The sequence below is a fragment of the Halichoerus grypus genome, chromosome 6, assembly GCF_964656455.1.
Source record: "Halichoerus grypus chromosome 6, mHalGry1.hap1.1, whole genome shotgun sequence".
In the NCBI taxonomy this organism is placed as follows: domain Eukaryota; kingdom Metazoa; phylum Chordata; class Mammalia; order Carnivora; family Phocidae; genus Halichoerus; species Halichoerus grypus.
In genome coordinates, this window is record NC_135717.1 from 151,694,588 (window position 1) to 151,946,325 (window position 251,738).

A 251,738-nucleotide genomic window follows, 5' to 3' on the forward strand; every position below is an offset into this window, starting at 1 on the left:
TGATGCATTCCCTAATATCCTTAGGAAGCATTTTGATCAGCGTCTCCTGCCTCACGGTCCACCGGTCACGTTCACTGCCTCTTCACCATTCCCAGTGTACCAGCAGGCACCTTTTGTTGTCCTTTAACTATTTATGGCATTCTGCCCTCTTATTCTAGTTATTTTTATTTCTGTGTTTTCACTGCTTAAAGGGAAAGGTTACATCTTCATCATTTTTAAAAATATTATCCTATTCCACAGACAGTCCCTTGAGCCTGCGTATACTACTTATTTGCTCACAATTTCCAAATTAACACCTCCAGCCAGCCCTGTCCCTGGAACTCGTCTTGTGTAGCCATCTGCCGACTCCTTATCCCCACTGGGATTCTAACCCTGACTCATTCCCCTCAAACCTGTGTCTTCCATTCTCTGAATAAATGGTGACTCCATGAGTTGCCCAGGTCAAAAACCTTGGAGTCACCCTTAACTCCTCTTTTTTTCTCAACACGCTGTATCTGACACATCAGTAAATCTTAGCAATGGTGCCCTCAAAATATAACCTGAGGCTGACCCCTTCTGGACACCTCTGCCACTAGCACCTTCTTCAAGTCACCATGGCCTCTCGGCCTGGAGTATCCCAACAGCGTCCCGCCTTTGAACTTTGCTCTTCTATGTTCACACACTGACTAGCAAATCCTTTTAAAAATCTAGGTCAGTCCTCCACTGACAGCACTGAAATGGCTTCCCATTCTCACAGAGCAAAAGCCCTTCTGTACCCAATCTCTTCCTCCCCCTGTTCCTCCCCCTCCTCCTCCCCCACATCCCCAGGACTCCCTGCTGAAACACTGCCGGCCTCCTTACAGTTGCTCCACTGACCCAGGCATTGTCCCTGCTCTGGGACTTCATACCGCCATCCCCTCCACCAGGAATGCTCTTCCTTCTAGGAGCCAAGGGGCTCACTCCCTCACCTCCTTCAAGACCTTGCTCGAACATTACCTTCGCAGTCAGGGCTCCCCTGGCTAACCTACATTAAATTGCATTCCCACTCTCCCCACACTGCTGTTCCTCCATCCTTGCCTTATAATCCCCTTACTATAGCACTTAACACTGTCTATATGCTCTACAGACACTCTCTATATTATCTGGCTTTGTATTGTCTGTTTCCTCCAACTAAAAAGTAAGCGGCAAGAGGACTGACTTTGGTATCTATTGTATTCATCAGTATATCCTTAGACTCTGTTAAGGGACTAAGCACTTAACAAACTTTTGCTGGGTTAATGAATAAATAGTAGACATTTAACAGATCATCTAGGAAGGAATGAATAAGTGAACAAATAAAATAACTCCTAGAATTTCGTTTCCCAGAGATACCATGTGACAATTTCTATCCTCCTCTCCAAATTATTTTACCACATTGGATAGAAATTTTTCTACATTTCACATTTATCTGCCTTCTTAAATAGATGACATCAGTACCATTTAACCCTATCTTTGTGACCCCAGGTCATTGATAGGAGCTTACGCCTCTGTAGTGATACCATCAAAGTTTATCGAAACCTACAAAGTTGGCTTTGCCTCCAGTAAGCTCTTTACCTGCTGTTGTCATTTCTCTCCCTTTCTTTGAATCTATTTTGCATTTTCTAATTTGCATTTTCCAAGTCAGGCTTATTAAGCTGGTTAGAAATGTGTCTGTTGGTGCTGAGTGACAACTAAGGGATTCTCCAAGGAGTTAAATTCTATACGTCAGTATTCAAGCAGAACTAAACATCCCCTTTTATTTCTGAGAAGTCGATCTGCTTCTTTCCAAGTTTCACCATGCTGGCAATTGAAATGACAAGGTAAATGACTTTTGAACACTTGAGAAAATGAGCTATTAATGAAATGTTGGGTGATATATATATGAATATACATTCCTTGGTAGATACATGCGCAAAGTATGTGTCATGAGATACTTCACGAGTCTGCAGCACTAGCCTTCTTCAATATAAAGGGGAAGGTAAAAATCTGGATTTTATTTTGGCTAAATCACTTTTTTAAAGAAAATTAAGTACTGAAAATTCTCCAAATTTTTTCAGTTACATAACTCATTCATACTTATTAAATTCACTATTTGCCTTTTCTCAGATTCATATTTAACATAAAAATTTCGTGATTTACTTTTCAAAGGTCAGAACTATTTTAATTGCTTTTTATAATGTGATGATCCTAGTTCAATCACGCAATATGAATTCCATCTCTCTGTGCAACTAATTTAATAACCCGTTAGCCTGTGGACGCGGAAAGTAGTTCAGAGTTTTTGAAGACTTGTAACCAGAACCCCTTTAAGTCCCAGGATGACCTGATTAGGTTAATAAAAGCTCCCTGAACACCTTAGCCAGTTCACAGTGAAGCATCCATTGTATGAGGACCCAAAGCGGTAGTATGTCCCTGGCCTCATCTATCAATTTTATACTGGGTCAAGCTGCTTAAAGCCACAAGATTATTTCATTTTGGTTAGTTTTTGGTTTGGTTTGTCTTACTCTATCAACAATGAAAAAGCAAACCATTGCTTCAGAGAAAGATGCTTTTAACTTCCCAGGGCTGATTTTTGTCTCTGGTGCCCTGAGCCACCCCTCCTCACACTGCCCTCCCAGTTCTGCGAGTCTTCTACGCCATCTCCCCTCCATCTGATTTTCTCAATATACGTTCCTCCCTCCCCCCCCACCCTCCAAAAATGAATTTAAAGCCATGTTGGGGGCTGAACTGTGTCTTCCCAAAATTCATATGGTGAAGTCCTAACCCCCAGGATCTCTGAATACAACTGGAAGGTCCTGTGGGCAGGCCCTAATCCAAGGGGACAGGTGTCCTGGTAAGAAGGGAAGAATGTGACACAGATGTGTGAGCGCACACCAAAGAAAGATGATATGAGGATCCAGCCAGAAGGCGGCATCTGTAAGCCAAAGAGAGAGAAAGCTTGGAAAAAAACCAAATCTGCCAACATCTCGCTCTTGAACATCCAGCCTCCACAACTCTGAGGGGAAAAAAGAAAAAAAAAATCTTGTTTAAGCCACCCAGTGTGTGGGATCTTGTTATGACAGCCCTGGAAAACTGGGACATGGAGCTTTGCTGCTTGCTAGCCACGTGATTTCTCTACTACAATGAGGACTATTCCTACGTTTAAGAGTTGTTTGAAGAAGGAAGCAAAACACATGACGTTCCTAATTTTATTATACATGACATTACTGAAATTTTTCAAATTTGAAAAAATTAAACAGCATTATTACATATGATATAATTGGGGCTCCATGTTCAGTGTGCTGTAAAAAATATAAAATTCTTAATTACATCCCATTTGAAACATAACCTTTGACCATGGGTTTGCACATGTCCTATAATTTTGTTCTTTCCTTTGACAGCTGAACAACAGTGACTAATTTAAGATCGATAAATGTCTAATTAAGGATAAATTGTCTCCGTTTTTGGCATCCAGATAATTTCCATCTTCTTCTAAATTGGATTAAGTTTATGAGATCAAATTACTTATCATTAAAACCAGCGCTCTTACACTTTCCTTTTTCCATTCCATGCATTTTTATAAAATATGTGCAGAAGTGCAATAAAATTCAAATTATTGCATAAAGCACTGCTATAAAGATTAAAATGGAGGACGCCACCAGAACTGAACTAGGAGCTGAAAGGCAGCTCTCCCAGGCTAAAAACATCAATTTGTCATTCCAGATTCAAACATCCAGATTTGGCCTGGAAAAAGCAATTAAAGGATCAAATGTATAATGATCCAAATGTGGTTTGTATGCAAGTAATAACCCTCGGTTGGCTGAGTGCTTTATTCTCAATAAACAATAGCTATCATTATTGTGGTTGTCATTTTTATTATAATTTTTGGTGTTATTACATAAATATACTCTGTATCATGTGCCTAAACAGATTGCAAGGGCCCACAGTCTTCCCGCAAACACTGGTGGAGCCCTGACTGTGGCAGATGCAGGACTGGGTAGTAGGCGGTGTGATGGGCAGGATTGAGTCCTTTAGTTGCTCACGCTCTGAGAACAAGTTACACCAATGAGAAGATCAGCCCCAGTGCAGTGCGGTCACCCAGCTAGCTATCTCTTATAGAGAAGGGTCATCAGAGTAGAATCAGGGGAGGCCTGAGAAGGAGCTGAAAACCTGAACAGGGGAGCAGAAATTATTTAAAACTTCTCTTCCGTCACAGTGCTGGCTAAACTAAATGTGATTACTTGTTCTGAGACTGGTGGGCAGGTTTGCTTTCTTCTGAGGCCTCTCTCCTGGGCTTATAGACGGCCCGCTTCTTGCCGTGACCTCACATGGTCTTCCTCTGTGTGCACTCACACATCTGTGGCATGTCCCCCCGTCTTATAAGCACACCAGTCATATTGGATTAGGGCAGGCCTATGCAGCAACCTATTTTACCTTATTGCCTTTTTAAAGGTCCTATCTCTGAATGCAATCCTATTTTTCTGAAGTACCAAGGGTTAGGACTTCACCATATGAATTTGGGGAAGATGTAATTCAGCCCATAACACTGTGACATGATCTAAAGTTAGTGAGTCTAAATTCATTTTTTACCCTTCTTGTGGTCACTGCTTATCAATACTCTTCCAACAATTCTACTAATAATCGTGCCCTTGCATGTACAAAGGCTTTCATATATACTTTTTTTTTAATCCCAAGACATTGCGTATGAGATAGACACTGTTGTTTCAGGAGGGAACCACAACTCAGCACGCAGCATCGTCTGATAAAGCTTACGTAGTTAGGGAGTGCTACAACAGGCTGTCTCGGTGAGCTCAGGCTGCTAGAACAAAACACCACAGACTGGGTGGTTTACAGACAACAGAATTTTCTTTCTTAGAGTTCTGGAGCCTAGGAAGACCAAAATCAAGGTGACAGCAGATTCAGCATCTGATGAGAGCCTGCTTCCTGGTTCATAGATGATTGACTTTTCACTATAACTTCACATGGCAAAGAAAGGGAGCTCTCTGGGGCCTTTTTCATAAGGGTACTAATCCCATTCGTGAAGGTTCCATCCTCATGACTTAATTGTCTTCCAAAGGACCCATCTCCTACTACCATCCCTTTGGGGGTGTGGTTTCAACACATGAATTTTGGAGGACACCAACAGAGTCTACAGCAGAAGTAACTGCTTAGATCTTCTGACCTCCTTCCAGAAGGTCATCAGATGTCTAGTCAAGGGTACTTTCTACTATACCATCATACCCTGCGTTACCGTGAAGCAACTCTCCTTCATAAAATGTAGAGCTCTGATACAGATCACAGCAGCCACGGCTTTCCCAAATTATCCAGACGCTCCAAACAATTCACATTAATCACAGACTCATAAATAGGATGAAAAGAGGAATCCTGAAAACCAGCTAGTTCAACTCTCCACATTTCACTGATAAGGAAACCAAGGCCAAAGAACAAATAACAGGCCCAAGGTTACATAGGAAATAAGAGGGAGACTAGGACTAGAAACCAATCTGCGTTCTTCTGTCCTGTTGATAATTCAGTAACTTATTAACCGGACATTTGTGGAGCAATACATGTGGCAATTCAGAGGAACAAATCCACAGCCAGAGACTCCAGGATTTGAATGTGGTTTCCATACTATACACTTAAAGTCACTTAAACTTTAAGAACCTCACTTTCTCTTCTGAAATATAGGAATAGTAATACCAAGTCAGAGTTAAATGAGATAATATAGGTAAAGGACATGGAGTTGTACCAAATATAGTAAGTACTCAATGAGGGGAACATGACATATTCATCTTCATTACATGTTACGTAGGTACAATGTAGATACTATAATAAATATCATGTTAGTTTCTCTCAGGGCTGGAGAGGTTTTGCCCGTCCCAATGCAGGATTGCGTAATAGAGTTTCACAGACCACAAAGGACGGCCTTTAGTGTCTGTGTTGGAAACAAGTTTAGAAAACTTAAAGATAGAAAATTGCTGAACCCAGTGAAATGCCAGATGTTTCAGAGGAGTCGGTCTACCAGTCAAGTCAATATCACATCTGGACGGACACTGGCCATTAACATCTTTCTCAATAATATCCATACACTACTAAATCTAAATATTCTTAACAGAGACAAACATCCTGGATTTCTGTGTATAACTCCGCCTAAACTTTACCAATTATAATGCTCGATGCTAGATACATTTTTGCTGGTAAGTTACAACCACACAATTAGTACCCTTTTCTCCTGGTCAGAGTCTATGTTTCTGACACCGCCAGAGGAAACAACCCAATTTTATTTTTAAACTACCATTGTTTTTAGTTCCTTTGTCCACAAAAACCATAATGAGATACATACAGGGTATCCAGTTTTAGATTTGGTGTACTACCAGGATATTTTCTTTCAGGAGAAAAAAAAATTAGAGGAAATTACTGTACAAATAATCATGTCCCTCTGGTGACTATGTTGGCGACCACTGGGCACAATAATTTGTCACTCCTGAGACTTTGCCATGGAAACCACCCTATCTGAAGTGGCTCCTAAAGAAACTCCACATTCCTTGTGACCTTCCCAAATGGAAAAATCTGGTTTAAGTTAGAAAGGGAAGAAGAATTTGCTCAGGGATCATAGACTTTATAATCTAGGTTGAGTTATTACTTTTCTTAATGCAGAAAGTTGGCAAAAGAGATCAAATAAACATTCTGAGAAGTTTATAGAAAGAGAAATCTCTGGCAGTGATTAAGGTCAGCTAAGCTGGAGCCTGATCTTTCAGCTTAAAGGCAGCAAAGGTGGGGAACCCCAATTCAAGCTCAACTGTTAAGTCATTCCTGACACTTGGCTGTGAGGACAGCTGGTCCCACAACTTCCTGTTTTGTTTTGACTTGCATATATCACTGATGCAATGCCATATAAATTTGCAGAAATAGGGATTTTTTTAAATAACATACACATGTGAATTTTAAACTACATATGTATGAATGTCAGCAAAAAGATTAGAGGCTGTGGATCTATTTTTTTGTCATTTGTTTTTTGCCTGGGGTAAAAAAAAATAAATGAAAATGTATAAAAAATATTCAGGGGAAAGATCATTATGAAACAGAAAGATACGCAATTCTTTCCTCCCCTTCTGTTTGTTAAACTAGGAGAATGGGCCTCTCCTCTCATCCCCTTGGGCCTCTAGAATATACACATGCTCACACATATCAAGAATTTTTCAAATATATGTAATATCTCATTGATCCTTATGCCAGTTCTGAGAGAGAGTAAGAAATGCGTAAGAGAGAAACATGGGCTCCACCAGGCTCTGCTCCAGACATTCTCTCCTTCATGGTGTCAGCTGCCCTTTGAAGGAGACATCAGCAGCCCCCTGTAGACCTAAAAAGTGAGCTTCAGGGAGATCAGGTGACTCAGTCCAGGTAAAGGTGGAGTGAGAGCTGGGGCAGCATCTGCCTGGCCCACTGCTGCCACAGATGCCCCTGGATTAGCACCTGCCAGACGTAGACATCCCCCACCCCCCACGCTGCCCCAGCTACGGGGAAGGCCACACTTCAAGTTGATTTCTTAATCGCAAAGAGATAGAAATGTTCAGAAGAGAAAAGGAGGGAAAATCGGGAGGAAGGGAAGGGAGGAGGAGAGGACAGTTAAGAGAGAGGAGGATCCGGGAACAGAACCCTTGACCTTTGAATGCTGCAGGTTTAAAAGGCTGCCAAGCTGCTCAAGGACCCATGAAGAAAATAAGTTCTGTCTGTCCCTCCAAAGAAATGTCTTCAGGGGGAAAAAAAAAAGTGCCATGAACAGCTTTCTTTCCCCAGAAACTAGAGTGTTTTTCCCTCAGGCCAATGACCATGAGATAACTGATCATATTTTCATTTTTGTTTTGGCCCCAAACAACTGAGAATGACATTTACAGCTCAATTTTATTAACTCTGTAGGACCCTCTAGCCTAGATATTTATTCTAGCTCTTTACCTGGCCTTGTCTTTTTCTATTTATATAGAAATCATCTTTCCCAGGGGAACCCTCCTACACTGTTGGTTGGAATGCAAGCTGGTGCAACCACTCTGGAAAACAGTATGGAGGTTCCTCAAAAAGTTGAAAATAGAGCTACCATACGATCCAGCAATTGCACTACTGGGTATTTACCCCAAAGATACAAATGTAGGGATCCGAAGGGGTACGTGCACCCTGATGTTTATAGCAGCAATGTCCACAATAGCCAAACTGTGGAAAGAGCCAAGATGTCCATCGAGAGATGAATGAATAAAGAAGATGTGGTATATATATACAATGGAATATTATGCAGCCATCAAAAGGAATGAGATCTTGCCATTTGCAACGACATGGATAGAACTGGAGGGTGCTATGCTGAGTGAAATAAGTCAATCAGAGAAAGACATGTATCATATGACCTCACTGATATGAGGAATTCTTAATCTCAGGAAACCGACTGAGGATTGCTGGAGTGGTGGGGGGTGGGAGGGATGGGGTGGCTGGGTGATAGACATTGGGGAGGGTATGTGCTATGGTGAGCGCTGTGAATTATGCAAGACTGTTGAATCACAGATCTGTACCTCTGAAACAAATAATGCAATATATGTTAAGAAAAAAAAAAAAGAAGATAGCAGGAGGGGAAGAATGAAGGGGGGAAATCAGAGGGGGAGACGAACCATGAGAGACGATGGACTCTGAAAAACAAACTGAGGGTTCTAGAGGGGAGGGGGGTGGGAGGATGGGTTAGCCTGGTGATGGGTATTAAAGAGGGCATGTTCTGCATGGAGCACTGGGTGTTATGCACAAACAATGAATCATGGAACACTACATCAAAAACTAATGATGTAATGTATGGTGATTAACATAACAATAAAAAATTTTTTAAAAAATCATCTTTCCCCTTCATTCAGCCAACAAATATTTATCAAGTGTTCACTATACGCCAGGCACTGAACTATGTGTTGGGTTCCCAGTGGAAGCAACACACACATAGTCTCTCTTTTCAGGAACGCAATGAAATCGTCACATGAAAAGTACAAGGAAAGAAAAGTACAGAGTGGTAGAAGCACCTAGAACAGATGGACTTGAGCTAATCCTGAGGGTATCAAGATTGCCCCAGGCAGGTGATGTTTGAACTGAGTTCTATAGGGCATTAACTAAGAGAAAAGGGGGGGTGGGGAAAGGTTGGAGTTGGGAAGCACTTTAAGCAGAGAACACAAACATGCAAGCTCTAGGGTGGAAAGAGCTTTGACAGCAAGGGAAGGAGGTAGAAAGGTGGGAAGGAGGTAGAAAGGTAGAAAGAGATAGAAAGACCATGTCAACATGTAGAGAGACATGTTAACATATAGAGAGGAATATTAAAGATTTTGGTCTTTGTCCCAAGAATGCTGATGAAGATATTAAATGACTTGCCTGAAGTCATTCAGCCAGTGAATAAAGATGTGTGTAAGAAATATCAACACAGCAAAATTGAATCAGCTTGTAGCTAATAATCAATGTTAAGGAGAAATCTGAAATAATCACTAAAATCATTACATTAGTGCTTTCACATATAGGGCATTATCAAAATTGCTGTTAAGTCAAAAATGTAACACAGATCCTGTTAAATAGTTATTATTAAATTTATTATTACATACCCCAGTTTACATACAATAAAACTGATGTTCAGAGGAGTTAAGTGGTTTGCTTGAGATTATTCCAAAAAGTAGCCGACATGGGACTAGGAATCAGGACTATTGAATCAACATCTTGTGTTCCTTCCATGAAGCATGCTCCACATGGTGCTTAGCTGATCCTTTAAATTCACATTCAAGACTGGGTATCAAGGAACAAATCAGAGGACATAAACTTTTCTGTGGCTCTGCCCTTGAGCTCTATTCTTGAGGCATATAAATGACAGTGAAGGAGAAAATGTGAGATAGATTTTATAAATTATTCTAATAAATGGAAAGTTGTTATCTAGATTATTCATGCAAATGCATGATCAATCTTGAATTTTTACAAAGGAAAGAAAACAAAACATCTTTCACCACTGAAGGGTAATTTGAAATTTGTTACACTTAAGATGTTAAAAAATCTAGGCAAGCTTTAGCTTTACATGCTTTGATTTTAAAAAGCTTTCACTCTTGGGCTGAAAATTAAATGTTCTTATTCCTATCCCTAATGAGAGGAAAAGAAAAATTTGATGGAGTGTAGAGAAACTGTTTCCTCTCTTCATATAAACAATGTTCTCTTCTGTTGAGTTGTTCTTATAGGAAAAAAAAAAGTAGCTTTAAGCAATGGCAAGAAATGCAAATGGGGTCTTATCGAAATGGTACTCTTGACAATAAAGGAAAAGGACATCTCGTGGAAAAAAAGGAGCCATGGAAGAGAGAGAAGTGTCCCCTCGAAGTCATCTGGCTCTAGAGACTGAGGGATCACATGAGTTACACCACAGCAAGAGTTCTTAGCTGGCCCTCAGATATGCTTCATCAGCGGGACCCACCTCCCCTCTTGAGTATCGTCTTCCTTCTCTACACAATCCATTGGCATCTGTTAAGATCCCCTGGGCCTCAGGGAATGTGCGTATGACCTGGGCACCGGTTCTGCCTCCCTGGCCTTTGGAGTTCACTGAAACTCTCTGCCACATCATAATCTGCCTCTTCCCATCACTATCCATTTTGTCCCCTGCTCTGCATCTTTTCCCTACCTTACACCTCTACTTGCTAATACTTTTAGATGACCATTGCTTTGGTTGATTTACGACTCTGCTAGACCTCTGTGGCCCTAAGGCCTCAGTTTACCTGAGCTCTCTCCATGGGAGTTTTGGGTGTTGGCCCCTTCCTTCTATATTCCCTTGCTATATTCCTCAGTTCATACCATGGGAGAAAAATTGATTGGCCTAGTGAACAGCCCTGTTCTGATTTTGACACAGCTGTATCTAGCAGGTCATGTCATTGACTGCTGGCCACTCTTAGTTCAGGCAGTCACCACTCTCCCAGCTAGCCCTAGCACACAAGGTGGGGGCAAGCTCTGATTGATATCCGGGTTCAAATCCCAGCTATGCCATTTACTAGCCATGGGACTTTGGGCAAATCCTTTAATGCCTCCTTTATAAAAGGAAGGGGATTGTAACATCTATCTAATTGAGTTGTTGTGAAGACTAAATGAAATAACACTTGAAAAAACTTATCACTGTATTTAGAACCCAGTAAGGGCTCCACTGGCTTTAGCTGCTCTTACTATGCATGTCTATAGCTGATCCTCAGCAGGTGGCCATGAGCAAGCCAGTTGCCCTTGACTGGGGACCGTGGTTCCAGAGGACCTCATCAATGACCCCGTTCAATCACAAGTATACAATGTCTTCAACCTCTGCTATGCCTGTCAAAGCTCACTAACAGATCTTTTTAGATGGGAAAGATGTTGAGAGGATTTTGGATTTTTTTTTATCTGAACTATTTTCGCATGACCAGTTTAAATCTGCAAAATTAATATACACAAATGTGGGTAACTACTGGGATAGGCTGTCAAAATTGCCCTTCTTCATTTGAGCAGTCTGTGAAATATTAATGGTTGAGTTTAGAGAGGTTTTTATGGTTGTTTAGGCATTTGCGTATGTGCGTGTGCATTTTCCTAAGAACTCCATCATTATTATGGGACCTGTTAAGATCTAGAGGAATTATCTGGTAACCTGGGAAATTAGCTTATTTAAATCTGGTTCAATCAAGCCAGTCAAGTCACATAAGTAGAACTAACTAAATATTGTTATTTGAATTAGCAATTGTAACTGTTCTATAACAACACAGAAATGGGTTTAGGCCAGGGCAGGGTATCTCTGACCCATCTGAACTGGGCTAGAAATGAAATGGCCTGTGAGAGCAGCCTGATCTTGAGATGACATGAAGTCACTATATTTCGTTGTCTGACTCCAGGGAGCACCATTCACACTATGTTCTAGAATATACCATGACAAAATACCATGACTTCTGAAGTCTGGACGGTCCAGAAAATCTCACTAGGGAAGGGAAGGGGGTCGGGCTCACAGACTGATGTTTGTCAGAGGTTGAAGCATAGCTCTCTGACATTGACAAAAAACCCTGAAAATTATAAATTGGATTATGATAATTCCCATTTTCAGTCTTTCCGATGGTACACGTCTGAGCTCGTACCCATGTGTAAGTGCTGCTTCCTCCCTCTCCAGCCCGTGGTTCAACACACCTCAGCCCCTCTGCCTGCATCCTGTGCCCAGCACATACCAAGGTCTTCCCCAGCTCAGGGGCCCAGTCCCATGTGAGTTCTCTTCCTCACCGTCTACCCTAGAGTCCTCCGGCACATCCAACTCATCACTTCCTATCTTGATAAGCATCCTACTGTGTTTTCTACATAGCACCTGTCATAATTATATAATAATATGATAATTATAATTATTTTCTTCCTAAGCTCACTTGAATTCTGAGATCTTTGTTCCTAGACTAAAGGTTTTATGAAAGCAGAGACCATCTCTATTTTATCAACTATTAGGTCTCCAAAATTTAGCCCAATGCCCAGCCCACAGGAGGGACTCAACAAATACCTGTTGAATGAATTAAAGACCAGAGGGAAATCTAAGGGCAATTCACACGCTACAGGGAAATAAATAGGTATCTTGTTCTTTAAATGGGTGAAGTGTATGGTATACAAATTTTATGCTACGTGAGTTATGTATCAAAAGAGCTGTTCTCAGAAGAACAAAATCTTAAAATTGGAATCTAAACTCAGAACTTTGGGTTTCCTTCTAGGATTGTGACATGCAACTCTATCTCATGCACAAGGAAAACCTCAGAAACAAGGAAGAATCATGTTGATACCAAAGGAACAGTGAACTGCTGCACCATTCAGTGGTTATTAAAGCACAGACCGCCCTTAACTGAAATAGAGATCAACAAACCTCAATTAGAGGGTGGCTGATACTATGCTTGCCTAGGCAGTGAGTCTCGTGGTGCCAGCTCAGCCTTTGGAAGACCAGAGACTGGACGAGGCTAAATGGGAAAGCAAACTTTGTTTCTGTTGTAATAAGACCCAAGAGGTGCTTGGTTGGGGGTGGGGTGCAGGGGAGGATTATTATCTTCTTCCCGTCAGCTTTGTTCAATGCTTGATCTCCTAAAGCATTCAGATGTTAAAATCTGATTACAGAAAAGCTTGGATTTCATTTTTACTTTCTGTGTTTCTCTACCATTTGAATATTGGCAAAGCAATCTATAATTATTTTTTGCTCTCATTCAAAGTACTTTTGTGCTGAGCAGGTAGGTAGATGTCTCAAACTCGGCTGTACCTGGGCCCTTTGTATGGTGAGAATAACAGAATGTCCCAATTAACTTAAAATAACCCACTTGGGGGCTGTCTTTTCAGGAAATGCCTGTCCTATCAGGAGATAAAGCTACTTATGGGATTTTGTGAGCTCCCTTATGGACCCTTAGAGCTTTCTAAAATCCTTTCCAGACAAAGGTGGGCTTTGACAAAATAAACCATCATTAACAATTGATATGATAAATAGGGTGTAAGTTGTTCCTTGTTCTATCCCATAAGAGCAAAGTCCCTTGGCTTAAAGGAATCAGGTATTTGGTGGAATGTCCTTGGCTCTTTCTTCGTAGAAAAGATTGGGAAGTGAAATTCCCTTTATAGAATTAACCATCTCCAAAAGGTTGAGATACTGCTCACATGCAGCATCTCCACAGATCTTGTAGATTGGCTAATAACAAGCGCTAAATTAAAACCAACCTGGATCTGAATCCTACCTCAATCACGCCCTAAGTCTATATATGACACAGGCAAGTTATTTAGCCTCTGTAAGACTGTCTTCCCATTTGTACAACGGACATAGGAATATTTACTATTAGGTGGGCTGTCTCATGGATCAAGTAAAACAGAACACACCTATCACAGTGCCTGACCCACAGAAAGTGCCTGATACGCTCTAGTTGTTGTTGTTGTCCCAAGAGAAAGTTCCGTTAAATTCATATGGTGCTCCCCCCACACACCCACCAAAAAAAATCATATGATGCTCAATGATGAAAGTGAAACCCCTCCAAACCTCAGTTTCCTTATTTTTTAACTAAGAATGACACATGTAGCAAGAGTAAGAAGAAGAAAATACATACGACAGTGATCTGTAAATTATATGGCTGCATTAGCGTGATTTAATATATTAGCTTTATCATCGGTGCTATTAGTACTGTAATACTTAAACAGTCAAAACTGCTGTCACACACCACAAAATCCACAACCGGTTCTCAATTTCCAGCCTCAGGATTAAAGATGATGAAGAGACATTATTTTGTTTCCCAAAGGGAGGGAAAAAAAACACAAAAGAAAAGAATCATTAGGGAACGCAATAGCACCTGTTACTGTTAATTTTTTTTTGAAAGGGCGCATTCAGTTAATGCTTTCAACCTCACAGTTAGCACCGATGAGCAGGGAATTAAGTTAAATATTTTAATGCATATGTAGGCGGAGTAAGACAGGTAGATTTTTTGGTTGTAAGAAGGATTCCAAATCCTGTTGGTTTCCCTACAGGCAAAACACAGGGAGGATATGACAAAACAGAGATAAGACCATCAAAAGCAATATCATGAATCTGATCTCAATAGTTGGAGCCTTGGAAACAAGTACCAAAGCATCTCCATGGCACGAAGGGGACCTATTTTTGAGGCTAGAGGAAGGAATTCTCAGCCTTGCGTAAGCCTCAGAGTCATGCAGAAAGCTTGTTAAAACACAAGTTGCTGCTAATTCAACACAAGTTGAATTAGTAGGTTGGAGTGCAGCCCAAGAATTTGCATTTCTACCAAGCTCCCAGGGGATGCTGATGCTGGTCTAGGGACCGTACTTTGAAGACACGTGATCTGTATAATGTGGGGACTTCGTTGTAATGCTCAGCTCCGTGAGGATGGTTGGAAGAACGTGATAGTGTTGTGTTTTGTTTTTTAACTTTATTAAGGGATAATTAACAAATATAATTGTGTGTATTTAAGGTGTATGATGTGATGATTTGACATACATATACATGTGGAATGATTACCCAGATCAATATAACAAACACATCCATCACCTCACATGCTTTACTCCTTTTTTCAGTGTGTGTATGTGTGTGTGTGTGTGTGTGTGTGTGTGTGATGAGAATGCTTATGATCTACTCTCAGTAACTTTCAAGTGCACAATACCATACTATTAACTACAGTCACCATGCTATACATCAGATCCTCAGAACTCATTCTTCTTATGACTGAAAATTTGTACCCTTTGACCTATATCACTCCATTCCCCCTCCCCCCAGCCCCTGGCAACCATCACTCTACTGTCTATTTCTATGAATGCGTCTTTCTTTACATTCCACATATAAGTGAGATCATACAGTATTTGTCTTTGTCTGGTTTATTCCACTTAGCATAATGTCCTCTGGGTTCATCCATGTTGTTGCAAATGGCAGGATTTCCTGCTTTTTTATGTCTGGATCATATTCCACTGTGTGTGTGTGTGTGTGTGTGTGTGTGTGTGAATATGTATGTGTATATACCACATTTTCCTTATCCATTCATCCTTCAAAGGACATTTAGGTTGTTTCCATATCTTGGCTGTTGTGAATAAAGCTACAATGAACATGGGTGTGCAGCTATCTCTTCAAGATACAGATTTGAATTCCTTCCTTCAAATATATATACCCAGGAGTGCGATTGCTGAACCATATGGTATTTCACTTTTAAATTTGTTGAGGAAGTACCATACTGTTTTCTACAATGGCTGTACCAATTTACCTTCCCACCAATAGTGTATAAGGGTTACCTTTTCTCCACATCCTTGCCAACATTTGTTATCTCTTGTCTTTTGGGTAATAGCCATCCTAACAATTATGAGGTGATACCTCATTGTGGTTTTGATTTGCTTAATGATCAGTGATGTTAAGCACCTTTCATATATCTATTGGTATGGCATTTGTATGTCTTTGGAAAAATGTCTATTCAGGTTATTTGCCCACTGTTTATTGTATTATGTGCTTTTTGGCTATTGAATTATATGAGTTTTTTTAAATATATTTTGGACATTGATCCCTTTTCAGATATATAGCTTGCAAGTATTTTCTCCTAGTCTATATTTGTGTTTTCAGTTTATTGATTGTTTTCTTTCCTATGCAGAATCTTTTTAGTTTGATATAATCCCACTTGTTTATTTTCACTTTTGTTGCCTGTGCTTTTGGTTTCTCGTCTAAGAAATCACTGTGAAGACTAACATCAAAGATCCTTTTACCTATGTTTTCTTCTAGGAATTTTATGGTTTCAGGTCTTATATTTAAGTCTCTGATCTGTTTGTGAGTGGTGTAAGACAGGCGTCCACTTTCATGCTTTTGCATGTAGATATCCAGTTTTTCCAGCAGCATTTACTGAAGAGACTATCCTTTCCATGCTTTCCCCATTGTGGATTCTTGGCACCACTGTCAAAAATTGGTTGAGGGCGCCTGGGTGGCTCAGTTGGTTAAGTGACTGCCTTCGGCTCAGGTCATGATCCCGGACTCCCAGGATCGAGTCCCATATCGGGCTCCCTGCTCGGTGGGGAGTCTGCTTCTCCCTCTAACCCTACCCCCTCTTGCGCTCTCTCTCTCACTCTCTCTCTCTCTCAAATAAATAAATAAATAAAAATCTTAAAAAAAAAATTGGTTGACCATATACATGTGAGTTTATGTCTGGGCTCTCTATTCTGTTCCAATGGTCTGTGTACCACTTTTATGCCCCCTACCATACTGTTTTGATTACTATAGCTTTGTAATGTAGCTTGAAATCAGAAAGTGTGATGCCTCCAGCTTTGTTCTTCTTTATCAGGATTGCCTTGGCTATTCAGGGTCTTTTGCAGTTCCATAAAAATTTTAGGATAGTTTTTCCCTATTTCTGTAAAAAATGCCATTGGAATTGAGAAGGATTGCATTGAATCTGTAGATCATTTTGGGTTGTATGGACATTTTTACAATACTAATTCTTTAAATTCAAGAAACTGAGATATCTTTCTATTTATTTGTGTCTTCTTCTTCAGTCTTTTTCACCAGTGTCTTATAGTTTTCACTGTACAGGTCTTTCACCCCCTTGGTTAAATTTATTCCAAAGTATTTTATTGTTTTTGAGGCTATTGTAAATGAAATTTCTTTCTTTTTTTTAAGATTTTATTTATTTATTTGAGCAAAAGTGAGAGAGAGATCATGAGCAGGGCTAGGGGTAGAGGGAGAAGCAATCTCCCCACTGAGCAGGGAGCCCAAAGTGGGGCTTGATCCCAATGAGGGGCTCAATCCCAGAACCCTGGGATCATGACCTGAGCCAAAGGCAGACTCTTAACCAACTGAACCACCCAGGCTCCCTGAAATTGCTTTCTTCATCTCTCTTATATATAAGAGAATATAGTATGTTTTTAGTGTATAGAAATGCAACTGATTTTTCTATGTTGATTTTGTATCCTGTAACTTCACTGACTTCATTTATTAGTTCTAATAGTTTTTTTGGTGGAGTCTTTAAGATGTTCTATATATAAGATTATGTCAGCTGCAGATATAATTTTATTTCTTCCTTTCTAATTTAGATGCCCTTTAGTTCTTTTTCTTGCCTAATTGCTATGGCTAGGACTTTCACTACTAAGTTGTACAGAAATGGTGAGAGTAGGCATGTTTGTCTTTTTCCTAATTTTAGAGGAAAGGTTTTTATCTTTTCACCATTATGATATTAGCTGTGGGCTTGTCAAATATGGCCTGTATTATATTGATAAGCTTTCCTTCTATACCTAATCTATTAAAAGTTTTTATCATGAAAAGATGTTAAATTGTGTCAAATGCTTTTTTGGCACTTATTGGAATGATCATATGATTTTTATCCCTCATTCTGTTAATGTGGTATTTCAGATTTATTGATTTGCATAAGTTGAGCCACCCTTGCATCCCAAGATGAATCCCTCTTGATTATGGTGAATGACCCTTTTAGTGTGTTCTCGAATTCAGTTTGCTAGTATTTTGGTGAGACTTTTTGCATTTATGTTTATCAGGGATATTGACCTGTAGTTTTCTTATAGAGTCCTTGTCTTGGCATAGTATAATACTGGCCTCATAACATGAATTTGGAAGTGTTCTTTCCTCTTCAATTTTTTTGGAAGGATTGGAATTAATTCTTTAAATGTTTGGTAGAATTCACCTGTGAAGCCATATGGCCTTGGGCTTTTTATTGTTAGGGAATTTTTGATTATGGAACATAAGAGTGTGTGATTTTAAGTGGAAACCTCTCTATAAAAGGTGAGGAATGGGGAGTAAAAAAATTGAAATTATGATCAAGATGCTGTTATTTGTGGAATATCTGTTCTGTGAATCAGTAGAAACCAGAGATACTGGCTTGTTGAAGTCTCAAAGCATTGGCAGGCTCTTAAATGACCCCCCAAAATGCAATTTAACTGCAAAAAGGAGTCAACTTGGCCTGATGAAGACACCACAATCCTAGGCACTGCCATAAGGCCTCTGAAAAGATGTGAAAGGATGGGAGAAAGTCATTCAACAGAGAGCTGCAAGGAGGAGCCCACCTTTTTGTTCTGTCTCTTTATTGTTCAAGTTGAGCAATTTCTGGTATTACCAGATTCCCAGCTGTGACTGAATTCCAGGCCCATGAAAAGCACCATTGCTTTTGTAACTGGACAGAATTATCAATAATAATGATGCAGCACTTGTCTGGGGCTTACTATGCACTGGGCACTTTATATGCATTATCCTATATAATCCTTATATCAGTTTCTAAATAGGAACTACTATAATTTTCCCCCATTTTTTAAATGAGGAAACTGAGGTGAAGCAAGTCGCTCTAAATCACAAAGCCAGTAAATAACAGAGCTAGATTTGAAACCAGAGCTCACTCACTCCTGATCCTGGTCTATATTCAGACAACACTTGGCACCTGTGAGGAATGATCTGAGAGGTACATAAGACTTCACTGGCACCTGGGGCATGTGGGCGGCTCGGTCAGTTAAGCATCCAACTCTTGATTTCAGCTCAGGTCATGATCTCAGGGTCGTGAGATTGAGCCCCACATTGGGCTCCACACTGAACATGGAGCCTGCTTAAGATTCTCTCTCCTTCTCCCTCTGCCCCTCCCTGCTCATGCACTCTCCCTCAAAAAAAAAAACAAAAAAAAGACTTCACTGGCACCTAAGAACCATTAGAAATCAAATATATTTCTATAAGTATATCTTCTTACTCCTCTTGAAAAACATGACTATTTCTTATTGCTATTACACAACGAAGTACAAAATGATGTAGAGAGAAGCACACAGAATTCCCTTTGTTCCATCAGCCTCATAAATATTTTTTATGTTATTACGTCAACAGGAATTCTCTTTGTCCGTAGACTATACATTGATTTCTACCCAAGCTGGGCTGTCCTCTTCCCTTCTTTGATATGAAATCTTGGTCTTTCTCTTAGTCGTCATATGTCTCTAAGCCAAGGGAACAAACATCTGAAGAAAGCACATGGTTTCCATGATTCACACCTAAAAATACTTCATGACTTTGCCTCATTTAATATTCCCAACAATCTGCAAGGCAGATAGTGTCCTCCTATGTCATGCATGAAGAAACGCGTCCAGGAGTATTGGGTGTCATGGTTAATATCACAGAGCCAGCCTAGGGACTCTCTGAGTCCATGTCCCTTGACAACAAAGCCCCCTCTTTTTCTTCCTGCTTCTTCTGCTCACTCTTTCCACTGCTACTTTTCAAACATCAATTCCATAAAACCTAAATAGGAAGGGGGAGTGGAAGGTCAAGATGCAAAAGAAATTTTTTAAATAAAAATAAAGTAGCTCTTCCTGGTTCTTCAAGGTCTTGGTAGAGCACTTACCCCTGACACCCCATAGCATGGGGCCGCTATTGTTCAGCTGAGGTCTCTGAGGATCCTTTCCCTTTGGATTAGCTAGAGAGGGATGAATTCCATGTGTTTGCATGTACGACAGGAGGAACTGCTAAGGCCAGTCTTACTGTCAATGGTTTGTCTGTCTGACATTTGCATCTGACCTGGTGAAAAGCAGTGGGGAAGTTACAGCCCTTTTCCCCCATGTTTGAACTGTGTAATGTTATACTGCCACCTCGTGGGCCCTCCATCGTGATTGCGAAAACAAAGCTGGGGCTTGACAAAACCAGTTGCCGCGGAAACCACAGATTTGGAGCAGGGGCTGAAGAAGTGGAGGTTTGGGAGAGAATATAGAAGAGACGTCCTAACTTGTCAGGGAAAACGTTAAGTCATGTATGTCAGAAAGTAATTTCCTGGTCAAGGGCACAGGACCTGCAGTCAGACCACAATTTAAACTTCCCCACTAAACGACTCCTTCCTCGGACCTTTTGCTTGTCGGTATAATGGGAAGAGGACTAACTTCTCAGGACTGCTCTAAGAATTAAATGAGACAATGCCTGCAGAGTGCTTGGCCTTGAGCCTGACACATGATCAGTTTGCTGCTACCGTGGAGCCGAGACAAGAACCATGCTGTCCTCTCTAAAGCCCCGAAAAGGCCCTCCCTTCCCTGTCACTTTTCTGAGATTCTTTCCCTTTCCACTCTGCTCTTCTGTGGTTTGAGGCTTACACGTTTCCTCTTTCCCCACCTTGAAGCGTGACTTTGGTGGAGTCAAGGAGAACACATTTCAAATCTCATCTTAATCGTCTAGCAGTTTTATGACCTTTTGCCAAGTCATGTAAATTTCCGAAGCCCAAATTTCCTCCCCTGTAAAATAGGATGAATAATACCCACATCTCCAGATTATAGAAAGAACCAGAAATAACATATACAGAGCATCGGGCTCAGTGTCTCACATAGTTGTTTTATTCTTCATGGTAAGCATTATTATTGTCATTGTTACCTTTATGCGTTTCAATACCCCAATCCTTCCCTTGTCCTTCAAGAAGCAACAAAACCTGTAAGTTCATCTTAACCATCAAAGGCCCACCAAGTAATTGGAAGAGAAAGAACCTTCTAGTGTTTAATAATGCAGTTCCAATAAAACATTATATCCCATGATTTCATAATATATTTTTTCAAGACTAGGATTGTTCAGGCAATTTGTTCACATTTTGATGTTTCTGATATTTAAGTGTATTTTTTTTTGAGAGAGAGAGAGAGAGAACAAGCGGGGAGGAGGGTCAGAGAGAGAGGGAGAAGCAGACTCTCTACTGAGCAGGGAACCCCATGCGGAACTCGATCCCAGGACCCTGAGATCACAACCTGAGCCGAAGGCAGACACTTAATCCACTGAGCCACCCAGGCAGTATTTTTTATAATCAATAGGTACTTGTATACTTCTGTTTCTTCTCTCCAGCCCCCAACTCCCTCCAAAAGAAAACAAAGATGTTATTAAATCAGGGTATATCTTATACTCGATGATAATTTAGGACTCAAGACTATACGTGGATTTTCCTTTCACCCACCCCAATATCCAGACGTCTAGATTTATGATGACATCTTGAACGTTCTTAGCCATAAGAATAGGAGTTCCCAAACGCACGATGTGGAGCCGGAACGCTGAGAGACCGTGAGAGGGGCCACTCGAGAGTCCCGCCCGCCCAGCAATACGACAATTCTCTTCCCTCGCAGCACAGAACGAGATTGGACCTCCTGTTTCTGCCACTCCTCCATGTCCCCAAAACAAACGACAAGCCCCGAGCCCTCTAGATTCGGCTCTCTGTTCTGAATATGCCCACATTTAATCACTCCCAGGATACCTGAGCTGGCAACTCAGATGCTCAACAGTGAAACTGCCCAACCGTCGCGCCAGGCAGGGAGCCACACGTCCCGTCACTGAAATACAGCTGGGATCGCTGCCTTGGTTTCTAATGAATGAGGACTTGTTGCATAATTGAAAACAAGCCTAACATGCTTCATTCATTAGTGTCAAAGAAAGAAAAAAAAAAGAGAGAGAGAGAGAATACGTCCAGATGCCAACTTTTTTAAAACTCCCTCTGGTCAATTTGCCTACATAAAAACTAGCCCCCCATCTCTAGCCACCCCAAGACTTGGCAACGCCTTCTCCGGGCCACCCCTTGGCACTGAAGATAAAATGATCTTTGTAGCGGCTTCTTCGGAAAGGCAACTTTAGTGCCATGGAATAGCTAATAGGGACGAAGGAATAAGTAAACATTTCACTCTGGCTGAAACAGCCTGTTTCAGCCACAGAGTGCAGCTGGTAGGTCAGCCACCCGATACCTTTTGCTTATTCTTCCAAAAACAAAACCAAAGTGAACTTGGACACCCCCAGAGCCCAAGAGAATGTGCTAGCAGCCAAGCTGAGCTACCGCCAGGAACTGTGATATCTGACATGCTGGGGGCTTACTCTTTCTTTTCTCTTCTTGATGCACCTCTCCTGAGGTTCCTTCCCACTGTCAGTTGCCCAGGGCACCTGAGAGGGAGAAACAAATAGCTTGGGAGTCCTCAAATAGCTTGCCGTTAGCTGCCATCTTTACCTGAGCTAAATGGAAACTCTGACCCCGAAGCCCAGATTTTGTGCACAAGTCCCTTCTCCAGACAAGCCACTAACAGGTAATTATGGTGAGTGATCACAGCTGAGTTATTAGGTCCAGGCGCTGCCCTGCTCTCGGCAGCAAAGCAAAAGCTGAAGAGGGCTTGGTTTCAACTGAATAAAGATTTTTCTGAGAGAAGCCCCTGCTGGGTTCCCTTCAACCCAACTGTGGGTCTGTGAGAAATTTCTAACTCATGTACCTCCACAGGCGAAGTCAATCCCCATAGAAATAAAGCTTATCAAAGAGCTGGTCTAGAAAATGGCCTGCGTTCTGGGCTATTCAAAGATCTTAATCCCAAACAATTGAAAACTCTCCAGCTGAGGAGTACCAGACTGGAGAGGGCTAGCGGAAGGATCATGTAAGGCTTACGGAGATCAAAATAATAGATCATTCATCCTCACGGAACTAACGTCTCTTGCTGGACAGAGAATCTTAACAAGATGAATTAACTGTACTCCTCACATCTTTCAACTCCATTCCTCTCCCTAAAAGCATCAATGAGTTAAGCCAACTAATGGCATTGTATATTTCATTGATTCAACAAATATCACCTGAGGTTCTACCTCATGCCAGGCATTCTACAACAGGGAAGAAGCTAAACCAACCCAGATCCACACAGTTTACAGTCTGCTGGAGCTAACGGCCCCCACAGCCAGTCATGCAGGAGTCAAGTCAATTGGAAAGAGCTCTGGCTTCAGAGTCAAGGCAATTGAGGTCAAGATCAGGCTCTGCCATTGACCTCATATATGACCATGAGCAAATCACAGGGGTCTCCTCAACCCTTAGTAAAATGAGGGCTGTTTGTGAGCTGCCACATCATTTAATTTCTGTTGTGTTCCTCAGCGTGCAGAGCAGCTTGAAGGCAAGATGGAGGTTTGTGGGAGCAAGCCGGTCACAGACCTTTCACCCTCACCTTCGACCTCGGCCATGCTGCTTGCTTCTGGTTTAATACATTGGAGTTCAGAGTATTTGAGGAGGAAAAAAATTCAACAACTAAAATGAAGTTTGAAAACTATTGCCTTGAACAGTTTTAAAGTCCATTCCTGTTCTGTGGCTTGTCTTTCCAAATTTCATGTTTTTCTTTCTTCCAGGATACACCAATCTCTCATCTCTGGCAGATAAATCACCAGGGGAAATCTCTCTGAAAAAAGTTCCTCTCCTTGGAACACAGACTTCTCTCACGAATATTATCCTGCCGCAACCTTGCAGGGCTTGTCCATCTCTTCCTCCTATCCCCACATTTCCTCTTCTCAGCCTTCAAATAGGAGCTCACCAATAGATGGTCATCACTGGTAGGATCAGCTCATTTCCTCTCTAAGTGACCGTACTTGACATTTTTTCCTTGCATAAACCACGGGGTTTCCTATTTTAGCCAACATGACAGGCGGCTTGCCCTCCCTGGGGAAGATTTTGGTTTTGTTTGTTTGCTGGCTTATATCCCACCTTTTTCTCAGAAAAGATCTGAGACACTTTGCATAAAATGGAATGAGTGGAATGCATAAAATACAAAATTGTATGACATCTTTAATTGATATCAAAAGAATTTATATATACACATTTTACAAAACAAATAGTCCAAACAGAATTTTAACAAATTCCTTTCAAAGCCAACTACTTTAAATCACTTAGCTATTTTTTTTTTACATCCTGGTCATTGCTTTCATATCTCTTAGTAATATGTCGATATTGCTATTTGTTGATTTTTACATTTTTTACCTGACCCATTGATTTCTGCTATTATGAATGAGGAGTTCACACTCACCTTCCCCATTTTCCCAAGGTAAGTGTGCCACTATTTTAGGTAAATCAATATACATTTTTCTACTGTGATGATTATGTAAATGTTGCTTCTGGAAAGGCCAAGCAGTTTGCTGAGCATGAAGCTTAAATGGGAATCTAAAAGTAGAGAAACAAAGGCTGGGGGCGGGGAAGAGCTAGAAATAAGATTTAAATGTATACTCTACCATGTCTGAATATTTCTCTGCTCCCATGAATAAACCACCACTGAGATCACTCCCAGACTTATAATGTGCATAAAAATCACATGGGATCTTGTGAAAATGCAGATTCTGATGCAGTAGATCTGAGTGGGACCTGGGATTCTTGCATTTCTGAGTCTGACAAGCTCCCAGGTGATGCCCACATACTACACTTTCCGTAGCAAGGTCATCTCTGATGACTTCCAACTCTTCTCCACAGAGAGCTCCGACCCTTCTCAATAATCTCATTCTGTTCCATTTTCTATGCTACAGCGAGAGGCAACACGGCGTTAACCGTGACCACTTGCACAATGGGAGGAACGGGTGTCCCGTCTCTGTCTTACAGATGAGAAATGCTTCCGCAGGTAAGGGACTCACGTGGAGCTAAATGGCAGAATTCTCTAATATAGAAAGAATGCTTCAATTTCTGCCTTCCTTGCTAACACGCTCAGATGATATTAAACACTTTGAAACAAGCTAAAGGGCATGTCTACCTTGAATCTGACAAAGGTCTAAGTCACTAGGGTAAGAAAAGGACCGGCCATACTTCCTGTGTCTTTCTTCTTACCCCTGCTTCTTTTCATTTCTCAAAGATGCTCTTTCTTTGCTCGTATCCAACTAGGCTGCCAGCAATCTGGAGACACAGGTTGATGGACAAGATACCGAAGGAAGCCCTCCCCTCCTCTATTATGGCTGTCCTCCATCACAAAAGAAACTTCCTCTGAATATTCTTAGACAGGGTACCTGTCATTTATTATGTGGGTAAAGGCTAGTGGTATGCTGTAAATATTTGACCACTGCCTGTCAAAAAAGAGGCCCTGATCTGTAGCATTTGCCAATTACCATGGTGTAAATCCTCCCACTCTAGCCAATTTCAAGCAACAAATGTGACTTTTCTGAACATGGGATTAGAAAGACATGAGCACCATTGGCTCTCACAAGCTGGTCCAAGCTGGCTCCAGCTCATCACAAGTAAAGCCTGTAAATTGAAAGCCAGACGATTAAAGCTGTATATTCAGGAAAGATTTACAGTTGTTTTATCAACCTTCTCGTCACCTCCCTTTACTACCAAATTAAAGCTGACCTGGCAAGGTCTTTAACAGTTGATCATTTTTCTTTATTACAAAGCATTTGGCAGAAATGTTCCCACCACATGAAATTAGGTCCTTGGCCTATAGATAGCTTCGATAAATAGCTTTCTTTGTCTCCTACTGAATTATCGCCTTGGACCAGAGGGAAAAAATTCCTTTCCTGATGGTTCTCATGCATTTGGTAACTGTCTCGAAAGAGGGAGAAAAAATCTGCTACTCATACGCTAAAATTAAAATTCAAAACCTTCTATTATGCTCTCATTCTATATCTCAAGGAATTTATTTCAGACATTGTAAAGGTGTGGTTGAAATAAATACATTCATAAGTTGAATTTGCTAGCTAAAGGAAACTTAAGATAAAATTTTACACAGGAACAAAAAGATCTTATGGCTCTTTATCCACTGGACCTTAAAACTTTGTAAGTGATCAATTTCTACTAGTTTAAGAATAGTTAGTTTAAACTGAAAATATAAACGTTAGGAAATATAGATATTTTGACAGCTAGGAGAGGTAGTGGAAGTTCAAACATATTTGCCTGAGAATAAATGGAAGGTGCCTCTAAGTAGACAGCTAACTGACCACAAAGTCCAAATTCTCCTCCCTGGATAACGATGCCCTTTGCAATATGACTTTGCAACCTCAACAGGTGAGGTTTACTTCTAGCTCTTGAATGTGGGCTGGCCTTGTAACTTCTTTGGCCAATGAGGGCATGTGCGGTGTAAGACTAGGCTCCGAGAAGCCTTGCAGGAGTTCCCACTTAGGGAACCTGGCACCATATGAACAAACCCAAGTTAGCCTTGGGATAAGAGATGGCATGGAGGAAAGACCAACCCCAGTGAGCCCTCTCCCCTCATCCCAGGCAGACTTCTGCTGACCCAACCCCCAGTCACACCTGAGCCCGGCCTGAATTGCCAAACGACAAAATCTTATGCTAAATAAAAGAGTGTTTATTTAAGCCACTGAGTTTTCTAGTGATTTCATGGCTAAAACTATTACAATATCTTCTAGATTAGAGAAATCGCAAAGGCACACACAACAAAATGTAATGTGTGGATCTTTTCTTTTTTGGATGCTGACTGAAATTGACTATTAAAGAACATTACTAAGATAAATGGGGAAAATTAAAATGGAATGAGTATTGAGAAATTATTGCCAATGTTGTGAGATGTGAGAATGGCATTGTGCTTAGGTTAAAAAAAAAGTCCTTATCTCTTATGTATATAAATATATACATATACACACACATATACACATAGATATAATATATACACATACATAATAAGCATATACATATACACATACATACACATAGAAATATTTAGGTGCAAAACAGCATTATGCTTGGAATTTGCTTTAACATGCTCCAGCAGAGCAAAGAGGGGGAGGGCAGGGAATAGAAGAGATAAAATGGGCAAATATTACAGTGATAATGTTTGAAGGTTGATAACAACCACATGGCAGTTTGTTATACTATTCTCTCTACCTTTGGATATGTTCGAAAATTTCCAAAATAGTTTTTAAAAATATTTCACCTGGGAAGAGGTTCTTAAGACTATTTCCAGGATTTTTTCAAGTACCTGGAAAGAAAGCAATCACTGAATAGAATAGACCATGTAATACAAATGCTGGCCCAGGAGCACCTGGGTGGCTCAGTTGGTGAAGTGTCTGCCTTCGGCTCAGGTTGTGATCCCAGGGTCCTGCTCAACGGGGAGTCTGCTTCTGCCTCTCCCCCAACTCATGCTCGCTCTCTCTCTCAAATAAATAAATAAAATCTTTTTTAAAAAAATACAACCACAGGCCTGATCATCTGCTCAGAGAAGCACCACAGTTCACGAGGCCACTATGGAAACAGAAGGAATCGAGTAATGGACGTGGAGATCAGATTTGCTGAAAAGCCATGGCAAAAGTCAGACCCCAGAGAGTAAATCGGTTTACAACTGTAAACCCAAAACGCACTGAATGAAAATTACAAAGTTAACAGGGCAAGGACAAGGAATTTGGATCTTCTGATTTTAGGTCCAGCGTTTTCCCACTGTGACACCGTCACTCTCTCACTTTATGACATTGAAGTGGCCAAGAGTGACAAGCAGAGCTCTTGTGGTTGCAAGTGAAAGAAATGCAACCTAAATTAGCTTAAGCAAGGAAAGTTTAGCTGCTAGATAGGTTAGTTAAGGTATTAATCACTAGCTGCCTAAAAAGTTAAACCCCTAAATGTCAGTGTCTTCACACAATGAACGTTGATTTTTTGCTCATGCCCCTGTTCAGTGGTGGTATCCTAGTCAGGTGGCCGCAGGACCCACCCTTCCCCACATCTGTAGCTTCCTACTCAATGAATAGGGACATGAAATGAAAGATCCCTTCTGGGATGTGTTTATGGGCTAAGCCTGGAAATAGGTTATATGTGCTTCAGCCACGTTTGGTGGGAACTCCAGGCCATTCCCAACTGCAAAGAGGGCTGGGAACCATAGTTGAGCTGCGTGAACTAGAGGAAGAAGAAACGGGTTTTGGTGAACATATTGCAATTTCTGCACGACTGGACTTTAGGCCTGGGAAGGTAGAAGGGCTACACCAGGCACAGCTGGGCCCAGGGCTCCACCATGATGAAACGTCTCTCTCACACTCCTTTTCCTATCTTGTTCTATCAGGTTCCATCTCAGCTCTGCCTTATTTTGTCTGCTCTTTTTTGTTGTTTTGTTTTGTTTGTCTCCTGCAGGATGCTCAGGCGTCATACTGCTTCTAAGTGTAGCTAGCAGTCGTGACATAGATACTGACTTTTCCTGCATATCACGATGTTCAGTTCCAGCCATTCGTTGGAACATCATGCTTTCCAGTGGAGTCCCAGGTGACAGAAACTGCAGTAAGGGTATGCTAAACACTGACCCTCAGGAAAAGCTGAAATAACACGGTCCCTCCCTCTTCACGCTCAGTTTTGTGGGTGGAAGGACATACACATAAACATAGAACAGGACAAGGTGGAGTGGGTTGTGTTAGAATGATAAACGAAATGCCCTAAGAATCCAAAGGACAGTGCATGCATGGCCCAGAGTTGGAAGAACTTCTCAGAAGGGTGATTTCCCTTTCCTCTACAGGAGGGATGTTGAGGAAGAGGAGTCAGTGCAAACAAAAGTACAGATCTGAGAGACTACATGCATTTGAAGGAGAAAATTAATGTGTTTAGAGCACAAAGGCCACTGGGTAAGTAAGCAACAACAAAGATGTAAGGAAGTGTAAGTATGCTAGTCCTTATCTACCAAGCTCAAGGCTGTGAAATTGTTTTCACATAGACTCTCTCCTTGACCAAATTCTAGCCAGGCTCCTCGGAGGTCTCTTCCCAGCTAGGCCGCAATTTGGCTGACGAAAACATGAACAAACACTAACATAATCACTTCACAGCTCAAGGCTGCACCCCTAGGATGACCCTAGTCCCTCTTAAAGTGCCTGCCTGAGGAAACTCAAGACTGCTAAGAAAATGTATAGTTTGTTCCAGCCAAGACCTGAAGGTAGAGCCCCTCCCTGTCCTTAGCCTCTGTGGGAGGGAAGAGGCCGAACTCCAGTAAGTGCCAGTTAGAGAAACCAAATGGGTTTCACACAGACCAACCCCCTTCCCACTTTTTGTAATGTTTCACTTCCCTGACTCTACTGAGCCCCACCACTCCCTCCCTATCCCCCCCATTCTCCCCTTAAAACACCCAGTCACCTCTGTTCAAACCAAAATTGAGTTCAGTTCACACTGAAGTCTTTTCCCTGTGGTAGTAATATAGACCGACTAAAATCCATCCTCACCACTTCGCCTAGTATCCAGCTTGGTTTATCTTCCACCCTTACTATATAGATAATGGAGACTTTTGATTCAAAAAGTAAACAAATGTAGGGGTGCCTGGATGGCTCAGTCGGTTAAGCGTCTGCCTTCAGCTCAGGTCACGATCCCAGGATCCTGGGATTCGAGCCCCACATCAGGCTCCTTGCTCTGCAGGGAGCCTGCTTCTCCCTCTCCTCCCCGCTTGTTCTCTCTCACTGTCTCTCCTTCTCTCTCTCTCAAATAAATAAATAAATAAATAAAATCTTTTTTAAAAAAAGCAAAACAAAAAGTAAACAAATGTGGGGCTGTTTGTCCCTTTTGGTTTTTGTAACTGTTCTTCTTGTTTTATGTCTAAGGGTAAGTAATCTGAAGGAGTATAGCAGGTGATTTGGAGCGAGATGACACCAGGCATCTGAAGTCCAGAGAGGAAGGTGATAGAAATAATGCAGGCAAGGGAAGGTGAAGCCTGAGCTAAGTCTTTGTCAGTCAGGAAAGAAACAAGAGCAATTTCTCGATTAGAATTTGCGAGATTTGGCTACTGACTGGATGAGGCCAATGAGACATGGTGGAGCTGGAATAGTATCTGAAGTTTCCAGATGGAGATGCGGATGGAGGACCCCATTGATTTGTTGCTTCAAAAAGAACTGGAATTCGTGTGAGCCATACTTCCACATGTTAAGCCATATTTTTTTTTTTGGTAAAATTACCACAGAAAACTCACTGCGAAGAGATTTGTGTATCAGAGGTTTTCAAAGCGATTATCCAACACAAGACAAATTAAAATAGCAGGAATTACATCATGTAAGGTTTGATTGCTAAATAGTATATATGGTGTTTCCAAGTGAAAAATAAGGTCAGAAATCAAAGTCATCAGCTTTGATCTTGCTAAATATTCTAAGTTTGGAGAGCTGAACACAAACACACGCACACGCACACACATGCATACACACAGAATGCTGTACTTTAAAAAAAACATTCATTTCCTTTTTGCATTGAAAATCCAGATTAAAAATTAAGAGAATCCAGAAAATTATGCTGTCTACTACCTGCAGTAGCTTTAGGTTGTAAATGTTTAACAGGAAACAAATCATAAGACTAAACATTTCAATGGAGAATTTCTAAATGACATTACCTGGAGTAATGCACAAGAACTGGCTAGTATGTTTTAAGAAACTCATAACAAAAGTTTTAGGGAAAAAGAGCCATTTCTTCTTAATATTTACCACAAATATTAGGAAGTTACCTTAATCTTTAAAGTCCTTTTGAAAAAGGATATAAAATGCCTGATGTTTCCCCAGAGCCAACTAAATGTGGCAAAATTGAGCCCAGGGAAGAGAGTGGGAAACTTCTTTAAGATTACTCAGAAAGGGGCGCCTGGGCAGCTCAGTTGGTTGAGCATCTGACTCTTGGTTTCGGCTCAGGTCATGATCTCAGGGTCGTGGATGGAGCCCCAGGTCAGGCTCCGCACTCAGCAGGGAGTCTGCTTGAGATTCTCTCTCTCTCTCTCTCTCCCACTGCCCCTCCTCACCTCTAGAGTGCAGGCTCTCTCTCTCTCTCTCTCTAAAATAAATAAATATTTTTTAAAAAAAAAGATTATTCAGAAAAAAAGTAAGTATGTCTCATTTGTTCTGGAAATATTTTATATACTTTTAGTAAAAACAGGATACTTACACCATTAATTGATTTCACTTAATTATCAATTCCAAATGTTGGAAATGTAACAAAATCCCCATCTTGGAGAGCTCCCCCTTCCCTTGTTGTGTGCTTCCTTCACAGAAGATGAAGGTGAGAGGCAAACACTTTTCCTGCCGGCTTTGAAAAATCATCTTACATGATAGGAGCAGCCCACGGAAAGTTGCCCTGGGGAGCTGCAGGACAGAGGTGGAAGGCAGGGAGGTCCCAAGAAAGCACTGGATCTGCCCTTGCAAAACATAGATGGATGGTCTTGCCTCCACTACCTACTATCCGTGGGACTCAGAGCAAGTCACTGAAGCTGTCTGCACCTCTACTGGTGAATCATTAAAGCTTGTCGTTATTAGATCTTCGCTTCTGAGTGCATGTTTGAGGATGAAGTGAGATAATTCATGGGAAAGTGTTTTATAAAATAGGAACTAGGAAAGCAGAATGGATTCTTCTGTTAATGTCGTTCTTGTCCTATCTATAACATTATAAAGCTTGGAGAGAAGTTGAGAGTATGCTGTTGAAGCAAATTAATGTCTGCTACCTGAATGTTTTGTAAGCCCCAGAATTACACAGGCCATACCTCTCAGTGTGGTGCACTTATTCAGTTTACAGGACAAGTATCACCAGAAGATCATTTTAGGATTTCACTTTTTTTCTTCCAAAAATGAGTTTCTTTTCTTCTAAGGAATCTGGTTCAAGATCTCTATCACACAAAAATCACAAGGCCTATCATATGGGCCTGTGGCTATAATATATTGAATGAAGGGAGTTGTTAAGAGCATCCATATTCTCAGTATCCCCTCTCCTGAGAGGCAAAGGGATGGTGAAAAAGAACAAGGTGTTTAGATTCAGACCTGCTATAAATTTGCATTGGCCACGTGCTGTGTGCCTTTACAGTCTCTCCGGGCCTCAGTTTCCCTATCTGTAAAATGAGAAACAGAGGGGAATAATACTTACCTTGTCAAACTGTGATGAGAACTGAAGGCAAGTTATGAAAGGTGCCCATCAGAGAGCTTGGCCAGCACACGTGTTCCTTAAATTGTGACCATTACTCCTCGTGTCCCATGGGAACAGCTATATTGCTCCTGCCTCTACTGAGATTGCTAATTTGGGCCATCGTGCCAGTTTTCTCTTCATATGTGGGAGATTCATAATGGCTGTCTTGTCATGTTGACCAATGTGTATATTTTGTATACAGTTTATTCATATGACACATGAGAATGGAGTGAGAATAAATGAAACATAGCTCAGGGAGCCCTAAAAATTAGCACACTAAGTTTTAATCATCCAGCTCTGTTAGGAGGAAAAATCAACAAAAGAACTCATGAAACTTTCTCAAGAATGATCTAGGAGATATATACATTTGACAACTCCCAGAACATCAGTAATCACTATCATTTTATTAATAGGAGTGTAGTATCTACATAGCGTAATATTCAGTTCCTTCCCCTTCCATTTAAATTTGCATTCATTATATCCTCACATAAATTAAGGGATTTTAATAATTTTTTAACAATTGTCACCTTTATAGTTGCAAAAAACAAATGCTTGTTCATTTGCTTTTCATTAAAGAACATGAACAGGGCATATGGGAAATGGAATCAACATAGATTTGTTACACCAAGCAGTAAGCTTTGTCTCAATTCTAGCTCAATTCCAGCATCAGTCTTGGGACAATATTGGCATTTGCAAAACCTCTTTAGTATCCATAGAATCAGATAGTGGCAGAGCACCTAGATCTGTGGGTCTTGAATAATGCTGTTCACCTGGGATTTCGATGATCAAATGTGTGATTCTGAAGACTTTTATTGCTCTGTAACAACTCATCAAACATGGCCAAAATAACAATCAAGGGATAATAATAACTTTAGAGGCACAATTTTCCATCCCACCTTGTCTACGAGGCTCTCAGATCATTGCCTCCGCCTCTCCCACCTGTCCAGTGCCCCTTCACAGAGGAGGACTTCATGCGCATGCCCAGGCTCTTGCTTTTCCTATTAAAGCCATATGTTCAATCCTCTACCATCCCCCTTCCATCTCTAGATCTCTATCTTCTCTCCCCATGAAATAGACTTGAACCATGAAACCATCTGCTAGCCAGAAACTCTGAGACTGGCCAATTTTGCTCTCTGTGGTTACACATCATTTTGTGTCATGGCCTTCCTAGTTGACAGTCACTGCCTTTTCATTGTCATCCATGCCCAGGCTGACCCTCCATTTACATATGATCCAGAGGCAGGGACGTGACGGTAGTGACAAGGCTGGAGGGAAGTGTTGGTCTGGAGCAAAAGGTTGTTCCACTTGAACACTTTCTCCAAACTGATGCTTTTGCAAAAATTTTTAAGCAAATATGTTGACATAATGATTGTGAAGATGTACTAAACATCATCACAGAAAGGAATGGAAAGGGAGAGTCGGAGATGGATGGTAGTTAACCTTCCATCCAAAGGGGGTCCCTTTGGGTGCTGGCTTTTCCATCAATCATCAATGACCATCAGCACCGGCCCCACCCTCAAGGCTGAGAGACCTGCATTATTTGCATGTTTCCTCCCCTGCTGTAAGAATATGCCTCTGCTTGTGTTTGATATTGGAATGAATTTTTAAATTTAAAAATCTCATCAAAATAAGACAAGAAAGGACAACAATAATCCATATGTGTTTATATGTGATTTGTTATACTTGCTGAATTCCTGTTTATCTTTAATACCTGTGTAGTGAGTATACGTCTCCTTATATTGATGAGGAAACACAAGTACATGGTAGTGAAGGAATTTACCTACAGTCGTGCCATCATTAGAATCCCATCCCTGGATGGCAAAGCCAGGTCTCTGGCAAATATAATAAGTTGGCTCCCAACTTATGTTGGGATTAACATAAGTTAATGGATCTTCAATGATGAACGAGATTAAGAATCTAAAAGAAACCAGACCAAAGGCAAGTGAATATTTTAGGACTTTTCTATTATTATTTTCATTATTATTAATGACCCCCTGGTGATATATTTTAGGATATTGATGAGCCTTGACCTTGGATGCCACACCATCATGCAATTATTAAGTGTCAGAAGAATTGATAGCTTTTAGAAAGTAACAGCAAGGTTGAAATTAACTCCCAGCCAGCAGGCAGTTGACAGCCACTGATGGATGAGGGTGAGTTCAAGGAAGATGTGGTTGCAAAGGAAATCACATGTTCCTGCCCCCTGAATCTACCAAATCAGCTTAACTTGGCTCAGATTAGTGTCTGTGTTTTCCCCACTCTCACTTGAACTATGGTGATAGAAGGAGGTAAAGGTCTTCCTTTCTTCTTCCATTGATCACTGAGGATAGAGACCTATGGATTCCCTTGGTCAATGTAAAGGATTGTTGAACTTGGAAGAGATTTTACCGCCAGTTGGCTCAGAAGGCTCCGTTGTCTTCTGGTTTTGTCAACATGATTTGAATGTAAGTCAGAAACAAGTAGTCCAAATAAAAAAATTGGAAAGGGAAAATAGAGGGCAGGAAAAAGATGTCCTTTAACACATAGGGATTTTTTTTTTTTTTAAACTCCAGAAGACAAACAATTCCTGGAAGAGTGGGTTTTTTATATCAAAATTAGCTTTGACCTTTGGTTCGACTGGCATATTCCTTCTGATGGCTCTTTTAAATGTGTCTTCTACCACTGTGGGGTGATTCTGAGCCCCATTCCTTGGATAGAAATCAGAGAGTCTAGTCTCCAGCTCCTGGCGCTTGGGCTGGCACTCCATTCCCATCCCTACTGGCAGTTCTCCACTGGATCTAACCTCTTTTGCAAAGCTAAAAACCCCAGCGAGATTTTAGGAGAACTTGCAACATCAGTCTTGCAAAAGGCATTGTGGTGCTGTAAGCCCTGGCCAGGCCACAAACAGAACCTGAAGACATTTAGCCAGAAAACCTCAACCACATAATCATGAAGATGATTATGACCTCTTCGGTATGCCACACGTTTCTTCTTCTTTGGGGAGACTCTGGAAACTGTGGAGGGGGTAAGGCGTGTGGACATATGAGGTCTAACTCAAGACTGTGAGGAGGGAGGGAGAGACAGGGAGAAGAACGGGACAAGTTTTCATATTGGCAACTCTGTAAGAAAACCATCTTGCTGTTTAGTGATGTGGCTTTTTCCTGAAATACTATTGGATGTGACTGCCAGTCATTAAAGGAGAAAACAGTGCCCCAAGCCAGACACAAAATAAGAAACAAAAGATGGAAAATAATTCCCTCCAAGTGCCTGGACTCCTATTTCCCCTCAGGGAGTTGCTATCCTCATTGTCAACGGCTCCTCCTGGGCACTGTGACCAGAATCACAGAGCAGATAGGAACTTCCAGATTCTAAGTAGGAAAGTGGGCTTCGAGCAAGTGTTCTGGGAGCCTGGGTTGGGGGACCATGAGAGAGAAACTAGGAGCAGTTCTAGAGCTAGGGAGAAAAACTGCCCGTGGGAGGGGTGGTAACAGGAGCTTTCAAGAATTTTGGTCCTCATCCACCATCCACCCTCCACCCCACCCAGAACCCCACTCGAAGAGCTTCCTCACATTCTGTTCTTGGCCCTCTTGTTTTCTACCATACTTACAACCTCAGCTGACCCTTTTTTTCTCCCTTCCCTTTATCATTCATCCTGTCCCTCCAGTTTGATGGTTGGCGATTTGCTGCTCATTGTTTAAGCCACCTCAAGCCCACTCTTCTAAGTCGTAGGAGTAAATAACTAAACACGTAAGTAAATAAACAAGGTTGGCCTTAATCTCAACCAGTCTCCAGGCTTTAACTCTCCCTGTGAACAGGACCCGCAAACCTGAGTGTTCAGGCCCAAGACTATCTCATAGCCAGGTCCGCTGGCTAGGCTCTCTGGTCAACATCTCCACCTGATTCCCTGTGAGCAAATGGCACGCTGAGCCCAGAGCCCCAGGGAGCCATTCTTCACCCATCCATCCCAAACCTGCTCCATGCCTGTGCTCCTGACTTAGAGCATGATGATTACCGTCCACCCTTCAGTCACATGAACACTCTAGCCACCTGTGATTCCTCAGTCTCTCCTGCCCTGAAATATCCCGTAATTGTAAAATAACCGCACCCTTGAATCCACCTTCTTCTCTCTCTCTCCGTGAGCCCCCCTACCCACCCCACAGTCCCAGAACTCTGTACCTTTCCCTGGGGTACTGAACAACCTCCTTCCCAGGCTGCATCTTTTCCCACCGCCAACCCTGCCTGAGTAGGATGAGCATTCAATTTATCATCCAAACCAGGATACTTCTGAGTGAAAAGGGCACTATTCATGATCACCCAGGGACAACAGGTAGAACCCAGGTCTATCCTGAATGTATGGTCATGTTGATCCTGCACCCTTCTGACAGACTGACCTTCTGAGGCCTAAACTCGGATATTGCTACAGCCTGGATGAAAACCTGCACTAACACACCGGTGCTTATCAAATAGATTCAGTGCTTCTTAACACAGCATTTAAGAACATAGCATTCAAAACTCTGGCCCCAGGGGCACCTGGGTGGCTCAGTCAGTTAAGTGTCCGACTCTTGATTTCAGCTCGGGTCATGATCTCAGGGTCCTGGGATATAGCCCCACATCGGGCTCCGCACTCAGCAGGGAGTCTGCTTGAGGATTCTCCCTCTCCCTCTCTCTCTGCCCCTCCTCCCACAGAGCACGCGTGCTCTCTCTCTCTCTCTCTCTCTCTCTAAAATAAATAAATAAATCTTAAAAAAGGGGGGGGGCCTCTGGCCCCAGTCATCCATCCCTGCATCCCTCCATCCCTCTATCCCACGGTTTCTCACTACCCCTCTTCCTTCCTGCCACTCCCACCAAACTCAGGAGCCTATGCTCTCCTCCCCCCAGTGTTTGGCCTTTGCCTTTACCTTTGATATCCTCCCCTCCCACCTACCACCCTTCTCGCAATATTCAAATCTTATCTAATTTTCAAGGTGCACCATAAAGGTCACCCCTTCTGGGAAGCCATTTCTACTGTCAACATGGCAGGCTCTGGAATCAAGCGGCCTGGGTTAAGATGGCCACTCGTCCACTTACAAGAAGTATGGCATCGGAAGCTTACCTCTGTCTTGTTCTCATTTGTAAAAACTCATAGTTGTTCTGGGGATTACGTGAGTATAGACTGAAAGGTGCTTAGGGCGGTGTCTGACCCATAGAGAGTACCTGATCAATGTGGACGGTCATGATCACCTCCAGATATATCTTTCCTATGTATGTGCAGAACCCTGCTTTTCCCACATAGCTCCTGTAGGACCCTCCCCACATTCTACTCTAAACTTCAGTGTTTTCCAAGATGAAATATGAAGAGTCTTCATAACAGTAAACAAAACAAAAACAACAGGGACGGTACTTCGTTGGTCCACCCCACCCGATATGTAGGCCCTCCAGGCAGCCCATATGATTCCCCAAGAGTACTCAGGTTTTGGAGGAAGGGTCCCCTCATGGATCTTCCAGTATTGGGAGATGGAGCCATAAGCAAATAACCCAGCGGTGAACACACCTGCCATGAGTGCTGTGCAGGACCAGCACGGTGGGAGCTGGAAACCTAGAAAGTGACAAAAGAGCGGGGGGAAGGTGGAGGAGGGGTAACAGGTAAATGTGGGAGGGGACAAGGGAATTCTCCACACCAAGGGAAGCTTGGCTAAAAGTCCTGTGGCAGGAAGGACCACATCAGGTTCATGTGGCCAGGGAGTGACAGTCCAGAGAGCAGACAGTGTGGAGTGATATGGCAGCTAGAAAACTGGGGGCCAGGCTACCAGGGCCAAGCCTCATGCTCCATGTTGAAGAGATTTCACCTCATCCTGAGAGCAAAGGGGAGTCACTGAAGGGCTCTAAGCAGGGACCTGGTGGCATAGTTGCCTTTTGAAGCCGTCCCTCTGGCAACAGCATGGAGAATGGAGGGTCTGTCCAGAAAATGGCATTAAGCAAAGGGAATCCACTTCCTTCCTTATGACACTTCTAAAGGCTATAAAATCGAACGTGCATGCTGAATCTAGCGAGAGGGAGCAGTTAAGACGCAGATTTTCACAAATTTGACCATGGAACTCTGTTTTTTCTTCAAGCCATCTATTGTCATCCCCTAAAACACTGTTCCCTGGAACACCACTTTAGGAAACACTGACTAGGCTTACACTAGCATCCAGGCTGCTCAGGTGTGTTGCTGTATGTGAGGCAGAGGGCTCCTTCAGGGCAGGCCAATTCACTGAATTTGCCCGCGGCCCTCAGCAGTCTGCTTCCCTTGCAGCATTTGTAAATGATGGTCCTGTCCACACTATTAGGATGGCCATTATCGTTACTTTTACTCTGAGTTACTATCTATTGAGAACTTGCTGGGCGCCTGGGTGGCTCAGTCGTTAAGCGTCTGCCTTCGGCTCAGGTCATGATCCCAGGGTCCTGGGATCGAGCCCCGCATTGGGCTCCCTGCTCAGTGGGAAGCCTGCTTCTCCCTCCCCAACTCCCCCTGCTTGTGTTCCCTCTCTCGCTGTGTCTCTGTCAAATAAACAAATAAAATCTTAAAAAAAAAAAGAGAACTTGCTAGCTAGAAGTACTCGACACTAAGTGCTCCACATATCTTCTCTCATTCTTTCCTCATAAAGTCCCTCTGAAGTTAGTGGCTCTTTAGCAGGTGACAATACGTTTCCATGCGGATTTGAGCAAAGACATAGTGAAACCACCCAACGATAAACTTAAATTCTTAGCAAATTAATTTCACAGATTTTATTTTCCCTTCCTGTTTTACTTTCTTCTTTTTGAAGGGGGGCGGAGGGGTGGCATTTTCGAGCCCTCAGCAAAATCTCTCTGTGGCACCCTCTGCCCCTGTCAGGTGTGGCTTTTTGGTGATGCTGTAATTATAATTATGACAAACTTGAATGGCTAATTTTAGAAAATGTTTTTTCCACAAAGCAGAAGTGAAATGACAGCTTGCTCACAGATGATGAGATGACTCAAAATGCAAAGGACTTTTATTTGAGAACCGGGAGCTAGAAGATTTAAAGACCAGGCACTAAAATCCCTTTGGCCCCCTGCCCAGCAGAGACCCCCCCTGGCGCTCAACCCCACGCCAGGCCCGGGAGGAGGGGGCGCTGCGCCCTGGAAGTCCCTTGGGCTTGCAGTAACACCATCTGCCTTCCGCACTCAGACCCGCTCTCCACCCTCCAAACAGAACCGGGGGAAAGCACCACAGATCGTTGAATCCCCAAATCTGGCCCGAATCGCCCCACAAACGGGCAAGAAGTCTCCTGAGGAACAGGAAAAAATGGAGTTTGATCCCAATAAATGGGTGTTGTCACCTTCATTTTGACTTTCACAAATACCTGGGCTGGTTCTCGCAGCTGCCTGAACAATAATAACGATAATTGCGGGGGGTGAGGGGAGTTGAGGAGCGACACTACTTCTGTGTGAAATTAGTTGAAAAATGCAGATAGATAAAGATCAAACTAGCAGGTTTATTACTGATAACAGCGGCACGGAAGAATGGGACGTTGGGCTTCCTGAAAATCCCCCTCTGTGAAGAAGAATTTGCCCCCCCCCCCCCCCAGAGCAGGACAGCTCCCCACCACCAGGACAGAATCTGCCGAGAGGAGCTTTTGGTAGAGTAACAAGCCAGGTCTGCAGAGGATGCTGAGCATGCTCGCTTTCCTCCCTGCATCTCTGGTCAGAGAAGCCATTCCTCCTCTTCTAGAAGGGAGGAAATGTAGGATCAGAGAAGGCTTCTTCCCGGTCTCTTTATTTCTGGGGATTGGGGTAAAAATCCCGGTCCTTCTACCAAACCGTGAGGCGTGGAATATTCATCTTTCTCAGGTATCATCCGCATTCAAACCACAGCAATAAGGGCTAACCCTTCACATAGATTATCAAGGACGGAGCTCACATCAACCCCGGGAGGGCAGAGCTAATGCCAGTCCCCATCTTACGGGTGACTTTGGGAGATTAATTGACTTGTTATTTACCCAGCTAATAGGCCAGCACTCACATTCAGCTCTGACCCAGGAGACCATTTTCAACCTCTTTGCCATGCTGCCTTAAAATGGTGCCATTAGGTGAATCCAAAGGTCTGATCTCCTAAGGAGTAGTCAGGTCTAAAAGAAATACTTTTTGTCTGCAATTATCAGCTATAAGATAAAGTTATGGACAGGTTAGTGCTTCTGACGCCTAGGGGCCAAGAAAACCCTTCAGTGGCTCGGGCCTGTGTTAGGAGACTTTGCAAAGCTGTGGGGCCGGCTTCCCAGCTGCTTCCAGCGACAATGCCATGTTGGTGCCTGACAACCGGCTGTCAGCTGCCTCCCCCACCCCAAGGACAAGGCCTTCAGAGTTAGAACAAGAGCCAAGGGCTGGAGACATCACTCGCAGTAGCTGCATGTAAATCCCATGTTTGCTTCATGTGGGACGTCTCAGAGGTCAATACAATGAGGAGCCCACCAAGCAGGAGCCCATCTGGGCTCTGTTCCCTCCCTGGGTTCCCCTGCTGTGTGATTTGGGGGGGACCGACTCCCCACTTCATCACAGTAAGCAAGAGGTGCATCCATAGGTGTAGCAGGCAGCCTCTGAGATGGGCCCCAGTGAACCCCACCTCCTAGCACTCCTGCCCTGGGGTAATCCCCTCCTCTTGAGTGTGCACTGGACCTAGCAACTCACTTCTAAGAAGGAAATACAGCAAAAGTGGGGAGGTGCCACATCCAAGATTAGGTTGCAAAAAGACTGTGACCTCTGTCCTGGACACTCACATGCGCCCCCGCGGCCCCGGCCCGTCCTGACTCACTCACTCTAAGTGAAGTCAGCTGCTGTGTTGTGAGCTGCCCTAGGGAAGGGCCCACTTAGCAGGAGCCAATGTCCCTCGCCAACAGCCAGGAAGGAGTTGAGGCCGCCAGCAACCTCGTGAGGGAGGGTGGAAGCAGACCCTCTTGCTGTGGAGCCTCCAGGTGGTCACAGCCCTGGCCAGCACTTTGCTTGCAGCCTCTTGAGAGGCCCAAGTCTGAGGCTCCCGGCTAGGCTGCCCCTGAGGCTTTGACCCACAGAAACTGTGAGATAAAAAACATGTGTTTGTTTAAGATTTATTTATTTATTTGGGAGAGAGAGCACACACGTGCAAGCGGGGGTGGGGAGGGGCAGAGGGAGAGAGAATCTCCAGCAGACTCCCTGCTGAGCGCAGAGCCTGATGCAGGGCTCCGTCTCACAAGCCCAAGATCATGACCTGAGCTGACATCAAGAGTCAGTTGCTCAGTCGGCTGAGCCACCCAGGTGCCCCAATAAACATTTGTTTTAAGTCACTAAGCTGTGGGAAAATGTGATCTACAATTGGGAGACAAATCCACGGTTGAGCATGAAACAGTGACCCCAGATTCTTCTAACAGATTCACTTTTTAATGCTCTTCTCCTTATAGTTACCTGTGGGGGAACAGTAGGACTTTTGTGGGTCCCTGGTGGTGAGTGAGCCTGGTGAGCTGAGCACTTGAGATTTCAAGTATAAAAAGCTTTCACTGCCCTTATATGTCTCCCCTGTCTAGCCCAGCACAGTCAGCACTCTTTCTAGAAGAGTCAGCTTCTAGAAAAGCAAATCATGTCTCATGTCATCAACTTCCTATCTGAGGACCTCTACTAAAGTATTAAGTATGTTGTTCGTGTGTGTTTCTGTTCTTCTTTAAATCTATCTATACATAAGCATATATATGACATATTTGCCTTATATTGACGCAAACTGTCAGCTCAATTGTATGAATGAACGAACAGGATTGCGTTAAAATGTACCCTACACTTAATAAAGTGCTGTCTTTATCCACAGAGAAACTGCAGAGTCGTTGTGCTAAATGGTAAGTGCTGTAGCAAAAAAGGAATGAAAGCTCCCTTTGCTTTACTAAGTAGCCATGGAGCAGATTTGCATCATACATAACAATTTCTCTCCTAACCGAATATGAAAACAGAAATCATTAAGTGTAATTTCACCACCAAATAGGTTAATCATTAAGACTTATTTTCAGCACCTGTCACTTTCCCATTATAACTGCCTCTCCATGAATTTTATTTTCTTCATATAAAGAAATATTTTTGCAGATGAATAATCCCCTCTCTCCCATTTGTTCAAACTCGACTCTCAAACTCTGAAAAGCTCATGACCACATTTGGCACTGGAAAAGAGAGAATAAGGATCCTCTGCAAATTAACCCGACTCTAAAAAAGGCAACTAACCAGTCTCCCATGGTGGGTCAGAGGGATGACCACCACTATGAATAAACAATAAGATATTCCTGGTCTCATATGCACGCATACGCACATACTCAATCTCTCCCCCTAAAGTAACTATATTTTTCCCAATTAATATTTGAACAGCAATAAGAATAGATCTCAGGGCGTAATTGATTCCGAAGGCGATGCTTAAGATCTCCTGAAATACAAATGATTTTCCAAAGCTGGATAGACTCTGTAAGACCAAGGGTAGCACCTTAACTTCCCCAGAGGACAAAGCAGGTAAAATACCCAGATTCATAAGGCAAATGAGGCACTGACTTTCATGCTTTAGGGATCACATTTGCATATTCCAGAAAACAAGCACTGTGTACAAAACTGTCGCCAGATTGACCCTTTCCTCATAACGCTTCCACTTCATGCAATTTCAGCCTCATTAGAACCATCTATGCAAATAAGATGGAAAAACAGACAGCCAGGTTACCATTAACAACGAGGTGCCCAGCGTGGCTGTGCGTCCTGCTTGCTCACACACAGCTGCTGGAGGCGGGGGCTGGGACCAGGGGCTGCGAGGGTCTCGTCAGCCATCAGCTCTGCAATTCCTCTGCACGCGGAAGGCACTCAATAAATACGCGTTGAGGGAACAACTAAATTTGATTTTCACAACAAGCTAGGAATTAGAGCTAGCGTTTTTCCATTTCGCAGATGGAAAATCAGAGATTCATAGGACATAAAAAAAATGCCTCGAGTTACACAGCTAGGAGATAGAAAACCTGGAAATCAGATCTAGGTCTTTTCACTGTTGAGTTCCTGCCTCTTTCTCTCATTAAGTAAAGGTGCTCGGTGGATGGCATCTTCTCTTTTTACAAGGTGTCTACAATAATGCCACAGTGTCCTTGCTCTCATTATTTTGTCATCATTGCTAATATTGCATCGTCACTGAGGAAATAAAAGAAGACAAGGGTATAAATAACTATTTGCTGCAACCTATATGAGGTTGGCTTGAGCCGTTTTCCAAGATTCAACGCCGGTCCCAAGATTTCTGCCAGTTCCAGTGCGTGTGGTCACATCCAGGCTCTGGCTTCCTGCCCACGCTGGCTCGCTTTGGTCCCACGCAGCAACAGACAGACAGACATGTAAACTGCAGGTCCAGGTTAGACATTAGGTTTCTCTGTTCTTAAGATGCCTTTTAGCCAACCAAGCATCCAGGAATTTGGGCCACTTCGCCCCTGAGGACACCCAGCCCCAGTGCTTAGCTGGCTGTCTTCTTACTACCCGCACACACATATCCCTCTCGCTTCTCTGTCCTGTCTCTCTCTCCTTTCATTCATCTTTTCAAAAGCACAAGGCATTCATCTCGTTGTCTCCTTTCTAGGAGTGTAACCATCACCTTTGTTCTCTGGGCTCCTGCTGAAGGCAGCACCATCTTTTCCTGCAAGTACCTTAGCAGTGCATCGGTGTTTTTTCCTCCTGAAGAGTTATTCCAGGGCCAGCTGTTAAAATAATCCACTAAATACCTTGCTACAACTGTATTATTCCAAGGTTGATCTGAGAAGCTTAAGAAGATAAAACAAAATTTTTAGATAGAAAGGAAAGGATCACTTCCAGCTACAGATACTGAAATCAGAAGTGAGGAGGTTGGATTGCAGAAGGGCTTCCCAGGCCAAAGGGGACAGCGTAAGCAAAGAAGAGGCACGGTTATACCCGGGAAAGATGCTTGTTCCAGGACGCGGGATCAAAGGGAGATAAATGGGGGGAAAAGATGGGGAAGGCACTCTGGAGCCAGAGTGTGGAAGGGTTTGAAGAGATCTCAGTTTCATTCTATAGGAAGTGGGAAGCTATTTTTGAGCAGGAAATTATTTTACAATCTCAGGGTAGAGATGAGAAGTAGAGAAAATCATTTATCAGCACAGAAATAACTTTCCACCATAGCAAAGAAATATGCATAAAGAATGAAGGAAGACCAGACCAGACAGAGTTCAGGTTCAAGATTTCTCCACACCGTCTCCTTGACTCTTCAGGAGCTCCTTACCTGTGACGATCAGATGGCGAGCACTCGCTCACGTCTGCCACTGCTGTCTGTCAACAGTTGTGACCCTCTCCTAATTAAGATTTGGCCACAGATAGTTCTCCTCCAATTTGGACTAGAAGAAGGATCTCACCCCTGTGACAGTCCTCCTGTGAATGGACTTCGACCAGGAGCAGCCAGTTGTGAAGGTGTCGGAAGGCAGAAAGCTGGACGGGAATATAATCTATTTGTTCGCAAACAATTTGTACATAGACTATGGAGTTGGATGGATTTGAGATTAGACCTAGTTCTGCTATTTACCAGCCATGTGACCATGAGCAGGTCGGTTAACTTCTTCATAAGGACAAGACACAATTGTAGCCTTTGTCAAATCAAAGAGATTCAGAGAGATAATGTATGAAAAGTGTCTGTCACACACAAAATGCTCACTAAGTAAAAGCTATCATCATCATCATCATCTTACTCTTCTTACTCCGAGAGGCTAGGGAATTTCACCCTGTCTGGGTCTCTCCTACTGTCCTTTCCCAGGGAACCAGGATCCCCACAGACATCCCCTTAGGGTGCTGCCTCATCCCGGCCTTGCCAACGACGACAGATGGCTGACCCCAGCTCTGTTCAGCTTTCTGGCTCAGCAAACCCTTCTGTCCGGCACCATGTCATGCCCACCTCCTTCCTCCTGTCCGTACTCAACCCCAGGTTGTATCAGAAAGCCCTCCTACCTCCTCTGTGCTTGGCCAAACCCCGAGGCTACTGCACACAGGACCTGGGCCAGGTGCAGGGAGGTACACTAAGATAGACGGGGCCCAGGCGCACCCTCAAGGAGCCTGCAGATTAGCAACAACTAGGTCTTATTCATCATTCTGCCTCTGAATCCTGGCACAAAGTACCAATTCTACGATTGTTGTTGTCACTATTGTTGTTATCACTTCTGTTAATATTTAAATGCTCGCTAGACTGAAGTAGCACATGAGTATTTACTCAACTCACTCAACTTCCGCTATGGAACTCTTTCAGCACACTGGAGTGTAATGAAAAGGGTAAGGCAGAGAGGCAAAGTATAAACTGAACATGCTTTCAAATAGGCTTTTACTGGTATGTTTTAGGAGCACAATTTGATCAGGAAGTAGTGTGGCTAATGAACCAAATTCTATGGTAGAACGATCGATGGTAAGTTTCCTGGAGTCTAGTCTCAGAGGTAATGACAGAAGTGGGGGAGCACGGCCAAATTGAAAATGATCAAAGAAATTCATAAAATAAATAATAATAAATATTAATAATAAAGATCTAATACATAAATCCATAAAATAGAGATATTTTATGACCATATATTCATTTTGCTTCTCACAAACCAAAACCACTGGGTCTCACTATTACTTTAGCTCAACAGGTGTTATGGACTTACTTACACAAGACTACACACTAAGACAGTTCTTTAATTCTGATGAGGATGACCTCTCTTTTGGTGCTCAGACCTCCACAGGATAGAAAATTCTTTTTTTTTTTTTTAAGATTTTATTTATTTATTTGAGAGAGAAAGAGAGAGAGCACAGAGGGAGAGGGAGAAGCAGACTCCCTGCTGAGAGCAGAGAGCCCGACGCGGGGCTCGATCCCAGGACCCTGAGTTCATGACGTGAGCCGAAGCCACACGCTTACTTAACCCACTGGATACCCAGGCACCCAGGATAGAAAATTCTTTAAAAATGGCCAAAGACAAAGCTGCCAGAGTAAGTTTTGCCATTACATTCTTTGGTATCGCAGATAGTGGTTATAAGGTCCTTAGATGACATTTGTACCTGAAAAAGGTAAAAATGAGGATTCCTGAAATGCTACTTGATAAAGGAACAAGTCATAACACATACATGGTGGTGTCATCCTCCTCAGTGGTACTGTGAGTGGCTTTATAACAAGGGCTTGGCCAGCGATGGGCTTTGGTGAGACCACTGACCCAGGAGTCAGGATTCCCGGGTTTTAATGCCAGCAACACACCAGAAGCTAAATCATCTTGGGAAAATCGTTTACTCTCCTAGGGCTTTCTTTCCATGACCGAAAAATGAAGGCGTTTTTGACTGGTGACTCCATACCTTCCTCCCAGTTTTTGATTCTCTGCTATCTATGGGGCCTAAGAATCTAATTCCCCTGAGAAGCCTGTGCCAGGAAGAGCAGCTGTTGTCAGCGCCCGTATTTTCTGTGACTTTCTCTTTGTTCTCAGCCAGTGGGAAATCTCTGAGATTGATTCTGCTGCCGGCAGAAACCACGGGAAAGGAAGGAAGTACGTGTAAGAGTTTTGACCAAGGGCATCTAGAAACTAAAAAATAAAATATGAGAAAAAAATAGATATAATGAACCAGGATAGCACAGCCATGGACCTTCTAACGAGACAATTGTGTCTGAAAAACACTGAAGTAAAACCACATTCAGAATCAAGGAAAACGGGTAGGAACAATGAGTGGAGGATGCTTCCATTTCCCGAATCTCTGGGCAATACTAGTATCAGGAGAGAAGAGTTAGAGCCAAAACTTAGCCAAACTTGGCCAAGCTAGCCTCACTCCATGGATCCACTGAATTAAAATTACTTGTATATCTTTCAACAAACTCAAAAATACTTAGTTCTGCTGATGAGAAAATGGGATGAACATCAAATTGCTGCTTAAATATTGGGCCTTAAACATTTTGAAACTTAATCATTTGGGAGAATAGCAAGAGTTCCCTTGAAATAATCCCAGAAATAAATAATATGAAGGATCTGTCCTGATCAATATCAAGACTTTATTCATATGGTCTTCCCAAATACAGTTTTCAATAAGTATATATGGTAGTGAATGGTCATTATAGTACATCGTCTTTTCAGTGTGACTAAGTTTGTTACATACGACAAAGGTGCCATTATTATGCCTTCTGACTTACAACTTCCGATGGCTTTCTTTAAATAAATGCTTATAGTACAATGATTAAGAGAAACATAAGTCAGATAGACTTGTATTTGAGTTATAGCTCTGCCGTTCATTAGCTGAGAGCTGAGTGACATTTGGACAAGGTACTTTACTTCTTGGAACTTCAACTTCTACATCTATAAAACAAGGATATACGCCTTCCTGGTGGAGTTTTTGAGAAAAGGTTTAGAACAATACCAAAAATATAATACATGAACAATAAATTGTTTTTATCTTGTTGTTGTTGTTGTTGTTGTTATGACAAACATGTACATGGTCCAGAGCCAAAATCTGCCTCTCTAAATTACGACCTAATTCTGGTATGGAGTTATTCAGAATAAGACTATTACTGCACAACAGTTTGTTTAAGTGCAGGAAGGGAGTTCTCATATACTCCCAGTCGTCTCTTACACAAGCTAAATATCTCCATTTCTGTTGACTAAACCTTACTTCTATATTAATTGGGACTCTTTTGGATATCTGCAATAGAAACCTAGCTAACCTTGGCTTTAAAAAGGAGAATTTATGACATAGCTGGGAAATGTAAGGGATTAGAACTGGTTTCATATATCCATATGTTTTATTTTCCACGCGTTGACTTCCCTTTGGAGAAGGTACTCCCGAATGGTAGCAAATATGGCCACAAACAAAACCCAGTTGATGCCGTCTTCATGGCATAGGACTGAAGATCAAGCAGCACCTGCTTCTTTGAACCCCAGCAAAAGTCTTGATTGACCAAGATTGTAATGCTTGTCAACTACTAACCAATCACATGTAGCCAGAGTGATAAAGTGTTCTGACCGACCAGTCTTTGTTCTGTTGAGCAGAAGAGGGGAGGAAAACAGCCCCCTTCCAAACAAAAGAAAAAGGATACAACTACCAGAAGAAGGGGTAGAGGAAATAGAGGAAAACCACTCTCATCTAACAATGTCCTGCTACCAATTAGGTGACAATGATACCAACAGAGTCATGATTACATTTTTTAACGTCTGCATGATGGTGTTTAAACATGTGAAATAATAAGAAATATATATATACTGGTTTCTGCCCCTGGTTCCTGACACAGAGCTCCTAAAACTCTTGTAATTTCTGAAGCAGTAGGAGTGCTTGGAGTATCTTTTGTTCTAACATTTGGTCTTTGACCCAGGTTCCTGACACAGAACTCCTAAATCCCTTGGAATTTCCTAGGTGATAAGAATGTCTTTTGTTCTAATGAGGTGACTCTTGGTGGGCTCCAGAATAGCTCAGAAAGACCAGCCACAATTAGCAGCCTGGAATGTTTAACTCTATCCTTTATTCTCTGAGGAGGGAAGAAGGGCCAGATATTAAGTAATAATCTATCATGCCTACATGATGAAGCCTCCATAGAAATCCCTAAAGTAGAGGTTTGGAGAGCTCCCAGGTTGGTAAATACATATATGTGCCAGTAAAATGATGTATCCCAGCTTCACAGGGACAGAAGCTCCAGTGCTCAGGATCCTTCCAGACCTCACCCTTTTTATCCTGCATCTGGCCATTCTTGTATTCTTTATCATATTCTTTATTACTTAATAAACCGGTAAATGTAAGTAAGTATTTCCCTAGGTTCTGTAACCTGTTCTAACAAATTACTGAACCCAAGAACCCAAGGGTTGTGGGAACCTCAATTTATAGCCAATTGACCAGAAATATAGGGTACAACCTAGGACTTGTAATTGGTGTCTGAAGTGGGGACGGTCTTGTGGGACTGAGCACTTGACCTGTGGGATCTGTCAGATGGATCGTGTCAGAACTGCACTGAGTTGCATTTCAGGTGGATCATGTCAGAACTGCACTGAGTTGCAGTTCCCAGCTGGTGTCAGAGACTTGGTCAGCATGCAAACTTCACACATCCGGGTACAGAGTGTTGGTATGAGTAGTACTAGCAGTAGAAGAGGGAGAAAACGTTACTAATCCCATCCATAAGGGTCATGACCTATTCGCTTCCCTGAGCCCTCACCTCCTAATACCATCATATTTGAGGGTTAGGATTCAACATATGAATTGGGGGGGGAACACATGCAGACTATAGCAGGACTTCACTTTACCTAGAATATTTTTTCACAGGGCCACATGTTTCTCTCTTACTTATACACATCCAAAATATGTAAATATAAATACGTGTATGAGCATGTACACACACACACACACATTCTTTTTGAAAACCTATAAAACACACTGAAATGCTGTAGTTAGAAAGTGAGTACATGAGAAATTCTTATTTCCTTTTTTGTATGATTTTTAAATATTTTTAGTATCTAAAATTAAAATATAATAAAGAAAAACTTAAATCTCTTTCAGTGTATATCCCAGTCATATACCATCTTCTTGGATTTCTGCCCTTATTTCAATCAGTGGGGGGGGGGGGGTTGTCCTGTGTCGTTTTGATCATTGTCCATTTTTCAGCCACCCCACCTCGCATGGGGCATCCACAGATCTGATAAACAGGACTTCTTTTTTTTTTTTAAGATTTTATTTATTTATTTGTCAGCGAGAGAGAGAAGGAGAGAGTACACAAGCAGGGGGAGAAGCAGGTTCCTTGCTCAAGATGTGGGATTTGATCCCAGGACCCTGGGATCATGATCTGAGCCAAAGACAGACGCTTAACTGACTGAGCCACCCAGGTGTCCCTGATAAAAAGGACTTCTAATCCATCGTACAAATATTTATAAAAATGTTGATTGACACAGAAACGTGTGGCCTTTCTGTCTAGGCTGCTCTCCACACTTCCTATCATGAGTTTTTTCAGGGTACAACTGATCCCCCTTATCCTACCTTAACTCCAGTTTCACCCACACGTCCCCATCTTGCCCAAAAAGATAACAGGAAAATCTGTGTTAGATGCTGTGTCAAAATTAAAGTATACCCCATACATATAAAAAAAAAAATTCTCGTTATGTTTGAAAAGCAGAAACTAAGAATATAAAGCATTGTTTTTTCAGACAGTGCCACTTCGACCCCTGGAATCTTTCCTGAGTTAATTTGATTGACCCTGTGAGATGAGCTTTTAACGATACACCAAGGGCCCTCCTAGGGTAAAACAAAATGGATAGCCACCAAATACAGTGATCTCTGCTAAAAGAAATAAGAAATAAAACCAAGTAATTACAAGCGATCATTTAGCTCTCTAATGTATTATAATCAGCCTTGTACACTGACCATTCCCCAGTAAATGCACTCATCGCACTATTCCATGCACGAATCAGTTTCTGATTATGATAATCCCTTGAACAATGACCTGAGAAATATTCCTGCATGCCAAGAAAATAAAAAATAAAATCAGGTAAAGTGCTTTCATCATAAAAATTTAAAGATGACTTTATTTTTATATAATGGCTGCAGGTTATATCACAACCAGTGTGCACATACAGCATTTTGAAAAATGTTTCAACCCATATAGAATGTGACGGTAATACGACCCATCTCACAAAGTCTCTTTGCTTGAGAAAGATTCATGAGTGTCATTTGAGAAAAATGAGATCCACCTTCTTTCCATTTAGAAATGATTCTGGTTTATGTAACAAACCATGTTTTTTCTCTCCACCCCCCACTTCCTTTGCTGTCCTCAGGAACATTTGCAGAAGATCAGAAGGTTTATGCCTCTCCATTTCTAGAGCTCCTGCTGCTTCTGCTTATTCACCTCCTGAAGTCTTAATTCTCTGTTTGTAGCACCACAGTTGGCTACTGCGGAGATAATTTTGACATAATCACACTAGAATTATGACTTGGGGATGGAGAACATAAAGAAGTGGATGAAATCTTAAAATGGTTCCTAAATCACAATGCAAAACCAAAAACAGGATAATTTTCAACCAAATTATCTGTTCTAGCTTTACTACATTTAAAAATAAAATTCACAGACTCGTTTTTCCCCCCCTACTGGGCTTTTAAAACTCATTTCTAAGGTTATTATTGAAGTCATTAACTTCTTCAAAGCCAGAATTCTGACTAGGGAGGCAAACTCAGTCACTTGAAAAATGTCATCGCTAAATATTGGTTGAGTCGAGCTGAATGAAATGCGTCAGGTAAACCAGCAGCAGCTCAGGACTTCAGACCGGTCAGAAATCACCCCGAAATCTCACCTCCCCTTTTTCCAAGGGAGACAATTTGCTGCTGGTTTACTCAACATCAGAAGAAATTCATTCACGTAAGGCTAAGTGTTACTGTGAGCCCCTGTTGAATGTCAAAGTAAGATTCAAAGCAGCCCACACTACAATTACACGGAAGAAACAGACCCCACAGAGGCTCTGCTGGGTGTTGGCAAACACAGATGGGCTGGTACAGAGCCAGGACCAGAAGGAATAAGGAATTGTGAAATCGTAGTTGTGCCTACTTTGTGGGTTTCTATGATGTGTGGTTGCTTGGGTTTATTTCTACTCCTCAACACTGGCTTCTATCCCTCAGAAACACTAAAATCATCCTTCAGACCAATCTGATGTGAAAGAGTTAAAGAAAGATACGGTGCAAGAGGTTGGGGACATATCTAGGATAGCTACATACCAATTCTAAAAACTTTAAATTACTACTGAAAAGACTGTGGTAGACACAGCCCAATGTGCTCCCCACAAGTCTCACTCTTGACTAAACCCCTCCCTAAGAAAGTGGGTTGGACCCATGATTTGTTTCTAATCTACAGAATAGGGCAAAGGTAATGGAAGGTCACCACTATGCTTATGTTACAATAAATCTACAAGACTCCACCTTACCCGACTTACCAGACCGGAGGGAAGGACTGTGCTGCTGGCCTTGAAGAAGCAACTGTGGTATGAACCACCTGCAGAAAGGAACACGTGGCAGGAAATTGCGGGTGGCTTCTAGGAATGGAGAGCCTCCGTTCTACAATTACAAGGAACTGAACTCTTTTTTTTTTTTGTTTAAGATATTTATTTATTTTAGAGAGAGAGAGTGAGTAGGGGAAGGGGCAGAAGGGGAGGCAGAGAATCTCAGACAGACTCCATGTTGAGCACAGTGCCCAATGCAGGGCTCGATCTCACCACCCTGAGATCATGACCTGAGCTGAAATCAAGAGCTAGATGCTTAACCAACTGAGCCACCCAGGCGCCCCCTAAATTCTTTCAACACCCACGTGAGATTAGAAGACCATGAACTCCAGAAACCACCTTGATTGTAGCTTTGAGAGACATTGAGAAGATTCAGATAAGCTGTGCTTAGACTTCTGACCCACAGTAACTGTAAGATAATAAATATGTGTTGTTTTGAGCTACTAAATTTATGGCAATTTATTATGCAGTAATAGAAAACCAATAGAAAAACCAATACCAAAACCAATAGAAAACCAATACAAACCAATAGTGACCAAAAAAATAATTCACATTGGAATTCACATCAGCATAACCACTGAAATCAAGGACTGGTGCCATCTACAGACCAGAATCTACAGGATTTTATTCTCAATACAGTCTAAGCAGTTCTGGATTAAAAAACAAAACAAACAAAAAAAAACAATGAAAGCTGCCCTCTTCCTGAGAACAAGGTCTGGAAGTTACGAAGAGGAATTAATGGACCCCCAGCTGATACCTCTATACCAGTGAAGATCCATTTGTATCCAAACAAAACATAACTCAAAGTGGCTTAACAATAAAGGAATTTTAACGACTTGGGAAAATGTAAATATAGAGAAATGTCTGTCTGGAATCCAATGAGGATAGATTCAGCTACTCAATGATGTCAATAAAGCCCAGTTTTGTTTTGTTTTGTTTTCTAAAAGCACTCTCTGCCTTGACCTCGAATATATCCTAAGACTAGCTCCTGCATCCCCATGGTCTCAAGATGGCTGTCAACAGTTCTGAGTGCTGCATGCCTCCTCTTTCACATCCATCAGGAGAGAGAGTCTTTGTCCCAGTATCTCAGCAAAATTCCTGAGAGTCACATTGATTGGACAGGCTTAGCTCACGAGCCTATCTCCTAAACAATCCTGGAGCTGGTTTTGGTGTGGAGGGGATTAATATGCATATTTGGCTTAGCCAGGGTCATGTGCTCCACTTCTCAAGTTGGTCATGGAATAAGCATGATAGAAACACATAAAACCTAAATGGAAATCACAACTCTTTGGAAAGGGTCACAGGACATGGAATCAGAGAGGCTAGTAAAAAAAAAAAAAAAATGTCTACTAAAACCCCAACTCAAAATGGTGAGGTTGGCACTGTTCTGAGACTCAAAATGGAGGAGGGCATTGGGAACTCACTGGGAAGTCCAGTGCTTAGGACCCTCTCATCTCAGCCTATAAATAGCACTAGGCTGCATGTGGGAAGGCCTCAGGCTTTGTTCCTGGTAAGAAGTCTCTGCAAGTACAGGATTGGGCATATGGGGAGCTATTCCACCCTGCATTTCTGCAATGGCACAAAGCCTAAGTGTTGGCTGTGATTGCACTGTGGTGTAGTTCTAGATCCTTCTCCATGCCTCTTAGTCTTCAAAATCAGTGAGCAAGCAATCTGATGATTTAACTGTATGTCATTTCTTCCTTCAAAACAAATTCTATTTGAGATACTTTGGCATAAACCCACGCATTATCAGAACCTAGTTCAGCTCTTCTGTGGCCATAAATCAACGGCAAGCAAGTAGGTATTTCCCTCATAGGAACAGCAAATAGAATAACTACAGAGCCCAGTAAAATAGTCTACAGATGGTAAGAATAAAGGAAAAAATTCTAAGATGGCTCAGTAGAGCTACCTTCCTCTGAAATAGAGTTATTTCAAGAAATAGGAAAATTAGAAATTATCTGATTGTGATTCTTTGACTTTAATTTTTAAACCACAAGTGTACAGTTGAGTTCATCATAGGCCTTAGCTCAGGAAACACTGAATAATTTGTATTTCTTTTTTTTTTTTTAAGATTTTATTTATTTATTTGACAGAAAGAGAGAGCATACAAGCAGGGGGAGTGGCAGGGAGAGGGAGAAGCAGGCTCCCGCTGAGCAAATAGCCCGACGTGGGGCTCCATCCCAGGTCCCTGGGATCATGACCTGAGCTGAAGGCAGACGCTTAACCGACTGAGCCATCCAGGCGCCGAATAATTTGTATTTCAATGTGATTCAAGAACTTAGAGTCTGCCACCATGAAAATGGAAACATTTTGCAAAAAAGAACTGTACTAGAAATAGTCCTATGTATCTTAAAAGTAAAATTAATGTCAAAGCCATTTAGAAGTAGTTAAAAGCAATTTAGACTCTGCAGGAAATGGAATAAGCAAAATAGTAAATGATGTCAAGAAATTCTCCCTGACTACAAGGGATAAGTTAAAAGCAATGAAAATAATGTACAGAGAAGATGAAATATTACAGTCAAGAGATAATAGATCTCCCTCAAACAAAGAAAATGAATGGAAAAGAAATAATAGTGAAATAATATAGGAAATAATTCTTATTTGGGAAAAGCATTTTAACTAATTGAGAGTGCACACCAGATCCTAGGCAAAACTGAACCCACTTTGATATATGCTGGTTAAACATTTCTAACTTCAAATATAAGGAATCAGTTTTTTAAAAAGAAAAATATATAGAAATTAATCTAACAGTTAAAAAAATCACCAACAAGTTTAAGAACAAAAAAGTGTAAAATACCCACCAAAGAGCCAATATTTCACTGAGCTCCTATTTCAAATACTAATGACTGAAAGTCATGTAAAAATGTCTACAGACCTTTAGAGGAAAATATTGAGCTACAAGAATTCCATATCCAGGATTCATATGTGATGGCAAAAATACAGACAATTTCAGATATGAAACAGCTTAGAATATGTATTGCTTAGAAAACTTTCTTAAATAAATAACTCAGAGAGGTTGAGATATATCTAGGGGCATTGAGATCAATAATTTTAAACATGGTTCCATTGGAGTTTTGTAACCCTAAAACCTACAAGAAAACCCAAATAAAAATCTTAACCTCTTTTCAAACACTAGGAAAAAAATTTTTTAGAAATTGGCTAATTCGAAGATGCATATTAGACAGTAAGTCATATAAACAAGTAAGTAAGCCGGGATATGATCTGTCACCCCAGACATAATTTTTAAGGACACTTTTGACTCAAGCAGAGCATGCATAAACAGAAAAAATGCACATAGCACAAATATACCAGTGAATGAATCTCCACAAAGACAACACACCCAGGTACCAACACATGGATCAGGAAATTGAACATGCAAGCATCCCAAAAGCCACAGCCCAGCCTCTCTCCAAGGATAAGGACCACCATCCTAACTTTAACACCCTAGATGAACTTTGCCCACTCTTGTTGTTCATATAAATGGAATCGTATAGTCTGGATTCTTTCATTTAACATTATGTTTGGGACCAGAGCAACTCCTTTATTTTCGTAGGTGAATATATCAGTGTATTTGTCTGCTGATGACGGACATCCTATTGAAATGGACATTGGGGTTTTTCCAGTTTGGGGCCATTATTTGTAGTGTTGTCAGAGGAAATAAAACTACACCCACAGTGATAAATAGGAGCCAACAGTAGCCTCAGGGACAGGGTAGGGACTGGCAGAGAATGTGGTGAACTCGATGTTGCTCTTTCTATCTGAAACAGAAAACCTGTCCTCAGAGCTCCTCCTTTTATATAGATATGGAAATGTTCCAATATGGACATAGTGTTGCCAGATTGGTTCATAAAAAATATATATTTTTTAAAGTTTGCAATCCAACTTTTTCTGTAAAATCTCCTCATTTTTAATGTTGGATTCATTTTTTTTTAAGCTAGAGGACCAATAGGAATGCCAGGTAGCTTGCCAGGCTTTAGACTTTGCATGGGACACTTCCCAGGTGAGCCAAGATTTATCCCGATCAAATTAGCCAGGCAGGAGGAAACCATGCCAAAAGTTGCCCCCTCAGTTGTATTGGAGAGAACCATCTTCTGCAGTGAGACAGAAAGGGCCTCCTTCGCTTTCAAGACAATTGCCCCTGGGGTCTTGAAGGAGAAACCCACCTAGGGATTGCCTGTCCTGCAGGATGTCCCCTCCCCATCCCAAATTCCTCCCTGTTGCCCTTCTTCTTAGAGGTTGTGCTATTTTTTTTTTCCTGGTAATAACTTTGTGACCTTTCTGTAGACTCCTAATTTTCAGCATCTGCGCCACCCAGGCGCCCCTAGACTTTTAATTTTCTTATTTGAGTTACAACCAGAGGTTGGAAATTTTTGGATGGGGATCAAATATTCCATTATCATATCCCCCAGGAGAGACAGTTTTACAATCACGCACACGTGAGGAGACTAGTAGATAAAGTATGACCTTCGTGCTGCAAACCAAAAGCTAAGATACTTTATTCATTTTTCTTTCTTCCTAAAGTAAAACAGTTCATTTCAAGCCTTAGTAGGAGCTCAGACTATTTTATACCGGCTCTTAATACCACATTTTTGGTTTGGTGGCGGGGTGGTGGTAATGTTTGTAAAGGGAGGAGGTCAAGTCATTTTCCAAAGTTCTAAGTAAATAATGTTCCAATAAGGCCAAAGTAAGAAGATTAAAGACTGATAGTTAGGTTATCATAAGAGCAAGACATTATATAAATAAGACCTGTTTTCCCCTAAGGCAACTGTTCTCAAATTTCTTTTTTTTTTTATGTTATGTTATGTTAATCACCATACATTACATCATTAGTTTTTGATGTAGTGTTCCATGATTCATTGTTTGCGTATAACACCCAGTGCTCCATGCAGAACATGCCCTCTTTAATACCCATCACCGGGCTAACCCATCCTCCCACCCCACTCCCCTCTAGAACCCTCAGTTTGTTTCTCAGGGTCCACAGTCTCTCATGGTTTGTCTCCCCCTCCAACTTCCCCCCCTTCATTTCCTGGAGACCATGTTAAAACACAGACTTCCAGCCCCACCCCAGGGTCTCCAGTTCAAGAGGTAAGGGAAGAGTGAGAATTTGTCTTTCAAACAAGTTCCTAAGTGGCGTTAATGCTGCTGATCTAGGGACCCCACTCTGAGAACCACTGACCTACAGAAACCTCCACAATAAGTACCTGTAAATTTGGTATCCCAAAGAGAAATAGAAAGACTTTGAAAGTCAGCTTCACCAGAAACACAAGGGTCCCTGGGTGGCTAAAATTAACAAGACAGGGAACAACAGATGTTGGCGAGGATGCAGAGAAAGGGGAACCCTCCTACACTGTTGGTGGGAATGCAAGCTGGTGCAACCACTCTGGAAAACAGTATGGAGGTTCCTCAAAAAGTTGAAAATAGAGCTACCCTATGACCCAGCAATTGCACTACTGGGTATCTACCCCAAAGATACAAAAGAAAAGAAGGGGCACCTGCATCACAATGTTTATCGCAGCAATGTCCACAACAGCCAAACTGTGGAAGGACCTGTCATGTCCTTCAACAGATGAGTGCCTAAAGAAGATGTGGTTCATATATACAATGGAATATTACTCAGCCATCAGAAAGGATGAATATCCACCATTTGCACTGACATGGATGGAACTGGAGGGGATTATGCTAAGTGAAATAAATCAAGCAGAGAAAGACAATTATCATATGGTTTCTCTCATATGTGGAATACAAGGAATAGAGCAGAGGACCACAGGGGAAGGGGGGGAAGACTGAACGGGAAGAAGTCGGAGAGGGAGACAAACCATGAGAGACTCTTGACTCCGGTTAACAAACTGAGAGTTTCAGAAAGGGAGGTGGGTGGGGGGGATGGGGTAACTGGGTGATGGGCATTAAGGTGGGTATGTGATGTGATGAGCACTGGAATGAATCATTGAACATTATATCAAAACTAATGATGTATTATATGTTGGCTAATTGAATTTAAATTTTAAAAAAATAATAAGTACCTGTAAAGATTCTAAGCAATGAAAACTTCAGTAAATTAGACTTAATTAGAGTTTGTTTGAATTTTTTTTTAGAAAGATTTTGCAGAAATATTTCTTAGTATTGCCTACATTCTTGGGGACTGCTCAAATGAGAATGCTGGTAGATACAAATGTTTTTCCATTCCCATTTTAATTATTTGAAAATTAATGCTCACAAATTTATTCCCAAGTGTAATGATCATTTCCTCTATTATTCACTGCTTATCAAAACAGCCCATTCATTAAATAGATCCACACAAAATGTTTTAAGATGTGAGCAAAGTCAGGTTGAAAGGAATGATTCTCACAACTTTAGAGAAAATAACGGAATAGAACCGCCTCGCAGAACTATCAGTGATTATTATTGAACACTTGAAGGTAAGTAAAAAGCCACATTTGCATCATTTCTGAATTGGATCATCCATTGTTCAACAAAAACAAATCATTTTTCTTAGGCAGTCTTAGATTCTGAACTTTCTCCCCTATAGGCTTTTTCAGAAACAAATAACTAGAAAAGTCTCTAAGGAGGGGAGAGGCCAGTTCCCCATTTCAACTGGCCTCAAGTTCGCCTGCCCTTGGCCGGGAGAGTCCACTGTTACAGGTGTGGGACCTGTTCTTCCAAACCTTCGCCTGGCAGCTTGCCCTGGATCTGCTGACTCCCTCGTCAGGACCCACCTGGATGATGCAGACCATCCCACAGGTATTAAAGGCAACATTCTGGGGCTGCCTGGGTTTCCCTCTCACACTTTCCGTTTGCTTAGATCCTGCTGCTACCCACTTCTCTCGGTTCTATCTTGCCCGTTTCCCCAGGTCTGAGAAGAATGGGTGAAACATTAATCTCTGTGGTTTTAATTTCAAGGACACGGAGATTGCCTCCCCAACGGTGTGGGTGGCATTTGCTTGGGAGGTCAAAGGCTGGTAAATCTTTCTAATGGTCATTTACTGAGTTTGTCTTTTAGAGAACATATAGGAGAAGAGTTCGCCTTACTCTTTCGGTTAACTTTTGACTCCTTTATGAGATCCGTGGGGGTAATCATTTAGGGAGGGCCTCCCCAGAACCTGGGTGTTATCCATTTAATGGCCGCCATGACCCATGGCGGGGGAGGGAGGCGCTCCAATGCCCTTCCATAAATGCGGCCTAGAGACTGCCAGAGGGGAGAGGCTTGCCCTGGTCACAGGCTAGCTGGTGGTGAGGTGGGGACAGCCAGCAGGTGGGTGACTCCAGAGGCTGGGCTCTCCCCTCTCTGCAAACTGCTGCCCAGAGACCTGCTGCATGTAAGGTTTCTCTGGTTCTGCAGTGAGGCAGGCCAGCAGTTACTACTGCTTTAGCTCCAGTATTCGAGACACAGGCCAATCAATAATATTGAATGACCCTTAAGTCCTATCGGACATAATGACTTCCTACTGGCCACCGTGGCTGGAAAGGATATCCGAAGCAGTGTCCTAACCCTTCAAAGGAGGAGGAAGAAGTCACAAGAACCAAGGGGAAACCCGCATACTAAGCATTCTGATAGAAGTCTCCTGCAAGTACCTATGGAATCAGACTAAATTCCTTTTAATGGTGTTGCTGCCTAGAACTTGGACTTGGCTATCAAGGAGAAAATAATTACGTTTCTTGGACGTGTATGTGCGTGAAGGCACCTGTCACTCCAGTCCTCAACTCGGCCCTTTGTCTCTTGGGAGAAGGAGGAAGCGGCCCCTCCAGTTCGGGCCCTGAAAAGAGACCTGATATCTCTGTTTTCATCAAAGGTTGGAATGGGCCTCTTCATTCTCCTCCAGCAAAGCTGGTGTCAGCCTTTCGATCAGTAGCCAGAAATTATCAGTCTCGAAGCAAAATCAGTTCAGCCCCACCTTGACTAAAATGTGAGTTTCTTAGCTCTTCCCTCACCCCCAAAATAAGGGTGCATCATGCATTTTTGTTCTACATGTGAAGTTTTGTAACACTTGAGACCTCAGCTCAAAATATTAAAGCAACCCAGTATTAAGAATTATAGATTTCTTTTGTAAGTAAGAGTTGAATTGACTTTAATTCATATCTAAGTAGCTCCTTGAACAACTCTCCAGTCTAAAATCTAGTTTCTGTTCGTTTCATTTGGCCTTAAACCAGATGAGAACCAAGGAGTAAATATAGGAGAACACGGAATCCCCAAAATCAATGTCACTGTATTGTCATGACAATGTCATAACATTGCGCTCCTATTGATGAGAGTAAACCTAAGAGCCTATGAATCCTCTCTCCACAGGGTTGTTGGACTTCCGTGCCTGAAACAGCCTAGAAGAAACAAAGGGGAGAGTGGCTCCCATAGGCAAGTACCCAAACTGAAATGAGAAATAATGAATAAGAATTCGGGAATACATCAGTGGGAGGCCATTTAGTATGGGGCAAATAATCATAGGCTATAAAAATCTGTAACAATTATTGTATTCTTCATAAAACTGCAGTAAACACAGTAACAGTCACTGCATGTCAACTCGTCCTACGAGTGATAATCAACGTGAGGAGGCCAGGTCATCAAGAAAAGATTTACCACTGTGTAGTATTCTCCATTATCAATTGGAGGAAGTCAAGAATGCACTGTAGAAATAGGTCTACTGAAGCGTTATCAGCGCAATTAAATTCATATAGCACTAAAAGAGAAATTATTAGCTATCCTTAAGATGTGGCTATCCGAATGTGTTCATTCCCAAAGCATTTCAGATTGCTGAGTTTTTGCTTTAGAATTACAGACTTGCTAAAATTATTACTGGAGATCTCAGAATATGCAGTCAGCTACTGATGTTTCACCTGTAAACAAGCCAAACGCAGTCTGAGACCACTTTCCGCATTGCCCGTGGCAAAGGGAAGATGGTTATTCTTTCTGATCCACAGCCCCACACCAGGTCTGTAAATAATAAGAGTTCACTTTTATGCAGTAGTTGGCAGGATGGGTAAGGATCAATGCTTTTCTACACAAAACTACTTTCTTCATATGGGGAACTACAAAATAATGGAGTTATAATAAGTCATTTCCGTGTTGCCATGGATAAAGTTGTCAAATGGTGGAATCAGCACACCTTGAGCCTGAGAGGAGCTTAACTGAGAGGTGATTCTGCCTTAGTGAATCCTAGAAGCCACTGCTAATTATGAGAGTATGGCATTTGGGTGACATCTGGGTTTTTCTTTTCAAATTTGCAAGTTATTTGTTCCAAAACACAAGGATGGATAAAATCTAGAATGTCTTTTGCAAAGTACTTTACAGCAATATCTTTGAAACCATGTCTCATTCTGTAATTGAAACCTTGAGGGAAGGGGCTTTGTTCTTCTTGTTCTTATGTCCTTATTTCCCTGGAATACACCAAAGCACTGTAATAAATAAATAAATGCATCCATACATAATGTAAGAAAATGTTAATGTATATTTAATTGTCTTAAGGAATAATCAGGGCACCTGGGTGGCTCAGGTCGTGAACCCAGGGTCTTGGGATTGAGTCCTGCACTGGGCTCCCTGCTCCATGGGGAGCCTGCTTCTTCCCTCTGCCTCTGTCCCCCTCTCTCTCTGTCTCTCATGAATAAGTAAATAAAATCTTTTTTAAAAAAAGGAAAAATCAAAAGGTGATAAGCTTTGTGGCTTCCAAAAAGTCTCATAGGTAACTAAGGGGTTTTTTTTTGCTTTTCTTGTTTTTTGTTTTTTGTTTTTTAATAAAGAGGGAGCCCTGGGAAGGGCAGAGAGAGAGGGAGGACAGAATCCCAAGTAGACTCACCTCTGAGCACGGAGCCCAACTTGGGGCTCAATCCCATGACCCCGTGATCATGACCGGAACTAAAACCAAGAGTTGGACCCTTAACTGACTAAGCCGCCCAGGTGCCCCATCACTAAGGGTTTTAAAACATTGTTTGTTTCAACCTGGAAGGCATAATAAGTAAACAGTAAACAAATCTCAACATATAAACTATTCAGATGGGAAGGCTGAAATCCCTTATGTTAATTATCTGCAAAACATAAAGGACGCTAATGATAAGTGGTCTCTACCCATCTCTCGTGACAAATTAGAGGTTTTCATGTGAAATTTCAGATGCCTTTTTTCTCACATCAGTCTCCCTCATTCCTCACTCTCTGCTGCTCTTCCTCACTAAAATCCAACAACCTGCATGTAACTATCCCCTGGGAAAGGACAAAGGCATACCAAGGAAAAGCAGCACTTGAATTCAGAAACTGAACAACCCCAGTATGGTCCAGAGAACAGCAAGTCCAACAATGTCCCCTGGAAGCTTCCAGCAATGGGGCCTCTTAGCTGCATAGGGAAGGTGGAGCCGTCCTGCCCAGAGGTGCAGACCCAAGGCTGTGGGGCCTCTTCTCAGCTCCCCCTGAGGAGTCTGTCGAAGAAGCACAGTGAGAACCAGGGGAAAATTCTCTACTTTGACCGGCAAGCCCCAGGCCGCATCTCTACCTCTCCCACTTTGAGGAGATTAAGGGGCAATGGCCGCGGGACTTCACACTCGCTGTCTCAGCAAGAGACCTTGGAAATGCCCACTGGGAAGGAGCCTGCAGGCTCTCCATATTACCTCTCTAAGAGTCTACCTGGAAGCCCAAAGAATTCTTCACACTGCCAATTGCCCTTGAGACTCCAAGCAAGATTGCCTCCAGACCCCAAAAGGGCCCTCAACACAGCTGACTCATTTGAACCCCATCCTGCACTTCAGCCCATCAGTGAGGGGTCTCTTCTTCAGGCCTCTCTTCCAGAAAAAGGAGGCCACTCACCGCCCAACCCTGCCACATGGCCCCCTGGTCCTCACGTAACACAGCTCTGAGCTTCCTGTGCTCATTCAGTGCCCTGCAAAGCAAAATAGGTCTCTGGGTTGCCATATTACCCCAAAGGCCAGGGCGTCCTATGATGGGACACAGCACAGGACGTCACTGCTGAGGGGACACATACTTTTAAGGACATGTTGGCTCCCAAGTAAAAGGGTACAGTAGTCTGGGAAGTCTAACTCACTTTCTTCTCCTAGAGAAGGTCAGGTTAGCGACGGTCTCTCAGGCTTTGGAGAGCAAAGATGGCCCTCTTGCAAATCCATGCCGTTCGAAGACAACCTGGTACGGCTATTTTAAAAGCAGAAAAAGAACAAAGTGTTCAAATTTCTAATCCTCTCCCCTATCTCCCCACTAAAAAGAAAATATCCAAATCATTTCAGCTAAGAAACTGAATTGCCTCTCCTTTCCAAATGTCTGCTTGGGAATTTTGGGTGGATTTGAGCAAAACTAAAAGGTCTATTTTTAGAATTGATTTCCGGGAGAAGCGTTGCATCCATCCAGGTGTGTATGTCTTTATTTGCTTTGGCGCCATGAAAATGGTTCATTATTTACTTTTCCATCCCTGTTTCTGTTCTGACAGCGCAAGCCTGACGGCATGTTAATCAGGGCACTTTGTTTTACAGCCCCCGAGTCACTTAACATTTCTGGGTGAGAGAGTCTTAATTTCAAGAGTCTCCTTGAAGAGCACAGCATTTTGCTGCAGCTTTTTGGGGGCGAAGTATGACAGCCACAAGCGGTCATGGTTTTCGTTTTGAATTGCCAATGACTTGGCCCCGTGGCTTCATTAACATCCACTTAGTAATTGGTTTTGTCGGGTCGAGAAAATATAAAGGCCAGATCATTCAACAGATTTTCAAAGAGAACTTCAGAGGACAGGGATAAAAAACAGCAAAATGCGCTGTTTCAATCTAGGACGACCTTTAAAAGGCCTCCTCTGACAGACAGTGCCTTTACTTAGGAAGCAGGTAGATGGTGTCACTTCTGAAACCAGCCCTGAATTTTCAGCATGGTTCTCAGCTTATGGCCCCAGATTTGCCATCCCTCCCAGGGATGAAAAGCCTCTGTGGCAGCAAGGAAGGGATCCATGCTCAATTTCATCCACCCCATTGGCAGGATTGGCAGGAAGGCCCTAGTTTCATTTGGAAAGTCGCAGAGAAATTCTCAGGAATTCACCACTGCTTTATTACGGGACCTCAATCCTCAAGCACAAGTTTGCTGTTCAGAGGAGGAAGAATGAGATCCATCGGATGCAGTCTTTGTTGATTTTAACCCTAGTCGACCTAAAGGCATAAACAAAGGCTGAGGATATTAACAAAGCCACAGGAAAATGCAAATTACTTTGTTAGTGTATCAATGAGCTCTTTCTCATTGAGGTTTGGGGACAAACCACCCCAAACCTCAGTGGCTTAACACAACAACCCCTCTTGTTTCATATATACGTCCAAGTGTCTACTGGGTGTGAGTTGATGGAGGCTGGTCTCAGCTGGGTAGTTGCACTCCAAGGGTTCCTCATCCTTTTCCTGGAGACAGAGGGCTACTGTATGTCTGCTAACTCCATCTTACAATCAGAGCTGGACACAGACTTTACCTGCTCTAGGAAGCGTTGCTTTATTAAAAACTGGGCCTGTTCTTATTGTGGTGAAGGGAGAGGTTCAAGAGGACACGGAAGCATGCAAGACCCCTTGCAGCCTGGGGTCAGTATCTGGCTTAATTCTATTGGCCAGAGCAGGTCACATGACTGAACCCAGGGGCAGGAAATTCTGCACCACCAACAGTGAGAGCACGGAGGTGTTACTGGCAAAGGGTGTGGATACAAAAGTTGATGGAGAATAGAATCATGAATACAAATCTTCTACACGTGCAGACCAGAATAAAGCTCTAAAAGGATACCTAATTCAGATGTGTCAGAGAAAGGGAAAAAGAGAGTAGCCTCAGAGATAGATGGTGATGTTGGTTAGAGTAGATCTCTAACAGGGTGTTCAGGGATTTTGTTCCTTATCCTAAGAGCAGTTTGAAACCGCTCAATGGATGGATATGATAGGATCAAATGGATACAGGGTGGACATAATATTTAAGTGAGAGCGGACTCCAGCAGAACAATTAGAATGTCCCGATATGAGAAGTTAGTGGTTAGGCTGTAATAAACACACTGGAGTTAGAAAAAATATCTCATTTGCAGAGGTATTTAGGAGATAGAATCACCTGGACTTTGTGAATAACAGACCGTTGGGGGTGAGGGGAAAGAAGTTGTCAAATATGACCTCCAAGCTTCTGGCCCGCATCACTAGGTGGCAAATAGTTCCATTCACTGATCTAGGTAACCTTGTGTGGGAGGGTAAGGGAGGGGAAGGAGGGTGGGTGGGGGAGAGGTCTTGACTTCAATTTTGGGCATATTAAATTTGAGAACCCATGGATCATCGGAGTGGAGATTTTGAGCATGTAGTTGATTAGAGAAGCCATCAGGGAGGGAGATAGGTATCTGAGAGTTTTTACTAAAGCAACGCTTCCTACAGCAGGTAAAGTCTGTGTTCAGCTCTGATTATAAGATGGAGTTAGCAGACATACAGTTTAAGTGATGGGAAGCATCAAGCCATTTGCCAAAGATGGCAAGCAGGTAATTGTTACTGACAGGCAGGATCTTTGTAAGACAATAACAAAACTAGTCTTGGTAAATTCAAAGGAACAACTTGGTCCAAGGGCTTGAGGCTTTAAAAAATTCTGTGGCATTCAATATATCATAATCACATATTACCAAATAGTGGAAAGTTACCGAAAATCACAACAGGGAATTAGACGGGAGGTAATTTGGACATCTTCGTGTCCAGTGATGACCCTGATTTATTCAATATTGTTGCTCCAGGACTTAGGGCAATACTTGGCATGTAATAAGCAATGTTTGTGAATGAATAAATGAAGGTCTAAGTAACGATAATCTATGAATGAATATGTTAAGTAAACATTTATATATTATCACTAAAAAGAAGCAGGTTTTCATCAGTCACAGACCACTCATTCTATACTTTTTTAAGCATGAATCTTTGCTAACCAGCTAAGTTTCTGCCGCACAAAGATCCTGTCTGCCTGCTTTTTTTTGCTTTTTTTTGCTTTTTTTTTAGTTTCAGAGATAGTGATTCATCAGTTGCATACAACACTCAGTGCTCATTACACCATGTGCCCTCCTTAATGCCCATTCCCCAATTATCCCTTCCCCCACCTACCTCCCCTCCAGCAACCCTCAGTTTGTGTCCTAGAGTTCAGCATCTCTTATGGTTTGCCTCCCTCTCTGTTTTCATCTTATTTTATTTTTCCTTCCCTTCCACTATGTTAACCTGTTTTGTTTCTTAAATTCCACATGAGTGAAATCATATGGTATTTGTCTTTCTCTGACTGACTTATTTTGCTTAGCATAATACCCTCTAGTTCCATCCTTTTAGTTGCAAATGGCAAGATTTCATCCTTTTGATGGCTGAGTAATATTCCATTGTGTGTATGTATGTGTGTGTGTATATATATGTATGTATATATATGTATATGTATATGTATATGTATATATATACACACACACACCACTTCTTCTTTATCCATTCATCTGTCGATGGACATCTAAGCTCTTTCCACAGTTTGGCTTTTGCGGACATTGCTGCTATAAATATTGGGGAGCAGATGCCCCTTCGGATCAGTCTATTTGTACCCTTTGGGTAAATACCCAATAGTGCAATTGCTGGGTCATAGGCTAGCTCTATTTTTAACTTCTTGAAGAGCCTCCATACTGTTTTCCAGAGTGGCTGCACCAGCCTGCATTCCCACCAATAGTGTAGGAGGGTTCCCCTTTCTCTACCTCCTCACCAACATCTATCGTTTCCTGACTTGTTAATTTTAACCATTCTGACCTGTGTGAGGTGGTATCTCATTGTGGTTTTGATTTGTATTTCCCTGGTGCTGAGTGGAGCATTTTTTCATGTGTCTGTTGGCCATTTGGATGTCTTCTTGGGAGAAATGTCTGTTCATGTTTTCTGCCCATTTCTTGACTGGATTTTTTGTTTTTTGGGTGTTGAGTATATAAGTTCTTCATAGATTTTTGATACTAGCCCTTTACCTGATAAGACATTTACAATTATCTTCTCCCATTCCATAGGTTGCCTTTAGTTTTGCTGACTGCCTGACTTCTGCGCCCTCCCTCTCTTCCTCTTCACACGCTGCAGACTTTTCAGCAGCTGTTTGCTCCAAGGGCTGCTTCCTTCCGGTGGCTCCCTACCGGACTGGGCAGCCATCTCACACAGGGAACGGGTTCTGCAGGAGACCCTGCTGTCCATCCAGCCAATGGGAGCCTCACCTCAAAAAACGTAATTTTTTTTTTTTTTTTAGGAAGCTCCACGCCCATCACGACCCTGAGATCAAGACCTGAGCTGAGATCGAGTCAGATACTTGACCAACCGAGCCACACAGGCCCCCTCAAAAAATGTAATTTAAACTTTATTTAAATCTTACACTTCCTTAATGGAGGCCTTTAATCTGGCTGTTACAGGGTATAAACCAGGAACTAGCCATCTATGCCCTACGGGCATTCAGCCCACCCTCGTTTTTGTAAATAGTTTCATGGAGCACAGCCGCGCCCATTCATTTGAATCCTGGCCTTGGGGCTTTTCCTCACTATGGGAGAACCGCACCACAGTCCCTACAAAGACCGTGCAGCCCACAAAGCCTCATCCAGCAGTTGATAGGAAAAGTTTGCGGACTCCTAGTATATCTAGCGGAGAAGCGTTTGCCTCTGTGCCTACCAGTCAGTCACAACCACCTTTTTCACCTTGTAGAATAGACAGGAACCCTTTTGCAAAAATACCGATTCTTCTTTTATTAGGGTGTTTTAACACATGGCCTGACGATGAGGCGGGTTCCTGTAAGTGAGGAGGGCCCAATCTACTCTCAGTTCTGAAATCAGCTCAGTGTTATGACCTGGATTTCAGGGTTTTCATGGTGAACTGTTTTTCTTGCTGTCCTTCCCTCTCTCCGTCTGTTAATATTCCCTTGAACTCACACTCACTCCAAACCTTCTCCTGTCACCAAAATATGCCTTCTGGAAAAAAATCTTTATAGTTCATTCTTACTAAAGTGTGAAGGACTTTAGGCTTAGTGAAGGACTTCTGTGCTCCATCTCTCCAAGTAGAGCGGTGTATTCCTCCCTTTTAGCTTTCCCTGCACTTTATATCTAAAACACTACTGCATTTCTTTTACATTGGTCTGCTTCCAGAGTCAAGACCTTCCTGAGGACAGAGACCACTTATATATCTTTAAATCTCTAGAACCTATTACACAGCTAGAGTATCTCCAAAAATATTTACTAAAGGAAAAGATAGAAGAAGGAAGATGGGCAGGCTGGAGGGCTGCGTGGCTTACAATGTCATTTATCAATCCCTGATTTATTTGCATTTTGACAGAGGACATGACTTGAAACCAAACAATGAAGCTGCATTGGTGGGATTTTAAACATCAGGAAGCAAACGGGGGAGATTTTGCAGGTAGGGAGACCTTTCTGGCACCCCCTTAAAATCTAAAACAGAAAGCTATCTGTCTCACTTCATTTCTCAGTCAGCCCTGAAGCTGAAAAGGGAAATGTACAGCCCACATCTAGGAGAACAAAGACTAGCCTCCTTTGAAATATAGGAAGAAAGCTAAATATATTCAAATTAGCAAATGGGGTAACATCAGCATGAAAACCAAATGGTAAGTATTTGGAAGTCTCTAGAAGAAGAAATGGGACAAAAACATTGAATGCCAGTAAGACATCCCCCCAAGCTGGATCTGAAGTAACACAGCCTAGTGTTAGGAGCTCTTGGAATCCAACTTCCTGGGCTTGAACCCTATCTCTCCTTCTCTCTGGCAACATGGTCTCAAAACCCAAAGTCTTCATCTGTGAAATGGGGATGCAAATAGTATCCATCTAATAAGCTTTTGATGTGGTAAATAGAACAACTCAAATATTAGCTTTTTTTTTTTTTTGAAGAAAGCATATACTCATTCATTCATTAAGCACTTCCTGTATGCGAGTCACCGACTTATTCTTTCTAAGATATTCTGATCCCAGAGTGAAATGACCCATGCATGCAGCTCATCTGAGGTCTCTGAACATTACAGTCAATACAATATTATATCCTCCACGGACTTCTATTTATTTAAAACCAGTTCCACACCTAGCACTGTCTCTAAACCCTGGGTGACATCAGAGAGGGAGAACACTGTCCCGGCTCTTACAGAGCCTAAAAGCTTGTTAGGAAGGTATTAACTAGAGACTAATAGGTGGCATATTGGTTGTTGGGTGTTTTGGGGTTTTGTTTTTTTTTTAACTTTTTTGAAACATTTCACACTCCATAGCACCATATTTTACTGCATTGCTTTCTTTTTTTCTCCCAATGTTATTGAGATATAATTGACATAGAACATGGTGTAAGTTTAAGGTGTGTAATACAATGATTTGACATATGTATCTATTGCAAAACCATCACTGCAATAAGGTTAGTTAATGTCCATCACCTCACATAGTTACAACTTTTTTCCCTTGTAATAGGATAGACAGCACGCTGCAAGAAGAGGATACTGTGGTCTCAGGGAGACTGAGCTGGGCATGGCTGGAAGGTGGAGGTGGCCTGGCAGCTACCTTTCACAGCGGGAACCGTGTGTGATTCTTCTGCTGGCTTCTGAACCTCTAGAATGGAAGCTCCACGGAAGCAGGGCTCATGTCTGTTCTGTTCATTCCTCTATCCTTAGTACCTAGAACACAGCCTGGCGCATGGTGGACGTTCAATACAAGTTGAAGGAAAAAAAAAGAAGTCAATTGGTTAGTTCGTGAGGTTAGGACAAGCCTGGTAGGGGAAAGTGTTTGATCGCCTTTTTGTTTTGTATATTCTCCTCCAGCTACTTATGTGTCTTCCTCTGGCTCCTTTGAACCTTCCCTGTCCTCCCAATCTGATTTGTGTTTATCTCTTCAATGTACCTTGGGTTGCTGAGGATTCGCACAAATATTGCCTGATCCCCCCCGGGGCAGCATTTTGGCTCTCATCCAGCAAAGACAGTCGCCTAAAAAGATGGGGAGAGTAGGCATTGACCAGTACCAGCAGCTGCCCTGGGGTCCAGAACACATGTGTATTGGGTGACTGTTACTGATCAAGCCCTAGATGTCACAGCATCCGGTGTCCCCCACGGTGATGAGACTCCATAAACTGTCTCTGTTCTGTGGTGAAACTGACTTGTCAGGAATGAGTCTGCTATTTGTTCACTTGCGTTCACAAAGGGGCTACTATGTAACGAGTCCTGGGCAGTGAGCTACGGGCTCCCCATGCTTTCTGCCTTCTCAGTTGGATTCTAGAAAAAGGGGACATTTGGGAGAAAGTTGACCTAGAAATTATAGTCACACATGCAAAGGAAACTTCCCAATAATCTTCTGAGACTCATAATGGAAAAATATATTCCAGATTTCACTGAGAGAGCTACAGTTCCATAACTAGCAATTTCTTTGTTGGTTATTTTAGAAGGGCTTTTTTTTTTTAAAGACTGTTGCTGATTCTGAGTTTGCTCTTCTTGTATAATCAACCCATAGTTATAAGCAAGCATTCCAAATTACACTGTATCTCTTGCATAGAGTAAAACACTGTGGTTCTTAAAATAGAATACCTACCTTTTCTAGTCACACAATTGCTGGAAAGCCACCTGCTGGAAAAGGTATATTTACCATGAATTTTACTATCAGGCAAGGACTATCATATCTGAGGAATGAGGCCACATGAGCTTGCCTGACAAGCAACCACTGGGCAACATTCATAGCAGGAAGAAGAATCAGATTACGCCTTACCCAAATTATAGTACCTTCAATAAGACTTTTACTCCATTAAGATACACATACCACTACAGGGCAGTTGCTAACCCCCATAATCTCTAGCATTTTTTCATTATTTTCCTTTAAAATTTGCACCTGGGAATTAAAAGCCAACAGTCCTTGGTTTAAGGACTGCACAAAATGCAAATGATGCATTAGTCATATTTCTAAAGGAGGAGCTTTAATTATTCATCTTCAAACATTCCTGCCAAGATAAAGGTCACTGTATAATTACTGCTCCCGCCCACTGGCCACTGGCAGGGAAACCGAGAGCAGTGCTCCTAAATCCTTGATTCATAGATCACCAGAGACAGAAAAGGTCTCGCCAGAGTTTGTTTTCCACATAAGGAAATTGAGGCCCAGGGAAGTGACATGCCAAGGTCAAACGTAATGAAGGTCAGAGTTGGGAATCAAGGTCGTAAGTGGAGTGCCCCTGCCACTCACTTGTACTGCCCCCTTTATGAGTTTCTGATGGCTGCTATAATAAATCACCACCAACCAGGTGGCTCAAAACAACAGAAATAGATGCTCTCACAGTTCTGGAGGGCCGAGATCCAAAATCAAGGAACTGGCAGAGCTTTGCTCCTTCCGAAAGTTCTAGGCGAGGACCTTCCCTTGCTTCCTCAAGGTCTTCCTTCACTGTGGTTGCATTTAATCTCTGCCTCTGTCCTCAGACAAACTTCTTTCCTCTCTGTGTCTCTTCCCCACCTGTCTCTTATTAGTCCATGTGTCAATGGATTTGGGGCATACCGGGATAGCCCAGAATAAACTCATCCCGAGCTCTTTCATTTAATGACATCTGCAAAGACTTTATCCAGATACGATCCCATGCACAGGTTCTAGGGTTTAGGACATGAACTTATCATTCCAGGAGCTTCCATTCAACCCACTCTACTTCCTCTTCTACCCAAAGTAGTAACCATCATTATGTCAATTTAAAACAAACAAACAAACTTAATACTCTAACACGGTTTTTAGTATCTTTTCTCCTTATTTACAAGTCTTATTAGAGTCAGACTTACGTACTTGAACTTGGAATTCTGGCTCCGTCATTCACTAGCAATGCAACCTTAAGTAAGCTGCAGTTTTCTTGGCTCTATAATGAGAAAGGTGATTTCCACTTCGTAGGGTGCTTGTGAAAATCTGTATGAGGATGCATGCTAAAGTACTTAGGTGCTCAGTAAGTGTCAGCTGATTTTAAATTAGAATAAACTATTTGCCAAAACCAATCTATTCCTTATCGTGTGTATGAATTTGAGGTCCATGGGGGGACACATTTCCACCAGCCAAAAACTTTTCTGTCAACAACACAGAAGAGCAAGCTCACTGTTGAGTGTTGACACACGGGTGTGTGGTCTGCTCAGCAGTGGGGGGAGAATTCTCTGAATTGTCTAAATTGTTGCTGTCCCAGCCCACACCACAGACCTTTGGATCTTCAGCAGAGGACAGAATAAGGAGATGTTCTGGTACCAGAAAAGAGACAAAACTATTCCAGCAACTATGGGACTAGTCCCTTAGGATATGACTGGCCTAAGGTAGCGCAACTCAGGGTTAGTGTGGTTGTGTTTGGGTTTGTGAGTGGGAGGAGGGTAGAGAAGGAGGAGAGGAGCGGGGAGGCCAGCAAGCCAAGAGGGCTGCGAAGTCTAGGTCAGGTATCCAGTTATACAACCTCCTGGATCGAGAATTTTGTCCTGAAGCAAATCACCAGAATAGCCAAGCACCAAACAAACAAACAGAAGAAAAATGCATCTCTCAAGGATGTTTGTTTAGTTGTGCTTTTCCAAACAAATAAAGGCAGCATGAAATTATACTGTATTTACACAGACACAGTGGGTTGCCAGCCATACCCCAAACATTTGTGCATTTATAGTTAGTCCATCTCCTAGCTTAACCTCCCTCTGAGGAAATTAGGTATCAAAAACTTCTCTCCCCACCCACCATACAGGCTGCTACTACCCCACGCACACGCCATTTTGTTTAGGGGAGGGAAATAAAAAATTCTGAATTTATTGCGGTAATTGCTTCCAGCAAATAATCAGTCCAGAACTAGACACAATGATCCTGCCATTTTTTTATAAGAAGCAATTCTATTTGGAATAGCAAAAATAAGACACCAGTTTGGAACCATCAACACCCCCTCCCATCACGAGACCTAAATTCAAAGTCGTTCTGAATTCATTGCGTTAATGTCATTAATCCAATTCTCTGAACGAACCTGACTGAGACAGACCCAGGGTCCTTTACAGAGTGCCCAGAAATCTAGTCCACTGCCAGGCATGTCTCTTCATGTTACTATATGCAGATGTTCTCTCTTACTGTTCCCCTAGGTCTTCATATCATTACAACTGTGATTCTTGATATTTTTATTAACCCATACCTTCTTCTTATGAACATAAAAATATCATGTCCACAGAGATTCTGTTATGCCCTTCCAGGGACATGCCCACCTTTCCAGAATAAGCATCACTGGGTTTGGAACACTAAGGCAACAAAGCCAAGGTCAAGGTTCAAACCCTGTGCCAGCCAGTTGTCTTCCCTCTGCTCCATACGTGCAAATTGAACCCAAAACCTGACCTACGTGCTCCCAAATGGATGCCTTATGTCAGAAGGTATCCTGGATAAGGGGAAATGGATAGAGTAATTTAACCACTTCTAATGAGGGGGGAGGGACTGATAGTGCACTTTGCTATTGTAAATGCATGTGATTATTTATTTATGACTTAGAATAGAAAAGCACATTCATTTGAGGACTGTGTATCATTCTAATGGTCAACTTGCCTATTCCTTAAGAAGCTTATTCGAATCCCTGCTCTATGTCAAGTGCTAGGCGAGGTGCTTAGGTTCTATAATATATAAGACACAGTATGAGTCTTCAATGAAATCATTATAGAGTAGAAAGACAAGGTGGGGGTGGAAGAGGGAGGGAGAGAGAAAGACGGCTCTTCCTGAACGGATCAGAGCCGACTTCTGGAGGAAGAGTGTCCAAGAGTCTCCAAGAATTTAGAGATGAAGGTGGGTTTGCCAGGCAAAGTGGAGATAGGCAGGCAGATGGGAATACCTGAGCCAAGGTGTGGAGACGTGAAGTGCAGGGCACATTTAAAGAACAGTGAGCAGCTTGCTGTCACTGGAGTACAAATTCTGCAGGAGTTCGTGACAGGAATTGACAATGATGACTCTGGGTATGTGAGGGTTTGTTTATGGTTTCATCTACTCAACAAATGTTTATTGAGTTATGTTATTACCAAACAGAGGGATTTAGAATAGGAGCTAGGAGCTTAGGGCAAGTGGGGCAGATAAGACATAAATCTGCAAAGTAAGATACCTTGTAAAGTAAGATACTTCTCCCAAGGGAGGACAATATCAGAGGAGTATTTCATTCACTCATGTGCATTAAGAATGATGGTTTAAATACTAAATGAGCACCCACCACATCAAGAAATAAGACATGTCTCTTGTACTGAGGGAGTCAGCAATCTAGTGGAATAAAGAGACACATAAATAGAACGTTATACCACAGTATATTCAATAATCAACATAATAGCTTTTACTGACAGCTTACTAAGTTCCAGTCACTGATCTCAGTGTTTTATATTGATTAACTTCGACTGTCCTCACACAATAGATAAATATCATTATTGTCTACATTTCACAAATGGCAACATCAGGCCCACAGAGGTTATTAACTTGCTCAATCACAGCTGAGATTAAAATCCAGACAATTTGTCTCCACATTCTTAACCATCACTCCAGAAGACTACAGAAGCATAAGAGATAAGCCAGCCTAGACGTGGCCAGGAAGACCAGTCCTTCTAGTCCACCAATAGTTGTACCCTCTCTGAGGTCTCCAGGGAATATGAAGATTAGCTTATAGAATCTCAGGAAACTACCAAACACCTAACACTCACCAGATTGTGAAACATCTAGAGTTCAAACTCAAGGGTAAACCTTTTCCCCAAAGTCCAACTAAGTTACATTTCTCACTCATATTGTAATTTTTCCAATCCCCATCCAATTCAGGCTCATCTAGCCCTTAAATACCAACTCTTTCATTATATGCTTGTAGGGTCTTTATCAAGAAAAAGATAAATTTGTTGGGGAAGTGGCTAATATTTCTTTTCAGGGGCACCTTGTAGGGCTCCCAGTATTTTATGTTATCTAATGGTTTTTGAATAGCACTGTGAAAATTCCTGGCTGGATTTGCATACTGTTCATTTATTATGTATCAGTCTCAACATTCTATACCCAATGAAATTAGAATATATTTCCCATTCAAATTACTGTAACTTTTCCAATGCCTACCTAATTTAGCCCTCTCTATCCTCATAACCACCATAAGTATTGGGTTGGAAAATAGCAAGAAGGGGAGAGTTCTAAGAAGTTGTAACTCTAATGATCTTATTATGAAACCTCATCATAAATAAATAAATAAAACATGTGGTAAAAAAAAAAAAAGTCACAGGACATCACAATGCCAAAACATGACCTTGTTCTTGGAGAAGGAAGTCCAGGATGGGGAGCTCTGTGTCAGGTAGGATAGCATTTGCCTACAGGGAACAGATTTCAACTAGAATGACCTAAATGAGTAAAGGGTTTGTTTTTTTTTAATTTGAGAGAGAGAGAGCGAACAAGGGGGGCTGGCAGGGAGGGGCAGAGGGAGAAGGAGAGAAACGAATATTAAGCAGGCTCTATGCTCAGCCCAGAGCCCAATGCAGAGCTTGATCTCACAACCCTGAGATCATGACCTGAGCCAAAAGCAGGAGTCGGTCAATTAACTGACTGAGCCACCCAGGCGCCCCATAAAGGGTATTTCTCTTGTAATATGACGAGAGCCCAGGCCAGACCAGATGTCAGCAACCTGCCAGACTCCTTCTGCGTTCCTGTTCTGCTGTTACCCTCGCAAGACCCCTGGTATACTTTCAGATATCAAGCCACATGCCAGACAACAGGAAGGGCGAAGATCAAAAAGGAAGAAGCTAGCCAGCTCTGTCCCCTTCGAGAAAAAGTGTTTCCAGAAGCCACATCCCGCACCTCCGGTTTAAATCTCGTGGCTGTATGTGAGTCACGTGGCTCTGCCACCTGCAGGCGGAGCAAGTCAGCGCGTCACCCGAGCAGAGCAGGGTCTTCACAGCAAGAAAAATGGAGAGCGCGCCCGTTGGGTCAGCCCCCAGCGGCATCGGCAACATTACATGACAGTTTTCCAGTGAAAATAAGAGAGAGAGAAGAGCCGAGAAAGGGCAAATCCAAACAGGTTTTAAAATTCAAGGGAACACGGATAATTCGATAAATATCAGCTGAATTTTATCTAAGTATTTTCCCTTTTAAATTACTTAACAGATCATCCTCCATGGCCCTAAATCTCACAAGATGAGAGGAGTTGGACAGGCTTGGGGAGGGCAGGGAGAGGGCAAAGCACTGGCAGCTCAGCCACCAGCGTGTGCGCTGTTCTGTGCCGAAATGATGATCCGTTCCCTGTTTCCAGAAAATAAATTGCAAAGTAAAGGAATATCAGGCAGATACACGGCTGGGATCACGAGAGGCTTATGTGTATACTTTAAAAACATGTTTGTCTGGTAGGAGATGAAGAGCCACTGAAGGGTCTGAAGCCAGGAGGGACTCAGTCCCGCATACACGTTGGGGAGCTCGGGGGACGAGGGTCGCTGGCGGCCGCATCCGCGGATCCTGCTCACCCCTGGGGCAGTTCACTGGCAGGGAACGTGCCCTTCGGTGCTTGAGGGCTCTCTCCTGGTATCCCTCTGAGCCAGAACACTTCAGGGATGTTTGTGTTGACATTTCCAGGTGAGCTCCCCTGTTTGGGGGTTAGTCAAAATCATGAGCAGTCAGTAAGGTTCCAAATGGTGTTGAGTACATGGCGGGGGAGGAGCGGGGGGAGGGGGGGTTATCACAGCCCGCCTGGGCCTGGAGCTGGAGCCTGGAGTGGCCTCCAAGTCCTTCTAAGAATGCGGGCGTAATCAGGCTGCCGGTAGACACTTCCGGATGCCCAGCGGAGGTCTCAGTGATGTCCCTCCCTGCGTGCCAGCTCGAAGCCCTCTCCTTCCATCTCTGGAGCACAGGTCCTAGGAGCAGAGGAGGAGTTCTGTGGTGCTCACCTTCCCTGGACTTGAGCTGTTCCCTGGGGGTCTCCTGGTGTCCGATGGAGCTGCCGATTCCCTGCGCCACCCACTTCTGCTACTGAATTCAGGTCCCCTTTGCCCAGCCTCCTTTCATTGCATGCCTGCTACGGGGATAGCCATTGTAACGAGTAGGGGAGGAGGCTTCCGAAGTACTTCATAGCTAGTAAAACACGTGCCCTAACCACTTAGAACCGATGCCTCACCAATTAGGACAGGCGCCCACTGTGAATTCCTGGAGCCAGCTGAATAGCCGTCTTGGAATCGGGCACTAACTTGCAGAGATGGATAAGGTATGGGCCTTCTCTCCAAAGCTCCTCTTGTCAAATAATTTACCCCGGGAGCCTAGGACCTAGAACAGGTCCACCAGTGACAGGCACCATTGTGGGGCAGAATGCTCTCTCTGCGCTGGGGGGCAGCTTCCCATCTTCGCTGGAATGCCACCCCCACCCCGCTCCTGGCCTTCACATTGGCACCGCTGTCTTCCCTCCAGGGCGGTGGCAGGTGGAAGCACAGGTCTCGGTGACAACAGATCGCTGTTAGAGCCGATGAGAGGCAGCCTGAGGATGAAATCTTCCACCCCTTCACCTCAGTTGTGAAAGAAAAGAACAACTGTGCTCTTCTGGGTACATCCTCCATGATTCTGAGGGTGAACTTTGAAAGCTAAAGATTATCCTTCAGGTGTTTGTTTGTTTTTTTAAAGATTTATTGGAGAGAGAGAGAGCAGAAGGAGGGGCAGAGGGAGAGGGAGAAGAGAAGCAGACTCCCTGCGGAGCGTGACACCGGACTCGGCTGGATCCCACCCCAAGATCACGACCTGAGCCGAAATCAAGAGTCAGATGCTCAACCCACTGAGCCACCCAGGTGCCCCCTTCCTGGTAGTTTTTAAACTGGTCTTCTTTTTAGCGGAGCCCTTTATACAAAAGCATCTTTGTTTGGAAATCCAGTCCAGGTGGACTGCATCGCTGGAAGCCAGGGCGGGGCCCACAGGCTCACCTTCTAGGCGTCCCAGAAGCCCCGGGCCCCAGGCACCCCCGCTGGAAAACCACCACGTTCATTCCTCATCCACAAAGGGGGAAAGTGAGACTCAGAAAGAAGTGACCTAGCTGTGGTTTCAACTGGTTCGAGTCAGACAAACGGAGTCTAGGCTTTTGACCACGACCCACCCCCTCCCCACCCCGCCCCACCCCAGCCCCGCTCGCATCAGCCCCCCCTCACCCCCCACCCCCGCTCGCATCAGCCCCCCACTGCAAGCACAGCCAGCAGTGTCTGTGTATGGGGCCCGGAAGCCACGAATGAATAAATCACAACTAACATTTGTTTACTCCTCACTCTCCGGGGATCCCTTTCACCTCTACCGCCTTATACGATACAACAACCCAAACAAGACGTATTGTCTCACAAGACGTAATAACGCAAACGAACCAACCAAGAGGGGTTACGTGATCTACTCAAGGACAGGCCCCTAGAAATGAGAGCTAGTTCTAAACACAGCATCCCTTGAAAGGTTTCCCAAAGGCTGGTGGTCCCAGCACAGGATCTTCCTTATGAACCTGGGAAATTGTCAGAAATGCAGATTCTGGGGCCCAGCCCAGACCTTTGAAATTAGAAACTTTAGGGGTGGAGCCCCTCAAACAGCAATCTGTCTTTTTAACAAGCCCTCCAGGTGATTCTGATGACCCCCATACCAAGGAACAAAGTCCTATTTCTATCTCCCATCCAGCCCTATGGTGGCCCTGTTCTGGAGGAGCCCTCAGGAGAGCAGGTGGGAGATGCCCCTTCCCATGGGACCTCAGACCTGAGCGGGACCTGGCTCTGCCTGCATTTATGGCTGGAAGGAGCCCAGGAAAGTCTGCACCATGCCCGGTGCTTCTAAATCATACTAATTGTTCTTTGTTGTGTGCCCAGCATCATAGTAAATACCACATACGAAAGATATGCAACATCCTCCACCATACCCCTCACTACCCCCTTCTCAAGGGGTTTAAAATAGAGTCCCTAAGTCTCAAAATCATTGTGCACGCAATGCTTCTCAAGCTTTGATGTGCAAATGTGTCACCTAAAGACATTGTTGAAATAGAGATTCTGATTCACCAAAACTTAATATTTAATGCAGATGATAAGATTGTGGGATTCAATAAAGACTTGAAATCTCCTTCTGAATACTTGTGAATCTTTCCCAAGGCCCTAAAATTATCCCCAGAGTTAGAAAAGCAGAGAGAAATTGCTAAGACCAGAGACCCCAATGATTGCAGTTCAAATTGGACATAATTTACCACCAGGCATTTGAGGGCTAAGAGTTGTGAAGCTGATTTGTCCCTAAGGGAGATTCCAACTAATCTCTCCTTTAAAAAGATCAATAAGGTGGTCAGAAGGAGCGAGATAATCAGCTAGACAGTTGCCTTTCAGGGTTCCAGGAGGAAAAGTCCCCCAAGCACATCCTTTGTAGTAAATGCTGCTTGGGTAATTGCTTTCATTTGATGGAAGTATTATGCAGAGGCTCCTGATGAATTTAATAGAAAGGAGATAGACCCAGAAGACATCCGTTTGTATATTGAGCCACCAGACCATTTCGCCTAAACCTAAGAGACAATTCCCAGGTTTTTCTGAGTTAGCATTACAAGGTGATGCAGATGACATAAAAAAATCAAGAGGCCAGAATCTAATCTCTACGTCCTAATCATCACAAAAATGTGTTACTGGATAATGACTTTCTTTGCAACTTAAAGAAACTCCTAAGGACTATTTTGGATGATGGCCAATAGGGACAAAAAGCCCCAGAATAAAGATGGGTAACATGGATTGATGGTCCCCTATTTCGGGGTCTTCCCAGCCACACCTGGGGATTATCAGGTCAATGCCATCTCCATGTATCACGTGTGGTCAGGCTACTGAAGTTGCATATGCTGGCATGGTTTTTGGCGGCAAGGTGTAAACATGACATTCTGTCTCAAAGGAATTACTGGACATCTTTATTACATTTTATAAATCTCTCTTTAATTGATAGGGGGAAAAAAGCTAAATAATAATCTAGTTAAAAAGCAGGACAATATCACCTCAAAGTAGCAATAGGAGGCCAACTTTTAGGTTGCGACAGTGCCTTATTTGCTCATCTGCATAAATATAAATATTCATTCTGTGACTCTCAAGAGGAGAATTAAAGCAGGATAAATTCTGTTGGGCTTATTTGAAAAAGCAGGAAAGTACTGTAATGATCTGTCACCAGTTCCTTGAAGTACTAATATATTTGCTTTAATTTCACTCAGCAGAATCCAAAAAACCAAGATGGCCTTTCTCCAAGACAGGAGTGGTGAGGGTTGTGCATTGTCATTTTTGTTTTAATTAAGCCTCTCGTAGCTAAGAAACTAAGAGATGAAGAGCCCTTTCATCCTACTTTACCTTTACGTGATAGCAGATGGCACGTGGCATTTACATGATATCATCCCCTCCATGTTAGTGGCTGCAGAACATGCCAAGTGACGCCATTTTGTGCAGCAAAAGATGCTAATTGCTGGTGGCTAATGAGCTCTACAAGAAAACAAGCAATTCTAGTATTGTGATGCTTTACAACTCCAAATTTGTAACTTGATACAGCTTAGGAAGCGACTCACTCGCTGAAGCAGACTTGCACAAGCGTATGCCCCAGTTTGCGATCATCGCCATGCCCTTTGTGAACACTGAAAAATTAATGAGATATTACAGAAGTGAATTCCACAAATACGCATCTATTTCTGGGAAAGCCACTTGGATTAGTCCTAGGAGGTTTTTAAAATTCATTCTTGGTTCCATCAATTATTGAAGAGTTATAAATTGAAATCAATGATCCCTGATTCTTTCCTACATAGGACAAGGGTTGGCCGCCAGCCAGACTTTCCTTCAGACATGCTTCCTCGCAGTGTCTATACACCTGCAGCCCGCGGAGCAGTAGGGCCTTATGGGTAGTGGCTGTGCCTCATTCTATTAAAAAAAGTCTGGGGGCGCCTGGGTGGCTCAGTCGTTGAGCATCTGCCTACGGCTCAGGTCATGATCTCAGGGTTCTGGGATCGAGCCCCATGCTGGACTCCCTGCTCAGTGGGGAGCCTGCTTCTCCCTCTGTCTGCCGCTCCCCCTGCTTGTGCTCGCTCTCTCAAAATAAATAAATAAATAAAATCTTTTTAAAAAAATCTGCCCACATGGCCTCCAATCACTGTCATCTGTGGACACACACACACTGATATTTTTTTTTAAGTCCTGTAGCCAAATCAAAAGCCCTCTGAGGTTCCAGGCTATGCTGCTCCAATTACTGTTCTGTGACCTTGGCCAAATGGGTTACCCTCCCTCAGCGTCAGGTCCTTCCCTGTAAAGAAGGGATGGTAATAGTGCCAGCCTCAGAAGGTGGTCATGAAGAGTGAGACAAATAATGTTTGTGGAGCTTACCCCAGAGCTGGGCATGTGGCAAACACTCAATCAGTAACTGGCCATACTATTGGTAGTATGATTTTAGTGAGGATTTGGAAAACTACCCGTTCTCATAACTGAATGTATGAGTGACTTTCACATAACTCTTTCAAGCATAAAAAATTTGCATGAGTGTCTTCATCAGCTTGGAGTGTTATAACAAACTACCACAGACTGGGTGGCCCAAACAACAAATATTTCTCTCTCAGAATTCTGGGGGCTGGGAAGTCCACGATCAGGGAGCCAGCATTGTTGGGTTATGGTGAGGGCTCTCTTCCTGGCTTGTAGGTGGCCACCTTCTCCCTGCATCCTCACATGGCTGAGGGAGAGCACACTGCTGTCTCTTCCTCTTTATATAAGCGCCCAGAGCCCATCATGGGGGCTCTCCTGCCATGACCTCATCTAAACCTAATTACCTCCCAGAGGCCCCATCTCCAAATACCATCACACTTGGGGGTTAGGGCTTTCATATATGAATTTTGAGAGGACCCAAACATTCAGTTTGTAGGGACACAGCCTAGACATTACAAGTTTCAAATGAGAAACTACTAGTAAAAATCTGTCACCAGGGTTGTTGCTCATAGGTCACTCTCATTTTGCCCCTCTTGAGGGACACGATTTGACGGTTTTCCTGGCAGTTCTGAGACTGCCTTTCATCATATAAATGGAGGCAGGGCTGGTTACCAGTCAAGTCTGAGGTCCCAGGAGAAGGGGCATCTCCCACCAGCTCTCCTCCAGAACAGGGAAGCTCAAAGAGCTGCCAGGGAGAGAGAACGTGCTATCAGAAGGGAGAAACCTACATAAGGAAGGGATCCTCCTACAAGTGCAATCCTCTAAGATGACCAATCTATTTTTAGATTTAATAGATCTATCTTTCCCCCTAAAGAAGCAACACGTTCCACGTGCACTAGGTGACCGTTCATGCCAAGCACCAGGCTAGATAGATAGCTAACGCACCAACATTCCCATCACCAGCTCGCAATTAAGAAGGTTGGACTGACATGTAAATTAGAAAAAAAAAAAATGTGCTAAATGGCTTGCACAGTGTTGGAGGTGGGTAGGCAGTGGTGGAGATTCACAAAGAGAATAATTAGTGGAATGACAAAACGTTTCAGCACATGTTCTCCATAATGAAGGGAAATTCATTTCTTAAAGACTCATTTTCAAAAGGATATAATATTTCCTCCTTTTAAAATCAACCTGTCTACTTGCTCCTTCGTCTTTTGAGCCTTAGTTATCAAGGAATTCGTATCTCTAGAAATGATAATCCACAGGAATCTAATAAACATATTGTTTTACTATCCCCCTTTTGCAAATGGGTAAACCAAGGTTCAGAGAGGTTGAATAGCTTGCTTGAGGTCACATCGCTCTTAAATGGTGAGGAGGGGACTGGTACCCAGCGGTCCCAGACAGTCCAGCTCTGAGTCTGTTTCCATCCTGACATTGCCCTGCTTCTCCAAATGCGGGGCTCCATGACCAGGCCCGGACAGGCTTCTTTCCTTTCTCTCATCAGAGCTCTATGAAAAACCGTGCCTGTTCTCACCAATTCAATGCCATCTTTGTCAACCACTCCAAAATGTATACACTCGCCTGTGTCCATTTTGCTCCAGTTCCGTGACCCCAGTGGCCCCTGCAAATGCCATCCCATCTACTTCTTAGTTATTATTGCCCCCAGCAATGGGTCTCTTACTCTAAAGAGTTAATGTGACCTCTGGAAGGACTGTCCCCTCCCTCCTCACTGGTATGTCTGCCCGACGCTTTGGTCAGAAGGTTGGTCAGACCCATGGAAAGTAACAGTGAGTGCCCCTCAGGATAGAGGGCTGGCGCCCACTTTCCCACAGCCCCAACACTGCTTCTATTGTCTCAGTTTCTTTATTTTCCAACTGGCTGCTGATTTTTTTAATTTCCACAACATGCAGTCACTATGGTTTCAGACATCAACAAAAGGCATATGTCCCAATTGCTGTAGGAGTCCTCCAGCTAGCTGTAAGATTCCTTTGCTAATGTGGAAGCTAATGAGCCTCTAACAGATTTCTTTCTCTGGTGCCATAACCCTACCAGAAGAACCAGCCACGGCCCCTGAGCACATTCTAGAACTATTACAGGTCTCCTTTCAGATACACGGGGAGCCGTCTAACCACAAGAACAGATAATCCATGCTTTCGCTTGCTCACAACCCATCAAGTTGAGTAACTTCCACCAAACTGCTTAGATCCACCGTCAAGCACCATGCACCTGCCTGAGGCTATAGAACAAGTTAAAAAATTATCTGTGGTAAACACTTATTTGTAACACAGCCAAGTTGACTTTAGAAAGCCTTCCACATTGTTATGAGAGTTTCTTCCTGGTTCAGTTGGTAAAATGAACTCTTTACGTGGGCAATTCATGATTTTGCAACAGAATACTGAATGAGTCAAAAAAAAATGTAAAAAGGTCAAACATATGAAGTTTAAAAGTCAAGTTACAAAAGGATGTGTAAATACGACACCACCAAAATTACTTATAAATATATTCAGAAAAAGTTTTTCAGCTGTTATCTAAGCGTAGAGATTATGGGTAACTGATTTTGTGTTTTTCTTTGTTTCTCAGATTTTCTGCAATAACCTTTGTAATCAGGTTTCTAAAACTAATATTATTGAAAATAAAAATTATAACAAAAATAAGTGGGTGGTTCCATTCTAAGGAAACTAGAGTTTCTAGAATATTCTGGTATTCTGTAGCAGAGAATTATCATGTTGGGCAGTGCCTTTAACAGTCTGGGCTTTATTTAGTCATCTGCTAAATGAGTTGAACTAACACATCTGAAGCACCTCTGATGGTAAGATGCTGTGATCCAGTATTTAGAGAAGTTAGGATTGAGAAGGACGGTCCATCACCCACCCACAGGGCGGGCGCTAGACTGAAGTTTATGTTTGCTCTATGACTGTCCTGAGCTTTGGATTTTTGTCTTTTCACAAGTAAAACAAGACATTTGGACTAGACATCCTCACTGGCTTCTATCCTCCAGGTCTCACATTCTGTGGTTCTGTGGGTCAGACCCTGGCTCAGAAATGGCTTTTCACCTGTTAGTGGCTCATAGACAAAATGTGCAGTCTGTTCCCATGCATATTGGAGAGTGAATGGAAGATACTGAGGCCACTAAAGTTGTGCCCTTAAAGAATTCAGGCTTGAAAGTCCTGTTTCTAATGATCTTTAAGCAGGGCAAAGACAAACACAAGCACCTATCCCATCTGGAAAGCTGCCTGTCCTCTGTGAAGTACAGACTTCAGAGCCCGTGAGCTCCACGGCCTTCAGGTAGCTCAGAACTCGTTGGCTGCCACAGCAAGGCGTCTTTTGGTTGTTGTGGTAGTCATTATTTTAAGCTGTCAGATTATTGCCTTGTTCTTAATACCAGCAATGCCCAGGAGACAGCCCCGCGGCTGCGCAGAACCCTGTCTGCTCTCCCGGATGCACGCTGAAGCCCAGGGAAGCGATTTTACCTTAACAAGGGTAATGGTTGGAAGAGCACTTTGTAGACCAGAAGGCCCAGTACAAATGTCAAAAGCTGTTACCGTTAGTCACCTGTCTGGGTCTTTTTCGGTAAGACAACTTCTAAAGGTCTCTTTAAATGTTAAAACTCTTATTTCATGATTCTTCAATAGTTCAACAGGCATGGCCAGTGGAACCTGGATCAGAGTGTCCAGTTCTGGCTTTGGGTTCTTTGAGGGTTTTGGGGTTTTGTGGGGGTTTTTTTGGTTTTGAGGGGTTTTGGGGGGGGTTGTTTTGTTTTTTGGTTTTTTGTGGGGTTTTTTTGCAATAAACTGAAAAGGGCTCATGAAATTCTGAAGCATAATTCAAAACAACATCGATCTGAATTTCTTCTCCTTTTAAACAAAAAGCAATGTATGTATGCTGTGCAGCCCATTGCTTTGCATCCGGAGGAAATGGCATCTCAAAGTCACACAGAGAGAGGAAACTTATTTCTAACTTATATGTAAGTTCTGTGCTTTGAGTAGCTTGAGGAGCCACTAGCAAGAGGGATGCCAAGGGTCTGCAGTGGGAACCATGGTTTTGGAAATTGCCTGTTCTTGCTGTACTGCAAGTCAACTCACCGAGGTGGAAAGGTTTTGTTCTCTCTTTTCTCCCACGTACAGGATAAAACCTGGAATGAAGTCATGGAAACACATCAAAAACTTCCCACCGACCGATTAGACTGGAGAAAGCAGCAAGAGGCCGTGTGGGAACTCTTCACAAGTGAATGCACTTATTTCTTGGACCATTTATTAGTTCTTTTTTTTTTTTTTAAGATTTTATTTATTTATTTGACAGAGAGAGAGACACAGCGAGAGAGGGAACACAAGCAGGGGGAGTGGGAGAGGGAGAAGCAGGCTTCCTGCTGAGCAGGGAGCCCAATATGGGGCTCGATCCCAGGACCCCGGGATCATGACCTGAGCCAAAGGCAGACGCTTAACGACTGAGACACCCAGGCACCCCCCATTTATTAGTTCTTAAGATGGTAATGCTGGCTTTCAGCTTTTTGGCAGATGGAAAATATTAATTTGACTCTGAGGACTCATTTTCTCCCACCGTTTTAAAAAAAAAAAAAAAAGGAAGTTGAGGGGAGGGTCCCTTCTTTCAGGGGATCTTAAGAAAATTGCACTTATTTATTTTTGTTTCTCTGTTGCTTGGTTGTCTCTTTGTTCTTTTTTTAGAACATGGCCTCTCAGGTTTGGGTAAGATCTTCTAAGTAAACTAGTCCAGCTCCCCATCTGATGTATGAATCGTCTTCTACCTTATCCTCACCCCATGTTCACACACTACTAGGGGCAAGGAGTTCACAACCACCCTCAAAGCACCCGTCCCATCTTTGGTCAGCTCCCTCTTTTGGAGCTCTCATTCCCTCATGGACAATGCCAAGCGAATGCTTCTTTTTTTCTTTTTTTCTTTCTTTCTTTTTTTTAAAGATTTTGTTTATTTGACAGAAGGAGTATGAGCAGGGAGAGGGACAGGCAAAGGGAGAGGGAGAAGCAGGCTCCCCACTGAGCTGGGAGCCCCATGGGGAGCTCAATCCCAGGACCCCGGGATCATGACCTGAGCCAAAGGCAGACGCTTAACCGACTGAGCCACCCAGGTGCCCCACAAATGCTTCTTAGCAGCCGTCAGGCCGTAGTCACAGATGTCTGGGGCAACCATTCACACGTCATGCAGTGGGTTTGGATTACACAGCATATTCGTGATGTCTGCCGGGGAAGTGGCGCCCCTGAGGTGGTGCAGGGCTGCAGCCCTGATCGAGTGTAGTTCCAAGCAGAGAATTCCTTGCCAAAGAACCGCAGGGCAAAGAATGGGAAAGGAGCAGCTGCCTCCAAGACCGTAGGGAGGAGGAGCCTCATGGCCGCAAGGTTGCCTCTGCCCATAAGGCTTTTGAACTCTGGCTACTCTTACACAGGAAAAACACTGTGTTGGGAGACTTGGGTTCAAGCTCTGGATTTGCCTCTGACTTTGACCTTGGGAAAGTCTAGTCCTCCATTTCCTAAACCAGAGTTTGGCAGACATTTCCATAAAAGTCCAGACAGTAAATATTTTAGGCTTTGCAGGCCATGTGGTCCTTATTGCAACTACTCAGCTCTTCTGCTGCAGTGCCAAAGAAGCTATAGATAATTTGTAAAAAAAAAAAAGAGAGAGAGAGAGAAATAATGTGGTGCATTGGTATATTACAATAAAACATTATTTGGGTAGCAGGCCTGGTTGATCCCACAGGCTGTCATTTAACAATCCCTGTGCTAAGCTATAAAAGAGGGATGACAACACCATCTCTGGCTATCTCATAACATCTCAGCACTGCAATAATCAGATTCATTTTCTTTGAAATCTATCAGGTGCTATACACACGTCAGTTAATATCTTCTGTGAGTAATACTGATTGTGTCAGTCACAATGTTAAGTACTTTATCAGCAAAATTTAAACCACAAAGACACTCAGGAAATTGAGAATTAGAGATGATATGTATTAGGATACAGAAAACGAGTTTAAGTGACATAGGATTTTAGAAGCCCATGTGGCTGTTGAGTCCACAGATGGTAGAGAGTTCAAGGTTGGTTTGATCAAAGGACTCAAAACCAAGGACAAAAATTTTTTTCCATCTTTTATCTATGGCTTCCATGGCATCAGCCTCATCCTATGGTGGGCTTCTGTTGTAGTCACAGGATGGCTACTATCCTTGAGGCCAGAGAGAGAGAGAGAGAGAGAGAGGACCTCTTCTCAGCATTCATAGCCAATGTCTTGATTTCATGCTGATGGCACTGGCGTCAGTCACATGCCCTCCCCTGAACCAACTACTCTGATAAGGAAGGAAAGTGCTAACTGGTTTAAGGCAATCAAAGCACATCCCTACGAGTAAGGACACCTTGATACATGGCACATGCAAGGCATGGGGAAGAGTAGATACTGAAGTGAAAAGCAGAAATGTTAGGGAAGGGAAGGACTGAAGCTGGGTGGTATCCAACAGACGTTCACTATGGAGCACTAACCCCCTGGCCGATACTACCTTCCTTGCCCAGATAAACGGCATCAGAATTTTTTAATCCCACTGTAAGCTGTACAAGCTTTTCAAACTAGCATTTTCTGTTTTTTTAAAAAAGGCCAATTTGAGTTTATTTATTTTCAAATGTCCCAGTGTATGTATCTCCCTGTACACAATCAATACAAGTTTCCCAAAGTTACTTATATTTTTTAAATCAGCTGGTAAAATAAATATAGCAGAGGACTCGGTGTCTTTTTAAGTGGCCAAATTTTCTATAAAGTGAAAAATCTTATAGCAAAAATACTATTTCTTCTAAATTTTCCCAATTTATCTGTAGCAATGACTTCTATTTCTTACAATTATGTTTTTTAAATACTTGGATATTGCCAGATTTCCAGACAACCAATACCACAGGCATACCTCAGAGAGATTGCGGGTTCGGTTCCCGACCACCACAACAAAGTGAATATCGCAATAAAGCAAGTCAAATGAATTTTTTGGTTTCCCAGTGCCTATAAAAGTTATCTTTACACTATAGTATAGTCCATCAAGTGTGCAATAGCAGTACGTCTAAAAAACAATGGTCATATCTTAATTGAAAATACTTTATTGCTGAAAAATGCTAACCACCATCTGAGCTTTCAGTATGTCAGAACCATTTTGCTGGCGGTGGGCCTTGCCTCAGTGTGGCTGGCTGCTGACTGACCAGGGTGGTGGGTGCTGAAGGTTGATGTGGCTGTGACAATTTCTTAAAATCAGACAACAATGAAGTTTGTCACATCAGTTGATTCTTCCTTTCACTTGAACACTTAAAGGCCATTGTAAGATTATTAACTGGCTTAATTTCAATATTGTCTCAAGGAATAGGGAGGCCTGAGGAGAGGGAGAGAGAGATGGACAACAGCTGGTTAGTAGAGCAATCAGAACACAAATACAACATTTACAGTTAAGTTCACCATCTTATATGGGTGTGGTTTGTGGAACCCTATAACAGTTACAATAGTTAACATCAAAGATCATTGATCACAGATCACCATAACAAATAAATAATAATGAAAAAATTTAAAGGATGAGAATTGTGAAAATGTGACACAGAGACATGAAGTGAGTCAATGCTGTTGGAAAATGGCACCAATGGGCTTGCTTCGACACAGGGTTGCCACAAGCCTTCAATTTGTAAAATCTGGTATATCTGTGAAGTGCAAGAAAATCAGGGATGCCTGTACATGGGACTTGGGGAAGCTCTAAGTCAGAGGTTCTCTTAGTGGGATCCCTAGGCCAGCAACATCAGAATCACTTGGGAACTTATTACAAATGCATATTTGCAGGGCATCTCGGTGGCTCAGCGAGTTAAGCATTCAACTCTTCATCTCAGCTCAGGTCTTTATCTTGGGTCATGAGTTCAAGCCCTGCACTGGGCTCCACACTGGGCGTGGAGCCTACTTAAAAAAAGAAAAGAAAAGTAAAAAGAATATTCTCAGACCCCATCAGAGACCTATGAGTCAGAAATTTGGGGAGTTGGCACTAATCTCTGATTTAACAAGGTCTCTAGGTGGTTCTGATGCAAGTTCTAGAAACATTCATTGCATTAACATATGGAAGTGGAAACTGGAGAAGATTGATGGTCTAAAGTCCAGCTTTTTCACACTAAACTCCTTGAAATAATTGGTCCCTTTGAATGCTTTATTGTATTTCTACAAAATAAGCCTGTTTCAATAAACTGATCTCTAGTTTATAGAATGAGGGCAGGTTATCTGTGACAATTATAATTCCTTCTTGACTTGCTGCAGTTTTCCTGTTGTATAAAAGCATCAGATCAAGTAATAAAAACATAAAGACTCCCTTAATGTTTCATCAATATTTAATGCCTTTACCCAAATCTAAACATCTTCCCAGTTATCAGGTATTAACTCATTAGTTGTCTATTTTTAGTTTCCTGAATGTACAAGATATTTGGGTCTTTTGCAGAGGAAGGAATAAATGAGAACTCAGTATGAATGTTGTTTTGGTCTCAAGTTAGTGCCATTGGCAGGAAGAGAACCTTTGAGATTTCTTTGGCCCCGGGAAGCCGAGAAAGCCCATCTGAACAGATTATGTCCAACAGGAATGTTGTGAGGGCTCACAATAGCAAGCAATAGCAACTTTGTACAGAACGGCTCATTTCCCATATGTCCTATGGGGCCTAAATGTCATCATTTTGTATTTAGAAAAATTCTTAAACCTTGAAAATACTGATTTCTACATTGTCTTGTAAAGTTATACTCAGGAGGTTGATGTTTAATGTTCTTGCAAAGGGCAAGTTTCAAAATTGGAAAATAGAAGGTAATGTGCATTTTTTGAAAAGATCTTCATGAATACATTAAAATATCTACAAACTCATGAATATCTCCTGGATGTGGATGTATGGAGACTTTTTGCAAACCTAGAGGAGTTGAGCCAGGTGAGTCATAGTGGGAAGATTCCAGTAGCCGTGTTTTCAAGTTCACCAGAGGATCATAAAATGTATGCTTATTCTATTCTTGTGGCTTGTGTTCTATATTCCCTTCCCATATAATCTTATGATCAGGAGTTTGGGTTAATAAGCAGGAAATCTAAATGTCCATTGACATCTTTCCGATAGTTTGCAGATATTAGTGGGCCTTCGGTAGCATTTTCCGTCTCGCTATGGCCATTTAAGAAGTAAACATAGTGTTTGCTTCAGTAGCACACATACTAAAACTAGAACCATACAGAGAAGATTAGCATGACCCCTGCACAAAGATGATGCATAAATTTGTGACGCATTCCATATTTTTTCTACAATACAAGCTCTGGAACATCTAGAATCTACTCAGGAACCCTTCTGGTTCACTTCTGTATCCAGAAGACCTAAAACAATGCCTGGTGTCTGGGAGGACTCAATAAGCAGTTTGGAATATATGAATTTCCTCAATAAATAAGGCTGAATACAAATAAAAGTTAAACACATTCTTAAGATCTCCATCATCTTCATAAATATTTATTTTCATATAAATGTCCTTTTCTCACATATATTCAAAATAAATAATATCTTCCTTCTAAAAAGGAAGAGAGATGCCAACAAGAATTTATTTACAAGACATACTTATAAGAAAATATATATTGGAGAGTGGAGAAAAAGAAGTCTTTGAATTTTGCCAGGAGATAAGTTCAAAATGGAAAACATCTGTAAGAGCAATATTCGAAGGTCATCAATTTTTGATTCCTTACCCCTGGAAGGGTACCTACTCTTGTTTTCTTTCTTCCTGGCCCTAGACAAGCTTTGGTTTTGTGAACAGTTTTTCTAGCATCATCAAGGACTATGCCAAGCCTACGGAGACCTCACTGCCGATGGATATCATTTCTGAGTTCACAAAGCTAAAATCCTTCTGGGACGACCCAGCTCCGGGCAATAAATTCACCCACCTCCCAGGAGAGTTGCTTACGTCTACTTGATTTAGTGCGCATGCGCTACTGTGCTTGAGACGGTTCCATGAGCACCCTCCCACGAAGGAGACATCCTTTCCTCTGCCAGTCAGCATTTTCCAGAATAACTTGCTGCTTCTGTTTGCCACTGTCACCTCTCCTGTGTGGGTTTTATGAACACAAAATTCTGCATGCATGGAAACACCATTTCCAAGTCTGTTTTTAAAAATTACTTCAACTTAAAGCAATATTCATGGCAACGGTTTGTGAGGCTAATTACACGGTTCAGTTATTCTTCTAACAAAGTGCCAGGTTCTAGAAAGGAACAAAATAAACCTTCACATTGATCAACACCCTTAATAAGACTTCTGTATGGAGGAGAAGAAGAGAGGAAAACCTACACCTCTGGTATGATAAATACTATTTATTTCCTGAATAAATATTTAGACCTCCTCCCCCATTTTTTTACTTTGACCTTTTACTCCCAATCCCTATCCTTATGGAGCAAGATTTTAATTTTTACAAGCCATTCAAAAGAAAAAACAAACAAACCATAGATGGAAATGTATTGAGCACTTACTAAGTGCTTCGGTGTAGGGCTGAAAGCCTGTGCACGCGAATCTGCAAAGTTACACACAATCTCTCGTTTGGGGGAGTTTTCAGTCCAGTGGGGAAGAAATTGATCCAATAATGATGTTAATGATATAATCAAATTGAGATAAATACTGGAGAGAAAGGAACAGAGTTATTATGAAAGAGCTTCAAGATTGGGGCAGATGGCGAGGTAGTTACAGATAGGACATTCTTTGGGAGGCAATGACGCTTGCGGTGAGAGATGAAGCAGTATTTAATAAGGTGAGACAAGCATGAAATTAGGTGAGAGTAAGGAGATCTTTGGTAAACTTTGAAAACAGATTTGAATAAGAAATGCTTTGAAAAACAAGGGAAAGAATGTAGTGTGTTGGGAATTAGATAAAAATCTCAGGATCTCTCAATCCTTCAGAACATGTTTAAATTCAGTTTTTAGTAGATAGTCTGGAGAAATATCAACTTCTCATCAAAACACCTAAGTTGTATTTGTCTGCTCAGGCTGCTGTAACAAAATATCACAGAGTGGGCAGGTCTTAAACAACAGAAATGTATTTCTCATAGTTCCAAAAGGTGGAAGTCTGAGATTAGTGTTCCAGCATGGTCAGGAGAGAGTCCTTTTCTAGATCACCGATTTCCCATTGTATCCTCACATGGCTGAAGGAACCAGAGATCTCTCTGGAACATCTTTTATAAAGGCACTGATCCCATTTACAAGGGCTCCACCCTCATGACCTAGTCTCCTAAGGGCCCACCTCCGAATACCGTCACATTAAGGGTTAGTATTTAACATATGAACTTGAGGGGACACAAATATTCAGACCACAGCATAAGATCACTTGCAGCCTACTAAAGCATGAGACATTAACAGACTCTTTACTCAAAATCTGTAATATAGCCCACATGGGAATGCTTCATATTATGTTACAAATGGGCAAAGATGGGTTGTAAAAGCTTTTCCTAAATTTAAGTGGTCCTATATCAATCAGGTTAAATTCATTTTTGTACCCAGTAACAACCCCCAAATTTCAGTGGCTTGGTGTCCCTGCTCTGGGACCCATGCTGAGGGAGCAGCCACCCCCTGGAATGTTACCAGTCTTCATGGCAAAGACAGAAGAGACTAGGGCAGAACACTCACTGACTCTTCAGGTTTCTGCCTAAAGCAACCCCTGGCGTGGCTGTTCACACTTCAAAGGTCAAAGAAAGTCACATGGCCAAACTCACCGTCAGTAGAGTGGGGACCTATAATCCTCCCCCAGGAGGGGAACTGGATGAACAGGAACACCATGGCACCTCACAAGAAGCTCCCTGGGGGAAGACTGGGGCATTTGTTAATCACACATGAGCCATCTCCGTGAGTCACTGAGAAGGAAAAGGAGGCTTGGAGAGGTCAGATAATTGACCAAGGTCACCGAGCTAACGTGTTATGGAACTGGATTTCTAAGCCTGACTCTTCAAGGTCTCAACACTAGCCTCTTGGTCATTGCATTTGTCAAGCATCTCCGTGCCCTCTGCTATCTCCAGGTCTTTCCTGCCCAGAGATCAAAGCCCCCTGCTTACTTCTTGCTGAAGCCAAAACTTGACCTTTCTCCCCATCGCATCTTGTCCTCGTCTTGTCCTCTGAGGTCCTACCACAAAATAGTTTTCTGGGCTTTTGTTATCTCTGTCTTCACTACTGTCACTTCCTTTAGTGGCTTTTTAGGCTGTATCTGCTTTCTCAGCACACCGTAGTTGTCCTGTTAGCAGGAAGCATGTGTGCCTGCCTTCTCTCGTTCCATCACATTATGACAATATTGGAAATCCCTTGGTGGGACCCATTACTCATTATTTTAATCAATAAATCTATCAAGGGGCACTTAGGTTTAGCAACATGGTAGGTGCTATGGAATCCTGAAAAGAGTATCTCCCAGTAAGGAGGCAGAAGCACTGGCGACGAGAGAAGAGTAACTCTCTCCTAAGAACTGCTTTCCTGAGTCGGTGGCACGTTGTGTGTGTGTGCTCAGTTCGACCCTTACATATGTGAATGTATGAGTACGGATTGGCCATCTGCCTTATTCGAAAATAAACTTGAGATGGCTTACACATGTGAAGTCATTGTAGCAGGTTTAAGACCAAATTAAAGTTCTACAAGATTAAAGTAACAACATTTTAACTCTTCATCAGATTTTCTACAAGAACACTGAGGCGCCCCCAAATTTAACACTGTATTTTTAGAAGCCAGCAGGAGAATTAAGTTTATGGATAATTTGGAGGACTATCTGATGAAGAGTTAAATGTTATTACTTCACTCATGTACTACCGACGCCAGCTTCACATCAACCAACATGAGCACCGAAATCCAAGGACGATGCTTGAGATCAGGACCCATGCAGGGTGTGTAGGTCTCAGTAAAGCATAAACAGAAATAAAAGGTGAATTAAACTAAGATGTCCTAAGTAGAATTTTCTTTAAGTATGAGGGGCGGGGGGGTTGGTTTATTGAGGAGTTACCTATTTACGGTGGGAATATCATTTTTGTGTAAAAAATGTTCATCGTGAAGATGACCTGTTTCCATCCACATGATCACAGCTCCTGCCTGATAATGGTGACTTTCAGTTTTCAGTGTCCGAGCTCACGGTAAAGCTGATGAGAAAGAGAAGTGTCCGCTGCACATTTAGGAATTTTAAGTGGTGCACATGTGGAAACATTAGTGCATCTTTCCTGAAATTTGGGTAAGGCTTAAAAATGCTTGATTTGTTCATTGGTTTGTTTGTGGAAGAAATTGGCACACTGCAAGGAAAAAATAGAACAAGAACTGAGGCTTTGTGACCAGAAGTTTGGCTTTTGTAGGATTTGGTCCCAGGAAAATACTATTGCACAAAAGCCTGGAGCCCCATTTACACTGTAGTCTATGGGAATGGCCGCCCCCAGAGCACATCATGGAGCACAGAGTAAATGCTGCTCCTGGAGTTGGACAACATGGTGACTATGGGTCCCAAAGCATCAGAACCACAGGGAATTTCTGCTGGGGCACTTAAGCATTTGCTAATTAGAGAAACTGGAAAGAATTTTCCCTGACTTCCCTAGTTCCTTTGACTCCCACCCCCAACTTTTGATATTTCTTTAGCCTGAACTGTACCTTTTCAGCATCATGCCAGAGCCCTTCTGTAGGATCCAGAGAAAATGGCCCCAGCCTTTCCAGAAAACCAGCTCTTCCCTGCAGCTGCAAGAAACCCCTGCCAGAACATCACCTCAGAGGCATGGGAGGGAAGGCTGCCAGAGTTCCCAAACACTTCACCGTGATTCAGCATGCCTTTGCCGTGGCCCGGAGGTGCCAGAAGGCCTGGGTGTGGCGGGGTCAAGAAAAGAGGAATGATCTTTGGGAAGAGACTTGGCTCCATTTTTATAGCTTCAGCCTTTCAGCCTGTTTAATTTGCTACTCAAACTGAAAGTTCATTAGATTTCCAAACGAATGAGTAATGCTGTTGCAAAAGTTTTCCCTGGAAGCTGAGGGATTGGACTCCTGGCTAGGCCCCCAAACTGGGGAGGCTCTAGGTCCATTGCTCTCCCTTCCAAGCTAAGGCAGAGATTAATTTAAACCAAGCTCAGCCACTCCTTTCAAGTAACTGTGGAAAACCCCATATCAGTTGGTTTGCATTTACCTGTGAAATATGTATAGCCCCGGAGATATTTAGGGAAAAGGACTAGGGGGTGCCATGTTGTAATGATAACATATAATACTTTTACAATGCATAATGCTTTACCAGCCACTTGCTCAAACATCTCTTTTACTCCTCAGCACCAAACTATGAAGGTAATTACATTGTCCCCATATGTCCCTGAGGCTCAGAAAGATTATGTGACTTTACAAGGTCACATGGCCAGTAGGTGGCCAAAAAGAACCTGGATAGAGGTCTTCAGGAAACAAACAAACAAACAAAAATCCAATGCTCTTCATACCAGAACTATTTCTAAGTCTTCAGGGCAATTTCCCGTTGCTGGGGAGCTGTTAGTATCATGAGACAAAGTTGAGGAATCGGGGGAGGCTCTGGAGGAATGGAAGGTGCACCTGCCCTCCACAGCCCCATAGTACAGAACAAAAGCATCATCACTGATAGTTAATAATAATATTATTAATATATACAATAAATATAATGATTATAAATGTAATGCTTATAACATGTAATAATTATAATACATAATAATAATTATAATACATAATAATAATACATAATCGTAATAATAAAGGTGAAAAGGTGATTCCTTCTCTAGCCCTGGCGATGGCCACGCACTGTGCTGCCTGCTGGTCATCTATGATCTCTTTGTTTTTACAATCCCCCTGTGAGATCTGACATGATCCTCATTTTTCAGGAGCTTAGACAAATGAGGCAACTTGCTGGAAGATACGGTCATTCAGGGCAGACACAGTCCTGTCTGGAGCTGACGTGCATTCTCCTACTCTGTTCTGATCTAAACAGCGTGGCTGGAGAACTGAAATCTGGGTCATGCTATGGGCTGCCTGGACCTGGGGGATGAAGGCAGTGGGATGAATTTACCCTCCGTACAACGTGGGGCTGCATGTTGTGGTGGCAAACACTGATGGGAGTCCGTCAGTGCTCCTAGTTAGGAAGAGACAGAGAAAGAGGCTGGGAACTTCATGCGATGTCTGTTTGTGTGTTTCAACTAAACAAAGGCTAAGGGCTCTACCTACCATAGACTGAGTGTTCGAGAAACGCCAGATGTTATTCTGAGCACTTTGTGCAGATTAGCTCATCAAAACCCCTCAGCAACCTGACAAGATAGTCGCTCTTGTTCTCCGCATTTCACAGATGAGGTTTAGGGAGCTTACGTAAATTTCCCAAGATTCCACAGACGTTGGCTGCCCAGCCCAGTGCTATGGCCCCCAAGACAGATTTATGAGAAGAATGCTTTTTGTCTGGGGCCCTGAATTCCTTTCACTGTTCCCCTAAACACATTGGATTCTTATTATAAAACAAAAACGGGTTCCATTGATCTGGACTCATCCATGAAAAGGCCTTTTTGTCCAATCTTTCTTGACAGAGATGTTCTTTTCTTCCCAAATGCACCTAAAAAAATAAAGCCAATTAGGAGATGAAAGAAAAACTTAGAGCTACTTTGAGAATCATCAAATATCTTCTCTTTTCTGAGGCCTTTCAAAACTCTAAAAGCTTCCAATTATCCCTGCCTGTATCTTACTAAATAGTTTACCACTGATGCTTCTTGCCTGATCATTATTTTTTGGGGGGGGCGGGAAATCGGATATTTTTATACTTACCCTGAATACCAGTGAGTGCTGGCAGACAGAGCTGTCCCCTGAGGCATGGAAATCTGGGGCAATGGCCTGTGCTTTGAGGAAATCCATTCCTGGAGCTCCCAGCCACCCTAGCTGGAGTGCAGCTGCCAGTGAATCAGCATGGGAATCAGCCACGAAGCCCACAGATGAAGGCCCCCCAGCCCGCCACCCCCCACAGGCCTCTTCTTTCCACTGGTTCCACCCCCAGCCTTTCTGCACCTGCAGTCTCTGCTTCCTTCTCCATCGTTTCCAGCCTTGATGAGAACCACAGCTGTTTTGAGTTGGGTGGAGGTGATCTAGTACCTTCCACCATTGCCCAAAAGAGAAAAAACCTGGGATACAGAGAAGGGAAGGTGGTCCCTCAGCAAGTCTTGAAGCCTGACTCCTAGAGCTCCATCCACCCCGCACCCGTGTGCTCACTTTCGTGACCTGCCATCTGTCTGTAGGGAAGTGGGAAAGATCGTGTCTGGCAGAATTCCTGTGAGGAATGAGCCCTGAATGTTTTCAGAAGAAATAATTTTGATAAAACTGTTAGTGTGGGCAGACGAGAACCCCACGAACATGGTCAGACTTTAAAAGACAAGCACAAATCTCTAAGCATGAAGCTGGGAGAGAAGGGCGGGGAAGGTCAGGGGTAAGAGAGAGAAAGAGCTCTCTTTTCAGAGAAGAGAATGGAACCAGAAAAATGGTGGAGCTGTGGGCTGTGTATTTGACCCCCTCCCCACAACCCAAAATCTTCAGTAAAATAAATGTTAAATAATAATTCAAAAAATTTTTGGCATGAGTGGGTTTACAGTGGAAACCAACATAGGAAACCAACCAAGGAACTTAGCTTGGCATTTGGCCCATGCTGTTCAAGAAAGAAGCAGTATGGGTACCAACAGGAGTCCAGGGGCAAGAGGAAACCATTGGAATCCCAGTGTCCCTCTGAGAGTGTGGGAATATCTACAGGAGGGCTTTGGACTTCCCTGGGCCATTTAGCCCATTGTATCCAGATCTCCAAAATGCAAGGGCTGACATCTGGGCATGAAGATAGATGCAGCTATCTTTGGGGAAGCAGGGGCAGCCTCTACAGTATGCCTTGGTCCACGTGGTCCTCACTTCAGGGCCATGAGACAAAGGATTTAACCTGGACCTAGACTGAGCATGAGAGTGGAAAAGAGGCAATAGCCTACAGCAGGAAAAATATTTAGTTAAGGGTAGGACCCTTTTACACCTCAACCCAGGTGTGAGTAGGTGGGAGAAGGGAAGAGGGAGAGAACACACCCCTTTCTTGATGGCACCTATGTGCAGAGCAGCCAGAGACTTGGCTCCATGCGTCCTGTGTCACCAAAGGCCAGGGCCCCTCCGTTCAAGAGAGTATCACATTCAAAGAAACAGTCCAGCTGATGAAACAAATGGAAGAACTATTCTCATGTTTACTTGTATTTCTCAAATACCTTTTATGGAAATCGAGTGTATAACCCATAGCAGTACTTACTAAGATACCTTTTCCTGTCTGCCCAGCTCCCGCACGCCCTGCAACGACCTCTTGATCCAATCTCTCTCTATTGAAAATTGTCTTTGTCTTATCCCTCCCCTCCCCGCTCTCTGCTCTGTATGATGGAGATCAATTTAGCCTCTTTGACCTGTGTTTTCATTTTCTCTTCTTTACCCTGATTCTCAGCAACAAAGGAGACTCAAGGAACTGCCCTAATGAGCAAAAGTCCTTCCTTTCCCTTTCACCCTCCAGAGTGCATTCTCAGTTGTCCTAACTGTAAATCACAATGAGGATGGGAGCAGAGCTGGCGAAACCAGAAATCTCCCCCAAGGGCCGGGGAGAAGGAAAAAGCTATGGGCAAAACAAAACTCAAGTGAGAAGGGAGAACAAAGCTGGAGCGTGTATATTAATACATCTCATCACGGCCACCGATGGAACATTCATTCTCTAGGAGATTTCACAGGTTTCAAACTTTTCCTGTGCCTCAAAATCTTGATACTTTTCCCTGATTAGGAGGATTGGGTGGTGGTGTCCCGTGGGGTGCTGATGACGTGCCTTGGTCACCATTACTGGGTAGGCAAGACAGCTGAACGAGGATTCTTTCATTTCTTTAATCGGAAAGTAACAATGTCAGTCTGTAATATTTGATAATACTTCTTAACCACCATTTCCAGCCCTGAATTTGGCACTGGTGGATAGATACTTACTAAAGACAGTTTACTATGGAATTTTCAAAACCAAAGTGTAGGCGACGGCTTCTAACCTTTCCCAGCCAACTCACAGGTATGTCATGGAATTACTGAATAAAGTCTCTAAGAGTTTCTTGTGTCCAGACTTCGCAATGCCTTAAGAGGAGAAGCGATATTCTAATACGTCTGCTTTTGTCTTCCACAGTGGTGTGAGCAAAATGAACAGTGCGGACGGCTTCACCTGCCTGAGCTCTGGGTGGCCCCACTGCACAGGCTGACTCGGTACCCCTTGTTACTGAAGAATATCTGGGAACAGAGTAGAGACTCTCCAGAGAAAATCATGATCTATGCCATCAAGGAAAAGGTGGAAAAGTCACTCAGTAAGTCCCTGAGATAGGTGACCCAGAGCTCCAGCGTAAGCTTCCTCAAAGAGATGGAGGGCCCTGTGGCTGCTGGGAACCACTGGGGCTTCCATCCTAGAAGGTAATTCCATTAACTTGAGGTCATGGCTCTCAGAAACATGGATTCGAGTTTGAGTGCATTGTAAATCAAACACACAAAACAATGGGCTCCAGTCACTTCCTGGCCAACCCTATGAGAACTCTAACACCAAGTGTGTGCAGGACGTGGCTTTGTCTCCACGGCGTTCAGAAGTGAGTTCAGGCAGGAAAAGACCTACTTCCCAGAAGATTGAAGGCACTTTGTTTTTAACGTCCATACTGAACCCACACACAAAGCAAATGGGGGTAAACACCACAGGGAGGCTTTCCGGAAGATAAATTACCATTCATCATCTTTTTTTTTTCTTTTCTTGGTCACTGAAATCCAGGGCCAATGTAAAATTATGCCAATTGCAATCTCAAGAACTGAAATTTGGAAATAGGAACTAAGCAAGCCCTGTGACAACTTAAGTTAATTTGTGGAGCTTTGTATAATTAAATTCAAATAAAGAAAGCCATGACATATGCCCATAAACCAAGATTTCCTGGGAAGCATCCAAAGGGAACAACTCAAATTGATTATCAGCTGTACAGAAATAATTTTTTTTTGCAAATTCAGAAGTAAAATGACCATTCAGTTGGGAGTTTCCTTCCTATTTTTCCAATTTTTTGTTCAAATTCTGAAATGACCCAAGGAACTAGAATTGAGCTTATTAACGAACGAGACAAAAACTCAAACACAGATTTTTTTAAACTTTTAAAGTCATTTTGGAGATTATGACTCATTTTGATAGGTCTGTGAGGAAGACAACAGCATCTCTTCTGGAGATTTCTCAATAAAATGTGGATCTTCGTCATTGAGGGAAGAGATTCCTGTGGGCTTCCTGTAAGTCTATGAGCTTAAAGATGACAAATTCTCAAGAATCCTACCCACCATGTGATTCTATGGGTCTATGACTTGCCCTCCATATTTCCAAAAATTATTTCAAAACCTCAATAGTAATATGTTATTTTAAAATGTTGGAAAATTAATACAAATCTTCAGAAGAGAAAATGAGTTCTTCTCAAAAAACAGTAATCATTCTTATCATGAAGGGGATGTAGGTCTTATGACTAGTGTAAAAAAGATGTTTGTCCTTGTTCATCTGATCTGTTTCCCCTCTAATTAAAGGCTGTATGGCTTAGGGAATAAGATAAAGCTACCAAAGGCTTTATTAGTATTATTGAAATAAAAATGCACAATACATTTCCAACTTAACTGAATTACATTAGTTAAGCTTCATTTTTCTCTGCAAGAGGCTGATTTCAAATGAGATTTTCTAAGACATTTAAACAGTAAGCAATATGTTAAATGAACTTAAGATACGGTTTGGCTCCAAAGGCAGCCAGTGTCTCTAAATGATTCCTGTGGATCTTGGTTAAATTTTATGCTGTAATGTCACATGCATTTAAGACTACACTGATTAGGTGTCTTGTTTTTCAAGGGATCTTGAAAGAAAAGTGGCTTGACAATTTCCAAAAATGTAGACATCTACAGGAGACTACAGTGTGGCCTCCACTTCGGGATAGAGATAAAAGATTTTTCATTCCAGAGGTACACAAAGGATCAATTAGGACTCATGTCCTTTTCCAGAAGTTTGGCATTTAGATGGAAATTAACACCCTAGTCTTAGAAAGTCCCCAGCTGTCCACGTGAATAGGAAATCTAGTTTTATGAGCAAGAAGTGAAGCCTTTGTCCACGTGGTGTTGTATGTGGGAGGCTGACATCCTCAGCCATTCTCGGGGATGGCCCTTCTGAGCGGTTTTCCATTCTGTCCCATTCCCATGTCCGTCTTCCAGAATTTCCAAGTGTTGCAAACCTTCTAGACAAAATGCATTGCCCCAGCTCCTGGAATATGTTCTCTTTCCATTACTAACAATATCTCTGTGATTTTCTCCCTTGTTTGGCAAGTGCCTGAAATGTATTTTTAAAGAACACACGGCAGAAAACATCTTGTTACCAACCAACAGACACCTTCTCTATGAAGAAAAATTAACTCTTGCAGGTAAATTACTGCTTCCTTTAAAAACTCAACATCTTTGCTACCTTGTAACTTGTCCAATCATTGCGAATGGAAGTGTGGGAGGGATGGTTGTTGCTTCTCTATGGCCAAGGCAATGCAAGCTGTGAATCAGAGCCTCCTAGGGACTCGCACAGACTCTACGGAACTAGGCACAGGCCCTCCATTTTCTCTCTGTGAAATGAGATAACCATGTCTATCCCATAAGGTTGTTGATTAAATAATAGACACGAAGAGCTTAGCACATGGTTTGGAATAGAGTAAACACTCAACGTCCCCTGTTGTCATCATGGCTTTACTCCTCCAGCGGGCAGGGCCACCATCCCGTCAGTGTGGATGGGGACCCTGTTATGTAATACACGTTGTGCTCGGTGGGTACCATTGGAGGATGTAAAGTACTTGTTCTGCAGAATCTTTTCCCTCTAGCTGGGAATATCTGCCATAGTGAGCAGACCTGCAGTATAAGTCCAGAAAAGCAAAGAGTCTGTGAAGCTGGAGGACCTGAGCAAGGCTTCATGTGGTCCATGGGGCTGCAGATGAGCTTGGGGGCATAGAAAGGATGGAGGTCCCTGGAAGGACAGGAGGGACAACCTCCCAGATGAAGAGCCTAGCAGGAGGAAAGGCTTGGCGGCAGAAGCCACCCAAGAATGTAAGTTCTAGCAGCATAGTGGTTCGGAGGGCGAGCTCCCCCCACCCACCCCCACCCCAGACCGCCAGGCTCACTTCCTGGCTCAGCCTCCTCTACCTGTGTGCCCGTAGGCCCCTAACAGCAATCCTGCCACACTGCAGTTTCCTCCCTTTGTTGTGAGGATTCAATGAGCTAATGAAAGAATGGCTGGCACTGAGTCAGTGCTCAGTAAATACTATCATGATCAGAAACGGCTGCCAGGCTGAAATAAGATTTGCAGCCATTCACTTATTCATTTCTGCACAAACTCTTGATTGGTCACCCGCTGTGTGGGAAGCCTTGTGGGACATGAAGTTGTCTATTTACGGTAGTGTGATCCAGTGGGGCGGTGCTGGGCAATAATTCCTTATTGAATACACATTGCTGAGAATCTGCTATATTTTAAGTAGAGCAACAAGATGTCAGGTTGGGACACAATACCCACCCGGCAACCGCCGATTAGGAAGGATAGACATGCCCAGGATGTACATTGAGGGGCTACTGCATGCATTTTCTCCTTCCAGTAAATTATGCAGAGAAGTTAATCCCATGGTATCGGTGAAGACTCTGAGGCTCGGGGAGGTTCTGTGATCGTGCTCAAGTTCACCTGGCACATTAAACGGCCAGACCAGAGCAGACCCACGCCAGGCCACCTCAGCCGAGGAGGCTTCCAGAATCCCAGCCACGGCCTTGGAAGCCAAACTGAGGGACCCAGCCAGGAAACTGCTGACAACAAGAAGTCGTTGAGCTCTTGGACAAGACTGTAATAGGTTTCAAATGCTGTTGAAGAAAGAGTTATCAGAAGCAAAGCACAAAGAGGTGCAGAGGAGAGAACCAAGGTTGAGAGACCAGCCGGAAGCTCCTCAGTGAAGCAGGGTGAGGTGAGAAGAGCCTGGGCCTGGGCTTCTCAGCTGTTCTTAACCTGGAGGCCAGGCCCTGCCCACTTCCATTTGAAAAGATGACAGTTTTAATTCTCTTTGATGTTAGTTACACTTCAAAAACAATTACACATCGTGACAAAACCAAATCAAAGTAATGAAGCAACTCGGTTCTCAAGCTGCCTTCTCTTCCAAAACTGACCTCTACCTGGAATTATCAGAGATTTTGATTTGTCCCTTCCATCTATCTACCCACTTCCCAACACGGCGAGGCACGCTGGCCTAGCCTAAACCGTTCGACACAGCATAAATAGAAAAAGACAAATGTGAAAGATATTTCAAAGGCAAAGGCAGGAGGACTTCAGGATTGATAAAGTGGATAAAGAGAAAATGAGTCGAAGACGCCCCCAAGTGTCCTAATCTATGTGCCTGAAAGGTTGGTTGAGCAACACTGAGGGTGACGGAGAGAGTGGGTCAGGGGGTCAAATTTAGGGTTCGGGGGTGGGCATGATAAGTCATGTGGAAGCTGGATAAACACGCCCATGACCATCTCTCAGTGAAAAGCCATGTCAGATGTGCGTTCACACGTCACGTGGGATCGGGGTGCTTGTCATGGAAGCGTGGGTGGGAGGCTGGCTCTGCCATCCCTGGGGAATTACTTTTTCTGCATGGTCTAAAATGAGTCACAGTGTGTCTACATGCTAGCAGGTGGGAAAAGGAAGAGGGGACAGATCAGAGCCCTGCTGTTTAAGGATATGACCCAGAAGTTGCCCACTTTTGTTCATATCCATCAGTCAGGTTTAGTCTCTTGGCCATATTTAGCTACCAGGGAAGCTGGGAGATGGAGTATTTGTTGGAAGGTGGACATGTAGCCACTAAAACTCAGAAATTCCATTACTACAAAGGCGGGGTGAATGGCTTTTAAGGGACAGCCAGCAAGCTGTCTTTACCACGCCTGATCTGCAAACAGAAAATTTTCTAGTAGTGATGGAATACAATTTAAAAAAAATATATTCAAGGACAATTCAAGATTGGATAAAATATGGGATATCTCTGCCTTGCAAATATAGAATCCTTCCTCTATTAAAAGAGGGGAGGAAATAAAAATGAATCCTTACTATTTTGTACATTGACTTAACCTTAGCCACACAGTTTCCTGGGGTTACAGTATATGAGAAAGAACTTCTAGAAAAATATTAATTAATTTACTGATTTTTCTTATATTTACTTTAAACTTCTGCCACACTCACCTCTGAATGGACTATCTATTCCTCTGAAATCATTGCCATTTAACCACTTCTGTTTCTAATTTCTAAGGGATAGAGTAGAATAGGGAGGGGATTCTTCATTCTACTATTTAATTTCTCTTCTACTACTATCCCCTTCTTAGGGAGAAGTATAAAAGCCCATTTGCCTTAAGTAACTATGAAAAGTGATATCACAAAAGTTTGTAAATATAAAGCTACATGATGAATATTTAAATATGTACAGACACACTACGAAACTTGGGAAGGAAGTCACTTTAATGACTGTCTTAATCAGCTAGCACTGTCATAATAACATACCAGAGACTAGGCCACTTAAAGAACAGAATTTTATTTCTCACAGTTCCAGAGGCTGGAAGTCCATGACCAAGTTGCCAACTGATTAGGTTTCTGGTGAGGGCTGTCTTCTCAGCTTGCAGATGACCTCCTTCTCAGCATCCCCCCGTGTGTATCCTCTAATGATGGCACTAATCCTACTGGATCAGGGCTCCACTCTTATGCCTTCATTTAATCTTACTTACGTACTCCTAATATAGCCACATTGGAGGTTAGGGCTTCGACATAGGAGTTTGGGGGGCGGGAGACACAATTCAGTTCACAGCAATAACAACATGCCTTTTTTCCTAGTCACATGTATCTTTGCCAGTGACCGCCCAGATGAGTCAAAAGGCAAAAATACTGCAAGTTCCATTAGTCAATAGATGTGTCCTAGGCTTAGCTGAAACCATTGCAAATACCATCCAGGTTATCTTAGATCCACATGAAATGCATCACAAATACAATGTCTTTAAAGTTGGAAGCATGGGCTCACATCAAGTCTCTGCTTTAGGGAGAAATCAACTCAACAGTAATGCAGTTTTCTGATCCACATGATTGGAGCTTCCTAAGGTGTAACCCTGGTATGCCCTAACACCCACCCTGTCTTGTTTTCTAAGGGATTCTTTGATTTAAAAAACACCTTCTGCTTACTATTTCCAGCCCCAACTTCACCTTCTTTTTTTCCTCAGAAAGCACAAGATTCCTAGATGTTTATCTGTTTCTCTCTGATGATTTCCTCTTAGTTACAAAAACTAAGCACCACAAAAAGGTAAAATGCTGTTATTTCTAAATAAGTCTGCTAAATAAGGTTAGAAATATTTCTAAATAAGTTGCATTAAAAATATAAAAGATTGTTATACATCAGATTGGATTTCACCCTCTAAAAAATGGAGGCATTATGGAATAGTGGCTTTTTTATAGTCCTATAGCTCTGAACTGAAAAACAATACCAAAAGCAAGTTACCTTTCTTAAGGATGTCAGAGAATGTATACATTCTTAGAATGACTTAGTCTGGGGATGGCTGGGTGGCTCAGGCGATTAAGCATCTGCCTTCGGCTCAGGTCATGATCTCAGGGTCCTGGGATCCAGTCCCGCATCGGGCTCCCTGCTCAGTGGGGAGCCTGCTTCTCCCTCTGCCCCTCCCCACTGCTCGTGCACTCTCTCTCTCTCTCTCTGTCTCTCTCTCTGACAAATAAATAAATGAAATCTTAAAAAAAAAAAGAAAAAAAGAATGACTTGGTCTGTATACTTGTAAGTCCCAAAAGCCTGGATTTTCCCCTGACCTGCCTAAGCAAATGAAACCACACTGCTGTCTTCCATGTTGGTCTTTGTCCACCACCCATGGCGTGTTGCTGGTGTCGTGGTGAGCATCACTGGCTTCCAGATAGCCCACCACAGCCAAGCAGCCAGAGAGCAGGGGGCTCTCTAAGCTGTCTGCTCTCATGTGTCGAGGTGATCTTCACCCCTCATTCTGACTCGAAAGCTCACATCATTCCTGAGAAATGACAATTTGGGAGCCCTGAGCTCTCAGTGTCCACCTCGGCAGAAACCAACCACTGTTGGAGCTGGCAAAATGGACAAAATGAGTCAACTGGGGGCTAAAGCCACAAAATCTCTTCTGAGAACAGGGATTTTTCCCACTACTTCAGTATTAATGTTTCCATCATGGTTGTTGTTACCACACATCAAGCCATGGGGTCTCGTGGTCCACTCAAGGCTTTCTGTCTGATCTCCTCCTTCACAGTGTGCTCCCTGAATGACATGTGCAGAGTGGCAGCAGGAGCAGGGGACTCCCCCAATGCTCTCGGGCACCTGCCCTCAGAGCAGGGAGGGGGAGCTGCAGTGGGTCTCAGGTCCTCAGAGATAGCTGATGTTGTTTCATTCCACTTCTTTACCAAATGACTCAGCCTTACACCGATGTCAGATCATGAACTTGACATTTCACATCTTTTAATAACCGAAGCTTCTAGATGGCATGTTGGTTAGTTGAGCTAAATCATTTAAGGATCTTTAAGCAATACAATAGATACCCATTAATCCATCTGTGAATAGTTGATCGGTGGGTGGGAAGGGCATGGGTGCTGCAGAATATTAAGAGTCACAGTTTGGAAAGTTGGATGGCCTTCTATTTTAAGCTATCCAGACTAGCATGTCTGAACAACTTAAGCTCTGAAAAATCACCATCCCCTTCGAAAACTGTGATGCCAACACAGTTTGCCTTCACTTCAAATAGTGGCACAAATCAGAGCATGAGAATTAATGGCAGCCCATAGGAACCATATTAGAAGGTAATATGCCAGTTTCATGTTTCATAACTTGATTCCAAAATAAGGAATGTTATCTGTTTAAATTCCTATTTTGTTTCCTCTTTGCTATTTGATGCACATTATATGTCATGCAAATCACAGTCTTTGACACTTTTTTAAAAAATTGAGCATCTTATATTCAGCGTCTTAAATCATTCAATTATTACAAATTATAGGCATGGAATCTATTTAGAGTTTAATGTTAGATTCTATGGCCAGAGCTGACCAAGATGAGGCTCTGATTCATCTAAAAGTACTAGAGAGAGATACTGGAAATGAACATCTTCCCAGTGATGTGATGGAGACTTAAATGTTTCCCCGTTGTGGACATCACCCATTATTTATTCAGACCACTGAACTTGGGAATCAGGAACACTAAGTACTTTAACTTTAAATCACTATTTATTGGAGGGAAATGCTTTTCAAGATCCAGAGAGAATAGTTGGCTGGAGTTCAAGCAACTGTTTCTAACAGTCAATTTGGTTAAGGATGCACATTAGGTATGTGCATCAGTATTGGCTTCCTGTTTGCCGCATCATTTTCTTCTTTACTTTCAGAAACGTGGATGCTCGACACTGGTTTCCTGTGTCCTTCACTCATTCCTGAGCTGCAAACAGTAATACAAGAGGGTGGCTCGTGTACAGTACTTGATCAGCCCATTGCACTAGACAGATTGGTGGTCAAAGTATTGATCCACTCCACGCGTCAGGTATGTGTTTATTTTCATCATTCGGCTTATCTGTTTGCCATCACAGAGTTTTATATTGGCCTTTTTTTTTTTTTTTTGGTAATAAGACATGAATTCAGTTTAAATCTTCATAAAATAACAATGCTGCATTCCTATGTGGCTATCGCTCACTCTACAAATTAGTTCTGGAAAAATGTTGGGCTTGGTTTCTAATGCTTGGATAACCCAGCTCTGCCACTTGCTAGTTGTGTGACATAACGCAAGGTGTATGAATTTTCTCAGCCACAGGTTTCTCTTGGTAAAAGAGGAATATCTACCTCAGTGGGTCGTCAGGAGATTGAAAGGAAATAATGCTTGTAAAGCACTCAGTAAACTATTATCAGTATTATGATATCATTACTAGTACTATTGCAATTGGTAAAGCACTGGTAAACCAAGCCTAAGATATTATAATAGCTCCATGGAAAGAAATATGTCAGGAATGAATAAATAAATATATATATACACATTCATGTATACACGTTTGTGTCAGAAATACATTATCATCTCATTCACTTACCAAGCATTCCCTGAGTGTCTCCTGAGAACCAGGCTCTGGACACCCTGGAGTTACAAAGACAGCTAAGAAACAGCCCTTGTTTGGGGGGAACCCTCAGAGCAATCAAAAATCAATAGTAAATCCTGTTGTGAAAGCCCTGGGACTCTGGGGACTTGAAGGACATTTCAGTTTCCTCAGTGCTGGGTGAATGGCCTCAGTGTGCAGAAGGAAACAGCAAGTCTTTCTGCCCTGGGTATAGACACCTAGGAGACCAGATGGAGCGTGGGGGGGGTTGGGGGGGTGAGGCAGGAGACCACCTTCCTGTCCTAAGGGAGGAGCAGGAAAAAAGGGAGCACTACCTATGCCCTCAATTCCCAACACAGCGGCCAAGCCCAGAGCTTCAGTGAGTAGCATGGGCCCACCCTGAACATGGTGGAGCAATATTTCACATTGAATGAATGAATACACACATGGATAATAATACTAATAGCAAACATTGACATAGTTATGTTATATGACCAAGGTATATATTTAAATGCTTTACATGTTAACTCATGAATGGAAGCAAACTCTCCCCAAGAGCAGAAAGGCTCCACCAAGGCAAACCTGCATCCAGAACCCTAGCCTTCTGCCCTCTGTCTTTTCTTTCCACTTCCACTAAGATGTGCTGAAACAACGTGGTCAGGCCGAAAGGCCGCATATCTGAATTGGTTGGAACCACTTGCAGTCTATATAGACCAAAGTGTGCCTAAGCCAGAGGACGTTTCTAGAGAAAGCCTAAAAAGCGGCATCTCAGCCCCTGGGAGTGCACCGCCCCCCAGCCTCATCCCTGCCCCCGTCCCTGTGGGAGCTGCTGCCCTGCTCAGTGGATGGCAGAGCAGTGTAGATGGGCAGAGACTCAGTATGGGAGGCCCAGACATACTTTTGTTCGTTTGCTCAGTTTACTTTTTCATGGGGCAAATGTCATTAGCAGAGGCTATCTTAGGGCAGGAAATTTTTCTCTCACTACAGTGGCCATAGTAATAAGATGATAAACGCCCTTGAGGGGAGGAAGCCGTCAGAACCACAGGGGAAGAGCAGAAGCAGCTTGGGCTGAGGGCTCAGGTTAGCAACGGCCCTGCCATCTTTAAGAACTCGACTTCCTGGGAGATCTCACGTCACTGGATTACCTGGAGAGATGCATGTTTTTTCTCTTCTAGTCTTCTTTTTTTTTTTTTTTTTTAATAAAAACAGTATCTTCTTTAAAGCTATATGTCCACCATTTTTTGTTATTTTCTGATTTGCTACTACCATCTTGTTTTATATACATATATTTTTTTTCCTCATTCCCCTCATCTAATTATTTTGACTGTTGAGATAACAGGTGCATGAACCGAAATAGCTGTCAAGTGGAAAAGAATAAAGGGTGAAAAAAGAAGAGATGGTGCTTTGGAGTGATTGACAACCTAGTTTCAAATCCTGGCTATGTCATTTACAAGCTGGGTGACCTTGGAAAAACTAAATCTGTGTCCTCATTCATAAGTAGGAACTAGAGGACTTAGTCAGTTGCTGTGTGCTTTAAATGATACAAAAAGGAGGAAAAAAACAACGCAGTGTCCAGTACATATTAAGGCCTTAATAAGTGGTGTCAGTTATTATAATTATTATATTGGAATGTCAGGCAAGAAAAAGGGCAATTCTTGACCATATATTTTCTCTCCTCATTTTATTTTACACGCCTAGCTGGACCAGTTCCTTTTGCTTATAAAGTCCCCTTGTACCCATATTACAAATCAAACAGATGAGGGATGCCTTGAATAATTGAGAACTGCAGTTGTAATTTTTGAGGAAAATGGATTCCAAAATCCAGCCAAGAACAACAACAACCTGATCTGTGAAGCCTCACTTGCTACGGGGAATTTATAAGGAGAAAAATCAGGGAGTAAAACAAACCCAGTCAGATCTTTTTTCCAGAAAGTCATTTTAATAGTCCTCTCATCTCAGAGAAGCTGGACGGAATTTCATGACCTTAACAGATTTCGTTGTGGTAGAATTTAGGAATTAGGAGGTTTAGAGTGCTTTGAGTATTACCTGTGATACTAGAATAGTTCTCACAGTTAAGAAAATAAAAGTCTTGTAATCACTTTGATTCTGAAATGAGGCCCAACCTACCGCCATGAGTCTGAGTTAAACCCACACATTTCATCGAATACAAATAATGACAGTGGACAAGCATCAGGATAAGGATCAGCCAGGAGTAAGAGTCCTGAGTGCCTCCTCCACTCTTAAGTACTCCTTGATATGACCAGAAGACGAGCCTGAGTTGGTTTTCTGTGTGTTCCTAGACATAAGTAACCGCATAGGCTGCAGAATTTTACTCCCTGTGTGGTATTAATAATTCAAGGAAGAAGCTTTCCTTTTAAAAGCTCCTGCTACATTTAAAAAAAAGGGGGTGGGGTGCCCAGGTGGCTCAGTCGCTTAAGCTTCCACCTTCAGTTCAGGTCATGATCCCAGGGTCCTGGTATCGAGTCCCGCATCAGGCTCCCTGCTCAGCGGGGGGAGTCTGCTTCTCCCTCTGTCTGCCGCTCCCCCTGCTTGTGCTCACGCTTTCTTTCTCTGTCAAATAGATAAATAAAATCTTTTTTTTTTTAAAAAAAAGGAACTGCTTTCCCGGTATCTCCTATAGTTTCTTTAAGAGACCAGCTAGGAAATGACAGAACAGACTGCTTCTTTTTCTTTTTTTTTTTTTTTTAAGATTTTATTTATTTATTTGAGAGAGAGAATGAGATAGAGAGAGAGAGCATGAGAGGGGGGAGGGTCAGAGGGCGAAGCAGGCTCCCTGCTGAGCAGGGAGCCTGATGGGGGACTCGATCCTGGGACTCCAGGATCATGACCTGAGCCGAAGGCAGTCGCTTAACCAACTGAGCCACCCAGGCGCCCAGACTGCTTCTTTTTCAAGTGCACAAACCACACCAACACTTCTGTTTGTTTCACATTTCACATAGTTTGGTAGAGGCTGAATTTTGAGTCAATTTTTTGGCCTGTTGTGAAGCGCTCAGATTTGGTATTTTTGCTACATCTTAATTTGTTTATAACCCTTGTTTTGCTGTGATTTCACTTTAAATTCAAAAGTAACATTTTAAAAAGGAGTGGTGGAAGTCAAAGAAACAATATTCTTTTCCATATTTTTATTGTCTATATTTTATATACATACTATCCACCTAACATGCTAGATTTCTTCTAGAAGTTGCCCATTTTCCATCAGGTAAGCCATAATTGCATTTCATCAAGCCCCACTTGTTGTTAGGTAAGGAAAAAAGGGTTTTCACATTTAAGTGGGCTCTATTTGGACATAGTAGTGAAGTCTTGATCTTGGAATCCGATTTTTTTTTTTTTTTTTTTTTGTAATCTACATAAACCTCCCACATTCATTAAAAACAAATACTCTAGGGCACCTGGTTGGCTCAGTTGGTTAAGCGACTGCCTACTGCTCAGGTCATGATCCTGGAGTCCCAGGATCAAGTTCCGCATCAGCCTCCCTGCTCAGCAGGGGGTCTGCTTCTCCCTCCGACCCTCCCCCTCCCATGCTCTCTCTCTCTTTCTCTCAAATAAATAAAATCTTTAAAAAAAAAAAACCAAATACTCTAGGTTCTTGTACTGAGAAACTGTTTGGATTTCGTATTAAGTGATTTGTCTTTGTAATCTTTTTCTAGCGTTCAGGCTGAGAAATGCTTTCCTTGTACAACATGGAAACAGGTCTTGACAGCGTAGAGTAGCGTTCTTATTACAAGCCCGAACGGAAAACATCAAAGTATCTATTTCGGTTTTATAGGGTTTGATTCTTCAGGCTTGACATAAGGAAAAATCTCACTCCAACCCTCTTAAGTAATGGGAAATGGGAAATTTTGTGTATTTCCTTCCCTGGCTCTGGGAAGGGCAGAAGTTAAGAGAGGAAGGATGTAGACATCTAGTCCATATCATGCTGAGAAATGTCAGGAGTTGACCATTTCCCTACACTCTCACAGCTGGCACAACCACCTTCATTTTCTCCTGGACCAGAAGCTCGAGTGCTGCCTCTGAGTTCTGCAGCTTATATAAAACAATGGGGGAAAGAACTGCTTTTGGATTGCATGATTGACTTTTAAGGGGTTCCAATCATTTTTCAAAGTATTGGTATGCAAATAATGTAATGTCAGCTTAAATGAGGGGCTGCTGGCAGTAATGAACCACCTTTGAAAATATGCCAGTGTTTAAAAAAAAGAAAATATGCCAGTGTTGATACAGCTATGGAGGGGAAGAGCAGTTGCCTGACTCTGGTTTCTCTATCTTAGAAGTTTCCATTTTTGTCTTTCTCCAGGAAGGTTTACATCATAGCAGCAACATGGCCCAACAATTAATGCAAGTATTGCATTACTCTCAGTAACTCAATTTCCTGGGTCAGCTCCTCAGTCTGTTTTTCAAATTATGCCACTATTTCCATACGAAATGGAAATTCAAGAAATTGAACTTTCAAACTATTTATATTCTGTTTTTCAAATTACGCCACTTGTTAAGAACTATCTCCATACAAAATGGAAATTCAAGAAATTGAAACTTTCAATATTCTCGGTGCTCATTTTTCTAATTAGTCATCATTGACTATTATGGTTCCTTGATTACTCCTGTTTTCCCAACTTCCATACCATACTCATTTAATCCATTGCACTTTCATGGATGATTAGAGATACTTTATGATATTAGATTTTAGAAAGAAAATGGGAAATATGCAAATGTTTCATTAGTCTTCAGTTTTAAAGAGCAAGTCAGTAAGTAAAAGGAAAATATTAGTCCAAATATGTGAAAAATTGTCAACATCCTCTCTCTCTCTCTCTCTCTCTATATATATATATATATATATTTTTTTTAACAGGAAACATGGATGGCACAAATAACAGCAGCGGTCTCTTGCTTCACCAAGAATCAGGAAACCAAAAATATATCTTTATTTACATTGTCTGCAGAATCCTCTGAAATTTAGGGAACTAAAACGAGTGGTGCATCTTTTTAGACATTAGGGATTGAGAGACTCTTTCATTCAAACTTTTGTTAACACTTAGTGATGAGCTAGAAGGAAATGTGTTTTTAAAGGAGGTCCAGAATTTGAGCCAAGAAAATTCTCACTATAGAGGAATAATGACTGCAACAAATTTGAACTCTGAGGAATTTTTTGGCAGGTATATACTGTTATCTAGACTACCTTATAATGTTTTGGTAGGACCTGCAAGAGGTGTAAGTGAAGAATGGTGCTCTTGTAATTTGTAAAGGGTGAAAGGTCAGATGAATGGAGTGTCAGGAGGAAAGCAATGTCCCCTGTTGTGCTCAGTATGAGTTCTAGCATCTCACTTTGGTATGTCGATAATGAAAACAGATTTCCTACATGGTTTGTAAACCAGTCTTACTGCTTTAGAGTCCTACCTCACATGCAATGATAATTGTGATATACACTTTGCTCTTCTAACAGATTAAGTAATCAATAAAGTCTATATTTAATAGTTTTTAAATTCCTATTTGCCGACAGTTTGCTTATCTCAGGTATATTTCATAATACCCTAACTTAGAAGTAGAAAATCCTAGAGACTAAATTCCCTTAAGGAAAAAAAAAAGTATCTGTTCCAGTCACCAGTTAACAGTTTTACAAGGGAGATTTTCATAGAAATAGTTAAGATTTAATAGAAATAGTCTTTCATTTTTTGAAGAATGATGAAGTTTGTCATAAAACCACTTTCTGGTTTTGAGTGCTATGTGCATGTGTGTGTGTGTGTGTGTGTGTGTGTGTGTGTGTGTGTTAGCACAGTAAAGTTTATTTGGCAGGAAGGACCTGAAACGTCACTGGAATTTTTACGAAGGAAGGCAGTTTGAATTATTATACTGTCATGGTAGAATATACTATCAACTGCATTTAAAAAACTAGTTCTTAATAGTCAGATTATATCAAAAGGAAATCCACAAATTTTAATTTCAGGATTGGTAACTTTTGCAATTTCCAAAACGGAAGTATTAAATTTATCAATTTGGGCTTGAAGATAAGTTGGAGGATGGGATAGACAGGACGATGCTTAAGGAAGTCATGTGCAGCACAGTTAATTCTTTGAGGAAAACACAGATTTCACCATGTAAACCAGGCAGGACAGACAAGTGCAGCATAAAGGCTCTTGTACAAGGGCCAAGTACTATTAGAATGGAGGGTCACAGTCTCTGTATAATAATCTCAGATATTTATCAAGAACAAGTAGAAATGAGAGGAAAATCTGGAAAACAATAACTACTGTTAATGTCTAAGAATAAACGAGGAAAAAAAGAAACGGGCAAAGAACAGGGACTAGACTTCAAGTGAGTTCCTAGAGATGGCACCCAGATGGGATTGAAAGCAATTATGTCCAGGAGAAGATAATACAGATTCATGCAAGAGAAGACTTAGGAAGAAATTTCTGGCCAAAAAATAATATACATAATTTTTAGAAAAAAATCAACATCCTTTTGCAGGAATTTTTAGATATAAGCCAAGCGAAGAGGAGGGCAATGGACTGGAACTAGGCAATCTCTCGGGATTCCTTTCTAAAGTCCCATGAGTCCAATAAGTATTTATATGTATAAAGAACTAATTTCACCCTTAAATCTCATTCAAGGGAGAGAAAGACTGAGTAAAGTAGCGTCAAGATGTAAAACAGCTTAAGAATACGCTATATACAAAGAAATATTAGACACTCCTGGTCCATCACAGCACTATTCACAATAGCCAAGAAGTGGAAGAAACCTAATGTCCATCAAAGGATGAACAGATAAAGAAAATATGGTACATACATACAATGGAATACTGTTTCAACCTTTAGAAAGAAGATATTCTGCAATTTGCTATAATATAGATGAACCTTGGACATTATGCTAAGGGAAATAAGCCAGTCACAGAAAGACAAATTGTGTGATTCCACTGACATGAGGTAATTGAAAGTAGTCAAATTCATAGAATCAGAGTAGAACAGTGGTTTCCAAGAGAGGGGGAAATGGGGAGTTACCAAGCAATGGCATAAAATTTCAGTTAAGTGAGATGAGGAGGCTTTAGAGGTCTGCTGTACTATACACTTAAAAAGCTGTTAAGCGTTCTTACCACAATAAAATTTAAAAAAGAATACGCTATATATTTAAACTGAAATTCTATAAAGCTCATAAAAGAACATATCTAATATATAATCTAGTAAGTCCTTAAGGATATTCACATTAAACCTTTCAGAAGCAAGCACACATTAGAGTAAAATGAAAAAACACTTCAGGAACTTTGGTTCCCAGGAAAAACACAGTAAAAAACGATGGCTTACTGAGCCGTCAGAAAAGTATCTTTAAATGCTCACCTGAGAAACAAACAGGGTTTTAGAGGGGAAGGGGGTGGGGGAATGGGTTAGCCCGGTGATGGGTATTAAGGAGGGCACGTACTGCATGGAGCACTGGGTGTTATACGAAAACAATGGATCGTGGATCACCACAACAAAAACTAATGATGTATTGTATGGTGACTAACATAACATAATAAAATTTTAAAAATAAATAAATAAATAAATGCTCACCTGGGTACTAAACTTAGATAAACAATGAAAGAAGGAATTACTTCAATATTGTTTAATATTTCTTTGTAGTTGTTAATTTTCCACAATAATGAATGGAATGAAAAGGGAATGTCTTAAGCAAAATGGCTTTAGTAATTTCTCTTGATATTATGAACTTAATTACTATTCTAAGTTAAACATCAAAGCTTACCCCATCTACATCCAAGTAGAAAGTTCTAACATTCTGTAAATATATACAAAATGGTTACTATTTTGTACTTTTTTTAAATAGGCAAAATAATTTACAGTCACAGAATACATCTACTAGAAAGAAATGGTTTTTTAATATCATCTTTAACAAATTAAAAAAAAAAACAAAAGCAACAATTCAGTAAGGATCCTTCCATTGTTCTTTATACAGATTTAAATGCTGTTGTGTAATTTATCAGTTACATTTATAATCAATAACCATCCACTCACTGAGTTTAGAAATTACAGTATTTACTGAGCTAAACTCTCTCACAAAATAAGGCACAACTACATGATCACAAGTAGTAAACACAATACAAATAATGAATCCAAAACCTAAATGAGAAAATACTCATGCAAAAGTTTCTATAGAAACTATGAATATATGATCCAGTTCAAAGAAGTACAGAATGTCATATACATAACTGCATCATGTTACAATAAATTCATTACTTCTACACGGAAAGAACTTAGCTATTTCCAATTCTTTTTTATACAATTTTACATAAATTTAGTAAGTTTATGCACAATATTCACATCTGCAACAATAACAAATTGATCATTAAAATTCAGGCAAAGGGCAATTAAGACACGATAATGTGTGGCACATTATAATTACAGAATACCATTCATCAAGTTCATGTCTAGGAATACTAAATTGATGGCACATTTAAATCTTATGGATCAAATCATCCATGGTTTTATAGCCAAAGTGCATTAAAAAAAAATTGCTATAGTCAAACAGGTCTTGAATATCAAAATATATGATAATCTGCTCTCCACTTAAAAGCTAAACATTTTTATGCAAATGCAAAGTTAAAAAAAAAGTGGCTTCCAAGTTCTCAAAACTATAAAATAATCTTAAAGCCTTTCTAAGACAGATGGGAAACTAACAAATTTGGCAGTTACTATTTAACATTACTGTGAGGAAACTATTAAACTAGCTAATTCCACATTAAGAGGTAGTTGAACAAAATGTTATTTGTACACTGCATTGAGGTCTTTGTGTTTGTTTCCCTCTTTTTTCTTCAAAATGAACTAATCCTATACCAGCAGCTTTGTCTTCTTCCCAGTAAAGGAAATCTGTAGGTATAGTTTACTGTACACTAACCCAGCAAGATTTGAATTCACATTTCTGTGCTGGGGTTTGGGATTTACTAACACATGATGCCAACAGACTTTGCATTAGAGCCAAGAGCTCAGACGTGCCAGTTACAATTCACTGACAAATAATACCAGCAAACACCTAAAATGTAGAGACAGTAAGAACTCAGAAGATGGCTTTTTAATTAAAAGAAAAAGAAAATCCTTTCTGTTTCCAAAACACCTTAAATTAGTGAGAGTTAATAAGCAAAAAAAAAAGTTTCATGTCTAATATGATTAGTATAGTAGCCTACGCTAAATTGTTCAGGATCTATGAAATGAGATCAGCTAGATGAAAACTAGAAAATGACTCAAACACATATGATTTTATTTGTTGTCCTCCCCACAATTTTGGGGGAATCTGTGGGTGGGGGGACAAGACAGGAAAAAGCCTTCAGGGAACCCAATTAGGAAATGAAGTGAACAAATATTCGAATCTAGAATCCTCATGAAGTTTTATGATCTTTAAAAAAGAAAAAAAAAAATATGGTGCTATGAATATCTATTTTTCCAACGTAGAAAGTTTCTAAGTTTCACACTAAGTTTCTTATGTGTTAAAGTATAGAATTAAGAGTATTTGAAGAGTATATGAAAACGCTTAAATAATTTTAGCTCAATTTATATTATCCAACTATTATTTTTAATAAAGAATCATTGTAGTTCTTCTTTATACAAGCTCAAGGATATATGTTTATCTAAATCGAGGGACTCAATCAGGGTCCTTAATAGCTACTGACAACAGGATTTACTTAAATGGGTTTTTTTTAAATAATTAAATGAATATACGACAATCTCTTTTATTCATAGATGTTACAGGTAAAGCATAAACATAACTTTATTTCAGCATGATATCTGAAAGCAAGTGTGTATGATAAACCATTGCAAATGAAATATTAAGTCCCATCCTTCCCTGCTACTATTACCAAATGATTACACTGCACAAATGGATAACCTTATATTTTTTTCTCTAGAAAGAATAAACCAATATTAATGACCTCTCTACAGATGTTTTCCAATTTGCCAAATTAATAAGACCATGATAAATTAAAGTTCAATTCCATTGTTCAGCAAACAAATAAGCTAACTTTTAATTATCCTTAATTAGCCATTCCATTTCAGTTCTGATTATAACTTTGGGATTCCCAAATACATTTGTTTTTGGCGGTATTCTCCTCTCCAGCTGTTACTTCAAAGTAATTTCATATCAGTATTTTTGCGAAGTAAAAAGATTTACCAGCTGATATGGAACCCCAAATTCACAACTATTTTAAATTTAAGTCAAGTTCACAACTTTCAAAAATGTTTCCCTATTAGGTAAGAAGAAAATATAAAGTAGACTATTATTTAATGTCTCCTTACCGTTTGTATTTGTTTTCACAGATAAGACTAGAGCGATATCAGTTACTGGCTTTAAGATGCAAAATAATAAAACAATAGTGAAGCTGAGCTATGCTTGGAAAGGGTAAGTCAAAAAAAGGGAAAAAATAGATCCATTAAAAAAGCAAACTCAGATTCCCAAAGATGCAGGAGAGACAATATGAGGGTATAATATAAAGGCTAATCTCAGAAAACTTCCCACTTGCAAGAAACTGAGACAAGAACCATTATACAATTTCTATTATTCATCCTCCATCTGGGGGTGAGGGTGAGAAGTTTTATAGAATTCTTAATTGAGAATATGTGAGAGTTTAAAAATGAGATAGAAAAAGACAAAGAAAAAGAAAAATTAACCCTAATCTTTAAAATACAACCCCAGGATAACCATAAAGTGAGCAAACTGATTTTACAGAGATTTTCATAAAATCTACCCAAGAGAATTTAATCAATATTGTTAAAACAAAAATCATGTTCAAATTCATGGTTAATACACATTTCAACATAAACTGTATTTAGAACACTTGAGCAGTAAATTTATAACATAACAATGCAATTGAGCTATGGACCTATATATAAGGAAAAAAAGTTTTATAGTTCTGTGCATGACTTCACGAAGAGTATTTAATATAATTAATGTGCTATTGTGCAACATATATCACCCATGTACATTTTTGTATACTAAATTTGGGAGAAAGAAGTAAGCTATGGAAGTGTATTCATGTCATTTGTGAACAATGAAATAATATTTAAAAAAATACATTGCTATTTTCTGTCCAAAGTTTATTTACATTTCATTGGCTAATTCTAAACTTGGCATGAAAGCTGTTCCAGGGGTTAAATGGAAAAAAGTAATTAAAGATGAGCCCAAGTCTCACAAAAATAGAAGAGTTTTACTTGATATTGATAACATTCCAAAATATATGAATTCTAATTTGGTCTAATATTGCAACCACTGTCCAAATCAAATAGTAGTCCAAGACCTCTATTAAGTGCATTTATTAAAAATCTAATGTTAGTGTAATACTACTCCGACGTTGTGGTAACCCATTATCCTTGCAAGTCATTGAAACATGCATCACAGACACGAACAGGCTTCTTGGAAGAAGGAGTTAAGGCATTTTTGGCTGAACACTCAGCACAGAAGATATTTCCACACTGTCTGCAGTGATGCTGTAAATGAGAAAAATTAAACAATTTCAAGCATAAAAACAGTAACAAAAGCATTATGAGACTAGAAGAATACTGCAGACTGCACTGTGAAGGTATACTAACTTTCAAGTGATTAGTGTATTATTTAATAATATAATATTTCAATACATCAATTTAATCCCTTAGTTAATCCCTATTTACTAGATACTGTGCTAAACATTTTATATGGAATTTATCATGGAATTCTCAAAAGAACCTTAAGAGGCATCTAAAAAGTGATAATAAAACACCTCATTCTACCAGGTGAAAACCATTCCTATTTGCCAAGTGTTTTCAGGCATAATTTCGTCAATAGGAATATAAACCTGAAAGATCACATGGTATTATTTAGAATAAATTTTTTTTAATCTCTACTTTTTTTTAAAAGAACCCAATGATGACTAAAACATGAGTTTAATACTGGCCCACTGGTTCAGAAAATGATTATTCCAGAGAGCAACTCAACAGGAAGGCAACGACTAAATTTAAAACTAAAACTCAAACACATACGCTGACCAGAAACTAGACTGCATAAAATTTAATGATTCTATACAGCTGTAAAATTTCAATAAATAGAAAATGTTTTTAATCTGTCAAATGCAAGATTCTGTTGATGGTTAAAACATTCACTGATACTGAGAAATAAAATCCAGAACCACAGCAATATGAACAAAATCATTTACCCGTCTCACTGTTACTGAAAAGCCTTTCCCACAAGCCATACAGTTTTGCACTTCATTGTCTTCAGCCCATTTCCTATTTAACGCTTGCGTGTGTTTGATCTGTTTAAAAAAAAACAAGTGCCCAGGCATTATAATATTCAACATTTTGAAGAACGATGCGTAATTTCTAATTTGGTGCCCAAGTTTTATAAAATTTTGACTTATAAGCACCATGGGCTAAAACTTTAAAAATCAGAAATACTTTGGTCATTTTCCACTATCAAAAGTTGCTACATTCTTAAGTCTGAATGACAAAAATAAATAAAGTAAATCAAATTTTAGTCCTCAAAGACATTGGTCATTTCTAATCTTTAGTGATTTCCTATCCATTCTAACCTTAATGATCAATCCTTTCTGGGCACCAAGCCGATCACTTCTTTTACAAATAGTGACTCAACTATTCCTTGGTGCTTCTGAATTTTCCCAGTACTGACAATTCATGAATGACAGGGCTTTCTAACTAATCCCAGGGGTCTCTCAGACAAATTCTGTATCGCTTGAACTTAACTACCCATAACACCTACAATACCGCTACACAGAAAGTCACCATTCAAAAGTATTTATTAAATATCGGAGATATTTTTAAAGATTGAAAATATGCTTTTCACTAAAAGTTAATTCTGGACTGAAAAGCAGCCTCACGTTACCAGATGACCTACTTGAAGGGACTGATTTTCTCTGCCCAGCTCCTGCACTGCTGCAGTGGTATTATCCAGCTTTCTCTGCAATTCTAGGACTTTGGTTTGAAGCTTTTCTATTTCACCTTCTCCTTTAAGACATCTAGAATAGATTGCAAAGACATTATTTTTTTTTTAATGATAAAGATCCTTCTAGAACATAGATAATAAACTACTTCAGTAACTTCAAATATAATACATGAATTTCAACTATCTGATTATTTTAAGAGTTAGTTTTTAAATGGTTACATAAATACCTATAGGACCCACATATTTTTCTCAAGACTTCTATTTAAAAAAATGTGAAAAAAAACATCTTTTCGTCACTTAGAATAGAAATAAACTGATTTGACTAGACATCAATCACCTTTCTAGTAGTGCTCTCCTTTCATCCTGATGATTCTGAACTGTGGCTTCTAATACTGCAATTTCACCCCGTAAGTCATCCGTCTGTTTCTCGAGCTCACTGACTCTCCGCTGACTGGACTGCCACTCCTTCTTTACAGTGCCTAAGTTTTCATTTAATGCTGTAATCTGCATGGTAAGTTTAGCTTCATTTTCTTCATGCTTCTTCATTCCTATTTCTTTTTCTTTTATTTCAGAATGCTGAGAAAAGGAAGAACAGTGAGGAAAAAACCTATTACAAAAGTAATGCAAAATAAATTTAATTAGCTATTGAATTTAAAGTATTGGCAACATAAATAGTATTACTTCTTCAGAAAGAAGGCAGGAGAATGTATTTCATTTTACACTAATAAAATTGATTCCAAAAACATCTGTGTAATCTGAACTGGCTCAAAGGCTATTATGCTGAAATGATGGTCACCAAGCCTCTTATAACACCAATTAACATAAAGCAATGTGAGATTTTCCTTTTCTCACTAGAGCAGGGGAACAACACATAGTTAGGGATAGCAAGGTGTCCTGGACACAAAGCTGGCATTTTCCGTCTCAAAATCCACATGCATCTTTTTCTCTATCAACCTGCCAAAAACTGAACAAAACAAAAACAAAAAACAAACAAAAAAAATACAAACCCTTCAAATCACTGTGTGAACGTGAAATTGCAAATCTTCAACTAAAACATACAGCACTCAAGTTATGTGGGGCTATTTGGATTTAATTCAATAGAGGAAAGCCAGATGCTTCCCATTTTGGCATGCACAATTTAGGGAAGGAAAAGTAGACTTTGGTCATCAAAATTCCAAACTGAAGTTTCCGTTCTCCCTTATCAACGTTCACTTTGACTAAAACAAATGAGTTTAACATCATTAGCATTCATGCCATTTACCTCAACCTACATAGTTGTGGATTTGTTTTTCTGGCACTGAAAGTGTTTTTTGTTTTTTGTTTTTTGAATTATGTTTTATTGAATCTTCACTTATATAAACCAAAATATAATTCAAGACTAAAATATTTCCAAGTACATATCAGCTATTTAAACAAATCAGATCTCTTTTCTCAATCAAAAATTAAAATGCTAGGTAAGAGCATTTAAATCCTAACTTCTAAGTAGAAAAATCCTTTCTTATTGGATTGACATACAAAATCAATCACAAAACACATTCCCCACCATTAACTTACTGACCAGTTTAGCTTCCTTCTCAGTAAATTCTTTCTTCATCTCATCTTCTTCCTTTTTCACCTGCTCTTTTAGCATTTGCTGGTTTCTCTTCTCCTGTTCAAGGGTTGCCTTCAAGGAATCTACTTTCCCTTGAAGCTCTAATTTCTGCTGAATCAAAAGCTGTTTGGCATCCTTGAGATTTGTTACCTCCTATTGAAAAAGGCCAAAAATAAATCATCCTTTATGGTAAATATTTCCAAATGTAGCTGAAATGTAGACAAGTTATCATAACAATATATACAATATGAGTTTTAACCTCTTCTCTTAGGAGACTCTTTTTTTTTTTTCCTTAAAGTTCACTATTTTAAACAATTGGTTAAAAAGATGCAAGATTATTTACTTCCTGCTCAACAACCATTTAAATTCAAGTAATAACTTTACATGCGTGTTTTGATTCAATTATGTGAAAAACTTCTACCCCCTATTTTCCCTTTCTTCACTTAGCAAGCATTCATTGGTCACCGCTGAGGCATCAAACACTGTGTTAGGTTTTAAGAATATATATAAAAATGAATTATATACATTATCTGCTTTAAGGAAGTCATGGTGTATAAGAATATAATGATATAAAAAGATAATTATAAAGCAAAATGGTAAGTATATTGGTAGATGTAAAAGGTAGTGAGAGCACTTGAGAGAATTTAACCTTTCTCTAAGAAAATTAGTAACTTTTTACAAAGCAAATTATAGACAATTAGTTTTTTCAACTGGCACCCTACTTACGCTTATGACAGGAAAAACGTTCAGAACAGATTATTAAAGATTTTAGGGAAGAAAAACTATTGAAAAAACAGAATCCCCTAAAAATCTTAATTTTAAACTCTCATATATTTTTAAGCTTACTATCTATAAGCATAATTTTCCAAATCAATAGCTCTCTTTTTTATTTTTTTAAGTAGGCTCCATGCCCAGCACGGAACCCAATATGGGGCCCAAACCCACGACCCTGAGATCAAGACCTAAGCTGAGACCAAGAGTGGGATGCTTAACCAACTGAGCCACCCAGGTGCCCCCCCATTTTTTTTAATTTAATTAGGCTCTACACTGGGTGTGGAGCCCAACACAGGGCTTGAACTCACAACCCTGAGATCAAGACCTGAGCTGAAATCAAGAGTAGGACACTTAACCAACTAAGCCACCCAGGCGCCCCTAAATTAATAGCTCTCTTGATTATTTATCATCTCAACAAATCTAAACTTTTAGAGTTACTTTGCTTCATTCAGTAATTTGAAAACGTAAGGAACATAGTTTCAACATATGTATACAGATACTACGCAACACAAGGGTGAGAGCAAGAGTATTTGTCAAAACGACAAAACAATGTGGCACATAGTAGGTTTTCAATAATATATGTATTTTTTAATTTAAATGACAATAATACAGTACAGAGGGAAGAACAATGATTATCTTAACATACCTTTATGCTTTCTTGCTTGTGGGACTTGAGTTCTTCACTCAATTTAGCAATTTCTTTTTCCTGTCTACACTTAATTTCCTCTATCTCTGCCAATTTAGATTTTTCATTTACTAGTTCTTTCTCTTTCAGTGACTGTAGAAAAATAATCAAAAAGTAATTTTAAAATAAATACTTAACTGAAAATCAATGTAATAAAACTGTCTCTGCCCCTTTCTACCTAAGTTAACTTGAGCAAACTACTTACCCTCACTTGCCTCTATGTCCTTATTTATATAATGTGAACAACAGTAAGATCTTTATAAGCATTAAATAGTTACTGTTAATACCATAAAATGAATAGTGTCTGGCCAAAGTAAGAACACTATAAAATTTAGCCAAAACTACCATTCTTCTCGTTAATGCTGTTATCATTACTATTATTACCAGCAATATCTTTATTTAAGGCACCTAGCTAGTAGTATTACATATTATCTAATTTAATATTTATACTAAATAGCTCTTTTTAATCCTCATTTGATAAGTAAAGGAACAAAGGTTTAGAGAAGTTAAGTAATCTATTAGAGGTACAGTCAAAACTATAACAAGGTCTGACTGATCTCTAGCCCTTGCAGTTAAAGGCCTATATGCTATAGTTGTCTCAGAATTTTCTAAACTTGAGGCACAAATCATGACTATCATGTCAGCTTCAAACCCCTGCCCCAACAAAAGCATCCCCCAATTTTTTAAATTAAAGAGACTTTCAGGAATTGCACAATTAAGATATACCAATGAACTTCTGAACTTGTATACTTCAGAATAATATCCTATCAGCTGATGGAAATATGTGATTTCAACTATGAAGCCAAAAATAAAATGCTTCCTAGAATCTGAATTTCTCTTTCACATAGCATTTTAACTGACTTTTAAAGGTATTGGTCATATAATAGAAGGCTTTCCACTCTATAATTTAGCATCATTTATGTAAAATATACTCCTACTTCCCTTAGAAAAAGCTGGCTCTAAATTTTAAGAATTATAAGCATAAGAATTCTAGAAAGTGTTATATAAGGTAGTTATGGAGCTATAAAACCTGTTTTAAATAACCAGGGGTCTATGGTGTGAAAAAGATTTGTTTGTAAAACTAAAAAGAGCAGTAAGAAAATGAATAGAAATGACAAGGGAGCTATTAAGAAGTACTTCATAGCATCAAATTCCAATACCACAAGTACTGTGTCAGAAACTAGAAGCCTATCTAAGGAGAGCTGTTGAAGATAAAGGTGATGCCTGTATCGGTAAGAGGTCTGACTGGACGATTTCTAAAGCCATTGTAACTGTCAGATTCTAGATTTAGTCAGAAAATGAAATACCTTCTCTTTTTGAATATCCTGTAGTGTTTTACACTGCTCCTTCAACTGCTGTTCTTTCTTTGCGGACTCCTGCTCCAACGTAGCCTTGGCGGTTTTCAATTCTTGAATCAATTTATTTTGGTTTCCAATTTGATTTCTGTTTGAAATCAAGTCCTCCTGTGCTAGAGAAAGCTTCTCTTCTACAGACTTATAAAAACAATTTCCCCAAATTATTATATGTCTTTTTTTGTTTTTAGCAAATTTCAACAGAAACAACAGTTAGCATAAGCACAGTAAAAAGCAATATACTATAAAAAGATAGCTTGTTATGCCCTTCAGTAAGATCAGGTAAAAGAGAAAGAACACTAGACAAATCTCTTAACTCTCCTGCCTATGGAAAACATTTTAGTGTAAAATATTTAATAAAACTGAAGCAATTCGAAAACCTTTAGAAATAATCTGTAAGTATTACTGGCTAAGTGGTATTAAGGAATATCAAATAAGAAGGGATCGTATCAAACACACTCAGGAGATATATACATATATATATATAAACATACATATATGTTTATATATGTGTGTATTTATATATGTATTTGTATATGTGTGTATTTATATTTATGTTTACATATATATATATAAAATTAGGAGATATGGGGAGACATGAAAACAAACAATTTAAAAAGAGATGTAGTTAAATGCTACATTACATATACACATACGTCTTACAGGACCTATGATGTCCCTTAACATGCTGAAATCTTCAATAAACAGAAAGGGTTTTTATCTTGGGGAGAAAAAAAAAAAACAACTGTATTTCACAGCTGCTAACCTGATCAAAGTGAACCAAAAGAAGAAAGTCTACCAGACATCTGGGGCTCTATTTCTGACAAGGCCATTAGCCCAGCCTCTTAACTTCCCATCTATGTGGTAGAAGTAGTGCTGTTAGTTAACACCGCCATAGGTACTGACTGTTCTAAAGCCCAAATATTTTGCAAAGCCAAAGCCGGTGAAAAGGGCAAACTTTTTGACCTATTAGGTTTCATTTTGGGGTAGATATAGCAACAGGTGGGTAATGGAAAATGGCAGGAATCTTGCCACTTTCAGTGGCAATTGCAAAGAATCAGCAGGGAGGAAAAGGAACTCTAAGATGCTCTCCCACCATCTGGAAGAAGTTCATCTTTCTTATTCTGGAGATACAGCTCCTTTGGAAAGGAGGCAGAAGATATAATCTAGGAAAGATCCCTGCTGGCTAGGCTCGGCTATAGTAAGCATTCAAAGAAAAAAAAAATAGATGAAAAATTTTAAAATGAAGACCTTATTTAAGGAGTTTCTCAAGCTTCCTGAAAGAGAAAGTTTATTCCTTACAAATAAACCCAGTTCAGAAGTCTTTCTGATATAAATGAAATTTCGATTTCCCATTTAGTGTTCCAGTGAACACTAAAAACTCTAAGGCTTCTTTTCCAAAAATCCTTAAGTCACTAGTCCTTCACTGATCAAGCAGCTAAACCACTGATTGAGTGTACTCTTAAGGTAGACAGGGAGGTAAAAAATAGTCCTTGACTTAAAGAAGTTGGCTCTGAAGCCTGAAAAACAGAACCAGCATGTAAAATGGAAGCTGTACATGCTAGGAGAGCATTTGCTATGTGTCAAATGAACAGAGAAACAATGAGTGTGAGAACTCCGCCTGGAATGTGTTTACAGAAGGCTCCATGGTACATGTGGGAACTGGCATAAGCATCACAAAGGGATTTCAAGTAAAAATAATTAAAATTTGACAAAGCCTAGCCCATACAGTTCATAGCAATTATCAGCTAATAGGGGTCCTGATCTAACGCTAAAGAATACCAAGGCTTGCTAGAGCCTGAAGTTAACAGTACCCCCAATCTCGGCCCAAAAGAATTCCAAACTGCTCATGGTATAAATAACATCCAATAAAATTTTAAATTCCCAAAAACCCAGTGACTAAATGTTTAAAATCAAGCTCAAAATCTGCACCATTCTTTTCAGAAGATGTAGAGACATGTTGCTCTACCCTGTCTCTGAATATTCATCTCTGTCATTCAGTGATATCCTGCCATGCATTTTAAATATTCCTTCTATCTTTCTTGTTGCAGGCCATGTTATTTTCATCTGCTCAGCATCTCTTCCCTTAGGGAACTCCCCTCTCCTAATCAATGGTTTTGTGGGCCTATCTTTAAGCCACTTACTCACACTGGAACAGGCAAATCCCTGAGTAGATCAACTACCAACCTTGACGCTGAATACCACCATCACGTTATAGTAGTGTAGCTAAAAAGGAATTTCTGGAGTGTTCTGTGATAGCTACTGTTGTCTGCTCAACAATTTTTCCCTTTCTTCTTTCAAAATAAAACTTAAAATTTTAGTTATTACTTTTTCTTAATGTCTGATTAAATGACATAAGGAATGGTATTGGCTAAAGGTTTATATTTAATTCTAAACTTATTATCTTAGAATTTTTGCTTCACTCAGGGTACAAAATTTAAGTTAAATTCCACTTCTACCTTTCTTCATCAGTAAAGAATAGTACACAGCATAGCCAATTTGAAATATCCAGTCAACAAACATAAGTATTTCATAAATATTCCAGCAGATGGGGCTAAAGGCATAGATCAGGCCAGCCTGTCTTCCATTCTACTGGTGTCTTGAGTACACTGTCAGCCCACAGATGGCAGCCTTGACTTAGGTAGGTGTCATGTTACAAAGTTCTCAACCTCTCCCTTCTCACCTCTATGCAACAAGATCATGTAACATCCCTGAAGCAAAAGAAAAATAATGGCTGATAACCATCTCTTATTCTGGTCCATAAATATCATTTGAAGTTCTCTAGGAATTTTTTTTTAACTTCCTAAGTAGTTCCGATACTTTTGGAAGCATTAATTATAGAATTCAGCAATATTCTATTTTATATTTAAAAATCCTAGTGAAATGATGATAAAAGAGTAAAGGGCTATGAATCAGAAGAACTGAGATCTAATCATGGGTCTGTTATTGTGCAACTCTGGGCCTGTCACAAACCACACCAGGCCTCAGTCTCATCTGCAAAAAGAGGCTTTGGAATAGAAGATCTATCCATGCCTTTTAATAGTTGAAAAACTCCTCAGCAGCCTTATCCCTCTGCCTTTCTCTTTTTGTCCAAACATTTGAATTTTTCTTTCATGTATAAAGTTATTAGTATCCAGCAGTTTTCAAGCATAATAAAAATAGCTGTTAGCTTAGTGAAAGAATGTGATCTAAGAGATCTAAGTGCTGTCACCATGTTATGCTCTTGGGTAAATAACACACCTGTATGGGGGAAAAAAAAAAGTATGATTTCTATAGGAGTTATGCAATCAATCATTAAGCTTCATCTCCTTGATCAGCTAAACATCCTTCTAATTCATCCACATTCTCCATCCTTACTGTTACTGCCCACACCACCATCATGTGTACCTGGACTCTGCCAAGTGTCCTCTCAGCCTCCACACTCAGCCCTGTTGCTCCACAATCCATTTCTTATCCTCAGCCAGTCACTGGCCTAAGCTATAGATCTAAGCATATCTTTTCTGTGGTCCCTACTGCCTTTAGGATAAAGTCCAAACTCTTCCACAGACCTTCCATGACTTTCAATAATGTTACAAAGAAAAAAATACCAATAATTTAAAGCTACTTAGAGAGTACAGCAAATAAGACACTTTCTAAACATCAGGTGGTATTTTTTTCTCATAACAACTCGGTGCTACGAAAATTCTTTGACCCAAGTTTCCTATTTCTCTGTCAAATCATTAGTCACCATTGATTCCTTCAGTTACCTTGTGGCCTATCTGTATTCAGCCCTCCTGTTTCACCCAGTCTCTCTCATTCATCTCTTCTGCTCCAACCTCTTGAATTTAAAGCCCAGTCTAATCAATTCACACCTTGATAAATGGAATTTATGGAGAAAGGGAGATAGCCTCTTAACTAATCTCCCTACCTCTAGTTTACCCAGATCCAATCCAAGCTGTTTATAAACCTCTTCCAGGTTAAGTTGTCCAAAGCACTATTTTCTTCATTTTATTTCTCTGCTTAGACTCTTCATTCCACCCCACCCCCCATATACAGTCCAACCATCCTTGCTAGGCATCTAAAATACTTCACAATTTGATCCCAATCTTTTTTAACTTAATCTCCAAACACAAAACAGCATGCTAGCCAACTGGTAACTGCCTCCTGGCTCTGCTCATTCCCACTGCAGCACCTTTTCTCAAATGTGCCTGAGTTAAATGACCTTCCTCAGGAGTCTCTATATATTCAAATTCTATATATCCTTGAGAACCTATCAAGTCCTACCTCCTTCTAAAGCCTTCCCTATAACAGCCTATGATAAAATATAGACATACTATATTTATACGTATTATATATAAATAACCTGTGATTTTCAACAAAATTTTTCAATAATGTACTTTAAACAACAACAAAAAGAAACAAAAAGCATAATATTTCACCATGACAAAAAGAGAGAGAAAGAGAGGGAACTGGCTGAATCTTCTGGGAGAGAACACAAATGTTCCATTTACCTTAGAGAACTCATACCTTAATGCTACATAAAAATTATCCTTTTTCCATATCCTTTATTTTAATAAACATGATACTTTAATCAAATAGTACTGTCAAGAAAAAGGTTTCCATATATGTTTAGATAATTAAGGTTAAGTTTACTTTGAGTTATAATCTCCTAATTTTATTCATTAAACATTCTGGTAGTCTTGGGAAGTTGACCAATATATAAAGGCAGTATTGCCTGACAAGCAACAGTAAAATTGCTTGCATTTTCACAAGTGGTTTACATTTTAAAAATCCTTAGATTTTTCTAACAGCAGTCTTTTTTATTTATTTCATTTTTTTTTATTTAATTTCAATTAATTAACATACAATATACTCCTGGTTTCAGAGGTACAGGTCTTATAAAATACACAGTGCTCATTATATCACATGCCCTCCTTAATGTCCATCACCCAGTTACCCCATCCCTCTACCCTCCTCCCCTCCAGCAACCCTCAGTTTGTTTCCTATGATTAAGAGTCTCTTATGGTTTGTCTCCCCCACTGATTTCGTCTTGTTTTATTTTTTCTTCTCTTTCCCTATGATCCTCTGTTTTGTTTCTAAATTCCATATATCAGTGAGATCATATGGTAACTGTCTTTCTCTGACTTATTTTGCTTAACATAATACCCTCTAGATCCATCCATGTCATTGCAAATGGCAAGATTTCATTTTTTTGATGGCTGAATAGTATTCCATTGTGTGTGTGTGTACACATATACCACATCTTCTTTATCCATTCATCTGTTGATGGACATCTGGGCTCTTTCCATAGTTTGGCTATTGCGGACATTGCTGCTATGAACATTGGGGTGCAGGTGCCCCTTTGGATCACTACATCTGTATCTTTTGGGTAAATACCCAGTAGTGCAATAGCTGGGTCATGGGGTAGTACTATTTTCAACTTTTTGACGAACCTCCATACTGTTTTCCAGAGTGGCTGCACCACTTGCATTCCCACCAGCAGTGTAAGAGGGTTCCCCTTTCTCCGCAACCCGCCAAGCATCAAACAGCAGTCCTTTTTAAAAATTACCTTTTTACATAAAGATAGCAAAGTCTTTAGATAAGCTTATAATATAGTAGTTAACATATTTCCACATTATTTTACTGTTGCAGATGTTATTTTTAAATGCCTATATTTACTATATATTTTGTAATAATATAAAACAATTTAATTTTTAAAAAGCATGTTACTCCAAAGATAATAATTTAATAGAAAACAAGCATGATATTTGCCCATCTGGACTCAAATCAGTCATTTATAATGAATGTCTATAAACAGCGTACTGAGTTTTTGTGATATATTTTACTATACCTTAAGATCTTGCCTGGTGGCAAGAAGCTCAGATTCCTTCCCATAGAAATCAGACTGAAGCTGTTTTAGATTTTCCTGACTTCTTTCACAGGTATTCTGTAGCACTGACACTTTCTCTTTCTCTGCTGCAAGTTCCTGGGCTGCTTGTATTGACTGCTGCTGTAGTTTACTCTCCAGCTCTGTCTGGAACATCCAATAGTCATTTACAACAATGTGCATATAGAAAACCACTTACGAATATAAAATGAAATCCACACAACTACGAAGACTCCTGAGGACAAATTCAATAGCACTTATGCCCTAAAATTCTTCTTTAATAAAGAGTAACTTACTTACCTTATAGTTACAAACTTAAAGATTTACAAGATACAAAATCCAGCAAGTCCCAATTTAAAAACCAAAAAATAAAAAAGCATTAAATAAAGAAAAAAAGCATTTCACTGGGAAGTATCAATGTCTCAGGAGACTAACAACCACATTCTGATGGAAGATGCATGTCCTAGATGCTTTAGAAGATGATATAATTTAAGGTTGAACTAACAGAAATTTCTACATGAAAGAAATAAAAAAGTCATTACTGTGTTGGAAGTATATCATTTCTACTCCTTGAACTTCCAGAATAACTTGGGAAATTCTACAGGTCATCTTTATTAACAACAAGGCAGAAAAAGGAAATCTTGCAAAGGTCTGACTCCTCTAAACTCTAAACTTGTCTTTAGTCTTTAAGAAGATTCAGGAGATATGTACAAATTATGACATAATTAAAATATATGTGTGCACAGTATGAAAATAAGCACTTGGCTTTTAAAATAAATACACAACTTCAATGCAACTTCTGTTGAAATGAGCAATGACCCCTGCTCCAAAATCCAATATTCATGTCCTTATCCACATCTTACTTAACCTCCCAGCAGTACTTGAAATAGCTGATGATGTTCCCTCCTAGAAACATTTTTCAACCTGGTTTCCAGAGCACCTTGTATTTTAGGTTCTCCACCTATCTCATTGGTCATTCCTTCTTAATCTTTTACTAGCTCCTCTTCTTCTGTTTGATCTCTCAATACTATAGGATCCCAGGGTTCTGTCCCTGTCCTTCTTTTATTCTATACACAGTCTCTTTCTAGAAGATCTCAACTACACTCACGGCTTTAAATATCATTTATTTACAACTGACTCCTGAATTATGTCTCTAGCCCCAACCTCTCTGCCTGAACTCTGGGCTCGTTATGACCAAGTACTTCCCTGACATCTCCACTCTCAATGACTGGTGGATATCTCTCTCAAGCAGAACTCTTGATTCCTGACACTGCTCATCAAAAAGCTGCTACTTTCCCCCAATAAACAGGATCATCTATCCATTTGCACAAGCCACAAATGGAGAGTTATTCTTGATTCCTCTTTCCATCATCTCTCATCATCTAATCTATCAGCAAGTCCCAATGACTCAACTTCCAAAATATATTCCCAAATCATCCACTCCTAACACTTTAGTTCATGCTATCATCATGTACTGCTTGGACTACTGCCAACAGTTTTTCAGTGCCTTCTCTGCTTGCTCTGTTATCTTGCTGTAGTCAGACTGCACCATTCTCTGTTCAAAATTCCCCAACTGATTCTAATTATCCTTAGAACAAAGTATATCATTCTCTACTGCCTTATAATCTATAAATTTGCATGTATATGCTTTGGCCCCTGTCTACTTTTCTGAGCTCATTTCCTATTCTTCTTCTTCTCTCCCACTATATTTAATCTATGTTGGTCTTCTGTTTTTAGAAAATACCAAGCTTGCTCTAGTTTAAGGTCTTTGTACTAGTTGTCTCCCTGGACCTTTGTTCAGACAGCTCTTGTCTTTCATGTATCAGCTCAAATCTCTTCAGAGAGGCTTCTTTGATCACCCAGCCTTTAGTAGGACTCTGTCTCATCACTGTATTTCACATCACCTGTTTAGTTTCTTCCCCAAGAAAGTGTAAGCTCCATGAGAACAGGTTCCTTGTCTGTTCATGGCTGTATCTCCAACACCCAGAATTGTGCCATGGCATAAAATAGGTGTCTAGTAATATTTCTTAAATGAATGGATGACAAATAGATTGGAGGTGGAAAAGCCTGGGATGACTATTAATAAGCTACTGTAATAGCCTGGATAGGAGAACAAAATAACCTGGACTAAGACTGTGGCCGTGAAAAATGAGAAAAGGGGATGATTCAAGAGAGCTAGGAGGCAGACTGACAGGAGGTGATGCTAATGCCTATGGAGGAAAGGGGGTTTGACCTCCCTATATGTTATCTCATAACATCCCATGTCACTTCCTTTTCATTTCCTCCAATTTAGATTCTTCAGGATGAAGAATTCCTGGACATCTTTTTTCATCTTGAAGACAATACTGCTCTTACACATTTTCTTCCATAGAATACTACTTCTTTGCTTTAACACTTTTTCTTCTCACAAATCTAGTTTTCTTTCTCTTTAATCACCTTCGTGGCTCTCAACTAAGCCCTCTGCAAAGTCTCACTAATGACCAAAAAGGCCCTTTGGGCTCATATTTGGGCCTTCATTATCTTTACTCTGACAGACTGATTCATTCATTCATTTAAAACAATTGCTGATGACTTTTTTGTCAAAAGACACAGTTCTCTGACCTTGAGGAAACTCAAATACATTAGTGGGGAATTAAAAAAAAAAAACAAAAAACAGATCAATGCAACAGTTTGATAATTGCTTTAATAGAAGTAAACCCAAACTTCCAAAGGAGAATACAGGAGGGTCAGTCATTTACAATTCACCCTTCACAAACTGACCAGTTTTTGCTCTAAAATGGGTCTGATCACATTCCTCCCTTCTTAAAAATCTTTAATCCTCCAATATTAAAATTTTAAAGTGGAAACAACTATACAATATATACTGTGATTTGACTTCATCCAATTCTGGTGCCTTATCCCTCCCCTCACTTCTCCATTTACCATGCACTCCAACAGGTAACGTTCTATAACATTTTCTAAGCTTGCAAAACATTGCTAATATTGTTTTAGCTCCCTGAAAATGTCTAATTTACTTTTTTTTTAACCTTTCAAAATTATAATCATCTCCAAAAGCCCAGTTAAAATGCTAGCTCCCTAGAAAGCCAGTCAAAATTTCCATTAAGTTCTAATTTTTCTCATATTTCTGTTTAAGTTCTGGTTTCATTCTCCTTTATACATTAGTTTTTTCTTTACATACCTACTTCCTCATTAAATTATAAGCTCCTTGAGAGTTGGGGGCCCTATCCTATTCATTCTATATTCCCACAATAGATTTCAAATAAAGTTGGTGCAGGGGCCATTGACTTACTTGCAGGATCCTACTTGCAGGATCCTTGATCAGTGGCTCTCAAACAATTATATATATCCAAAATGTGTGTGCGTGTGTGTGCGTTATCTAAGTGCATGCACATACATATCTATACCCATTTAAACATTGTTTGTTTTTCCTATTTCATTGTGGGCCAGTGATAACTGTCACAGACCATCACTGCAGAGTCGACCATGCACACCAACACACTTAGATCATAGTTTGCTATACTTCCATATAATAACAACAACTATTTTGCTTCTATATTGCACTGGGCACAGTCCTGCATATTTTAAATACATTTTCTCAATCTTTACAACAACTCTACAACTCCATTTTATTTAGCTCAGAAAGATGACTCACTTCCCTATGACCATAAACCTAATGTGTGTCACATGAAATTTAAACTCAAATCTGCCTAGCTCCAAAACTTATCCTGCTTTCCATGCTACACTGATCCTCAACAAAACCAAACTATACTTGCCTTTCAATGATTCTCTAGTTACTGTAAATTCAAAATCTAATTTACAGGGCACCTGGGTGTCTCAGTCGGTTAAGCGTCTGCCTTTGGCTCAGGTCATTATCCCAGGGTCCTGGGATCAAGCCCTGCATCGGGCTCCCTACTTAGTGGGGAGTCTGCTTCTGCCTCTGCCCCTCCCCTCCACTCCTGTTCTCTCTCTGGCTCTCTCTCTCAAATAAATAAATAAAGTCTTTTAAAAAAAAAATCTAGGGCGCCTGGGTGGCTCAGCTGGTTAAGCGACTGCCTTCAGCTCAGGTCATGATCCTGGAGTCCCGGGATCGAGTCCCGCATCTGGCTCCCTGCTCAGCGGGGAGTCTGCTTCTCCCTCTGACCCTCCCCCCTCTCATGTGCTCTCTCTCTCTCTCATTCTTGCTCTCTCAAATAAATAAATAAATAAATAAAATCTTTAAAAAAAAAAAAAAATCTAATTTATAGCAACTGGCTATCCACCCAACACTCCCCAAAATGCCATCCTTCCCAAGGTTAAAAAGTGTGCTCCTTATTTTAGCATCCATACACTAACATAAATTAAGTATAGCCATGGCTGAATGTTTGTGTCCCTGCAAAAGTTCATGTTGAAGCCTAGATCCACACTGTGATGGTATTTGGAGGTGGGACCTTTAGTAGGCCATTAGGTCATGGGGGTACAGCCCTCATGAATTAGTAATTAGGGATTACTGTCCTTACAAGAAGAAACATGAGAGATAATCTCTCTCTCAACCATATGAAGATACAGCAAGAAAGCACCTGTCTACAAGCCAGGAATTGGGTCCCTACCTGACACCGGATATGCCAGTGTCTTTCTATTGGACTTCTCAGCCTACGGAACTGTGAGAAATAAACATTTATTGTTTAAGCCACCCAGTCTATAGTATTTTTGGTAAAGCAATCCAAACTAAGACAACTATCAATAAAAACATTTCCTTTAAATCTCATAATTCTTTTAAGATCTCATAATTCTTAAGGTGTCATCTAGTCAAGCCATGCAAAGTATGGTCAATATACATTAATCATAAATCTAAAAGAAATCATACTGTAACTAATAATTTAATTAAGAAGAAAATGTGCTAAAATAGTTGGGCTTTATTTTTTTTAATTCATGAAGTTATGATGCTATAAAAATGAAGATCTGGGGAATACTTGGATATGGGGATAATAAATTTTGGGGGAAAGAATTACCACAAGATATCAAAGCATACAACAAAATATGTATTGTGATAATTACATCCTGACTTATAATTATATATAACACCAAAAATGCACAGGCAAATTTGTTTACTCTTGTTTGTGTTATTAGAAAATTACTCTTTTGTAAAGTGACATAGCAATAGTTATACAGTGGTCAACATAAAATACCTATTTACAAGGTTAATTTTTTTCCTCTAGTAATGTGATAACCAACTCTTAATGACTTGACATATTTTGTTTGTTCTACATAAGAAAGACTTCATTTCTCGGGACACCTGGGTGGCTCAGTCAGTTAAGCACCTGACTCTTGATTTTGGCTCAGGTCATCATCTCAGGGTCCTGAGATAGGGTTGTGAGATGGAGCCCCCATCAGGCTCCATGGTCAGAGGGGAGTCTGCTTGAGATTCTTTCCCTCTGCCCCTCCCCCCACAACCCCCACCCCACTCTTGTGCACACACACTCTCTAGTAAATAAATAAATCTTTAAAAAAAAAGACAGATTTCACTTCTTTCTTCTTTGTTGACCAATTGACATGCACATACCAACAACAATAGTGAAAAGCTCTTTTTGTTCAAATATTAAGTACAATCCATTTGTCAACTTCTTGTACAGACAAGTATTAAAACACATTTAAGAATAAAAAATAGATGCTCAATAATAAATCAGAATAGTTTATAAATGAAAACCATTAAGATGTAACTTAAAATATCAAACAATTATAACTATATGAAACCAACACGCCTGAATTTTTTTTAATACATACCATTTTGTGGTTTTTGTTCTTAGCTTCCCTTAATAAGAACTTATTTTTAAATTCCTTTAAAATTTTCTAATGCCCTAGAAATGTTGCATAAATTATTCCCATACTATTAAGTGTTAATTATATTATTGTATAAAAAGGTAATTTTATGTCTATCAGATGATTAATTTTAAATAAAGATTATCTAAAAACATGGTTAGTGAATGGAAATCCAGACTTATATATTACATAATTAAGTGCTTTTATACATTAAAAAATACTTAGAAAAATTACTTAGAAAAATTTTGAGCATATATAAATTTTTGTTTGTTGCAACTCATCTGTGTTATCATATTATTAACTGCAAAGATTTTCTTTCCATACAAAGTAAACAAATATATTACTACCTTCTGTGAAATAGCAATTTTAACTTCTCCTTGGAGTGCTTCAATTTGCTTTTTCTTCTGTTCAGTCAATTGCTTTAGCTCATTTATGTTCCCCTGAAGTTGCTGTTCTTCTTTTTCCTTTTGTTTTAAAGTATTCTGGGCCTGTACAACTTGTCCCTGAACTGAATTGAGTTCCACCTTCAACTGATGAGAAGTCTAAAAGAAAATAAAATCTGTTTAGCGTTCATCATCCAATCAAGACACATTTACTGGGTGCCTTCTACACGCCAGGCACTACTCTAGGTAGAAAGTACTAAGCCTGGTGGCCACAGGTGATCAGTAGTAAACCAAAAAAACAAAACAAAACAATCCCTGCCCTCATGGAGCGTTCATAACTGATGCTATTCACTATTAGATAACATGCTGGATTAATCTTCAATATTTGTTTAATCTTACCTTCCTTTCTAACTTATAAGTATATATTTGGATAGAGCTTATAAATGAGTTAGACTAGTATTACCTTGCATCATAGAAAATAGGAACATTAACATCAATCTTTAGGCTGCTGGAATGTCTACTGTCTTTCAAAAATATTCTCAAAATGCTAATTTAGCCTATTGGCCACAGTTAATCAGAAAGAATAGGTCCATATTAACTATGATAAAACTAAAATCATTTCTGGCAAATATGTTTAGGATCTGTCTGATGACACTAAACTATACCATGCAATAGTTTCCTCATTTAGAGACCTGGGGCATATTGTGCTACTACCTTGTTTTTACAATCTACTAAGATATATTTCTGTTCAAAATATAGAAGTCACACTGAGGTTCTTCTGTGGCCAAGGGGAACTACAATGACCTCCCGCCCTTCCAGCCCAAGTCATGTTTTCATGTTTTATGCATATTTCATTATGAACCTAACTTGAGCGTTTGACCATATTCAAAGTTACTTTTTAAAAGTTTCACTGCTACATATGGTTGCTTCAGCTTATCTCCAACACAAAGGGAAATGTTTTTGTGTAAAACAGGAGTCAGGCAGTGTAACAATGATGATGATTACAATATGATAACCAATGATAAAGTGATAGCTAACATTTGAGCATTTATTTTGTTATTTTATTATAAGGGTTCCAAGCACTCTGAAATATATTAACCCATTTATCTCCTATAATAATCCTATAGCATAGATTCTATTATCAGCCCCATTTTACTGCTGAGGAAACAGGAGCACAGAGAGATTAAGTAATCTGCCTAAAACAAGGCAAGACAGCATACCTAGCAAATGGCAGTCAGGATATAATCTGGACAATCTGGATTCAGAGCTTGAGCACTAAGCCACCATAATTTTGCCACTTAATGACTGGCATCTAAAACACAGGTGGTCTTCTTTCAAGCAACAACCAGACTACAATCACATTAAGGACTTCTCGGGACTAGATTTTGCTGCTTTATCAAATCAGATCTCTAGAAAAACTGCATGCCTGGACTCTTAACTGCTAGAGGTAGGTCTTCAGAGAATAACAACTATATATAATACCCATTTATTTACTCATTTGCTTGCTTATTTTGGATGGAGAGCAATAAAAGCATTAACCACAGAAAAATCTGCTGTTATACAACCGTTAACATACCACTAAATATAAATGCCCATGAAATAAAGAGCCGTTAAAAGATTATTTCTATGGAAAGCCTATCAAGATATTTTTCTCAATCATAATAATATTCCTTAATCTAAATTATCTAGTTAAAACTCTATAGTAAGTTGACTCAATTAACTTTATTAATTATAATCCTTTATTTTGGGTCTTTCATTATAAAGTAGCTTAAATCTTTTTAGTAGTAGGTAGAACACAAATGACAATTTTAAACTTTTTTTTTGTGATCCATTATATTTCAGAGAAATAAACCTCCTTTGACTTAAGTATCAGGGTGAAATTATTTTGAAATACAGACCTTATTATTCTTTACATATTTTATGTTACAGAAAAAAAAAATCTTACCTGCTTCTCTTTTTCAAGTGACTTTTTCAGTTCATTCTGTTCCTTAAGTGTGTTCTCCATCTGTACTTGAAGCTGATGCTTTAATTCTTTGCAAGTTTTTTCCTAAAAAATATCAAAACTACATTATACAGTAGATATTTGTAGTAAGTTTAAGAAGTTTGATTTATATGCTTAGTAAGATCCATACATGGAAATACACTAGAATCATTGATGGTTTAGCATGGGATAGAATCATCCATTTGAGTTATGAAACAGCCAAATATTATAGCAGTAAAGGTAGACGGGCAGAAAAAGGTTAAGAGCTTCTATCATCAACCAGCAGAACACTTTGGAAACCACATTTTTATGTCACACAATTAATTACAGTTAATTAACTTGTCATGCTATTTTAAAAGCAGAATAACAAAAGGGGCAGCTGGCTGGCTCAGTTGGTAGAGCATGTGACTCCTGATCTCAGTGTCCTGAGTTTGAGCCCCATGTTGGGCGTGGAGTTACTTAAAAAAAAAAAAAAAAAAAAAAAAAGCTCATAAAAGCAGAATAACAATCTTCAAGGAAATTTTTGTAAAAGAAAGTATTAAAACAATAAAGAATCACATATTATTAAGTATGTGTTTATATTACATATAAATATACATATATATAAATTCATATAAATAAAGAATAATCACAACTTAAGGGAAGATGTACATATAAGAGATATTTTCTCCAAACAGAAAGGAACATAAAAGTAACATACTAATTTCATATATTTTTTGTGATACTAAACACTTTCACTGACCTTCATATTGAAAACAAAAGAATTTTACTTTTGCTGTTACTCTGTTATTCTGGGTTAAAATATTTTTTTTTGAAGATTTATTTATTTATATGAGAGAGAGAGAGAGTGAAAGAGTAAGCATGAGCGGGGGGAGGGGCAGAGGGCGAGAAACTCAAGCAGACTCCATACTGAGCCCAACACAGGGCTAGATTCCATGACCCTGAGATCATGACCTGAGCCAAAATCAAGAGTCAAATGCTTAACCAACTTAGCCACCCAGGCATCCCATGGGTTAAAATATTTCTGAGAATACATTCCCCCATTAAGCATTTCCTGAAACTGTGACTTTTATTCCATATAGTTTAAATATGTTTTATGGTATCTCTAAGACATGGCATTATCTAGAGTTCTAGAACACTCAGAACATTTAGAACATTCATAGAGAATTAGAAAGTTTATAGTACCAGAATTAAAAGTTATCAAGATCTTTTGATTTTTTTTCTGTTTTTTCGGGAAAGAGAATAATGTTTGAACCAGCAGCTACATTCTCTATGAAAATGTCTCTGAGGACTAACAGGCAGCACTCTCTCCCAAATCCAGCATCATACCAGCAATAGACAAAAACTGTATATTTAACTAAAAGTTTCCTGGGCCTCTGGAAATTCTACACACAAACACCAATATCTTTTTCTCAGGTTAAGCAATCCCAATTCTTTTTCTCATAAGAATTATTTAAAATCATTTAAATGTAGGATAAAAAGTCAACAGTGGGTTAAGCAGAAAAACCAGTACATTTTAAATAAAAATCACTTCTACCTAAGTAAACATAAACAACTAACCAAATCTAATATAGCAGCTTTTCCTTTCTGATTTTCCTTTTCAAATTCACTTTTGGAGTTCTTCAAAGAATCAGAAACTTTTGATAAATTGTCTTTTGTTGCAGAAAGCTCTGTCATTAGAGTTTCTTTCTCCATCTTCACTTTTTGTAGTTCTGCTGCCGCTGTTTGAATTTTGTTATTCAATTCCTTGTGCTGCATCTTTGCATCTTGACTTAAATTTTCAATTTCTTGTTTAAGGATTTTTTTTTCTTCCTCTTGCTTGGTAAGCATTTGCTTAATATTTTCAAGGGCTTCAGATTTTTTCTGTAGATCCAACTTTGTACTGGATACTCTAAATATTTAAGAAACAATTTTTTTAAATAATGCATAATTTACCATTCCTAATTTAGCATTAAAAATTAATAATTATTTTTTAATTAATAATTGAGTTTTAAAACTTTCTTGTGTAGCTCAGGAGTAAAAATAATAATTTAATGTCATAAAACCACACAACTGAAAACACCTTAAATCTAATCTGATCATTTAACAGATAAAGATGATTTTCTTTAAGTCAAATAAGTTAAGAGTAACTTAAGGCTTAATCCAGTCTTGTCTATTGCAATGGATGCCCCCCAAAAATGTACATATAGCAGACCCTCTCGTCTACAACAAGGTTTTCCGTGTACCTTAAAGAATTTATTCATTGTGTTAGCCCCCAAGCATATAGAGAACTTTGCCTCTTTCCTTGAAAACATAAAACACATTATGTGTTTTTTAGATATTAAACTTCAAAACACGATTAACCCAGAAATAATAAAGTAAAAAAATAAAAGAAATATTTCATTTCAAACAGAGAAAAGACAAAAGATTTATTTTAATTCTAGAACCTAGCAGATTATACAAGAGACTTGTTATCATTTGTCCCTTAATTTAAGTTTTCTACACCTAAATGAATAAGCTACAAGAATAAGGAAATGTAGATATAGCTTTAAGAAAGTTAAAAACTTCTACTGTTTTGATAAAATGAAATCATGCACCAAAAGAAAAAACACGTTAAAGATCAACCATTTTTAAAGTGAAAATAAAACCAGATGCAAAGTAATATTTCTTGAATGCATACTATTTCTGATGTACTTTATAATCAGTATAAATTTAATAATGTTAAAGAGAGGTTGTTAAAAGATGCACTAGCCACAATTTGAAGTTGGGTATTCATACAATACCAGAATTACATTTAAACTTTGAAATTTTTCAACTTTTATTCTCAGAAACTTACTTTTACTTTCTAAAAGTGGCTAGAAAAGATGAAGTTAAGTGCATTCATAGGATACTGTACCTCACTGATTTTCAAAGGTCTAAATAGAAAGGTCATTATCTTTTTAATATAGTTAAAATTCCTATCAAGCAACCCTAAAATTAGAACTTGATATATATTACTATGCTACTTAACTTTCCCATGAATAATTATTATAAAATCATAAGATTATGTGAATCAAAGAAGGAAAAACAGAAATAAAGTCTTCCATTGTCACTGTAAAACTTTAATTTTAAAAAGGGTACTAGAGGGCGCCTGGGTGGCTCAGTCGTTAAGCGTCTGCCTTCGGCTCAGGTCATGATCCCAAGGTCCTGGGATTGAGTCCCACATCGGGCTCCCTGCTTGGCGGGAAGCCTGCTTCTCCCTCTCCCACTCCCCCTGCTTGTGTTCCTGCTCTCGCTGTATCTCTCTCTGTCAAATAAATAAATAAAATCTTTAAAAAATAAATAAATAAAATAAAAAATAAAAAGGGTACTAGAGGAAGTAATAAATAAATCCACAATCATAGTTGGAAACTTAACACCCCTTTCTCAGAAATTGACAGAACAACCAGAGGTGGGGCGGGGCGGGGGGAGGCAAGGATATAGAAGGTTAAACATTATCTGGAATGAATAAATCAAGGGAACAAAAAATACAGAATAGGGAACCTACTCAATGGTACTGTAACAGAGCTGTCTGGTGACAGATGGTAGCTACCATTGTGGTGAGCACAGCAGAACATATAGAGATCTTGAATCACTATGTTGTACACCTGAAACTAATGTATCATTGTGTGTCAACCATATTCAAACAAACAAAAAACCCTTTCTTTAAAACACTATCAACTTGACTAATTGATAGTTATAGAACACTTTACCAACAGAGAATATACCTATGTGCACATGGAAAATTAACCAAGATAAACCATACACTGGGCCATAAATAAGACAGTTTGAAAAGTCTAAATTTTACAGAGTATGTTCTCTGTTCACAATGGAATTAAATTAGAAGTCAGTAACAGCTATCTAGAAAAGCTCCAAATATTTGGAAAGTAAAAAACATACTTCTGAATACTCCATGTATGAAAGAAAAAAATAACAAAGGATATTAGAAAGTACATTAAACTGTACAGTAATGAAAATACATTGTAGGATGAGAGTTGGAGGGAGAGTTGGATGCACTGATGTAGGTGAGCCTTGAGAAAGGGGAAACCTTGCCCTGTTTTTTGGGCTGAGCCCTGGGATCAGGGGTAAGGCTTAGTCAAACCCTGGATGTGTTTACCCAGCCCTTTTTTCCTAGGTGGTACAGTAGAAATGCAAGACATCACATAAAAAAAGTTTCCATAAAGTATATAGGCAAAAAAAGACTTCAGCATTAAAAGGTTTCCCTACCTCAATATGATATAGAAGCCTCTGAATGAGTTCTGAACCATGAGATTAGAACATAGAATAGAAATGGGCCCATTTACATTGACCCCATTAGAAATGGAAAGAACCTTTGGGCCCACAGTGGCCTTGGGAAGAACAAGAACCAACTCAGAGGTGATCTTCATGGACTGACGATTGGGTTCCAGAAGTGATAAATTACTCAGTGGGTGATATAAGAGATCATATGTGCTCCCCAAATACCTATGCACTGGAAACTATGATGCTAACAGTGAGAAGAAATGCCATTTAAGGTATACAATGCACCTCTATATCCTCAAATTCAAAGTATCAGGACTTACTTCACTAAATGTGAAAACAAGAAATTTTTCATCATCACTCCCAAACAAGGACAAAACCATGAAGGTGTTGAACAACTTAATTATCATCAATCTGATGGGTTTTATTTCATGTCCCTGAAGGGTACCTTTCCCAGGCTCTCAGCTTTCATCTTTACTACAGAGAGTCAAAAACCTTCATACACTTGACACAGATCAAGACTGTCAACTCAGTCAGAGAGGCCTATTTGGCATTTAAAGGTAGAGTCTACTGAACTGTGACGGGTCACAAGCCCTCCTTTGAAAAAAATCCAGATAAATGGAGTGGAACTGATTTTTATCTATCAAAATTCTGGTGAGTTATATGTCCACGGAAGATTTTATGGTAAGACCCAATGCAAGCATCAACATCAAGAACAAGCTAAGCAAGAGACTAATTCTACCTAAGGAGTGAAGAAAAGATGCCCCATCTCAGCACTTTTATGAATATATGGGATATGTCTGGAGGCACACACCCACTCTGCCACCAAGGACTTTTGAAATTTCATGTATCAATTCATCTTTTAGATCCTAATATCTTTTTTTTTTCCTCTCCCTTTTTCCAAAATCAGATCCTAATATCTTCTAAACTAATCCATCCTTATACTCAGAGCTGTCATAAATAAGCCCAATTAAGCACTTAGTACAAATGGGAAAAGACAATCTTCCTCAAGGTAATTTATTCCATCTGTTGAAAAACTGTCATACTAAACTGATTTTACTAGACTATGACATGTAACTACCATCTGCAGAAACCTGACAAAATACAAAGAGGGTGAGTAACTGTGAAAATGAAACAGATACTATAAAACGTGGACAGCCACAGGGAAGCTTCCACATTGAAAAGCTATTAAAAAAAAAAAAAAAAAGCAAACTAAACCCAAAGTCTAAGGAAGAAAATACTAAAGAGAAGATGAGAAATAAATGAAATAGAAAATTGACAAAATCAGGGGTGCCTGGGTGGCTCAGTCGTTAAGCGTCTGACTTCAGCTCAGGTCATGATCCCAGGGTCCTGGGATCAAGCCCCGCATCAGGTTCCCTGCTCGGCAGGAAGCCTGCTTCTCCCTCTCCCACTCCCCCTGCTTGTGTTCCCTCTCTCGCTGTGTCTCTCTCTGTCAAATAAATAAATAAAATCTTTAAAAAAATAAAAAAGAAATAAAAAGAAAATTGGCAAAATCAGGGACGCCTGGCTGCCTCAGTTAGTAGAGCATGTGACGCTTGATCTCAGGGTTGTGAGTTTGAGCCCCACATTGGGCACAGATCCTACTTAAAATAAAATAATTTTTAAAAATAAATAAAGTTCTAGGGGCGCCTGGGTGGCTCAGTCGGTTAAGCGGCTGCCTTCGGCTCAGGTCATGATCCCGGGGTCCTGGGATCAAGCCCCGCATCGGGTTCCCCGCTCGGCGGGAAGCCTGCTTCTCCCTCCCCCACTCCCCCTGCTTGTGTTCTCTCTCTGTCAAATAAATAAATAAAATATTTAAAAAAAAATAAAATAAAATAAATAAATAAATAAATAAATAAATAAAGTTCTAATAATAATAATAAAGTTCTAACCCTAAAAAAAAGAAAACTGACAAAATCAAAAGTTTTTTATAAAATTGATAAACCCCAAATTAGATTGATCAAGAAAAAGAACATAAATTAGCACTATTAAGGATAATAAGAAGACATCACTTCAGATCCTACAGACCTTAAAAGTATGATCTTGTGAACATTATACCAATAAATTTGAAGTTTAGATTAAATGGACAAATTCCTTCAAAGACACAAATTACCAAAACGGACTCAAGTAAAATATTAGAAAACAAAAATAGCATTGTATCTATTAAATAAATTGAATTCTAAATTAAGAAGCAACCCAGAGAGAACTTCAGGTCAGTTGGTTCATTGGTGAATTCAACAAAACATTTAAGAAATAAATAATAACCCTCACAAACTCTTTCAGAAAGGAGAGGAAGAAAGAAAACTGTCAATTTATTTTTAAGACCAACATAACTGTAATTCCAAAACCATGACAATGATATTAAAGAGTACTGCAGACCAAGAGTCCCCATGAATGCATAGAAAATTTTAAACAAAGTATTATCAAGTCAAATATAGCAATATATAAAAATAATACAGGATAATCAAGTGGGATTTATCCAAGGAGAGCAAGGTTGGTTTACTATTTAAAAAAGTAATCAATGTAATTCACCATATTAACAGAATAAAGGAGAAAAACCATATGATCCTATCAATAGATGCAGAAAAAGAAGTTGATATAAAAAATTTTTTAGAAAACTAATATAGATAGGAATGCCCTCAATCTGATAAAGGAATCTAGAAAAAAAACACAGCTAACCTCAAAATTAATGATGAAATACTTCATGTTTCCAACCCAAGGCTGGGAACAGTGCAGGGATATCCACTATCTTTTTATTCAAAAGTTCACTGGAGGTGTCAGCTAACAGTAAATCAAGAAAAAAACATAAAAGGCCTACAGACCGAAGAAAAAAGAAGTAAAACTGTTGCTAATTCACAAATACCAAGATTGTCCACTTAAAATATTCTAAAAACTGTACAAAACAAAAATGTGAATTTAACAAGGCTAGAGGGTAGTAACTCAATAATATAAGACTCAATTGTATTTTTATACTAGCCACAAACAATCAGAAAATTTAAAAACAATTCCATTTACAATAAAATTGAAAAACATAAAATATTTAGGATTAAATTTAGCAAAAGATATCTAAGATTCCTATTTTAAAAACAACAAAATGTTAATCAGAGATACTAAAGAAGATATAAATATTAGAGAAATACCACATTCATGGATTAGAAGACTCAGTATTCTTAAAACATTAATTCTCCCCAAATTGAACTACAGATTCACTGCAATTCTAATCAAAACCCAATAATCTGATTTATAGAAATGGATAATATTAAAATTTATATGGAAAAGCAATAAACTTAAAAGAGTCAAGACAATCTTGAAAAAGAATTAAATTGGAGGGCTGATACAACCTGATTAATAAGACCTATACCACAAAGCTACAAAAATCAACATAGGATGGTACTGGTGTCAGAACACCATATAGACACAAAGACCAAGAGAACAGAATAGAGCCCACAAATAAACCCACATATATAAGGTAAACTGCTCTGACAAAGGTACCAAAGGCCACTCATTGGGAGAAAAAAGTTTTATCAAAAAGTGGTACTAGAATAACTTAATGATGTATGGGGAAAAAAGATGATCCTGGATCCCCATCTCATACCTCTCACAAAAATAAGTTCAAGGCAGATCCTAGACCTAAATGTAAAAACTAAAACTATAAAATTTCCAGAAGAAAACATAAGAGAATTCTTTTTTTTTTTTTTAAGATTTTATTTATTTGAGAGAGAGAGTGAGAGAGAGAAAGAGCACAAGAGGGGGGGAGCAGGAGAGGGAGAAGCAGACTCCCTGCGGAGCAGGTAGCCCGATGCGGGACTCGATCCTGGGACTCCAGGATCATGACCTGAGCTGAAGGCAGTTGCTTAACCAACTCAGCCACCCAGGCGCCCCATAAGAGAATTCTTCATAAACCCTGAGGAAGGCAGAGGTTTCTAGAAAAGACACAAAACATTAAACACAAAATAAAAACAAATGACAAATTGAATTCAACCAAAATTTAAAACTTCTTTACACTGAAAGACACCACCAAAAAAATATAAAGCAAAGCTGCTAGGAAAAGTCTTGATAATCTATTTCTCTGTCTGCTTAGCTAGCTGGCTATCTGGCAAAGGGTTAGTACTTTGAATATATAAAGAACTCTTACAAATCAATAATAAAAAGATCCAATGGGAAAAAAATTTTAATAGGCAAAATAATTTGACACTTCACAAGTGAAGAAATGCAAATTAAGCCCACAATAAGATACCATTTCATATTCAATAAATACCTAAAATTAAAGGACCACCAACACCAAATACTAGCAAGGATATGAAGCAACTGAAACATTCCCAGTAGGAGTATAAAATGGTACAGCTATTTTGGGAAAAGGTCTGGCAGTTTTTCATACATTTAAACATACATCTACCCCACCATGACCCTGAACTTTCACAAAAATGCTTATTTAAGAATACTGATAGCATCTTTATTCATAACAGGTAAAAACTGCAAACAACCCAAAAAATACCCACCAACAAAAGACTACATAAACAAATTGTAGTATATTCATTCAGTGGAACAATATTCATTCAACTACATGGATGAATTTAAAAAATAGTACATTAAGTGAAAAAAAAGCCAGTCATAAAAAAGAACATACTGTATGATTTCATTTCAAAAAACACACAGCATCAATCTATGGAGACTGAAATTGGGAACTGTGGTGTCTACAAGGTATTGACTAGAAGGACACCCGAGAAAACTCCATGGGTAATAAAAATGTTTGGGGAAGGGGGTGCGTATTATTACACAGAGTATATATTTACTAAAACTCAAATTGTATTATGTGATATCTGTGCATTTAATGGTATGTAAATTTTACTTCAATAATATTTGAAAAGGTACACTGATTCTAGTGTTTCCCTTGTGCTCAGAAATACAATCTGTCAAGATGCATCACAAAGCTAAAACAGATCATTTCTTATAAGAAAGTATACATTCCCTACTTGGTATAGTCCCTCAAAGCCAAAGCCTGATTGCTCTTGGGTGATATACAGAAATACTCCTCTATTTGTTACTTTTACATTAATTTATTCAAATCAGTGAACAACTCAAAACAATTGCTTTAACCCAAAGAAATGAGTACCATATTTCAGTTGAAAAGAGACCAGATGACCCAAATTTTCAGTCCTTTCTAGTGAAGGTAAATTTAACCATATTATGATGGCTTCATTTTTCATTCATTCATATTAACATCTGAGTTTACAGAACCAACATAAACATTTAATAGATCTTTAAGCCCTGCAATAGCAAAATTGAAACCGTAAGATTTTAATAGTTCATAATCCTCTCTTAAAGTAGTTTAGCTTACATTTCTTTCTCCATTTCAAGCTGTTTACTCAATTCTGCGGCTCTGAGCTCTAAATCTGTATTCAGCTGTCTTTGCAGTTGTAGATCCTGCAAAGCTTGTTCCTTGCTTCCTTTAACTTCAAGAGTATCGGCTTCTAGTTTCTATGGAAGAAATATAATACGGTAACAATTTTAATGTCAATAATTATCCATCTATTATTAAATATAACATTTTTTGTTTATACTCAAATTGGTGTTGACATAACACACAATAATAACCATAAAATATTTATGTTATAATAAAAAACGCATTTTCCATCTGAAGCCATTGCTGAGTAAAGGAACGATTTATCTTGGAATCTTTCAGAGGACCTACCAGCAGGCTGTAGATGTGACAGGCAGTCACTAAGTTTCTACTTTTAAAAATTAGCTCTAAAAAAGAGAATAAACTTAAAATAATTATATCTATTACTTGAATAAAAGTTTTAACTCAAGTATGAAAAGACGAGGTAACAGGTTCACATGTGGGCCCACTTTAAATATATTATCCTTTATATTCAGTGAACAACACTCATGTAATTATAAATATTTGAAACTAAAATGGAGTTATCATGTCATCCTTCTCATTAACATTTATTGACCCTAAATATAAAGTCAGTTAAATTCCTGGTTTTGCATCTTTAAATTCTTGGTTTAGAGACTGCTGCTCTTCATAGCATAGTTTCTGTCTCATACACATACATATCATACATACAATTGTGTGTACTTTTACAAATTTACAAAATCAAGCTGTTAAGTATAAAGTTTAAGTATCGATGAGCAATGCATTTTCTTATATAGTTGTAATAATTTTGTATCCTAAATATTTTATAAACCAATGTAGGTAATGTGGCTCTTATTCAACACTTATACTGGATATTTGATGTAACTGTAAAATTTTGTAACAAATACCTATATAAAACACATGGAATACTTCCTAAAATAATTACCAAATGTTAAAGATCTGATAATCACAAGAGACACTACTGGTTCTAAATAACTATTTGTAAAAGATACCCAAAGAGAATTCTCATTAGACGCTTTTCAGCAAAATGGTCTCTCTGTTCTTTTCAAACATTACAAAAAGTAATTTGTCATTATTATCATCACCAGCCATAATGAAAAGAAAAAGAACCCATAAACAGAACTGTAAACATACAACATTCTTCCATGTTGTATCAGTGTTGATATACACATATACACATACAGATCCAATAGTTCTACAGAAGTGTTTCATCTGATTGTGAAGGTATAGCTTACATAAATAGTAATTTGAGAAATATTTGTTTAATTGATAGTAGATCCCATTTAAAGGACAAAGGACTCAGGTCAAATCCTCTTCTGATAGGTCTAGTCATTTAATCTCTTTAGTAAATCAACAGTTTCACTTGGAACTGTGTTAAAGTAAGAAACAATTTACCACAGTATAAACTTATTATTAAACTAAAAACAAAATCCAAAGGGTATAAATGTAAAGTTTAAAGAAGGAAGAAGTCTGTCATACGTGAAATATATATTGGAATAAGGGAGTAAGGAGATGGGAATGATGGAACAGAAGAGGGTTCATAACAACAACAACAACAACAAAAGGATAAGTTCCTTATAATTACAGAGTAGATCCCTGGTTGGTTGTTTCTTTGAAATAGTTACATATTACAAAGGAACCAGTATACATGTTAAAACTGCCATTTGTAAAAGCCACTTTAACATTAATGAAGAAATTAAAGATGGAATTCAAAATTAAGACTTGAAAAATTACATGTAATTTAAAGTTTTATATGACAACTTCACCCTTGTTTGAAAATTTAAAATCTTCAATTCCTTCTACGTTATCAGTTTCCATTACTACAGCAGCAGAAAATATAGGTAAATTCAGTATCTTTTATACAAACCTTAATCTGACCTTCTAATTCTTCAGTTTTTTGTTCTAAAGAGAGGTGCTTCTCTTTATATTCTTTAAGATGACTTTCCAGCTGACTGCAATGTTCTTGCTTATCCTGCAACTTTGTAGTGACCTGATCCAACTGAGTAGTGATCTTATTTAACTCCTATAGAAAAGTACAATTGAAGAAAACTTTGGTAAGGTTTACTTTATTGTACGCCCAAATGTTTCATCAAAGTAAAATTGAAAATTCTAATTTTATTTAAGAAACTATTGGAGTAAGACTAGAAAGAAGTCTAATGATGAATCAGAGGTTATATTTACCAGTATAAAGGATCTGAACTGAAACTGTACAAGCATGAGATACTAAGTTTATATGCATAACCACTCAATAACTTTTTCTAGGAAGAGTTATTTTAGGAGCCAAAAGATACAACCGAATATTAAATAGGCTAATAGTAAAATAATACTTTTGTATTATAATTGTTTTTAATATTCAAGATGCCATTTCAAAAAATAACATTTAAAAACAGTGACCACATCTATGAAACTTGTTCATTTGTAGTATCTAGAGGCACTGAAAGAACAAAATACAAATTACTAGTAAATCCACCACCCACAAATAATCACTATTAATGTTTTGGTAACTTTCCTTTTAGTCTTTTCTGTATGTATTTTGATTTATACTTTTAGAATAGGAAGAGAATCTCACTTTACATACTATTTTATTATAACCTTTACTTTAACATAACAATGCATCATGAAATTGTGACATATTTTCTAAAATATCATTATATTTGCATAAATTTCCATTTTATGTGATCCAGACCATTTTTTAGCCAAATGTCCTATTTTAGATTCTTAGATTGCTACTAAACTTTTTGCATTTTATTAACAGAAATGTAAACAGCATCCTAAAAACTATGATTATTCCCTTAGGATAAAGAACTAAAAGTGAGGGCGCCTGGGTGGCTCAGTGGGTTAAGCATCTGCCTTCAGCTCAGGTCATAATCCCAGGGTTCTGGGATCAAGCCCCGCATCTGGCTCCCTGCTCAGCGGGAAGCCTGCTTCTCCCTCTCCCGCTCCCCCTGCTTGTGTTCCCTCTCGCTATCTCTCTCTCTGTCAAATAAATAAATAAAATCCTGAAAAAAAAAAAAGAACTAAAAGTGAGCTAAAGAATGAAAAATCCTAAAGTTCTTGAAATATATTGCCAAACAGCTTTCCCTACCACCATTAAAAGGTTGAACTAACATATACAACCACCAGCAATGTATGAAGGTGGCTTATTCTTCTACACCATCTCCAAACCTTCCAGTGTTAAACACACACATCTTACCTCAATAAGGGCATATTCTGTTACTGTCTTAATTTACAATTGATTCTTAATGAACCTGAACATTTGTTAACATATTTTTTATCATTTACTTTTTTTGTAGGGTCCCTTAATTCCTAAGTGTTTTAAATACCAAGGATATTAACCCTTCATCAGACACATTTCAGAAAATGTTTTATTCTTTTGCTATGTGCTTTCAAATTTTGTTAGTGATATATCTGGCAAAAAGATTTTAAACTTTCATGTGATTATTCTTATAAATACTCTTTCCATTACAGTTTCTAGCACTGATCTTGTGCTCAGAAAGTACTTTACAGATATATTTAGCAAAAATGTGAGTAAAAAGTTGCAGAACATACATACACAGTGATTCTATGTGCATAAAAGAAAAATACCAGTATGTGTGTGTGTTGTGTGTGTATTTATATACACATACCTATCTGTTCAATGCTTACAGAACTCTAGAAGGATATATACCAAATTTAAGAGCAAACATTCCATCTAAGGAGGAAAATGGGATTAAGGTAAGGGTAAATATAGAAAACAAAGTTTTTATTTTGTTAACTTGATATATTACTATATCGCTAAAAAAAAAAAATAGACCAACAACCAGTGTAATCTCTCAAATAAAAAGTAAATTTTAAAAATTTCTGTCTAGTAAAAGGAAGAAAAATCTATCAGCATTTTTACCTTGGCCCTAAAATAGTAAGCTTTTATTCTATCAGAAGTATTGAGAAAAGTAACTTCTGCATTCCCTACAACTCTACTTATTCTTACCCCCAAGATAAAAGAGTAACTCTTACTGCAATGTGTGCTGTTTTCCTGCTTCCAAGTGGTAAGTATATCCAGGTCATGGCCCACATTACCTACTTAAAACAGGTGTGAAAGTCTGTCTCTCGTTCCCAATCACTGGCACTTGATGGAATGAAGCAACCATTCAACAATTAGGAGTAGATATTTCGGCTCCACACCATGGTCTACACTAAGGAGTGATAAAATATTAAGAAGCCCAACCACAGCTGCACACCAGTTGAGCTTTATCAAAAACAAAAATGACATTTTTATCTTCATCCGTCTGACTCTTGCATCCACCACTCAATTGGCTCTGAACTCAGGGAGAAATCAAAGGGAACAAGCAAGTTGATCATGACATTAATAAAACTGAGTATCATTTTTATACATGTTTGCAATTAATTCATCTACCAAAACATTAGGTTATCAAATGAAACTGCATCACATTCACATACCTGCTGTTTATCTTGTAATGCATTTTGGGCTGTGTCCAAATGATTCTGAAGATCTGCTCTCTGAGCAGTTTTTGCTGCTTCTGCCGATAGCAGTAATTCAGTTTTGGCTTTAATCTGTAACAAAATTGACCAGTCATTTAATTCGTATTTAGTTCTTGATTTCCCCTTGCTTGAACATACACTGCTTTTGCCACTAAATTATTTTAAAAATTAAGTCCTCCAGCAAAAAACATAAGGATTTAGACACTGAAAATTAAGTATGTGATTATCCCTCAAACAGGAACATGTAGGAGAAAAGACTCCTAATAAATATTTGGATAAATGATGAAGTTTATCATGATATATATGATAATATATATGCCCCTACGTGACACCAAAATACTTCTCCCTCTCTCAAATTGGACATCCAAATATTGGGTTATCATATAACTCATCTAACAAAATTTATACAAAATTACAAAACAAAAATTTTATTTTAAATAGGAAGAAATGTGTATCCTCTTCCTCCAAATTAATAAGTATCCCTGTTATATTAGTCTATATTTCTTATTTTCAATTGAATTATTTTCCTAAAATAAAGAAAATCAAGGTTTAGAAATGTTTCTATGACTTTCTCTACTATAGTATAGGATAAGAAACCAACAATGAGAATGGAAAAAGAAATGTTTTAATTCCCATCCCATCGATTCACTAAACAAGGCTTCTATATTGGCTCTGAAATAATGTATATTAAAAATATATAATGCGGGCGCCTGGGTGGCTCAGTTGGTTGAGCAACTGCCTTCAGCTCAGGTCATGATCCTGGAGTCCCAGGATCGAGTCCCGCATCAGGCTCCCTGCTCAGCAGGGAGTCTGCTTCTCCCTCTGACCCTCCCCCCTCTCATGTGCTCTCTCTCTCCTCTCATCCTCTCTCTCAAATAAATAAATAAAATCTTTAAAAAAAAAAAAATATATATATATATAATGCTACATATATAAATGTATTTTTTAAATCAAACCTTTAAAGTAAAATCTAAAAATCAAAGTCAAAAAGTATTTAACACAGAAATCTAATGGTATAATATCAAATGACTTTGAACTTCAAAAACGACAATAAGGATTTCATGGAAAAAAGGAAAAGCAAAAAAAAATCTGATGGTTTCAGAAGGTATAGTTTGCCAGAAGAGATAAAGGGAAAAAAAGGCAAACATGAAAGCTCAACAAACTGTCTAGATACAACCTTTATATAATTCCTATTCCCAATGTTTTTCCATTAATAAATAAGGCAGAGAGAGGGAGAGAGTGGTGGGGGCTAGAGGGAGACAGAAAGAGAAACACAAGGAGAGAGAAACAGAATTTACAACATTTGATGGCTTAAAATAGGTGTTTTATTCAGACAAACTCACATTAAATTGCATAATTCAATATTACCTGTATGTCAAGCTGGGAGACCTTCTCCTTGCTCTCATTTAATTGACTAGTCAATTCATTGACACTAGTTTCTAAGGAAAGAACACGGTCTTGTGCAGCTCTAAGATGTGCCTTCTGCTCTTGCACTTGGTCATGCAAATTCTCCTGGGCTTGTTTATGGCTTTCTGACTGATTCTTCAGCTTCTCTGTTAGTTGAGTTACCTATCGTACAAGCAAGACTCTAATTATGAAGATCACAAATGATATAATAAGAACTAAAACAAACAAACAAGCAAGCAAATTTAAGGCCCATGAAAATATTAAAGTGCTCTACGATAGCTTATCTCCGTATTTTTTTCAAGAAAATTTATTCACATCTTTCCAAAAATAAGCTCTCTCTCAAAACTATAAGAAAACAACAATAAATTCAGATTCCCATTATTTTTAAAACCATCTCTACTGAGCTATAATTTACATGAAATAAAATTCACCCAATTTAGTTGCACAGCTTGAGATGATAAATACATACACTCATTTAACCACTGCCACAATCAGATGGAAAACATTTCAATTACCCCAAAAGGTTTACTCATGCCCCTTAGCAGTCAGTACCCTCCACTCATCTCTAACCCCAGACAATCACTGATCTAAATAATAAGAGTTCTTTATATATTCTGAATATTTCTGAATTGTCAGATATATGTATTACAAATATTTTCTCCCAGTCTGTGCCTTGGCTTTTATTTTTGTAATGGTATCTTTTGAAAAGCAAACATTTTTAATTTAGATGAAATCCAATTCATCTGATGTTTCTTTGGTGTACCTTGCTTAGAGTTCACTGAGTTTCTTGAATATATGGGTTCATATTTTTAACCAAACTGAAATTTTTTTCAGCTATTATTTCAATAAATATTTTTCTCCTCCTCACCCTCTGTCACGTCAATTACATGTATGCTAGATTACATGATACTGTCCCACAGTCACTAAAGCAGAGTTTTTTGGTTTTTGGTTTTTTGAGGGTTTTTTTTAGCCCAACTTTTTTTCTCTCTGTGTTTCATTTTGGACAGTTTCAACTGCCTTGTCTTAATGTTTACTACTGCTTTCTACTTGGTTAATTTTTAATTTATTAAGCCCATCCAATGAAATTTTAATTTTATATATATACATATGGAATTAAATATATATATGAAGTTCTATTTAATTCTTTTTTTATCATTTCCACTTCTATTTCCATTATTATAGTTTTTCCTTTATAGTAATAGGCATATTTTAAGAGCCATACATGTTTTCTTCTTTGAATGTCTAGTAATTTTTTTATATTTATGTCAACAAGTTTTGATTTTGTTGTCTTCTTTCAAAAATGTTTAATTTTGTTCCAGCAGGCAGTTAATATACATGTGGTTCAGCTGGATCCTTTTGAGGTTTGTTTTTATGCTTTGTTAGGTCAGGTGTACACTAGCTTTTACCCTAGGGCTAGTTTAGCTTTATCCTAAGGTGTAACATTCCCGGGGTTTCTACTAAATGTTCCCAAAGTGTTCAATCACATCTGTATTCTCTTCCTGGATTTGAACATCTCCCAGCCCTGATCATTTTTCAGTTTGTAGCTTCCTAATGATTGTTCATTGCCTGGCCTCATGAAATTGCACCATATGAATGCAAAGTTTAGCAGTCAGCTAAAGGCTCAAGTGGATCCCTTATTCAGATTTCTGGGGCTGCTTCTCTCCATTGTTCCCTCCTCTCTGATACTCTGCCCTACAAATGTCAGGTGCCTCAACCTTTCTGAACTTCAATATCTCACTCCTTAGTTCAGTGAGACCACTGTGCTTTCCTTGGATTCCGCCAACCTGCACCTCAGTCTGGAAAATGTCTCCGGGGCAAAAGCTGGAATGGTCAAAAGGTTCACTTCCCTTGCTTCTCTTTTCTCAGGAGTCAAAGCCCTGCACTGATTATTGTACAATATCTGAACACAGTGGTTTTACACATTCTTTTTCTACTGTTCTAATCATTTATGATGAAAGGACTAAATAGGTTACTCCAACATGGCAGGAAGCACAAGTACATAGATTTATTTTTATTTATTCTTTTAAAAAGAATTAGAAAAATGGCATTACCTACTGATATTTTGTTTTACTATTTTCTCATTTAGATAATTGTAACTCTCTTATTGGACAATTCTTCCAAAAAAGCAACTGTAAATTCTATATAAGCAACTTATCAAAATTATTATTAGCTCCATATTCCAAAGACATATCAGGACCAAAATATAATTTACTAGTAAGCCCACATATTAACCAATACATAGTAGCAACTAACACTTGATTAGTACTTTCAGTTTATAAATTTATGTTGTTATTCATTCTTTTTTCAAAATATCACAAAATGCCATGAAGCAAGAATGCATTATTAATAACATCTCTACTTTTCTAATGAGCTGACAAGGTAAATTTATTTGCTTGTGGTCACACAGGTAATAAGTTATGTGCTGGGACACGAATTGAGATTTTCTTTGTCAAATTATGCTAACTTACTTTTACTACAATAGCAACCTATCTCTAAGGTAAATGAGATGGTATTTGTCAAAAAAACATAATATTTAAAAAGTGCTAAAAAGAACCAGAATGAAGAGTCATTTAAATAAAGCACTTAGTAAGATTTAGAAAGCTAAAAGTCAGTTTTAAAAATAGAATAAATCTGACATGCTTACTTGCTCCTGTAAGGTATGGTTTTTTTCTTGTAACTGGTTAAGAACAGCAGTCTCTCCTTCACCAGCCTGAATTTTTGCATAAAGATCTTCTCTTTCTTTTTCTAGTAAGGAAATATTTTCTTTACTCTTCTGTAATAAGGCTTCAAGGTTCTGGATCTTTTGGTCCTTATCACCAATTTGACGTAGTACTTGTTCTAAATCATTCTGTAAAGAAGTGAAAACTACTACCTTAAGGATAGAGAACTTAAAAAGTTATTCCTTAAACATAATTGATAATACATTTTGCAACTCAGTCTTACATTTTTTAGTTACTCATTACATTTTAACATGGTAAACTTAATTAGAAATATATATTTAATAATATAAATCTGTATTATTGATAATAAACTAGAATTTCAAAAAAAAAAAAACCTTCAATTAACCACATTCTTATTCTAACACTCGGACCTCACTGCCCACTACTCTTCTTGTTGTTTAATCCATTGCAGATTCGTGGGACTCTCCTTACTCCTTATCACACCAGGCACACTCCCACCGCAGGGCCTTTGCACTGTTTCTTCTGTCTAGAATACCTTTCCCACAAAGTCACATGGCTCATCCCCTCTCCTTCAAATGTTTGTTCATATGTCACCTACTCAATCAGGCCTACCCTGACCATTACATTTAAAATTGCAGCCTTTCGGGGCACCTAAGTGGCTCAGTCAGTTGAGCATCCGACTCTTGATTTTGGCTCAGGCCATGATCTCAGGGTCATGAGACTGAGCCCTGCATTGGGATCTGCGCTCAGCAGGGAGTCTGCTTCTCTCCTCACCCTATGCCCCTCCCCGACTCATGCGCACTCTCTGTCTCTAAAATAAATAAATCTTTTAAAAAATTAAAATATAAAATAAAATAAAATAAAATCGCAGCCTCTCCCAATACTCCTTCTCCTGAATTTTTTTTTCCCTTTCCATAGCACTTATCTTTTAACACACTAAGTGAATTACTTATTTTTCATGTTTACCTGTTTCCCTCCACCCCCTTACTAGAATGTATGCTCCTCAAAGGTGAGGATTTTTGTCTGTTTTACTCATTGATGTATCCAAGATACATATGCTCTAAGATATTTGTTGAATGAACAGAAAAATAAAGGATTGCACTCTAACACACGCACACTCATGAAGGCTCACTTCAATACTCCAATAGGACTCTTCTATTGATATATCAAGGGATCCCTTTTCTTTTACTTTACCAAGGGCCTAGTGTTACACAGAGCAGGGTCATTAGCCCACATCCAGAACAATGCCCATTAATATTCTGGAGCTATCTAACCCACAGCCTTGGCTCTGCCTCAGTCATTCTAAGACAGCCAGAGAGAACCTCTCCCTAAAACCAGACCCTAACAAGCCCCTCTGCAAACCTTATAGTACCCCACACTACCTTCCTCAGATCCAGTCAGGAACCACCTGGTACTCTCAACAATTTGCACCAATACTGCACTATTTGAGATCACTTTCAAACATGTTTCTCCTCTCAGTTTCAATCACAAAATAATGAAAGGCAACCTAACCTATCTGCTCTCATTCTCTGCTCCTGCCACTAATGATCCCTCTCTCCACATCCCACTCATCTTCTGGAACCACAGCTCCAGGCCTAAGCTTTTTTCCAGAACAGTCACTCTATTTCCAAGTCAGAAGTGAAATTTGGTTCACCCTTTACAGATGCCGATTACCCCTCAACAGTCTCGGATACATAAGGACCATTCTGCTGGGCAAGCAAGGGAGGTTGACTCCTTTCTGGTTTTTCACCCCATAACTCTCCCCATCATGTAAAAGCTTCATGCTGCTTTGGGGAGTATGTTACTCATTTATTCTAGCCTCTATTCTGTGTTGCTATCATCTGTAAATCCCTACCTCATTCACTGAAGACTTGAGACCTGATTTAGTTTTTCTCTCAATCCCAATTTCTGCCAATTTCCTGGGAAACACAAAATACACAAAGAATTAAGAGCACAGCCTCAACATTCATATCATCTTAATTCCTGGACCCTTACTCATTCTATTCAATCACTCACATGTAGGATCTTGTAACCACTTGAAATTGTTCCAAATGAAAAATTTCAACTGTCCTACTCTGTGACCACAACTTTCTGACCATCTTCCAATTTCATGACCTCATTTCTATTCTTCAATGCCAAACAGACACTGACCTCAATTTTCTTCTAGCGTATATAGCTTATGCCTCATTTCTCTTCCTGAACCTAATAAATACATGGATATGAGCTAACCTTAACTATTCTCTCAACGATTCAACATTCTTCAATTCCTTTCACCTTCAAATTCCCAATATAGCCATCCAAAAAAAAAAAAAAAAAAAAAGCCCAATCCTAGATCAATGTTGCAATCTGCTGATTCCACACCTACATTTCTAAGCACTGTGAGAGCAAAATCATAAACCTTCATAGATTGCTGCCACTACAGAGTTCTAAAGTCCAACCTCCATCATATACTCAGAAGCATCTTGTCAACCCTTTCACTTGAGTAAGGTGGTTCTTACCTTCAAATATTCACCTCAACAACTACTTAAAAGCTTCAATATTCTCTCCAGATTCTTAACATCTGCCTGCCTTTCATTCAACTATTACCATCTCCAACTTTATCCAAAAAAAGGGAGGAGGGGGGCAAATCTTCTGGGATGATGCACCTTGATTTTCCATCCTCTTATCTATAAAGATAGATAGATAGATCCATATTTACTTCCTTTCCTCAAGCTTCAAAGAATATTCTTCAAGAAAGGATAAGTTCAAGTTTACCACCACCCATTGTATCTGTTACCTCATAGCTTTTCAAAACCTTATTACTTCTGTAACCTCTCCTTCAATAACCTCAATTATTCCCTCTCTACCAGTCCCTTTGTCCTAGACTATAAATGTGTTCGGGTATCTTTTGTTTTCAAACACACTTCCCAGACCAAGCCCCACTCATCTTTGCCCAGTCTTTATAAAATTCATATTTAAATTTCAAAAGTAATTCAAATTTACTTTTCCAACTCCTCACCTCTCATTTACTCATCAAAACTCAGCCATCTCTACCACTTTATTGAAATTATGTTTAACAAGGTCACTAACTTATTCTTAATATATGAGAATATATACTTATATAATTATAGTTTAATATAATGGGCATTTTTCACTTATCATACTTGTCATCCCTACTACACATCCACATTTGTAGTTGCTGATTACTCCCAACTTTTGACTCTCCCCAATCTTTTGGCTTCCACTCTGCAGGTTCTCCTTAATTACTTTGATCATTCTCTTTCTTGTGGGCTGCTTTTCCTCCATTCATCTATGCCATTAAGTGCTAGTGTTTCCCAGAAGTCCTGTGTAATCAGTTATCTGTTCTCCCCACTCCACTGCCTCCCTGGCTGATCACATCTATTCTAATAATTCCATTTACCCCATTTATAGTGATGTTTCTCACAGCTAATATATATAGCATGGTCCCCTCCTCTAAGCTTTAAATAAATATATCCTATAGGTGCCTCAACAATGTCCAAAACTGAACTCATCACACTGCCCAATGAAATGTCGATTTGTCTCATGTTCACTCACACAATTGATGACACCTCCATTTACCATGTACCCAGTGTTATCAATCTGGAAGTCATTCTCTTTCTCTTCCCTACAACTATTAAGTCCTACTTATTTTACTGCCCAAGTATTACTCATATTTGCCCTATGACATCTTTTAACAATCGCTTGAACTAAGGCATTATTATTTTCATCTAAACTACTGCATATATTAGTCTTTTAACTGAACTCCTGCTTCAGAATATTCTCTCCGAAATCCACCTTTCACAAAACCACAGCAATCACCTATTTAAAAACCAAATCTGGCCACAGGAGTTCTATCTTAAGACCTTTAATACCTTTCTATCTTCAAAGATAAATGTCACACAAGACCTTCTATAAACTTACTCATGTCTAATGCTCTGGCCTCTTCTCTAACTAATCTCTAAATTACACTTTAAGCTCCAGCAAAACCTAACAGTTTAGTTCATATCAGCTTCAGTATCCTTGTCCTTTTAATTTCTACTTGGGGTATACTTCTTACTATAATCATCTTCACAAACCCGAAACATCTACATATCCTTTGCAATTCAATTTGTCACTTTTAAGAAGTTTCCAAAGACTGCTCTTTTCCAGACTCTGAGTTAGATAACTGCCCTCTGTGCTACCATAATAATTTTATATACATATATACACCTAGAATGACACTGATTACACCTCTTTAATTAGTTTTTAGGACTTTTCATGTTTCCATAAGGAGAAACTGCCTGGCCTCTTTGACATCGTTTTCTTATTCTTCCCCAGGTAATGAGAATTTAACTAACTCAAAGTTTAGAATAAGGAACTAAGGCATATTTAACTCACCCCTCAGTCTAAGAGACAACCTGCCTATAAGAAGTTGAGAGTCTCATTTCCAGCTTTGTCTGTGACTGGATGAATAAATTTAATTCGGGGGTATACTATAAAAAAGCACATTTGGCTGCAGACCTACGCCAAATTCTTTACCAGTCTTACTACTCTATTTCTTTGCTACTCTTTACAGTAAAAGTCCTAGAGTTATCTATATTCATTTTATCAAACTCTCTCTTCCCATTTTCTCTTGAACCCCTTCCCTTAGGCTTTCATACCTCCTTCTCTATCCAATGTCATCAATGACCTCCATGTTGCCAAGTCCAATAGGATTCTCAGTCTTCATCTTGTTTGACCTCCATCCTTCTAACTACCCAGGACAAACTTCTTGGTATCATCCTTGACTTCTCTATATCCCACATCAATCTATCAGTAAATGTGTCAGCTTTACCTTTAAAATATACATAGAATCTAACCATTTCTCAGTACCTGCACTGTTTCCACTCTGATCCAAGCCATGTCATTTCTTATCTGGATCACTGTAGTAGTCTCTTAGCTAATTTCTTTGCCTTTACTCCTGTGTCCCTACAGTCTACTCTCAATACAGCAGCCGGAGTAATCCTGTGAAATTATAAGTCAGGTCATGTTACTCCTTTGCTCAGAACCCTTCAACGATTTCTCACATCACTCACAGTAAAATCCTTAAAATGATCTATGAGGCCTGACATGTTCTCATTCTCTGTGATCTCTGTGACTCTGTGCCCCTCTTACCCTTCTTATCACTTATACCACTGCAGTCACTGGCTTCCTGATATTTCTTAGACATGCTCCCACTTCAGGGTCTTTTAATGTATTGATGCTCTCTCTGATATCCACATGCCTCACACTCCCATTTCCTTCGAGTCTTTTCATCTTCTCAGAGAGGCCTTCCCTGCCAATCCTATCTAACACTGCAGTCCCACCTCCAGCCCCCCAGATCCTTCCTACTCCCTGTTCCTTTTTCATCTCCATAGCACTTGTCACCATCTAACACACTACATATTTTGCCTATTTACCTTGTCTTTTCTTTGTCTCCCTCACTAAACTCCATGAGAGCAGACAGCTTTGTCTATTTCATTTGCTGCCATATCCACAAAATCACTTCCTTGGCTAAGAGTAGACATTAATACACATTTGTTGACTGGATAAATGAAAAAACAAGTAAATGAGTAGAATATTTTTATCTCCATCCATCTGACTCCCATCCTACTCTCCAAACTCAGAAGGGTAAGAGAGACATATTACTTACAGCCTCGTTTAAATTCCAACATTGTTTCTGTGTGCACATCATTAGACTGCCATTTTCTAGAAGGCAGGCACTGTGTCTTACTCATCTCTTTATTTTCAGTGCTTACCACAGTGCCTGACATATAGTGCTCAATAATATTCAATGAATTAATGAAAGATTGAAGGAATAAATGAATGTCAAAGTCAAATTCATTTCAAATACTTGGGCACCCTCTTCCCCTCGCTGTAACAAAACAAAAATTTTACTTCTTTCAATTTTGTAAGCTATGCTATAGAATCTGTATATATTTAACCCAATCACTTATATTTTCTATACCTATAATTCTAATGTTCATATGATAGTTCTAAAGCAGGGAAAGACATGACCAAAAATTACTAAGTTCTACTGTAGAAAATACAAAATGTTTTTTATTGGGCTAACTAAATCAGGAAATTTTATTTGCATTTTTTAAGTTTTTCAAACAGGGTACTTTTAAAAATAATAAGTAATAAAAAATTTATTTTGTATACACAACAAATAAATATATTTTATTTAAATAGGTAAATTTATTTAGTAAAGAAATTTAATAAAATTTAAATATTTTATATAAATAAGTCTATGTATAATAAATCTAGTTATAATCATTTTAAAATAGAAAATTTCAACATAGCAATTAAAAGAAGAAGATTTTCTGATCATCCAGATACTGAAAATTATCAAAGCCCTCCATAATCAAGTTTTTCTCATTATCTAGTTTTACCACAACAAAAGAATAATGATTTGGTTAATTTCTGTTTAAAAGGCTAATAATCCAAATACTAATATTTACCTGAGCTTCCCGAAGTTTTGCTGTAGTGCTTTGCTGAAGAGCTTGTTGTTCTTGATGTTGTTGCTTTGTTTTATCTAATTGATGCTGCAATTCTGTAGAATTTGTTACTTTTTCCTTCAACTTAAAAAAAAAATGTAGATTGTCAGCTCATGATTTAAAGGCATAATGCTATCATTCATAAATATCTGGCATTACACTCTGGAAAACAGTATGAAGTTTCCTCAAAAAGTTGAAAATCGAGCTACCCTACAACCCAGCAATTGCACTACTGGGTTTTTCCCAAGATACAAATGTAGTGATCCAGAGGAGCACCGGCACCCCAATGTTTATAGCAGCAGTGTCCACAATAGCCAAACTATGGAAAGAGCCTAGATGTCCACTGATGGATGAATGGATAAAGAAGATGTGGTATATATACAATGGATTATTATGCAGCCATCAAAAAATGAAATCTTGCCATTTGCAACAATGTGGATGGAACTAGAGGGTACTATGCTAAGCGAAATAAGTCAGAGAAAGACAATTATCATATGATCTCACTGACATGTGCAATTTGAGAAACAAGGCAGCGGATCATGGGGGAAGAGAGGGAAAAATGAAACGGGACAAAACCAGAGAGGGAGACAAACCATGAGAGACTCTTAATCTCAGGAAACAAACTGAGGGTTGCTGGAGTAGAGGGGGGTGGGAGGGATGGGGTGGCTGGGTGATGGACATTGGGGAGGGTATGTGCTATGGTGAGCGCTGTGAATTGTGTAAGACTGATGAGTCACAGACCTGTACCCCTGAAACAAATAATACATTATATATTAATCAAAAAAGAACTATCAAAAAAAAAAAAGCAATATCTCATTACTTACAGAATCTTAATCTCATGATTATGAAACTATTCCCTAGGAATAGACTCTAATCCTAAGAACACAATTTTTTCCCTAGGTTGGCATTTAGTTTATTAATGCTTTTTTGTATACTAATATGATCAAGGAATTGATTACATACAGATTTTTTTGTAACAATAATCTAAACCACAGTATCAGTATTTGTTTTGTTTTTTTCTACAACATAATTAACGCTTATTGGAAAAGAATGGGTTATCTATCATGTCTAAGATTCTGGATCTAGAAGAAAATCTGTTGATGAAGCTACAGATTTTAACTCTCAGTGTTTGTTCAATTCTAGTAAAAGATATAATTTAATGATAACTTTTACTTTAACCAAAAAATAGTTACCATTATTGGCAACCACACCTTTAATTAGGATAGCTTTCAATCTTATGCTTAAATTGCAAAAGTGAAAATCCTTAAATGCAAGCTCCAAGTTTATAAGCACCAAATACATGTCATTTTTAAAGATCCTCACCAACTGTGTTCATGCTTCACTGTTTTATTGGGAAGTTGCCCTTCCTGGGCAGGAAGACTCCTCCCCTTCAGCAGCCTAATAAAGGTTCACCCCCAGAAACTTTCTTACCTAAGCTAAAGGAGTAGTCTTCTTAACACATTTTAATTGAGAACTTTAGAGAATACAGTCACAACAAAATGACCTAATATATTTAATAATAAGTAGGATGTTTTTATTGGGGAGAAATAAATGTCACAATTTAAAGTAAAAATGTCTAATTAAAGCTCTTAACAATGAAAAAATTGAACCATAATACTATATAAGATGCCTCAAATCTATCAATAAACTTGCTACTATAAACACTTGAAATTAGCTTACCTGTTCTTCTAAACGAGAAAGTTTGAGCTGTAGATCAGCCACTTGTTGTTCTTTATCCATCAACTTTTCACTTGAAAGTTGTCTCTGTTCCTTTAGCCTACCATGAGCTTCACCTAGTTGGCGCTCTGTCTCCAGAAGTTTGCTATGTAACTTTAAAAAAGAAAAAGAAAAAGTTTGTATAGTACATATGTAAAAACACACACACACTCATCACCACATCACTACCACCACCTACCTACCTTCTAAACAATGTTTTCTTTTTCACGAAGATAAGTATAAATCTTAATTTTCATATACTTTGGGGGAACCTAAGATTTAGCTGAATTTTAATCACATAAATTATGATGGATCACATAAAACTGTGATTACAGTTTTGGGGCTTTTTGTTCTCTTAAACAAACAAAAATACAGCGAACCAAAGGCTCTTGTTTGGACTTGAGTGTTAGAATCACTTGAGGAGCTTAAAATAATAAAATAAAATTTAAAAATCAGGATGCTCAGGGCACCTGAGTGGCTCAGTCAGTTAAGCTTCCGACTCAGCGCAGGTCTTGATCTCAGGGTCATGAGTCCAATTAAAAAAAAAAAAATCAAGACACTCAAGGCACACACTCAGACCTATTCCACAGTATTTTTTTTTTTTTAATTTCATAGTGAATCTTGCCTTTTCATAGTTACAAACCACCACAATTAACTTCTTACATTTGGGTATTGAATAGAGCACAAAGCATTCCCAAGTCCTCGAATTGGCACATAATTTCTAAATAAAAGAGAAGAAAGAATATTTTTTAAAAAAATATTAGGTGGCCCTCATTCATTAACTTTAAAAATGCCACCCAGTTAAAACTAAAGGAAAGATTTACCCTGGAACTAAGAACTATCACTTTCTCAAAGTCTTTATTTTCTCTAATACATTTACTAGAAACAGTAGTCAGTTTCTCTTGGGGGAGGGGGAAGTTCCATTAAAAAAAGAAAAAAAGTTTGTATTAATTTCAAAAGAAAACTGCATGAGTGCTGGGAATATAGAACAAAAATGAGCTGTATGATATTTTAAAAAGTTGCAAGACATTTGGCAAGGTTTACACACTAAGAATGTTCCTACACACCAGTCTCATAACACATGCAAATGCATGTGCCTCAGCAAAATTAAAAATTAATAACATTCTGCACAATTGATTTCAATCAAAACTGTTCCATGTTAAATGTGAAAATATCAAGAATCTAGAGCCTCTGTGTCATATTTATATTTATATGCACTACACTTGCATTTTTTCTCCAATAAAAATTCATAGTCGGACAGGATAAAGAAAAGTTTGTTTTTTTTAAAGATTTTATTTATTTATTTGTCGGAGAGCGAGAGAGAGAGCACAAGCAGGGGCAGCGGCAGGCAGAGGGAAAAGCAGGCTCCCCAGTGAGCAGGGAGCCCAACATGGGACTCTGTCCCAGGCCCCTGGGATCATGACCTGAGCCGAAGGCAGACGCTTAACTGACTGAGCCACCCAGGCGTCCCAGGATAAAACAAAGTTCTATCAGAAAAGTGGTCACCCACTATTTTCTTATGCTGTGAAACAACCTGTGGCTATTAGAACACACTCTATCCTTAATAAAGAAAACAAAAGTTAATTTTTAAAGTAAAATATGTTCCCGTCTAGCTAAAACAAGAATCAGTACCAGTTAAAGAGAATGCATTTATTTTATCCTTGTCCTTAGCCAGCACTCTGACATCTTTCTTTTTGTTCCTCTTCTTAATATGCAGTGGATTCACTCTATAAGTCCCAAACCTTCTCCTTCTCACTACAATAATTAGGCACAATCCTGATATGTAAAAGCAAAGGAGGCCTTCAAGGTATACTCATATTTCAAGCACAAAAATTGTGTGATCTCTTACAAACAGGCATCATCCACGTCTAGTTCTTAAACTTGCTGGATAAGAATCTCCGGCTGATGAAGAGGTACAAACTTCAGTTATAAAATAAGTCACAGAGATGAAAAGTACAGCATAGCAAACACAGTCAATAATACTGTAATAACATGGTAGAGTGACAGACGGTAACCATGCTCACCATGATGAGCATTCAGTAATGTATAGAACTGTCAAATTACCATGTTGTACACACACCAAAAAATAAAAGAATCTCCTGACATCATTGTTAATGCACAAATAATCAGACTCCTCCCATGTAAGTTTAGATTTAATACATTTGAGCTAAAGCCCAGAAATCCATGTTTTCATAACAAGAATCAGATGATGTTCAGCTTCAGGAAACTTGCCAAAAAGTAACACTTTAAAGATTTTATTTATTTATTCATGAGAGACAGAGAGAGAGAGAGGCAGAGGGAGAAGCAGGCTCCCAAGGAGCAGAGAGCCCGATGCGGGACTCGATCCCAGGACCCTGGGATCATGACCTGAGCCGAAGGCAGACGCTTAACCATCTGAGCCACCCAGGCGCCCAAAAAGTAACACTTTAAAAAGCAGCAATTTTCAAACTCAACTGCATAATACAATTACAGGGAAAACATTTGAATATGCCAGTGCCCGGGACTATGCCAGAGATTATGATTTAATTGGACCAAGGGTGAGGCCTTGACACTGTTAATTTTTTAAATCTCCCCAGGTGATTCTGATGTGCAGACGGAACTGAGAACCAACCAAATTAAAGAGAACTACTGCTCTGAAGTGTAGATTTACTAAAGGGGTAAGAAAAAGGGATACGTACTATAAATTGTCATTCATTACGGTACAATTCCTGGTAAATCCCTGATCTTTAATTTAAAAAAATCCCTGATTTTTAATTAAAAAAAAAAAAGAATCCCAAAAGAAGCTGTCCAAGGGTAGGAGCAGGCCAAAATTACTTAAACGGATGTCTATACCATTTTAGAGTAAACATGTTAAAGAAAAAGAGATTAAATCAAGAGTAAAAATAGTAAACGCTGGAATTATTAATAGAATGGTCTACCCTAAAATCACAATCATTTTGAGATATACATATATATGTATATACATTATAATAAATTCAGTTTGTACACCTATAGACATAATTCTTTACTCATTACACTCCTAACAATATTTACTAAGTGCCAGGCCCTATTCTAAATGCAAATATTAACTAATTTAATCCTTATATATATAGCCCTATGAAAAAGATTCCATTATTATCCATATTAGAGATGAGCAAACAGGTCCAAGTTAAATACTGTGCTTGAGATCACACAGCTGGTAAGCCACAGAACTGGAACTCAGGCAGCTGGTTTCTAAATCCACTATGCCAGGGACCTGGGTGGCTCAATCAGTTAAGCGTCTGCCTTGGGCTCAGGTCATGATCCAGGGATCCTGGGATCAAGCCCTGGGATCGAGTGCTAAGTCGGGCTCCTTGCTCAACAGGGAGTCTGCTTCTGCCTCTCCCTCTGCCCCTCCCCACCACCCCTCACCCCCCGCTCATGTTCTCTTTCTCTCTCTCTCTCACAAATAAATAAAATCTTTAAAATAAATAAATAAATCCACTGTGCTATTCAAGATGCATGTTAGATAATTTTTAAAAATTAAAATGATGACATCTAATCTTTTAATTATGTAACATCATTATCTGTACATCTGTGGCTATTTTAGAACTGCTCATAAACACAAATATGAAGACTATATGCTGCTTTGTCTTCAAGTCCTCTGTTCACAGCTGCCACTATCTACTTTTGTCACTCCCGAAACGGGTGCTAAGGATACAGAGCAAAACGAAACCAGTTCATGCCTACACTCTTTAAGATATAAAAGATATTTTAAAAAGTTTAAGGTGAGATTCACTTCCATCCTTCCAATAAATATTTGCTGAAAGGGATGCCTGGGTCGCTCAGTCAATTAAGCTTCTGCCTTCGGCTCAGGTCATGATCCCAGGGTCCTGGGATCGAGCCCCACATCAGGCTCCCTGCTCAGTGGGAAGCCTGCTTCTCCCTCTCCCTCTGCCTGCCCCTCCCCCTGCTTGTGTTCCCTCTCTCTCTCTCTCTCTGACAAATAAATAAATAAAATCTTTAAAAAATATAAATATTTGCTTTCTGAAAGTCCTAAGCATAGAGGCTGACAGAGTATAAAATAAAACAAATTTCTCACATTAAGGAGTTCACAGTCCAATGGGATTGGTAGACAATATGCAAGTAAACAAAAAACTAATTATACACTGTAAAGTGTTATAAAGAAGAATAAAAAAGCCTGCTGAAACAAAGAAGGGGAAACAAGCTATTTAAAGAGAGCAGTCCTGGAAGTCCTTACTGACAAAATGACACCTGAGCCAGCCTTTTGAAGAATTGAAGTCAAGGGCATACTAAGAAAAAAACATGGGCAAAGGACCTAAGGCAAGAAAGCACTTGAAGCACTGGTGTGTCTGAATGACTAAAAGGAGATCAACATAGCTTAACAGTGGTAGGAGATGAGTTCGAAGGCATAGTGTGGGCCACGCTACTTGCAGAAACTCACATGCCAAAGTAAGACATCTGGATTCAATTCAAAGTGTAATGCAAAGCCACTATAAGCAAACAAAAAAAGTGATATCCTTCATGTTTTAGAAAGATGTCTCTGGCTTCTGCATGGAAAACAAATTAAGGAGGTCACTAGAAGGAAAACTTTAAGAAGGCCAATACAGTGGCTTAAATTAAGAGCAGGAGCACTGTAGATGAAGAGAAGTGGACAGATTTGAAACATACTAAGGTAGAATGCAAACAGCATGCTAAAAGAAAGAAGATAAATGGTATAACTTCAAGGTCTTCAGTATGATCTCTTTATTTACTACAGAATTGTGACTAAACCAACTAATCACATGTTCGAGTCTTTGTATAAAAATATGTTTGAGTAGGTTCTCAAAAATTCCTCATGCCCCTCCTCCCACTGAAAACCAATAAAGCCCAAATTTCTCGGCCTGCTATTCAAGACCCTACATAAGAAGATTCCAAATGCTCTTTCCAATCACAGTAGTCCACTTCTATTACACACACCCTATCTTAAGAGATGTCCCTTCCTGGTTCTTATAATACTTTCTTGACACTAGTTTACTATCACTAAACCTTCTGCCTGGAAGATTCTCCTACCTCCACACTGTCATTTGTCAATACCTATCTAATATTCATAATTTTATGCACCACCTCTGTCTCACGCAAAGCTTTTCCTGATCACATAACTGGATAAAATAATTACACAAATGAAGTACTGTGGGGGAAGAAAACAGAAGAGGAACTCTTCCAAATTCCCATCATACACAGGATCATTTTATTATAATCCTCACATTCTTTGATATAGGATAGCACTTGCCTTAACCTCAATGAGATTTACACAATCACTTAAAGTAAGTACAGTTTCCTTTTTCAGTTCTGTATCTCCCAACAAATAAAACATGATGTCTTTTAGAAATCATAAGTGCCAAATTTTATCTGAAATGAACATCAAATATCTAAGTTATCCACTAAAACATTTGCTGATTAACAACCAATGTATGTGGGATGCCTGGATGGGTCCGACTCTTGATTTTAGCTCGGGTCATGATCTGAGGGTCATGAGATCGAGCCCCTTGTCAGGTTCTGCATTCAGTGCAGAGTCAGCTTGAGTTTCTCTCTCTCCTTCTCCCTTTGCCCCTCCCTCAACTCTCTCTCTTTCTAATAAATAAATAAATCTTTAAAAAACAAAAACAAAACAAAAAAACAAGCAATGTGCCAGGTAGTGAAAATAAAAAATGAGTAAGACATGGTCTTTGCACCCGAAGAGTTCAGAATCTAGTGAAGAAAGACACGTAAGTTATGATAATATACTATACTGTGGTAAGTAAAACAATCAAAATATATACGTGCTTAAGCCACCTTTGGGGGGTCAGGGAGGGAGAAATGGCAATGTTCAGAAAAGGATTACTAGAAAAGTGACAAGTGATATAAGCAGTGTGTTCATCAGGGAGAAGAGAAATAGGAAGAATATATCAGGCCAAGAAGACAGAAGGACTGATGCCATAAAAGCAAGTATAGTGGCAATGTCTAAAATAGCCAAACTGTGGAAGGAGCTGAGATGCCCTTCAACAGATGAATGGATAAAGAAGATGTGGTCCATATATACAATGGAATATTACTAAACCATCAGAAAGGATGAATACCCCCATTTGCATTAACATGGATAGAACTGGAGGGGATTATGCTAAGTGAAATAAATCAAGCAGAGAAAGACAATCATCGTATGGTTTCACTCATATGTGGAACATAAGGACGTGGAACATAAGGAATAGAGCAGAGGACCACAGGGGAAGGGAGGGAAAACTGAATGGGAAGAAATCAAAGAGAGAGACAACCATGAGAGACTCTGGACTCCAGGAAACAAACTGAGGGTTACAGAAGGGAGAGGGTGGGGGGATGGAGTAACCGGGTGATGGGTATTAAGAAGGGCACATGTTGTGATGAGCACTGGTTGTTAAATGCAACTAATGAATTGCTGAACACTACATCAAAAACTTACAATGTACCAAATGCTGGCTAACTGAACATAATAAAAAAAAAAGCAAGTATCACTACCATTTAAGTGAAAAGAGTTGAATATTATCAAAAAAGTGGCTGAGGACTTTAATGTCCCCCAAATTTCCATTTTTCAACCAATATTTAATGTTACCTATAAGAAATAATAAGAATATAGAACTTAAATTTAAGTTAGATATTATTATAAAAATAGCTGTTAGGACTAATTTATTTTTTTCTTTTAAAATATAGATATTTTTATATTATTGGTTTAACCATTATATTTTGAAAATTTAGTAACAAAAAAAGAAAAACGATAAGAATTTCTAAATTAAAGAATGATCAACAATTTGAATTAATTACAATTAACTAATACATGCTGAGTACCTACCATGTGCCAGGTACCATCCTAAGCAATTTATAGGTACTAATTTATAAACACTTCACAACAATACTATATGAGGGGTGCTAAGATTTCTTTCTCATTAAGGAAAATTGAAATGAAATTAAAGGAAATGAAATCTGACTCAAAACTGCTGGTTGTGAAAATTAAGAGCTAATTTTTTTAAATGACAATATTTTTTTAATGAACTATATTATAATCAAATAACTATCAAGCACACTAAGAAACCATAGAAGGAAAACAATAAATAAAAGTAACATCTCTTACTTGATTAACTTCACTTTGGAGTTGTAACCCGTGCTGGTCTTTTTCTTCTCTCTGCTGTTGCAGCTGTTTAAACTCAGCCTTAAGATGCTGGTACTTGGTCTCCACTTCTGATAATTCTTCTTTGAGCTTTTGTGTAGCTTCTCCCTTTTCACCTAGTTCTGCCTGTATTCTCTGCAGGGAGCTTTCAGATGCACATAATCTTGACTGCAGCTGTTGACAATCTAAGTCTTTTTGATGAAGGCTTGCTTGTATATTCTTTTTACTCACACATTCTTCATTATGTTTCTCCTCTAACTGAGTAAACTCCAGTTCTTTCTTCAGCAACTTTTCAGACAAGTTCTGAAATATCAATGTAAAAATTTCCTTTGCTAATATTTATAATTATTCAAATTATTCAATCTTTACAGCAGTACCATCAAAATTAGTCAAAATTACAATATAAAAACAGTGAACATATTCTAGCCAAAAAGGATTAAATTATATCCTAATTTATTTTATTATTGGCCCACTTGACTAAGCTCTACTAATATAATTTAAGAATTACCAACAAAATTTTGACACAAAATGAAACACTAAAATCTAGTAGATTCTTCAGGGTATGCAACATATTTATATTCTCCCATTTGAGTTAAACACTAAAACTACCTTCTATCATCAAAAATTATTTTGAATGGGCGCCTGGGTGGCTGTTGGTTAAGTGACTGCCTTCGGCTCAGGTCATGATTCTGGAGTCCCAGGATCAAGTCCCGCATCGGGCTGCCTGACCCTCCTCCCTCTCATGCTATCATTCTCTCTCAATAAATAAAAACCTTTTAAAAAAATTATTTTCAATAACAAAATACAATGGCAATTCTGATTTGGGGTGTTGTAATTTCATAGTTGATAAGACCTTTAGCATAACAATACTACTCACTGCTCTAGTATGCAGATGCTATGATTCTTTATTTTTGCTCTTCTTGATAAAGACTATTTTTAAGAGTCACAAGGTTAAGATTAACTCAAATTTCTTTCTAGCTGTGTAAAAACAGTGATTTAAAAATAATTTACCTGCCTTATATTTTGTTATTTTACTCAATGAATTATCAAGTACAAAATATAAAAATGACACTTCCAATCAAAGATCTGGATCAACCAGTCTAATCAAATGTCAAAATCTGGTTTCAGTGGAATTGTTACAATTAATACTGAATATTTTAAGTCAACATACTTACACATAAATCATGGATTAGAACTTTGACTCAATTCTATAAGGTAGATAGCTAAGATAGGAAGCCACTATAAGCATCTGACGACTCAATCTGTGGACATTTATTATACCTATTCCATCCCTTCATCATATTTACCCTTATTTTTGTACATATATAAGTTTTTCTTTCTTTAAAATTTTGGGAGGCAGTTTCTTCTAACAGACCAAAATACGCTCAAAATCTAGTGTGTGGCATTGATCTATTCACCAGCCTCATCATATTTGATCATATTCTTTTTTTTTTTTTTAATCTTTCTCTTTTTCTTTTTTTTTTTCTTTTTTCTTTCTTTCCCTTTCTTTTCCCCCGGTTTCTTCTGATTTGTTTAGTGTATATTTTTCTGGGGCATTGTTACCCTGTTAGCATTTTGTTCTCTCATTCATCTATTCTCCTCTGGACAAAATGACAAGACGGAAAAAATCACCTCAAAAAAAAGAACAAGAGGCAGTACCCACTGCCAAGGACCTAATCAATACGGACATTAGTAAGATGTAGGAACTAGAGTTCAGAATGACGATTATAAAGATACTAGCTGGGCTTGAAAAAAGCACGGAAGATACTAGAGAAACCCTTTCTGGAGAAATAAAAGAACTAAAATCTAACCAAGTCAAAATCAAAAAGGCTATTAATGAGGTGCAATCAAAAATGGAGCCTCTAACTGCTAGAATAAATGAGGCAGAAGAGGGAATTGGTGATATAGAAGACCAAATGATGGAGAATAAAGAAGCTGAGAAAAAGAGAGATAACTACTGGATCACAAGGGCAGAATTCAAGAGATAAGTGATACCATAAGATGAAACAATATTAGAATAATTGGGATCCCAGAAGAAGAAGAAAGAGAGAGAGGGGCAGAAGGTATACTGGAGCAAATTACAGCAGAGAACTTCCCTAATTTGGGGAAGGAAACAGACATCAAAATTCAGGAGGCACAGAGAACCCCCCTCAAAATCAATAAAAATAGCTCAACACCCAACATCTAATAGTAAAACTTACAAGTCTCAGAGACAAAGAGAAAATCCTGAAAGCACTTGGGACGAGAGGTCTGTAACCTACAATGGTAGAAACATTAGATTGGCAACAGAACTATCCACAGAGACCTGGCAGGCCAGAAAAGACTGGAATGATATATTAAGAGCACTAAATGAGAAAAATATGCAGCCAAGAATACTATATCCAGCTAGGCTGTCACTGAAAATAGAAGGAGAGATAAAAAGCTTCCAGGACAAACAAAAACTAAAGGAATTTGCAAACACGAAACCAGCCCTACAGGAAATATTGAAAGGGGTCCTCTAAGCAAAGAGAGAGCCTAAAAGTAACATAGACCAAAAAGGAACACAGACAATATACAGTAACAGCCACCTTACAGGCAATACAATGGCACTAAATTCGTATCTTTCAATAGTTACCCTGAATATAAATGGGCTAAACGCCCCAATCAAAAGACACAGGGTATCAGGTTGGATAAAAAAACAAAACCCGTCGATATGCTGTCTGCAAGAGACTCATTTCAGACCCAAAGACACCCCCAGATTGAGAGTGAGGGAGTGGAAAACAATTTACCATGCTAATGGACACCAAAAGAAAGCTGGGGAGGCAATCCTTATATGAGACAAATTAGATTTTAAACCAAAGACTATAATAAGAGATGAGGAAGGACACTATATCCTACTTAAAGGGTCTATCCAACAAGAAGATCTAACAATTGTAAATATCTATGCCCCTAACATGGGAGGAGCCAATTATATAAGCCAATTAATAACAAAATCAAAGAAACACATTGACAACAATACAATAATAGTAGGGAACTTTAACATCCCTCTCACTGAAACGGACAGATCATCTAAGCAAAAGATCAGCAAGGAAATAAAGACTTTAAATGACACAATGGACCAAATGGACTTCACAGATATACTCAGAACATTCCATCCCAAAGCAACAGAATACACATTCTTCTCTAGTGCCCATGGAACATTCTCCAGAAAAGATCACATCCTAGGTCACAAATCAGGTCTCAACCGGTACCAAAAGACTGGGATCATTCCCTGCATATTTTTGGACCACAATGCTTTGAAACTAGAATTCAATCACAAGAGGAAAGTGGAAAGAACTCAAATACCTGGAGGCTAAAGAGCATCCTACTAAAGAATGAATGGGTCAACCAGGAAATTAAAGAAGAATTTAAAAAATTCACAGAAACAAATGAAAATGAAAACGTAACTGTTCAAAATCTTTGGGATGCAGCAAAGGCAGTCCTAAGAGGAAAGTATACAGCAATACAAGCCTTTCTCAAGAAACAAGAAAGGTTGCGGGGTGCCCGGGAGGCTCAGTTGGTTAAGCGTCTGCCTTCGGCTCGGGTCCTGACCTCAGGGTCCTGTGATTGAGCCCCACATCAGGCTCCCTCAGCAGGGAGCCTGCTTCTCCCTCTCCCCCCTGCTCGTGCTCTCTCTCCCGCTGTCTCTCTCTCTCTCTCTCAAATAAATGAATGAAGTCTTTAAAAAAAAAAAAAAGAAACAAGAAAGGTCTCAAATACACAACCTAACCCTACATCTAAAGGAGCTGGAGAAAGAACAGCAAATAAAGCCTAAACCCAGCAGGAGAAGACAAATAATAAAGATCAGAGCAGAAATCAATGAACCAGAAACCAAAAGAACAGTAGAACAGATCAACGAAACTAGGAGCTGGTTCTTTGAAAGAATTAATAAGATTGATAAACCCCTGGCCAGATTTATCAAAAAGAAAAGAGAAATGACCCAAATAAATAAAATCATGAATGAAAGAGGAGAGATCACAACCAACACCAAAGAAATACAAACAATTATAAGAACATATTACAAGCAACTATATGCCAGCAAATTAGATAATCTGGAAGAAATAGATGCATTCCTAGAGATGTATCAACTACCAAAACTGAACCAGGAAGAAATAGAAAACCTGAACAGACCTATAACCACTAAGGAAATTGAAGCAGTAATCAAACACCTCCCAAGAAACAAGAGCCCAGGGCCAGATGGCTTCCCAGGGGAATTCTACCAAACATTTCAAGAAGAATTAATACCTATTCTTCTGAAACTGTTCCAAAAAATAGAAATGGAAGGAAAACTTCCAAACTCGTTTTATGAGGCCAGCATTACCTTGATCGCAAAATCAGACAAAGACCCCATCAAAAAGGAAAATTACAGACCAATATTCCTGATGAACATGGATGCAAAAATTCTCACCAAAATACTAGCCAATAGGATCCAACAGTACATTAAAAGGATTATTCACCACAATGAAGTGGGTTTTATTCCTGGGCTGCAAGGTTGGTTCAACATCCGCAAATCAATCAATGTGATACAATACATCAATAAAAGAAAGAACAAGAACCATATGATCCTCTCAATAGATGCAGAAAAAGCATTTGACAAAATACAGCATCCTTTCTTGATCAAAACTCTTCAGAGTACAGGGATAGAGGGTACATACCTTAATATCATAAAAGCCATCTATGAAAAACCCACAGCGAATATCATTCTCAATGGGGAAAAACTAAGAGCTTTCCCCCTAAGATCAGGAACATGGCAGGGATGTCCACTATCACCACTGCTATTCAACATAGTCCTAGAAGTCCTAGCCACAGCAATCAGACAACAAAAAGAAATCAAAGGCATCCGAATCGGCAAAGAAGAAGTCAAACTCTCACTCTTTGCAGATGAGATGATACTTTATGTGGAAAATCCAAAAGACTCCACCCCAAAACTGCTAGAACTCATACAGGAATTCAGTAAAGTGGCAGGATATAAAATCAATGCACAGAAATCAGCAGCATTTCTATACACCAACTACAAGACAGAAGAAAGAGAAATTAAGGAGTCGATCCCATTTACAACTGCATCCAAAACCATAAGATACCTTGGAATAAATCTAACCAAAGAGGCAAAGAATCTGTACTCAGAAAACTATAAAATACTCATGAAAGAAATTGAGGAAGACACAAAGAAATGGAAAAACGTGCCATGCTCATGGATTGGAAGAACAAATATTGTGAAAATGTCAATGCTACCTAGAGCAATCTACACATTTAATGCAATCCCTATCAAAATACCATCAACTTTTTTCACAGAAATGGAACAAATAATCCTAAAATTTGTATGGAACCAGAAAAGACCCCGAATAGCCAGAGGAATGTTGAAAAAGAAAAGCAAAGCTGGTGGCATCACAATTCCAGACTTCAAGCTCTATTACAAAGCTGTCCTCATCAAGACAGTATGGTACTGGCACAAAAACAGATACATCGATTAATGGAACAGAATAGAGAGCCCAGAAATGGACCCTCAACTCTATGGTCAACTAATCTTCGACAAAGCAGGAAAGAATGTCCAATGGAAAAAAGACAGTCTCTTCAACAAATGGTGTTGGGAAAACTGGACAGCCACATGCAGAAGAATGAAACTGGACCATTTCCTTACACCACACACAAAAATAGACTCCAAATGGTTGGAAGACCTAAATGTGAGACAGGAGTCCATCAAAATCCTAGAAGAGAACACAAGCAGTAACCTCTTCGACCTCAGCCGCAGCAACTTCTTTCCTAGAAACATCGCCAAAGGCTAGGGAAGCAAGGGCAAAAATGAACTCTTGGGACTTCATAAAGATAAAAAGCTTTTGCACAGCAAAGGAAACAGTCCACAAAATCAAAGACAACCAACAGAATGGGAGAAGATATTTGCAAATGACATCCCAGATAAAGGGCTAATATCCAAAATCTATAAAGAACTTATCAAACTCAACACCCAAAAAACAAAAAATCCAATCAAGAAATGGGCAGAAGACATGAACAGACATTTTTACAAAGAAGACATCCAAATGGCCAACAGACACATGAAAAAGTGCTCAACATCCCTTGGCATCAGGGAAATCCAAATCAAAACCTCAATGAGATACCACCTCACACCAGTCAGAATGGCTAAAATTAACAAGTCAGGAAATGACAGATGTTGATGAGGATGCCCAGAAAGGGGAACCCTCCTACACTGTTGGTGGGAATGCAAGCTGGTGCAGCCACTCTGGAAAACAGTATGGAGGTTCCTCAAAAAGTTAAAAATAGAGCTACCCTATGACCTAGCAATTGCACTACTGGGTATTTACCCCAAAGATACAAATGGAGTGATCCGAAGGGGTACATGCACCCCAATGTTTATAGCAGCAATGTCCACAATAGCCAAACTATGTAAAGAGCCAAGATGTCCATCGACAGATGAATGGATAAAGAAGATGTGGCATATATATATATATATATATATATATACATACATACATACACACACACACACACACACACACAAACGGAGTATTATGCAGTTACCAAAAAAAACCGAAATCTTGCCATTTGATAACGACGTGGATGGAACCAGAGGGTATTATGCTAAGCGAAATAAGTCAATCAGAGAAAGATGTATCATATGATCTCACTGATATGAGGAATTCTTAATCTCAGGAAACAAACTGAGGGTTGCTGGAGTGGTAGGTGGTGGGAGGAATGGGGTGGCTGGGTGATAGACACTGGGGAGGGTATGTGCTATGGTGAGTGCTGTGAATTGTGTAAAACTGTTGAATCACAGACCTGTACCTCTGAAACAAATAATACATTATATATTAAAAAAAAAGAAAAGAAGAAGAAGATAGTAGGAAGGGAAAAATGAAGGGGGTGGGGCACCTGGGTGGCTCAGTCGTTAAGCGGCTGCTTTTGGCTCAGGTCATGATCCCAGGGTCCTGGGATCGAGCCCCGCATCGGGCTCCCTGCTCCATGGGAAGCATGCTTCTCCCTCTCCCACTCCCCCTGCTTGTGTTCTCTCTCTCACTGTGTCTCTCTCTGTCAAATAAATAAATAAAATCTTTAAAAAAAAGAAAAGAAAAGAAAAATGAAGGGGGGGAAATCGGAGGGGGGAGACGAACCATGACAGACTACGGACTCTGAGAAACAAACTGAGGGTTCTAGAGGGGAGGGGGGTGGGGGGATGGGTTAGCCTGGTGATGGGTATTAAAGAGGGCACATATTGAATGGAGCACTGGGTGTTATATGCAAACAATGAATCATGGAACACTACATCAAAAACTAATGATGTAATGTATGGTGATTAACATAATAAAATTTTTTTTAAAAGTTTAAGGCTAGTAATGAGTTAATGAGTCTTCTTTTCCACAGGCTAAGAGTGTTACCAAGTATTCCCACCAGTTTAGACACAAATGACGCCCCAGTCAGTTTCAACCTTTAAGAAATAAGGTGCAAAACAACTGTAGACTCTTTAAAATTCACTTGTCCTAAAAAATTAATCACAATCTACCTGGCTTTATGGCACACATGAGAGATAATTAAATTTTCTTTAAAAGAACCTAAACCACTTTCTTTCTCGTTAAAACCTAATCCGGAGCGCCTGGGTGGCTCAGTCATTAAGCGGCTCAGGTCATGATCCCGGGGTCCTGGCATCGAGCCCCGCATCAGGCTCCCTGCTCTGCGGGAAGCCTGCTTCTCCCTCTCCCACTCCCCCTGCTTGTGTTCCCTCTCTCGCTGTGTCTCTCTGTGTCAAATAAATAAATAAAATCTTAAAAAAAAAAAAAAAAGACTTAATCCACTCACGCTACGTAATTTCTATATGCAGAAGGCTAACTGTATTTAGTACTACAAATTTTCATTCTTATTATGGTCTTCCCATGAAATTTGAAGCAAGATAGTATAGTGAATACATGGTTTTTTTGAAGATTGACTAAAGTACAGTTAGAGTCACTACAGAAAATAATAATTGTACTTTCACTTCTCCATATTAATTCTTACAACAAAACACGAGCTACATTATCATCCCTATTCTCCAGATGAGGAAGCTAAAGCCTGAAAGAACCTGATATGACTTGGCCAAATGGCAGAGTCATGTATTATGATGATTCCAAGTCCAATAAATATTCACAACACAATTTAGATGCTGAGTCAATTCATGCTCCCCCAAAAATACCCTATTCAAGTATAAATTCTAAAATGATTGTGAAAGGGCACCTGAGTGGCTCAGTTAAGGGTCCAACTGTTGGTTTCAGCTCACATCATGATCTCAGAGTCATGGGATCAAGCCCCGTGTCACGCTCTGCGCTGGGTATGGAGCCTGCTTAAGATTCTCTCCCTTCATCTCCCTCTGCCCCTCTCCTTCCCCCTCTCTCTCTCTCTCTCTCTCAAAAATAATAAAATTAAAAATTTAAAAAAAAATTATTGTTAAGCCTAACTCATAATTATCATTTGGGTAAGCAAAATTCCTTCCTTTCAAATGTCCAGTCCTCTTGATTTCCTCACCCATTGTTCATTCAATAGATTATCTTACAGAGACAATTTCCCTGTATCAGACTCCATTTTTCACTTGTTATTTGCCCAGGTAATGAGAATGAATGCAAAAAGATGGCTTTTTTTTTTTTTTTTTAATGCTTGCTAGCTTACAAAGTAGTTTCAGGGATCTCATCTTATTTGTTTTTCAAAAGAGCTTGGTGAGAAAGAACAAATTGAACTACTTACTACCACTTTCCAACATCTCATATTCTTTTGTGCTCTTACATGTTCTCATGCTTTTTGCATATCGAGCTCTCAAAATGAATTGCCATTAACCCCTCTGCCATGTGAAATGTTCCTTAGCATCCCTGAAGACTAAGCGAAAAAGTTATGTCTTCTACAAAAGCCTTTCCTGATTGACTAGGCAGTAAGTTAAGAAAACTTCCACCTTGGTCTTGACCCAAACCTGTATCGCATTTACCAAATAAAAACAAAAACAACAAACACTGAGGTGCTTACGAAAAGGCAGACACTGGTCTAAGCCCTTAAACACCTATTAATTTATTTAAGACACATATCACTCCTAAGAGGCAAATGGGTAAAACAGCATCTCTTAGCAGAAGAGGAAACAAACTTGGGAGAGGCTGTCACAGTCAGTCAGTGGCAAAGCTGGACTTAAACATGACTTTGACCACTGTACTACACTGTTCCTCAATGTGCCACTTTGCAATACAGTGGTAATACACAGCAACAGAACTTCTAGCCCTATCTGGCTCTTGCTTTGGACTGTGAGCACCTGAATACTAGGACTGTTGGAAAGGGAAAAGTAATAAAGGATGGAAAAGGGGTGAGAGGTGAAACCCAAAAAATAACTCAGTCTCTTACAATGACCTATACTAGTCGCTTTAAATAAACATATGATTTGCTCAGAATTTATATAAAAAGTTAATTAAACTGAAGTTACAGAATTGTGTTTAAATGTCAGAGTATGATTCGTATTAGAAACTAAGAAGAAAGTTCCTTCAATATCCCCTTTTAAGTTTTCAAAAAGCAGTAATTACAAAACATTGATCTAATACTGAAGATCTTGGCATTAGCACAAAAGCAATTATTTTTGCCATTCGTTATGTATTAAAATATTATCTATCCACCTTGATGCTGCTATGACCCACAAAAATTGCCCAAGGCATTTTATGTAATGGCCTTCATAAGACCATATGCAAAGATTTCCAAATTCAAAACACGTGGAGGGGCGCCTGGGTGGCTCAGTCATTGGGCGTCTGCCTTCGGCTCAGGTCATAATCCCAGCGTCCTGGGATCAAGCCCCGCATCGGGCTCCCTGCTCCGCGGGAAGCCTGCTTCTCCCTCTCCCACTCCCCCTGCTTCTGCTCCCTCTCTCGCTGTGTCTCTCTCTGTCAAATAAATAAATAAAATCTTTACCAAAAAAAAAAAAAAAAAAACACGTGGATATAACTGTCAACAATTATGGTTTGCCAAGGACATGGGGTGAGGAGGGGTGGGAGAGGCAGACAGCAAGGATAATAAGAAAAGGATGCATGTCTGTGCTTATTTTAACTGGTGAGCAAATCCTAAACAAGAAAACATTTTGGAAAAAAAATTGTGAAGTCTTACACTTATGTAAGGATTATTAAGATTAGTAGAAGATTCTATTATTCCTTAATCAATAATATTCCAGTTTTAACACACTAAATCATCTTGATTCTATATATTATTCATCAAATAGCCATAATACTTCCTTTAATAATGTGTGTGTGTGTGTGTGTGTGTGTACATATATACAATCTGTGCTTCATTATCTGACTACACATTTCAGGTTATCCATGTCAAATCATGCCCTTTATTAATAGTTTAATGTTTTAAAATTACATAATAAATGACAGTGATCATAAACATCCACATCATATACATATCCTGGTCAGTTTCCAAAAAGTAGAATGTCAACCCTGATCTCAAAGGAATTAAAAATCAAACTGAGGGACAAAGATAAAACTATATTATATGTAAATGTTTTCTACATATAGCTTGAGAGGAGAAAAAAGGTGGAGGGAGGGTAGACAGGTTTTCATAAGCCAGGGAGAAGATCAAGTCAGCATCAAGAACTGACAGAGAGGGGCACCTGGGTGGCTCAGTCGGTTAAGCGTCTGCCTTCAGCTCAGGTCATGATCCCAGGGTCCTGGGATTGAGCCCCGCATCAGGCTCCCTGCTCCGGCGGGGAGCCTGCTTCTCCCTCCTGCCTGCTACTGCTCTCTCTCTCCCTATCTCTGTCTCTCTCAAATAGATAAAATCTTTAAAAAAAAAAAAGAAGAAGAAGAAGAAGAATTGACAGAGAAATGGACAATGGTAAACAGGTATAAATACTTTGGAAAATTATTTGAGGTAACCTACTAAATTTGAACACGTGTGTAGCCTACAACCCAGCAATTTCATCTGGGAGTACATAACAGAGAAATTCTTGCACAAATGCATGAGATTTATACATGAATGTTCATAGCTGCAATATTTGTAATAGCAAGGAAAAATAAAATCTATGTGAAAGAGCAGGAAGTATGCACAGATCACTTCTGCTGGATACCAAAGAATAATGTAATTGTCATATGGAAGAGCATTAATGGTATTGAATTACAAGCTGAGCTAGTTGCTTTTTTTCATGAAACATCATTTTTTTTTTTTAAGATTTTATTTATTTATTTGAGAGAGAGAGAACACATGAGAGGGGATAGGGTCAGAGGACGAAGCAGACTCCCTGCCGAGCAGGGAGCCCGATGCGGGACTTGGCCTGAGCCGAAGGCAGCCGCTTAACCAACTGAGCCACCCAGGCGCCCACATCATTTTTACTGGAAAGAATAACAGACAAACCATGACTATTCAGACTTGGGTAGGAAAGAACCTGTCACTTAAGAGAACAGAACTGATACTATTTGTTTCCAATAATAAAACTGAGCTTTCAAATGAAGCTTAGACTTTTAGAAAACTTGTATCCATCACCATGAGCTTGACACTTTCTCATACTTAAGATCTATTCTGAGATTGATGTGATATTGACAAATGATACTTATTGTTTTTATATTGTACAATGAAATCTGTCAATATTTGGAAGATCTGCACAACCAATATTTTCCACATGATTAACACATGATGTTATAAAATCATGCACAGGAAAGATACACTCAAAAGGCAAGAAAAACTAATAAATTGAATGTTACAAGTATAAAAATAGCATTGATAGATATGGTTTCAGATTCAGATTCTCTGTTGTAACTAACTTTTGAGAAACTATGCCTTATCTAGTTTTGGTATAATATCAAATAAAAATAGCTATAATTATCTGAAAAGGTTAAGACCCCCCTTTCCAACTACACGCCTGTATAAGACTGAATTTTCTTCATACCCTTCAACCATATCACAACAGATGAAATGTAAAAGCAGATATGAGAATCCATCTGTCCAAAATTAAGTTAGACATTAAAGAGGTTTGCAAAATATAAAATATCACCACTATTTTTTGTTTTGGAAAAATACAGTCATTTTTCCTAAGAAATGGTATTTATGTTAATATTTAATAATGTTTTTATAACAAATACATACATATTTTTTAAATTTATGTTTCAATCTCTAATATACTAAGTACCCATAGATACAATCCAAAAAAATAAAACCTCTTTGGGGTCCATAACAATTTTGAGAGTATGCAGCATTCCTGAGAGGAAGACGTTTGAGAACTGTTGGCCAATGTCACAAGCAACAAATTAAAACTTTGCAGGTTAAAATTTTATCTATTATCTCACACAACTTCTGAGGGTCAGGAATCCAGAAACAGCTTAGCTGATAGTTCTACCTCAGGGTTTCTCATGACGTTGTAGTAAGCTGTGAGCCAGAGCTATAGTCTCTGACGACTTGACAAGAATTGGAGGATGTGCTCCAAGTTCATTCACCTGGCTGTTGACTGGAGGCTCGATATTTACAGCCAATTATACTTGTCTCTTTCTCCCCCTCTACCATGTTCTTTTCTTTGGTTTTCCCTTTGTTATATCTCACTAAAATAGCAGGTTCAACTTATTAAAAAGCAAAGCCAACAAATTCACCATACTGTTCAATAAAAGGGTTTAATGACTCCCTACTCCCCCACCACCAAAAAAGTAAAGACATGGAAGAAAAGTACTAACCAATACCTAACCTGCCCCCAAACTAAATACTATCTGTTGCTCATCTATAAAGAAACAAGGTGGGAAATATTAACATTACAAAATACAAAATAAAGAACAAAGCTGAAGGTCTCATACTCTCTGATTTCAAAACTTATTAAAAGCTATGGTTCTCCAAACAGTGAGGTACTGGCGTAAAGACAGACATACAGACCAACGGTGTAAGTACAGAGAGCCCATAAATAAACACTCACATACATGGTCAAATGATTTTTAACAAGGGTGCCAAGAGCATGGGAAAGGAAAGTCTTTTCAACAAATGGTGCAGGAGAAAACTATCCATATGCAAAAGAATGAAACTAAATCCTTACCTTACGCTATTAAAAAATTAAGTCAAAATGAATCAAAGACCAAAACATAAGACCTAAAACTATAAAACTATTAGAAGAAAACATAGGGGGAAAGTTTCGTGGCATTGGATTTGGCAATGATTTCTTAAATATGACACCAAAAGCAAAAAGAGATAAAATGGACTACAACAAATAAAAAACTCGGTGCATCAAAAGTGTGATTGTTATTTATAATAAAAAATATACATTGGGTTTTTATCCCCATTTCTGGAAGAGCTCCAAAAACCCTTGGAATTTCCTAAGTGATAAGAGCAATGAAAATGTCTTTTGTTTATTCATAACTAGCCCCTTTCAACCACCAATGAGTTTATGTTAATGAGGTGATTTTTAAAAAGACCCTAAGGATGGGGGCTGGTTGCCATGGCAATCAATCAGGATTAAAGGGTTAGAACTTTCAACCGGACCCCCCATCAGTGCCCCCCCCAACCATCTCAGGGAGGGGAGAGGAGCTGGACGTGGAGTTAATCAACAATGGCCAATAATTTATCAATCATGCCTAAGTAAGGAGGCCTCCTTAAAAACCCAAAGGGACAGGGTATGGAGAGATTCTAGGTTGGTGAACACATAGAAAGCACCCAGAGAGAGCACAGAAGCTCCATGCCCTTTCCCACACATCTTACCCTATGAATCTCTTCCATCTGGCTACTCTTGAATTATAATCTTTTAAAATAAACCAGTAATCTGGTAAGTAAAATGTTTTCCTGTGTTTTGTGAGTCACTCTAGCAAATTAATCGAATCTAAGGCAAGGGTTGTGGGAGCCTCCTATTTACAGCCATTTGGTACAAAGTACAGGTAACAAGCTGGACTTTCAATTGGTGTTAGCAGGGGGGTGCGGGAACAGTCTTGTGGGACTAATCCCTTAAACTGTGGGATCTGACACTATTTCCAAGTAAATGGTGTCACAATTGAGTTACATTGTATGACACCAGCTGGTGTCACAGAACTGTTGTTGTGTGGAACACTCACACATCTGGTGTCAGAAGTAAAAGTGTAGTAGGGTATTAGGAGTAGAGGAGACACACAGGAGTGATTTTCCTTTACAGAAGGCGGCGGTGAATGGGGAGTTGTTCAAAGAATGTAGAGTTTTAGTTCTGCAAGATGAAAAGAGTTCTGGAGATTGGTTTCATAACAATGTGAATGTTCTTAACACTTAAAAACCAGAATAAGTCATGCTATACTCATGCCAATATATATATACATATAACGTACACAAGATTAAAATTTAAGATAAATAAAATCAATTCACCACTAGATGTAGCTTTTAAATTCTTACCTGATTTTTTTGTGTTAATTCATTAAGTGAACTTCTAAGTTTTTGTAGTTCCTGCACATATACAGCAACTTCCTGGGGGCCTTTTGCAAGCTCACTCCTTAGCTGGCTTATTGTGGCCTTAAAAAAAAAAAAAGAAAAAAAATTAGAGAAAACTAAAATAGAAAAGGAAATGGGAGCATCCAAAGGTTTTAAAGTTACATAGACTTTTGTCAGTTGTTGTTAAATTAAAATAATACTTAGAAGTTTCAACTTAGTTCTTTTTCCTATACCCCTACTGCCACCTCACGTTTGAAAATTAATTTTTTTTAAAATTTATTCAAAATGCACAACTTCATTTATTTAATAATGCATGAAATGAAGAGTTGGCATCCTACTTTATGTGTCTGAGTAAGCATCAAACTGTAAACTTGAATTTACTGGCTTTTTGAAACTCTGTACTTTAATCCGTCTGAATTTAAAGAAGATAATGCAAGCTATTGCCTACATTTTCCCCAAATTTCTACAGGACAGCCTTTCCTTTAACTTTAAAAACATGTTAAATAAATGCAAACATACAATACAGAATCATGTTGGAAAGGTGGTAAATCACCTTTTTCACTATATGGTAAAGTCTTTGTCCAAAGAAGTTATATAGAGTTTTATTAGATATAGTTTCATTAAGCTGGGCCACTCCGTAATCAGGTATAATAGCTGGACATGAATTTGCTTTAATGCACTTTAGTATTTTTTAATGAAATTAAGACAATGGATTGATCATTTAAAACTAAGAGAAAAGTAGGCAAAGATCTTGGAAATAGAAACTTCCTACACATGAGAGCTTCAACAACTAGGGAGAGAGAGACTAAGTACTGCTTTTTTTAAGTATGGTTTCCTGCAAGTGATATTAACAAAATAACTTTGTATTTCTAATATTGCTTATTGGCTTCACTTTTTACATTCCCAAAGTTACAATCATTTTCATTGTCTACATTCTTTATTAGTAAATAAACTTCATATGAAAAAGACATAAATTTTTAAAATTTTTTCCTAATAAACACATCAGCAGTTGTCTTTTTCCAACGTTACAAATAAGTACTTTCATTTTCAAGGGAGAAACGAAGGCTATCGATTTATTTTGACAATAATGCCAAGAGATCTTCTGCTACTCTTCTTTTGGAAACACTTCCAGTATGTGTGGCACTATTTGTTTTTTAAAAAGAATTCTCATTGGTGGTATATATATCTTCATCCATTACAGTGCTTTGGTTTAAAGTTTTGGAAACCATCTTGTAAAGGAGGTTAAGTAATTAAACTGAATGATCAAACACTTGGGCTTATATTATTTTAATAATCATAAGTTAATGAAACTAGTGTTTTGAGTGTTTTCCAAACTGGCTTAAAGTCAGTTAAAAGAGGTTTCAAAAAATGTTTTTATGAATAGCACCATGTCTGAGATACCTTCCTGGCCTGACCTTTTAGGGACAACATTCATGTAAATAAACCAATTGTAATACAATGAAAGGCAATCTGTCATTCTGCTTTACAGTTACAGCTTATACAGTTACAGCTTATACAGCCTGTTCCAATAATAACTGATATATATATAACATATATGTATATGTAATATAGCTACTGTATACTTAAGAGAAGGAAATGTTTGGGGTTTTTTTGTTTTTGTTTTTAAGTAGGCTCCACACCCAGCATAAAACCCAATGTGGGGCTTGAACTCATGACCCTGAGATCAAGACCTGAGCCAAGATCAAGAGTCAGACACTTAACTGACCCACCTAGGTGCCCCGAAGAAAGAAATGTTTAAATATTTGTTATTTTTAACTATATTCAAGTTAAAGGTATATCCTAATAACTTCTTTCTTAAACTAATCATGTAACCTTTTCATTGATATTGGGAGTTTACTTCAAACTGCTATTTCTAACAACTTTGAATCTCAGACCATTTTCTGTTAGTAACATTATGGACGTTAACAGAAATATTAGGAACAGTTTGGCTATTTTAAATTACTATGTATCAAAGGATTTAGCAGAGTAACACAGAATAAACAGAAATAACAGTATATATTAATATGCAAATTATAAGTATATTTCATTAAAATACCATGATTCTGCATTTAAGTTTATAAGATATAGTAAGCCAAGGGTAACATCTATCTAGTATCTATCTTACTGATTAACTCCAAAATGTAGAAAAAACAAGCAAAATGTAAAGCAAATATATTCAAAAATATCTTGTTATATTGTATAGTTTTTAGATACATTCATATAAATGATTTTGTAATTTTAATACCTAAAGAACTAGACATTAGGTTTATCATTTATCCTTTGTACACTAAATATGTACTTTTTTTAACTAGAATTTTTTTAAAAGCAAGCATTTGAAATTTTTTATTTTACTCAAGTGTGGAAAAAGGAAAGATGTGGGAAGAATTTATACCAAAAGGTATATTTTAGTCATGGGGAAGGGGAGGTGGGGAGTGAATTACAGAAAACATTCACTTTCTCTGTTGTACTTTATGAATCATTTTAACTTTTACAACAATCATGTATTACATTTGCATAGGGGAAAAAATAAAAATTTTAAAAAGTCAAAATTGGCAAGGAAATAAATACATTCCCTGTTCAAATATGACTATGGGTGAAATTCAAACAAAGATGCCTCTCCACATTGACTTTCCTCATTGTTTAACAGGCCAGACTCATCTGTGCCTTGAGGCTTTAATAGTTGCACTCCCTCTTCCTGGGAATGACTGCTCCCAATTCTTCACCCTGATTCTTGCTTACTTCTCACACATATCTTCCTTGAGAAGACCTTCCCTGATCATTCTATCTAAAATTGTCCTACATTATTGCCAGCTCCACTACACCAATGCCCATACATATACCCTGCTTTATTTTTCTTTTTGTTTCCACCCAGTTGCCCCATCCCCCCCACCACCCTCCCCTTCAGCAACCCTCAGTTTGTTTCCTATGTTTAAGAGTCTCTTATGGCTTGTCTCCCTCTCTGATTTCATCTTGTTTTATTTTTCCCTCCTTTCCCCCATGATCCTCTGTTTTGTTTCTTAAATTCCACATATGAGTGAGATCACATGGTAATTGTCTTTCTCTGACTTATTTCGCTTAGCATAATGCCCTCTAGTTCCATCCATGTCATTGCAAATGGCAAGATTTCATTCTTTTTGATGGCTGAGTAGTATTCCATATATATCACATCTTAAACCATCTGGGATGGACATCTGGGCTCTTTCCATAGCTGGCTATTGTGGATATTGCTACTATAAACACTGGGTTGCAGGTGCCCCTTCGGATCATTACATTTGTATCTATGGGGTAAATACCTAGTAGTGCAACTGCTGGGTTGTAGGGTAGCTCTATTTTCAACTTTTTGAGGAACCTCCATACTGTTTTCCAGAGTGGCTGCACCAGCTTGCATTCCCACCAACAGTGTAGGAGGGTTCCCCTTTCTCTGCATCTCTGCATCCTTGCCAACATCTGTCATTTCCTGACTTGTTAATTTTCCTGCTTTATTTTTCTTTATAGCACTTAGCATTAACTGACTTTCTATCATGATTTGGTTTACTTATATATTGTCTGGCTTCCACAAAGAAATATAAGCTTTATGAGAGCAGGCACTCTGTCTTACTCACTGTTGTATTCCCTACACCTAAAATAGTTGCTGGCACTAGACATTCAAAAAATACTCACTAAAGAAATGAGTGATTCGTCTCCAAGGAGTTAATAGATTTTTGTTCCCAATATCAGACCCAATAAAAGAGTCTGCATTTCCTCGAAGCCATGTTATTGAATTCAACATTGGATTTTTACTAAAAATCTTAAATTAAAAAATAATTAAGATATTTTAAGCAAACATCTTGCTAATACTTAAGAATTATAATTATTGTTCTAATACTGTATTACTATTAGTAAATAATCATTTAAAGATGGTCGAAAATTTGCTTGATTAAAAAAATGAGAGTATCTTTGAAGTTCTGAGATTGTCTTAAAACACAAAACTGCCATATGACAACAGAAGGTGCTATGTATTACTAATATTAAAAGCCTTCCAAAAAAACACATTACCTCAAGTTTAAGCATCTCCATTAGAAAGCAGAAAAAAATAATAATAAAATGATGGATGAAAGGTGGAAGACAAGACTGACAAAAGCACACAATGAACATACAATACAAATGTCCAAACATATTGCTAAATCTGATCTCTGATATTTGCATACTTTTAAAGGATATTTAAGTACTCTCTTTAATAACTATGCATAAGTATAATCATTTTTATTCCATCTTTATAAATATTTTAGCTTTTAAAATGAGTTTAAAATGAGTTTATTTGGATACAAATACGATTCTTAAAAGATCATTTCCATTAAAGACCACGCCAAATATAAGTTGATTATAGCTTTGATATTTTCAATAATGTAAATTTTTTTAAATAATACTTTTTTAACCCTTAAATCCTCAATTTCTGATCCATAACATAGCTATTTATATAAAGCATTTTCAAATGCTTTAGAATGAGTTATTTTTCTAAAATATCTAGACCAAAAAAAAAAAAAAAAAAACACCTGTCAATGAATTCATAAGGTATATGTAAATGAAAGTAATGGAACATAAGAACATACTTAATAATATACATTAGATTATATGTCTTCAGCCTCAATTAGAAATACCAAATAAATCATTACATTTTTAGCTCCTTTAATTCCTTTTAATGTATTTTGTCTTAGATACCAATATTTAGGTTCAGTAAAGTAGTAATATATAAAATAAATTTTTTCATTAAGTGTTACAATCCACCAACAAATTTGAGAATAAGTAGGATTGAAATTTAATAAATTAGTAAAATACATGTCATATTTAAAAAGTAAGCAGAAGCTAAAAACAAATGGAGTTACAAACAAATAAATGCAATGGAATATCTAGACATTAATTTTTAATATGAAAATGGTATGAAGCACAGTTCAAAAGTATTTTAAGTTGTACTCAATATAAATATTACAACATACAATATGGCAAAATATAAAAAGTAATAACAGTAAGTATTAGGTCAAGATTAATAGCACAAATTTACTTATAAGGCAATCATCAGACCACCCAAAATGAGAGAGAAAATGACAGGGAAAGACTGCAGGCTTTGGAGACCTGAGTTCTAGTACTAGCTTCCTTACATGAGGTGCGTAAACTTAAGTTATTTACCTTCACTGAGCCTCAGATTCCTTCAATATAAAAGACATATTACTTCATTTACAGGTTAAAAGAAACAAATGAGACCATGTATTTAAAGTACTTGGCATATTATCCAAAACCTAGTGGTGCTCAAAAAGTTAAGAGTTTGTTTCCAATAATAATATTACTCTGACTCTTATGCTACCATTTCCTGAAGTTGGAAATTACACTTCAGTATAATGTGAGGTCTTAATCATTACAAGCCTATTAGTTAACTAAATAGAAAGTAAATATTATCCTTGTTTTACTAAAAATATGATGAAATGTTAAGTCGCTATTCAGCAAGAATAAATCTATTTTAAAATTTATTTCAAAACATTTAAAAAGAAAAATTTTATGAAAATGTGAAAGAAGACATGAAGAATGGATTTCTATGCCATTTTTCTTTTCCAGAAACATCTTTCCGAGAGAAAAAAAAAATCATTGTTTCCCACAATCACCCTTGTTGACAGAAGGAAAGTACAGGAAGACACTAAATCCTTTTCTCCCAAATCTTATATAACTCTAGTTATACTTCAAGTGACCTCCTCATAACATATAAAGATAATTTAATCTACGTGAATAAAAATGCAAATTTACAAAAATCCTCCATATTAAAGTAATTATCAAATAAAATATTACTCAGAAATATTTTCCCACATGTATTTTTCCCAAAATGCAAGTAAATATATAAATTTCTTCTCCTTGTTCAAATTCTACCTGTTTAACAAGTAAACATATAACTCCATAATTCTCAGCTGGAAAATGTCAGAGAAGATTGCACTTTAAAATAGATATATCATAAAAGTGCCATAATTGTGATTCAATTTTAGTCTTCCTATTACATTTGTTTGGAAATTTCAAATAACATTAAAGGAATTTTTTTAATCAAAAGAGAATATAATTTTTTAAAAATTAGAGATATACTAGTGGGCAGGCAGATTTAATCAAAGTAATTCTTACTGAAGCACAGAAATAAATGACTCAATTCACCCAAATTCAAGTATTTCTGCTTTCACATTATCTGAATGGGATTCTTCCTCATGAGACTTCTTTGATTCAGCATCTCCTTGATTACATATTAGAAGCTTTTAAAACTGGCTTCAATAAGTTCATGAACTCCCTGAATTTGTTTTAAAAACTGTGGAGTTATAGGTCACTGGGCTACAAAGATCACTTTTAGGAAATCTGCACCTGAAGTTCTTAAGTTTTAAAGTCTGAAGTACTAAGCATCATAAAGCTTCACATGCCTATGCATGTTATAACCATAAACTTTCCTCCCACTGATAAAATTTAGGAGGAAGAAAGAGAAAGGATGACATGGTTATCTATAATATTTATACTCCATAGCTCATTATGTTACTAATTATGAATAGAGTGCCTTTTAGATCACTAGCTTTAAAACTCCAAGAAAGAAATGCAAACTGAAATGTCACTATAACTCAACTTTTTAAACTGAAAATACAAAAAACAGAGGTCCACATCACATAAGGGCGCTTAAGAACTACAAATACTTAATGGAATCTTAAAAGATAAAAAGATATCCTCTATAGTACAGTAAAAGGGAAAAAGGCTAGCATTTTTTAAGCAAATATATTTATTGCATATCCTAGAGCTTGTCATATACTGACATTATATATCTCAAAGATTTACAGGCCAACGTCAAGTCATGTGACAAATGGTAGAAGGAACTGAAAATGTTTAATCTGGAAGAGAAAGAACTCAGTAAATATGAACTGTCTTCAAATATCTCATGTGGAAAAAAGGAACAATTTATTCCGTGTAATTCCTAAGGAGAACTGGAACCTGTACATGTAAATTACAGGAAAACAAATGTCAACAGAATGACTGACTTATAAATAAACATGCACCCCCTACACCACCTAGCAAGAGTTGGGGATGACTTATCAGATGCTATAAAGGGGAGTCCTGGATGGAGTGTTAGACTAGTTGACTTTTAAGATTTCTTTCAACAACATAATTCAATAATTGATAAGTGAGAAACAAGCCTACTAGAAAATAAGTTTTTCCTAAATATTTTTTCTGAACAACATTGGTAATACAATTGTAAAAAATGAAATCATACTTCCTTTACCCCTATCAAACTGAGAAAACTCAATTACCACTTATTGACTAGCTTGGATCAAATTTAACTTTAAGTATCATCTCCCTGCAATATATATCATTTATTAAATAAAACAGTACTCTTATACAAACATTCTTCTCTAAATGTCCAGCTTCGTAAAGCAAAGTTAAATATTGTCTCTCAAATTAGACTGACTATATACAAATACCATTCGGAGCAAATGAGAGTCAAATACTGTTTTGATAGATCACTCAGAAAAATCTCACATGTTGCTTTAATCATAGTATACAATAAACAAGTTAACAACAATCACACTTAGGCATACTGAACTTATTTACCTCTGAGTTAGCATATTCTGCCTGTAACTTTTTGCACTCATCTTTGAGTTTTTCAGATTCTTTCTCACGTTCCAAGGTCATATTATCCATTAGTGTTTGAACTTGCACCAGTTCTTTCTTTAGCACAGCAACATCTTCTATACCAGGTCTCTGAAGCTGTAGAGCACATTTTCATTAAAAATTACAGTGAAAAACTAAAAGAATACACATTTTTATAAGGTTTTACTACAAAGAAATCAAAATGAAAATAATCTTTGATATCAATTATTGGACTGCAAACATTGACCACTGGTATCTTTCCCCCAACAAGCCTCTCCTCTTCTTTATATGTCCTATTTAATAGTATTACCACTCAAGGCACAAAATAGCAAATTCACAATTATCCTTGGTGCTTTATTTGCTTTCCTTTACTTCACAAACTACACCCAATGGTCATAACAATCACTTGATAAATGTCACATCTTGAAGCATAAATTTTCTATCCTAGGAAACTGGTAATAAAAATAAAGGAGCAGATGTAAGCATAATTAGGGTTTGTTGCAGGCTGGATATGGTTGATTTTATTGATATATTTATTGAGTGCTAAATAAAGGACAGAAAGGAGTCAAGGACAGATTCAAGGTTGTTACACCTTAGGAGACTGTTGAAGATATATAATACCAATAACAGAAACACAGTTGAGGAGGAAATATGATGACCTGATGTTACACTTGAATTGGAAATGAAAGCCAGAAATGCAATCAGAAGTACCCTAAAAGTAGGTGGATTTATAAAACCATAGTACAGGGAAAGGTCAGGATCAGAGATGCAGATATGAAAAGCAAAAAGACAGATAATATTAAGATAGAAACAACAAAAATGTTAAACAAAAGATAAATATTAAGATAGAAACACAAAAATATTAAGGTAATAAATTTTGCATCCTAGATTCCATTTCTATGTAAAAAAATTCTATTAGTGTATGTGTAGAAGATAGAACTATAGGAAATTTTTATTTCCTCCATTTTAGGCAAGCTATACTTTCAAAATTTTTTCATCAGAGTATATATTTCATTTTTAATTTAGAAAATTATAAAAGTACATTCCAATAAATGGTTTCTAAATTACCAGTTCAGTCTTCAGATCTTGAATTATAGTTGTTTCTGTGTTTAATTCTTCTGTCAGATGTGTTACTTTTTGTTCAGCAGCTTCTCGAAGACTCCTTTCTTCATCATATTTTGACTTTATATCTAATTAAAGACAGTTATATAAATATTAGTTTTATGACATTAACTCTAGGAAAGGACAGTTTTATAAATTCCTATATATTATACAGCTTTATAGATTCCTATATGTTACACAATGCATATCTACATATCATTCATTCAAATTCACATTCCTTAGATAATCATAAATAAATACAATACACTTAAACTTCTGATTACATGAAATGAACTTAAAATAATCAAATGTTTTTGTCTACATAAATTCCATACAGCATAGCACTACTAATTAGCATGTTAATGTATACTTAATCATATATTTTACCTAAAAGCATGTAATTTTTTAAAAAAGTAATTGACAGCATAACCAAATGTTAAATCTATACTATACTATATTGTAACTTCTTCAAAATGTTGTTATTCCATAACCATACCCCCCAAAAAATTCATCTTCTCTAAATTTCAAGAATTCTACAGAGAAAATCAGTCCTTTGAAAGGAGGTAAGAGGACAAACAAAATAATTTATACAGCAACTCTATTATTAAATTCCAGTAATCACCACCATAGTCTATAACAAATGTCTTATCACACTAAAATACAATACACTAAAATACAGTCAATGCCTTATTTCTAGGATATATAATGGCAAAAAGGTAACAAGACATATACTAGCTAAAAAAATCTGATTCAATTCACCTGCAATTTCAGTGGCAAGTTGGGCTGCTTTCTGTTCAAATAAGTCTTTCATTTGCTTAATATTAAAATTTTCTGTTTGGGCCTCTTCTAATTGTTGTTCCAAAGACTGTAGTTCTATAAAAAAGTATCACAGTTATTCAAATGCATAATTAATGCTAATTACATTTCCTAAGTTGTTATTACTTATATCCTAATCATTATAGTAAAGACAATCAACATGAAAAAAAGACAATCAACATGAGTCTACCAACCAGTTACAAATAGAGTACACCAACATTTCAAGAATTAAGCATATCTAATTCATTTAAGCCACAAGTCATAATTTATAAGCACATAAAACAAATGAAAGGAATATTTAGCATCATGCCCAAATAATCCATAAATATTTGTTTCAAGATTATTTTGATGTCACGTTTCAGTTATTTTCCTATAACCATCAACTAACCAAAAAGGAATATATTCTGCCTCTCTAAATAAAATGTATTATAATGAGAAATGAAGTTAGAAATGGTTTAAAATCAAGGTCTTATATGAAATAAAGAATCAATTAAAATACGCAGTCAACTCCTAATACTTTATTCTCATAAAAAGATTTCAGAGGGAAAGTAAATAGAACGGCTAACCTCAAAATATAATCTTGATTATTCATTGAGCATTCCTCCAGTTAAGGTCAATTACAAAGATGTTAGTTTCATCATTTTATTCCAAGAGAGAAAGAGTACATCACTCTTTAAAATAGGCTTAACTTTTCATTAAACTGTATTCATGTAATATTCCAGAAGCTTATTTATAACTACAGAATATAATGAACTATGAAAACACTAAGATTTTTTGTTGACTGATTAAATTATGAAGTTCACAGGTAATACTCTAAACCTAAAATATGATTATTATCATCACTGTTTTAGAGCCAGAAAGTATAACCACAACACAAATTTATGTACCAGACATCAGAGAAAAGGTCAAAAGTAAAAAAAAAGAATGAGCAAGGAGAAAAAGAAAAATGAAAAAATAATCTGCTTTAAGTAAAGTTACCTGCTGATGAGTCAGCCACCAATCCATCAGGTTTAGACTCCTCAGTGAAAACAAGACATAAACAAACACATTAAAAGGAAAAGACAATTCTATTACCATTGCCAAAGTGAAAAAAAGTTCAAAAAGCCACATTCTATGAGGGAAGTAGCAAGATTTTGATAAAATTTTGGCCTGTTCACAATCTTCCAGATCTCTAAAGTACCATTAGGCAGACTGGCATAACGATCTAACTGCAGTTACTGGTTCTAAGAATTTTTTTATGTTAATATAAAGTTATTACAGGTCTTAGATAGCATCTTAAATTCCATAAATTCAGTAAATATATATATTTTTTTAATGTGGGCTCCACGCTGGGCTTGAACTCACGACCCTGAGATCAAGACCTGAGCTGAGATCAAGAGTTGGATGCTTAACCAACTGAGCCACCCGGACACACCAGTAAAGATTTAAAAATAACATAAATCATTATAATTATAAACATAGATTCTAAAGCCAATACTTGAGTCAGCAGATAAAATTCATAATCTTCTAGAGCCGCCTAGCTGGCCCAGTCAGTTAAGCGTCGGACTCTTGGTTTTGGCTCAGCTCATGATCTTAGGGTCCCATGTCAGGCTCCTTGCTCAGCAGGGAGTCAGCTCGAGATTTTCCCTCTGCCCCTCCTCCCAACTCCTGCCCACTCTCTCTTTCTCTCTCTCTCTCTCTCTCTCTAAAATAAATAAATAAATCTTCAAAAAAGTAAAAAAGATTCAATCCTATAACATATAAAAATTTGCATAAGCTAAAATATGCCATGGAGCTATCATTACTAAAAAGTTTGGCATTAAAAGCACAAATTTTTAATTCAGGATTATAAATCATCTTCTTAAAAAGCAGAAATAAAGAATATATTCCATAAGGTTTAATTTATTATGTGCATTAGGAATAAAACACTATACTGCCTAGTCGTTTTCACATTCTAAAAAACTATACATATCTGAAAGAGTTTAATATGACATCTCATAGTATATCTGATTTATTTTCCTATACATTAGATTTAGACATACTGGTTGCTAAGAATCATCAATATTTTAAATACATTTTCCCCAAAAGTAAATTTCCTACACCAAGGCAATTTCACCTTGCACTGTGGAGAAATTATTTAATTTATTAAATGTAAAACAGTCATCTCAAATGTAGGAAACAGTTTCCTCTATTTTCAGGTACAAAAAATAATATAGCACGTGTTTCATGAATTGTTAATGGCATGTATGTAAAACATGAGTAAATGAACTGTAAATATTGTAGATTACTAAAAATTTCTTTCCTACCTCAAATTCAGAAGCTGAGTAGTAATAAGACTGATATCTTACTATCCATTTATTTGGGTTTTTTTCTAGTCCAAATGACAATTTTTGGTGAAAAACAAAAAGGCAAAAAGGGGTCACCTGGGTGGCTCAGTCAGTTAAGTGGCTGCCCGGCTCAGGTCACGATGTCAGAGTCCTGAGGATCAAGACCTGCATCAGGCTCCCTACCCAGTGGGAAGTCTGCTTCTCCCTCTCCCTTTGCTGCTCCCCCTGCTTGTGCTCTCTCTCTCTTAAATAAATATATAAAATCTTTAAAAAAAAAAAAAAAGACAAAAAGACTGAGAGTCACAATGTACTAATATGCAAAGGGATCACTAATTACTTTATAAAAATATTAGAACTATTGTTGAAGGATATCAACTTTATTCTTACAAATGAAAACTATTTGGTAAAATTCATTCACAAAAGCCAATATTATCTTATTTTTTTTAAGATTTTATTTATTTGAGAGAGAGAAAGAGAGATAACAAGTAGGAGGAAGGGTTTGAGGGAGAGGAAGACTCCCCTTGAGCAGGGAGCCTGATGCGGGACTTGAACCCAGGACCCTGGGATCATGACCCAAGCCCAAAGCTGACACTTAACCGACTGAGCCACCCAGGCGCCCCAAAAGCCAGTATAATTTTAATATAGAAATCATAATTGGTTAAGACATTTATTTAGAAAATACATTGAACTATGTATCAACAGAATCTCACTCCAAAGTAACCACTTTTCATACCAATGCTTTTGGGTTTTTTTTCTATGTATTATTTTTATATAAAGCTGTGTATGTGTGTGTACACATGTACATAAATACTTTTATTCTGTTTTTTAAAACCTAATATTGGCTTAAAAAAATACCCTAAAATTGTTAAATACAACCATTCCCCCACATTTTCACACTCTGCATTAATGTAAACAAAAAAGTTAATAATAGTTCTTTCCCTACTAGTAGACAATTTAGTGATTTCCAGTTGGTCACAACACAAATGCTCTGAAGAGTTTCACTACTATCTGAACCTATATTTTTTAACAATTTAGGTATATTGTCAGAAAATTAGAATAATGCAGCCTGGTATAAAAAAACAATCCACAGGTAACTGATTCTTAATGGAGCATCTTTAAGAAATTACATACTAGCTTCCCAATTATTTATTTGCATTCATTAGAATTACAAAGGATATACACTATAGGCTATTAAATACAGATAAACAAGTTAGAAGAAGTTATTTATTTCAGGCCACCTGCTTACAAAATGCTTATTTTCAACAATGAAAATAAACAACTAATACACACACTTCAAGTATTTAAAAGCATTTACTTGCTGCTGCAGCCCTTGAAATTTTTCTAATTCTTTCTTTAATTCTTCTGAGTACCATTTTTCTTCCTAAGGAAAAAAAATTCTTTATTTAGTAAATTTCAAAAGATTTATTATCTGAAACATCGAAAATAAACAAATATAATCATTTTTATTGTTACCTTAAGTGAAGCCTGAAGGTCTTGGACCTCTTGTCTAAGTAGTGTTATATCATCTCTAAACATAAATTGGGGAAAAAAGGAATTAATAGTTAATGTCCTCTAACAACCTGGTCTCAATAAATCATGGCTAGTGACTGTATATTAATATTCTAGTTTTCTCAATTAAAAAAAACGCTTTAGAATTTTACATATAAAATTTTATGTATAACCCTTAGAAAAATAATTATATTCTGAAAGCTCACTGTTTATAAATGGAAAAACGCCTTATCATAGAAATGATATAATCAAGTGCCTGAGCCAGAAACAAAGTATCTCACATTAATTTATCAATAATAAGGATCAATAGCTTCCTACTGCAGTTAGCATAAAATCTGAACTCATTAACAAGGATTATACAATCTGTACAGTATAGTCCCTGCCTTAACACTCTCCTCCTCATGCACCCAGCTCAGGCAACACTGGCTTCTTTCTTTTTTTTTTTTTTAAAGATTTTATTGATTTATTTGACAAAGAGAGACAACAACGAAAGAGGGAACACAAGCAGGGGGAGAGGGAGAGGGAGAAGCAGGCTTCCTGCTGAGCAGGGAGCCCGACGCGGGACTTGATCCCAGGACCCCGGGATCATGACCTGAGCCGAAGGCAGACGCTTAACGACTGAGCCACCCAGGCGCCCCAACACTGGCTTCTTTCTGTCCCTTGAGTCCTGTCAAACCTTCTCACATTCTACTCTCCTTACCTAAGAGTCAGTCTGACAAAGAACGGTGAGCACACTACTCAAAGCCCTAACACAGGAAAGAGATAATATCACATGCATTCATAACAGTATATACTTCAGAGTGATTGTACTGTACCGCTTCAGAGCAAGAGCCTCTCCTCCATGACCTGAGTCATTACCAGCATCATGAACTACCTCATAGTGTTTGAAAAGTTCATCAGCAGATCCAAGGGATTTCATACACTGGGGACATATGAAACCCTATAGAAAGAGGCAGAAAAAGGTTACAAAATTGTGTTTAATACTGTAACAGCAATTTGTACATTATGAAATACAGTCAAATGTTACACCAATGGTGCCATTAGTAGACCGTAATTTATGACGTTAAGCCCAAATTCTGGTATTGTGTAAAGGTACATCACCATCTATTCTGGTTGAAGTTTACAAAACATAAAGAAAGCCCTTACAACCATCTTTTAGGTTGAATAAATGTATGGCTAGAGTACAGAATTCTAATTTGAGAAGTTAGTTCTGATCTAGAAAACTACTTGAGAAGATCCTCCATCATACCCTCTCTCTCTTTCTAGATATACCCCTTAGTAAAATAATATCTGTCCCAATCTATTTCATAGGAATGATAACAAAAAAATTAAAAACATAAAGTATTATGATCAGTGAGGAAAAAGGTAATATAGTAAATAACTTGTAATTACCAGGGAATATCTACAATGATTAAGAAGTATTGTAAATTCCTTGCTAACTTAATCTGATTAATACTGTAAAAGCCTAAAGTTAATAGTCTCATAAAATACTAAATACTTATCAATAATCTCAGAATTATATGGCTATGGCATAGAGGTCCTGCATGAATATTCCCTCAATGGCCTAGTCACTCTGATGCCTGGACACCTCTCACTCTGTACAACTCTACTGACATTTTCAACTACTCCAACTTACCTATGTCCCTGAACACACCATGGTATCCACATTTCTGGGCCTTTGCATATACTGCTTTTTCCCTCCAGCACAATCTTAGTAGCTTGTCAAGTTTCTACATTCACTATAATACACAATACACTGAAGCTTTTCATCCATGTTTCCCTAATGGCTAGTGTAGTATTTTTGAACATATTCTATATTTTCTATATTGATTATTTATTTAATAAAATATGACTAAAATAAAATAAAATAACAACCGGCTGGCTCAAACATTAGAGCATGCAACTCTTGAACTCAGGGTCATGAGTTCAAGCCCCACATTGGGTATGGAGCCTACTTTAAAAATAAATAAATAATAAAAATATGAGTGAACCCGACAGGGCAGAATTTGGCAAAAAAAAAAAAAAAAAAACGGAAGAGGGATGCCTGGGTGGCTCATTAGGTTAAGCGTCTGCCTTCAGCTCAGGTCATGATCCCAGAATCTTGGGATCAAGTCCCACAGCCGGCTCCCTGAGTCAGCTTCTCCCTCTCCCTTTGCCCCTCATCCCTGCTCGTTCTCTCTCCCTCTCTCTCTCAAATAAATAAAAACCTTTATTGGGGCACCTGGGTGGCTCAGTCATTAAGCATCTGCCTTCGGCTCAGGTCATGATCCCAGGGTCCTGGGATTGAGCCCCGCATCAGGTTCCTCGGCAGGAAGCCTGCTTCTCCCTCTCCCACTCCCCCTGCTTGTGTTCCCTCTCTCGCTGTCTCTCTCTCTGTCAAATAAATAAATAAAAAATCTTAAATAAAAATAAAAAATAAAAATCTTTATTAAAAAAAAAAACAGAAGAGCTTTAACAGCTTGCAGATTATAAAACTTTCCAAGGGATAGCCTGAGCGAAGTAATAAATACTCTTAAAAAGTAAAAACTAAAAAATAAATAAAAACTTCTTCGCTGGGTGCTACCCAAACAGCATATCGTCACTTCTCATTTATGTACATTGTGTGGCAAAATCAAGGCTCGTTGAGTACTGGGTATACTGATATGTAGACAAACATTACCAGACAGTGGTATAATACAAGTAGATATAAAGAACTACAGGAACACATGAAAAGAGGAATCCAACTCTGCCTGTGGCAGGAGTTAATGCTTTACAAAAAATACACAGATATACTCATATATATTATGTATATGTGTATATACACGAGACATTGGACACTGGAATTAGGTACTAAAGAATGAGTAGCAGTTACTTATCAGAAATAAAGGCATTCTAACAAAGGTATGGAAAGAGGTTTGAAACACAGTCATGCTGCATTTGGGAAACAGAGGTGTGTCCTGATCACAGAGCCAGAGTGAAGGGCAGGGGCACAGGTAAATGAATTCAAGTACAATGATCTCCTATGAAACTCCTGAAATGAACCAAGATAGTAGTACTAATGATGTACCTTGGGACATCTGAATGATGCCATTAGGCTGCAGAGATACTTGATACTCAGCACTGTCTTTTAAATGAATAAATGTTCCCAGCCTATGTGCTAATCTAGTTGATGTTATGCTCTTTCTTCAAAACCATCTATTATCTACCATCATGTTTCATAATGGCTCCACATTATGCTTAATTTGGCATTCTTATAACTTCTACCCAGTAACTGTTGTAATTAACGTGCCTTTAGTGCAATAGTACATCAACCCCTATACTATTTAGCCTGTCATTTCTCTTTTGCGTCTCAGCTTCTACTAGTAACTAGAAGGCAAATTATAGAATGTTCCTCAGAGAATCCACATACCAATTACACTATTTAATCTTTACAACTTTGGCTTATTGACTACTGTCTCTACTTCCAGATTTTGGCTCTAGATACCTAAGGATTCAAGAAAGCTAATGATCACATTAAGGTATGCCATACCTTCTTAAAGCTTCTAAATATTACCAGGTTAATACTCTAGAAAGAACTGATTTATCCCTAAAGAGAAATTTTTAAGAAATTCAGTAATATATATTTAATTATAGAAATACTTCACCTAAGTGAATTCTCCATATGATTCACCTAAGTGAATTTCCCATGCTTAAATAACACTTTAATTTTGGGACATTTCTGATAAAAATAAATCTTTCTAAAATACATATACTTTCTCATCTTCTTAAATAGATGATATTAAACTATCATTTGATGTCTCATAGGCATAAGTATTCATCACTGAATGGGTGAGTTCTACTCTACTAATTCTAGCCTCTTTAATTTCTGTACCCACATTTTATAGTTTTTTCCTAAACCCTGTTTTGACTTTCCACAATCATTTCTTAAAACTATTCATGTGCTATATCTAATAATGCTAGCCTGATATAGATGGGAAGGATAAAGAAAAAAGTTTATTAAAACCACATCACTCATTTAAAACGATAGTAACATAAGCTCAGAGTGAATATATGAGGAATGCCTCATGAATAGAGTACATGATCTTTGGTTCATGGACCTTGTAATACCAATTCTGGATAGTAAGAGACTGGTTTCTCTATTTTTTCTCAACAAAGTAAACTAGGCCAATAACTTCCACAAAAATGCTGTTAGTAAACAATAAAACACTAAAAACAGCCAGCTACATTTATTTCCCTTAATCATTCCAAATTTCTCACCAACTTCCAAACACAAACATACACACACACACACAAACACAAACACACAGTGTACTTAAGATTAAAAACAGTAAGTCCAAATGACACTACAGACAAAGGGCTGATATCCTAGATCTATAAAGAATTTCTCAAACTCAACACCCAAAAAACAAATAATCAAGTCAAAAAATGGGCAGAAGACATGAACAGACACTTCTGAAAAGGAGACATACAAATGGCTAATTGACACATGAAAAAATGTTCATCATCATTAGCCATCAGGGAAATTCAAATCAAAACCACATTGAGATACCACCTTACACCAGTTAGAATGGCAAAAATTGACAAGGCAAGAAACAACAAATGTTGGACAGGTTGTGGAGAAAGGGGAACCCTCTTACAGCCACTTTGGAAAACAGTGTGGAGTTTCCTCAAAAAATTAAAAATAGAGCTACCCTATGACCCAGCAATTGCACTACTAGGTATTTACCCCAAAGACACAGATGTAGTGAAAAGAAGGGCCATAAGCACCCCAATGTTCATAGCAGCAATGTCTGTAATAGCCAAACTGTGGAAAGAGCCAAGATGCCCTTCAACAGAAGAATGGATTAAAGATGTGGTCCATATATACAATGGAATATTACTCAGCCATCAGAAAGGATGAATACACTTTTACTTCACAAGAATGGGACTGGAGGAGACCATGCTATGTGAAATAAGTCAAACAGAGAAAGTCAATTATCATATGGTTTCACTTATTTGTGGAACATAAGGAATAGCCTGGAGGACATTAGGAGAAGGAAGGGAAAAATGAAGGGGGAGAAGTCGGAGGGGGAGACAAGCCATGAGAGACTATAGACTCTGAGAAACAAACTGAGGGTTTTAGAGGGGAGGGGGGTGGGGGGCTGGGTTAGCCCAGTGATGGGTATTAAGGAGGGCATGTATTGCATGGAGCACGGGGTGTTATACGAAAACAATGAATCATGGAACACCACATCAAAAACTAATGATGTACTGTATGGTGATTAACATAACATAATAAAATAAAATAAAATTTAAAAATAAATAAAAACAGTAAGTCTCTTACTCTTAGATTTCAGTTATTTCTAATCCTTTCTCAGATACACTGCAGCTAAGAATTTACCTTAACTTGATACTTATGGTATACCTGTTATACCAAGTGTTCTTTCAATTAAAAAGAACGTTCTTATTTAAGTGACAAGTAGGTGATATTGGGTCTTTTCATTTGGGTTAACCCATAAAGAAGAAAAGTTCACACAGATGTTCTGAAAGGAAGACAACTGGTAAAATGTTAAGGAGAGCTCTAAGAATCTTTTATACCTTTCTTGCTCGCACCAGTCAGCTAGTTTAACTGGTGTCCTCCTATAATGCACCCATTTTCCCCATCACCCCAGAAAATGTCTGGTTTAACTGTTTCCCAGTGAAGTTTTTCTGGGGTTCCCCTCAACTTAAATCACCACTGCACTCTTTTTGCAAATAGTATTTATCACAGAAATTTCCTGGGGTAGAGATCGTATCTTATTTACCTTTTTATCTCCTTTACTTACCAAAATACATGGTGCATAAGAAATACTCTATTAATATGCTAAATAAGTGAATGTTTGGTGAAATCCTTTTCTTATATATATAATTGCCAGACAGAAAAACAAACGTCTTTTTTTTTTCTTTCTGGGTATAAAAAGTTTCCTTCTTTTGTAGGATTTGCAAAAGAATGGGGGGGAAAGACATGTTTCTTTTTGTTTTTAGAATATTGCAGTAATTTTCAAGAAAACAGATATATCGAGATCATCTAAGAAACTTTTCCCAGCCTGCAAATGGGCAATAGGTCCCCTCACCGGCTTCCACCCTTAGCCTTAGATATACACCACTCCAACACACTACAGAGAAACATTTGGGTGATCCACTATTAATGATGAGTATGTGCCATTCTGTCACCTTCCTCAAATCCAGGGTGTCAAAACAGACTGAAACAATGGTAGATCCAGGTTCTAATGCCCTATATATTCTCAAATAAAGAGAATAACAATTAATATGCAAAGTCCTCTTTCTATATAAGAGTAAAGCATTTTAACCTAAAGCATTTTAAAACATTCATTAGCATTAACTAAACAATAAAGATATAACTTACAGATGTTGAAATCAAGTATCATTCACTTTATATTTCAAATTTCATAGCAAAATTTATACAAAAATATTAACTTAAACTTTTATATTTGTTTACAGATTCACAAAAAGACAGCTGCAGAGAGTAAGAGCAACCAACCCCAGTTCCCAAGAGCCTGTTTTTCTTATTGAACCTTCTTTTAAGCATGCGTAATTAAAGCAATCCATATTCCCTTTGTAGCATAAAAAGTTAAGCAACACCGAGGAAAGGAAAAACAAAGCTATTTTGAGCAACCCATAACCAAGCTGCTAAAGCAAAATATACAGGACCCACAGTAACACTGGAGTCATTAAGAAGTTCCTGTCCTCTTGTTTCATTTTCAGCGTGCACTTGCTGGTAATGCTCTGACAAATCAATAGCAGTTACACATCTTTTCATACATAATGGACAGATGAAACCCTGTGAAATAACAACTTTTAGGAGGATATACATAAAAAGTTATTTATAAATCAAAATAAAGACAACACAATGGGAAAATAATTAATATATCTCTTTTTAGTATATGTAAGGGAAATTTCATGTAGTAACGATATACAAAAGTGAAAGATCTATCCAAAGACTAAAAGGAGCTTCCATCCTTATGCTGGAAATTCCTATTGGTTCAATTTTATTATAGTTACCAGTTGCTTTAGTTGGAATATTACTCTTTTTGTTTAGGACACTTTGTCCTTATTTATCTGAGAGCCATTACTGGCAAGTTAGCTTTTATTTTAGATGAAGAAACGACTGACAGTTACAACAAATAGTTTTATGTGACTTAATATTCTCAACAAAAAAAGTTCTTATAATGAAAGCAATTTTTAATCTTCACCATATTCCACTAGCCTATGATCCCATTTTTGCCCACACCCATAATTCCCAATAGGGGACACTTCCTTCTAAATTCATGAACCAAATAAAACCATTTTAAATCAATCTCCCTAATTTCCTATACCTAACAATATCTATATTTTAAAATGTGGGCTGTCACACTGATCTATGGCTTAAAGTAAATAAAATGAAAACTGTAGTGAAGGACAATAGGTTATAAACGCCTTGAGTTTTTGTGTCAAAAACAGATGTGGATTTGAGATTCAACCAGTGCTGACTATATGACCTTAAGGAAATCGCTTTACTTCACTAAATGTCGATTTCCTCATCTATGAAATGGGGCTAATGTTAGCACCTACTCCTCTAGAGTTATTGTGCAGTGCATAAGAGGCTTAGTGTAGTGCCTGTAAGTGTTCAATAAATATTCTGTCATTAGAGATACGGTTAGAGAGGAAAGAAAATGAAGCCAGGAAAGGCTGAAAGACTAGAAGAAAAGACAGGAATTAAAAACCTGAAATATTCAGCAAGGCCAAAGAAGTAGTAAGAATATGAGAAAGTTTTTGAGAGTGGTAGTGTGGTAAGGAATGGGAACATTTGGTTTTAACATCTCAAGTCAAACTATTCTGCCCAATAATAAGGTGGAAGGTACTGCCATGAACTTGAAAAGCTAGAAAAGAATTAATAAAGATCACCGGCATTGCAAACATTAAGAACTGGGAGGCTAGATGTTCCTTGAGTCCACTCATGTCACTTAGGATAATAGCAAAGGAGACAATGACTATAAAGTCCCAAAGTGGGAGGCAAGGCAGAGTAGCAGTTAAGAGCTAGGCTTGGGCTTGAATCCTAGATTCACACCACTCTTAGTAGCTTATAGGACCTTCAGTTTCCTCATCTGTGAAATGGGGTAACAGTAACACCTTCACAAGGGGGGGGGTCCTCCTGAGAATTAAGTGAGATAATAGATGCAAAGTGTTTATTATAGCATCTGATACAAATAAAACATTCAATGCATGTTAGTTATCATTAATATCATTATTCCTTTTGTTAACAACCTTTAAAGGAGATTACCCAGGGGATGAAAGTGAGGAACATAAATTCTTTTTGTTTTTTCTTTTTACTGATGAAAGAATTATGTTCAGGCAACCACAGTCCAAAGTGCTGGAACTACAGAATAATAATTACTTAAAAGAATGCATTATTGCATTTTTTTACCATGATACCTTTATGCTGCCTCTCACTTTTCTGGTTTCTTCACTGTAAGCTTCCACATACAATCATTTAATCATTCATTCAAAAAGTATGTACTGAGTGTGATTACTGTGTTCCAGCCATTATGCTATGGTGCTAAGATCACAACGGTAAAATAAGGCAAAATCCCATCCTCAGGAAGCTTACAGGCTTCTTGAAAAAGTTATGAAAGAAAATAATTACATTTTAGACCCCACTAATCAGAAAATCCTATTAGAACTTCGAAATGTATTTAGAACCCTAAGACCTCACTGTTACCACTCTGATCCAAGCCACTCCCACACTACACATGGATCACTGCAATAGCCTTCCAACAGTCTCTCTGCTTCTAGCCTTACCCCACTAACAGTTTATTTTCCATACAGCAAGAATGTATCCTATAAAAATGTAAATAAATTTTGTCACTTCCTTAGTCAAAACTCTCCAAGGGCTTCCCATCTCACCAGAAGTAAAAAACCCAAGTCTGTACGAAGGCCTAAAGGCAGGCCTATAAGGCCCTGCATGAGGTAGGCCTGATTACCTCACAGATCCAATCTCTCCTCACTCACTGCACTGGAGCCACACTAGCCTCCCTGCTGCTTTTTCACTCACTAGGAAGGCTCCCACCTCAGAGACTTTCTACTTGTTCCACATTAATAGAAGACAGTTGTTCCAGAAATCCACATGATTCATTTCCTCACTTCCTTCAGTTCTTCCTGAGCTATTCCCTTCTCAAAGAGGTCTTCCCTGACAATCCTATTTGAAATTGCAACCACCCAGAACACTTTCTATGCTTCTTCCCTACTTTATTTTTCTCAATAACACCAACTGTTTCCCTCTGTCCATTTTTAGACATTTTGAGTTTTTTGCCTATTTCCACCTACTAGAATATAAGCTCTACCATGACAAAAATTTTTGACTATTTTACTGACTGCCATATCTCCAGCAAACAGAACAGTGTCTGACAACAATACATATTGGATAAATTAATGAGTCTCAGAATAATAATCATTACCAAAAGGATAGAAAATATAATTCCTCAGAAGCACATGGAAGAAAATTCTATTCCACACGTGAGTCAAGTAAAGTTTACTGAAAAAAGTAATTATCTGTAATGAGACCTAAAGGATAATCTGATGTTAACCAGGCAAAAAAGTAAAAGAGCAGGTAAGGCATGGGGATCAGCATACAGAAGTCCAGAGATAAGAACAAACTTGGGGGGCGCCTGGGTGGCTCAGTCGTTAAGCGTCTGCCTTCGGCTCAGGTCATGATCTCAGGGTCCTGGGATCGAGCCCCGCATCAGGCTCCCCGCTCAGCAGGAAGCCTGCTTCTCCCTCTCCCACTCCCCCTGCTTGTGTTCCCTCTCTCGCTGTGTCTCTCTCTGTCAAATAAATAAAAAAAAAAATCTAAAGAAAAAAAAAAAGAAAAAACTTGGCACACCCTAAAAGCAGGAGTTCTGTATGCCTGGATCAAAGAGCATAAAGAAATACAACACACATATACGGTCAACTGATTTATCACAAAAGGGAAAATTTAATTCAATGGGGAAAGGTAACATTTTCAACAAATGGTACTGAAACAACCATATACAGAACTGGTTTCCATAACCATATGAAAAAAAATGAACCTCAACCACTATCTCATACCATACACAATATTTTAAAATAAATCATAGACTTAAATATATACACTAAAATGATTTTTTTTTTAACATCAGAGGTAAGCATAGTAGAAAGTCTTTGCAATCTTGGGATAGGCAAAAAACATTGTAGAAGGACCCGAAAAGCACTAACCATAAGAGAAAAGGCTGACAAACTGGACTTTAACAAAATTAAAAACTTCTCTTTGAAAGACACCATTAACAAAATGAAAAGCAAGCCACAGACTGAGAAAAAATATACATATCACATATATCTGATTGTGGTGTAAAATCAAAAATTAAGGCCCAATATTATACACCGCTTTGTCAACTGGTGATGGGAGAACTTCAGATGGCCTAACTGCAAGTTCCCTTCCCACTCTGCTCCCACAGACAGCATCCTCTACTCAAACAACCCTCCTCCTGGAGCTCCTGACTGGCTCGGTCCATAGAGCACACGACTCTTGATCTCAGGGTTGTGAGTTCCAGCCCCACGTTAGATGTAGAGATTAGTTAAAAAATAAAATCTTGGGGCGCCTGAGTGGCTCAGTCGTTAAGCGTCTGCCTTCGGCTCAGGTCATGATCCCAAGGTCCTGGGATCGAGCCCCGCATCGGGCTTCCTGCTCAGTGGGAAGCCTGCTTCTCCCTCTCACACTCCCCCTGCTCATGTTCCCTCTCTCACTGTCTCTCTGTCAAATAAATAAATAAAATCTTTAAAAGAAAAAAAATCTTAAAAAAAACAAAAACAAAAAACCCTCCTCTTCACAGAGCCTGCTTATCCCTCAGTAGCAGGTTTCAGTTCCCTGCCAGCCCATAGAATAATTCAAACAAGCCAATCATAATCTCCTACAGGAACCAAGGGGCACCTCACCCTCTTGATAACCATAAACCCTGCCTCTCACAGTCCATGGTTGTTCATTTTGTTCCCAAGTTCAATCCTCATATGGCCCTTCAAGGCATACAGTGTCCTCCTGGGCCATGACTATATGGGACTAACAAACTGCTACTGATTTCAACCTGTCCAGTGTCAGGTTAATTTTATATTCAGCCATCCCTATAAGCCTAAAGACAGGAATCCTTCCTTAACCAATAGGGTAAATAGGAGGCAATCAAAATACTAACAAAGGACTTGTACCCAGATTAGATTAAAAAAAAAAAAAAAAAAACCTCTTACAGTTCAATAATAAAAAAATAAACAATCCAACTTTTAAAATGGTCAGATTTCCAGTTACAGACAAAATGGAATAGATACGCTTTTCCCAATTTCTCCTAAGTACACCTAACATCCCTAGACATTATATATAAAACAAACACAAGAAAATTCTGAAAGCTGACGAGAAGGCAGACCAGCTAAGCATCTCAGGATCCAAGGACTGACACAGTGATAAATACTCCAGGTTTTCTTTTGCCTCATATATTCCAGACTGGATATTGGAGAAGCTGGCAACCTGGAAACTTCAGTGAGCACTTAGAAAAAAAGCCTGCCCTCTCTACCCAAAGGACCAGGAAAATGCAGGTCATCATTGAGTAGTTTCAGTGGGTACTAAGAACGGAACGCAGACTAGAAAGGAATAAAGAGTGAACAAAGATGTTTGCTGCTGGCAATACATTATACTAAATAGTCTGAACAACCGTCCTGATGACAACAACTAAAGAATATAAAAACATGGGGGCCCCTCAGTGGTTCAGTTGGTTAAGTGTCAGACTCTTGATTTTGGCTCAGGTCATGATCTCAGAGTCCTGAGATCCAGCCCCCCACGTCAGGCTAAGCGCTCAGAGGGGAGTCCGCTTGATATTCTCTCTTTCCATCTCCCTCTGCCCCTCCCCCCACTGTGTTCCCTCTCTCTTTTTCAAATAAATAAATCTTTTTAAAAATATTTTTTTAAAGATTTTATTTATTTCAGAGAGAGAATGAGAGAGTGTGAGGTGAGGGGGGAGCTAAAGGGGAAGGGCAGAGGGGGTTGGGAGGCGGATAAGCAGACTCTGCGCTGAGCAAGGAGCCAGACGTGGAGCTCAATCCCAGGAACCTGAGATCACGACCTGAGACCGAGAGTCAGATGCTTAACTGACTGAGCCACCCAGGTGCCCCAATAAATAAATCTTAAAAAAATATATATATATATAAATCATTATTACATTATGTATTATACATATTATATGTTTGGTATAAACTGAACATGTATCCTCAAAACTCTTACATTGAAATCCTAACCCTCAAAGTAATGGTATTAGGAGGTGGGGCTTTGGGGAGGTGATTAGGTCATAAGGGTGGAGCCCTCATGAATGAGATTAGTGCCCTTATAAAAGAAACCTCAGACAGCTCTCTTGCCCCTTCAGCCATATGAGGATGGCCTTCTATAAGCCAGGAAGCAGGCCCTCACCAGAACAGAATCTGCCTTGATCTTGGACTTCCCAGCCTCTAGAGCTCTGAGAAATGTTTGTTGTTTAAGTGACTCAGTCTATAGTACTTTTGTTACAACAGCCCATACTAAGACAATATTATATATATTATTATATATAACAAAATATAAAATATGACATAAATAAACCAAGGTATTGCTTTAACTTCTATTTCTTTAAAGTCATAGAGACCAGGGTGCCTGGGTGGCTCAGTCAGTTAATCACCTGACTCTTGATCTCAGCTCAGGTCTTGATCTCAGGGTAATGAGTTCAAGCCCTAAAAAATAAATTAATTAAAAAAAAAAATAAAGTCCTGCAGACCATATTTCAAATTCCACATAGACAGCTGCTAAGGGGACAAAGTTCAAAGCTAGAATTTGTTCAAAGTGGGATGCCAAACTTAAAGTAAAAGGGAAACAAACCTGAGAGACTGACAGACAGACAGATATCATCCAAGACACCGACAAGTATGTACCCTAGCAGTGGGCATATGAATGCCTAGAGCAGTATTTGTATGCCAATAGGAATAATTCATGACATACGTAAAAACTAAAGTGGCAGGAGGGAGAGAGAATAAGACAAGAATGTGGGCGAGAAGGGAATCCAGAGCACAAGAGAAAGGACTGAAATCTGATAGGAAAAGGGAAATGTCTTCCATGTATTAAAGTAAGAGAATAAAGGTGCAAATAGCTTTGGTATCAAAACGAGGACATTCACCTAATAGCTCCTACTTTCTCAGTGATACAGAAGGTGCCTGAGGGAAGGTGGGATAGGGTAAGACACATGAGACATTTGAGGATAAAGAAGAGAGTAAAACTATATCAGAGAGTAGGAAAATGATGCTAATAAGAAAATACAGCAGGATTACCAGACACTGAGCAGTCTCACTACCCATTGGAGATTTTTTTTTTTTTTTTTTTGTCTAAGGACAACAGTAAAACTTGCTCTTAATAAAGTTCAACTGATACTTTTCTCCTCACTCTCATGGATGGTCTTGTTAGATCTTGTCATGGTTAATATCCATATACATGAAATCAGATGGCCAGAAAGAGACAAAACAGGGAGATGAATGGATAGAGAGACAAATCCAGAAATACCCAAGACAGAGACTCACCAAGAGGTGCAGAAGGGGGGAACACAGTAAAGAGGACTGGGAAGGCAATACAATTGGACCCAGAAAGGGGCAACTGACAGAAACTGTCAGAGCAGAATGTGAGTACGTCAATATCTTAGGGACAATATTATTGGTGGTTTTTATGCTCTTCTCTTTCCTTTTCCCCTTTTTCTATAATGAGCAAATATTGTTTGTTAAAAATTATAATAATAAAGCAACTACTAAGGCTGACTTCTCCAAAAATTTGAGTTCTTTCTTAGATTTATCTACTTTCCCCATTAATTTTTAATCAACTATGAAAGATAAAAGTTCTTACAAAGTTGTAAATGAAGATAACAAATAATGTATAAACTTTATAGATAACCTAATTTTTCATTAGCTCAGCAGTTCATGACAGTGTAAACACTAATTGGTAATTTTTACAAACAGATTTTAAAATCTTCCATAAGTTGAGATGACATTAGCATTGAAGACAAATTAACAATATTAATTTTCAGTCTTAATAAACACTTTCTCAGTCTTACAACTAAACACCAGGATTTTTCTACAAGTGTGATTCAAAAGTCACATTCCAGTTTGTAAGAAGAAAGAGAACCTTTCCTACAAAAGTTTAAATTACTGACCATTACTCCAAACATCTGCTCATTTTCCCTTAAGTAATACCAAATTTTATTGCCAAATTATTATTTCCATACCTCTGAAGAGCTTTCATTATTGACATCCACTGTGTTTATAGGAGCTGCTGATGAATCTAAATCAGAACCTTGAGAGCCAACTCTCCCAGGAGTCTGAAACACAGAGAGAAAAAAAAAATCAAAATAGATATTAACAATATATTCATAAACTATTTAACAACCTAAACAGTAATCAGGGCTAGCCTTACATATAAAAGTAGGTGTCCTTGCAATAAAAATAACAGTAGTAGCAGCTATCCTTTATTGAAGACTGTGCCTAATACTGTGTCAAGATCTCTGTATGCATTCTCTCATTTTTAGTCTTTTTAAATTGATAAAAAGCTTATTTTTGTATATAAAGTGCCTATAGTCTTCAACTCACTTTCACAGAACATCTTATTTAATTATAATGACATCTCTGAGAGAAGCAGGGTACATGTTACCTCTATAGATGAGAAAACAGATTCAAAATGACTAAAAGACTTCTCAAGATTGTGCTGTTAACAAAAATCAGAAAGAACTAAAATGTTGATCTTCTAATTCCTCTTGCCTTGCTCTCTCTACCACACCAACTAAACTACAATAACGTGAGGGTAGCTAAAAAGATCAATACAGCCCATTCATGCCAATCATTACCAATCTGTCTCCAATACTTGATATTCCATCACCAAAAATACATACAGTTTGGAGGGTTAAAGGTCTTTTTCTTTTTCTCTTGCAACATTTATCCTCTAACATTATCATTCATTAATACCTAGGTGTTACCTTAAAGGAACTAAAAATCTAGTAAAACACTGGGCAAGAAGAAAGATTCAGAACACAACAACTAAATAATCCTTAGCAAAAAAGATTTATGGTACATACTATCATTATTTTCACTTCACACAACAGAGAACTGAGGTGTGGAAACTAATTTGCCCAAAATCACATGGCTAATCAATGGGAGAAAGGTTTTTAACTTGAGTAGTCTAGCTCATCATCACTAAACCATACTGCTTCTCCGCTGGACATCTCCGCTGAGATGCACCACCTCAAGCACTCAAGACTGAGAGCAATTCACTGTACTTAACTCAACACGCAAACATCCTATTCATCACTATTAAATATTCAACATAAATGCCAAATAAGGAGGAAATGATACTACTTTGAAATTCATTAATTAAAATGATTATAAAAGCTGCATAGAGGGGCGCCTGGGTGGCTCAGTCAGTTAAGCATCTGCCTTCAGCTCAGATCTTGATCTCAGGGTCTTGGGATAGAGCCCCGCATCAGGCTCCCGCTCAGCAGGAAGTCTGCTTCTCCCTCTCTCTCTGCCGCTCCCCCTACTTATGCTCTTTCTATCTGTCAAATAAATAAAATCTTTAAAAAAGCTGCACAGAAAATGACAAAACATACTCACTATAATTATGTATAAAAACTATTTATATAAGAGATTCAAAGGATATATATCCCAAAATACAAATGATTTCATAGCAAGACACAGTTGTGGATATTTTGGTTTTTAGTTTTTCAGGTTTTGGTTTTGCTCATTTTTTTTTAGAATTCTAGATCCATAGCTCAATTACTTTTACACTGAAATTTTTCTTGTTATTAAAAATAAGAAAAAAAAAAATAAGCAGACCTCTCCAAATTGGATGATCCACATTCCTGTCATACTTTCCCAAAATGTAACCTCCTAAAACTTTGTAAACTTATCCAGAGTATGACTTTATTGTGTTCCTTTAAAATCCATAGAATTCTCATGTTTTAACTCTTCTATCAGCTACCCTCCTCTAAAAAACAAAGCAAGATTCTTTCCCAAAACGGTATGCTTGAGACATGAATTTATAAAAGAAAAGCCAGCTATCTAGATTTGATGATACTCGTGCATCTGGCAAAAAAGGTAGCTCAATGGTGAAAAAGTTAAAGACCCTTTAAATTATATACTTAATATAAAGAATTGTATAAAACTAGAAATTCATTTTTGACCCATCAACATTTCAATAGCTTCACACCACCATGGTTTTTAAAACTAGTGACCCCATCCTCAAAAGCACTGGAAACTAAAGCTGTACCTCCCAAGAATTATATTTTCCCCATTTCCGTATCATTTACTTTTCCAGAGGGCAGGTGGCTTTTCATCTGAGATTTAACTTCCCTGTGAAGTAAGGAATTCAGAGATATATCTACATAATCCTATTACCGCCACCAAAAATACCTTTTCTCAAATTTGCCTAAAATAGTCCTAATAAACAGACCTAAGTAAGCCCAAGAGGCATGAAGAGTAAAGGGAAAAACAAGAGAGAAACTATCGATGCTTTTTCATACTCATATTTTAAACACATTCCCCCTGATTATTGTTAAACTGTCTAATAACTTCTTGTTCTGTTCTTAGGTCGCCAAAATCCCATTATTTTAATGAGAAGTCCAATTACAGTAATGATGATCCTGAAGAAACAATATAAAGCATTCTAACTTTTCTACTTATAAAAGTTTTACTTTGTGGAAACAACAGGATAAGAATAAGAATAATTTCTGCTAGGGGCGCCTGGGTGGCTCAGTCAGTTAAGAGTCTATCTTCAGCTCAGGTCGTGAGCCCAGGGTCCTGGGATGGGGCTCGCCACTCAGCAGCAGGCTTAACAGGGAGCCTGCTTCTCCCTCTCCCTCTGCCACTCCCCCTGCTTGTGCTCTCTTGCTATCTCTCTCTCTCTCTGTGTAATAAATAAATAAAATCTTTAAAAAAAAAAAAGAATATGCTAAAAATTTAAAGTAATAGAGAGACAAGTATCTTCCAAATTATGCTTTTATAGAAAAGTATTACCTAAATTTAGGTATCTTTTACAGTAACCAAAAAGTACGTAACACATCTGTTCATCTCCCATGAAGTATCGAACATTTCTGTAAGGCTCTGGATGTCAAAAGGAATGGGGACAGCATAAGAGAAATAAGGACCGTGCCTTGAGGTAGACTATAACCTGGCTGGAGAAACGAAACTAATGTAAACAAAAGGAGGTAGGAAACAACTTGAAAAAAATTAAATGCTAAATCAAAGAGCTCTGAATGCAAACAGAGAAAAAACAGATCAATGCCGGGCCGCCTGGGCGGCTCAGTCATTAAGCATCTGCCTTCAGCTCAGGTCATGATCCCGGGGTCCTGGGATTGAGCCCCACGTCGGGCTCTCTGCTCAGCGGGAAGCCTGCTTCTCCCTCTCCACTCCCCCTGCTTGTGTTCCCTCTCTTGCTGTGTCTCTGTCAAATAAATAAATAAAATCTTTAAAAAAAAAAAAAAAAGATCAATGTCAGTTCTGATATTTGAAAAAAAAATCCATTCCTTGAAGGAAAAGTTAAATTTACTTCAGTGACAATCATTCAACTAGATGAAATCAAAAAATACACAAAAGCTGAGAATACAGAAATAAGAACACTGTATTTTTTTTAAAGATTTATTTATTTTAGAGAAAGAGAAGGGGGGTGGGGAGACAGGGAGAGAGAATCGCAAGCAGACTCCCCGCTGAGCAGGAAACCCACCATGGGCGCTCAATCTCACAACCCTGAGATCATGACCTGAGCTGAAATCAAGTGTCAAGTGTCGGACGCTCAACTGACCCAGCCACCCAGGCACTCCAATAAGAACACTGTTTTTAAGGAAAATAAATGTGTTGGACAGAAAGTTATACACACACACACACACACAAAACAGGTATTAAATAGGTAAAACTGATAATATAGAATGGGTAGGAGATATAAAACATTGAAATATGCCATGGTAAACAGAGAATGGCCACAACTCCAGTCCAGATAGCTTTTGCAGTTAACATAGACACCAAGCTGCCTCAGTTCCAAAGATCAATAACAGTTAAAGAATTTTTAAATATTAAAGAGGTAGAACCATGTTCAAAAACAAGATAAGTATCTCAGTAGACAAAAAATAAAACAGAAACACACAGAGTATAGAGTATAGAGTTCTGGGACCTAAAATAGGTAGAGGCAACCAAATTCTTACAGGATAATGGGGACCAAGATGCCCTACATGTTTTAGGCATCAAGAAGCCTGGCCCACTACAGGAACTCAGAAAGTTGAGCAAAGCTCCTGCCCTTGCCATGAACAGAAAATTTTTCAAAGGGTGTAAATTCCACCAAGCCCTGTATCTGGGCTTGATGTCTGATCAAAACTTTTATAGGCAGGGATGAATAGGCATTCTAAGCAAAGCATTATTTATGAAAGTGAAAAATTATAAGTAATCTGTATGTTCAAAACAAAGAAATGGTTAACTAAATTATGACATACCCACTCAGCAAATTTGACAATTAAAACCTTAACAATTAAAAATATGAGGTTTATAAGAAAAATGATAATGCATGTGATATAATGCTGAGTTTGTAAGAGACAAAGTACAAAGTTTGGATATATTATGACTTTGATTATATAAAAATATAAACACAAAGAAATTGAAAGGTCATATAAAACTGATGAGTTTTATGTTAGGGCTATTTTTGTTGTTGTTACTATTTTTTCCCTATGTAATTAAAAGGATAATGGGGCACCTGGGTGGCCCAGCTGGTTAAGTATCTGACTCTTGATCTCAGTTCAGGTCATGATCTCAGAGTCGTGAGATCAAGGCCCATGATGGGCTCCCTGCTCAGTGGGGAGTCTGCTTGAGATTCTCTCTCTCCCTCTCCCTCTGCCCCTCCCCTCACTCTCTCCCTCTCTAAAATAATCTTTTTTTAAATTAATTAATTAATTAAAAGGACGAGATTTGTATTGATGGATTTTGTTAAGCACCAACCCACCTCCCCCAAAAAATATTTCATTAGTTTTGTCATACTATTAAATTTCTCAAATTTTAAAAAAATTAAATTTAAAAAAATATCTGGGGTTGCAAAAAGATCCAGATAATTATAATCAAACACCCATCACTAATGTTTAGTTGCTTTGGCCAAAGAGATCAATATTTAAAAATATGGGGGGAAAGTTTATATACTTCAACCAAGTAAGATAGAGGCCTGCAATATATAGGCTACCCTAAATTATTGGTAGTATAAAAACAGATTTCTACTACCAAAAATTATAAGATCAATATAAAACAGCATTAATCTCTGCAAAAACTGCTACAGAAGAATTAAATACAGGTTTTTGATGAAAGAACAGAACTGCATTGGAGAAAGAAAAAGTTATCATTGTTTACTGTATGCAATACCTTGGAAGAAAGTGTCACTTTCCTAGAAGTTTTAATATGAAGTTTCTTTGAAATACATATTTGATTTCAGACCAGTCGCTTATGGAATGCAATTTAAATAATCTATGTGAAAATTATAATTGCACTGCTGTAATACAAAGCAACCAGCAGCTGTATCTTCCAATTGTGACTAAAAATCTTTATCTAATAGCAAAGAAAAACAGAATCAAAACCAGCATCTAGTAGCACATAAGAAACAACTTTTTTTTCTTATTTTTTTAAGATTTTATTTATTTATTTGACAGAGAGAGAGTGAACACACAAGCAGGGGGAGCAGCAGGGGGAGAGAGAGAAGCAGGCTTTCCGCTGAGCAGGGAGCCCGATGCAGGGCTCGATCTCAGGACCCCGGGATCATGACCTGAGCCAAAGGCAGAGGCTTAACTGACTGAGCCACCCAGGTGCCCTGAAACAACTATTTTTTAGATGAATAACAAAAGTTTCCCTAATATCTGGTGATATGCCAAGTCAGAGTTTCCAAACTCTCAATATACTCTCCCCACCCCACCAGCTCTACCTTTGATTTTACTCTAAGATCAAGCAGGAAGAGAGCAAAAATTTCATTGGTAAAATAAATCAGGTTCACAATCTAATTCCTACTAAAGATAAAGAACCTCACCTCTAAATCCTACCCACCTGCAAAGCACTAAAACTGACTAAAATTTTAAGTAGAACAGTCTTTGCACGTAGAAGAGACGTAATAAATGTTTAATAAGCAAATGTGGAGCCCACACCACTCTAGCTAAAACTAGGTAAAAAAGAAGGCAAACCAGCAAAAGCTGAGTTAATAATAGATTAATCTACAGAAAAAGTTGAGTTGACTAAAAATAAATGTTTGCTTTTGCAAAAATATTTGAAGAAACATTGCTATAGGATACTATACACACTTCATACTTAGCAAAATTAGTTCTGAAACTGGAAAGGATACTAGTATTAGAAATTAAATGACAGACAACCTCAAAATCTTGGGGATTTATGAGACATCTAGAAAAATTTCTTATAAAATGTAACTTTCAGCATTGATTGTGTTACTCTGTTTCACCCTCCGTCTACCATAAAAACAAATTAGGAAGATCTTCGCAAATTCAAAGTTTGAAAAGCCAGCTGCAAACATGCACACCACCTTGACAAGGGTGCTTTAAATACATTATCTGATCCTTGTGCTGTAATTGGATAACCAAATTATATCTTAGGTCCCTCACTACTATTCCTATTACTATATCCTTAAAAATATTTTTTTAATTTCATGGAAAGCATTCCAAGGCTTCACAGGGAGTTTTCAGGCTCAACCTCTTAGTTTACCATATACTCTCTAGGTGGTATCATCTACTCCCTTAATTTTAATTACCCCCAGTGCTAACAAAAAATAAAGCTCTAGGGGCGCCTGGGTGGCTCAGTCAGTTGAGCATCTGACTCTTGATTTCGGTTCAGGTCATGATCTCAGGGCCATGAGATTGAGCCCCACATCGGGCTCCATGTTAGGCATGGAGCCTGCTTAAGATTCTCTCTCTCCCTCTCCCCCCGCTTCCCCCACCCCTGCTCATGCTCTCTCTCTCTCAAAAAAACCTGTAAATCTAATCCAGATCTCTGCTGAACTTCAAATTCGTATTTTCCTGTCCCATAAATATTTCTACCTGAATGCCTTGAAAGCACCCCAAAGCTAGTTTATTCAAAACCAAATTATCTTTTTTGATAAACCTATCACCCATCTGCATTCTCTACCTCAAATAACAGAAACATCACACACCCATCTTGCCTAAATCCAAAGCCTTATTACTCTTAACTTCTCTCTTCCTTAACCTTCATATCCAATCATCTACATAAATTCTGAATCTATCCTTTCTCCATCTCCTTTGCCATTACTTTAGTTCAAGGTGCCATCATCTCTCACCTAGACTATAAAAGAGATCTAATTTAGCACTCTATATTTCTATACCCACATTTCCAAGTGCTTTCTAATTGCTTTCCCTAAACACCTCAAATGAATCATATCCAAAAATCAAACCCTTCATTTATTTCAACCCTTTACCATCCCAGAGGAAAAGTTTTCTTTTCCTCCTATGTTCTCTACCTTAGTTAATAATAATCCTTTTATTTAAAACCTCAGTTAAAATCTAACTGAACTGGAATAGAAATTTGTACACCAATGTTCATAGCAGCATTATTCACAATAGCTAAAAGATGGAAACACCCCAATGTTCACTGATGGGTAAATGGATAAACAAAATGTGGTATACACATACAATGGAGTATTACCAACATTTAAAAGGAAGGAAATTCTAATACATGCTACGTACAATATGGATAAACCTAGGAAGACAGGTTTTATGCTAAGTGAAATAAGCCAGACACAAATGGACTAGTATGTATGGCTTCATTTATATGAGGTACCTATAATAACCAAATTCATACAGACAGAAGTAGAATAGTAGTTACCAGAGGCTAGAAGGTACAGGAAATAAGAAGTTATTGTTGAATGGTACAGTTTCAGTGTGGGATGATGAAACCTAGAGACAGTTCTGATGGATGCACAAAAATATGAATGTATGTAATGCCACTGAACTGTACATTTTAAAATGGAAAATTTTATACTCTGGTTTCTCTTCAGATCACATAATTTTTTTTTTTTTTTGCTTTTAAAATGGCAAATTTTATGTCACCACAATTTTCAAAATTTAAAAACTTTTTAAAAAACCTAACTGAATCTCAAGTTGGTGTTAAACCAACCACCTAGAAAATAATTATTTCAAGTGATTTAAGAACTACATAGGGGGTGCCTGGGTGGCTCAGTCGGTTAAGCGTCTGTCTGCCTTCAGCTCAGGTCATGATCCCAGGGTCCTGGGATCGAGCCCCGCATCAGGCTCCCTGCTCAGCGGGGAGTCTGCCCCTCTCCCTGCTCATGCCCTCTCTCTCTCTCTCTCTCTGAAATAAATAAAATATTTTTTAAAAAGTACATAGACTTAGTGAGATATAGCATAAGGACAAAAATAACTGCTTTTAAAAAAACAGTAAAATTCATTCAGTAGTCTTATAAATGGTAATATTAGTACTATTACGTTGAAGCTATTTATATATATTTTCAGGAAAAAAACCTATGTTAATGTTAGGAACCAAGATATTCAGTATCAGACAAAACACATACAAACTCATAGTAAAAACCATTTCATACTCTTAAATTTGAATTCATGTTTTGTTTTGCCATATATAAAGGGATAGAAATACTTCCTAGTTCTTATCACTTAAAAGCTTAAAAGCAGTGACAACCCAGAAGCAATGAGCACCTTTAGTGCCCAAACAATTTTATCTAAATCGCATTCCCCACTGAAAGGAACCAGGGCTTTTTGGAGAAATGGCTGATTTCAGCCTGAAGGAGAAATATTACAAGATGAACCTGGGACATACTGTTGTGCCAAAAGCAAAGAAGCTAGCAAACACTAATCAGGTCCTGTCAAAATGACAAGTCACTTTGAAGGCACTTCCATTAGCTAAAGCTGGGGCAATTTGCACATCAAAAAATCCCACTGACTTCAACTGATTGAAACCTACTAAACATATATAAATCTGTGAGTTCATAAAATATATTTAAAAATCCACAAGTTCTCTTTCTTCAAGGACAGAAAAAGTCAAAAGACAAGCAAGGCTCATTCATCACTGCTAGAGTATGTACCAACTCTTATTCTAAAAATTTGCAATTAAAGAAAAAGATTTAAGCATTTACTCTGCCCTTCCAGTATGCGCTGAAATTCATGGCAACCAAACAGCCCACTTGATGTTGAAAGTTCTTCACAGAAAAATGTCAGTTAATGTATGCAGAAGGAATGAAAGATTTAGAAAATCACCATTTTGCAACTGTTGATAAAATCAGTCTTCCCAACTTAAAAGACATAAAACCTTTCCTGAATCTCCCCCTTCAAATAAGAAATCTTTCTGTCCTACAAACTGAGGGTTCTAGAGGGGAGGGGGGTGGGAGGATGGGTTAGCCTGGTGATGGGTATTGAGGAGGGCGCGTTCTGCATGGAGCACTGGGTGTTATGCACAAACAATGAATCATGGAACACTATATCTAAAACTAATGATGTAATGTATGGGGATTAACATAACAATTAAAAAATTTAAAAAAAAAAAGAAATCTTTCTGTCCTTTAAATTATATCAGGTCTCTTATTTATACTCTTGCAACACTTAATCATAATATAAGGAAGAAGAAAGTGATGTCTGTGTTAAATTGTTTCAGTAATGACCCTCAATGAATCTCCCCTATGTTTTAATGCTCTTGTAATTTTCTGTGTAATCCTCTCCACATGGGCTTTGGACTGGCCATGAGACTTGACATGGCTAATGGTAGAGTAGCAAATGAGATACAAGCAGAGACCTGCAAAGTGCTTGCACAATGGGATTTGCTCTCTTATTGATGGAGACTCTTCTGCTACAATATAAGCCCAGGCTAGCCTTAGACTTATGTGGCCCAACGAATATAATCAGCAAGCTGAGTAAGTACCTTAGACTGTCCATTCCAATCAAACTGACAAATAACCCCAGCTATATGAGTAACTTCAAGAGAGTCCACCAGAAGAACCACTCAGCCAAGCCTAACCCAAACTGCTGATCCACAAAATCTACAGCAAACAAAATGGTGGTTGTTTTAAGTCAAAGCCAAAGTTTGGGGATGGTTTATTATGCAATAGATACAATTAGATATAGTAGATGCAATGTGGTATCTTCTCCACAAAAAAGAAAAGGAACCTTTTTGAGGCTGGGAACCCTAAACAGAATGAGGTATTCACCACAATTCCTAGTAAGGACACAATAAAAGTGTCCACCTGAATTTAAAGGGACACACAATAGTTTTAACACATTAAAAAAAAGGATTAATGTAACTACTCCATTACATCATTCTGTTTTCCATCTTTTCTTTTTTAACTGTTTAAGTTAAACAAGAAACTGGAAGACTAAATGACAACTGCCAATCTAGTTTTCAGGGTATTTGAGTAAAATCAAGATGTTTTTATTCAATGACAATAGGCATTGGTGGAAAGAATACTGGAAAACCAACCCTCTCATACATGGTTAGTGGGAGTATAATTAAATGCAAAAAATGTACATACTCTCTGATTTTGTGCTCAGGAAATTACTCAGTGGTACCACCTATATATGTACAAGCATGTTCACTGCAGTATTGTTTATAATAGCAAAACTGGAAACAAAACTAAATGTCCTTCAACAGGGGAATAGTTAAATTTTGATAATCCATAGAATATAATATAGCTATTAAAAATAAACAAATAATAAAAGAAGTAGTTCTGGGGCACCTGGGTGGCTCAGTCATTTAAGTGTCCAACTCTTGATTTTGGCTCAGGTCATGATCTTAGAGTCGTTGACATCGAGCACCACATAGGGCTCCACACTGGGCATGAAGCCTGCTTAAGATTCTCTCTCTCCCTCTCCTTCTGAGCCTCTACCCCCCCACCCCGCCTGCCCGCTCGCAGGCACTCACTCTCTATCAAAAAAAAAAAGAAGTTCTGAAAGTGGAGATACTTACAGATCTCCGAACTATACTAAGTGAAAGTGAAAAAAATTCAAACTCATATGAAGAATGATCGTATTTTTATAATATTAATGGATATATGCATCAGAAAATTGTGGAAAAACACAAAGAAACTATCAGCAATGATTACTGGAGAAGGGACCTTCTACTTTTCATTTTATACCTTCTGTACTCCTAATTCTAACTCCTGACTGTCAGTCTCAAACTTCATATAAAATTTGACTCTTAAGTCCTGCCTGCTTGCTCTAAATCTTCAACCTTGAAAATGGTCACTAATACTCTTCATTCTAATCTTCATAACAATTCTACCACCTTTAAACTTGTCTCATAATTCATTTTTGCTAATTACTTTTTTTTTGTCCTCAGAATTCCTTCTTATTTCTCTGCCCTTTTAAAACTGAATATATCCTGGGGCGCTGAGGTGGCTCAGTTGTTAAGCGTCTGCCTTCGGCTCAGGTCACGGTCCCAGGGTCCTGGGATCCAGCCCAGCATTGGGCTCCCTGCTCTGCGGGAAGCCTGCTTCTCCCTCTCCCACTCCCCCCTCTCTCGCGTTCTCTCTCTCTCTGCTGAATAAATTAAAATATATACATATAAAAAAATTGAATATATCCTGATCCATATTAAATCCTGAAGTAGAAGGCTTACTCAGATTTTTGCAATAATATGACTTAGAAAACTTACAGTATACCAAATAACACCACAGATGCTTCTCTATCCATCATACAACTATATACAATAATAGTACGCTTCTTGGGCACCTGGCTGGCACAACAGGTAGAGTGTGCAACTCTTGATCTCCGAGTCCTGAGTTCAAGCCCCACACTGGGTAGGGTTACTTAAAATAAATAAATAGATAGATAGATAGATAGACAGACAGACAGACAGATAAATTTGCCAATATATCACAGTTAACTCTAACTCATTTATATTAGCTTTCAGCTGAGAACAATCCCCATTTTCTGAAATGTGAGCAATTCCATCTAACCTAGAGCCATCCTACAACTTTAATGAGCAAGCAAATACAGTCACCCATGTTGTTAAATTATTGATACTAAATTGAGTGCAATCCCTATTCAAGTTGTCTTTCCAAGTGGCTTCTAAGAGGCTATGCCTCCTGTTGCATCTAATTCCAACACTCTCCAAAATTTCTCAAGTGCTAACACACAACATACTTCTGCATCGTAAGTCTTTCCTGCTAACCCACTGACACACAATACTACACAATGCCAAAGAAGGGGTCAGAAGCATATTCTTACCGAATGCAACTGGCTCTTGTTTTCAGCAGGGTCTGTCAAGTGTTCCAAACACAAAAGTCCACCTAAATCTAGGAAGAGTGATTCAGAATATAGAAGGTGGAGTCACACAGACTTGCATTCAACTTCCAGTTTACCCACTTAGAAGTCTTGCAGATTTATTAACTTCTCTAAGCCCAAATTCCCATTTGTAAAGTGGAACTAACAATGTCAGCCTCACAGAACTGTTGTAAGGATTAAATGAAATAATACATTTAAAATGTTTAAACCAGTGCCTAGCATTTGATAATATACTATAAATAACAGTCACTCATAACATTAAGACTTGAATCAAACTTTAAAAGTTGGAGAGCATCTCAAAAATTATGTTCCAATTGTATCACTTCATAGACGATGAAACTAAGCCCTAGAAAGTATAACTGGCTTACCTGACACCACTCTGCTATCTAATGGTAAAGTTGCAATTAAAACTTAGGTTTCCCAGGTCCCAATTCAATATTCTCTCTACTAACCAAAATATTTCTTGGTCATCTGTCTGGTACCCATCAAGACAATTTCTCTAATCTCAATTTCTTCAATGATAAATTATAGGGACGGATCATGGATCATGATCATGGATCCTTCTAACTCTAAAATTCTCATTCTATGATTCATTTGGGTCCTAAACTGGCTACCTTAAAAGCATGTCCATAGAAATAGTCAACTATATTTCCAATCTCTATATATACTTTGCTTTCTTATGGCCATGTTCAAAACTCTAAAACTTTTATCAGTTATTAATGGTTACATGAAAGTAATTTACCTCTCAAAAGAAACCAAAAAAAAAAAAAGAAAGAAAAGAAAAAGGCAGCCAAGTCAATAAGAAATTGAGATTATTAAAACTAATTATAGATAAGTTATTAGTAACTAAATTGGCTTTGTAGACATCACACAAGTCAATATTAAGCAAAAGAGTAAAAGTTTTTTTAATATTTAACATATTTTAAAAATATCTAACATAGGGACGCCTGGGTAGCTCAGTTGGTTAAGCATCTGCCTTTGGCTCAGGTCATGATCCCAGGGTCCTGGGATCGAGTCCCGCATCAGGCTCCTTGCTCAGCAGGGAGCCTGCTTCTCCTTTTGCCTGCAGCTCCCCCTGCTTGTATGTGCACGCTCGCTCTCACTCTCCCCCTCTCTCTGACAAATAAATAAATAAATCTTTAAAAAAAACTAACATATAATTAAAATTGAGCTACATATTTGAAGCAAATTTAGAGTATTTTTTTTTAAGATTTTATTTATTTATTTGAGAGAGAGAAAGCACGAGAGCAGGGGGGAGGGGTAGAGGGAGAGGGAAAAGCAGACTCCCCACTGAGCCGGGAGCCTGATGTGGGCCTACATCCCAGGATCCTGGGATCATGACCTGAGCAGAAGGCAGACACTTAACCAACTGAGCCACCCAGGCACCCCGAGTATCATGTGTTTTGTTTCAACAAATATGGACAGCCAGACACAAAAATATACCAAAATAAGAGTTCATACTCTACTTTTGGGAAGAAGCCACTTTTCATTTTTTAAGTCTTAAAATCTCTTGACAGAACTGTGAATGGTGCTGATAATAAAACTTCCTGAACAGAGCATCAATGGGCCATGCTCATAATCCCAGCAAATTGTCTTACACAGTACTTAAGAATCTAACAGAAATTCTAATCTACTGGCTATGGATTCCTGTTATAAGAGATATGTAGAGTATCAGTTTCAAAGAAGTGGAACACAAAGTTCATAAAATTAAAATCCATCCTGAATATAATCATCTTTTATGAATCCGTCAGACTATCCAAATAGCAGATGATTTGTAATTTGAGTTCCCAAGGAAACACACTCTGACACTCTGAAATCTACAAGCAGGTTTACTGGGGAGTGCTCTGAAGAACACCTGTGCCGGCACAGGGGAAGCATGACTGGGCAGAGGGAGAAGATAAACAGTACTGATCAGTAGCACAGTTGTAACAGCAACCTCAGCTAATCCTACCAAGAGTCCTGAAGCTAGATGGCCCTTCACAGAAGTCCCGAATCAAGGCAAGAGGATGATTCTTTGTATTCCCCACATCAGCCAGTAATGAGGCTGCTTCCGGAAAGGGATATAATCTTGGGTGAGGAAGCTTCTATTAGGGCAACTCCCAGAGAAGGACACAGCTATGAGCCATCAGCTCCATGACTCTAGGCAGCTAGGACAATGTGTCTCTGTCCTGAAGGAAGATCTAAGTGCCACATCAAAGCATCCACTGCAACAAATGTACCTTACTTGAGTTCTCAAATTTATCACTGAATCCTTGCTTCCTAAGACAGTTTTTTCTCAGCAAAGATGCTAGAAAACAGGGTAAAAGTTATTTGGACTTGTTATATAACACATTTAAAATGCTACTTTAGGGTGGCAAATGATCTGCAGACTCAAAATCTTGGTACTTTCTTGGTTTTCAAATAACAGCTTTACCCTAAGAGCACCTTAGAAATCACCTAGGTGGTGTGCTCAGTGGACAGAGAAGGAAAGTGAAGCCAAGAAAAACTCAATGATTTGCCTAAGAACATGAACTCAAGTCTCTTGTTTCCAAATTCAGTGATTTCTCTACTTGCTCTGGTGACTTTATACTCAAAAACTTAATAAAATCAAAATAACCCTGAGGCATGAATCTTATTTTAAAGCTCAATACCAACTTCTCCTGGATCATTTGCATTTTCAAAATCATGAACATAAGAAACTTGAGTTTTATACTAGTTAAAGAAATGTCAATTGGTAGTCTGGCTAAATGAAATATTCTATCTTTCTATTAACAATAATAGCTAACATATAACCTCTATGACAGGCATGAAGGCAAGCACTTTGTCTACATTATGTCATTTAATGCTTATAACAATCCTTTGAATAAAGTCAAAGGGATTGCTCCCATGTAGCCAAGGGGGGGAAAATACGGTTAAAGAAGCTAAATAAATTGTTAGCTAAGATTACAAATGTAACGCACAAAGCTGGGATTCAATCTGACTTCAAAGCTTGTGTTCTTAATGTTAACCATACAGCCTGTGCTTCTTCTCAATTTTCCTTTTCTGAACTACTCAAATTTCTGTGATGTAGATGGTTTATTTTCATAACCAGAAACATATCATTTTATTATTTTCAAATATTTTTATTTTAAAACTATATTATTCCTTAAAATATTTAAAAGCTGCAAAGAGATATGAGGTTATATCAAAAAATAAACATCCCACAGAACAAAATAAATTCATACGTCCTTATCAGATATCTAACTCAATATGATTTACCACTTAATCTACCCCACATGACAATGTATTTTGGCATAGCACTGTATAAAGACAAAAATTCTTAAAACATTTTCCAAATATTAAAGTCCAAATAAAGTATCACTGAGACTCTAAAAACTTTTATATTAGCATACTTATATAAAACTTAGCCAGAGTCTGATATTAAAGACTGAAATGAGACTAAAGGGTGGTTTTAAATTTCAACTACTGCTATAGTCTATGCAACACTTAAACAGATGTCAATGCAACTAAATTATTCATGTTCTTGTATTTAATCTGTCAATCAATCATAATGCAGGTAATAGTCGTGCTGCTATCCTAAAGTAAGCTATCCTACCATAGTCCACGTTGAGAACATAGTCCAAGACAGCCAGGTTATATGACCCTGTGTCTACTGGCCAATTGACCAAAGATGTGATCACCTGGATCAAACAGCAGATATTCACAAGCTAGCTAGCAGCCAATAACATGGCCCAGTGGCAAAAAAGAAAAAAAAAGAAGTGCCCAAAGCCAAGAACGAACTACTGCTAGGTTCCACGCTTAGGCCTTTAAATTGCAAACTATAAAGAGAAATGATTAATTAGCCACACAAACTGGCACTAAACAGATAAACAGTGTAGTCATGTGGTAAAGTAAGAGTACATGGAACACCCCACCAAATCAGAGCTATAACCCAACCAAAGTTTCAAAAGATCATAGACTCTGAGTACGCAGAAGCCATGAAGAAAAAAACTAGAATAGAGGGTAAGAAAATTAGCTGAGAGTGGAAACAAAAGTATATAGATACAGGGGACACAGATAAAGAGTCACTGAGTTCTTTAACAGCTCAACTCTACAGTGAAAATCTATAAAGCCCTGTCATGAAAGTCCCTAATAACACTACCTTGGAGCCTTCAAAGCCTTCCAGTAAAAATGAGAGGCTCAGCCCCATACTAAATGTTTGATTTTGAATTTCCATAAAATTCCATCTTTTTTATCGCTGAGTGCATCTTTACAACCACTACTATGCTACTTTTGAGCTAACCTGATGGATCCTTTATTCCTAGAACCAAATGAATTTAATCATAACTATTATCACTATTTCAGAGCCATGGTAAAGCTCATTCTAGAAGAATGATGTGTAAATTGTGTGTTTCATGGTACCACAACTCCTCAGAAGGAATAGTCCTAAGTATTATATGACCACACTCCACTTCCAACCTCAGTTGACTAAACCATCAATGAACACCTTTGGCCAGCCAGAGACCTATGCATGACCCAATGAAAAAAGATGCAGAGGACATTTTAAGTCTTCTCTTGTATTTGGGAATTGAGACACTGGGCCAGTTGATTACACAAAGCTAAGGTGAAAAGTACATAGAATTGAGTGGTCAGAAGACCATTTGGGGTCTTGAACACACTGAGTAAACAGCAACAAGGAGGATGGACACAGAGACAGAGAGACAAGATGCCAGTGGCCCATGAAAGACAAAGACAAGGAGAAGAACTGCCTCCATCCCTGACACCATTATCATGAGGCCTAACTGTATAGCCAATTCTTCTTCATGGATCACTTTGAAACTTTCCAATAAATCCCCCTTTCAACTTAAACTGATTTGAGGAAGTTTCTAATCCTTGAAAATAAAAAATCATTTATTAGAACATTGTCCAAGGATGACAAATTCATTCATGCATTTAATATTTAATTAGTTTCTACTTCCTCTAATCCATATTCCTCAGCAAGTAGTCTATTCTCCCTGATTCCAATTCCTTACTTCCCAATTTGTTCTTATGACTCTCCTGAAACAACTAGGTATGACTCAACTGTTCCATTCAGTGGACACTTCTCAGTACTTACTTGACTTGACTTCTCTTCAAGATATGTATTTGTACGTATCTAATACTTGCCTCCACTTGTCTCCTGTGTGCTGGACCTGTATTTCCACCTGCCTTATGAACATCTCCACTGGGATGGCCACACCTCTAATTCACATTCATCTTCCTCCCCAAATCTGCTCTTCTTCCTCCTCTATTCTTTACCTTAGTCCATTCCACTATCCTCTCAGCTACCCAAACTACTCACAAGTCAATAAGCCCTATCAATTTTACACCTTAATTTTCTTGAAAGTCATTCTTTCTTTATCCCCAAAGCCATTGTCTAAATTCAAGCTTTCATCATCTCCTGAACTGAAAACTAGAGATCCAGAAAGTCTGATACAATGGAGGGACTTGGGAATCTTTTTTTTTTTTTTTAAGAATTCCAAATGATTCGAATGTGCAATAATTTTAGAACTAAAAAGTTATTATTTTCTAGCCAGTCTCTCCCCTAATGGAGCCATCCTCTCTACACGGCCACCAACATATATTATTGAAAAACCACCAAGCATCAAACACGAAGTTAGATCCTACACACTAAAAAAAAGAAAACAAAATCCCTACCTTAAGGGATCTCAAGTCTACTAGGGAAATAGTCAGGTAAACAAATTACAAAAATTTTCTAGAGATCTAAATTGTAATAGCTACTATGTAACAGATGTTTATTGAATGCTGGATACTGTGGTGAGTACTTCATGAACATTATTTCATTTAATCCTTCCACAACACTTTGGGATATATAATATCATCAATTTACAGATAAAGCAACTGGGTCTCAGAGAGCTTGAAATTTTGTATAAGATCTCACCCTCATGAGTGGAGGAGCCCAGGGCTTAAATGATGGTCTAATACCAAAAGCCTGTTCTCCTAATTAGCATGGGATGTTTGGGGAGAAGAAGGAAAAAAAAAAAAGGTAAGCAAATAACTCCCAGGGTCACTTGAACTGAGCAATGTCTACAAGTGATGGTAGGACAGTCTGAGCAGAATAAAGCGCTTATACAGAGTTATGAAGGGATGAGAGAAGAGGGTAAGTTGTGAAAAACACAATTAGTGAGAATGGCAAGGTCAAGGCCATGTGCAGAGGTAGGTGGAGATGAGCCTGAAATCGTATAAAAGAACCAGAGCATTATGGGCCTTGTGTGCCAAGGTAAAGAGTTTGGACATCTCCTATGGGCACTGATTAATTACCAACATATTTTAGATAGATGAGTGATTTACCAATTAACTTTCTATAAAGATTACCCAAGAAAAATATTTTTGGAGGGTTTTCCTTATTACAAATTCGATCATTTAAAAACTTTCCATGGCTCCTTATTGTCTATAGTATAAAGTCCAAAACCCTTTCCAGTCTCATCTCTTACAACGACACCCATCCACATGCAGAAAAGCTCACAACTCCCATAATGCTGTGCTAGGCTGTTTATGCTCTTGCATTTGCTTGGTCCCTGTCTCTAAAGATGGCTTCTCTCCCTTGCTCCTGTTTGCCTATCACTTCTAGCCTCTGCAAGACCTTCAACAATCCCATTCCTTGTCTCCCCTCAATCCTTCCTTCACTGGACTAGTTACTTTTTCTTTTGTTCTCACAAACTCTTCCTCTATGTATCTATTAACACTTACCACATTACTTTGTAATTATTTACATATCTGTTTCCCCCACTAAAACTCCTTAAGAGTTTTTAATCCCCAAGCCCAGTAAAGTAATTAGCACAGAATAAATGCCCAATAGTATGATGAATGTCTACACACCCACACCCACACGATTTAAAAAAGGGCGGGGGGGGGGGGGGTGATAAGAAAAGTTTTCCTTGAAGAAATCTGGAGTATATAATAATAACAACAACAACAACAAAATACCAACATTAGCATCAGCTAACATTTACAGAGAGGTATGTGCCAGATACTGTCAAAATCCTTTACGTATATTAATTCAGTTAGACCTTACAATAGTCCTATGAGACAGATACTATTATGACCATTTTAGTGAGACACAGAGAAATCAATAACTTGCCCAAAGCTACTCAGCTAGTAAATGGGATACAAATATCACCCCAGGCAGTCTGGCCCCAGAGTTCAGCCTGTTAACCACGAACCACACTGTCTTGTTAGCACAAGCAAAAGACCACGAGGATAAGAAGAAAAAACTCAGTTCTAGCCCTGGTTCTTTTAAATCTCAATCTCTATTCTTTTTTTTTTTTTTTTTTTTTTTTTTTAAGATTTTTGTATTTATTTATTTGACAGAGACACAGCGAGAGAGGGAACACAAGCAGGGGGGAGTGGGAGAGGGAGAAGCAGGCCTCCTGCAGAGCAGAGAGCCCGATGCGGGGCTCGATCCCAGGACTCTGGGATCATGACCTAAGCCGAAGGTACACGCTTAACAACTGAGCCACCCAGGCACTCCTCAATCTCTATTCTTAACACACTAAAAGTAAATCTACACAGAGAGAAAATAATTCCACTTTTTAAAATTTGTTTAATAAATTAGTAGTAACTGCATCAAACTTAAATGTGTAACCAATCTGAGAAGCCTTCCCTAACATCTCAGTTTGGATCAGGGCCCTCTTGCTGTATGCTCTTGGGGCTCCCTGTGCTTTTCCTTCCTAAGACTCATCCATGTGACGAAAAAGCTATGGGATTCTTTGAAGTTCCTCTTTCACTAAGCTCCACAGAGGTCCGTGTCTCTTTTACTCATCAGTGTGTCCACAGCACACAGTGGGCCCATACTAGACATTTGAAGAATAGATATGTTCAAAAGGTCTTCCTCGGGCATCTGGGTAGCTCAGTCAGTTGAGCGTCCGACTCTTGATCTGGGCTCAGGTCATGACCTCAGGGTCATGAGACTGAACCCCACGTCAGGCTCCTCACTCAGCATGGAGTCAGCGTGAGGATTTCTCTTTCTCTCCCTCTGTCCTTCCCCCTGCTCATGCCCACGCATTCTCTCTCTCAAATAAATAAATCTTTAAAAAAAAAAAAAGGTCTTCTTCCCTATTCATTACCTTTTTTTCTGCTCACATTGTCATCACGCTAATGCAAATCATAATTTCTTAGTGCCTAAAATATTAAAATCTCTCCTATCTGATCTCTGCCTAGACTCCCCTATGGTTTTAATATATCACATGCAACACTGACAAATAAATCTTCCTAAAACATTCCTTTTCAATACGCATTCAATAAATATTATTAACTCCTACTTTGTGCCTGAAGAAAACCAGGATGTCACCCCAAAATATGCCACTTTGGCATACTGATTATTTTTAATTAAAGGCACTAAAACAGCAGGTACACAAGAACACTCTGACCCTCTTTTCTTCCTGAAAGCAGGAGATAAAACTCTCATGTGAAAGGCATCCTCACTGTAGCAGGAGGAAAAAAGACATTCTCATCACCAGAGACAGAGAATTTGGGACTGAGAAATCTGTGTAAACAACCCTTGTTAAACTAACCCTTATCTTCTTGGCTACTTCTTCACCGTTTACTAACCCCCAACCCAAACCCCTCTGTCTTGTTAATTCTTCACAAATGCATTGTTTCTTTGTCTAAAAGGTATAAACACCTGTTCTGTCACTTATTTGGGTCCTCATTCTCTTGTGAAGCTGCCCATACATATGTAAAAACTTAATAAAATTTGTATTCTTTTCTCCTGTTAATCTGCCTCATATCAGTTTAATTCCAAGTAAGGCCTAGCCAGACACCAAAGAAGGTAGAGAGAAATTCTGCCTCTCCTACATACCAAATATATTTCACTGCTTAATAAAATCTTATGATTTCCTGGGGCGCCTGGGTGGCTCAGTTGGTTAAGCGACTGCCTTCGGCTCAGGTCATGATCCTGGAGTCCTGGGATCGAGTCCCTCATCAGGCTCCCTGCTCAGCAGGGAGCCTGCTTCTCCCTCTGACCCTCCTCCCTCTCATGCTCTCTCTCTATTATTCTCTCTCTCTCGATAAATAAAAATCCTTAAAAAAATTATTGAAAAAAAATAAAATCTTATGATTTCCTAATGCCTACAGAATAAAGTTCAAAATGTCAAATTTGTCTGCTGAAATAAATGAGAAGGAAAGCCACCCCAGACCTGGGTTTCTAATCCCATTCCCCACTAAAAGAAATAGGGCTCCTCAGAGAAATGGCCAATTTCAGGGCTGGGAGAGAGTAATGGATGAACTTAGAATACATTGTTATGCCAGAAAGTAAGGAAGAGCTAAAAAAAAAAAAGAAAAAAAAATTATAGAACCATGACAAAACAACATAGGGGCCACACGAAAGGGGCTCTCACTGTTCAAATCTGACACAGTTTGACCACCAAAATAATTAAGTACAGTGATGAGTTATAAACCATTTTTAAAAACTGAAATTATGAGTCCATAACAATAGGAAAGCAAAAAAGGAAGCTGAGGAGGAGGAGAGATGGATGGAGAGAGGGAAGGAAGAACAGGAAAGCCAATGACCAACTGGTAAAGAAGAAGGGAATGCTGGGGCGCCTGGGTGGCTCAGATGGTTAAGCATCTGCCTTCAGCTCAGATCATGATCCCAGGGTCCTGGGATTGAGCCCCGCATCGGGCTCCTGGCTGAGCAGGGAGCCTGCTTCTCCCTCTCCCTGTGCCTCTCCCCCTGCTCATGCTCTCTCTCTCTGTATCCTTGTGTCTCAAATGAATAAATAAATTAAAAAAAAAAAAAAAAAAAGAAGGGAATGCTGGAGTGGGAAAATCATTTTGCAGTCACTACGGTGAAGACTAGATGAGGCAAGAATGAACAATGAATGCTAAATTTAGGGGAAATTTTTGATAAGGAGCAAGGTATTTGCATGGTCTTATAAGCAGATGTCTATTTACTGCAAAAAGAAGAAAAAATTTTATACAGTCAAAAAGTTGGACTACACCTTAACCTTTGACAAGATAATCAAAACTAACAGCACCTATGAAGGACAGAAAGACATCATGGGCCTCCAGATGTGATAACCTGAGAAGGACACATCTTCTAGGCAACACTCTGGCCCAGAATGCATAATTTCAATCTAATCACAAGAAAATATCAGGTAAAAATAACATGAAGAATAGTGTAGGTGAAAAAAAAGCTGGAGGATATGTACTCCTCAAAAATACAGACATGTTGTGATGAAAAGAGGCTATACCAATATAACAACTAAATATAATATCTAATCCTAACTAGACCCTAAACTGGTGAAGGGGAAATGCTACAAAGGACATTACCAGGGCACCTGGGTGGCTCAGTTGGTTAAGCGACTGCCTTCGGCTCAGGTCATGATCCTGGAGTCCCTGGATCAAGTCCCGCATCGGGCTCCCTGCTCGGCAGGGAGCCTGCTTCACCCTCTGACCCTCCCCCCTCTCATGTGCTCTCTCTCTCTCATTCTCTCTGTCTTAAATAAATAAATAAAATCTTTAATAAAAAAAAAAAAAAAAAAAGGACATTACCAGATCAACTGGCAAAACTGGAATTATAGATAGCAAGTGAACCAATATAAATTAAGTTAACCACTATACTGTGGGTATGTAAATGAATATACTATTCTTCATTGAAGTATTCAGATGTAAAAGACCATAACTGATCTTCAAATCAATCATAAAAAAAAAAAAAATGACACATACAGAGAGCAAGAGAAGAGAGAAGAAAGTGTCCCTTGTATTATTTTATTCTTGCAACTTTTTATAAGTTTGAAACTAGTTCCAAATAAAAAGTTAAAAGTTATATATGAACTCAACTAGACCTGCACCATCCAATACAATAGCCATTATCGACATGGGGCTGTAGAGTAGTTGAAATATGGTTAGTCCAAATTGAGACGTGCTGTTCATGCAAAATACACACCAGATTTCAAAGACTTAGTCCAAAAAAAAAAAAAAAAGGAATGTAAGATATCTGAATAATAATTTTTATACTGATTACACATTGAATATTTTAGATATATTGGGTCAAAAGAAATATATTTTAAAAATTAATTTCACTTTTTACTTTAAATGTGGCTACTAGAAACTTTATTTTTTTTTTTAAGATTTATTTATTTACTTAAGAGAGAGAGTTCACGAGCGAGGGTAGGGGCAGAGGGAGAGAGAGAATCCCAAGCAGACTTCCCGCTGAGTACAGAGCCCAAAGCAGGGCTTGATCCCAAGACCCTGAGATCATGACCTGAGCAGAAACCAAGAGTTGGATGCTTAACAGACTGAGCCACCCAGGCGCCCTTTTGTTGTTTTTAAAGATTCATTTATTTATTTGAGAGAGAGAGACTTTAAATTATGTATGTAACTCACATTTGCACTGAACAGGGCTGAGCTAGACAATCAAGAATCTCCACAATGGGGTGCCACATTATCTTTGCAACTGTCTTTCTCAATTTCTTTCTGCCCTAAACATATCTCTTATCTCTAAAAGTCACTTGGTTTAAGCTACTTGAGGGTAAGGATTGTATCTTATTCACTGCTGTACCCCCAGTTTCTAGCACAAAGCAAGTGTTATAAATATCTGTTTATTAAAAGGCTATATGCAAAGGAAAGAGGGAGGGCAGGAAGAATGAACTTATTCCCATATCTGTGTCTTGCTTATACTGTTACTCCTTCCTAAAAAGAAACCTTCCTCTCTAAGACCTCTCCTAAACACACACATTCTTCAAAACCCCATCTCATGCTCATTTTCTCCAAGACTCCCCGCTCTCACAGGCTGGTTCCGATCTTTCCTCCCCTGTACTACTACAGCCTTCATTGTCTATATCATTTTCTTTGGCACTTAATCATATCCTTGAGGAAGAAGTTAGGTCTCATATTTTCCCCCTATCTTCCACAGTGATTAGCACAGTGCTAACCATATCAATTTGAGTAGTGGAGGAAAGGGTAACAAGGTGCCAGAAAAAGGGAAATGGATTGTGCTGGGAAAATTTGGCTCTTGTCTCAGTTTTGACATCTACTAACTGTGTTGCCTTAGATTATCAGTTAATCTGTTTTTATTTCTCGTTTTTAAAATCAGACCTGCTGACCATAAAAAAAAAGCCTTTTATTTCTACAATTCTATAATAATTAAGTCCATTGTTTTCTTTGGCAATGGTGTTGATATATACCAGTGAAAGGAAATCTAATACACTAAGAGTAAATTTCTTAAGAAAGAAATAGCAATAAAGTTTACAAACTGCCTAAAGTACTAAATACTGATCATTTATTCTGTCTGGTCATCAAGCACTTTATTTTTTCTTTCTTTTAAAGATTTTATTTTTAAGTAACCTCCACATCCAATGTGGGGCTGGAACCTAAAACCCTGAGATCAAGAGTCACATGCTCCAGGATGAGCCAGCCGGGTGCACCATGGTCATCAAGCACTTCAAATTCATAGTTCTCTTCAAAGGACCATTAAGCAAAATAGTCAACACATACATACTGGAACTACCTTAAAATTTTTCTTTTCTAATTCAGACCCTTTCAAGCCTCAAAAAGACAACTTTTAATAAGCTAATGGAAAAAAAAAAGAAGAAGGAAGAGGAGGAGAAAAACCAGAAACAAATTTTCTGTAAAGTACCCTTGGGACCTTACTGGTGATATTCAAACACTCTGAGTTACAACTGATTGTAAGCACATTGTCTGTATCTTCTTTCAAAAATGCTTTTTTAAAGGACACTATTCAGAAGAAAATAACAACAGTTAAAAGGAAAAGGTCATCTAAAAACAGAACGTTAAAAGAATGCAATATAATTTCAAAGCATGGAGACCATTTCAAACGAATCTCTAAATTAGCAACTTTCATCTTAATCTTGTATTTTATTACCTCTGCTGAGAAACAAGATTATCAGTGTGGGGTAAAACAAAATGGTTGTCACGTTACATAATGTAAAGATTCTAGTTATATTTGCTAGTAAATACCACCTGTGGACTTAATAAAATGTATATGGTAGGTTCTAAACTAGTAATACAAATCACCAGATTTCTTTAAGGCTTTTATCAAAATGCCCCTATTAAATGCTGAGATTTAACACTGACCCATCTGCAAGATAAATGCTGAACTCCTCTGAAAGGACTCTAGATCCTCTAGGGATCTAGTCTGTAGCTACCCAGGCAGCTTCATCTCCCACTAATCCCTGCACATCATTTCACTTCCTAAACTTAATTGTTCACACTCCTCCTACTATTACCTGCCCCTTTCATGACTTCATGCCTTGGCATTTGCTGCTCCCTCTGCCTGACATGCTCTTCCTTCTTTGGAGCTGAGAATATGACCTCCTCCCAGAAGCTTGTCCTGATGGTCCCAACACCTTCACACAGAGTAGCACTCAGGGCACTCTTCATTCTTCTATTACAGAGCATTGTAATCACTTTCAGATGTCCACTTCCCCTACCTGGCTGTGAGTTTTAAAGGCAGGACCCATACCTTCTTAACTGTTTCCCAGTCCCTTGCATAAGTTTGGTGTTTCCTGACACTCACTATAAATACACAGGGTTATAAAAGTAACTGTGAGAAACAATTCAAATTTTCCTATTAAAAGAGTATACACATTTAACACAGTGGTTCTCAATCAGGGGCAATTTTGTCCTTAGGAAACATATGGTAAAGCATGAAGATAATTTTGGTTGTCACAAAAGAGGAAAGGGATGGGGGAGGGGGTGTACTGGCATGAAGTGAGTAGAAGCCAGAGGGATGCTGCTGAACATCTTAGAATGCAAAAGAACAGCCCCCCCACCAACAACAAAGAATTATCCAGTCACACACGTCAATAGTACCTTGGTTAAGAAAGTCAGTTGTCAAGTGACTTATTCATATGTGATGATCCCACATCACATCTCAGCAATAATCAGAATTTCAATTTTGCAATTTCAATAGAAACTTCTGTAACAGTTGTGTATGCACATGGTCTTTATATAAAAATGATCCTTATACAATGGTAATGCTTAACAACATTAAACCAAGAGTACTGGAAAGCATCCCGTATTTCTGAAAATTAATCTATAACTACCAGAAGCTATTCTTTTTTTCAAAGTTTTTTGTTGTTGTTGTTTTGTTTTTTTTTAATAATCTCTACACCCAACATGAGGATTGAACTCATGACCCCAAGGTCAAGAGTCGCATGCTCCCGGGACTGAGCCAGCCAGGCACCCCTACCAGAAGCTACGCTTAAGTCAGTAAACACTTTATTTTATTCGTAAACTTTAAAGCAAACCATAGGCAAACTAATTTTCAGATGTGGAACTATGACAGAAACACAGTCTGAGGCATGAGGTAATCAGTTCCTCCAGGTCCGATAGAAGGAAAATCTCCAAGTACAACAAGTAAATCATGCACAGATGTCTTTACTGTTGAACACAGGAACTGACGGCAAGAGTAAAGGGCATGCCCCTGCTATTGCCAAAATCATCAGCTTATCGAGATTTTAAAAAACCACTGCAAAAAATCATCAGATGTCAATACAGGGTGGTAGACACAAAAGTTAACTATTTCTCCCCCTGATATATGACCAAGTTTCACCTGACTTGAACATTTCACAAAGCTATGCAGGATCCAAGAACACTCCCTTTCTATACAGTGGATGACTCAACTGTCTTTGGCACATTCCTTGACTGAATACTACAAATTCACTAATTTCTTTTGTCCTTTGAACTGGTTATTCTACTCCCTCAGTAACCAACTGAGTTTGGCCCAACTTTTCAATCATTTACATTTTGTTGCACCCTCTCAGTTAAAAAATAAAAGGCTACCCAAAACAAAAACTTGAGTACAGCAACTCTTGTAGGAAATGATACTCTATTATCCTAGGAACTGATTTCTAAACAATACACATACAGCTTTCCAATGCTCTTGTCTTTATATCTTAAGGTTTTTCCAGCTATCGAATAGGGATAGCACTGGCAGAAAGTGAAGGAGTTAAGTGTCTGTCACTGGATAAAGCTTACTGCGAATTTATTCTTGGAGAGCTCAAAAAAGGTACTGGGCTGAAAGGGCGAAACGCATTTTTAATTGGGGGGAAAAAAAGTTTCCAACAGTGAGTAATATCTTCCTTCTCTGCTGATTTTGCCAGTAAGTGTCGGTACCACGATTGGGCCCGAGCTAGGCCGGGTTTCACCACATTACCCTGCAAAACCGCAGCCGAATGTGGCAGGTGCGAGCAAAGTTGGGGGGCGCGGTGGGCGGGGAGGGGGGAGAGGCTGAGCAAGCCTCCCGCAATCTCCCACGGGGCGCTCTCCACCCGGCTGGAGGCACTAACTCTCCATTTGCACTGCCATTCCCGGAGCTGGAAGGAACGCGCCGGCACCACACCCTCCCGCCCCGCCGCCCGTCTCACTGACAGCCCCGCGCGGGAGCACGACGCCGGGCCTGGGCGCGCGGGGCCGCCCGGGGACTCGGCGCCCGCGCGGGCTCCGGCCTGCCTGCCCCACCCGCCCTCCCTGCCCCCGCGGCCCGCCCCCGGGCCGGACGGCCGAGGCCTAACCACCTCCCGGGCTGCGGGGCCTACAGAAGGAAGGAGCCCGCGCTAAGGAGCGGCACCCGGGCCGCCGCCTCGGCTCCTCAGCGCGGCGGCGGCGCCCGCAGCCCCGGCTCGGGCTCTCCGGCTCACGTGCTGCCGGAAAGACGGTTTCACTCTCTTACCCTCTGCAAAATCCTCCTAAACATGGTTTAAACACCACCCGGGCCGCCGCGGTGACTCTCCGGACCCTACGCGGGACCACTCACTACTCCGAGGAGCGCGAGCGGGAGAGACGGAGTCGGGAAGGGACGGGGGAGGAGGTCGGGGCTAGACGGTGGCGGGAGCCGCTCGGGCGGCCCCGACTTCCCCACAGGCGGTGAGAAGCAGCGCGCGCCAGCGAGCGACGAGGTAGCCTGCGAGCGCCCGCCCGCCGGCCGGGCCGCCCCCGTAACTGACAGCTGGGCGGACCCGCCCGCCGCCGCCACGCCCTCCCGGTCTGTCCATCCGCGAGGGGCGGGGCCTCAAGGGGCCTGGCCCGGAACTGCGACCAATCGGAAGCGGCGGCGGCGTGGGCGGCTGCGTGACGGACAGGCGGCAGGACGCTGGCGCCGCCGCTCCTTCCGGCGGGCAAGGGGACGCCGCGGCGGCCGAGCGCACGCCCGCGCTCCGTCAGAGGCCGTGCCCGCGCGCCGGCCGCGAGCCCGCCGGGGAGGCGGGTGGGGAGACCAGGGCCGGGCCTGGGGATGTCCCTGACCTCGGCGGGAGGAGGGGTTCGGGGGGTGGGTACCTGAGGCAGCAGCTCAGGCTGCTTTGTAAAATTTGTCACCATGACCCTGGTCTTGACCTAGCCTGGACAGGATCCTCATTTCTGCTGGGAGCGCTTAGACCCTGGGTGAAAGCAAAGGATAGAATCGCAGACACGATTAACCTGCCTGTTGGGCTTCCCTCCTCTTTGTTCAACCGTCGGTTTCTTTGCTCCCTTGCTTCTAATTTCAGCCAAAGAGAAAGTAAAGAATCAGAAGAAAGAATAGGGAAGAAACTGGAATTTGAGTTGGCAAGAGAAGTTTAGGGTTGTCCTTTTTGGACCATAGCATCAATATTTAATTGACTGATGTCACTAACATGTTACACTTTCTCTTTCTAAAGCCCTTGCGTGGCCCATTCCCCTAAGGAATATTAAGTCCTATTCTGATAATAGTCATATAAAGTGAATCAACATTAATGCGTCTGTTTCATAAAATAATAATAATAATAATAATAATAAGGTCACAGATAAACAGGACGTGGACTTCAAATTGACTTCCAGGCACCACGTCATTATTTAAACTCAAAAATCACAGCTCCGGGGGCGCCTGGGTGGCTCAGTCAGTTAAGCGTGGGACTCTGGATCTCCGGCTTAGGTCTGTGATCTCCGGGTGGTGTGAGCTATTCTCCCTCTCTCTAAAATAAATAAATCTTAAAAAAAAAAAAAAAAAAGTCACAGCTGGGAAGTCCCACCATTCTGCTAGCATTCACAGGTTTTGAGGTTCAGGCGTTTTACCCTGGGAGGAAGAGAGAAAACTTTAATATTGTTTAAATAAGGAAAGAAACGGAATAATGCAATTGACCTTGCTGGGAGAGCTACCCAAGCATGAATGGAGTGCTTTCTTCCAGATCGTTTGAAAAGGTGCAGCAAATATTTTCAAATGAGTTAATGTAAAATGTTTCATAAAGTATTATATGGTGTAATATGTTTCCATTCTAGACATGTTCTGTTTTTTATTGTGTGTGTGTCCATAGTGCAGCAAAATAGTAGTACCTACAACTAATACATTATTAATCACTATTGATAACGATGCATTTAAATATTTCCAGACAAACATAGCAAAGCACACACTTTCCATCTTTCCAGACACAGGTGCTTTATTTTCAGACAACATGGGAAATACTTTGACCAACGTAGGGTGATAAAACTATGTGGCATAATAAATATAATATTGGTCTCTGTACCAAGGTCCTGACACAGAGTTCCTAAGACCCTTGTAATTTCCTGACTGAAAGGGTGCTAGGAGCATCTTTTGTTCTAATATTTAATCTTTGACCCTGATTCCTGACGTCAAAGCTTCTAAGACCCTTGGAACAGCCACAGGGATAAGAGTGTCTGTATGCTAATGAGGCAACTGGTTGGGGGTCACTAGATAGTTTTAGAATGGAGTCTAATCTCCAGAAAGATCATGGCATGATTAGAAAGTTGCAATTTTCAGGCTGACCATCCCCCCACCTCCAGGAGGGAAGAAAGGCTGGAACAGTTAATCACTAATGGTCACTGATTTCATCAATCCTGGCTATGTAATAGAACCTCCATAAAAAACCTAAACTATGAGATTTGGAGAGCTTCCAGGTCAGTGAACACATCAAGATACTAGAAGGATGATGTGCCAGAAGAGAACAGGGAAGATCCTGTTCCCCTTCCCCCATATCTTGCCCTATGCATCCCTTCCACTTGGCTGCTCCTGAGTTGCATCTTTTATAACAAACCAGTCATGGTAAGTAAAGTGTTTCCCTAAGTTCTGTGAGCTGTTACAGCGAATTATCAAACCTGAGGAGGGTGTTGTGGGAACTATAGCCAGTTGGTCCAAAGCAAAGGTGACAACCTGGAACTTGTGACTGGTGTCCGAAGTTGGGGGGTGGGAGGGCAATCCTGTAGGACTGAGCCCTGAACTTGGAGGGTCTGCACTAACTCCAGGTAGTTAGTATCAGAATTGAATTTAATTGTAGGACACCCAATTGGAGTCCAGAGAATTGGCAAATCACTTGGTATAGAATAAAACCCCACACATTAGGTGTTAGAAATGTTATACGTAGGGGCACCTGCCAGCTCAGTCAGTAAAGCATGTGACTCTTCATCTTGGGGTTGTGGGTTGAGCCCCACGTTGGATGTAGAGATTACTTAAAAATGAAAAAAAAATCCTAAAAAAAGTGTGTTGTAAATAGAGAAAGGAAACAGGTTTTCTTTTTTCCCATTTAAAGTGATATTTGTTTCTTTTTTTATTATTCAAAAGTTAATTTAGTTTAAAGCTGCTTATTAATGTCACATGCTAAAGCCTTCTACATTGGAATTCTCCTGTGGAATTTTTTGCCTAATCATGTAAGACACTCTCAATCTGTTCAGCTAGATGGGTTATTCAAAGGCTTGCATGCTCCCCTGCAGCTTATGATATGACTGGGATAAGACCCTAGAGAGCTTAATTGCTCAAAAGTAAATAAGCAATGGGTGAGACATAATAATGTCTCTAATTTAGCAGCTCCCACACATAACTGCTCTGCTTACCCTGCCTGGCCACTAATCCCTGTCTATTCAGCTCTCTTACATTCATATTCCATTAATTCTTTTACTCCATCAAGATCTCCAGCCCATTGGCTCCTCTCACCTTCTTACTATCAACCATTTCTAGATCCTCATTTCCATCAAAATCTAACTTAAAGTCCATGATCCAACTTTATAGCTCCCTATCTTATGAATATGCTTAACTTCTTCCCCTTTCTCTTCTTTGTCCATTGTTTTCATGTGGCAGAACCCGAAGCACCCACTGTGCGCCACGCCGGAGCAGGGGAAGGGCGCTAGAGGCGCACATGTGCAGCGGGGGCTACCGCGCTCACCTCACCCTAATACCGCAGCGCTCGGAGAGGCACTCCGCACTCTCTGCAGCTACCCTGTTTCCCTTGCCTGGTCTGCTTTCTCTTCTCTGCTCTTTCTTTGTCCAAAATGGCTTTTACATCTGGGGTGCTTCACTGTCTTGCCTTGCCTTTTCTTCTTAGGCCACTCCAATCAAGCAATCAAGCCTCCTTCTCAAAAAAAAAAAAAAAAAAGCCTCCTCACCTACTCCAATGAGACTGCTCAGGTTAATGTTAATGACCCACTTGTTGCCTAATCCACGAACAACTTTATTGCTTTGACTTTATTTGACTCTTGTTTACACTGAGAACAGTTGACCATTCTCTCCTCAAATTATTTTATTCTCTTGGCTTCCTTGACAATACACTTTCTGGCTTTTCTCCTCGATGATCATTCCTTCTCAGACCCCTTTGACTTTTCTACTGCATAACTTAATGTTAGAGTGCCCCTGCTTTGTTCTAGGGTCCCTCTTTTTATCTGTCCCACACAGCCTAGAGGTGATCTCAACCAGTCTCCTGGCTTTAAATCTCAACTGTCTGCCCAAGACCCCCAAGCCTGTATCATCTGCATTGATGTCTCCCCAGATTTCCAGACCTGCACAACAAACCGTCTACATAGTTCTCCTTGGAGATCTAATGAGCATCTCTAACTTAACATGGCCCAAACAAAGCTGTTTCATTTTTATTTTCAAAATTGCTTCTCTGCCAGTTTTCCTGTCTCAGTATATACTACCACCAGGAACTTAGTTGGATTAAACCAAAAATCTTGGAGTTATCTTTGATTTCTCTCTTTGTCTTATCACTTCCCCTTCTTCCAGCCAATCCACCAGAAATCCTGATAGGTCTTCCTCCAAAGCATATCCTAAATCTGCCACTTCTTTCCATTATCCCCCTGGTCCATAGTACCTTCATCTCCTGTCCAGACCACCATTAAGAGTTTCCCGGTTGGTCTCCCTATTTCTACTTTGGCTTCCCTATAATCCATAAACTACACAGCAGCAAAGAACAACTTTTAAAAATGTAAATCAAATAATATCACTGTCCTCCTTAATTGAAGCTTCCCATCACAATCACAATAAAATCCAAATACTTTATCCTGGCTCACACACCTTGTTGATCTGGCCCTGCCCACTTCTCTGCTTTCCATTTATAACACTCTCCCCTTGGTTTACTATGTCTCAGCCTCAATGAACTTTTATTCCTCAGTTGCACTAAGGTCATTCCTGCCTTTGTGCCAACTAGTTCCTATTTAGGAAATATTGTTCCCTTAAGGAGTCGATCCCATTTACAATTGCACCCAAAACCATAAAATACCTAGGAATAAACCCAACCAAAGAGGCAAAGGATCTATACTCAAAAAACTACAGACTACTCATGAAAGAAACTGAGGAAGACACAAAGAAATGGAAAAACGTTCCATGCTCATGGATTGGAAGAACAAATATTGTGAAAATGTCTATGCTACCTAGAGCAATCTACACATTTAATGCAATTCCTATCAAAATACCATCAACTTTTGGGGCACCTGGGTGGCTCAGTTGGTTAAGCGACTGCCTTCGGCTCAGGTCATGATCCCAGGGTCCTGGGATCGAGTCCCACATCGGGCTCCCGGCTCAGCAGGGAGCCTGCTTCTCCCTCTGACCCTCTCCCCTCTCATGCTGTTTCTCTCTCTCTCTCTTTCTCTCAAATAAATGAATAAATAAAATATTTAAAAAAAAAATACCATCAACTTTTTTCAAAGGAATGGAAGAAATCATCCTAAAATTTGTACGGAACCAGAAAAGACTCCAAATAGCCAGAGGAATGTTGAAAAAGAAATCCAAAACTGGTGGCATCATAATTCCAGACATTAAGCTCTATTACAAAGCCGTATCATCAAGACAGTATGGTATTGGCACAAAAAACAGACACATAGATCAATGGAACAGAATAGAAAACCCAGAAATGGACCCTCAACTCTATGGTCAACTAATCTTCAACAAAGCAGGAAAGAATATCCAATGGAAAAAAGAGTCTCTTCAAAAATTGGTGTTGGGAAAATTGGACGGCCACATGCAGAAGAATGAAACTGGACCATTTCCTTATACCACACACAAAAATAGACTCAAAATGGATGAAAGACCTAAATGTGAGACATGAATCTATCAAAATCCTAGAGGAGAACACAGGCAGCAAGCTCTGTGACCTCAGCTGCAGCAACTTCTTGCTAGACACATCTCCAAAGGCAAGGGAAACAAAGGCAAAAACGAACTCTTGGGACTTCATAAAGATAAAAAGCTTTTGCACAGCAAAGGAAACAGTCGACAAAATCAAAGACAACCAACAGAATGGGAGAAGATACTTGCAAATGACATCTCAGATAAAGGGCTAATATCCAAAATCTATAAAGAACTTATCAAACTCAACACCCAAAGAACAAATAATCCAATCAAGAAATGGGCAGAAGACATGAACAGACATTTCTCCAAAGAAGACACAAATGGCCAACAGACACATGAAAAAGTGCTCAACATCACTTGGCACTAGGGAAATACAAATCAAAACCACAATGAGATTCCACCTCACACCAGTCAGAATGGCTAAAATTAACAAATCAGGAAATGACAGATGTTGGTGAGGATGCAAAGAAAGGGGAACCCTCCTACACTGTTGGTGGGAATGCAAGCTGGTGCGGCCACTCTGGAAAACAGTATGGAGGTTCCTCAAAAAGTTGAAAATAAAGCTACCCTATAACCCAGCAATTGCACTACTGGGTATTTCCCCAAAGATACAAATGCAGTGATCCAAAGGGGCACCTGCACCCCAATGTTTATAGCAGCAATGTCCATAATAGCCAAACTACGGAAAGAGCCCAGATGTCCATCGACAGATGAATGGATAAAGAAGATGTGGTGTGTATATATATATATATATATATATATATATATATATATATATATACATACAATGAAATACTACTCAGCCATCAAAAAAATGAAATCTTGCTGTTTGCAATGACATGGATGGAACTGGAGGGTATTATGCTAAGTGAAATAAGTCAATCAGAGAAAGACAATTATCCTATGATCTCACTCATATGTGGAATTTAAGAAATAAGGCAGAGGATCATAGGGGAAGATACGAAAAAATGAAACAAGATGAAACCAGAGAGGGAGACAAACCATAAGAGACTCTTAATCATAGGAAACAAACTGAGGGTTGCTGGAGGGGTGGGGGGTGGAGGGGTGGGGTATCTGGGTGATGGACATCGGGAAGAGTATGTATTGTAATGAGCACTGGATATTATATAAGACTGATGAATCACAGACCTGTACCTGTGAAACAAATAATACATCATATGTTAATTAATTGAATTTAAATTTTTTTTAAAAATCACCTGAAATAAAAGACAACTTATTAAAAAAAAAAAAAAGGAAATATTGTTCCCTGAGCCTTTGTGGTTAATTTCATGGCATTCATGTTGTACCTCAGAAGTCTCCTCAGGGGCACCTAGCTGGCTCAGTCAGAAGAGCATGTGACTTGGGGCACCTGGGTGGCTCAGTCGTTAAGCATCTGCCTTCGGCTCAGGTCATGGTCCCAGGGTCCTGGGATCGAGCCCCACATTGGGCTCCTTGCTCGGCGGAGAGCCTGCTTCTCCCTCTCCCACACCCCCTGCTTATGTTCCCTCTTTCGCTGTCTCTCTCCCTCTCTCTGTCAAATAAATAAGTGGAATCTTTAAAAAAAAAAAAAAAAAGAAGAAGAGCATTGTGACTCTTGATCTTGGGGTCATGAGTTCGAGCCCCACATTGGGTGTAGGGATTACTAAAAAAATAAATAAATAAACTTAAAAAAAAAATCACATCCTCAGAGATATCTTCAAGAGACACCTCATCTAATGTCGTCTCCAATCTATCACATCACCCATTTTAATTCTCTGCATAGCAGAGAAAACTATCATTTCTGACTTTTCTTGTTTGTCTATTTATGTTTCTCCAACAAGAATGTAAGTTCCCTGACTATAAGGACCTTGATTCTTGTTTACTGCTGTATCCTCAATAACTAAAACAGTGCTCAATAAATATTTGTTGAGGAAGGAAGGAAGGAAGGAAGGAAGGAAGGAAGGAAGGAAGGACTGTGGTTTGAATGTTGTGCCCTCCACTCCAAATTCATATGTTGCATCCTAATCTCCAAAGGTGATAATGGTAGTAGGTGGGGTCTTTGGGAAGTAATTAGGTCATGAAGGTTGAGCCCTCATGATTGAGATTAGTGTTCTTATAAAAGAAACCATAAAGTTCTCTAGTCCCTTCCTCCATGTAAGGATAATAGTAAGTCTGCAATCCAAAAGATGGTCCTCGCCCAACCATGCTGGCACCCAGATCTCAGACTTCCAGCCTCCAGGACTGTAAGCAATTAATTTCTAACCCCTGGTCTATGGAAGTTTGTTATAGCAGCTCAAACTAAGATACAAGGGTATAGAACTATTCTTATAACAGTTGCCTTACAGGGTTCCTCAACCTAGTATCTTTCTACTTGTGAAAATATGGTCCAAATCCAACAATCTTGAGAGCAATTCAATAATCCTTTGATCCAACTTAGTGATCTTTTTTTCTTTTCACTTAATATGTATATGTTGCTTGACTCTTGAAAATTTCCCAATATTTATGGGAAACAACCTACACCTGACCTCCTGTAAATGAGAACATTTTTCTTCTTGTTAATTTCACATGTGACAACAAATAATTCATTTGCAATTAGAAGTAAATCCATGAAAAATCACAACACAATAAGCAAAGTGCAGATGATGGCTTTGTATATTTAAGGCAAAAATAAAAATAGTTTGGGGATTCTATGGAATATACACAGTACTACTAGCCAGCTATTTGGCATCAAATAGATTTTTTTTTCAAGTAGATCTTTTTAACTTAACTGAATTGTTCACTTTTAACAAACTATATTAGCAGCACTGAACCAAATAATTGAAGCCTAGTATCAAGTTGTGCTTCTTTCAGCCCTTGAGGGAAGTATGAAGAGGGAGGTAAAGGCAAGGACTTCAAAAGCATAGGGAGATACATGAATTCTCCAGCAGTCCCTACTGGTTTTCTCCATACTCTAGGTGACTTGATTAACTTTAAGAAAAGCATCAGGTCTCCACCGACTTTCTTTGGAGGCAGGTTTAGGGAAGATTCAAAATAACAGTTAATGGTTTAAGATCTATTAAAAATACTTCCCTTACTAAAATTAACAAGTCAGGAAATGACAGATGTTGATGAGGATGCCCAGAAAGGGGAACCCTCCTACA

General features: G+C 39.0%; 2 protein-coding genes and 1 non-coding gene across 4 annotated transcripts; 2 read left to right on the top strand and 1 right to left on the bottom strand.

Annotated features, from left to right (window-relative positions):
- Nucleotides 1–62,260: 62,260 nt before the first annotated feature.
- PLEKHG7 (pleckstrin homology and RhoGEF domain containing G7) lies at nt 62,261–113,361 on the top strand. Its single transcript, XM_036078066.1, is given in 20 exon segments — nt 62,261–62,776; nt 63,259–63,295; nt 65,221–65,231; nt 76,744–76,858; nt 80,057–80,097; nt 84,425–84,480; nt 84,482–84,518; nt 85,358–85,493; nt 90,061–90,164; nt 90,998–91,130; nt 94,862–95,061; nt 99,403–99,577; nt 101,122–101,231; nt 101,590–101,683; nt 105,516–105,595; nt 105,748–105,781; nt 107,691–107,816; nt 107,819–107,842; nt 112,052–112,149; nt 113,248–113,361. Coding segments are annotated over 20 exon segments (2,235 nt in total). The 3' UTR covers nt 113,356–113,361.
- Nucleotides 90,413–90,519, top strand: LOC118526697 (U6 spliceosomal RNA). Its single transcript, XR_004912736.1, has one exon. It is a non-coding gene; the product is annotated as a U6 spliceosomal RNA (small nuclear RNA).
- A 2,874-nt stretch (nt 113,362–116,235) lies between the features above and the next one.
- Nucleotides 116,236–243,253, bottom strand: EEA1 (early endosome antigen 1). Of its 2 annotated transcripts, none has more exons than XM_078076408.1 (29): nt 242,989–243,253; nt 215,286–215,378; nt 201,816–201,940; nt 200,965–201,019; nt 200,807–200,872; nt 198,164–198,200; nt 197,129–197,242; nt 196,337–196,458; nt 195,230–195,385; nt 187,598–187,714; nt 173,222–173,560; nt 166,087–166,236; nt 164,371–164,490; nt 157,876–158,079; nt 155,193–155,393; nt 153,783–153,896; nt 151,213–151,368; nt 149,304–149,443; nt 141,290–141,620; nt 139,694–139,795; nt 137,713–137,907; nt 131,534–131,716; nt 125,659–125,844; nt 124,313–124,444; nt 122,860–123,045; nt 121,639–121,877; nt 121,254–121,374; nt 120,556–120,654; nt 116,236–119,854 (listed from the first exon to the last, which is right to left on the bottom strand). In XM_078076408.1, the coding sequence occupies exons 1-29, from the start codon at nt 243,010–243,012 to the stop codon at nt 119,732–119,734; spliced, it is 4,230 nt and encodes a 1,409-aa protein (XP_077932534.1). In that variant the 5' UTR covers nt 243,013–243,253; the 3' UTR covers nt 116,236–119,731. The 2 variants fall into 2 exon arrangements, with proteins under 2 accessions (XP_077932534.1, XP_077932533.1); XM_078076407.1 differs by having other exon boundaries at nt 198,164–198,203.
- Between the last annotated feature and the right edge of the window lie 8,485 nt (nt 243,254–251,738).

Coding starts and splice junctions, on each gene's coding strand:
- EEA1 (XM_078076407.1), bottom strand. CDS start 243,012: ATGTTTAGGAGGATTTTGCAGAGG. Junction 149,444..151,212: donor AATTAGAAGGTCAGATTAAG/GTTTGTATAAAA, acceptor TTTCTTCCATAG/AAACTAGAAGCCGATACTCT. Junction 121,878..122,859: donor CTGAGAAGGAAGCTAAACTG/GTCAGTAAGTTA, acceptor TCCTTTTCTCAG/CATTCTGAAATAAAAGAAAA.